This window comes from Tursiops truncatus, chromosome 11 (genome assembly GCF_011762595.2).
Source record: "Tursiops truncatus isolate mTurTru1 chromosome 11, mTurTru1.mat.Y, whole genome shotgun sequence".
NCBI lineage: Eukaryota > Metazoa > Chordata > Mammalia > Artiodactyla > Delphinidae > Tursiops > Tursiops truncatus.
Window position 1 is genome coordinate 101,482,933 of NC_047044.1, and position 215,502 is coordinate 101,698,434.

Genomic DNA, 215,502 nt, shown 5'->3' on the forward strand with positions numbered 1-215,502 from the left:
CTCGTGCCCAACCCACCAGGGCAGCTTACTTTAGCATCGAGGCTTTCAAACGTCTTTAATCTCAACTCACAGTAAAGAGTGTATTTCACGTGGGGAGGCCAGCAACACACGTGAGACGGAAATAAAAGTTTTATAAAATAACACGTTTTTTTTAGGCCGCGCTGCACAGCTTGTGGGATCTTAGTTCCCCGACCAGGGATCAAACCCGTGCCCCCTGCAGTGGAAGCGCGGAGTCTTAACCACTGGACCGCCAGGGAAGTCCCTAAAATGACACTCTTACTAGAGCACGCACTTCGATATTTTCTATTCTATTTTATCTCATTTTCTAAAAAAATGCTGGTTGACAACCCAAACAAGCCAGGTGGAGACTGAGTCCAGGTATGGACTCAGGAAGAGTGGACACCGTCATGCTTTGAGAGTCACAGAGCACTATCTACAACCCGGCCCCGAACTCGTGGCAAACATCCCTGGCAGCAAATGCAAAAACAATATATGTTGTGTACAACCGTTTCTGTTTTCTTATAAGAGAAAATATCTGCTCACTTTCAGAGATAAATTGTACCTGAGATTTGACTCAGTGCCCTGGGGGGAAGGATAATGGGGACCAAGTGGAGATTGAGTCCACGTATAGACTTCAAGGTTTGCAAATGGATGACCCATGAGCTGTATTGGATTTGCAAAAGTTTTTTGTTGTTGTTAGCACAGTATTTTATTTTATTTGTATTTTTTTGCGGTACGCGGGCCTCTCACTGTTGTGGCATCTCCCGTTGCGGAGCACAGGCTCCGGACGCGCAGGCTCAGCGGCCATGGCTCACGGGCCCAGCCGTTCTGCGGCATGTGGGATCTTCCCGGACCGGGGCACAAACTCGTGTCCCCTGCACAGGCAGGCGGACTCTCAACCACTGTACCACCAGGGAAGCCCTAGCACAGTATTTTAAAAAATATAATTTCCTTTTGTAAAAAAAAAAATGCTGGTTGAGACCCACTAAGCAGCTCTCACGACCAGCTACTGAGCCATGAATCGTGGTTTGACGTGTGCGCCTCTACCTCTGATAGCCAAACGGACCCTCCTGAGTTATCTGCCTGTAAACTTGTAAACGGTCTCTAACTCCTGGAACCTCAGAGATACGGACCCTGCCCTCGGAAAGCTGACTATGATGGAGACAAGCAACGTAAGCAGTAGGAGTGTGGCATCTCTTGTCTAACAGCAAGAGTTTTCGCGAAGGAGAGGGCGTGAGCTCTGCGGCAGAGGGAGGCCTCTCGGGTGAGCCCGAGTGGTGAGGAAGAGTTCGGTTGAACAAGGTGATGGGGAGCTTTTGGGGCCACAGCGTGGTCTGTGGTGCACATGAAGTCCCGAGATACGGCAGAAGCTTGCGGGGAGCCTGTTTTGAAGGGTCTGTGCCACATGGCGCTTAGGCTTGCCTCCTGGGGGTGGGCAGTCGTGCCAGATTCTAAGCAAGGGGTGATGGTGCCAGATTTGCATTTATGAATGAATGCAAATATGCGAGGAAAAAGGGACAGACGCTGCTGTTAAGCAAAACCACATCTATGGGTGAACAAACCGGCATCAGAAACCTCAGAGCTTCCTTGGGAAAGGAGGCAGCCTGTGGGACGCCACAGGGGTCGCCGAGGATGGGATGATAGGGAAACGGACGGATCAGTTCCCTTATTGCTCACCCAGCGCCCACTGTGTGTTCCAGGCCCCGAAAGCAGACGGGGGGGTGGGGTTTGCAGACTCATGGGCTGCGGAGTGGCGAAGACTCAGGCATCTACGCCAGCAGGGCAGAGCAGGTGGAGAAGAATCTGAACTGTTTTTTTAAATTTAATTTATTTTTGTCTGCGCTGGGTCTTCATTGTTGCACGCGGGCTTTCTCTAGTTGCCGCGAGCGGGTGCTACTCTTTGTTGTGGTGCGTGGGCTTCTCACTGCAGTGGCTTCTCTTTTTGTGGAGCACGGGCTCTAGGCACGCGGGTTTCAGTAGTTGTGGCACGTGGGCTCAGTAGTTGTGGCTCGCAGGCTCTAGAGCGCAGGCTCAGTAGTTGTGGCGCACGGGCTTAGTTGCTCTGTGGCATGTGGGGTCATCCCGGACCAGGGCTCGAACCCGTGTCTCCTGCACTGGCAGGCGGATTCTTAACCACTGCGCCACCAGGGAAGCCCTGAACTTGGTTTGGAGTAACACGGGGAGCTGGGCAGGCAAAAGAGAGAAAATCTTCATATTAAACATACAGTCACACATCCTCTGGGACCAAAGCTCTGGAACAAATTCATGCTTGTCAGAGGGGCTAGTTGTGGACTCGGGACTGGCCTCATGGTGTGGTCCCAGGTGTGGCCTTTCCAGCGAGCAGTGACCTGGGCTCCTGGCCTCGCGAAGCCCAGGGTCCCAGGAATCGAGGAGTAGCGCCTGGTTGCGCCCACTGCTCACCTTCACATCGTGAACTCCAAGAGAGGTCAGAACGCCCGCTCCAGGGGTGGGAGGCCAAGCCCGTCCCTGGAAGGAGGGCGGGGAGCCATGTCTTGCAGGACCGCGAGGCCCAGCTCTCGCTCCCGTTTGCCGTTCCCCCACCCCAGTAGCACCCCGCACACTGTACTGCAGCCCGTATTTACTCTGCGGATAATGGTGTGTCTCCCTTACCGTCCCTGGAAGGAGGGCGGGAGCCACGTCCTGCAGGACCGCGAGGCCCAGCTCTCGCTCCCGTTTGCCGTTCCCCCACCCCAGTAGCACCCCGCGCACTGCACTGCGCCCCGTATTTACTCTGCGGATAATGGTGTGTCTCCCTTACCAGACGATGAGCTTCCTCGGTGTAGGAACAGCCTTCATCCGCTCCAGGGCCTGAGCCTGCCATCGTCAAGATGAGAAAGGAATGAACGGCTCACCCTGGTTGCAGACCCACCGCCACTTCCTGGGCTAGGGCCACACCCGCCTAGCGGTTGCCCACCTCCAGCCTGGCCTCCGCAGGGACTGACCTTCCCATCACACTACTCCTGGCCCTCGGGACGCTCACTGTGTTCTGGGAGTGACTTCCAAACTCTTTAGCATAACAGGTCCACGTGACCTGCCAGCTTAGCTCCCACACACACCCCCACCGCCCCCCGACGGTTCCCAGGTGAGTCCTTGGGTCCAGCTGTCTCCTGTGGCCTTGCTGGCCCCCCGTCCCCTGCCCACTGTGCTCTGCGCCCGCCCATCACCGCGTTGTCCCTCCGTGTCGGTGTCACAGCTGCCATTGGTTCAGCCTGCAGCCCACGAGGGCCGGACGCAGGCCCGTCTCTGCACCATGATGCCCTCCGAGCCCCGCCCTGGGCCCAGTCAGTCTCCTGAGGGCGGGGTAAATATAGGGTCTGGAAGAGGCAGGAGGAAGGAGCAGCGGCCAGCAGAAGGGATGGGGTAAATGCGAGAATAAAGAGAAGTAAAAGGATTCTTTTGTTGTTGTTCTTGTTGTTTGTTTTTTGGTTTTTCTTGGACTGTGCTGCGCGGCCTGTGGGATCTTAGTTCCCCTGACCGGCAATTGAACCCGTGCCCTTGGAAGTGAAAGCACGGAGTCCTAACCTCTGGACCGCCAGGGAATTCCCTTTATTTTCTTTTTTTAAAGGGTCTAATGTAGAGCCCAGGAGTGAACAGCACAGGACACAGATGAGGGGTCGTAGATCTGGGGGACCAGCCTACGGGCTTTGTTCAGACACATTACACCCCTGGTCCCTGTGACGCATTTGAGTGGAAACGACTAACAGGAAGTTGGAAATCAGTCAGGAGGTGCAGCTGGACAGGCTCATGAGGGGGGTGGCCGGGCAGACTTGAGGGAGATGGGCCGGGGTCCCAGGGCCAAGGCAAGGGCACTGGGTTTGGGGCAGGAGGTCCGGGTGTATTGATGGGAAGGCCGAGGGCAGAGAAGGAACCTCAGGGACAGGAGGGGGAGTCCAGCGAGGCCCCGGGGTGGGGGGCAAGGTCAGCTGCGGAGGAGCAGGGACAGCCTCCTTCCTCCGGGCGAGTGGACGCAGACACAGGCGTCACAGAAGCCCGGGAGGACGCCTCACGCATGACACCCTCTCTTCTCCATAACTTGGAAGATTGTCTGGGGGCCCAGCTCTGGCCCTGCCAGTGACCGGCCTCCCTGTCTTAGCTGCTTGTGGAACCAATGTCCCAGGCCTCAGAATGCTTGGAAAACACCCCGTCTGTACCCCCGATAACCTAGCAACCTCATTACGGAGACTCTTTGTTCCCATAAAAACTCATCTTTGCCACAGAGCACACGTTCCTGCCAAGCTGTTCAAACCTCGAAGGGACTGCCTGTTGGGGCAGAGCGAGTCCAGGGGACAATAAGAAAGGGCCGTGGTGAGCCAGGCCCGCGGTTTACACACGCCGGCCTTGGGATCCAGAGGACGAGGTCCCAACCCTGGGCCTGGGATAGAACTGCACGACCAGAAGACAAGGGCAGACCCTCTGGAGCACTTCTTCTCTCTCCGGTGGAGAGCTCCATGGGCAGCCCCAGCTCTGCTTCGGGTGAGTGCCGTCATCTGTGTATTGGCATCGAGCACCTGCCCTGTGTAAGGCACTGGCGAGGGCTCAGGAGCGTGTGGAAAGGAATGAAACACCCGCCTTGGACGTGAGGGTGCAGCGCTGGTCAGCAGAACAGGGCTGTGAGCTGCACGTGCAATCTAGAACTTTCCAGTAGCCACGTTACACAAAGAATCAGGGGACTTCCTTGGCGGTCCAGCAGTTAAGACTCTGTGCGTTCCCTGCAGTGGGCGCAGTTCCATCCCTAGCAGGAGAACTAAGATCCCACATGCCGCGTGGTGCAGGGCCCCCAAATAAATTAATTAATAAGCCAAAAAAATAGAATCCGGCGAAATTAATTTGAATGTTTTCTTAAACTCAATATATCCAAACGTTATTGTTTCAACATGTTGTAAATATTTTAAACTTATCACTAGACGTCTTCTGCTCTCCTTTTTTCATAGTAAGCCCTCCAATCCCGTGTATTCTGCACACACAGCGCGTCTCAATTCCCACCAACCAGGCTGCAGGTGGCCCCTGGCTGCTCTTGGGCAGCCCCGTCTCAGTATTAAGGTGAAGGTGAAAAGGGGCTCCGGGTCCCCCGCCCATGCGCCCCTTGGTGCGTGTCGGCGGCTGGGTGATGTGGGCATGGGGTCCCTTCTGAGCTGCCCCTCCCCCCGCACCGTCACCCCATCCCTGCCGCAGAGCCAAGCCTCGTCCCCAGGGGACAGGAGCAAAGCTGGTTACTGTCCTTGCTCTCGGGACGCTGGGAGTGAGCGCGTGGAGAGGCCGCGTGTCCAGGCCCTGGACGCTGAGTTCCTGACGACTTGGACTGGGAGATTGTTTCCAGACTTCCTCTGGCCTCACCAGTGGCCACCCCCAGCCTCACTTCCAGGGGACATCTGGGCTTTTCCTTTATCTGACCAGCAACCTCCCTTTGGGGGAACTGCCCTACCCTACTAGCCCCGTTTCATCGAATTTAGGTGGGGCGTCAATCTCAGGGCTCCGCACCCCGCCACGCGGGCATTTGACCCCCCAAGCCCATCGGTAGCTCCCTCCTCGAATGTAAACACTGAGCAGAAACCGGGGGGCTCGAGGCAAGCTGGAACCAGCGCCCGAGAGCCACCTAAGTGCCGAGACTCCTTTCAAAGAGGGTGGCTTGATCCTTCCTTTGGTTCTGTGAGCCGTCCTCCAACACCCCTCCCTAGTCCCTTCCTTCCCCGCCTCCAGTTAGTAAGAATCCACTGCTGTTACTTATAAACAAAGCACTGGATGCAAAACTTTAACCTCAGCTTTGCAAAAAGGGAAAAAGTAAAGACTCAGACTATATATAGATATATATACACACATATACATATACATTTGACTTCTGTCATATGTGTGCATACACGCATATGTATGTATAATTTCCCTTTTTAAACTATGCTGCTATAGGCTTTTTAAGGTTAGCACTAGGTTTGTTTGGTTTTCTTTTTTGAAACAAGGATCGTTGGGAGTTTCCTGTGCTTCAGCACACTCCAAAGTCGGTTCGTGCCCCAGTGATCAAACCACCTGCCCCCTCTGGGCTTAGCGGCCGAGTGGCCAGTGGGGTCTGGAATCAAATGGCCTGTGGGGTCTCAGCCCCCGTGGAGAGGCCGCTTCCCACAGCAACCTGCTGTTGGTGTCAGCTCGCTCCTGCATGTTGAGGGACTGAATTTTTTTTTAATTAATTAATTTTATTTTTGGCTGCGTTGGGTCTTTGTTGCTGCGCGCGGGCTTTCTCTAGTGGCAGCGAGCAGGGGCTACTCTTTGTTGCGGTGCACGGGCTTCTCATTGCGGTGGCTTCTCTTGTTGCAGAGCACGGGCTCTAGGCACGCGGGCTTCAGTAGTTGTGGCACGCAGGCTCAGTAGTTGTGGCACACGGGCTTAGCTGCTCTGGGGCATGTGGGATCTTCCGGGACCAGGGTTGAACCCGTGTCCCCTGCATTGGCAGGTGGATTCTTAACTACTGCACCACGAGGGAAGTCCTGAGGGACTCAATTTTTAATATTTTATTCCCCCACAAAACCAGCAAAAACAAATGGCTGATGAGGTGAATAACATTCTCTTAGGATAAAGACACCACACACGAGTATTCTCGGGGCTTCAAAACGCTGTGTGACATGATCACTGGGCAATCATGGATTTGTTTTGCTTCGGCGCATTTCCTTAGGGGAGAAAAGGTAAATACTCCCTTTATATTTAATTGAGAATATGAAGGATTATACAAATTAACATTCATTCAACACCCTCCCCAAATATACATAAGATGCTTGGACAGAGCAGGGGGAAGTTGGGGAATATGACACCAGTACTCAGATGCTGCTTGTTACTCTACAGAAAAGCTGGTCTCGATATTTTGGTCAATAACAGAAAAACAACCACAGAACAGAGAGACTGTGGCTCTTCTGAAATGTGGGAATACGCGCCATTGCAGCTGCTGCCCGTCGGGGAGACGCAGTAACTTCCACACAGAAAACGGGAAGGTCAGAGTTCATCCACAGGAAGATCCTCTGCATCCTAAAGCTTGATGGCAAATGGGGAGTTAGAAGGCCTGATTTTGGGAGTTCCTGGCCATCAAGTGGGTAAGATGCAGCGCTCCCAGTGCAGGGGGCCCAGGTTTGATCCCTGGTGGGGGAACTAGATCCCACATGCCGCAACTAAGACCCGGCGCGGCCAAAATAAATAAATAAATATTAAAAAAAAAAAAAGAAGGCGGCCTGATTTTTTTTTACAGTTCGTGTGCTGCCGCTCACCAGCTGTGTGACCTTGGTGATGGGGCTGAACCAGAACACGGAAGCAAAGCGTGGGCTGGGGCAGGGATCCTGCTGCAGCGAAAGCAGATGCGAATGTGGGCCGGGGTCTGATTGGCTGCCGGCGCGTCCTGGCTCCGGGTCCCAGTGCCTCTCACCTTCCTGGGACTGTGTGTTCACTGCCAGGCGGTCAGGCAAATCTCCCAACACCGCTGGGATTATTAAACAGAGGCAACGTAATGAAGGCACCTCACATGGTGCACGGGCTTAAGTAATGCTATTTCCTTTTCCTTTTTATTTTTTTGGTTAGAACTTGAAGCGCACATATTTAACTTTACCCAGCCTGATTTAAAAGTATAAAAAATGTATAAAAGACAAGTGAAAGCGGAATACAAGGATGGGGAGAGGTGGGGTTATAACTCACACCTCCTCCAGGAAGGGAGTCATTGTCAGCGCGTCCAGCGGAGCCCAGGTGATGGGTGACCACGCACACACGTGGTTAAACGGAAGAGACGTTTTGTCGCAAAAAGACAGCATGGCTGCTGCAATTAAGGGGCATTTCGGATGATGGACCATGGCGGGAGCTCCCGAAAGCTGGGGGCCTGTACGAGCCATGCATTTCGCAGCTTCACCTCAAACACATTTTTTAAGCTGTTTTTTGTTTTTTTGGTTTTGGCTGCACCGTGTGGCTTGCGGGAGCTTAGTTTCCCGACAAGGGATGGAACTCATGCCCCCGGCAGTGGAAGCGCAGAGTCCCAACCACTGGACAGCCAGGGAAGTCCCACCGCAAACACATGTGGCGTGGAGAATTCTGTAGCTTTTCTACAGTAGAATGGGGACAGCAAGAAATAGAAAAATAACTGGTGGAGGCAGAAAACACATAAACAAATATGTCTGCGATTAATACCAATACTGAGAAGCAGCCAGACCCGCGGGGCGTGGTTGGCACAAAACAGCAGAGAAGGGGCAGTGGCTCATAAGGGCCAGAAACCTAGCCTGGTCGGCTCTGGTTCAGGGTGGAGAAGGTGGCTTGTTGTGTTATTTGACTTTGTATTATTTTCTTCTTTTTTTAGGTATTTTATTTATTTATGTATTTATTTATTTGGTTGCACCGGGTCTTAGTTGCGGCAGGTGGGCTCCTTAGTTGTGGCGTGTGAACTCTTAGTTGTGGCATGCATGTGGGATCTAGTTCCCTGACCAGGGATTGAACCCGGGCCCCCTGCATTGGGAGTGCAGAGTCTTAACCACTGTGCCACCAGGGAAGTCCCTGTATTTTTTTCTATTTGGCTTAATTTCCCCCCAAAGTGGATATGGTCAATTTCATAGTGGTAACAAACCCTCTGTTGACTTTCTCAAATTGTGACTCAAATGAGCTACTGGAATAGCTGAGGGGACTCAAAGTTCCATACGGGACTGTGAGTGTCACAGGAGGGGGAACAGCCAGGGGTGCGGCCACGACCTGTGCCCAGAGCGAGCGGCCCGTGAACGGCCCCATGGAACAGTACCCGGTGCCTCCCTGTTTAGGGCTCTACTTCTCACACCAGGGCTTAACCAGGGAGCAAAGGAGAAAAAAAAATGGGAGCAGAAACGGAGAAGAGATTTCACTGCCTCACGACTATAATAGCTAAGAGCCTAAGAAGATCCCCGCCCGGCATCTGTGGCCTGAGCAACTCTAGCCCACGCCCCGCTCCACCCCAACCCCCAGGCAGCCTCTTCCCAGGAGGACCCTCTCGGTGCCTTCGGTGTGGTCAGTGTGGGTGGTTGTTTGTCAACGCTAAGGAGAACTCTGGGCGGGAGGGGCGGGTAGCTCTTAGACTCCTGGGAGTTCAGTAGTGAGTGGCCTCTGGGGAGACACTGTCTCTGCCCCCTGGGATTGTTAAAAGCCTGGAAATGTTGGAATAAGCATCTTCATAATAGGGATGAATTTTCTGCAGTTCTGTCTGAAGATTACAGGGCCAGTGGTAGGGACTGAATTGTCCAAAATTCACATGTTGAAGCCCCACAATGTGACTGTACTTGGAGATGGGGCCTTTAGGGAGGTAATTATGGTTAAATGCGGTCATAAGAGTGGGGCTCTGACCCAGTAGGACTGGTGTCCTTACAAGGAGAGGAAGAGACACCAGGAGTGTATGCAAAGAGGGAGGCCAGGTGAGGACACAGTGAGAAGGTGGCCGTCTGCAAGCCAGGACGAGAGGCCTCACCAGAAACTGACCCTGCTGGACCTTGATCTGGGGCTACCTGTCTCCAGAATGGTGAGAGGGCCCCCCATCCACAGTGCTCTGCTCTGCAGCCCGAGTGGACTCATACAGATGGTCAAAGACCACTTGGGGGATCCCCGTCCATCCACGAAGGAGCAGGAAAGAGGGAGGTGCTCGATTCACGCTGAGATTTGTGGGAAACGTTATTTTCGTATGAAAACACACAGATATATTCTGGGACACGGATGGCCTTATAAGCAAAGGCACTGCCCGTAGCAGCAGTGGGCTGGCTCTGGGGTTCAGTCTGTCCATTCAGGGAGGCAGACATCCCAGGACCGGAAGCTGGACGCACGAGGGGCCAAAGCGGTGCTTGCGAGTCCCCTGGGGATTAGCAGTAGCTGGAACCACTGCTGCCTGAGGGTTAGAAGGACGCAGGGCCACGCGACATCACCACTCCTGAAGTGCTAGTGTCTGGGGGGATGCCGGGCCGTGGGGGGAGCCTTGTCCAGCTGGAGGTGGGCTCAGGCGGGAGGCGCAGCCTCTGCAGGACACACAGCCTTTGTAGGAGAAGCAGCTCTGGCCTGTTCCTGCCTCCCGTCGGCCTGGGAGACGCAGTCCCGCCCACGAAGGGCAGAGAAGGGGGCTCACCTGAGCGCAGCTGCAGGGGTCCTATGGGCACAATCTAAGGCACGCTGGTTGATGGACTCCCCTGCATTTTCCTAGCTCTGAAGCCCGTGGGAAGGGGGGCCATGTCCTCAGCCGCCTTCTCTCCGACATCGAGGAGCCTCTCTAGAAGCTGGGTGTGTGTCTGATGTCCTGGCCCACCCGTGGCCCCCTGGTGGCTTCTCTGGCCGCGGCTAGTCCCAGCTCCCGTGAGTCAGAGCGGCACGGGGGACACTCTGTGACCTGGGACTGGCCCTGACAGTCGACTGTCTATCACCCTGCATCACAGGGCGCTCAGGGAGCGGTTGCTGACTCTGAACTCGCGGGGCTTCCCCAGCTCTGGCCCTGGGATTCTGTCCGAATCCTAAGTATTCTTTGAGGCTGTGCCTCTCCCAGGGCCGAGTGGGAGCCTTTCTTCCTCGCATGTTGCTTTCCTCTCTGCCCGCGCTTACTCTCTCCTCTTTCTATTGGAAGGAGCTGCTGACGAGGCCGGCCCTGTAACTGGGGCCACGGAGGTTACCATCTATGTTGCCACTGCCGCGTCCGAGCAATGCTTTGCACTGGTACCTAACCATCATCCTTGAAATAAAACGACTTTAAGGGACTGGGTCTGTGATGGTCTGAAAGCGTGTGTCCCTCCAAATTTCACATGCTGAATCCTAACCACCAGTGTGAAGGGAGAGCCTTGGAGAGGCGATGGGGACACAGGGGTGATGAGGTCACACGCGCATGAGTGCCCTTATGAAGAGGCCCAGAGAGCTCTCCCTCCTTCCCGCCAGCGAGGACGCCACGGGAGGAAGGGGGTCTCAGAACCACGAAGGGACCCTCACCAGACTCAGAATCTGTGGCACCCGCACCTTGGCCATCCAGCGCCCAGACTGTGAGAGACAGGCTTTGCCGTCGATGAGCCATCCAGTCTATGGTGTTTTTGTCAAAGCAGCCCAAACGGACTAAGACGGGGTCCCTTCCCCAAACTTAGAGCCGCCAGAGTGTAAAATGTACTGTTCTGGGCTCGCGGCTGCAGGCCCACCATAACCAGTTCTCTCACCTCTCCCTGCTTCCACTCCAGCAAATTCAAACCCGCCCACCTGCCGGGCAGAGGAAATCCCACTGTATTCCGGCTCTGGAAAAGAAGACTCCTGGGCCTTAGGGGCCGAGGGTCAGGAAAGGAAGGTCCAGTCTGCTGAAGAGCTCAGGCCATCGCAGCCAGAAGACAGAGGAATTTAGCCCCTGGGACTCACCTGTGATGGGGCACCTGGCATCCTTTTGCCCCCTGCTGGGCGGTCGTCAGCGGTCACTTCACCCCCATTTTCCTGTTTCTGTAAAACGAAGGGACTGAACTAGATGCCTTTGAAATCCGTTTCAGATCTAAAAATCTTCTGATTGTATAATTAATCAAGTCCCCCAGCTTTACTGGGGGACGGGAGGTATAACTGAAGTATAATTGACAAACTGGTATGTTCTAAAGGGGAACGCCGCCATGATTGATGCCCCTGTGGGATCCACCCACTGCCTCACCGTTTCCTGTGTGTGTGGATGCCCCAGGTCGACTCTTGGCAAAGTTCAAGTGTACAATGCATGTTCTTAACCAGAGTCACCATGCTGCGTGTGATGTCCTCAAGTGAAACTCTTTCTAAGTTCACTTAAGCCAGCTTAATAACAGTTCTTATTAAATTGTTTTCAGGTTTATCAAGTTCAGTTCACAGGAAAGCTCTTGGTAGGACAGCAGCACATCTCGGTCCCACGGAGGCCTCGTCAACGCCCGACCCGCAGCCCGGCTTTGGAGGTCACGGCTCACCTGTTCTCCCCAAACCACCTTGCAGGTGCCATGTGCCACCTGCAGAGAACAGAAACGGAAGGAGAATTGGGGGAGGGGAGGCTTCTCTTTACTCTGATCTAAGTTTCCTGCCCACACCCCCCCTACCTGTCAGGCTGATCTCTTGCCTGTTCCTAGCATTTGATCTCCTCTTTGGAACCAAGTTAATTGCTTTTTTTTTTGCTTGTTCAGGTAACAGTCTGGTATCATCTTCAAAGGCCAAATGTCTGGAAGAGAAACAGAATGACACCTCATAATTTACTGGCCTCTGCCTCTGATTAATAATTTTGGACACTTTAACCTATGCGGCCTGTTCTTAGGAAGCTCAAAGTTTTAACTGGAAAAGACAGAGGGATTTGTGTATTAAGAAGGGGTTAGGAGTCCCTCAATTTTCTCTGTGAACATGCTTGTGTGTAAGGAAAGGAAAAATAAATAAAAGGGCAGAGAAGTATCTGACCAAGTGGGTATTTTGTTTGTATTTTAAGATTTTTTTAAAAAATTTATTTATTTATTATTTATTTTTGGCTGTGTTGGGTCTTCATTGCTGCACGCGGGCTTTCTCTAGTTGCGGCGAGCGGGGGCTACTCTTCATTGCAGTGCGTGGGCTCCTCATTGCAGTGGCTTCTCTTGTTGCTGAGCACAGGCTCTAGGCGCGAGGGCTTCAGTAGTTGTGGCACACGGGCTCAGTATTTGTGGCTCACGGGCTCTAGAGCGCAGGCTCAGTAGTTGTGGCGCACGGGCTTAGTTGCTCCGCAGCACGTGGGATCTTCCCGGACCAGGGCTCGAACCTGCGTCCCCTGCATTGGCAGATGGACTCTTAACCACTGCGCCACCAGGGAAGTCCAGCTGTTTTATTTTTAATCAAAGGCAATTCCTGGGTGACAGGCCCACTGCCCCCTTTAAGAGTTCCCTTAAACAGCAAAGGAAGCGCCACACTCACCCAGCACAAGGGAGCAGGTTTGAGGTAAATTGTCTCTTTTCATTGGGCTGGAAAATATATCAGAACACCTAGCTGGGAGTAACGTGGTTGCTTTTCTGGGGCTGTCTGTGGTGCTCCAGAAGCCGGCTCTGGGGATGATTTCGGTAGCCAGTGACGCCTCAGAGAAGTCAGGCGCCCTCCTGTTTGCTGGTGAATCAATCCGCCCTGGGGATGATTTCAGGAGCCGGTGAAGCCTCAGAGAAGTCAGGCGCCCTCCTGCTTGCTGGTGAATCAACCCGCCCTGGTTCCCCGAGGGTGTTTTCCTGGCTTCTCTCCTGTACCATCAGCCCAAACTGTGCGACCTCAGCTACCTGCTTACAAGTAGGGGTGCGCTGTTACCAGTTACCAAGGAGATGCACAGCAGAGGCTGCGGGCATGCCAGGCCTGCAGTTCCTTCCAATCTGGCCTCACCTGCCCACACCCGAGTCCCCGCACAGTCACCTGCTAGCCCCTGGGCCCCAAACCTGCGTGCTGCTCTCTCCTCTTCCCACAGCTCTGCGTGTGCACGATTCCACCTACATTTCTGGAGCAGCTGTCCTCGGCGAGGAACTGTGATACGGGAGGTCATGAAGCTGGACAGAATATATAGTTTTGTCTTTCTAAGGGAAAAAAATATATCAAAGACGTGGCACTTGAGCTGGGATTGGAAGGAGGGTGGGATTTTTCTAGGGCGAGGTGGGCAAGGTATTGACAGATTGCAGTGGGTCAGTTTGGTTGGGTTCATTTTTAGTTGAGTTTTTCAAGATCCCTCCCCAGCAAGTGCCCCTCACAGAAGGAAGGGCTGTGATGGCCACGTGTGTGCGATGGACCCTGTCCTCCCTGGACCCTCCGCACAAGCGGCTGGCCAGCTTCCTCACTTGTGAATCTGAAGTCAGGGTTCGCAGGTGCTGGTGAGTTTCTTCCTCTAGACAAGAGGGTGTGTGTGTGTGTGTGTGTGTGTGTGTGTGTGGCTTGGGCTGCAGGGGGCCAGCACCTCCCTGGTCCAGGCCCCAATCCCTTGAGCAGCTGGACCAGATGTTACACCTGTGGGTTTTATAACATTTCTTCAAATCCTGATAATAAGCTTTCTCTTTTTTTGCTTGCTTGTGTCTTTCAGTTACTTAGCATCAAAAGCGTTTAAATAAGACACAGCGGCCGAAACACTGGAATTGATCAAAAGAGGCGGGGTCTGAGATGTTCTCCTTTGCCTGGAGTTCAAGGTGGGAAGTGCTTGGCCACCAGGCTGGAAGGGCAGGTTGTTGGAGACACATCGTGGAGACCCCGACTGCCACATACAGAAGTCAGGGTCACGTTGCTTAAGGAGTAAAGAGAACGACTGATGTTTCAAGCAAAAGAGCAATTCACTTTCAGAGGCGGCTTCAGAAAGCTGGGCCTGGATGGAGGCAGAACATGTACTTGAAACCCCACTGGTAAAGGACAATATCTTCCGGTTACATTTCTAGACCTTGGGAAAATCACCTAAACTTTAAACTTGGTTTCTGCATTTCTAAAATGAGAATATTAATGCTTAGCTCATAAGATCTGGGGGGAAATCATATGTAATAATGATAATAAATTGTCAAATACTAAGCACTCAAATGGTATTTTTTTTCATATATATAAATTTATTTATTTATTTATTTATTTATGGCTGCGTTGGGTCTTCGTTGCTGCGTGTGGGCTTTCTCTAGTTGCGGTGAGCGGGGGCTACTCTTTGTAGCGGTGCACGGGCTTCTCATTGCGGTGGCTTCTCTTGTTGCAGAGCATGGGCTCTAGGCACATGGGCTTCAGTAGTTGTGGCACATGGGCTCAGTAGTTGTGGCTTCTGGGCTGTAGAGCGCAGGCTCAGTAGTTGTGGGGAGAGGGCTTAGTTGCTCCGTGGCATGTGGGATCTTAGTTCCCTGATCAGGGCTCAAACCCATGTCCCCTGCATTGGCAGGCAGATTCTTAACCACTGTGCCACCAGGGAAGCCCTCAAATGCTGTTTTTTTTTAAATATTTATTTTATTTATTTGGTTACACCGGGTCTTGGTTGTGGCAGGCATGCTCCTTAGTTGCGGCAGGCGGTCTCCTTAGTGGCAGCTCGCCAGCTCCTTAGTTGTGGCATGGGAACTCTTAGTTGCAGCATGCATGTGGGATCTAGTTCCCTGACCAGGCATCGAACCTGGGCCCCCTGCATTGGGAGCACAGAGTCTTAACCACTGCACTACCAGGGAAGTTCCTCAAACGGTGTTATTTTTATCTTTCTCGTCTCTAAATTCCCGTGACACTTATTACCAATACCGTATGCATTTATTTATTTTTATTTTGGCCACACGGCTTGTGGAATCTCAGTTCCCTGACCAGGGATGGAACCTGGGCCACAACAGTTAAAGTGCTGAGTCCTAACCACTAGGCCACCAGGGAACTCCCTAGCCTTACTGATTTTTAAATCATTTGGGGATACTGACTTTGTATCACAATCAGATGAAAAGCCCCCAGGCAGTGAGGACACCTTAACTGGTTTTTGTGTCTCTCGTCCTTCCTGCCGAGTGTCCGGCCGCCGCCGCTTGAAGAGCCGTGTTCTCTGATCGGCTGGCTGCTGGCTGCAGCGGGACCCTCTGCACTGGCACTTAGAGGCTGATAAACATTTCCACATGTTGACTCTTCGTGAGCTGATGGTCTGGGTTTGGGGCTGAGCAGGAAAATGACCACATCACTGAAGCCACTTCCCAAATTACGGGATTTAATGAGCCAAGGAAATTAAATTATCCTCTAAAGTGTACTTTCTGGTTTAGATTATGACCGGGTGGCGGCCACCAAGCCTTGCGGAAAATTACACACAGAACTGGGCTCAAAACACTATGATTTTACTCTTTCATTCACGTTTATGAAGAATCTACTATGGGAACAGTATTGAACCGAGCGAGTCTGATGCCCAGTCACACACGGCATAGGGTCCCTGCCCACAAAATCTGTGATCTGTCAGGAGGACCGAGCCATGGAAATGGACAATTACAACACGAAGCACTATGTGATAAGCAGAGTTAAAATGGTAGAAAGGCTAAAAGGGCCTGTGAGGACCAAGAAGCCTGGAAGGGTCTCTTGGAGTAGGCGTCACGCACACTGGGCTTTGGAGGGTGAGTAGGATTTAGGATTTCAGTAGCTGAGGCTGGTGAAGAGCCATCTGAGCTGAGTGATGTGAGGAGGACACAGAGCTTGAAGAGCTTGAAGAGCTTGAAGGGGGCAGAGGAATCGGGGAGAAAGGGGTCTCACTGGGAGCTGGGGGCCGGAAAGCCTCACGTGCGGATTTGGAGTTTAGTAGATTGGACGAGAGGAGACCCCAAAGGCTGCTGAGCAGAGATTATTGTACAATTTATGGTTAATTGGCAGTGAGACGCGGGTGGGAGGAAGTGGGGTGACTGGCTTCATCCAGGGGTGTGGTGAGAGCTCTGAGTCAGGGTCACTGGGGCCGGAAGCGTGCACACAAGCAATGGACTCACCAGCTACTTGGATATCAAAGTCCGGGGAGACATCAAAGTCTTTGAGAGATGAGCTGAGATCCAGGAGCGTTGATGTTGCTGCTGCCAGGACCACTGAGTCAGGGTCTGGGGCGCTGGGACCTTGGCTGGAGCTCGGAGGAAAAGCAGGACCAGCGCAGAGCCCCCTGCCAATGCTGGATGGAGCTCGGAAGGATCACGTGATAAAGAAAGAACACACACACACACACACACACACACACACACACACACACACACACACAGAGAAAAGAAGGTCAGTGGGCAAAGTTGAGTCATCTTCAGGGAACCGGAAAAGGAGCCAGAGAAGGAGATGGAGAATCCAAAGATGAAACGACCACAACTAAGGTCGATTCAGTGCTTGTTACTTTCCAAGCACTAGTCTGAGTGTCTCTCAAGTATTAATTCATTTAATTCCCACAATGACCCAGAGGGAAGCACCACTTGGAAACGCTGTGGGTCAGAGACCTGGAGGAGCTTGCAGAGCCCCCAGCAAGGCCCAGAGCCAAGACCGCATCCTGGGCCCCCAGCTGTTCTGCCTCGAAAGCAGGGGTACAGGCCGGGGTCACCGACATGGAGGATGAAGGCGTCTCAGGGTGGGGTGGTCACAGTGCTGAGCTGATGACAGGCCCAGAGGATGAGAATTGTTACCGTGCAGGGATGCTCGGGAGTGAGCTCTAAACCACTCTGTACAGAGTGGAGAGACAACAAGGTCCTGCTGTAGAGCACAGGGAACCACATCCAATATCCTGGGATAAACCACCATGGAAGAGAATATAAAAGAATGTGTGTAACTGAATCACTTTGCTGTACAGCAGAAATTAACACAACCTTGTAAATCAACTCTGCTTCAATAAAATAAATTTTAAAAAGATAAAATAGAGGCTCTGATTTCAGCGTCATATGTGTATAGGCACACACTCTCACCGCCTGTAACAACACCTGTCTGTACCAGCACACCCTCCGCTACACCTGCCCAGCTCTCCAACGAGTCTGACGAAGCATGACAAGAAGGCTTGCGCTCCTGTGACTGTTCTGGAAACAAGGCGGCTAATGCACCATCACCAGCCTTCTCTGGCATCATTGTAGAGCCATCAGCCATTTAACCTTCCATTCAGGTGCCTGGAGGGGAACGCCCTCCCAACCCTGACTGTCTGCGGACGGAGCCTTTAACGGAAGGTCCAGGTAAGGAATGAAGGCTTCAGCTCGCCGCTTTAGCTGAGGCCAGAAAGGAGGGAAAAGGGTATCATAATCAAAGGGATTTAAACAGGGTATAGGGTCTTCCCTGGTGGTCCAGTGGTAAAGAGTCCGCCTTCCAATGCAGGGGACGCGGGTTCGATCCCTGCTCGGGAAACTAAGATCACATGCTGTGGGGCAACTAAGCCCAAGCACCACAACTAATGAGATTGCGTGCCTCAACTAGAGAGAAAAAACCTGCATGCCACAACTAGAGAGAAGCCCGCACACTGCAATGAAGAACCCGTGCAACGAAATATCCCGCATGCCGCAACTAAGACCCAAAGCAGCCAAAAAAAAAAGAAAAGAAATAAAAATTTTAAAAAGAGAAAATAAACAGGGTGTAAGTAGCACGGAGGGTGCTATCACCCAGCTACTAGGATGCAGAACACGATCCTACGAGGACTCGTGAGGACGGTTGAGTCTTTAGATAAATTTATATTCGGCCTCTGGCTTGGGTTTTTTGGGGTTTCTTTTTGCGGTACGCGGGCCTCTCACTGTTGTGGCCTCTCTCGTTGCGGAGCACAGGCTTCGGACGCGCAGGCTCAGCGGCCATGGCTCACGGGCCCAGCCACTCTGCGGCATGTGGGATCTTCCTGGACCGGGGCACGAACCCGTGTTCCCCGCATCAGCGGGCGGACGCTCAACCACTGCGCCACCAGGGAAGCCCTGGCTTGAGTTTTTGATTCTACTTGATGATCTTTTGCGCAGAATTTAGGTCTGCCTCCCGTTTGTGGGCCGTTAGCTTCTTAGGGATTATTTCTGACCAAGTGAGGAACACAAGAGACCTCGGATCCGCTGTCTTTAGGACGACTCTCCAGCCATCCCCACCCCAAACTCATGTGTAGGATCCCTGATTCTTCTCGACTTTATTTGGCCCTGTGTACTGTCTACACTGCCTTTGTAACATGGAATGCTCAGCCCCTCCTTTCTTAACGCATTTATTTATTTGTTCAACAGGTAATTATTGACAGTCTGCTATGGGGCAGGTACTGTTCTAGTTGGAGAAGATGAATGATGATCAAATGAACATGTAATCTGTGAGCTGCCGATGAGAGACACGAGGGAAAATCGGCAAGTGTGAGGGACTGGAGAGGGAAGAGGTGGTGGTGCTATTTCAGAAAGGGGCTCAGATAACCAGTAAGGACCTGCTGTAGAGCACAGGGAGCTCTACTCAGTACGCTGTAAAGACCTCTATGGGGAAAGAGGCTAAGAAAGAGTGGACCTATGTATACATATAACTGATTCACTTTGCTGCACAGCAAAAACTAACCCAAGATTGTAAATCAATTATACTCTGATAAAAATTTTTTTAAAAAAAGAGAAAGGGGCTCAGAGAGCGAGGTGACGAAGGCTGAAGCAAAGTGAGAGGCCCAGACAGGACGCGCTCTGGTTAGGTTGTAAACAGCTCGGAACCGGGGGCCGCGCCCTGTTCATCTAACGCCTCTCAGAGCATTGACTTCTGTGTCGGGTACCAAGTAGCCTCTCGGTGAACACCGGGGCAGTGCCTTTGAAGCTACGATTGGGGGAAAAATACTACTGACCGTTACACTGGACTAGAGAAAACATTTGTTGCACAGAACCTTTCTTTAGAGGATACTTTATTAAAACTAGAAATGCCCAGTATTTTTAAATGGGACATGAATGGGCGTGGATTTGAAAAAGGTTTTACTGTATTTTAATATAGAACTCTTCTTTGCAGCAATAACTATAATAAAATTTTATTAAATTAACCAATTATTAGTTATAATGGTACCCATTTTATTACACGTAAATTCCATTATAATTTTCTTCCTTATAAAAATAATTATTTCAAGTAGGCAATACATTTATAAGATTTAAAAATCGGAAAGCACAAGTAGGAATGCAGTGAAAAATCTTCCTCCACCTTTTGCCCTCACTCCGCCCAGACCCACCTCATCCTCCCCCCACACGCACGCACGCACACGCACGCACGCAGCCACGCACACATATGCATACACACGCACGCACACCCATGCACACACCCACGCATGCAACCCACACCCACGCACGCGCACGCACACACCCATGCAACCCGCACATACGCACTCACGCACGTCCACACACACATATGCGTACACACCCACACGCGCGCACACACGCACATGCGCACGCACACACGCACGCACCCATGCACTCACACACATGCACGCGCACACACACACATAGGTACTATCACCAGCACCTGTGTCTCCTACCAGAGCTCCTTTATCCATATACGATTAAGTACAAACAGTCCACTCTGCATTCTGCTGTTTAAAATTTCTTAAGTGTCTTGGAGGTCTTTCCACATCAGTACATGGAGGGTTTCTCATCCTGGTTACAGCTGCCTTGCATTCATTCCACAGCATGAAGGGCCATGACTTATTTAATGTGTCCCACAGATGGGCAAGGAAACGTCCTGTCTTCTGTTATTAAAACAAAGCTTCAATAAATAACCTGGAACGTTGATCATTTTACATGTGTACAAGTATAGCTGTAGAAGAAATTCCTACAGAAAAATGACTGGGTCAGAGGGTGTATTAATTGTAATTTGTATAGATAGTGCTGAGTTGTCTTCCCCAGAGGTTGTACCATTTGACTGTCATGCTGGCAAATCAAAGAGAACGTTGGTTCCTTTTTTCTTTCATTCATTGCGTGTTTATTGAACATCTACTGCCTCTTAGGCACCAGGGGAAGCTCTAGGGATGAACATCAAATAAGACATGCTTTCTGCCCCAAAGGAGCTGGCCATCGGGGGCAGTGGTTCTCAACTGGGGCAATTTCACTTCGTTGTTCTGAAGACACAGTGAAGAAGTACCTTGTCTGGATGGATGCTCCCAGGTGCTGTGGACACTTGTGTTCCTGGAGCCCGGAGGAAGGGGGTGGAGGCTGGAGCTGGCTTCCACAGCTGGTCAAGGAGGGAGGATGGGCGAGAGGAAGGGGACAGGGAGGGCCGGGGCACAGGTGGGGGGCGTGAACTATGTGAAGCCCAGTATGAAGTTGGGTGGTTGTGAATGGCTAGACATGAAGCTGTGTGGACGAGGCCCATGGAGTGAGGCCAGAGGAAGAGCCGTGGACGTGATCCCAGGGGCCTCGGTTACTTAGTGAAGGAAGTGACCTGTAAGCACAGTGGGCAGGGGAGAGAGGGTCGTGGGTTGCATTTTAGAAGCTCACACTGGCTGCAAGACGGAGGGCAGGTTGACGGGCCATTGTGGTCCTCCAGATGGGAAGTGACAAGAGCCACCACCGAGTGGGGGGAAGAAGGGGTTCAGGAGACACAAAAGACGGTGGAGTCAGAAGGACAGTGAGCTGGGAAGACGACTGGTAGGATGCTTCCTAGGTTTCTGGTTGTAAGCAACAGAGACATCATTCTGCAAAGCAGAAAAGGAGGAGAGCAGGTCTGGGGTGAAGAGAGAGTCAAGGAGTCACAGAGCCCAGGGCTGGAATTCCCTCTCCAGAGGCGCCAGCACTGGTAGCATGAGATCATCCAGGGCGAGCGTAGGCTGATAAGTGGGTGGAGAAGGGGCTCTTCCAGGAAACCGCAGGACGAGCCAAATGCTCACCTCCCAGGAATTGCTCCTGCTTCTTCTGGCTGTGGGGACACGGCTGCCTCTTTTCCTTCCATGCAAGAGTCCCATTTTCGATGACTCTCTAAAAGGCTGTGCAAACCCAGCTTGTTATTAACGCTGTCATGTTCATTACCCCAGTTGCTCACCTGGCACCTGAAAGCTTTCTGCAACATACCCTCTGCCACCCCCAACCCTCAGGGCACACGACCTTAAAAACTGAGCTGCCTTAAAAACTCAGCTCAGCGATCCTTGGTTTCCCGCCTGCTTCCCAAGGAACCCTGTGCAAGTACCCACTGTGGAACTCACATCCCTCCCTGTAAGTTGTCTGTTGTCTGCTTCCCCAGTGACGCTGCAAGCTCCTTAGGGCAGGAATCATGGTTTATTGTCTTAGACTCTCCCTCAGCACGTAGGCCTTTGAACAATGGCTGTTGAAGGAGTGGGTGTGGCTCAGTCCTGAGAGGTGTGTTGACAGGGCTGCTGTGTGCCCCAGGGCAGTCCTGGTTTACACCTGTGGTCCTGGCATCCTTGTGAATAATGACCCCTTTCAATCTCCACAGTGCCCTATTTGGAAGATAAAGTATACGGTTACCCTATTTACAGGACACCTCATTGTCATGGCTGGTCCTAAGGCAGGTGTCTCTGTCTACAAGACATTCCTACCAGAGAAACCTGCAGGGCTTGGTAGTAGTTCTGGTCAAATAATGGGGCCCACTCTTCTGAAATTATGAGACAGAAAGAAGACCCCAGAGTTATGCAGAGAGAGGGAATTCAGGCAGATCCTCACATCAATAAAACTTCTCTCAAAACTAGCAGGCTATAGAATCAACAGAGAAATGATGATCACAGAGAGAGTGCAGCACGCAGCACCAGGAACCACAGGGCCTTACAGACACAAGGGGCCTCACAAACCCGGGAGGTCCAGTAATTCACTGTGGAGATGAGGAAACGGAGGCCCAGAGACATTATGCTGAATTGACCACTTACACAATTAGCGTGCAAAAAGTTGGGCCTAGACGTAGGGATAATCAAATAGATCAGTGAAAGAAAACAGAAAAATCAAACATAGAGGCACCCTTTTCAACAAAGGTGCCAAAGCAAACCAACTGGGAAAGTAAAGTGTTTTCAATAAATGTGCTGGAACATTTAGATATCCAAGTGAGAAAAATAAACCTTGACCCCAACCTCACACCATTCACAAAGACTAAATGTAAAACACTGTAAAGTTTTCAGAAAAAAACCAAAGGGGAATATCTTTGTGACTTGGGGATAGATAAGTATTTCTTAGAGAGGTTACAGAAAACTATAGCCATAAAATTGACAAATTAGATTTCCTCAAAATTAAAACCTTCTACTCATCAAAAGATAGTGCTAAGAAAAGAATAAGCAAGCCACAGGCTGAGAAAATATCTGCAAATACGTGGGTAATAGATGGCTGTTAGTCACAGAGGGGAAAATAGTAACTTTGCGCTGGAGAAATCGGGCAGATTCTATCTTACCTAAATGAGCAAAGTTAACATCATCAGTAATGAGACAACCAACGCCACTCACTCACCTCCTGGTGGGAGGCCGTGGCAGGCAGTGCGAGGCGCCCACAAGATAACGTAACCTCAATCTGGTCGTGAGGAAACATCAAACTCAAAAAGAGGGAAATTCCATAAAATATCTGTCTCATACTCTTCAAAACTTTCACAGTTATATAAGATGAATACTGAGAAACTGTTCCAGATTACAGGAGACTATGTGACCCTAGAGAGAATCCTGGATCAAATAAAGGATTGTAATGGGATGATTGATGAAATTTGAATGAGGTCAAAGTTTAGATAATAGTATTATACCATTAATTCCTAAATTTGATAATAATACCGTTGGTATATAACAGAATGTACTTTTTCATTTTATTTATTTATTTAAAAAATTTTATTTATTTATTTATTTTCAGCTGCGATGTGTCTTCGTTGCTGCGCACGGGCTTTCTCTAGTTGTGGCGAGAGGGGTTACTCTTCGTTGCAGTGCTCTGGCTTCTCATTGCAGTGGCTTCTCTTGTTGCAGAGCACAGGTTCTAGGCACATGAGCTTCAGTAGTTGTGGCTCGCGGGCTCGGTAGCTGTGGCTCACGGGCTCTAGAGCACAGGCTCAGTAGTTGTGGCACACAGGCTTAGTTGCTCCGCAGCATGTGGGATCTTCCTGGACCAGGGCTCGAACCCGTGTCCCCTGCATTGGCAGGCAGATTCTAAACCACTGCACCACCAGACTGCACCACCAGGGAAGTCCCAGAATGTACTTTTTTTAAAAGCAAATATACACTGAAGAATTTTTATTTTTTTAATATTTATTTATTTATTTATTTTGGCTGCACCGGGTCTTAGTTGTGGCACGTGGGATCTTCACTGTAGCATGTTTAGTTGCGGCATACGTGTGAGATCTAGTTCCCCCACCACGGATTGAACCCGGGCCCCCTGAATTGGGAGCAAAAAGTCTTACCCACTGGACCACCAGAGAAGTCCCTACGATGAAAAATTCAAAGGTTAAAAAGACATCATGCCTGCAATTTACTCACAAACATATGAGAAAAAAAACATATCTGTCCATCTGTTTATACATGAATATGCACATATATGTATGTGTATGTAGAGAGAATAACTGATAAAGCAAGTAGGGTAAACTTGGAACATGTGGGGACAACAGGTGAAGGGTATACAGGAATCCTTAGCGCCAGTTTTGCAATATTTTGGAAGTCTGAAATTATTTCAAAATAAGATGTTTAAAAATATAATAAAGATATGTATATATTTTTACATTATATATATGACAAAGGATTTGTATCCAGGACATCTTTAAAATACCTGTAACTCGGGCTTCCCAGGTGGCGCAGTGGTTGAGAGTCCGCCTGCTGATGCAGGGGACACGGGTTCGTGCCCCAGTCCGGGAAGATCCCACATGCCGTGAAGCGGCTAGGCCCGTGACTCATGGCTGCTGAGCCTGCACGTCCGGAGCCTGTGCTCTGCAATGGGAGAGGCCACAACAGTGAAAGGACCGCGTACTGAAAAGAAAAAAAAAAAAAAAGCCTATAACTCAATAAAAAACAAAAAACCCAATTAAAAACTGGACAAAATATTTGAAGGGACAATTCACAGAGAAAGATATATAAAAGACGCAGGAAAACATGCTTGAAATCATTCGTCATTAGAGAAACGCAAATTAAAACCACAGTGCAATACCACTGTATGCCCATCAAATTAGAAAGACTGACAACAGTAAATATTGGCAAGGACACAGGAGCAACTTGAACTTTCAAACGCTGTTAGTGGGAATGTTACATGGTGCAATTACATGGGGAAAATTTGTAATGGTTTCTTTTAAAACTAAACAAACACCTCTCCTGTAATCCCAACAGAAATGAACGCACGCGTCCCCAAAGACTTGTGCCACGAGGTCCACAGCAGCTTTCTTAACGATGACCCCAGACTGGGGACCGCCTGAGTCTCCATAAGCAGGAGAATGGGCATACACATTGTAGGGTATTCAAACAGTGGGGTTCTAGTCAGTAAGAAAAAAGAAAAAAGAGGTAGCAACATAGATGAGTCTCAAAAACACTTGCTGAATGAAAGAAGCCTTCCACCAAAAAGTACGTACAGTCCGATTCCATTTAGATAAGGTACTAGAACGGATGAAACATCCATGGTGAAAAAATCACACTAGCAGTTACTTCCGGGAGAGTGGGCATTCAGATCGACTGCAGTGGGTAGGAGGGAGCTTTGCGAGATGAAGGTAGCAGTTGCTTCCGGGAGAGTGGGCGTTCAGATCGACTGCAGTGGGTAGGAGGGTACTTTGTGGGATGAAGGTTGCATCCAGTGTCTTGACAGAAGGTTGGGTTACAGAGGCGTAAGCCTTTGTCAAAGCTCACTGGATAGAGCACGGTACGTAAATGTGTTTATTTCATTTACACCGTACGTAAATGTTACCTAAATAAAAGGAACCATAAACGACTACTGAACTCTAGTTATCATTATGCATGTCCAAGTGTTCAGAGGCGAGATGCACCGATGTCTGAAGTGTATCAGAAAATAAGATCATGTGCTATAGGTCTAGATGGCTGGCTGGATGGGTAGATAAGTGATAAAGCAAACAGAACAAAATATTAATTGTAGAGTAATATACAGGCGGCAGGTATATACATGTTCACTGTACGATTCGTTCGACTTTTCTATGTGTTTGAAATTTTTCATAATAAAATACTGGGGGAACATTGGGCCAACATTCCTGGCGTCTGAGTTGCCGTTTGTTGTTCTTTCCCCAAACCACCCTTCGTTCTAGCCACCTCCTCGCTGGGCTTTCAGAGTCTGGTCATCAGACAGTGGCGATCCATTTTGAAAGGGCAGGCCAGACAAACAGTAACACATGGAGACATGATGAGATATGTCAGGAAACGCCTCCACAGAGCCTAGGACATTAGTAAGCAAGCAGCTCAGATGGGAGAAACAGTCGCCCAACTTAAGTCCCTGTAAGCAGGGAACACAGAGAGGCAGAGCACACCGCCTCTCGGGAGCCGGCGGTGCAGCCCTCAGGCGTCAGCTGACCTGTAACCTCACAGCCTGTGAAAGGCCTGGGTTCACTGGGCTGCACGTCTGTCTGACTCTGCCATGCCTGGGCCTCAAGTCTATTTCCTCAATGGTCTCAGCAACTTGGTCCTTGAGTCAGACTCACCTCACCAACAAGAAAGGTGCAAGAACACACCTGCTTCACCTGCACAGGAGAGAGACTTCGGCAATTCCACAGCTGAGCAACCTCGGGGATCGTGGCTAAGGGGACACACATGCAGCAGCTGTGCGGTGAGCGGGTGGCAGGTGGAGGGAGTCGTCCACGCAATTTCGGCGTCGGCCAGGGTCTGTACAGGAGCAGTGGGGGCAGCAGGGGCACAGAGCGGGGAGGATGGGCTGCACACGGTCCCTGGTATGGATGCGGGCTGAACCCCAGACCCAATGGGTAGCCAGTCTTGACTGGTTCCTGGCCTCAGAGTGACGGTCAGGCTTCCCTAGCCCCACTCACACACCTGGATGGTACCTACTGACAGCGTCAACTTTGAGTATTAAGGATATACAGACACAGCCAGGTGATGTGCAGGGACATCTAATACACGTGCAACCCTTAATTCACCCTTACAAATTCAAATTTATAAAACACTTAAGTTTGGGGTGATTTTTAAAACGTTTTACTCTAAAAATAATACATGCTTATATTAAAAAATTAGAAAAGTAGAATACTGAAAAAAAGAGAGAGCTATTTTTTTTAATTATTTGAGTTTACAAATAATATTTCCATAGTGTAAAAGTCACGTATGCTGACTGTGAATAATTTGGAAAGTAGAAAAGTGTAAAGGAAGAAAGTTTTAAGTGATTATCCTCATCCAAGCAGTAATTGCAGCATTTCTTTGCATTTTAAGCATCTGTTTTTCTCTCAAATGTTTAAAACACGACTGACTCTCATACAACTCTTTCAGGAACAAGTCTGTCATAGCGCTCCTTCAGACGCAGGGAATAAATGAAATCAATTACTGACTAAAGTGTATTTAAAGGACCAGTGTTGTTAGTTCTACTTCCCAAGTTCTACCTCGTTAATCAAATAGGCGAGTGACGCTGGACTCGGCCTCACTGCCCTGCACTAGGGACTGGACCCACCGAGGCAGCCACGGGGGCCTCCATCCCCCCTCTGCAGAGGCCGCACCTCATGCATCACGGAGCGTCCAGTCCCCGTCCGGAGGGTGACCCTCTCTCAGCTGGTGCCCCCGCGGGGCTGAGCCAGTGGTGCTGAGTCTGGTTGCCAGGGAGGGCCTGGCCTCCCTGTTATCTGTCATTTCCCTCTGGCCCAAGTGTGGAAAAATACCGACTCCTCTTCCTTTCCCTCCTGACACAGTTGGGGACTAGTGGGAATTTGCCAAAGGAACTTTCCTAAAAATTAAGGGAAGCCAACAGGAAAATAAACAAGGGAAACTCAGACATAAGGGCTCAACAGACAGCGCTGGGCTCAGGCTGACAATGGCTAACTCACTCACAAGCCATTTCCTGTTTGGTAAGGGCCCCTGGGGTCCTGCCTTCACACCTTGCGGCCTGAGCCCTTACAGAGGGGAGGGCCACCTGGGTGAGGCCTGATCTCCTGGGTGATTCTAAGAAAACCCAGACCCGCCAGAAGGGCTGAGGGCTCCTCCCCCCTTCACCTCCTGCGGCACCTAGGATAACTCACTAGACTCATCTCTGGAGATCCCGCCGTGCTCGCAGAGGATCTTCACAGTTCGTTTGAATTTCCTATCTGTCTTCTCCTGACCTTCCAGGCTGTTGGAGGCCAGCACCCATATCTGAGACACACAGCTCCTAGCACGTAGTAGGTGCTTTTATGTCTTTCGAGGAGAATTAGATTGAGTTGAACCGAGCTGGACCGCATTGTTCCTGGTCTGTCAGTCCCAGCCATGTACTCACTGAAAGACATCTTCAAATTCTTCACAGTAACTTCAGTTCTGTTCTAACTCTTAAATCTTACCGTGGTGGTTCCCTGGGGACCAGAGGCTGGGTTTCAGGCTGTGCTTCTGAGTCCCACGGGAACAGAAAATCCGTTGAACTGAAACTCTATCCTTCCCTTTTGGCTCTGGCTCCAGTAAGAGGTAAAGGGTGAGGTGGGAGGGAACAGGGGCGCCTCCTGCAAACCGTGAGCAAAGGGGGGCTGCCTATCTCCCTGTGCTGTCGACCCAGCATCAGGGCTGCTCAGCCCGAACGTGAGCTGGCCCGTCAGGGGAGGGTCATCCTCGGTGACAGCCGAGCCTCGTGCTGACAGCGAGGTCCCACCTTCCTTTCCTCCCAAATCATGCCTGCCCCAGTTTCACGTTGCCTCTCTGGCAGTTTCTGGCATCTTCCACCTTTATTTTATGTAACAGGTGGTGCGGGGGGAGCCTCACCTCACTGCCTTTCGAGCATAAGGGACATGAGGCAGGCCCAGCTTTGCATGACACGAGTGTTACCCTTGGGTTGTAAGCACTGGGCGTGTGTGTGTGTGTGTGTCTATATTAGAAATCTACTGGTGTGGAGCGATCTGTTCTTTCTTTCAATTAATTAATTTATTTATTTTGGGCCGGGTTGGGTCTTCGTTGCTGTGTGCAGGCTTTCTCTAGTTGTGGTGAGCAGGGGCTACTCTTCGTTGCAGTATGCAGGCTTCTCATTGCGGTGGCTTCCCTTGTTGCGGAGCATAAGCTCTAAAACACAGGCTTCAGTAGTTGTGGCGCACGGGCCCAGCCGCTCTGCGGCATGTGGGATCTTCCCAGACCGGGTCACGATCCCGCATCCCCTGCATCGGCAGGCGGACTCTCAACCACTGCGCCACCAGGGAAGCCCCATAACATGGTTTTTGACAGGAGTACAGGTGTTAGTTGAAGAGTGAATACATGTTGATTGATAACTATAAGAAATCAACAAAATATCTCCCTTGTGTGCTGTAATAGTTTAAGACTTTTTGTTTTAGGTAGTTTATTTGGAATAAAACACATTTCTTCCTTTTATCTCTATCTGCGAGCCACCCAGATCCCCTTCCTGAAGGAAACAATGTTTGGAATGTCATTTTAATACAATCTGGTTTTATATATACATAAAACCAGTATTCATATTCCTCCTGATCTTTAAATTTGGACACCACTGATTTAATATACTTTTAATTTTTCAGGAGACAGGAGGAAAACGTATGAGTTTCTTGATTAAAGAAAGATAAAACTTGGGGAACTTCCCTGGTGGCCCAGCAGTTAAGACTCCACACTCCCAACGCAGGGGGCCCAGGTTCGATCCCTGGTCAGGGAACTAGATCCTGCATGCATGCTGCAACTAAGAGCTCGTATGCCACAACTAAAGATCCCGTGTGCTGCAACTAAGACCCAGCATAGCTAAATAAATAAATAAATATTTTTTAAAAAAAGAACTTCAAAGCACACTAAACATTCTTACTAAAAAAGAAAAATCGAGTTTAGGCTGTTCTCAGTGAAAGCCCTCAGGAGTGTGGTGTGTAGGAGGGCCAGGACTGCCCTGGCCCTAATCTCCCCAGGCTGCTGGGCGGCCCAGCCTCTCCGAGAGGCGTTGGAGCCTATCAGAGCTGGTTTATTCACTCTCTCTGGTCTAAAACCTAAATGGTGTCTTTGACTCACCCTTTCCTGCAGACTGGAGAGCCCAGCCGGCGTCCTAATTCTATCTTTGAATCTTCCCTTTGACAGTGGCTCTGCCTTCCCACTACTGCAAAGTTCATCTTGGACCCTATCACCTCCGTCCTGCCTTTTGCAAGTATCCTAAAATAGCCTCACCGACTGCAGTGCTTCTCTCCTAAGTCCTTCCTGGCCCGAGGCCGCCTCCCCTGCTGCTTCCTTCTGCCACAGGGAGCCTGGTCCATCCTCCTCCCAAGCACGCTGCCAACCTGCCCGGCCTGTCCGGGTGTTTATCTGCAGTGCCTTGCTTCCTTCTCTCTGGCTATCCTGATCTCACCCATGGTTCAAGTTCAGCTAGGATTTCACCTTCACCCTGAGCTTTCCTCAACAGTCCTAAGCTACAAGCACTGTTGCCTTCCACGTATCCATGGCACTGAGACACAGAGTCAAAGAGCTGAAAGGAGCCTTAGCCATCAAAGAAATCAAAGCATTAATTCCACCAAATGAAGAGACAGATTCAGCCAGATAATGGCAGGACCCACCCAAGGTTACACAGCTCGAAAGTGGTAGAGCAGGAAGAACCAAGACCCCAGCTCTTAGTCTGGGGCCATTTCTCTCCCGCTTTCTACTTTAAGAGGAACTTGCTGGTATTATTCACATGTGTTTCATGGAACAAAGTTGCATCTCCCTATGAAGGTTGAAACTTTTTTTTAACAGCAGTCTCCTGCTTCTTTTATATATACATATATATATGTGTATATACACATATATATGTATATATACACACATATATATGTATCTATACACATATATATGTATCTATACACATATATATGTGTATAGATACATATATATGTGTGTATATATACATATATATATATATATTGGCCACACCACGTGGCACGTGGGATCTTAGTTCCCCAACCAGGGATGGGACACTTGCCCCCTGCAGTGGAAGCGTGGAGTCTTAACCCCTGGACCGCCAGTGAGGTCTGGTTGAATGTCTCTCAAGATTAGAAGCCATGCCTTTTACTTCTTTGGTATTCTCACAGCAAATAACAACACTCAACAAAAATTTTTTGTTGTATTAAACAAAACAAACTGAAAGGCTTTTGGCAACTCCACGGTGCCCTGCACGCAATGAGCGTGTAACATGCTTCAGAAACACTAGCTGGTGGGTTAGCTGAGCAAAAGGCAGACATGCGTGCAGGCACCCCTTTGTTCATGCGGCAGCAGGCTCCATCAGAGCACCAGAGGGCCGCGGATTGCGACAGTGCTTCGGGGCAGTGAATACGCACACCTAACGGGGGTGTCCACAGCAGGGCGAGGATCGATCGGGAGGAAGCACAAAGACGTCGGCTGTAAGACGGGTCTTGAAGGAGGAGCACAGGTTCACAGAGTGTAGATGCAGAAGAGGATTCCAGGACACGCAGCGGCAGGCGGGTGTCAGGGCTGTGTTGTTGAAGCAGGTGAGAGTCTAGACAGGTAGGTTGGCATCCACTTATAGAGAACCTTGTGAGCAGCGCTTAAGAATTTGGACTTTATCCTGCAGGCAGTGGGGAGGCAGGAAACGTCCTGAAGCAGGGAAATGACAGGACCAGATCCTCGGAAACCCAGTGGGAGGGTGGCCTGGCAGGAAGGGCCCGGAGGCAAGGAAAGCCATAGGGGTGCGATTCCAGGTGGAGGAGAGGTGAGGAGAGGGACAGGATCAGATCCTGCCTTGAAGACATGAGAGGGATGAACTCAGAAACACGGGGGTGGGGGCGGGGGGGGGGCAGGGCGAGGCCAGCACGGCAGAGCCGGGAGGAGGAACACAGGAGGATGCAAACCAAGTTCAAGGTCGGGGAAGAGCAACCAGGGAGGTGACCGCTGGGCCTCTGCTCTCAGCAGTAGCTGAGGGGTTGGCCGATGGAGAGAGGGAGGGCCAGCCTGGGTCCAGACTGGGGTCTGGGGTGAGTGTGGGCAGGTAGCACAGCCACGTGAGGGGTAGGAAAGGACCCTAACCAGGGTCTCAGGAGAGGATTCTAAGCAGATGAGGCTGAAGAATCGTAATTGTCCTGGGGGAGCCAATTAGCACATTTAACATGATTTTTTCTCTAGCAGCAATGAGACAGCAATCTCATCAGCCTCTTCCTCTGGGTCCTAGTTTAAAACGCTTTTCTGCAACTTCCTCAGTGTCTGCACGATACACGTGGCAGCTTTGTCCGCCGGCAGCAGAGGCCTGTGTAGTGCGGGCTGAGAGGGTCATCTTCCAGTAGGTAAATGGAGAATTGGGTGATCAGCTTCCAAAAATCGATTCCAGAGAAATCGTTAGAGGATTTGGCCTCACAGTTTCTGTAAAAGTTTGGACATTTTGGTGTCCATTAGCTCAACGTAACCAGCGGTGTGATGAGCTGCCCAGAAGCCGCAGCTGTCCTGCTCGTCACAATATAAACGTGCTTATCAGATCCAGGGACGCGGCACCACCGTTCTGCGCATTGGTGAGGCCACTTCTGTTTCTACGTGTTTTTTGTGTACAATCCCAAGAAGAACCTCGGCAGAGAGCTTCAACACGACTCTAAGAAGACTTACGTCGGTGTCCCGTGAGCAAGGAGGAAGGGAAGGACCACTGCTGCATCCTGAACCCTCCCTTCCGCGCGTGCGCACCCCGCCCAGGGAGCCATCCCAAAGTCTCAAGCCAATGGCGACACAAGAGCGCTCTGCCTGCCCGGGGACCCCTGAACGCCCACCGGGCCTCGAGGTCACCATGTGGACGCAGTCCGTGTCAAGTTTCCTTCGAAAGTGACCGTCCTCACTGGAGGCCGTCCTGTCGGCTCGGACACCTGTCTCCGAGCACACAGGTGCTAGCCCCGCGGTGCTGCCCGCTGCCCGCTCCACACCCTGCACTGCACCTGGCTGGATGCCTGGACTTGGTCTTGGTGACGTCAGGCTGGGTGCTCCGTCTGCTTCCTCAAAACCACCTCCACACGTCTGCCGGTTTTCTAAAATCAGTTTATGTCATGCTCTCGCTCAAAAGCTCTCCGTGGCTTCTCCAGATGCTTTAGCACAAAGCCTCCCCGGTGCCCGGGCTCCGGGCGGCCTCCAGCCTCCAGCCTCCTTCTCCCACAGCCCGGGCGCCGCTCCAGCCTCCTCCCGCCTTTCAGGCTCCAAGAGCACCTCCTCGTCGGGAGAGACCTCGCTGGGTCCACTCCAGTTTGGACATTCTTTGTCTGGGCTCCACACCACGTCGCACCAGCACTGAAAAACCGAGCCCCTCAACATGTCTGTTTGCCTTCTCTCTACACTGTCATCGCCAAGGTGCTCAGACCCTGGTTCATGGAACTTTGTAACTGTGAATCTAGAGCCCAGGGCTGTGCCGGGAGCAAAAAAGGCCTTCAGGACTCTGCTTCTGTCTGGTTTGGTTCAGCTCCCACACCGGGCAGCGCTCTAGATGCTGGGACTACGAAATGAAGATCTACGTCTGGGTCCTGCTCTAAATAAACGAATGAACAGGGACTTCCCTGGCGGTCCCGTGGTTAGGACTCCACGCTTTCACTTCCAGGGGCCGGGTTTAATCTGTGGTCGGGGAACTGAGGCCCCGCAAGCTGCTTGGTGCGGCCAAAAAATAAAATAAAATAAATAAAAATAAATACAATAAATACGTGAATAAATACTGGCTAAATGAACTGGGCGTATTTACTCGGAGAAAAGAGAACTCAGCATGGCGATGACTAGAATCTTCAGGGGACCGTCAGACAGAAGAGAAAGTGATACATTTTTATCTTGCTCTTAAATTAAGAATCGTTGAGAGACAGTCACGGAGACATAGATAGCACTTCTTTGAATAATTTCTTTTTTTCTTTTTTTCCAGAACTTTTTAAGTCCTGGAACTTTTTTTTTTTTTAATTTTATTTAAGTTTGGCTGTGTTGGGTCTTCATTGTTTCGCGTGGGCTTTCTCTAGTTGCGGCGAGCGGGGGCTACTCTTTGTTGCGGTGCGCGGGCTTCTCATTGTGGTGGCTTCTCTTGTTGCGGAGCACGGGCTCTGGGCATGCGGGCTTCAGTAGTTGTGGTGTGTGGGGTCAGTAGTCGTGGCTCGCGGGCTCTAGAGTGCAGGCTCAGTTAGTTGTGGCATACAGGCTTAGTTGCTCCGCGGCATGTGGGATCTTCCTAGACCAGGGCTCGAACCCGTGTCCCCTGCATTAGCAGGCAGGTTCTTAACCACTGAGCCACCAGGGAAGTCCCTGAATAACTTCAATCAATAAAACCTGGAGCAGTCTGGCGGACGATGTAGTGACACCCCATCCTGTAAACGGAGAGTGACCAGGGAAGGCGTGGCACTCCTCGGGGAGGGAGGGGGACCCAGAGGCCTTTGGGGCGTCTCTGGACCACGAGTCCAGGATGCATTTCTCACTCTCGTTCCTTTCACGCCCCATCTTGCTGACCTCTTTGGTACAGCGACGGTCATTGTCTCACTAACGCCTTGACTGTGATGATTTAACGACACTGTTCTCCCTCCACGTTATTTTCTGTCACAACATGTCCCAGCATCTAGAGCGCGGCCCGGTGTGGGAGCTGAACCAAACCAAACAGAAGCAGAGTCCTGTGCTGAAGACTTTTTCTGCTCCGGGCACAGCCCTGGGCTCTAGATTCACAGTTACAAAGTTCCATGACCCAGGGTCTGAGCACCTTGGCGATGACAGTGTAGAGAGGAAGGCAAACAGCCCCAGCTCGTCCGCCTCTGCTCCCTCGGCCCCTCACCAACAGTCCAGGTGGAGCCCTCGTTCCGGGCGGTGGCGCAGTGGGGCCTGAAAGAGCCGCGGGAGGGTCCATACCCCGCTTGTGTCGGCAACACGGCCAGCAGGTGGGAACCATCCTTCCATCTCAAACAGAATCACGGGGATCGAGAGCTGCCGAGGACGTGTCCCTTGGTGTCATTCACACGGTTCCCACGGGAAGCAGCCAGAGCAGCTGCCACTCAAAGTGACTGCAACCTGCAGGCTGAGGCCCACCTGTGCCGACGCCCCAGACGGCAGGTGCACAAGGTTCCTTCCTACCTGTTCGAACAGAAGAGCTTGTGCACATGAAGAAAGAACGGGAGTCGTGCAGATACCGAGACTAAGCCGTCACCGTTCCACACGAGAGGGCAGGACACACCTGTCACCTGCCCAGCCACCGGCCTCCAGTCCTAACCGAGTAACAGCAGTGTTTCTCATTTGTGTCCAATTCTTTCGCTCCCCCTGACCGTTGCCCACCATTCCCCATCCCACCAGCGTCCCCCAGTAGCCTCAGATGGTCTGTCGCCCCCATTCTAGCCTCAGTCAGAAGTGCCAATGAGAAATGCAGCACTGTGCCCCGTGTGACGGGGTCTGGGGTGCAGACAGACACTCGTGGCTCTGCAAAGGGATTGCTGATGTCGATTTGATTTTCACAGTTGACCACCCAGCCTTTAGCTAGAAAGCCTGGTTGGAATTTGGGTTTCCGATGCGCGTGTTGCATGGACCCAGAAGGGTTAGAGATGCCTTCCGAGTTCCTAACCTCAGCTGTAACAACTGTGCCAGGAGACCTGTCTTTCCTGTGTTAACTGGGAAGCTTGCTAACTCCTGCTGTTTGCTAGCAGGGATGTGCCTTTAGATTAGAATGTTTCTTGAGGCCGTCGTATTGGCTAGTGTTTTGGCGGCACAGGATAGAAATAAAGCCAGTTTCTGCACGGTCTATGTTTTACCAGGTATGTCTCGTTCTTGGCGTGACTAAACCGAGCAGTGCAATCACCTCCGAATCTACACCATATAGTGGTTATGACAGGGCCTCTCCCCCTGGAGTTCCCATTCCCTTCAGACCTTTAGCCAAACAAAGGCAACAACGTCACAAGCTCTGCTTCCTAGTGAGGCAGGTGACTGGGGAGGCTTGTGAATTTAAAAAGTGATGAAACCATAAACATAATAGATTGGAAGCTCTAGGCAGTTCTAGCTTCTCAACTCTTACAACCATGCTTAGAACATAGTAGCTGCTCAATAAACATTTCATTGGCTGAGGGCCTGGAGCAGTCAGATTAGAAAACCATGCTAATCTCACAGTTTTATTCAAGAAAAGTAGAAATTTGGTTTTCTTTTCTTTTTTTTTTTTTTTGGTACAAGATTGAGGTTAGCTTAAAAAAGTAATAATCTGACCTTGTAATAAAATGAACAGCGTTTATTGTAACTGTTGAAGGTTACTCTAGACTATATACATGTTTACTCTTTATTCCTAAAAAATAAAGATAATTAGCAAGGGAAGCTAATTTCCATATTCTTCTTTTAAAAATACACCCAGGGACTTCCTTGGTTGCGCAGTGGTTGGGAGTCCGCCTGCCAATGCAGGGGACATGGGTTCAATCCTTGGTCTGGGAAGATCCTACATGCCACAAAGCAACTAAGCCCGTGTGCCACAACTACTGAAGTCCACGCACCTAGAGCCCGTGCTCCGCAACAAGAGAAGCCACCACAACGAGAAGCCCGCGCACCGCAATGAAGAGTGGCCTGCACTAGCCGCAACTAGAGAGAGCCTGCGCGCAGCAGGAAAGACCCAATGCAGTCAAAAAAAACACAACCACTCAGATCAAGAAATCCAGTAAAATCAATAGCTAGTGGGAAGCAGCTGCATAGCACAGGGAGATCAGCTCAATGCTTTGTGACCACCTAGAGGGGTGGGATAGGGAGGGTAGTGGGGAGGGAGACGCGAGAGGGAAGAGATATGGGGATATATGTATATGTATAGCTGATTCACTTTGTTATAAAGCAGAAACTAACACACCATTGTAAAGCAATTATACTCCAATAAAGATGTTAAAAAAAATAAAAATAAAAATAAAGCTTAAAAAAAGAAATCCAGGGCTTCCCTAGTGGCACAGTGGTTAAGAATCCGCCTGCCAGTGCAGGGAACACGGGTTCGAGCCCTAGTCCGGGAAGATTCCACATGCCGTGGAGCAACTAAGCCCGTGCACCACAACTACTGAGCCTGCGTTCTAGAGCCCGCATGCCACAACTACTGAAGCCCACGCGCCTAGAGCCTGTACTCTGCAATGAGAAGCCGCAATGAGAAGCCCACACGCTGCAACGAAGAGTAGCCCCAGCTCGCTGCAACTAGAGAAAGCCTGCGCACAGCAACAAAGACCCAGTGCAGCCAAAAATAAATAAATAAATAAATAAAATTTAAAAAAAAAAAAAAAGAAAGAAATCCAGAGCACACCAGTAAATGGTTTTTACGGTCACGGCAACTAAGACACTCTTCACCCTTTCACTTTGCATCTTGTTATTGAAGGTGATGATGGGTACTCAAAATACGCTGTATAAATTAAATGAATGGGTGGGTGGGATGAATTGGGAGATTGGGGTCGACATATATACACTACTGATACTATGTATAAAATAGATAACTAATGAGAACCTACTGTATGGCTCAGGGAACTCTACTCAATGCTCTGTGGTGACCTAAATGGGAAGGAAATCCAAAAAAGAAGGGATATATATATATACGTATAGCTGATTCACCTTGCTGTACAGTAGAAACTAACACAACATTGTAAAGCAACTATACTCCAATAAAAATTAATAAAAATAAATAATTAGGGACTTCCCTGGTGGCACTATGGTTAAGACTCCACGCTCCCAATGTAGGGGGCCCAGGTTCGATCCCTGGTCAGGGAACTAGATCCCACATGCATGCCACAACTAAGAGTTCGCATGCCACAACTAAGGAGCCCACGTGCTACACTAAGGAGCCCACGTTCTGCAACTAAGGAGTCAGTGAGCCTCAACTAAGGAGTCCGCCGGCAGCAACTAAGACCCGGCGCCACCAAATAAATAAAGGAATGGGCTCCTGCATACCCTGTTAGAGGGAGATTTCACTGCTATTATAGGACACCCCTCAGCCTGTTCAATTTTCTGTGCCCAACTTTGCAGCCTGAAGGGATATTCAACAATCAAACCAATGAAGCACTAAGTAGATGCCTGGTGCCCAATGAGAGACCAGGGGAAGACAGAGCTCCCCACGTTCAAGAAGATGATATTTGTTCTAATGTAATACACATATATCAGATATCTGTCTATCTATCTACCTATCTATCTTACAGTCTTCCCCACCTCCATCTCAAACATGTGGGCACAAAATATAAATCAACAGAGAAAGTAACTCACTTGGAACTTGTCCAGATAAATCGGAAAGTTCATGTTTTTAAGGAAGTGCATCACTTTTGGGTTGAACAGGTTTAAAAATAATGAAATGAGAGCTTCCCTGGTGGTGCAGTGGTTAAGAATCCGCCTGCCAATGCAGGGGACACGGGTTCGAGCCCTGGTCCAGAAAGATCCCACATGCCGCAGAGCAACTAAGCCCGTGAGCCACAACTACTGAGCCCACGTGCCGCAACTCTGAAGCCTGTGCACCTAGAGCCTGTGCTCCACAACGAGAGAAGCCACCGCAATGAGAAGCCCGCGTACCACAACGAAGAGTAGCCCCCGCTTTCCACAGCTAGAGAAAGCCCGCACACAGCAACAAAGACCCAACACAACCAAAAATAAATAAATAAATTTATTTTTTTAAGAAAAGAAAGAAATAGATTTAAGCTGTGAATGAAGACAGCCAGCTGTGTTTCTCACCACTTCAAGATACACCTTCCTCATGCAGCTCCCCAAATGCTCCAGCTCACGCTAAATACATTCCACTCTGAACTCCTCTCCAAAAGGAGCAGATGAACTGAATGACTTCTTAGACCCCTTTATAGCTTTCATATTATACAGCGCACTTAGGTGCCATACCACACAGATAATCTTATCAATTGCATTAGAAACTCCTTGAGGCCAGAGACTGAGTTTTCTACCTAAACACATGTTTCTGTGTCAAATGGATCAAATTGGAGGGACAACACCGGGGCCGGCTAAGGAGTTTGAGGCCAGATGTACACAACCCTGGGCACTTTGTCAACCAAAATAATGTGACCTTTAAACTGAGTAGGGAAGGTTTGAGGCCAAAGGAATGACACAAGGAGCTAAAATAATTAAAAAGGAAATTTAAAGAAATTAAGGATTGTAGTCCCTTTGAAAAGAGATTAAGGGCAGAACTCATTAAGATTCACCAGCTTCTGAATGGCTGGGAGAATTGAGATGCTACAAAGCTATTTGACCTGGTGTCAAGAACAAGGGGAGATGCCACAATAAGATAGGCCAGAGATGGACACGCCAGGAATTCGGAAAGGAATTTCAGAGCAGAACAGCATAAACACGGACTGAGCAGCCCGGAGGCAACAAGATTCTTAGACACTGTTCCTAGAAGACAGCTGAAGAAGAGTTTCAATGGGCAGTAAAGTCGGGCGAGGTTCTGAGTCCTAAATCAAAGACGGGCCCACGGTAGAAAGGACTTCCCCCACCCCCTTTCAGTCTCCCCTGTTGAGAACCAGGTTAGCTAACATTTGCAACAATCTCCTTAACGGCTGCATGTGGTGTTAGAATGGCGTTCGCTAAGATGCAGCCCGAGCAGACAGAAGCCATCCTCTCGAGATGGCAGCCTCTCTTCTCCTCAGGGCTGGGCTGCACGGAGCCTCCAGCCTGGCGCTGCGGTTTCCTGGAGGTAACAGATTACCAGCCTTAAGGTCAAAAATAAAGAGAGTGGCTCACGCGGCCCTGGTCTCAGGCAGCCCAGCAGCTGCCGTGCAGGCACCGCAGTCCCGGGAACGGGGCCCACGCTAAGGAGCTTGGGGAAAGGTGTGCGCAGGTAAAGAGGGGACCCACATTGCTTTGAGCATGGTTTCCACTTCAGTCTGGCTTTTAGGAAGGGAAATTAACTGGAGGAGCCTCTGGAAGTGGAGGGACATTTACACAGAGGACAGCATGGTCAGCCAAAGAATTTCTGACCCATTCTCTATGCGCTGTGAATCCCTGTAGAGATTTTTTTTTTTATTTAAACTTTTTTTTTTAAATTACACTCTCTGCCATGTCCTCTCCCAGTCAACTCTCTCCTCTGTTGCCTCTGTCACCTTCTTCCCCATCCAGTGGCCAGCCCCTCCTTTTGAGTCCTCACTTCTGAAACTTGCTTGCAGAATATTCAAAAGTGACAAGCTTCCCCGGGAAGGTGTAGGGAACACAATGTGGGAACCACAGGCTCCAGGGCAGCTGGGAAGGAGAGTCGGGGCAGAAGCTGGACGGCTGCTGGTAGACGAAGGAGACCTAAGATAAGCACCAGTGGCAGGGAAAGTGACATTTTATCTAATCTCTTTGTAACTCACCTTTTGTTCACTCACTGCCGAGCTGCCCTCTATACCAGGGCAGCGTTGCTGGCCTTCAGCTGAAAATGATGAACATTTACCTGTGTGATTTCATTTGTACAGTACTTAGCTTGGTGTCGTGTGAAATGAACTTGATATTATGATAGTTGCCAGAAACCAAAAGCCTAACACAATGAAAGGGAAAAATCAGGACTGGGGAAAACAATCTCAAAAACTTGTATAGAAATCACTAGAAAGCAGAGCAATGAAGTGGAAATAGAAAGTCAAGTTTATATGAAACGCTTGAAAGTAATCAGAAAATTAGGTGGTTAACTAGATAACACAGTAATAGCAACCATGCTGACACTTTAAAAATTATAATCTTAATAAACTCCTACCCCTAACATCAAAAAAAAAATTATAATCTTCCACTACCGACCTTCTTTATGGTTAACAACATATGTTATAAATAAGCTACAAGGATATATTGTACAGCAGAGGGAATATAGCCAATACTTTATAATAACTATAAATGGAGTATAACCGTTAAAAATTGTGAACCAGGGGACTTCTCTGGTGGTCCAGTGGGTGAGACTCCTTGCTCCCAATGCAGGGGGCCTGGGTTCGATCCCTGGTTGGGGAACTAGATCCCTCATGCCGCAACTAAGACCCAGTGTGGCCAAATAAATATACAAATAATAAATAAATATTAAAAAAGATTACACATTACAATTATTAAAAAAATTGTGAACCATTATGTTGTACACCTGTGACTTATATAAAATTGTACATCAACTATATCTCAATTTAAAAAATTCTACATCGTAAAAAAATATGTTCAGAGAGTAACTAGTGTTTCCTGTGAACATATTAGTAACACACACATGTTTATTTCACAAACACTTATTTACGACCAATTATTTGTAGCCTGCTCTAAGGAGGACAGTCCATGGGCTGTTCCCTAGGGAAGAGCTGGGATTTTTTTTTTTGGTGAAATCAAGCATACATGAAAGACGTAGATTGGGAAATGCTGCCGTAGGCCAGAGTGTTCAGGGAGACCTGCCTGGAGGTGCAGGCAGAGGGAGGGTGTGGACCCGCCGAGGCCGGTGATCCAGAGGTTCAGAGTGGTCAGGGTGAGCCCTGGGCACGTGGGTAACCGCAGACCTGTCCGCCCAACACAGCATCCACAAGCCACAAGTGCCCGATGCAGCACCGAGAGACGGCTGGTCCTAACTGAGACGCGCATTTAAATGTAAAATACACACCAGATTCCAAAAAATCTGGTATGAAGAAAAACGCATGTAGAGTAGCTCACTGATTTTTTTTTTTTGCGGTACGCGGGCCTCTCACTGTTGTGGTCTCTCCCGTTGCGGAGCACAGGCTCCAGACGCGCAGGCTCAGTGGGCATGGCTCACGGGCCCAGCCGCTCCGCGGCACGTGGGATCTTCCCGGACACGAACCCGTGTCCCCTGCATCGGCAGGCGGACTCTCAACCACTGCGCCACCAGGGAAGCCCATCACTGATATATTTTTTAAAAGATTTATTTATTTATTTGGCTGCGCTGGGTCTTAGTTGTGGCATGTGGGATCTAGTTCTCTGACCAGGGATTGAACCCAGGCCCCCTGCACTGGGAGTGTGGAGCCAGGGAAGCTCCATTGGGTGGTCCATTGGGACTACCAGGGAAGTCGCAATTTTTCCTTCACTCTTTTTTGTTTTTTTTAAATCTTTTGGCCATGCTGAGAGACATGCGGGGATCTTACCTCACCAACCAGGGATCGAACCTGCACCCGCTGCATTGGCAGGGCAGAGTCTTAACCACTGGACCACCAGGGAAGTCCCTCTCATGGATATTTTTAATACTGATAATACGTGTTGAAATTATAATATTGTGGGTATGCTGGGTTTAAGAAAACATTAAATTTACCTTCTCGGAACTGGCGTACAGTTCTAAGAAGACAAATCCAGCTATGCTGGCGAGACAGAGGAGGTTGGGGAGAAACCAGAGGAAAGAGAACCATTAGGAGGCTTCTCAAATAGGGAGATGAAAGGACCCCGGTTGGGGTGGAGACTGGGGGTGTCAAAAAGAAGTGGGGGGACTTCCCTGGTGGTCCAGCGGTTAAGGTTCCGCTCTCCCAACGTAGAGGGCCCGGCGTTTGATCCCTGGGCAAGGAACTAGATTCCACATGACACAACTAAGACCCCACGCACCCAAATAAATAAAGGGTGTGTGACTTGAGGAGAAAAATTCGGAGCTAGTTTTCCTCCTTCCTTTTAACATGTTGAGTTTAAGGTGATGGGAAACATCCAGTTGGCATAGGGGGAAATGACCCTGGAGCTCAGGAGAAAAGCTAAGCTGAGGATGGATTCTTCGTCTGCACTTGGTTGAATCCGCGAACGCGGAAGCACGGATACGGGGCTGACCCCACTACATCATTTTATAAAAGGGACTTTGGTGACTTTTGTTATCCGAGGGGGTCTTGAAGTCAATCCCCTGACAATACGACTGCATGGAGAAAGGCATGACCTTTGAGACTGCCTGAGTGAGGTCCAGGAGGGAGAAAGCTGAAAGGCAGAGGAAGGAATGAAGGAAGGTAAGCAAGTCGACACCAGGCATTTAAAGGAGTTCTGAATTTCTTATGGTTTTATGTCATCATTAGATAATCAAATTCATCATTTAATTGCTGTGTATTAGGGAGGATTCCACTCGTGCACCCCAAGTCTAATCTGGTGGAGAAGACACCCCCAGCTGCAGTAAAAGATTTGAGTGGTACTTCAATTAAGAACAGAAAGATGACCCAAGGAGGTGGCTGATAAGTGAATCATACAAACTGTAGTTTCTTGAGTCAGAGTACCTGGAGAGATACCCCCAAGCTAGGGTGTTTCAGGGAAGCCATACGAAGGAGGTGAGTTTTGAGTGGGTCATGATGGGAGGTGTTGAGTTGTCTTTGCAGGCAATTGAAAGGGCGGGATCAAAAGGGAGGAGGAGGAAGATCCCGGCAGGCGAGTGAACCAGTTTGGCAGGAGGGAAGGAGTCACTGGTTGGATGAGGTGGGGGTGGGGATCGCAGGTGAGGCTGGGGAGGCAGGTGGGAGCCCAATTGTGGCTTTAGTGAGACTTGAATGGACTTTCACGCTCAAGGGAGGGTCATAGAGTTTTGAGCAGGTGAGTGACACGATTGAATTTAAATTTTAGAACGTTAATCTGGCTCTACTTTAAAGGTGAAAGCTATAGGGCTCAGGGACCATTAGTTCAGCCCCTCCTCGCAGGTGAAATACAAACGTGAGAGATTAAGCTTTTTCTAAGAGACAGCCAACTAATATAACTCAGTTTCCACAATTTCTAAAATGTTAACATTAGCCTGACTTACAGCCCTCTGTGGGAATAGGTACACTATGGAAGGCAGCTCTCTACTGAGACGGGAGGCTGTGTGTGAGGGTGTGCTAAGACTTTGTGAGGTGCCTGGACTTCAGGTGTGCAGACAACTAAAGTGAGAGAATAATGGTTCTGTGTCACTCCAGCTCCAGCTGGGTTCCTGGGCTGAAACGAGGAGCACCCACGTCAGCGTGGTCAGGCAAAGGGGTAGGAAGGGCAACTTGAGTAGGAGAGAGAAGCAGCGTAATCCACCTGGATGAACAGTTAGATTTGAATTCTAGTCCTGGTTAGCGGGGCTTATGGAAGAAACCACTTTTGTCACACCCCTTCCAAGGTTCAAATAATTGTTTTTAGCTGATCTTACAGAATTTGTATTTCCCAAACAAATGGTGTTAGAAAACGGTCGTTAGTTTCCTAGACCATCCTCCAGGAACCTATAAAAATCCCATAATAGCTGAAATTACTGCATATTTTGCAAAGAGAAACACAAATATTTTTTGTCACATTAATTAAAAAGCAAAACAAGTTAGCCAGACTAAGTATTGTGTGTGTTTTTAATGGGAAACATTTAATTGGAAGATGATATGGAATTGAAGGTGGCGGGGAATCTGGAAGAGAATTTCTTTTGGCACTTCCAAGGTCATCTGAGATTCTTCCAATGTCATCTGAGATCAACAGCGCTGGCTCACAAACAGAAAAGAGGCGAGAGAGAGAGAAAGGGAAAGAAAGAATGAGCTGCGTGTGTCTTCTGGGAACAGGATAGGATACAACTGGTGTTTGGAGGGTGAGGAGTGGGCGGGGCTGGAAAAGGCGTGGGAGGAAGCCCTCGGAGTCCGCGGGAGAAGGGAGGAGACCGGTGTCTGGGGAGGCACAGGGTTAGGGATCCATGTCCCAGGAGGTTAGGCGGAAGCCGCGCGGGGGAAAGGTGGGGCAAACGTTCAAGGGTTCAGGGTATCGGTTCCAACAGAGCAGGAGGGAGGGGTGGGTGCAAACGCGAGGCTCTAGCTGGAGCCCCAGCGCGGGGAACCCCTAGGAGACACAGAAGACCTCTGGGCTGGAGGGCCAGGACCGGCTCTGGCCCGGTGAGAGCACAGTGGACCAGAGCTAGAGAAGGAGAGAAAGAAAGAGGCCCATGTGGACGCCGAGGCGACCCTCAGATGAAGAAGGCAGCCTGGGGGCGAGGGTGCTGAGGAGGGGGCCTCGGCCACCACCAGGGCTCCCCCCCGGCTCCAGGAGAGTCTGGCTGGATTCCAGGACGGGGCCGTGGTGTGGGGAGAGTAACCCAGTCTTGTCACCTTTCTGCTTCCTGCTATGTGGCGGCCTAGGCGCTGCGACTACCAGGCTGGCGGCCGGACCACGGAGAGGCAGGGAAGGAGGACAAGGATGAAGGGCAGAGGGAGGAGCCGGAAGGAGATCCGGGAAAAGGGGGGGAAGCAGAGGCAGGAGGTAATGGATTAGAAACAAACGTGAAGGGAAGCAGGAAGCTTACACAAAAGAGAGGGAAAGGTGTGCAAGTCAGGCTGACCCGTGGGGAAATGAAGACGTACAGGGGAAGAAAGTCCCGAAAACGTCTAATTCAAGGGTGTCACCCTTCCCACACCTCAGCTGTCAACAGGGCATCTGCGGAGGAGCCGCGCGTTCAACACACAAAAATGCAGCCCCTGCTTCTGGGGGCGTTTAGATATGGGCTCATTTTGGTCAAAGATTAAAACACACGGTAGAATCTGAGGGTGAATTTTAAACCAGCCAATAGTTCCAGGTAATAGAAGAGCAGAACTGCGTAAGCTTGGAGCAGGGGGCGGGGGGGGAGGCGGAGTGAGCCAGTGTTGGATGAAGTATTTTCTTTCATGAAAGATACAGTTAAATACACATTTGAAGTTTTTTTTTTTTTTAGTGCCGCCTTATAAAAACAGGTTACCAAAATGACGGGAATAAAGTGAGGGAGAGAATTATCCGGAGGCGCACTCCACAACGCCCCAGTTGAGCGCGGCCACCGGGCGAGTTCCGCGGCCGAAGGTCCCCGCGCGGATCCCCGAGCGGCCGAGCCGGGGCCGGGACTGGAGAGCGGGCGCCCGGTGCCCCCCGGGCCGGCAGGACGCGCCCGCAGCGCCCCGCGCGCCCCCGGGCGTCGCACGTGCGCCTTCAGGCGCAGTCTCAGCCGGCCGGGCGGGGGCGGGGGCCAGGCGGCCCGTGGGCTCTGCCCGCGTGCGGGGTCCGCCCCCCTCGCCCTCCCCCCTTCCCCTTTTGCCCTTCCCTCTCAACCGCAGCCCCAGCCCCACGTGCGCGCAGCCCCACGAGGCGCCTCTAGCCAGCCCGCCTCAGAGGGGCGCGACCCCCAGCCACGTGGGGGCGGGGCCCGGCGGGGGCGGGGGGCGGTGCTCGCCCGCGGCCCCTCCTCCCGGCCCTCGGGCGCCCCTCCCCCGCCCGTGCGCGGCCCGCGGGCGGCGGGCGGGGGCGGGGGCGGGGTTGTTGTTGTGCCGAAGCCCCGCCCCCGCCCGCCCCCGGCCCATCTGTTCCCCGCGGGCCGCGGCGACATTGTGCGGGCTGGGCGGCCGGGCCGCGGCGCGATGGGCCCGGGGCAGCCGCCTCGGTAGCTCGGCCGGAGCGGCGCCGGGAGCTGGCGGGCGGCGGGCGCGGAGGCGGCGGCGCTGCCGGAGATGCGCCCCGAGGAGGGCGGCGCGGCCGGGCTGGGCGAGCTGCGCTCGTGGTGGGAAGTGCCGGCCATCGCGCACTTCTGCTCGCTCTTCCGCACGGCGTTCAGCCTGCCGGACTTCGAGATTGAGGTGCGCGGGCCGGGGTCGGGGGTCGGAACCCGGGTGGGGTTCTGGGGGGCGGGGGCGCGCGGGGACCTCTGAGGGGCTGAGTCTGAGGGGCTGAGTGGGGGTCTGCGGGCGGGGAGCGCCCCAGGGCGGCCCGGGTGGGCGGGGGTCGGGGTCCGGGCTGAGGGGACCGGGCGGCGGGGAAAGTTGGGCCGTTACTCCCGGCGGCGTCCCTGCGAGCGCAGCGCGGGGCCGGGCGGCCGGGGGAGCGGACGGCGGGCTTTGTGGGGCCGGGCAGCGGGCGGGCGCCCCTGGCCGGCGCCCCGACCCCTCCCCCGGCCGCCTGGGGTCGAGCGCGCGCGGCCGGCCGGTGCCGCGGCCCCGGACAAAGGTGCGGCACCGGCGCGGCCGGGCGGGCGAGCGGGGCCGTGGGTCCGCCGCCCGAGGGAGGCGCGCCCGGCGGCGGAGGGTGCGCGCGGGCGGGCGGCAACAATGCGGCGGCCTCCGGGTGCGGGGGGCTCGGCGCCGCACGCCGTTTTCAAAGTTGGGACGTGACTCGGACGAGCACGGCTTTTTCTAAAAACGTGAGCGGGACGATGGCTCCCGCCGCCTGAGGAGGAGAAACGACAGATTAGGGAATGCCGAGCGTCAGGACTTGTGCCCCAACCGTCCCGAGGACCCCGTGTTTCCTTTTAGTTGGTGAAAATCCTCAGCACTTTAATTCTGCTGCTCAAAATGGTGGCTGCGGTGGGAGGTGTTGTGGTGACAATGCCGTGGTGGTGCCGCTAAACTTGCCCCTGCCCCATTTTCTCCCTGAAACGTAATAGGACTGAGGTGCTGCTGAATTACGGGTTTAGAGTTTAAGAACCCCGTCTAAAAATACTGTGGAAAAATTTCATCTTGCAAAAATCCATGTATTCCGATTTTACTGACGGAAAAATAGAAGAAAGTAATCTTGCCCGAAGTTGTTACAGAAGTCGAGTAATCTATAAATAACGTTTTATGTTCTAAGTAATGAACCTGTGGTTTCTAAGTATTAGCAGCTTGAATTCCTAAAGGCAATGTAACCTGATCTGAGAGGTCCAATCTGTGTGTATAACAGAAATGAAAAATCGTTGTTACAGGTGAATAATCAGGGCCACTTGAGATGAGTGTTTTCTCTTCGGAGCCCAGTATTTCTTGGAAGTGACACTTTTTTGGTGGTGGTTGTAGTTAAAATGTGTGCTATTTGAAGTATATAAGACACGATTGAATATTTGGAATCCAACGTGTACGTATTTTGGTAATTATCCGTATCTGTTTATAATTTGGAGATGTTGTTCCCTAGATGGATACCTAAGGATAGTGACTTTTACCTCTGCAGTTCTTGTTGTGATCCTTTTCACATGTGTTTTGATGAATGCAAAGTTTAATAACTTAAAGTTTTCAGTAATTGTCAGAAATTAAAAATTTTAAAGTAATTTTTAGGCTTCTAGCAAATTTGACTCCGTGAGCGCAGAATTCACTGAGAACATGGTCAATTTTGATTCTCTAAGTATAATTAAATAAGTAAATTATTTTTATTTTGCTTAAGTGATTTTTTTTTAATCTAATAGTTTATTGTTCTGAAAGTTTGACAAACAATCCCTTGGTTAGAGTTTATGATGCACTGGAAGAGCCTTCTTAAAAACAAACAAACAAGAAACAATACTACTGCTCAGTTGGACAGCTGCAAGGGCCCTATAAAATCTTAATTTACTGCAACTTTAAAAGATAGAAATGATGAATAATACCAAGTGGTAGAAGTTGGGTATCAGCTTTTTTAGGAAACCAGTTTTCAGCTGTGGGAAAGAACTAATTTTACCCTTGACCACCAAGCTAAACCCATGGATTTATAGAAAATTTAGGAAGCAGAATCTTCAAGGACTTGGCTTCTATTTATCTAAAGCAAGGCAATCTCTTAGATAGCTGAAGGTCTGGGAGCATTCATGCTGCAATTCTGCAAGAGGTCAAGACCTCCCACTTAGAGAACTGATCCCCAAAGCATGGATATTTTTATTTTTGCATGTAAGAAAACCTTTTTACTCTGTTAATTAGCCTTGAATGTACAGGATTTCTTTAGATGTCAATATATCAGATTCTTGTTTTTTGGGATATGTTTAGGGACTTGTATGTTGCTGCCCCCCAAGTATGGGTCCTGTAATCATCAGACCAAAAATCTGCGAATGTGTAGATATGCTTTAAGTTAAAAATTTCTGATTTTAAAAACAATGCATAATCATTATATAAGACTTGAAAATCATTATATAAAATATAGGTAAGAGACTTAAATCACCCATAATCCCACCACTCAGAGATAAAAGCTATTAACTGTTAACATTGTATCCCACCACTCAGGGATAAAAGCTGTTAGCTGTTAACATATTTAGAAATTCCCAAACATGCTCACACGTGTTTTTGTGCCCTGGATTAAGTGGTGGTTTAATTTTTCAGATGAGGAGATTGAGGTGTAGCTGGACAACAGTAGATTAATGATACTGAATTCGGTAGTTGGTGTTATGAAATATCTATAACTAGCTGCTTAACTGGATGGATTACCAAAGAAGCTCATGGCACACCTTCTTTGCCTCAGAAAATTATCAAATTCAGAGCCACTTCATTTATATCAAGTGTTCTGAAATTGTTTAACATTCTAGTGGGTTAGGCTGGTTATGTTTTGTCCTGATTCGAGAGTAAAGAATGGTGAATTGATCTCCCGAAAGATTTAGTACTGGGACTTCCCTGGTGGTGTAGTGGTTAAGAATCCGCCTGCCAGTGTAGGGGACACAGGTTCGAGCCCTGGGCTGGGAAGATCCCACATGCTGCGGAGTAACTAAGCCAGGACGCCACCACTGCTGAGCCTGCGCTCTAGAGCCCATAAGCCACAACTACTGAGCCCGCGTGCTGCAGCTACTGAAGCCCACATGCCTAGAGCCCGTGCTCCACAACTAGAGAAGCCACTGCAATGAGAAGCCTGCACACTGCAACAAAGAGTAGCCCCTGTTCACCACAACTAGAGAAAGCCCGCGTGCAGCAATGAAGACCCAACACAGCCAAAAATAAATAAATAAGTAAATTTATTAGGGGAAAAAAAAAGATTTAGTACTAATTTTTTTCCCGCCAGCCAAGTGATCTTTACAGTGGTAGCTTGTCTTACTTAACCAGAGTAAGGTAAGGGACGATAGACCATCTTCAGTAATCTGGTCTGGAGTTAATCATGGTGGGTGTAGGGTGGGTTGCAGGGGGGAATCCCATCATAAACATTTTGGGCATATTTTCTCTAGAGAAGAAACCAACCATGGGGCTTCCAGGTGGTTCTTTGAAAATGGTCATGTAGAATTACCTGGTTCATATAGTAGCGGCAAGATGAAAATAATGTGATGGTCCTGTCTACTTTTTTTCTTGAGCTTCCTGCTTTGAGTACAGAATCCTTTGCCTTCCTGGTTGTGGTTGTATGTGGGTTAAGACCCTCACCTCATCAGCATGATGATCTGGGGGCAGTGTCTTTAATTCGGGTTCCTGTTGGTGTTTCCTTGGATCCAGCCTCTTGAATCAAGAGCTCTAGGCATGAATTATTAAACATGAAAATAAGTGATAGAACTTGCTGAGGGTAACTTATTAGTACATCAGGCCTATCAGTGGTCTCTGAGCCTGGGGCCCAAGGATGGGTTATAGGAGACTTTGTGTTGGTGTACGTATGTGTACTTTGTCACTTCCATCAAATTTTGAAAGAGATTCCAACCATAGGAAGGTGAAAAGGCCTTAAACTAGATGAAAGATTTAAGTTGGCCTTGAGTAGGGGAACCAGAAGGCTAGTTTCACAACACAAGATGCCCTGGACCAGGAGTTAGGAAACTTGAATTCTTATTACTAGCTTTGCCCCTAACTATGTCTGTGACCTTTGGCAGGTCAAACAGCCTAATGAAAAAGGACACTTGTATAGTACTTTGTACATTTTCCAAATGTTATTTTATTCATAGCCATCCTTAACCATCACTGGGAGGTAGGAATTATCTTAATTTTGCAGATGAGGAAATTGGAAGGTTAGAGAGGCTAAGTTTCTTGCACAGACTCTCACCTGGATCTCAGGTTCTTTGATACCAAATTCTTTGCTACTGCTGCTACATCGCACTGCTTCTACTTTAATTTTCACCATCTATAAAATGAAGGGCTAGACATAGAAGTAATGGCCAAGATTCCACAGTGCAAATGTACAGTTCTTTGGTTCGTAATAACGTGGGGTACAGAAGATCCTTTTTAAAACTTCTGCTGGGACTTCCCTGCTGGCGCAGTGGTTAAGAATCCGCCTGCCAGTGCAGGGGATGCAGGTTCGAGCCCTGGTCCGGGAAGATCCCACATGCTGCGGAGCAACAAAGCCCGTGTGTCACAGCTACTGAGCCTGTGCTCTAGAGCCCCCAAGCCACAACTACTGAAGCCTGTGTGCCTAGAGCCCGTGCTCTGCAACAAGATAAGCCACCACAATGAGAAGCCCGCACACCGCAATGAAGAGTAGCCCCAGCTCTCTGCAACTAGAGAAAGCCCACGCACAGCAAGGAAGACCCAACGCAGCCAAAAGTAAATAAATAAATAAAATAATTAAAAGAAAAACAAAAACTTCTGCTGAATACAGAGGGACAAGTTCATGATTTCATTTGTTTCTTTCAGCAAATAATTACTGAGCATCCATTATGTGCTAGATGCAGTTTATTAGGTGCTGGAGGTACAGATGTGAACATAACAAAAAAATACCTGCCTTCTTTAGTGGAAGGAGACAGATAATAATAAACTAATTGGCATAGAGAGAGCCAAGTTGAGGGGGTAGGTTGTTGGAATTTAAAATAGGGTGATAAGGTGTGGGTGGCCTCATTGAGAAGATGGCATTTGAGCAGGACTGAAGGAAATAGGGGATTTAAGATTATTTAAAAACTAGTAGTTTGTGGGACTTCCCTGGCGGTCCAGTGGTTAAGACTCTGCGCTTCCACTGCAGGGGGTGCAGGTTCGATCCCTGGTCAGGGAACTAAGATCCTGCATGCCGCGCGGCGCTGCCAAAAAAAGAAAAATTAGTAGTTTGTCAGAGTAACGTATTGAATGGAAAATACCAGATGATAAATGTCTTCTAAGACTCAGGGTGTGCTCCTTCTCTGAGGAGGGAAGGCCAAGAACAGGATGGGAGCAGATCTTGAAACCCTAAAAAGGGGACTGCTCCGTCAGAGTGTCATTCAACCCAAAGTGAACACTGGCTCCTTTTCTGCTTAGACCAGTGTCTTGAAGAGGAAGTCCTCTTCTTCTTCACTTGGCTGCATGTGAAGCTTCAAAGCTTCAAACTGGGAGCTTCTCCAGTTGTAGAAAGGGTAATAACCTCTCATCTCAGAAGGACAGCCCATGTTAGCACCTGGCTTGCTCTACCACAGAAGTTCAGTTTGGTCTTGCTTAATTTTCTGGAACACAGAGGGGAAGCCTAAAATACGACCTGGCAGCATGGCAGCATTTGGTACCACCGCCTATCTGCCCTTCGATCAGGAGAAGCTGAGTGCTGGATTCTTGTGGTGTGTTGGGCTGGCGGTAAGCATGAGGGGCTCTGGCAGAGTGCTGGGAAACCCGCCAGTGTGCAGGGCGGGTCAGGTGAAAAGTGGGTGTGGACAGAGCCCCGGGGACAGAGGGCACAGCTTCTGACTAGATGGGCTTAGATCTAGTTGATGGGATTGAAAATACTTTCAAAAGGGATCAAGCAGAGAGAGCCAAAAACCTGGACTGTGGGCCCACCTCTGTCATTAACTGGAGCTGTGATCTTAGGCAGATCACTTGGTTTCAGATGCCCCAATCTATAAAAAGGCAATTGTGGACTAGGTGATTCCTGGGTTTTTCCTCTGTCAGCGTGCTACGATTCCCTTCGGATGTTTCTCAGCATGCAGGGCACAGGTATCTGATCCAGAAAGTCACCGACCTCCCTGGTTAGGACCAAAGTTATGAGCTGTGTTGGGGTCCGTGTCTTACAAATTAATTTTGTACCAAACTAAAGCTGCAAATCCATACTTGATGTGTTTGTGGATTGTATGAATTTGTTTTTCTGTGGAGATCTTGTCTGCATATACATTACTTTGAGGGTAGCTTAATTGATGTTTTCACTGTCTTCGAGGTCCTCAAACTAAGATTTTGTATTTTGAGATTATGAGGAACTCATAAAGGAGGATGAAGGTCTTGAATTCTGTTCTTTTCAGTTCGCTTCTGTTTGTTCACTTAAATTGAACAGCATTCACACTTATAACTCTGAGTGGAGACCGGTTGAAGGTTCTGACCTGGGGCTTGCCTCTCATTTGACGGTGAAACTTTGCAGGTATCTGTTCTCTGCTTCCCTGTATTTTCCTGTTTCATTGGACTCTTTCTTGGATCCTTTCATCACGTCTTCTCTACAGGAGCCTCTAACAAATACTAGTTTATACCGGAAAACTTGGGAAGGTTTTTTACCGTAGTTCTTAGATCGAGACAGGAGTAGTTGGATGGTGGTACCAAGCTCAGGATTCTCCCAACCTCGCGCTGTGACATTCGGGGCCGGGACTACAGCCGCGTGAGTGGCGGGGCCGCGTGCACCCAAAGACGTGGTGCCTCCCAGAGTCCGCCCTCCGCGGTCACACGAAGAACCCCGGGCCCTGAGGCGGGCGGGGGCCCCTCCCTACAGGGAGTCCCCGTCCTGGGTGCGAACCTGTGATGTTTTTACGTGTAGGGTTGAAGGGAGTTAGCTGTGCTTGGTGTGCCGTCATCAGCAACTGCACGTCAGAAATCTGGGAAACAGATGCTTTGTTAATTCTTTTCTTGGAGTCGTTTAGGGGAAGAGGATTGGTTGGGGGGGGGGGGTGTTGCGGAGAGGGCGCTGAGACTCCTGAGGGACGAAGCGGGGACCTCCCTCGGGCCTCCCAGGACCGGAGACGGCAGCGGGAGGGGGGCTAGCGTGCGTGCGTGTGCGCGCCCGCCTGCCGGGATGCAGCCCCTCAGGCTGTAAGAGGTGTGTAACTGTTCCGCCGGGCGCTCGCCTTCCCGTGGGGTCTCCGCTCATGCGGCACCGCGCGCGCGTCGTGGGTGCATACGCGGCTTCGTTTTGGTCGGGAGCGAAGGTTGCGTGGTGGCGGCCCGAGCCGTGTGCAGGACACGCTGCGGGCTCGCGGGCGCCCAGGAGTCCCGGCGGCCGGCGGTGTGGGGTCTGGCCCCTACGCCACCTTGCCCGGCAGTGACTCCGTGACGCAGGTTATCCACACTCCCGTGGGAAACGGGGTGCGGCTTATGTAGAAATGTACGGAAAGTTTCGTGTCCTGATCTCGCGTGGACTGGAAGATGGGCATTTGGCTGGTCCAGGCACATGGTCGTGTTCTGGTACGTCTCACACTGTCATGGTCACTTCAGGTTTGGCCCCCGGCCGAGCCGCTACGGCTTTCCGCGGGTGGCTTGGCTGCATGAGTGTGGCCCCTGGACTGAACGTGTGAATGGTGTCACGACAAACTGTGCCTCCTTCTTTGCCCCCCATGACCCCCCAAGTTAAGTGAAAACAGAGGCAGTGATGGAGCCACGGTTACTCTAAACTCTTCATGTTTTTAATGTTGAACCTTCAAATCAACTCCCGTTAATAATTGCCGAGAACGGAGTAAGTTCTTACAGCTGAGAGTGGTGTGATTGGTCAGCTGGAGTGGAGAGTGTTTTCTCCAGGCCAGTTGCTTTTCATGAACACCCCTCCCTGAGTCGTCATTGTTTCAGCAGCAGTGCACTGAGGACGGTGATTTGCTTGACAGAAAATGTGTTAAATTAGCAGACCTACTTCTTTAGCAGATCTTTTCTCACCCCCATTCCCATTGTGTTTCTTCTGTTTCGCTGAAGGTTGTGTTTGCAGTCTTTTAGGTGTGGGAGACAATTTTTATAATCGGTGTCCTGGAGTTCTTTGCTTAGGGGACACTGTTATATAGGGGGAAGGTGACTTAGAGAAATTTCACTTGTGCCATAATTAAGGGATTTAATTTTTTTCACTCTTAGGCTGGTATGATTTGGGTTAGTATCCCACATGTTGTTAGAACGTTCCCCTCCCGGTCCCCAACATCCGGTAAGGGAGGCTGGATGCCTGCTTTAACAACATAATGGAAAACGTGTCTCTCAGAAACAATGTTGAGGATGCCTGTGTCCTTATACCACTAGAGTTTCATCACTTTTGGTGATGGAGCCCTCTTCATTATCTATAACTCTACTTGGATTTCTGTACTATGCAAGCCTTCAAAGTGATAGTGGAATTACAAACAAAAGGGGAATCTAAAATCCCAGTCTCCCTTCTGTCTGTTATTGTCATCTTTATTAACATTAACGGCCCCAGAATAATTGCAGAGGTATGGGACCAGGTGGCTCTTCTGCTGCCCTGGGGAATTAGAGTATGTTGTGAGGGAGGAAAGGGTGAATGGCTGGGTGGCAGCGATGGCTGCAGGAGCTCAGAGGCCACAGGGCTCATGAATGACGTGCTTCTTGTGGAAGGCAGGGCTGGGAGTGGGGGGGTCACAGTGAGTAAGCGCATTGCAATCAGAGTTCTCTCATTTGGAGGGCTAGTGAAAAATGAGGTTGACAGACAGGAGGTGGGACGCTGCAGCAAGCCTGGAATGCCAGGCCCACTCGTGTTAATCTTTTTTTTTTTTTTTTTTCAGTATGCGGGCCTCTCACTGTTGTGGCCTCTCCTGTTGCGGAGCACAGGCTCCGGACGCGCAGGCTCAGCGGCCATGGCTCACGGGCCCAGCCGCTCCGCGGCATGTGGGATCTTCCCGGACCGGGGCAGGAACCCGTGTCCCCTGCGTCGGCAGGCGGACTCTCAACCACTGCGCCACCAGGGAAGCCCCCGTGTTAATCTTTTTTATTCAGGCAGTGAAGTTTTGGGCAAGAATGACAACAAAGTTTTAGACTAAGAATGTCCTGGGTACTAAATGTTTTAGATTAAGTCTGGTATTGGTAACTGGGCTTAACTCTAGGAGTGGAGTGGTTGTGAAATGCTGCAGGTAGCGGTAACAGGAAAGGACCTTCGTCACTGGCTTTGAATAGTGCGACTAGGTGACTGACAGTGTTGGGTGCATAGAGAGGGTGGTATCTGTTAAGGATGTTTTTGGCTGCAAGTGATGGAATGCTGTACTCACAGTGACTTAAAAAACTCTGTGGACTGTCCTATAACACGTGGTCTGGAGGATCCTGGCAGGTGTGCTGCTCAGTGACAGTGTCCTTAAGCGCTCAGGCAGTGGTCTGCGAGTGGTTACAGGATGGTTTGCATAGCTCCAAGGTCTGCATTGCTGAGTGATGCAGGGAAGTACAGGAAAATTACAATTGAAAATCAATTGTATGTTGAGTTGGTGATTTGAAGAGGCTGGAGATGACTTCAGAGAAGGCTGTTGGGAAAAGGAAGAGGGAAAGGCTAAAACTACATTGTCCTGGAATGAGAGACGAAAAGAGCTCTCTAGGAGGCTTAAGAGAATGGTGGAAAAGAATGAACTTTTTAAAAATATTTATTTTATTTTATTTATTTTGGCTGCATTGGGTCTTCGTTGCCGCACGCGGGCTTTTCTCTGGTTGCGGTGAGCTGGGGCTACTCATCGTTGTGGTGTGCAGGCTTCTCATTGCGGTGGCTTCTGTTGTTGCGGAGCATGGGCTCTAGGCGCGCGGGCTTCAGTAGTTGTGGCACACGGGCTCAGTAGTTGTAGCTCATGGGCTCAAGAGTGCAGGCTCAGTAGTTGTGCCACACGAGCTTAGTTGGTCCGCGGCATGTGTGATCTTCCTAGACCAGGACTTGAACCCGTGTCTCCTGCATTGGCAGGCGGATTCTTAACCACTGAGCCACCAGGGAAGCCCAAGAATGAACTTTTTAGAAAAACTTTTTCACGAGTAATATGTAATATTATAAAAAGAAACCCCAGTTCCTCCTAGGTTAATGTTTTAGTGCTGTACTGAAGAGGTCAATTGTAGGACAGCCTATCCCCTGCTTTTTTTTTTTTTTTTTTAAGACAATCTCAAACGTTCATTGCCTTCATAACAAAACAAAATATGAAGCTCAGAACTGGATCACTTGGCCCTTTCTCTTCTCATCTCCTCCCAGCTCAAAATGCTTGCATCTCTTAATAGCCAGCATTCTCTTAGATCTGCAGTTCGGCTCAACACATCCAAGCCTCAGCACAATCTTCTTTGTAGTTTTAGCCTTTTTCCGGAAAATCGGCTTAGTCTGCCCACCATAGCCACTCTGCTTCCTGTCATAACGCCGCTTTCCCTGGGCATACAGAGAATCCTTGCCCTCTTGTACTGTGTCACTTTGTGGGGTTGGTGCTTGCCACACTTCTTACAGAAAGTCCGGGGGGTTTTAGGAACGTTCACCATGTTTGCGAGAGTGCTATCGGCACAGAAAGCCTATCCCCTGCTTTTTAAAGAAGAGTCAGCTTGTTTCCAAATTCTCCTCCCTGTCTTATACTAGCAGTCCTCTTCACTCTTCTATCCCCTTCTGATTGTTGGGAGTGGGGTGGTAGTGACCCCACCTAGGATTGCCAGTTGCTCCTTGTTTTAGCTTCCTATATAGGAAAATGAAACTGAAAATCTGGGCCCAGAAATGTACCCCTTTTGTCATTAGAATTTTAGATTTACTTTTGCTTACCTATTGATTGTTTGGAATTCTTCAGTTTGTAGTTCTTCTCTGTTAAGTATTTAATGATTTGTATGACTACTACTTAATGGGACTCATTCTTCCATAATGGGAGTTTATGTACAAATAAGATAGTTAGGTATCAATGTGGTGCTTCATTCTAACCACAGTTCCCCACACCTGGGGAAGTGACAGCTCAACAGAAAGGAGTAGTTCTTCTGTTTATTTGTTTGTCTTATCTGCCACCTAGCTCTACAAAAATTTTTGGAGGTTATCTGGCTGCTCCACCTGCCCTTTGCCCCTTTTCCCTCCTCCTGGCTGAAGTAAGTCTATATCCTGGCTGGTAATCTGACACATCTTGCAAGAAAAGATGAACTGGATCAATCAAATTCCCATTCTTGGGATTGTAACCTAGGAAATACGAGGGTTATCAAGTTAGTGTGGAAAAGCAGTTAAAAGGTCACAGTGAGGGCTTCCCTGGTGGCGCAGTGGTTGAGAGTCCGCCTGCCGATGCAGGGGACACGGGTTCGTGCCCCGGTCTGGGAAGATCCCACATGCCGCGGAGCGGCTGGGCCCATAAGCCATGGCCGCTGAGTCTGCGCATCCGGAGCCTGTGCTCCGCAACGGGAGAGGCCACAACAGTGAGAGGCCTGCGTACCGAAAAAAAAAAAAAAAAAAAACCAAATTCTTGCATGTGAAGGAGCAGAAACTGGAGAGAGACCCAGCATTAGGGGAATTAATAGGAAGGCTCCAGCCCCAACACATTGGTGTCCATCCTGCAGGAACCCCCAAGCATCTGAGGGACTCTGTACTCCTTGCCCCCTCCCTTTTCTCCATGCGTGTGTATTAAATATTTTATAAACGTAGGCTCATACTTTTACTTAGACTTCTGAATCCTGTTTTATTCAGTTAACAATATTACATGACACAGGATGCCCTTTCATAGCATACGTTATGACTTTAATAGCTGTGGAGCGTTCATGCTCTGATTTATTTAACCAATCCTCAGTGGAGCATTGAGGTTATTTTTAGTTGTTTACTATCATAACAGCCATGAACAGAAAGATTGTTTTCTTCCCAAGATAGAATTAGTGTTTTTGTTCATTAGACTTCTCTTATTACCCTCTATATTTGAAGTCTTAAGTTTTGAATTTTCTTCATAGTCAGTTTTTATCTTGCATTTCATGACAAAAGCTAACGTGAATTTGGTGCCCACTGTGGGCACTCCAGGCACTGCTTGGTGTTTCTCATGCATCCACCTATCCTTTTTTAAAATTGAGATACAATTGACATACAACATTAGTTTCAGGTGAACAGTATGATGATTCCATATTTGCATATGTTAAGAACTGATCACCACAGCAAGTCTAGTTAACATCCCACACTGCACATAGCTACAAATTTCTTTTCTTGTGATGAGAACTTTTTAAGATCTACTCTCAGCAACTTTTGCTTGTACAGTACAGTGTTGTTAACCGTGGTCACCATGCTGTACATTACATCCCCACGACTTACTTATTTTATAGATGGAGGTTTGTGCCTGTTTACCCCCTTTACCCATTACACCCACCCCTGCTTCTGGGAACCACCGGTCTGTTCCCTGACAGTAAGTTGCAGACATGATACCCCTTACTCCTAAACACTTCTGTGTTTTTATGCCTTAAAAATACAGACATTTTCTTACATAACCATAGTATAATTATCAAAATCAGGGAATTAATACTGAATAAAATTTCTAGATAATAGTATATCATATTGTCAGCTGACCCCAAAATATTAATGTATAATTTATATGTTTTTATGATTTTAAATACAGTGTTATGTTAGAAGTTATCTTGCTGGCTAGGGTTTTCAGTCTAGGATCATGTGTTGCATTTAACTATCGGGTCTCTTTCGGCTCCATTAGCCTAGAGTGGTTTTTCAGTTTTTGTCTTTCATAACCTTGACCTTTTGGAATTGAGACAGTCCCTCAATTTGTGTTTGTTGTATGCACTCTCATGATGAGATTCAGGTTCTGTGTTTTGGCAGGTGTACTAAAGAAGTGGTGTGTCCTTAGGGCATCATATCAGGAGTCACGTGATGTCACTTGGTCCCATGGTGATGGTTATTATTAACTTTCATTGCTTGGTTTGAGGTGGTGTCTGCCAGCTCTCTCCTCTGTGAAGTTACTGGTTTTCTCTTATAATTAGTACATAGCTGGTGGGGAGAGGCTATGTAAACATCCTGTTTCTCATCAAAATTTCACCCATTTTAATCCTTGCATGCTTCTTTGCCTGAGTCAATCAGTACATCATAGTTGCCAAATAGTTATTTTCAAATTACATCATTCTTTTTACATTTATAAGTTGGCATTCATAGTTTTCATTCACAGATTTTAAGTGTTTGATTCAAAACTGTTTCTGGTGTCTGATAAGAGTATAATTTTATACATTTTTTTCTTGGAAATTTCATCTAAATGAATAAGCATTTGATATAGTAATTTTCACAAAGTGAAATAATTTTTTAAAGCTTCAGATCTTATTTTTTCTTTATACTTTGAGAAGTTTCAAACATACAGTGAAGTTTGAAGACAAATAGAGGTGAGCCCTGCATACCTTTACTTTAGATTCACCGGTTGGTAACATTTTACCACATTAGCTTTATGTTTTCTTTTCTTTTAAATTTTGATTTATTTACTTATTTTTAATTAATTAATTTATTTTTGGCTGTGTTGGGGCTTCGTTGCTGCGCGCGGGCTTTCTCTAGTTGTGGCGAGCTGGGGCTACTCTTCGTTGCGGTGCGTGGGCTGCTCATTGCGGTGGCTTCTCTTGTTGCAGAGCACGGGCTCTAGGTGCGCGGGCTTCAGTAGTTGTGGCCCACGGGCTCTAGAGCGCAGGCTCAATAGTTGTGGCGCACGGGCTTAGTTGCTCCACAGCACGTGGGATCTTCCCGGACCAGGGCTCGAACCCGTGTCCCCTGCATTGGCAGGTGGACTCTCAACCACTGCACCACCAGGGAAGTCCCTTTTTTGTTGAACCATTAGACAGTAAGTTGGCAATGTGATGTTACTTCCCTCCCCCCCCAAAATACTTTGCCATGTGCTTCATAAAAATAGGGACACTCTCCCACATGACCACATCAGCATGTTCACATTTAAGAAAATTAACAATAATTTTGTAATAACATCCATATCCAGACATCCTCACTTGTCCCCACAGTGACTTTTAGAGATGTTGTCCCTCACCTCTATCCCGGATCACGCATTTGTTTGGTTGTTAGGGGGTTGTTTTTTTTTTTTTAATTTTTCATTCATTCATTTTTGACTGCATTGGGTCTTGGTTGCTGCGCGCGGGCTTCCTCTAGTTGGGGTGAGCGGGGACTACTCTTGGTTGCAGTGCACGGGCTTCTTATTACAGTGGCTTCTCTTGTTGCCGAGCACGGGCTCTAGGCGCGTGGGCTTCAGTAGTTGTGGCACGCAGCCTCAGTAGTTGTGGCTCGCGGGCTCTAGAGTGCAGGCTCAGTAGTTGGGGCACACAGGCTTAGTCGCTCCGTGGCATGTGGGATCTTCCCGGACCAGGGTTTGAACCCGTGTCCCCTGCATTGGCAGGCGGATTCTTAACCACTGCACAACCAGGGAAGTCCCAGGTGGATAGTTTTTAAGCAGGTTGAAGCCAACCCATTTATCTTAGTAATAAGGAAAAATTGGTAAAATGATTTAAATTTCAAGCTGCAAGTATATTAGGTGAAATAATAAGGAAAAGAGAGAGTTCATTGGAATAATACTGGCTCCAGTCCAGGCTGTGCTTAAGGTGTGGGCAAGCTGCCTCTCTGAGCCTCAGCTTCTTCGTTGGCAAGTTACTGGCTTATTCCATAGGGTTATGCTGAGATTCAAATGAGCTGAGGCATAGGAGGGCCTGGCACACACAGATTTCTACACCTGGTAACTATTATCATTAAGTTTTTTTTCTCCTTTTAGTTTTTTTTTTTTGCGAGACGTGGGATCTTCTACCAGGGCTCAACCTGTGCCGCCTGCAGTGGAAACGTCGAGTCTTAACCACTGGACCACTAGGAAGTTCTCATTTTGGATTTTGAATTATGATAATGTTTTAACAGAATCATTTGGAAGAAAGGAATTAAATAATAAAGATATGTTAGTGAGATTGCTCATTTACTTATTTTGAAGTCAAAAGGCAATAAAATTGTAAAAAGAAAATCAGTCACATGCTTACGTGGATTAAAGTGATTGCTGAGTACAGGTTTTTAATAGCTTTATAGAGACATAATTCATATTCCCTACAATTCACCCACTTACAGAGTATAATTTTGGTTTTAGTGTATTCATAGATGGGTACAGCCATCACCACAGTCAATTTTAGAACATTTTCAGTACCTCAGAACGAACCCATACCCTTTGCTGTTACCACCTCTATTTCCCATCTCCCTCCCCAGCCACGAGCAACCACTAATCTGCTTTCTGTTTCTATAGATACCCTCTTCTGAGTTTTCATAATGAATGGGATCATACAGTATAGGGTCTTCTGTGACTGGCTTTTTTCACTCAGCATCATTTTTTCAAGGCTCATCCATGTAGTAGATGAGTGCTTCATTCCTTTTCATGGCTGAATGATAACATCCCATTGCATGGATATGTGGTGCTGTATTTACCTGTTGATGCATATTTAGGTTGTTTCCACCTTTGGCTTTATGAACAGTGCTGCTGTGAACTTGGTGTACTTTTTTGTGTGTAGACACGTTTTCAGTTCTCTTGGGTATATACCCAGGAGTGGAGTTGCTGGGTCATATGGTAACTGTGTTTAATCATTTGAGAAACTGCCTGTTTACCAAAGAGGCTGTACCATTTTCTGTTTCTACCGGCAGTATATGAGGGTTCCAGTTTCTCCACATTCTTGTTATCTGACTCCTTGAGTCTAGCCATCTGGTTAGTGTGAAGTAGTATCTCGATGTGGTCTTGATGTGCATTTCCCTGATGACTAATGGTGTTGAGAGTCTTTTCATTTGCTTATTGGCCATTTATGTATCTTTCTTGGAGAAATATGTATTCAGATTCTTTGCCCATCTTAAAATTGGGCTGTCTGCTTATTGTGGAGTTACCAGAGTTCTTTATATATCCTAGACATAAGTCCCTTATCAGATATATGATCTGCAAATATTTTCTCCCATTCTGTGGGTCGTCTTTACTTTCTTAATGGTGTCCTTTGAAGAACAAAGTTTTTTTTTTTTCCCCCAAAATTTTTTCAATTTTTCTTTTTGGCCTCGCCACGTGGCTTGCAGGATCTTGGTTCCCCAACCAGGGGTTGAACCCAGGCCCCGGCAGTGAAAGCGCCGGTCCTAACCACTGGGCTGCCAGGGAATTCCCTGAAGAACAAAAACTTGAAATTGATCTATTTTTTCTTTTGTGGCTCATGCTTTTGGTGTCATATCTAAGAATCCTTTGCTAAATCCAAGGTCATGAAGATTATACCCCATGTTTTCTTCTGAGAGTTTTATAACATGTAGCATAGTTTTATAGTATTTTGGTCTTTGATCCACTTTGCATTAATTTTTACTTATGACGTGAGGTAAGGGTTCAACTTCATTCTTTCTCAGGTGGCTGTCCAGCTGCCCCAGCACCATTTGTTGAAAAGACTGTTCTTTCCCCATCAAAGTGTCTTGGCACCCTTGTCAAACATCAGTTGACCATGGATATATATATAGGTTTATTTCTAGACCCTGAATTGTTTCACTGATCTATACATCTGTCCTTGTGCGAGTACTAACACTGTCTTGATTAATGATGGTTTGTAGTGAGTGTTGAAATTCAGGAGTGTGGGTCCTCTGTTCTTTTTCAGGATTGTTTTGGCTACACCAGGTCCCTTTAGAATCGGCTTGTCAGTTTCTGCGAGGATAGCCGCTGGGATTTTGATAAGGATTTGGTTGAATCTGTTGATCAGTGTAGGGGGTATTGCCATTTTAACAATAAGTCTTCTAATCCATGAACATGGGGTGTTTTCCCATTTTTAATTTCTTTGAACAATGTTTTACAATTTTCTGAGTGTAAGTTTTTGTGCTTTTGTTAAATATATTCTGAAATATTTTCTTTTTGATGGTATTTGTGAGTGGAATTGTTTTCATTTTCAGATTGTTCATTAACATTGTGTTTTTAAATCAATTTTATTAATTCTAATTTAAATACAGTAAAGTTGCACCTTTTTAAAATGTGTAGTTTGAGTTTTGACCAACGCATGCACCCTTGTAACAACCACTACTCCAATCAAGATATAGAACATTTTGCGGGGGGAGGTGCTTCCCTGGTGGCGCAGTGGTTAAGAATCCTCCTGCCAATGCAGGGGACACAGGTTCGAGCCCTGGTCCGGGAAGATCCCACATGCCGCGGAGCAACTAAGCCTGTACGTCACAACTACTGAGCCTGCGCTCTAGAGCCCTCGAGCCACAACTACTGAAGCCTGCGCACCTAGAGCCTGTGCTCTGTAGCAAGAGAAGTCAACACAATGAGAAGCCCGTACACCGCAACAAAGAGTAGCTCCAGCTCGCAGCAACTAGAGAAAGCCTGCGCGCAGCAACGAAGACCCAATGCAGCCAAAAATAAATAAATCTATTAAAAAAAAAAAAAAAAAACCACAAACATTTTGGGGGAATTCCCTGGTGGTCCAGTGGTTAGGACTCTGTGCTTTCACTGCCGAGGGCGTGCGTTCAGGTTCCATCCCTGGTCAGGGAATAAGATCCCGCAAGCTGTGTAGCACGGCCAAAAATAAATTAAAAAAAAAAAAAAAGGCACGGAACATTTGTGTCCCCGCCAAATTTTCTTTGTGTCCTGTGGCAGTTGACTCCCACTTTGGTCTCAGTCACTGGTCTGCTTTCTGTGACTGTAGATTAGTTGGCCATTTCTAGAATTTCACATAAATAATCTTACAGTCTGTGTTCCTTTGTATCTGGCGTCTTTCAGTCAGCATGATTTTAAGATGCATCCATATAGTTGTGTGTCTCAGTGGTTAATCTTTTCACTGCTAAATAGTATTCCATAGTATGGCTGTACTGCAGCTTATCCAATTTCCTGTTGTTCTCCTGTTGATGGACATTTGGGTTGTTTCCAGGTTTGACAACTGAATATAAGTGCTGAGTGTATTCACATAGACATACATCACAGGTGTTTGTGTGGTTATTTGTTCTCAGTTCTCTTGAGTAAACACGTAGCTGTGAATTGCTGGGTTGTATGTAAGTGTATATTTAACTTTATAAGAACCTGCCAAATTGTTTTCCAAACAAATTTCCTTTTAAATTATTTTAATTGATGTATAATTTATATATATGAACACCCTCATGTTTGGTGTACATTTCTGTGGCTTTTTACAGTTGTATAACCACTACCCCAATCAAGGTATAGAACAGCTTCATCCCGCAAGAAATTTTCCTTATGCCACTTGGTAATTGACCATTTCCTCTAGGAAATGCAGTCATTTACGCTGTCGTATAAGTGGAATCGTACAGTATGTAGCCCTTTGAGTTTGGTGTCTTTTACTTGGCAGAGTGTATTTGAGGCTAGTCCCTGTTGTGGCATGTGTCAGCGCTTCGTTCCTTTTATTGCCAAATAATCCAGTGTTGGAGCAAACTAGTTTGTTTATCCATTCACCAGTAGAAGAACGTTGGAGCTGTTTCTAGTTCAGGTGATCACACATAAAGTTGCCTAAGCATTCACACACAGCTGTTAGCCTGAATACCTAGGAGGAGGATTGTTGAGTCCTGGTAAATATGTGGTTCACTTTGGAGAACAGTCTGGCAGTTTCTGGTGTTTCCCCCAGCAGTGTGTGAGCCTCTCAGTTCCTCTGCATCCAGTGTTTGTTACTGTCAGTGTTGTTCTGAAAGCTGTTCTAATAGGTGTGTACTGCTATCTCATTGTGTTTTGAATTTACATTGATCTCATGACTAATTGTACTGAGAGTTTTTCCATGTGCTTATTTGCCATCCCTAATACTTCGGAGAAGTATCTTTTAAAATCTGTTGCCCATTTGAAAACTTGGGTTGTTTTCTTAATATTGAGTTTTGAGAGTTCTTCATTTATTTGCAATAGAAGTTCTTTGTAAGATACACACTGGGAAAATATTTTCTCCTATTCTAGGGCTTGTCTTTTTTAACAGTGTGTCTCGCTCTCTCTTTTTTTTTTTGACCGCACCTTGTGGCTTGCGGGATCTCAGTTCTCTGACCAGGGATTAAACGTGGGCCACAGCTGTGAAGGCCCGGAATCCTAACCACTAGGCCACCAGGGAATCCCCCAAAAGTGTCTCTTGAATGGCAGAACATTTTAAATTTGAGAAATCCAAATTTATCCAGTTTTTCTTTTTTGGATCATGCTTTTGGCATCATATTTAAGAAATCATAGCCTAACCTAAGATCACCAAGAATTTCTTCTGTGTTTTCTTCTAGAGGTTTTATAGTTGCTTTTTACATGTTTTGTTGATAGTGTATGAGAAGTATTTTTATTGCTCTTCATTTAATTTCTAAGAAGTAAGTGGTATTTCTCTATTTGCATGGAACTGTTTTGTCTGGGACAGTCTAGAGGACTAATCCTTAGAAGTAAAAGTTCTGATTTCTTTTTCCAGCTTAATTCTGGAGCATAGAGAATCATTCTGTGTTGGAAAAGACAAATCTTCCTTCTAGGTTGTTGAAAGGGGATTTTCCTCAAAAGTTGGCTGCAGTGGTGCTGCAGAAGCATTGGCATCGTGCGTGTTAGCTTTCCTCTGAAGGAAGGAATTTGATGATGAAAATAAAGAGTAGATTATTGAAATAGTTGGTACAAGATAATTTACAAAGCAGAAACAATCAGTTTGCTTATTTTACAGTCGCTTCCTCCAGTCCTTAATGATTAATGGGATAAAAAGTTGTGAATGCGCACTCATATGCAGATTAGTACAAGTAAAACTGGAGAAATTGGAAAAAGATCAGTGGATGGTATTGAAATCACTACCATACCCTGGTGGTAATGCTATAGTTGTGGAGAATGTTAGCGCTGGAGGAAAGTGAGCAAAGTGCACAAGTTTCTCTGTATTATTTCTTAGAACTGCAAATGAATCTGTGATTATGAAAATGTCAGTTAAGAAAGTAAGACTGGGTTCAAGACCTCAGAGCCAGAAGGTAATTTGGTGGTCGTCCCTCAAGTGAGTGATGCACACCCGAAAATGTGGACTAAGTAGCTCGCCCAAGGTTACTTGGCTAGTTAATGGCAGCATTGAGTGAGATGACTAGTTCTTCTGACTGACTGTCCACGTGAGCAGTTAATACAGAACCAGGACATGAAAGAGAAGCAGGAACTAGAAGCAGAGGTCTTGCAGCCTCGGAGAGTTTATGGTTTGGAGCCTGTACTTCATTGTGTGGCTGTGGTGTTTTTTTGTTTGTTTGTTTTTTTAATATCATTTATTTGGCTGTGTTGGGTCTTCATTGTGGCGTGCAGGATCTAGTTCCCTGACCAGGGATCGAACCCAGGCCCCCTGCATTGGGAGCAGGGAGTCTTAGCCACTGGACCACCAGGGAAGTCCCTAGCTGTGGTGTTTTCAGTGTATAGATTAAACACTTCATCTGAAGCTTAGATTAGAATGTTCTTGAATTACATCAAAAAGTCTGTTCAGTGCAGAAGAGGAATCAGTAAGTCCATTATTTTGATGTTGTGTAGACAAATCACTTGATTATGTGAATTTATTTTTTAATTTAGTTTTTATTTTGAAAGATTTCAGACCTACAGAAAATTTGAAAGAATGGTACAATTAACACCCAGTGTTCATTTAGATTCAACAGTTATCATTTTCCACATTTGTTTCTCTTTTCTCTTTCCCTCTCTCTCTCTCTGTATGTGTGTGTATACACACTATATATAAACACAAATATTCACTTTTTTGTCATGCATACATCATGATCTTTCACTCTTAAATACTTCAGCATACATTGCCTAAGAATAGTATAAAAATAAGAATGTTCTCCTGTACAACCACAATACTATTAATACTTCTAAGGAAAATTAAAAACTGTTTCATGATATTACTTAATAATATTTCATAACATTATCTAATCTAATATTCAGACCCTCACCCTGCCCCCATCACAAAAATATCCTTCATCGTTGGTTTGGTTTTGGTTAAGGTTTCATGCTTTGCACCTGGATATGATTTAATTCCTTTTCATCTAGAGTAGTCCCTTGACTTTTTGCTTTTCGTACCCATTGAAGAGTCTCGGTCAGTTGTCTTATAGAATATTCCGTGTTTTAGATTTTTCTGTTAACTCAAGATTAGATTCAAGGTAAACATTTTCGTTAAGGTTTCACATCAGAAGCTGCATAGTTCCACGTTGTTTACTGTTAGTGATACTTATTTTGATCACTTGGGTAAGGAAATTTATCTTTTTGATTGAGAAGAAGAGAAACCTACTAACATCACTCAATCAAGTTACCCTTGAGAGGATAGCTCTGTACACTGACAGGTACCAGAAAGTGAGGCAAAAGATGTAGTCACTGCCCACAAAATTGAAGAGCTAGTTGGAGGTATTATAGAGATAGATGTTCAAACAGACTGTTGTAGTACAATAAGATGTTTGTTAAAATGGAAGTGTGCACAATACAGCAGAAGCTAGTAGCTTTAAAAAAAAAAAAAAAAAGCTAATAGTTGAGCCTGTCGAGGGGAATTGGGAAGGTTTCACAGCTTCCCCAGAGCCTGGAAGGCTGGCTGCAGAGTCAGCAGGTGGGTAGGTATAGAGAGAGGGTCATTTGGCAGGGGTGACAGCCTGTGTGGAAGCACGGAAGAGAGACAGTGTGCCAGAGAGGGGAGGGAATATGGGTATTGTAGGACCATCTTTGCACGGTGGATGGGGGTGCAGGAGGTGAGGCTTAGGTTAGTGCTGAGGCGATGGTTAGATAGGAAGATTATTTGGTTTTATCCTGAAGGTTGGGGTTTTCAAACTTTTAAAGCTGTGAATCACTTTGTTAAAAGGAAATCTTATGCAGGAACTCAATATATAAAACAGATAAAAATGGAGCACTGTTTGAAAATTGCCGTAGGTGATGAACTATTATAGTTTGAGCAGGGGAGAATGATGTGATCTAGTGTTTAGAGCAGGTCTGGCATATAATCTGTGTGCAGTAAATATTTGTTGATTGAATGGAGAGTAAAAAGTTGTTCTCAATATAGAATGAGCAGATTGGAACCAGAAAGACACATTACCAGGCTGTGGCAGTGGCCTAGGTGAGAGCTGACGGGACCTGAACTCTAGATCGAGTGAGGCTGCGTATGAGGGTTGGAGACGGTTGGATAGTGGCTGAATATCTAGCACAGCGGTCCCAGTCCCACCCACGGTGCCACGTCATCCCCAGGGAGTGTTCCGGGAATATGTGGAGGCATTTTTGGTCCCAGAGATCTGAAGGCAGTACTGGTGTTTCGTGGATAGGGGCGGCGTCCTAGATGTCATACAGGGCTCAGGACATCCCCACAATGAGGACTTAACCCCCAGGTTAAGAGCGTTCACGTAGGTGAAGAAAAAAATTGGAATCTAAATCCAAACTTCCGTTTTATATGTAAACACAAGATAATTTTTTCAGTGTTTTAACATGTATCAAAAGTTTTAGGAATGCGACCGTTCTTTTTTTTTTAAGTATTTATTTATTTTGGCTGCACTGGATCTTCGTTGCGGCATATGGACTCTTAGCTGTGGCATGCAGGATCTAGTTCCCTGACCAGGGATGAACCCGGGCCCCCTGCATTGGGAGTGCAGTCTTACCCACTGGACCACCAGGGAAGTCCCGGAATGCGACTCTCCTGAACCAAGAGAAGCTTATAGTGTTTTGTTTGGAACATTGCTGAGAGTTTTTCACCATTTCGGGACATCCTATATCATATCTTACTCATCATCGGTCATAGTTGAATTGCTTACACTACAGCTGTATGTCGGTCTGTGTTCTTACCTTTGGGTTCTGTTTTAACAATTGACTGACTGTTGTGTCTTGTAGTGAGTCCATGCTTAAGCATTTACATTCTGAAATGTATTTTATGACATATTTCATTTTGTGTCTCCTCTTGATTACAGTTGAGGTAATATATCAATTATGTTATATATGACCAGTGATGAGTAAGATATGATATAGGATGTTCTGAAATGGTGAAAAACTCTCAGCAATGTTCCAAACAGAACAGTATAACCTTCTCTTGGTTCAGAACAGTCACATTCCTAAAAATGATGGATGTAGGAAGGCTTTATTATCTATGAATTTTACATCAGGATAATGTGGGGCATGTCAGAACTGTGCTATGAGGAGGGGAGTGCAGGGTCTGACAGGGGAAGAATCTCTTGTCTTCTATGAGTTCTAGAATTCTGGTTTGGGGACTGCCTGCATGTCGTTACTCATTGAGACGAGGATTGGGTCTGGGGTGAAGGTAGTAAGTGTGGGGCACGCTGAGGTTGGGCTTACATGCAACCTTAAAGTAGAGATGTGTGGTAGAAATTGTAAATGGGGATTTGGAGATCAGGAGGAAAATAACAGTTGATGTTTATGGAGAGTGAGGTGGTTAAGAAACAGGTTGTGGAACCAGCCTGGGTTTGTTTCCTGTTGCCCTGCTCCGTACCTGTGTGACATTGTACATTGACATGGACTGCTCTCACACCCGGTTTTTTCATCTTTAAAAATGGGAATAATAGTGCCTACTCATTGAATTCATGTGGGAATTAAGTGCCTTAAAACAAGTCAAATACCTGAATAGTGCCAACTTAAAAAGTTGTACTCAGATTAGCTATTATTATTCACCAAAAATTCAGTAAGTGCCAAGAATTACAAATTAATATATGAATTATATCATCTGGTCCTTACAAAACAATATTTTTATGAGAAGACTGAGGCTTAGGGAGATTTACTGTAGATTTGGGAGTCCTAAATTGTACAGTAAGTAATAAGCCTAAATTGGATAGGATCGAATCAAATGCTGTGAGGTCTTTCTCTTCCATCTGTGATGCTCAGACTGGCAGCATCAGCATTGCTCGGAAGCTTGTTAGACTTGCAGAATCTGAGGCCTCACCCTCTGTTTACTGTGTCAGACTCTGAATTTAGATAAAGCTGCCAGGTGGTTCCTGTGCCCCTTAAAGCATGAGAAGCTTTGGGCTCAGAGATGTGAGCTGGTCTAACTCAGCAGGGGTAGAAAACGAGGAAGCCTTGTTAGGTGGTATAGTAGAAGGCTCAGGCGGTGGACCACCAGGTTGGGCCCTGTCCCTCGCTCCAAGTTTTAGCTTTGGGACCTTGGCAGGTCTCTTTCATTCTCTGGACCTCAGTTTTTTCATCTTTAGGTGAGGCAAGTTGTCTTTCAGCTCTAACATTTTATGGTTCTGTGTTCCGGGCCTTCTACTTCTGCAGAAGGCTTAGGACTTGGATGGTGCGAGAGGTAAGTGGTGATCTGGGTAGGAGGGTCAGCAGAAGTACACTGAGGAATGAGTATAACATGGATGGAAACGGTGGATTTTACTAAAGTAAATATATTTTAGTATAATTTCATCCTTTCTGAATTTTGTCCAGAAATCTTCAGATTCAAGAGATACGTTCTTGAAGCATGTCTTGAAATTTAATGCTGGCATGCTGATGCTCATGTGATAATTACTTTTTCGTTATTCGGCTTATTGTAATTCTCAAGTTAACATTGTATTTGGATATATTTTATATTAAGTTCTAAAACAGTATTATTTTTTTTAAAAAAATCTATAAGTCAGATTTGGGCTCCACATTTGTCTGAGCTTCCTCATTTTCCTTTAAACTTCCTGAGGGCACTGACAGTGTCTACTACTTCTTCGTACCTACAGGGATGATGTCTAGAATAAGCACATTTTAGTGTGCTTAGGTATTAGATGACATTTTATTTATTTCTAAATGTAGGCGAGCAACTTTTTTTTTTAAATCTTATTTACTTTTGGCTGAGTTGGGTCTTCCTTGCTGTGTGCAGACTTTCTCTAGTTGCGTTGAGCGGGGGCTACTCTTTGTTGTGGAGCACGGGCTCTAGGCATGTGGGCTTCGGTAGTTGCAGCACCTGGGCTCAGTAGTTGCAGCACGCGGGCCCTAGAGCGTGCGGGCTTCAGTAGTTGCGGAGTGTGGGCTCAGTAGTTGCGGTCTGCAGGCTCTAGAGCGCAGGCTCAGTAGTTGTGGCACACGGGCTTAGCTGCTCTGCGGCACGTGGGGTGTTCCCGGACCAGGGCTTGAACCTGTGTCCCCTGCATTGGCAGGTGGATTCTTCACCACTGTGCCACCAGGGAAGTGCCAGATGATCTTTTATTTGTGTTTGATTTACACATTTTTCCTGAAAATATATTAACTTCTTTGAAGTTTAAAAATCTAGATCTTTTCCCCTTGAATGTAGTTGCAGTGTAATCTTTAGGATTACCCTCAATTTTTATGCCAAACTCAGGTTGAGTGACTGAGGAAAAGAGATTTGTATTATAAAAAGCAGAGGAAGGTATGTGGGAAGTGGAGAGCTCAGTGACAGGCAGCCACAGAGATGTGCTGGAGTAGGTGGAAGCGGGTGTTCTCTGTGGATGGTGAGGTGGAAAGTAACTGAATGGTGCTGAATGAGGTTAAGGTAGCCAGAGACCACCACCTCCCAACGCTTCTTCTTTCCCATCCCCTAGGAGGCCCTTTGGAATGTCCTACTTCTTGCAGGTCACTTCATTTTGAAATCCTTGTTTTAAAGAGGGGCTGCATTCTGACTCCTGTGCTGGCTGCCATCTGCTTTTCTCCCAGGTTTAGGAGTGTAAGGCGAGCCAGCAAGCCGGGGAAGGCTAGAGACAGGGGAGAGGTTGTTCTGAAGGGGGATGGAGGTTGGTTGTTCTCTAAGTAGCTGGCTGCATATCTGGGTAATTGTAATCTCATCTGTCTTTGTAGAGGTGGTTGGCAGGACCCCAGGAGAGCCTTGTCCTTGCAGGACAGACTTATAGAACAAGCGTGGCTATGATTCAGAACCCTCCTCTCCTCCAAAGAAAAAATATTCTGGGGGAAGGGAAGGGGTAGATGGCGGAAATTGGCAGCTGAAGAGGTTTTGATGGTGGATTAGTCTGTTTCTCCATAGCACTGCTTGTTATTGGAAGACCAGAAGAATATTTTATCGATTTAATTAAGTTTGAAAAACAGCTCTTTTGATGTATAATTGGCACACGATAAACTGCGTATGTGTAGAGCTTGATGAGTTTGCATGTATGCGTACACTTGTATGTCATCACCAGGTGTCCATGGCCCTCAGGAGTTTCCTGTGCCCCTTTGTGTGATCCTTACCTCCTCCTCTCCCTCCCCACCCTCCTTTCCCAGGTAGCACCAGATCTGCTTTCTGTCACCTCATTAGTTTGCATTTTCCCAGAATTTGGTAGAAATGCCATCACACAGTATGTACTCTTTGGGAGAGGGGGCGATGTGCTTAGTCAACTCAGCATAATTAGCTTGAGATTCATCCACGTTGTGGCATATGAAGTAGTTCATGTCCTTTTATTGCCGAATACTTTCCCCCTTTATGGGTTTACTGTGATTTGTTTATCCACTTCACCTGTTAACGAACATTTGCGTACCATTCCTTAGACATAAATTTTCATTTCTTTTGGGTGAATACCTAGAAGTAGAATGGCTGGATAACATGGTGGGTGAACACTTAACTGAAAAAATTTATTAATTTATTTTTAAAGAATTTATTTATTTTACTTTTGGCTGCGTTGGATCTTTGTTGCTGCATGCGGGCTTTCTAGTTGCGGTGAGCAGGGTCTACTCTTCGTTGCGGTGCACGGGCTTCTCATTGTGGTGGCTTCTCTTATTGCGGAGCATGGGCTCTAGGCATGCGGGCTTAGTTCCAAGGCATGTGGGATCTTCCCGCACCAGGGATCGAACCTGTACCCACTGCACCACTCGGGAAGTCCCTAGAATAATTTTAGATTTACACAAAAGTTATTGTGACAGTACAGAGAGTTCATGTGTATCAGGGTCAGCAAACTTTTCCTGTAAAGGGCCAGATAGTAAATATTTTAGGCTTTGTGGACAGGTGGTCTTTCTTGGAACTGCTCAGTTCTGCCAGTGTAAGGCAGAAGTGGCCATAGATGGATTATGAGTAAATGAATGGGTGTGGTTGTGTTCTAATGAAACCTTTTTCTGGGGGGCGTACCATGCAGCTTGCGGGATCTTAGGTCTACCACCAGGGATTGGACCAGTGGCAGTGAAAGCGCTGAGTCCTAACCACTGGACCACCAGGGAACTCCCCCAGTAAAACTTTATAAAAGCAGATGGCAGGTTGGATTTGGCCCGCGGGCATTAGTTTGCCGACTCCTGCCGAATACCCTTTACCCAGCTTTCCTAATATTTAATCTTACACAACCATGGTACACTTGTCAAAACTAAGATACTAACTTTGATACAGTACTGCTAACTAAACTCGGACGTTATTCGGATTCTGCAGTTTCCCCCGTGTGTCTTTGTTTCAGGTTTCAATCCTGCATGCCGCATTACACTTAGTTATCCTGTCTCCTCAGTCTGTTACTGTCAGCTGGAGACTCTGGATACTCATCTTATTCTGTGAGTTTTGTTGCTCAAATTGTTCTAGCTTTGGCCTTCGGGAGTTCTTTCACGTTAGCCTGTGTCTTTTAGATATGTCCTCATTTTTTTCTGGTTTGCATACTTTAATTTTTGTCTGCACGGCATGCGGGATCTTAGTTCCCTGACCAGGAATTGAACCTGAGCTCCCTGCAGTGGAAGCGCCGAGTCTTAACCACTGGACCACCAGGGAAGTCCCTTGAATACTTTCTGACCGAATAGTATTCCATTGCATGGATGTACTCCTCCTTTTTGTTGATTCTTTCATGAGATGGTAGACATTTGGATTGTTTCCACTGTTTGGCTGGTACGAATAATAGCTTTGTGTATTTGCTCATGGGTGTTTGTGTGGACATGTATTTTCTTTTCTTTTGGGTGGATATCCAGGAGTGGGATTGGAGTTGTGTTTAACTTTTTAATAAACTGCCAAATTTACTTACCAAAGTGGCTGCACCAGTTCCAGTTTCTCCCATCATTGTTAGTATTCATTATTGTTTGTACATTATGACATTCTAGTGGGTGTGGAGTGGTACCTCTTTGGTTTTGATTTGTACCTCCCTAATGCTAATGATGATCAGTACCTTTTCATGTGTTTATTAGTGATTCACATATCTTTGATGAAATTTCCATTAGGATCTTTAGCTCATTTTAAAAATTAGTTTGTTAAGTGTATGTATTCTGGATACAAGTCCTTTATCAGAAAACATTATATTACATATATTTTCTCTCAGTCTGTGGGTTGTCTTTTCTGAAGTTTAGAATTTTGATGAATTCTGATTTATCAATTTATTCTTTTGTGGTTGTGCTTTTATCATCACATCTAAGACATTTTTTCCTTGCCCAGGGTCACAAAGGTTTTCTCTTATGTTTTCTTTTTTTTTGACCGTACGGCGTTCGGAACCTCCCTGACCAGGGAGTGAACCCACACCCCCTGCAGCGGAAGCATGGAATCTTAACCACTGGACCACCAGGGAAGCCTCTCTTACGATTTCTTTAAGAAGTTTTATTGTTTTAGATTTTATATTTAGGCCTATGATCCATTTTGAATTGGTTTTTGCGTATGGTGTGAGGCATTAATCAAATTTGTTGTTGTTTTGTTTTGAGTATGTTATAGCACCATTTATTGAAAAGGCTGTCCTTTATTCACTGAATTGCCTTTGTTCTTCTGTCAAGAATCAGTTGCCTGTATACGTGTGGGCTCACTTCTGGACTGTTTATTCTATTTCATTATTGAATTTGTTTTTAGGCTGTTACCACACTATCTTGATTGCTGTAGTTTTGTAATAAGTCTTAAAATTAAATAATGTTAGTAATGTTCACTCTTTTGTTCATTTTTTGTTGTTTTGGCTATTTTATGTCCTTTGCATTTCCATATGAATTAAAACATTTTTTCATTTATTTATTTATTTGTCTGTGTCGTGTCTTTTGTTGTGGCACTCGGGCTTCTCTCTAGTTGTGGCTCTCAGGCTCCAGAGCGCGTGGGCTCAGTAGCTGCGGTGCGTGGGCTTAGTTGTCTCGTGGCATGTGGGATCAACCAGGGATCAAACCCGCGTTCTCTGTATTGGAAGGTGGATTCTTAACCACTGGACCACCAGGGAAGTCCCTCCATATAAATTTTAGAATCACTGAGATTTTGATTGGGATTGTGTTGACTATATAGATCATTTTGTGGAAAATTCACCTTTTAATAGTATTTAGTATTCTCTCTCTGTTCAGATTTTCCTTAGTTTCTCAGAGGAAAATTTTATATTTTTCAGTTGAGGTCCTACCTTTTGTTAGATTTCTCCTGAAGCATTTTATACCTTTTTTATCCTGTTGTACATTTTAAAAAATTCCAGTTGTTCTTTGCTAGTTTACAGAAATGCCCTTGAGTTTTTTATATTGAGCTTATATCTAATTGTCCTAAACTCACTTCTTTTAGCATTTTTTTTGTAGGTTCCATTGGATTTTCAACATAGATGATAATGTTATCAGCAAATAAGACAGTTTTGCTTCTTTCCCATCTGGGTACCTCTTACATTTCTTGCGATATTGCTCTGTCTAGAACTTCCCATAAAACATCAGGTAGAAGCAGCCAGAGCAGACATCCTTGTCTTGTTCTTCATCTGAGGGAAAGCATTCAGACTTCCACCCTTTTCCTTTTGATTTCTTCCTAAACCTATGGGTTATTTAGAAGTATGTTAATTTAGTTTCAGATACTTGGGAATTTTTCAGAGAGCTTTCTATTATTGATTTTTTTAAAACATCTTTATTGGAGTATAATTGCTTTACAACATTGGTTAGTTCCTGCTGTATAACAAAGTGAATCAGCTATATGCATGCATATATTCCCATATCCCCTCCCTCTTGCGTCTCCCTCCCACCCTCCCTATCCCACCCCTCTAGGTGGTCACAAAGCACCTAGCTGATCTCCCTGTGCTGTGCAGCTGCTTCCCACTAGCTGTTTTACATTTGGTAGTGCATATATGTCAGTGCCACTCTCTCACTTTGTCCCAGCTTACCCTTCCCCTTCCCTGTGTCCTCAAGTCCATTCTCTACATCTGCGTCTTTATTCCTGTCCTGCCCCTAGGTTCATGAGAACCATTTTTTTTTTTTTTTTAGATTCCGTATATTTGTGTTAGCATATGGTATTTGTTTTTCTCTTTGTGACTTACTTCACTCTGTATGACAGACTCTAGGTCCATCCACCTCATTACAAATAACTCAGTTTCGTTTCTTTTTATGGCTGAGTAATATTCCATTGTATATATGTGCCACATCTTCTTTATCCATTCATCTGTCGATGGACACTTAGGTTGCTTCCATGTCCTGGCTATTGTAAATAGTGCTGCAGTGAACATTGTGGTACATGACTCTTTTTGAGTTGCAGTTTTTTCCATGTGTGTGCCCAGTAGTAGGATTGCTGGGTCATATGATAGTTCTGTTTTTAGTTTTTTAAAGAACCTCCATACTCTTCTCCCTAGTGGCTTTATCAATTTACATTCCCACCAACAGTGCAAGAGGGTTCCCTTTTCTCCACACCCTCTCCAGCATTTATTGTTTGTAGATTTTTTTTTTTTTTTTTTTTTGCGGCACGCGGGCCTCTCACTGTTGCGGAGCACAGGCTCAGCGGCCATGGCTCACGGGCCCAGCCGCTCCGTGGCATGTGGGATCCTCCCGGACCGGGGCACGAACCCGTGTTCCCTGCATCGGCAGGCGGACTCTCAACCACTGCGCCACCAGTGAAGCCCTGTTTGTAGATTTTTTGGTGATGGCCATTCTGACTGGTGTGAGGTGATACCTCATTGTCGTTTTGATTTGCATTTCTTGAATGATCAGTGATGTTGAGCATCCTTTTATGTGTTTGTTGGCAATCTGTATATCTTTGGAGAAATGTCTCTTTAGGTCTTCTGCCCATTTTTGGATTGGATTGTTTGGTTTTTTGATATCGAGCTGCATGAGCTGCTTGTATATTTTGGAGATTAATTTTTGTTGCTTCGTTTGCAAATATTTTCTCCTATTCAGAGGGTTGTCTTTTCATCTTGCTTATGCTGTGCAAAAGCTTTCACGTTTCATTAGGTCCCATTTGTTTATTTTTGTTTTTATTTCCATTTCTCTAGGAGGTGGGTCAAAAAGGATCTTGCTCTGATTTATGTCAGAGTGTTCTGCCTATGTTTTCCTCTAAGAGTTTTATAGTGTCTGGCCTTATATTTAGGTCTTTAATCCATTTTGAGTTTATTTTTGTGTATGGTGTTAGGAAGTGTTCTAATTTCATTCTTTTACATGTAGCTGTCCAGTTTTCCCAGCACCACTTACTGAAGAGGCTGTCTTTTCTCCATTGTATACTCTTGCCTCCTTTATCAAAGATAAGGTGACCATATGTGGGTGGGTTTATCTCTGGGCTTTCTGTCCTTTTCCATTGATCTGTATTTCTGTTTTTGTGCCAGTACCATACTGTCTTGATTACTGTAGCTTTGTACTATACTCTGAAGTCCAGGAGCCTGATTCCTCCAGCTCTGTTTTTCTTTCTCAAGATTGCTTTGGCTATTCAGGGTCTTTTGTGTTTCCATACAAATTGTGTAATTTTTTGTTCTCATTCTGTGAAAAATGCCATTGGTAGTTTGCTACGGATTGCATTGAATATGTAGACTGCTTTATGTAGTATAGTCATTTTCATAATGTTGATTCTTCCAATCCATGGACATGGTATATCTCTCCATCTGTTTGTATCATCTTTAATTTCTTTCATCAGTGTCTTATAGTTTTCTGCATACAGGTCTTTTGGATCCTTAGGTAGGTTTATTCCTAGGTATTTTATTCTTTTTGTTCCAGTGGTAAGTGGGAGTGTTTCCTTAATTTCTCTTTCAGATTTTTCATCATTAGTGTATAGGAATGCAAGAGATTTCTGTGCATTATTTTTGTGTCCTGCTACTGTACCAGATTTGTTGATTAGCTCTAGTAGTTTTCTGCTAGCATCTTTAGGTTTCTCTGTGTATAGTATCATGTCATCTGTAAACAGTGTCAGTTTTACTTCTTCTTTTCTGATTTGGATTCCTGTTATTTTCTTCTCTGATTGCTGTGGCTAAAACTTCCAAATCTGTTATTGATTTTTTAACTTAATTCCATTTTGGTCAGACGAGTTACTTTATATGACTTGCATCCTTTAAAATTTATTGAGACTTGTTTTGTGGCCCAGAATGTGGTCTCTCTTGCCAACTATTCCGTGTGTACTTGAAAAGAATACATAGTCTGTTATTGTTGTCTGGAGTGTTCTATGAATGTCAGTTCAGGAATTTTGTATCTTTTAACACAAAAAGGGTGAAATAAGAAATGGATTCATTTCTCTTTCCCCAGATTCATAGTGAGAATCCTTGGAAATCCTGCCGTCTCTTTCTACTAACTGAGGAGCAGTCTCCTGATTGGAATGACAGCTCTGAACTGGAGGACATTATTTCATCAGTGCACTAAGCAGCCACAGAGATTACCTGATTGGCTACTGAATAATTAAATGAAATTGCTTGTAATTCTTTGAGCATACACAGAACTAATTAAATTAACCCTTTATTGCCCAGTATGCCTGGGGTATTCTTTAATGAATATAGAAGAGCCTAAAATCCTTGAAAACTCTGGGGTAAAGATGTTTCAGTCAATTTCAAGAGAAGACCTTAGTTTTTAGTTGTTTTTTTTTTTTTTTTTTTTTAATGGTACGCGGGCCTCTCACTGTTGTGGCCTCTCCCGTTGCGGAGCAGAGGCTCCGGACGCGTAGGCTCAGCGGCCATGGCTCACAGGCCCAGCCGCTCCGCGGCATGTGGGATCTTCCCGGACCGGGGCATGAACCCGTGTCCCCCGCATCGGCAGGCGGACTCGCAACCACTGCGCCACTAGGGAAGCCCGAGAAGACCATATTAAATAAAAATAAAGATAAAACAAAAAGTAATACAGATTCAGAAACTAGTCCTCTGACAACTTGAATATTCCTTTATTTGACAACTTGAATATTCCTTTATTAACTGATTTTTGGAGTCTTAATGGAAAAGCTTCTATACCAGCATTTCTTTTACATAGCCAGTTTTATTCTTCGAGGAGATTTCACTGTAGAAGCATTTCCTTGGTTATTTCATCATATCCTTGCATCAGCCTGTGAGACACAGAGTCAGGTTAGTGAAAGAGAAGGCTGCACTGGATTATAAATCATGGGGGGTGAACAAAATATGGACTAGAATCTCAGAATTGGAAGAGTTCTTGGATAAGGTGATGTACGTTCGGTGGTTGAGGACATTAAGATGCAGAAAAGTCAGTGGTTGTCTAATAGCCATTCTCAACAGGGGGTGATGTGCCCCTCTGAGGCCTTTGGTAGTGTCTTGAGACATTTTTGCTTGCCACAAGTTGGGACATGGGGGCTACTAGTATCCAGTGGGTAGAAGCCAGTAAAATTGCCAAGTATCCTACAATCCCCAGAACAGAACAGTCCTCTGGCTCAAAATGTCATACTGCTGAGCTTACGAAAGGTCTGCATTCAGTTGATCTTGAGTTTTGATTAGAACCTGGATCTCGAAAACTGCTTCCAGTGACTTACATAGACTCATCATTAGCTGCTATTATGTTTCATTCTTTTCAACTTCATTTCTAAAAATCGAGGTAAAATTCACATTAACACGAAGTTAACCATTAGCCATTTTAAAGTGTACAATTCAGTGACATTTAGTAAATTCAGTATGTTGTGCAGCTGCCACCTCTGTGTAGTTCCAGGACATTTCCATCACCCCAGGAGGAGACCCCACACCCTTTAGAGGACACTCCATCCCCTGCCCCAACTCTGGCAACCACTAGTCGTCTTCTGTCTCTGTAGATTTTATTTTATTTTTTTAAATTTAATTTTTACGTCTCTGTGGATTCTAAATTCTCTTTATGTGGTGCTTTGGAAAGAACACTGGACAAGAAGTCAGAGTGGACGTGACATCTGGGGTCCCCATTCTTTTCTTACTGTCAGTGATGGAGGCAAAGCGTTCACCCGACCTAAGCCCCTGTTTCCCCTTTATTTATGTTACTTCCGGCCCAGTACCCAGAATATTTTTCTGCGTTACACGAGATCTTTAAAATCTGAAATTCTAGCCCACAATCTTTTTGCTCAGAATTTTTGTTGGATGTCTGTAACAATTTAAATTCTACACTGATTTCTTTCTTACCCAGGATGCTTCTGAGCCACCTTCCCAGGTGCTGAACTAAATATCCTTGCATTGATGCGCTCAGAATTAGAGACTGAAGTGTTTAGGGAAGTAAATTCATCCCATTACTAAACGTAAATGGATTTGGGGTCACCTAATTTAGCACCTAACTTGTATTGCTTTGTAACTGAAAAAAAAGCGACAAACCCAAACAAAGTATATTCCTATATTCTCATTCCTGCTTAAAACCCTCCAATGGCTACTTCTTGCATTTAGAATAATTTCTGAATTCCTTACCATTGTATAGGAGGGTCCCCACAGTCTTTCTGCTCTCACGGCCTGGCCTGTGCCATCCTCTCCCTAGCTCTTGTTGTGGCCACAGAGCCTTTTTTTCTCATAAAGGCTCCCAGCTCCTTAAGGCCTCTGCACAGCTGTTGCCTCTATCTAGAAGGCATAGGGGAACATGCCTTGTACTGGTTTTCAAATCTCAGCTCAAATGTCATCTTGGTGAAACTTTGCTGATTATTCTGTTTATCTATGGCTTGTTTTAAAAATTTAAAGTATTGTAGAGGGAATAATACAATGAATTCCTATTACGTGTACCGTTGCTCATGGTCACCCAGTTTAAAGTAGCCCTGCCTCTCTTCCTGTCAGTCTCTGTCATGCTACTATTTTCAGTTTTCTTTTTCTGCAGTTACCTTTTCTGTTTACTCCCCAGAAGTTTCTTTGAGCAGGCATCTTCGTCTATCCTGTTGACTCTCGAGCCCCTAGTGCCTGGAACATGTCCTTGTGTCTGTGTACATAGTAGGTGCTCAGTAAATATTTATTGAATGAATGAATGAAATGAAATAAACTTCTGCACATCAGGGACTGTGTTTAATGCATATTTGTCTCCTTTTTAAAAAAATTTTATTTATTTATTTATTTTTGGCTGTGTTGGGTCTTCGTTTCTGCGCGTGAGCTTTCTCTAGTTGCAGCGAGCGAGGGCCACTCTTCATCGCGGTGCGTGGGCCTCTCACTGTCGTGGCCTCTTGTTGTGGAGCACAAGCTCCAGACGCGCAGGCTCAGTAGTTGTGGCTCACGGGCCTAGTTGCTCCGTGGCATGTGGGATCTTCCTAGACCAGGGCTCGAACCCGTATCCCCTGCATTGGCAGGCAGATTCTCAACCACTGCGCCACCAGGGAAGCCCCCATATTTGTCTTCTTAACTGTGCCTGATATAGAGCTGCTGCACACGCAGTCACCACTCTAGTAACCCTCTTGCAGGATTTCTTTAATGGAAAGAAGGAGAGTATACTTTGCTTCCATTTGCTTTCAGATCACTCTGCTTGTATAATAAGATTGAAGATTTTTTCCTCTTGCCAGATTCACTTGGTTTTTAATCTGAGTTGTTGTCTGCTCATAGGTAATTTGTAACACATTCTAGAAGCCCACATTTATCTTGCCTTTTCCTGATTGGTTGTTTCTAGAACTGTGGAAGGTAAGATCATCAAGATTTAACTCCCAGTTTTACAGATGAGGACTTTGCCCAGAGTCATATGGTAAGGTAGTGGGTTCCTTTGTGATTGGAAACGAGACCCAAGGCTAGCAGTTAACAATACTGAATAATTTTCTCATTGTTTCGTATTTATGAGTTCTGTTTTATTAGTTGGACTCTTAATTTCCTTGTAGTCAGGGGCCCTGTATTGTACTCTGAGTACCTTCCATAGCTTTAATTAATTTATTTTTATTGGAGTGTATTTGCTTTACAACGTTGTGTTAGTTTCTGCTGTACAACAAAGTGAATCAGCTATATGCATACATATATCCCCTCCCTCTTGAGCCTCACGACCCCCTACCCACCCCACCCAACATAGCTTTTAACACCAAGCACAGAGTTCTGTTTTTGGACTAGGAGAATAATGTAAGGGCATTGCTTTATTTGAGAATTAATTTAATTTAGTATTACATTTCTCCCTGCCTTATGGGAAGAGACACCAGAGGGCACATCTTGCTTACTTGTGCAATGGGTACGTAGAAGAATTGGGAATGGGGCAGATGAGACCGGGAGGGTTAACAGAAGGCTGCAGATGGAGGCTTCGCTGTTGGCGTGAGTCCATCGCTTCCTGCTTCCAGTCCAGTGTGAAAGACCATCTGGGCCTCCCCTGAGTATGAGAATGTGATGTAATGGACGTGGGATGTAAAAGCTGGGTTTTGCTGAAAGTAATTGTTAGGTTAGGTAGATTTGGAAATGTTCAATACAGAGACGGAATACATAAAACTGAAGACTTGGACTAGGTAGTTCCTAATCTATGACATCTCTTTCCACTTATCTAGTAAAATCCAGAACATTGGTTACCTTGGTTCCAATTTTAATTTTTTATCAAAAGAAAACTTAAGTAAATGTCAAAATTAACAGTACCTTTTCTCACAAAGTTGATTGTAAAAACTTTAGAAGATTGAGATAGGCAAAAAAAAGAAAATAAAATGATTATTTATAATTAGTTATTTTGAGCCTATGTAGGTCTATTTATATACATGCAGACATATACTTTAAAAATTTTTTTAAATAAATTTTATTTATTTATTTATGGCTGCGTTGGGTCTTCATTGCTGTGCGCAGGCTTTCTCTAGTTGTGGCGAGTGGAGGCTACTCTTCGTTGCGGTACACGGGCTTCTCATTGCGGTGGCTTCTCTTGTTGCTGAGCACAGGCTCTAGGCGCGTGGGCTTCAGTAGTTGTGGTGCATGGGCTTCAGTAGTTGTGGTGCATGGGCTCAGTAGTCGTGGCTCACGGTCCTAGAACGCAGGCTCAGTCACTGTGGCGCACGAAGTCCCCCCCAACCCCTGACACCACCACATATTTTTAAAGTATATGTCTGGGACTTCCCTGGTGGCGCAGTGGTTAAGAATCTGCCTGCCAGTGCAGGGGTCACAGGTTCAATCCCTGGTCTGGGAGGATCTCACATGCCACGGAGCAACAAAGCCCCGTGCGCCACAACGACTGAACCTGCACTCTAGAGCCCACGCGCCACAACTACTGAGGCCCATGTGCCTAGAGCTCGTGCTCTGCAACAAGAGAAGCCACCGCAATGAGAAGCCCGTGCACCACAACGAAGAGTAGCCCCCGCTCGCCGCAACCAGAGAAAGCCTGCGCGTAGCAACAGAGACCCAATGCAGCCAAAAGTAAATAACTAAGAAATAAACTTACTTAAAAATTCAAAGTAAAAAAATAAAATATGCGGTGTCATTATAAGATTATATGATATAGTTTTATTTCTTTTTAAAAGTAATATATAATGAACATTTTCCATGTTAATATGCAGATCTGTACTGTTGTTACAATCAGACGTGACTATGCTATCATTTATTTACTCACTTCCTCTGTTGTTGGACATCTGGGTTTTCCCCAATCTTACATACACTGACAGTGCTAAGATGGCATCTTTGTATATGTGCGTACATGACTCTTTCCTTAGGATAGTGGAATTTCTCTACTCATGGTTATGTACTGATTTTTTTTTAAGTGATGTTTTTGATTGTCATGGCCGATATTCTAGAAGCTTGCCTCATTTCTCCTGCATGTTGAATGAGTGATGTTCCATAGCTGTGGCTGCAGTTTTGGTGTTCTTATTTATTATAAATAGAAACGATTGGGGAAGGTAATTTCTGTGTATTCAGTCTGGTTCCCCAAAGTAAGGCGGTAGGAATTGTCACCATTGAGTCTTAATGGTGCGACCAAAGCCAGTTAATAAAGTCATGCTGTTATTTTCTTAGAGCTACACTTCATTTTCTGTTTCTGGCTTTTCTTTGCATTTTAATTCCCTGTCCTGCCCCTGTACCCTGCAGCTACTTCTGTGTGTGCCTAAAGCAGGCCTGGGTTTTGGCTTAGCTCCCATTCTTAGGGCTGAAGAAGCCTTTGGCTCCCAGTCCGAAATTGTGTATCACTTGCTAATTTTCACATTGGGGGAGGGATATGAGGACTGTTTCAAATCCCTGCTGTCTTCAGCAGAGGTAACTGATGGAAGATGCTGCCGTGGGGTCAGCTAAAAGTTGGAGAACCTTTTTTTCCAGAGGCTCTGCTGAAGGCAAATGAGGACTTCTGAGGTTTGGAAGATTGCGTCTGGAAGTCCCTCTGTATCCCTCAAAGCTCTTTGAAGTAATTGGAGAAGCTTACAAGTGACTTAAGTCTCCATTAGTGGGGTATTGTGTCTCTGTGGGCATGGGTGGGGCCGGAGCCATCCAGAGCCGCCTCCTTTCTCGTGGTCTGTTTGTGCATCTGCACTCTGTCCCTCGAGGGGGGTGTTCTCTTTTGGCTGATAGGCTGCAGTCAGACTTTTGATTGCCCGTTGCCACAGTTTCCTTTGGGAAACGCCCGACACCCCACTGTAAAGCTGCTCCGAGGTGGCGAGGGTCTGACCTTGCGTGGGGTGCACAGACCTTCCGTTGACCTTGTTGGGGGCACCTTCTGCAGAGCCTGTAGGTAGCTGTGAGGCTAGTTTTAGATGAGGGGGATCTGTGATGATTGTGGACCCTTGTATAAAGGGGTCAGAATCAGAAAATTATTCTTGTGGGGAGAACAATGAAAGGAAACTTATAGTTCTGACCTTGGAAGCTGGAGTGTGGAGAAGCACAGGAATGAGTTGTGTACCTGCAGGGTCTGACTTCTTCCTTTGCAAGGTTTCTCTTTTCCAGGCACTTACCCTTCAAGACCTAGAGTCACACTTGGAGGCCATAGTATCTGTTTGTGCTTAGACTTTGCTTTTAACTGTTTGTAAGCGGATCCTTAATGCAACTGGTCTGTCTTGGTGGTGGTTGCCCCATGTGGTCACACTCATTAGTCCGACCGTGGTTGGGCTCGCTCCTCCCCCAGCACTGTCCGGATCTGCGTGTCTGAGCAGCAGGAAAGTGGAATGGTTGGTCTCAGAGGACCGTCTCTGTTGCAGGACCTTAGGTCCGGTTTTCCATTTGGCCTTTTGCACCTGCCCTCCTCTCCAGATGTTCTGTAAGCTAGATGTGCCGTTTTCATTGATTGATTGATGGATTGCTGGGTCTTCGTTTCTGTGCGAGGGCTTTCTCCAGTTGCGGCGAATGGGGGCCACTCTTCATCGCGGTGCGCTGGCCTCTCACTGTTGCGGCCTCTCCCGTTGCGGAGTGCAGGCTCAGTAGTTGTGGCTCAAGGGCTTAGTTGCTCCACGGCATGTGGGATCTTCCCAGATCACGGCTCGAACCCATGTCCCCTGCATTGGCAGGCAGATTCTTAACCACTTTGCCACCAGGGAAGCCCTAGATGTGCAGTTTAAAACTAGCCCAAGTTTCATATGCATTTGGAGGACGGAGTCTAACATCACTCTAGGTCTCTAGAAGACAGAGGTTCTCATGATGACCAAGTTTTGAATTGTATTGCAAGTACTTTGTTGTTGATTATGAATTACCTTAGTTGGCAAAGGATACACGTAAATGATTAATTTGAGCAGATGTAATCTTTTCTCTCACCCTCTAGGATGGGGGAAAACTTGTTGGGGTGAGGAGTTGAGTGAATCACAGCTAGTAGGGGCCGGAGTCTGTCCATCATTCACCTTAGCCCTTCTTGGTGATCTTTCCTGTTGGAAGCATGCTTACGTGTTTAAGGAGTCTGTTTGTAACCAGTGATTAGTTCCGGAAGTGTGGTTTTAAAAGTGAGAGTTGCCTACACACGATGTTAAAATACTTTTTATTAAATTGTCTCTTATTAAGATGGTGGAAAAGTGTAAGCTGGTGACTCAGTTCACTTAGAAGCCCTTTGTATTGGTACCTTTCAGGCCTAGCAGTGGGCACCTAAGTGTTTGAATAAATGAATCAGTAGATGAGATGATTTTCTTCTTGCTATTGAACTGTACCTGTTGACAGGCACTTGGCTTTTAGTCCAAGTCACTGACTTCAGTATCACTTTTCTTGCCTTCTTAGAAGGTTCAGCATTCTTCCCTGCTTTTTTGGTCCAGTGTTTTCATTCATTATGCTGCTGCTTATTAGGTGAACTGATTTCCTGCTATAGATTTCAAATAAAGAATTTTATAACTAATAGAGTAATTCAGATGTAAATTGGGACATGACTGGCACTTTGGGCATAATTCATTGGAGCACAGGCAGTATGACATGGCCCATAGTTGCCTTCATATTTTATATTGTTCCTCTAGAGAGATACCCATAGATGGACAATGTTTTCTGGGTGATTCCAGATTAGTACTTTACAGTGTCCAATTCCACTAAATCCTAGGTTCTCCAGTTATTTCATGGTGTTGTAAAACTCAAGGCACTCAAGATAAAATTTTAATTCACCTATAGAAATAATTCCCTATAAAAGGTACAAAACTAAGGTACTGTACAGTGTCTGAAATCACCCCTTTTGCTATAAACTAGAGAGAAGGGAAAGTGAAATGTTTGTACATTATAATAGAAGAGAAAGGTCATCTCATCTTCTCACATGTGCTAGTGTACAGTAGCATTACCTTTTAGTACCATGTGTGAGCTCTCTGGGGCTGCAGTTGAAAGGAGATAATTTAGTGTCCAAATACATCTGAACTCTTGGAAACAATGTGACCTATAATGTAATACATCAAAGTACAGTAAAAATCTGAAAATTCAGCATGTATTCCAGAAAATCCTGATGGTATAGCATCTGTGTCCTAACCACTAGGTGTACAAAGAGATTTTTATTGTAATATGTTTTGTTGTGGATAGGTAGAGTGTATTTATTAGAACTGTTTGGCTTGCTAGTGATATTAACAAATTGTGATACATCCTAGGTGAATGGGAGAGTATATTTTACCATTCTTGATATAGTTGCCATTTTATGTAATGCAGTTTGGAAGTCAAATGCTATATTCAGTTGTGATTATCTCAAAGTCTTTTGACTTTTTTTTTTTTTGCGGTACGCGGGCCTCTCACTGTTGTGGCCTCTCCCGTTGTGGAGCACAGGCTCCGGATGCGTAGCCTCAGCAGCCATGGCTCACGGGCCCAGCTACTCCGCGGCACGTGGGATCCTCCTGGACCGGGGCATGAACCCGTGTCCCCTGCATCGGCAGGCAGACTCTCAACCACTGCGCCACCAGAGAAGCCCTCTTTTGACTTTTTATTTCATATATAATTTATGATGGCCTCAAGCCAGAAGCAGATGTGTAGTGATAGTGGGGTGGGGTAACCTTAGTGATATACCACCAGAAAACAGCACTAATAAAGTGAATAAGGTAAAAACAGAAATGTGACCATTCAGGATTTCAATATAGGTTATCTACATCGACTGGTATAAATTTTTTTTATTTAAATTTTTTATTGAAGTATAGTTGATTTACAGTGTTGTGTTTCTCCTGTACAGTAGAGTGATTCAGTTATACATATGTATACATTCCTTTTTAAATATTCTTTTCCATTGTGATTTATCATAGGATATTTAATATAGTTCTCTGTGCTATACATAGGACCTTGTTGTGTATGGTATTAATTTTTATACATAAGGGTAATGTTTATTTACTTTAAATAGGAAAAGAAACTTGCACTTTATTCTGATTTGTTAGATTGTTCTCCCTTCAGGGTCCACAGCCCTTTAATATGTAGCACAGCTTCTACACTAATCCACTCAACAAATCCTCTTTTACAGGCCATTTCTTCAGTACTGAAGAATTCTATTTATATTTATGGGTATTTCTTAATGTAAGATTATTTAATCAACTATGTTTTCAATAAAATTGTACCTGCATATGTTGTATTATAGTTCATTTAAGTTACCATACCTTCTACCATTGAAATGTCCACCACACAGAGCAGAAGACGAGAAGGTGTCGACTAGCCTCCCGCAGTCAGAAAATCTGAGTCCAGGCCACCGTGGATTAGCAGTTATTCTGCCTTTTGCTTTTGGCTTGCCTTATTGGTGGAGAGGAAAGACGCCTGGTAGCACATCTTCCTGAGATGATGGTTGTGTTTACAAGTGAGTCAGAATTTGGAGTCAGAATGTGGACTTTACCAATATCATTTTATCTGTATACTGCAAATAATTTGAAGCTTTTAATCTATCCATCAATCATCCATCCATCCATCCATCCATCCATCCATCCATCTATCTGTAGCATCCAACTGAGCACACTTTCTTCTTCCATTTAAATTTCATTCACTGGAGATTTGAGGCCTCATCACTGCTTCCTGAGGCCCAGTATACTGATGATTTCTGGGAAGAAACTTTTTAGGATTCTTTTTAATATTTCCAAGTCTTTCGCATTCTGCGTTGGGGAGGTTGAGATGGTGAAATTATGAAGCCAGCAGTTAGTGCTGAGGGAGTCGAGTGCCCTGTTTGCTGAAATACCTTTGAACTCGGTCCCCTTAATGGTGATGAATTTCATGTGAAATGTTTGGACTTAGGCAAGTAAGGTATGTGTAGAGTCCAAAGTAAGTTAGAGACACAAAGAAAGGAGTAGTGATTTTTATCTTTATTAAAGTGCTTCAAAATGATTACTAATACTGAATTTAGAATTCCTTAATTTTGTGAGGAAGGTGGAATATATACCCTTTTAATTGTTTTATTTTTCTAGAACTTTATTGTTCCTTACTGATTTTTGTGTTGGTTTCCTTGGCTGTCAAATACTGATCAGTTCCTTCCCCTCATTAATGCTCTGAATGGTAGAGTGGGTGAGGCAAAAGAGGATGTTAGTTAAGGGCTTGGGCTCTAAACTGCCTGGATTCAGATCTCAGACATGCTGTGAATGGACCTAGTTACTTTTCCAGTTTGGACCATTAGATTGTTGCAGTGCTCTTTGCCTTTTTTTAAAAAAGTAATAAAGTACCAATGGATATCAAATGTGCACATTTATGATTATTTCCATATGATAAATTCCTGAGAGGGCTAGTCTTTTTTGAAGTCTCTCCATATAATGTCACATTGAAGTATTCCGATGTGTTCTTTCACAACAGAGGAACTTCTTTTAAGAATTTAAAATTGCTTCATCACACAGCTAGCAGTTTGGTGAGTGTTTTGCCCATGCTGATTCTTGAGGAAGAGACTTAATTTCTTTTTTTAAATTAATTAATTTATTTATTGATGGCTTGCTGGCTGTGTTGGGTCTTAGTTGTTGCGCGCAGGCTTTCTCTAGTTGCGGTGAGTGAAGGCTACTCTTCGTTGGGGTGCGTGGGCTTCTCATCGCGGTGGCTTCTCTTGTTGCGGAGCATGGGCTCTAGGTGTGTGAGCTTCAGTAGTTGTGGCACGTGGGTTCAGTAGTTGTGACACACAGGCTCAGTAGTTGTGACACAGGGGCTTAGTTGCTCCGTGGCATGTGGGATCTTCCCGGCCCAGGGCTCGAACCCGTGTCCCTTGCATTGGCAGGCGGATTCTTAACCGCTGCGCCACCAGGGTAGCCCTGAGACTTAATTTCTGATGGACTTTCTTACATGAATTCAACAAGTTTCTGTTGTGTGAAGTTTAGTAGAGGGTAAATTTAAATATTGGCCAGCAGCAGCCTTTGGCTACCATTATGTTTTCTTTGAGGGTCACCTCTTGGTAATTCAGTTTCACTTTATAAAATGGGAAATTTTCTGTACTGTGCTTGCTTCTTCGAGAAGCAATAATTACTTTGAGTTCTAGGGAAGGAAAATTTTTTATAGCAGCTTAATAAGTTGTAGTTAGTGAAAGTATCATTGATGAATTCGCTGGTCAAATTTTGTAAAAAGTGAGGAAAAAAGTGTTAAGATGTAGCGAAGTGTTTTGCTACAATCTGTGCTTAGGGTGAAAGGTAAAATTGTGGCTTCCTGGAATTTCCTTGGAAGCAGAGCTTCTGGGTAGCCAAGATTACTATATATTGCAGAGTTTACCACTATTTACGAATTTATGGCCTAAATTTATTTGAGAAGAAATCTAGATAGAATGTATTCAACTTCCCAATCTTTAAAAAAAATTCATCAACTTTATTTTTAAGTGTACAGTTGAGTTTCAGCAACTATATACACCCGTGTAACCACCACCCCAAACAAAATACCGATGATTTCATTCCCCTAAAAGTTCCTCATCCCCCTTCAAGTGATGTCTCCCCGCCAGAAACACGCGCGCACCCGGTCCCATGCAGTCGCTGGGGTGAGCTCTATCACTAGAGATGAGATTTGCCTGTCTTGGAAAGTAAACAGAATCATGTGTATTCCTTCATATCCTCCCCAGCCTAATACAGTGTATGGGACATACTTTTATCTGGTCCCAGTAACTGTGCATCCTTACACCTGCTCTGCACTGCAGCACGGTGATTAATTTCATCTCTCCTGAGCGGTGTATGCCTCTGCCCTAACTTTAGTAGTTCCACACTTAGGTTTGGGGGTGGGGCTCTTGTACTAGCTTTTTAAAGGAACTAGCTTTTTAAAGGATTGTTTCTAGCTCTTCACTTCATGTCAGACCACTAGCTACTGGGCCACGGTTACATTTTTTGCCGTTTTATCTGCACTGTATTTTTCATAGGTCAGGCCTGTTAAACGGGTCAGACTTCCCAGTAGGGTGCTGTATGATAAATGCACATGATCTGTGTTAACATTTGTTTAGCAAAATGGTGAACGTGAACATGGATTTCTGAAGACGGATTCTGCTGGTGTGGTCCTACCTTTCTGCACCCTGTCCATGACCCTCTCCCCATGGGTCCTTTGGCCATCATTCCATCTGTCACTCTTCTTTTGCCCCGAGTTCTCCAAGAGGTTCTGTGAGCCCATCTATCCTGCATCAGTTCATTACGCTCAGTTATTTCTAACCCTCTCCCCTCCCGGCCCCCAGCACACACCCAGTGCTCCTGTCTCTCAGGCTGTGATTGATTTCCTTTCCTCTCCTGCCAGCTCCCTCTCTAGGCTGGGCCGCCCAGCAGATTTTAATGCTGGGGAAATAGGAGTTACGCCTTAAGCTCCAGTTGCGCTGTGTGCAGCGAGGAGGACGAGAGCAAGCTTTATTGTCCCTGTGGGTTGTGGCTGCAGCGTCTCTGCTGGTTTTTAAAAGACGACCCTGAAGACAATTACTCTGCCTCTGTAAGTCATAATAGTTACAGACGATCACTGCCACCGTTTATATTTATTATTTAGCAGAATTATGGTAACATGCATCATTAAATGTATGCCAGATTAACGGTTAGTTTGTTCAGCCAACACAGTAACTTCTGTGAATGCTGTTTCCTAGTTTGTTACTTAGAGAACCCTGGTGAACATGACAGTATTGGTGATCTTTGAATATTGATCATAACCCTCATCACTTATATACGTTTTACTGGCTTTCTGAAGGTTGTTATCTGTTTTTGCTGAAGCTGGGGTAAAAGAAACAGAAATGTGAGTGACTGTTTAACGTGTCAATTATACATATACATACATACATATATATATATATATATAAAATTTTTCCTATTCTTTCCCATTATGGATTATTACAGGACATTGAATATGGTTCCCTGTGCTCTACAGTAAGACCTTGTTGTTTATCCATTCTTTGTATAATAGTTTGTATCTGCTCATCCCAGACTCCTAATCCATCCCTCCTCCACCCCTCCCCTCCCACTTGGCAACCACAAGTCTGTTCTCTACGTCTGTGAGTCTGTTTCTGTTTCATAGATAAGTTCATTTGTGCCATATTTTAGATTCCACATATAAGTGATATCATATGGTATTTGTCTTTCTCCTTCTGACTTCTTCACTTAGTATGATAATCTCTAGGTCCATCCATGTTGCTGCAAATAATGCCAGGCTCTTAATACACTTTATTTCATAGAGCTCTTACAGCTACTCTGATGTAGGGAGCACTGTGCTTCTTTCATGGATCAGTAAACAGAAGCTTTGACTACTGAGTTGAACTGTTGTCTTCTGGTCTTGAGGATATTTGGTTTTGGCTATTTCATATGAAGACAGTGATACCCACCTTGTAGGGTTGTTGGAAGGATTGCACTTAGTATATATGTTAAGCATCAAGCACAGTGCCTGACCGTGCGATTATTATACAGACATGTTTCCTGTTCTCAGTGAATTAATGGTCTAGAGCATCTTCCAAAACCTCCTAGCCTTTGCTCGAATTTGTTCATTTCTAAGGTAGTCCATTCCATCTTGAGCCACAGCATGAAGTGATTCGTATATAGATTCTGAATAACTACCATCAGTCCTTTGCTTTTGTACACTACTGTTCAACCTGACTTCAGTGAATTAAAATATGAGCGCTAAAAACATACTTCCATTTTGAATGGTATCATTGGAGCATTACTTTAAAATGAAGAGCAACCACAACCACAACCACAACCAAAAAACCCAGACTACACTTCCTGGTATTTTTTCAAAGACTTTTTTTCTTTCCAGTAACAGTTCATTGAGATACTCACAAACCACACAGTTCACCCATTTAAAGTATGCCATTCAACGGTTTTAGTATGTCCACAGAGCTGTGCGACCATTACCACAATCAATTTTAGAACATTTTTCATCACCCCTAAAAGAAATTTCAAACTTCTTGGCAGTTACCCTCTACTCCTGTCTCCCACCCCATCATCTGGACACTTCTGATCTATTTTCTGTCTCTGGATTTGCCAGTTCTGGACATTTCTGATAAATGGAATAATGCAAAATATGGCCTCTTGTGACTGGCTTCTTTTACTTACAGTGTTTTTAAGGTTCATCCACTTTGTACAGGTATTAGTACTTCATCCCTTTATTGCTAAGGAGTGTTCTGTTTTATGGATACACCACATTTTGTTCATTCATCAGTTGATGGACATTTGAGTTGTTTTCACTTTGGGCTGTTATGAATAATGCTGCTATGAACATTCATAATATAAGTTTTTGTGTGGATGTAGGTGTTCATTTCTCTTGAAGAACTACCAGACTTTTCCAAAATGGCTGCACCATTTTACATTCCCACCAGCAGTGTATGAGGGTTCCATTCTCTCCATACCCTCACCAGCGCTTGCTTTTATCTGTCTTTTTGATTATAGCTTCCATAGACTTTTTACATATCGGCTTGGGTGACCGTGAGATGCTTTAGCGCGGTCTGTAAATGTGGTGCATTCTGCATGGCGTTTTCCCTGGTATTTCTGTGCTACTCTGACTTTGGGGTGGAAAGCGTAATATATCATTGGAAAACTGCAGGGTTAATTTTTTTTTTTTTAATAAATTTATTTATTTGTTTTTTATTTTTGGCTGCGTTGGGTCTTCGTTGCTGTGCGCGGGCTTTCTCTAGCTGTGGCGAGCGGGGGCTACTCTTGGTTGCCGTGCTCAGGCTTCTCATTGCAGTGGCTTCTCTTGTTGCGGAGCACAGGTTCTAGGCGTGCAGGCTTCAGTAGTTGTGGCTCGTGGGCTCTAGAGCACAGGCTCAATAGTTGTGGTGCACGGGTTTAGTTGCTCCACGGCATGTGGGATCTTCCTGAGCCAGGGCTTGAACTAGTGTCCCCTGCATTGGCAGGTGGATTCTTAACCACTGTGCCACCAGGGAAGTCCCTGAAAGGTTAATTCTTTGAACTGATAGAGTGTTATCGCTGGTTAAAGTCAATACATATGTGAAGGCCTAGTATTGCTATTGCTAAAGTCTTTAGAAATACTTTTATGTGTTTGTTTCAATAACAGTTGATGGATTTTATAGGAATGCTGTTAGTATAATGCCCAGGGTTTGGGGAAAGTTGATGTGGAGAACTGATGAAGGTATTTAAAACTTAGTAACACATATCAACACAAATCATGTCTTGATTTGGTCAGAGAAGTTAAAATTAAGTGTTAAGCATTAGACTGACATTCTCCCCATCATTTCATCGTTGTTGTTAACATTCACACACTGTTGAGTGCATTCTAAAGGAGGTGATGTTTTCCCAAAGGGGGTGAAAATTGGTTCTCTTCCGTGTGGGGCGACCTGAAGAGCAGAGAGACTAGCATCATCCGGGCCTGGTGTTAACCCTGGACTGGGTGGGCCGTGTCCGCGTGCAGGCTGGTGCGCTCACTGAGGTTGCAGCTACGGGGAGCAGGGCCCTCCAGCGTAACCCACCGAAGTGGTTACGTTCTCATGGTTGTCCTGGCCCCTTAGACTATGCAGTGTCCCTAACCGTGACTTAGTATATCAGATGTTCTGAAATACATGGTAATAAATTCGATTTGGGGCCATCAAATATGAATTATCAGTAATCCCCTAAGGAGGCTGGGCGTTAGCAAAGAGAAATCCCCTATTTTCACTTTCTTGGAGTACAGTTTGCTGTTACTTTTAATTATGCTTAATTACAGTCAAAGCTGAATTAGATAAACTTTAGATAAAGTTTATATTCAGTAACAATATGCAGAATTTCACATTGCCTGTTTCTAGTTCATCACAGCATATTGGAGCGACTTGAAAAGACTCGAGTCAATTAAGAATTCTTTACTTGCTGCCTGTTTGTTCCTACCTTTGAGTTGTATTTTAGTCAACTTGCTTGATGGTCTTTCATCAGATGCTTAGGCTATGTCCCTTTTGAATAATTAATGTCCCTTTTGAATTAGTTAATTACTCTTTGGGTAGCTGATTTTGAAAAACCTATATTTGTTCCACTCCTAATTCCGACAGCTCTTTTCTCAGATGGAGATCCCTTGTGTGCCTGCTTCTCAGTGTTGACTGAGTTTTCCCCACACAGGGCAGTCCTGTGGGACCGACACCAGTCTTCGGGTAGGAGGAGATTGTGTAAATGGTCGTGCCACACTCTAGAGGAGGGGAAGGAGGAGGATTTTAGTGTTGGACCCCAGATGTGAGCTCCTCCTGGTTTTGTTTTAGGGTAATTAATGTTTCCTTGGATTGAGCTGTGCTTTGGACTCTGTGTTCTGGTTTTCCATTCAGATCGGCAGCCCTTAGGCACGGGCTGGGTGGGGGTGGAGTCTGTATTTCAGGTCGTCCCCAAATGAATGAAGTAACCTGAGAGCAGTGCTGTTTTTAAGCTTGGCCTTGAGGCTGGAAAATGGGCCACGAAGATGAAAACTTTGCCCCTTGAGCGGTCTCTTGCTGTACTCCGAGGACTTCATTTCCTGGCCATCCCAGACTGCTTCGGGTTCTCTGGTGTGATAAGGTGGTCTTGCTTCTCTCTGCCACTCTGCCTCTCTTCCGGCTCCCCTTCCCCCTTCCCCCCTTGGCCTTCTAAATGAGGTACGTCCCCCTCTGCTCCCAGACGTCTCCATCTCCCGGTCCCCTGACAGAGCCATCATTTATCAAGTTGTTTCACGCGTTGTCGGGAGGGGGGCCCTGGGGACTCGAGTTTGTTTCGTCCCTTTGTTGGAGCTCCACAGGATCGGCCAGCTTAGTCTCCAGCCAACTGCTGAGCGTTGCTGGCCTCCAGGAGCAAATGTTAAAGGGGCCGCCTTTCATCTGTGTGCTGCTGCTTCAACCTTTTATTTTAAATTCCAGCTTCTTGGAACTGTAATCACCCTGTACACACACACATACATTTTCTGGATACATATGTCATCATGAGAGGTTTCTTTCATTATGTTCTTTCCCCCCGCCCCAGTCACTGAGAACCTGGAAATAGATTTTTCTTCTTTCTCTTTGTTATTTCTTGTCCATTTTCTGTTCTTCCTTCTTTTACGATTGCACCTTTTTCTGAGTGGTATGTCATTATGGATAGATTTAGTAAGGGAGTTCCTGCTTTTACCAGATACAGTGTTTTTAGATATGTCTTAAGTATTCCAGGTGTCCTTTTCCCTGCTGTCACACTGTTCATTATCAGCTTTTTATCTAGATAGTATAAGGATGAAAAAGATTTTAAAGTTTGTCAAACTTTAAAGTACAAGGAGAGTGGTATTGCGTGTTACTAAGGGTTTTGCATGTTTTCCAGAGTGTCTAAAGAAGTAGAAGGAAAACTGTGCTTAGCCTCAGGGATGTAGTGTGCATGTTAGCCTGTCTTCATTGACCATGACACTGAAAGATAGATGTTGTTTGCTGTAGTTTCATAGTTTAAAAGGACAGTCTTAATTTTGTGGGGTAAGGGAAATGAGACTGTAATGTTACGAGGGTTATGGGAATTTTTTTCTCTGATCCTGGAACATTTCCCCCCCAATATTTTACTAAGAAAACTTTCACACGAACACAAAGGTTGAAAGGATTGTACATTATATTTGGGGCTTAAAAACAGTTTTTTGTTTGTTTGTTTTACCGAGTTGAACGAAACACATAGTAGTCTCACAAGGCATTGTAAAGTTATGCTTGGAAACAAGATAACGTGGGAAAAAAAGTACCCCAGGTGACACGTGTCACATAGGGTTTGAATTCTGATGTGAGCCTGCTGTCTTGCGTTTATTGTAGGCAAGCCGAGCCCAGAGCCTAAAGCTGCATGTGTTGCTGATCATCAAGTTTAGTGGGGAAAGTGTTCCCCCTTCTCAGCAGGTCCTTTAGGTTGAAAATGCTTAGACATCTTGATCACACTTGTTAACTGAAAAATAATTTATAAGCAGTAGATTGTCTTGAGTGCTTGAGTTGGTGCCTGTATATAAAGAGTCTCTAAAACAATTCATTGATTTTTAACATCAAAGTGACCCCCAAATGTTCTCCTATGTGGGATGTCCTTACTGTTGGGCTACTTTTCAGCTATAAAACTGTAGTGGGTTGGTTCTCATTGATTTTCATGGTAAAACTTCATAAAATCATGCATTGCTACTAAAAAGGATCTTTCTTTTATAACAGTCCTATTCAAATATCACTAATACTTGGCTACATTTCTAATTAAGAATGTGAGAGCAAGGGGACCTTGCATTAATTCTGAAAGTTTGATATGTACTGTTTGCCAGATACTGTTTTACACAGTATGTTTATGTGAATAAAACAAATAAAAACTCTCTTGGAGCTTAAATTCTGGAGGCGGACAGGGAAGGAGACGTACCAGGCACCCCATTTTCTTGACATTCCACAGCAAGCATTGGTGACGTTTTTTCTGTAAAGGTCCAGACACTGTCTGTTGCAATTACGTGACCTAGCTATGTAATATTTGGGTGAGGCTGTGTTTGAATAAAACTTTATTTATAGTAACAAGTGGCAGACCATAGTTTGCTGACCCCTGTTCTAAGGTGTAAAACACAAACATTAGACCATAAAAGTTAAAAAAAAATGTATAACAAAAGATACCGTTAAGTCAATGGACAAACAGAAATTTAAAAGTAAAATATTGGCAAAAGAGTTGACAAAAGAGTCAATATCCCATTGGAACAATGTGCAAAGAATAAGAAGAAGTAAGTCACAGAATAACAGATTTAAATGGCCAACAAATATCTGAAAAGATGTCCTTCTGACTGGCAGAAATTAGAAGGTCAGCAATATCTGTTATTGGAAGAGAAAAGCGTACTCTTAAATATTGCTGTTGGAAAATGGGATTCTGCCTTTTTGAGAAATAATCTGACATCTTACTAAAATTAAAACCACACACACACTCACTCACTCACTCACTCTTTGTCCCAGAGATGTTACTCCTTGGATTTGGGGGTTGGGGAAGTAGTGATAATTCATTGTGGTTTTATTTATTTTTATTTTTTTCCAATTTTTAAAATTGTGGTAAAACACACATAACATAAAAATGTACCATCCTAACCATTTTTAAAGTGTACAGCTCATTGGTATTAAATACATTCATAACGTGCAACCGTCACCACCATCCATCTCTAGAACTCTTTTCATCTTATAGAGTTGAAACTCTATACCTGCTAAACAGTAAGTCCCCATTCCCCCTCCCCAGGCCCCTGGCAACCACCATTCTACTTTCTGTCTCTCTGATTTTTACTGCTCTAAGTACCTCTCACATAAGTGGAATCCTTTTGTGACTGGCTTATTTCACTGAGCATAATGTCCTCAAGGTTCATCCATGTTGTAGACTGTGTCATAATTTCCTCCTCCTTTAAGGCTGAATAATATTCCACTGTATGTATAGACCACTTTTTTTTTTTTTTTTTGCCTATGCTTTACGGCATGTAGGATCTTAGTTCCCCCACCAGGGGTGGAACCCGTGCCCTCTGCAGTGGAAGCGCAGAGTCTTAACCGCTGGAACGCCAGGGAAGTCCCTAAACCACATTTTTTTTTTTTTGGTGGAGGTACTGCGTTGGGTCTTTGTTGCTGCACACGGGCTTTCTCTAGTTGTGATGAGCGGGGGCTACTCTTTGTTGTGGTGCGCGGGCTTCTCATCGTGGTGGCGTCTGTTGTTGCGGAACACGGGCTCTAGGTGCGTGGGCTTCAGTAGTTGTGGCACACGGGCTCAGTAGTTGTGGCGTGTGGACTTAGTTGCTTCGCGTCATGTGGGATTTTCCTGGACCAGGGCTCGAACCCATGTCCCCTGCATTGGCAGGCGGATTCTTAACCAGTGTGCCACCAGCGGAGTCCCCACATTTTTTATATTGGTCCATTCATCAATGGAGATGTGACTTGCTTCCACGTTTTGGCTATTGTGAACAAGACTGTTGTTAATGGGTGTTCAAATATCTCTTTGAGACCATGCTTTCAATCCTTTGGGGTATAGACCCAGATGTGGAAGTGCTGAATCGTATGGTAATTCTGTTTTTAATTTTTTGAGGACCCACCACACTGTTTTCTATGGTGGCCATTCCATTTTATATTCTCATTAGTAGTGTACGAAGGGTTCCAATTTCTCTACATCCTTGCCAACACTTACTTTCTTTTTTTTTCTTCCAGTAGTAGCCATCCTAATGGATGTGAGGTGATACCCCATTGTAGTTTTGATTTGCACTTCCCTGATTAGTGTCATGTGCTTATTGGCCATATGTGTATCTTCTTTGGAGAATTGTCTGTTCAAGTTCTTTGCCCATCTTTTAGTTGTTGGTTTTTAGTTGTTGAGTTTTAGGAATTCTCCATATAGTCTAGATATTAATCCTTTAGCAGATATATGATTTACAAATATTTTCTCCCGTTTTATGAGTTGCATTTTTACTCTGTTGATATCTTTTGATGTGCAAAATTTTCAAGAAGTCTTTCTTTTGCTGCCTGTGATATCCAAGAAATCACTGTCAAATCCAGTGTCATGAAGATTTTGCTCTATGCTCTCTTCCAAGAGTTTTATAGATTTAGGTCTTACATTTAGGTTTTTGATCTCTTTTGAGTTAATTTTTGTATATGGTGTTAGGTGAAGGTCTAACTTCATTTTTTTTCAACGTGGATATCCAGTTTTCCCACCACCAGTTGTTGAAAAAAGACTGTCCTTTCCCCATTGAATGGCCTTGGCATCCTTGTCAGAGATCATTTGACCGTATATGCAAACATTTTTTTCTGGGCTCTCTATTCCGTTGGCCTATATGTCTTTCTTTTTGCCAGTACCACACTGTTTTGATTACTGTAGCTGTGTAGTAAGTTTTGTAATGTGGAAGCCTGGGTCCTCCAGTTTTGTTCCTCTTCATGATTGTTTTGGCTGTGGCCCCTTGAGAGTCCGTATGAATTTTATGATGGAGTTTTCTATTTCTACAAAAGACGTCTTTGGGGTTTTGATAGGGATTACATGGAATCTATGGTAGTATTGACATCTTAACAATATTGTCTTAATTAGTGAACATGGGATGTGTTTCCATTTATTTATGTCGTCTTTAATTTCTTTCACAATGTCTTACAGTTTCTATTGTACACATCTCTCACCTTGGTTAACTCTTAAGTATTTTACTTTTTGATGCTCATGTAAATGGAATTATTTTTGTAATTAAAAAATTTATTCACGTATATAGAAATGCAGCTAAGTTTTGTGTGTTTGTATCATGTTACTTCTCTGAATTCACTTGTTCTAACCGTTTTTTTTTTTGTTTTTTTGTTTTTTTTGCGGTACACGGGCCTCTCACTGTTGTGGCCTCACCCGTTGCGGAGCACAGGCTCCGGATGCGCAGGCTCAGCGGCCATGGCTCACGGGCCCAGCCGCTCCGCAGCATGTGGGATCTTCCTGGACCGGGGCACGAACCCGCGTCCCCTGCATCGGCAGGCGGACTCCCAGCCACTGCGCCACCAGGGAAGCCCTAACCGTTTTTTAATGTTATCTTTAGAGTTTTCTACATATGAGATCATATCTGTAAACAGATAATTTTGCTGCTTTCCAATTTGGATGCTGTTTGTTTCTTTTTCTTGTCTAATTGCTCTAGTTAGAATGTCCAGAATGTGTTAAATAGAAATGGTTAAAGTGGGCATCCTTGCCTTGTTCCTGATCTTAGAGCAAACGCTTTCAGTCTTTTAGCACTGCTGGGATTTTAGCCCGTAATGGAAAACAACTGCAAGGCCATATGAACAAGAAAGTTCATTGTGACATGGTTCTAAGCAGCAAAAAATGGAAAACAAAATGAAAGTCCATCAGTAGTAGAGTGGATGAATACAATATATTACCTTATATCATGAAATACTAGGTAGACTTTAAAAGAATGAATTGGAGCTATACCCTTGGACTTGGAGGGATTTGTACAAGATAATGAGAAAAGCAGTGTGCAGAGAAGTATGGGTAATAATAATCAATTAAGAAAAAGCCAACACTCATATGTTTTTGTGTATATCTGCATTCATATTTGCATGAATCATGTATATGATTTTATGTGCATTGAGAGAAACAAGGAAGGATATATATTTAATTGTGAACATGAAATGTTACTGTTGTAGAGGATAAAGAAGGGAGGAAAAAAGATTGCATTTATGAAACACCCAGAATGAATAGTATGATTGCTTTTTGAATTTACATAAACTGTGTTTGTATATATATATGTGTGTGTACATATAATCATTTACAACGTTTCTTAAAAAGGAAAAACAAACACCATCATTCCTGCTTTGAAACTCTAGTGATTTGTCAAAGGGCTTCCTAGCACCTGAACTTGATGTCCTCAGATACGCTTGCCTTTATGTACATCTCTGATTACTTGTCCTATTTGTCCTGTTGACTGAGAAATTGAACTCTCTTTTTCTCCCCATTTTTATGACACAAAACTTCAAGGAAAAGACTGAAGATGCCTCAGAGAAATAAAGACTCTCTAGGTCACACATCTAGTAACTGATGGAACCGACCTTTGAGTTGAATCCAGGTCCATCCTGTGTTTCCCACTGTTCACCACTCCATCTGCTTGTTGACTCCTCAGGCCTCTGTTGATTATTGATGTGGTACCTGATCCACTACAGAATGTGGCCTTCCTTGGGGACAGATGGAAGGGAATGGTACATAGCAAAGAGTTGTAAGGAAAAATTTTTATTGCAGTTGTTCCTCAAAAGATTTATTAGGAATGAATCTCTCCCACCCCCTCATCCCCCCCACCGCCCCTGCCAAGTCTGGGACTGAGAAGCCAAGACTGGCTATAGCTTCTATTATTCCTTAAACCTTAATTCCCAGGGCTAGATTTAGCCAGGTACATTTTTATGCACTTCTAGCTAGTCTTCCTTGGCCCCTGTCTGCTGTGTTTGCATCTTGGATAAGCTGTGGAAAAACAGAGGTGCTCAACATTGCGTGTGTACAGTCATCGGAGGCTCAGCCTGAGTTGTCTGGCACATTTATTTAGTAAACTAATGTCCAAGAAGTTAGTGCCGTGTATCTCTGGATGATTATGTTTCTAATTCTGTAGTTATTCAGAGGATTGTCAGGTCTAATAACACAGGGAGATGGTGTGTGTTGAGGCAGCAGTACCGGCTGTTGTTGGGGTCTGGGGTGCTGTTGGATGAGTTAGACCTTCCTTGCTGGCAGAAGAACCCGGAACATGGTGGAAGGCAGGGGCGTGCTTAGATGATCATCTTATTACATGAGACACCTAGTTTTATTCTAGTTTATGAAATGACTTTTGTGCTGCAGTATGGGTTTTTTTTTGTTTGTTTTCTGTGGTACGCGGGCCTCTCACTGTTGTGGCCTCTCCCGCTGCGGAGCACAGGCTCCGGACGCGCAGGCTCAGCGGCCATGGCTCACGGGCCCAGCCACTGCGCGGCATGTGGGATCCTCCCGGACCGGGGCACGAACCTGCGTCCCCTGCATCGGCAGGCGGACTCTCAACCACTGCGCCACCAAGGAAGCCCTGTAGTATGTTTTTTTAAAACCAGTTACCCTTATTCATATAGAATAATGCATCATTTAAAAAAGAATTGCCTGGGGTGCTTCACCAAGGGTTTAATAGTTTCCGTGTGTCTTACTCCATGACACCCCACCCCCAGCCCTCTTTTGGAAAGAGTGTATGTTGTTCTTTTTGAGGAACTTGCCAGAGGATGACTTAGATAGATAGCTCAGTCCTGGACCTGTGAATGGATTAGTCTTAACAAATATTTGTTTCTAAGTTGAAGTTTATATGGAAACAAGATTAGAATAGAGGGTAAATGTTTGGTTAAAGAGCTTTATGAAAGAAACTTTACAGAGGTGTGCTTGACATATTATGTATAACTCATCTTAAGGTAAGAATTTTATGGAATATATTCAAGTATAAAATAAAAGTTCTAAAAGGAGATCACACCCGGCCATCTGTTGTGACCAAGCATGTTAGTTTGTCTCTCAAAAGGAAAAGAGAAATTTAGGTCTAAACCTGTTGATTTGAAGAAGGGGCATGGCAGGCATATTGACGTTAATTTGAGTGAACACCTACATAGAATCAAACTGTTCTGTCTTTAGAATTATACAGATTAGGGAACCTAATTGAATCCAGAAGAAGATATAAGGCGAGAAGGGCAAGAAGAAGAGAACTCCAAAATAGAACACATTATACTTGGAGAAGAGTTCTGTGTAAGAGTTCAGCGTTTGGTCCCCCTCTGACACTCCTTACTTTGATGTTCCTGTGAACAACGATGAGGAGAGTTTGTTAAAGAGCAGATCCCTGGGCCCCGCCTGAGATACTCTGATCCAGTAGGAGCCCAGTCAATTTGCATTTTTTAATTTTGTTCTGTTTTTTTGGCAGTATGCGGACCTCTTACTGTTGTGGCCTCTCCCGTTGCGGAGCACAGGCTCCAGACACGCAGGCTCATCGGCCGTGGCTCACGGGCCCAGCCGCTCCGCGGCATGTGGGATCTTCCCGGACCGGGGCACGAACCCGTGTCCCCTGCATCGGCAGGTGGACTCTCAACCACTGCGCCACCAGGGAAGCCCAATTTGCATTTTTAATTACTGCCCATGTGAGATGGTGCAGGTCCGTAGACCTTACGTGGAGATATATTTCTCTAAGACATTGCTTAAATTAACGTCTTTATGTTTTCTTAAGAACAGTCTAAAAAGAGTGATGAGTTTGATGATGGGGTCTCAGACTGTAACCCAGAGAGGCAAAAGTGACTTGACAAAGTCATAGAACTTGTTAATCACTGCAGTGCTGGTGCTAAAACCCAACTTTCTTTCTTTTTATTTCTTTTTTAAAATAACTTATTTGTTTATTTATTTTTGGCTGCATTGGGTCTTCGTTGCTGTGCACGGGCTTCCTCTAGCTGCGGCGAGCGGGCACTACTCCTCGTTGCAGTGCTTGGGCTTATCATTGTGGTGGCCTGTCTTGTTGCAGAGCACGGGCTCTAGGCGCACAGACTCAGTAGTTGTGGCTCATGGGCTCTACAGCGCAGGCTCAGTAGTTGTGGCGCATGGACTTAGTTGCTCCACGGCATGTAGGATCTTCCCGGACCAGGGATCAAACACGTGTCCCCTGCATTGGCAGGCGGATTCTTAACCACTGTGCCACCAGCAAAGTCCTTTTTTTTCTTTTAAAAAACTTGGCGGGATAACCCTTTTCTCACTTTAAAGAACCTTTTTTTCCATTCTTTAATTGGTCTTAATTTAATTGTTGTCCAGTCTTGCTTAGTGGTACATATTCCTTTGTCTGCATCTCTCAGCTTCTCTTCTTGAGCTTGTTTTCTTAAACCAAATCTCTTACTCAAGCATTCTACAGATCCTTATGTTTGCAATACATAAGAACAACAAAGCGGGTAGAAAGTTGTATGGTTAAGTTAGACTGGCATGATTTTAGGTTAGTTTTACATGTTTAATTTTGCCACTTGGTAGTATTCCACGGGGTGATTTCCCTATTAAAATTCTGCTTCGCTGTAACTTGTTAGTAATTGTAATCGTATTTGAAATGGTTTTATTATCTTTGAAATTAATCTTGGAAGATTTAGAAAGGAAGAAAAGGCAGAGTCCCTTTAAGCAAGAATTCTATACAGACTCCCTGAGAGCCCAGGTGGATGGTGGAGAGGCCCCAGCAGGGAGGAAGAAGGTCATGTTCAATCCCAGGTGTTAACTCATTTCTAATTTTGACTCAGAAGAAGAGAAAAACTGTCATAGGGAAGAGACTCTTCAGCAGCTCCATTTCTCTGCTAAACAGGGTAAAGTCTCAGAAGGGAGCCGTGAAGGCCTGCTGGCAGCAGAGCCTCCCTGGCAGTTCTGTGCCCCTCTGTTCTTCTTAGAGACTCTGTCGGCTCCCCTCTCCTCCTAGTCTCCTTTCTGGTTTCGCCTGCGTCCTGCCAACCCTGGAGGCATTGGGGTGTGTAACCCTTGAGCAGCAGGCCCTGCCTGGGCCGACAGGCTGAATTCAGGAGCTCAGGTATGAAAGTTGATAGAGGCACAACGACTCAGGCTAGGAAAACATTTTGAAATGTGGGGCAAAGGATAACAAAAATGCTGCAGCCATACCTTAAAGAAGTAGAATGCACTGACTACAAGCAAGTTGTTTAGATAGTTCATCTGCTTTTCCTTAGATCTCCTCAGAGGTTGGTTAAACCCTCTAGGATTCAGGGTGCTCTCCTAGGTACTTGCACATGTAAGTACACATACCCACACTTTGCGGGGACTCATACAGGACCCATGGGGCACCCCATGGATCCGAGGTCTCTCTTTTCTCGTCTCTCTCTCCTCCAGGCCCTGGCGGTGGTCTCTTTTCACAGTCTGCTTCCATAGCTGCTTGCAGACAGTGAAGTTGTCGCTGGCTGATACAGGTAGTATCCTCAGCTGGCATCTTAAGTGCCAGGTGATACATGAATAAGCAACTCTTTCGGGCTGTCAGGCTGGTGAGAAGCTCAAAATAGCTCTGAACTACCACTCTCACTATCATAAGGTTTCCCATAGCAGAAGTTATATAAAATGAGAAATAGTAAAAGTGTCCTCTAAACCCTGCCTAGAACTGAAAGAGTTTAACCAAAAAGAGATGTTTTCCTTTTACATAAAATCAAAGGGTTGGTAAAAACTTCCAGTAAGAGAGCACTTGAATTTATTGTATTAATTATCTCAGATAGAAGCAGTACTTTCCTAGGAAGATGATGCAGACAGTACCAGTAGCTCCTTAAAAAGAATATTCAACAAAAAACCGCCAAGCATTCTTACTTAAGATGAAAAAGAATGTATCGTGATTTCTTGTTGAAAAAGTGATTTGATCTTTAATTTCTCGAATAGGTTAAATTTTATTTTTCTCTTCCTAGTTTAATGTTCTTAAATGCTTTTGAATTCTCCATATCAACAATTTGGATTTGCACAGGGAACTGTAATCAATATCCTGTGATTAAAGCATAAAGCAAAGAATATTAAAAAACGAATGTATATATGTATAACTGAATCACTTTGCTGTACAGCAGAAATTAACTCAACATTGTAAATCAACTATGCTTCAATTAAAAAAAACTTGGGTCTGTTAGACTATTTGTATACCTAGTAGTAAGTTATGTCTTAAATGTCATATATAAAAATTTTACATTAGTGCCAGAGTCATAGTAGACACATTTCAATGTTTAGTAACTATATATTATGTGGCTAGTGGCTGCTGTATTGGGCAGTGCAACTAGAGAACAGGAACAGATCCATCATCAGAGAAAGCTCTGTCTGAATACTTTGAGAACTTTCTGGGTAACTTTAAATTTTTAGTGTTTTAATTTTAGGGAATGAATTTATACTATCCTTATTTTCCCCAGGGAAAATACAAATATACATTCAAAGACTAAGAGATGAGTAGGCTGTGCAAAATATCTGTATTTTGATTAAAACTTGGTTTTCACATCAAATCAGCCATAATGATTTATGCATTTGCCTTATGTAATCAGGTCAAAAGACAAGAAAGTGAGATATGTAGTGTATTTCTGCGATTCTAAAAAGCGTGTTAGAATGACTACTGTTGGCAAATACAGTAACTCTCCCCTCTCCCCAGTGTGGGGGAACACGTTCCAAGACCCCCAGTGGATGCCTGAAATTGTAGGTAGTCCCGAACCCTACACACACACACACACACACACACACACACACACACACTTTTTCCTAGACATACATACCTGTGATAAAGTTTTTTATTTTATATTGGGGTATAGTTGATTAACAATGTCATGTTAGTTTCAGGTGTACAGCAGAGTGATTCAGTTATACCTATACATGTATCCGTTCTTTTTCAAATTCTTTTCCCATTTAGGTTATTACAGAGTATAGAGCAGAGTTCCCTGTGCTGTGCAGTAGGTCCTTGTTGGTTATCTGTTTTAAGTATTGCAGTGTGTACATGTCAATCCCAATCTATCCATCCCCCCATCCTTCATCCCTGGTAACTGTAAGTTCATTCCCTCTGTAAGTCTGTTTCTGTTTCGTAAATAAGATCGTTTGTATCATTTGATAAAATTTAATTTAAGCACAATAAGAGATTAACAACAACATTAATAGAACAGTTATAACAATATACTGTAATAAAAGTTATGTGACTGAGTCTCTCTCCCTCAGAATGTCTTATTGTACAACTTCAGTGCCTTTTCCATCGTAACTGCGCAGTTATCGTTCACTGTGGCTGTAACTTGCAGTTTGAGGCACGACAGCAAACTCAGCATGAATTTCCTTTTCCTTCATCCCAGTTTCACTGATAGAAGATTTCTTCTTACTGTACATCTTTGCAACCTTGGCATACGATTGTTTTTCTTTCCTTAGTGAGAACTTTCACCTTTTCAATTAAAAGAAGCACTTTATGGCTTCGCTTTAGCAAATCCAAATTGCTGGCATCACTCCCTTTGCACTTTGAGGACAGTATTAAGTGAAATAAAGGTTGCCTGAACACAAGCATTGTGATAACCACAGTCCATCTGATACGTGAGGCTACTGAGTGACTAATGGGCAGGGATATACTGGACAAAGGGATGATTCACATCCTGATCGGGACAGAGCGGGGCAGAGTGAGATTTCATCATGCTACTCAGAATGGTGCACAGTTTAAAACTTAAGAATTACTTATTTCTGGAATTTTCCATTTAATATTTTCAGATGTTAATTGACCGCAGGTCAGTAAAACCGTGGAAAATGGAACTGCAGTTAAGGGGAGACTGCTGTAATTAAACTTCTACGTGTGCTAGTATGAAAAATCAAGTTAGATTATTTATATAGCAAGTCAGTGTAATGTCCAGCTTTGTCCCTTTACAATTCTTACATTGTTAAGTTAGAGTTTTGTAAGTGTAGTAACGTAATTTCCTGTGTGTGATGCATTGAAGGAAGTAGTATAAGGGAAGGTAACTTGGTTGTTATACGATAGATAGTTGGTTCCTCCCTTTACTAGATGTGTGACCTTTGGTTTTTCCCTGATGAATCTCCATTTTTGCATCTGTAACACATGGTTAATTAGATTACTACCTACCTCATAGTATTGCTGAGGATTAAATGAAATAGAGTATATAAAGCTCTAAAACACTGCCTTGTACACAGGTTTTTGCTAAGAGACAGCTCACATTGTTAACAGTGTGTGTGTTTATACTTTGGGGACTAAATAGGTCTACTCTGATTCTCTGCCCCATCCACTGCTGTCTTCCTTTCTCCTGCATGAGTCAGCTGTCCTTTCTAGGGCTGTTGACCCCTAATGCTCAATCAGTTGCTGTTCATTTTGAACTCTAGCACTTTCCTTCCTTCTGTCCTGGCTTCCCAGATGCCCCTCTCCTAACAGCACTCTCAGTCCTCAGTTTCAGGTTCCTCTTCTTTCACCTACCATTTAAATGTTAGCATTCTCTTTTCTGCCCAGAGTGGTAAAATCTGTAAGTAGTAGCAAAAGACCATGGCCTGAATACTGTATAAACTCTGTCTCCTGGGCCCTGTGCTCCTTAAAGATGCCCTCACCTGTTTGTTCCTCAGGCATGGCAGACTGAACATGTTTAACAGTGAACCCATTTTCCCTAACCGCTAACCTACTGTTCCACCTGTCTCCTCTGTTTGGTAACTGGCACCACCATCTCTAGTTAAGAAAGAATTTTCGTAGTTTTCCCTAGTTCTCCCATTTGTCATAGTTGCATACATTTAACTAGTGATCAGTTCTTCTTAACATTTTTTCATCTGTTCCTTGTTCAGTACTTAAGCGTCTCTTGCCTGGACAATTACAGTGGTCTGATAAGTACCCTGCCTGCAGTGGCTATTACCCCAATCTAGACCCACACTGCTGTCAGTGGTACCACATTTCAGTTACTTACATACATAGCTGCATTCCAATAGACAACGTTCTTTGAAAACAAGGATCGTGTCTCAGCCAACACTGCATCTTAAACATCAAACAAGGTAAATGAACATGAATAAACTGATGGTACCCTCACATGCCTGGACTTGTGTGAGAAACATCATTCTGCATTTAAGGAATAAGACCAGTAGGAAACAGGATTCTTTGAACTCGCGCTCTTAGTGGTCTGAATTTCCTATTGTTGTTTTCTTACATCAGTTTGAGTAGTCTTAAGGTTTTTTTGGCATTAAAAAAATTTTTTTTATTTATTTATTTTTGGATGTGTTGGGTCTTCGTTTCTGTGCGAGGGCTTTTTCTAGTTGCGGCGAGCGGGAGCCACTCTTCATCGCGGTGCGCGGGCTCTCACTGTCGCGGCCTCTCTTGTTGCGGAGCACAGGCTCCAGACGCGCGGGCTCAGTAGTTGTGGCTCACGGGCCTAGTTGCTCTGGGCATGTGGGATCTTCCCAGACCAGGGCTCGAACCCGTGTCCCCTGCATTGGCAGGCAGATTCTCAACCACTGCGCCACCAGGGAAGCCCAGTCTTAAGTTTTAAATGTATATGCAAGTAATTTAGATTCTTTGTAGGAAAAGAATGGTGTAAATTTTTTATTTAAAAATCAATTTTATAGTGAGGTGGATGGACCTAGAGTCTGTCATACGGAGTGAAGTAAGTCAGAAAGAGAAAAACAAATACTGTGTACTAATACATATATATGGAATCTTAAAAAAAAAAAGTTCTGAAGAACCTAGGGGTAGGACAGTAATAAAGATGCAGACGTAGAGAATGGACTTGAATATATGGGGAGGGGGAAGGGTAAGCTGGGACGAAGTGAGAGAATGGCATATACACTACCAAATGTAAAATAAATAGCTAGTGGGAAGCAGCCACATAGCACTGGGAGATCAGCTCGGTGCTTTGTGACCACCTAGAGGGGTGGGATAGGGAGGGTGGGAGGGGGACTCAAGAGGGAGGAGATATGGGGATATATGTTTACGTATAGCTGATTCACTTTGTTATAAAGCAGAAACTAATACACCATTCGTAAAGCAATTATATTCCAATAAAGATGTTAAAAAAAAAGAATGAAACTATCCAACTTAATTCTAGTAATCTAGTTAATACATAGGAGATTGAGTTTTTCCTACGTTGTATTAATGGTTTTTGTAAAACTCAGCCACGTAAAATGCAGAATTGCTTCAAAATTACAGGCTACATGCCTAATTGAATCAACAGAAAATAAATATCAATAAAAGACAAACTCTTGGAAACAATTTAAAAAATCAGTCATTTTATTTTATTCAACAATACTGAAAGTCCTAGCCAGAGCACTTAGACAAGAAAGAGAAATAAAGGCATCCAAATTGGAAAAGAAGTAAAATTGTCTCTATATGCAGATGACATGATATTATATATACAAAACCCTAAAGACTCCACCAAAAAACTGTTGGAGAACTAATGAACAAATTCAGTAAAGTTCCAGGATACAAAATCAGTATACAAAAATCAGTTGTATTTTGGGCTTCCCTGGTGGCACAGAGGTTAAGAATCCGCCTACCAACGCAGGGGACTCAGGTGTGAGCCCTGGTCTGGGAAGATCCCACATGCTGCAGAGCACCTAAGCCCGTGCACCACAACTGCTGAGCCTGTTCACCACAGCTACTGAAGCCTGCACACCTAGAGCCTGTGCTCTGCAACAAGAGAAGACACTGCAGTGAGAAGCTTGTGCGCCACAACGAAGAGTAGCCCCCACTTGCCACAATGAGAGAAAGCCTGCACACAGCAATGGAGACCCAACACAGCCAAAAATAAAATAAATAAACTAAATAAATTTTTTAAAAATCTAAAAAAAAAATCAGTTGTATTTCTACACACTGACAACAAACTGATTAGAAAGAAAAAGTTAAGAAAACAGTTTCATTTACAGTAGCATCAAAAAGAATACAGTACTTAGCCATAGATTTAACCAAGGAGGTGAAAGATCTGTGCACTGAAAACTATAAGACATTGTTGAAAGAAATTGAAGAAACAAATAAAAGATACTCTGTGCTCATGAATTGAAGAATAAATATTGGTAAAATGTTCATACTATCAAAAGTACTAAGTAGGTTCAATGCAATCCCTATCAGAATTCCAATGGTATTTTTCACAGAGATAGAATAAACAATTCTAAAACTTTTATGGAACCACAAAAGATCTATGAAAGATTGCCAAAGCAGTCTTGTGAAAGAAGAAGAAAGCTGGAGGCGTCACACTTCCTGATTTCAAACTATCTTACAAAGCTGCAGGAATTAAAATAGTATGGTATTGACATAAAAACAGACACCTAGAACAGTGGAACAGAATAGAAAGCCTAGAAATAAACCCACACATATATGCTCACTTAATTTATGATAAAGGAGCCAAGAATATACAATGGTAAAAGAACAGTCTCTTCAGTAAATGGTGTTGGCGTACCAGTACAGCCACATACAAAAGAATGAAACTGGACCACTATCTTACACCATACACAAAAACCAAGTTAAAATAGATTAAAGACTTGACTATAGACTGTAAAACTCCTAGAAGGGAACAAGGAATATGTTTCTTGAAACTGTAAAACTCCTAGAAGAAAACAAGGGGGTGTGCTTCTTGACATCAGTCTTGCAAATGCTCTTTTGGACTTGACACCAAGAGCAGAGGCAACAAAAGCAAAAATAAACAAGTGGGACTACATCAAACTAAAAATCCTCTGCTCAGCAAAGGAAACCCATCAACAAAATGAAAAGGCAACCTATGGAATGTGAGAAAATATTTGCACACCACATATCCAATATGGGGTTGATAACCAAAATACATAAGGAACTTGTATAACTCAATAGCAAAACCCCAAACAACCCAATTAAGAAATGGGCAAAGGATCTGAATAAATAGTATTCCAAAGACATACAAATGACCATTTTCGTGGTACATGAAGGTACTCAACATCACTAATCATCAGGGAAATGCAAATCAAAATCACAATTAGGTGTCATCTCACACCTGTCAGAATGGCTGTTAACCAAAAAGACAAATGATAAGTGTTGGTGAGGATGTGGAGAAGTGCACTGTTGTGCACTTGTTGGTGGGAATATAAACTGATACAGACACTATGGAAAAGAGTTTGGAGTTTCCTCAAGAAATTAAACGTAGAACTCTACCATATGATCCAGAGGAAACGAAATCATTATCTTGAAGAGACATTCGTCCTCCTATGTTTATTGCAGCATTATTCATAATAGCTAAGGTATGGAAACAACCTAAGTGTCAGTCGTTGGATGAATGGATCAAGAAGATGTGGTCCGTATATACACTCAGTTGAATATTATTCAGCCTTTAAAAAGAAGGAAGTCTTGCCGTTTGCAGCAACATGGATGAACACAGAGGGCATTATGCTGAGTGAAATAAGCCAGACACAGAAGGACAAATGTTGTATGATCTCACTTATATATGATATCTTAAAAAAATAATAATGATAAAGTAGAACTCCTAGAAACTGAGAGTGGAAAAGTGGTTGCTGAAGGTAGGGGAAATGGGGAGAGGTTGGTAAACGGTTTAAACTTTCAATTGTAAGATGAGTAAGATCTGGGGATGGTGACTATAGTTGATGTCACTGTATTGTATAATTGAGATTTTCTAGAGAGTAGAACTTAAATGTTCTCCCCCCATAAGAGGGTACGTAAATATGTGGCGTGACAGGTGTGTTAATGAGTCACTGGCAGGAATTCTTTCACAATGTCTGTGTATCTAATGATCACATTGCATACTTTAAATATCTTACATTTTTGGTCAGTTATACCTCTAAAGCTGAAAATATTAGTTTTTAATGGAAAAAAGTGATACATTAGCTTAATTTCTTAACATTGAAACAGTACAGGACTTCCCTGGTGGCACAGTGGTTAAGAATCCGCCTGCCAATGCAGGAGACACAGGTTCAAGCCCGGGTCCGGGAAGATCCCACATGCCACGGAGCAGCTAAGCCCGTGCGCCACAACTACTGAACCCATGCTCTAGAGCCTGCGAGCAACGATGCTGAATCCCGTGCGCCTGCAGCCCGTGCTCCACAACAAGAGAAGCCACGGCAACGAGAAGCCCGCGCACTGCAATGAAGTGTAGCCCCCGGTCGCCGCAACCAGAGAAAGCCCATGCTCAGCAACAAAGACCCAACACAGCCGAAAATAAATAAATAAAGAAATTAAAAAAAAAAAAAGAAACAGTACAAAAGCCTGTGCAATGAAAGGATCTCCTCATTAGCTTCTGGTCATATGTATCTTTCCAAAAACACTTTGTGCATATCTAACTATCCCCTGTGTGTATACATTTCCCTCTCCCTAGTGAGTTACTGCGTTAGTTTGATTTCCCCAACCTCTAATTGAATTTTATCCACTATGAAAAAGGTCATTTTTTACTGAAGTTTTGCCTACACCCAAATCCTCAGAGTCGTCTTAGTCTCCTGCTTCTCCTTTGCCCTCCACACTTTCTACCTACCAGCAGTTCTGTTGGTTCGACTCTGGGCATGGATCTCGAAACTCTCCCCTTCTGTTCGTCCCTTGTCCTGCTACTGCTCTAGTCCAACCACCATCATCTCACGTCTGGAGTTCCTTTCTAACCCATCTCTAATCCACATACCACCAGCAGCTAGAGTAATAAACACATTGAGACCCTGTCATTTTCCCGCTTAAGAGCTTCCTGTTCATTGTCAAAGAAGATAGATTCTTCTTGTCTCAGTTTACAAGGCACAAAGGCACGCTTCATCCCGCAGTGCACTTCAGGTGCTGCTTCACTCCTGCCTTGCAGAAGCCCCTGCAGCTCCTCAGGGCTTTTCAGCTGTGGTTTTATTTGCCTGGAAACCTCTAGCTTGTGCCTTCTGTATGGCTGGCTGTTTCACACCCAGCCAGATTTTGGTTTGAGGGCACGAGCACCAGGGCTCTGAGGCCGAGTGTAGCCTTGGCGTGTAGGGGACTAGTGTGAGCCCAGCGGGTGGGGGGAGTCACGGGGGAAGAGTAGGAGGGAGGCCTGAGACTGGGACGGCAGGGCATCTAGGCCTTCTAAGCCACGACCTGAGTTTGAATTTTATTGATTGTGATGGCAGTCTTGGCATAAGGGGTCTTTTTTAAAGATCTCAGGCGTAAGAGCGAGAGGGGAAAGAAAACTGGGTGGTGAGGGTAGGTAGCAAGAATTGGTTAGGTGTTAATGGTAGACATGACAGGTTTCGTGATTGGTTTGGATGTGGGGTGTGAGAGAGAGGGGTTGAGGGTGAGACTAAAGATTTTGTCCTGAGCATCTGAAGGAATGGAGGTAAAGTAACCTTTACTGAGGTGGGGAGGGCTTGGGGAGGAACACTTGTGGGATGGGTGTTGTCTGTATTCAGGTTTTGGAAATGCTAAGTTTGAGATGTTTATTATACATCGGTTACTGTATAGGAAGTTGAAGAAAGAGTGTGGAGTTCTAGGCTGGAAAGATAATTCTAGGAGCCTTCAGAGTATAGGGACTTCTTAAAGCCACGAGAAAGGATGAGAGATCACTTGGGGTTGAGGTTGGGGAGGAGTGAGATAGAAGAAAAGAGATGACTCATCATGTCTTGTAAATGTTTTAAAAACTTAAAATTGTGATTATCTGTGTTCCCCACTAGCAGTAAGGGTTATGAAAGCAGAGAAGTCTTTCCATACATCATGTCAATTCCCCGTTTATGAAATAGAGTAGACACACAGATGTCTGTTGACTGAATAAATGTAGAAATCTTCTTGCCTCCACCTCCATACGATGCTACTGGTTCATATCTAGGTCTTTCCATGCCAGTTATAAAAACATGTGTGAGCATACTCACAGAAGTGGTGTGCATTTGAAAATTTAATAAATTTTACCAACTTACCTTTAAAAGAGTTTGTACCATTTATGAGACTGTTTGTTCCGTAAAATTTGGCCAGTGCTATCTTTCCAGCATTGTCATTTAGAGTAGTTTATTATTGTGTGCAAAATGGATGCATCAACCCTACATTCTCCTTTCTGTGTAAAGGATATGGAGCTGACTGACATAAGAATGATAGTTGGATTTTAGAGGCATTTTCTTGATATGAATCTAAATTTCGATAACATTTTTGGTCTTTGATGAAATTTTCTGCACCTCAGAATTGTACAAGCTGAGCTCCTCCTCCAAGAGTCCTACCCGGAGTTCTCTAACTCAGGCTAATTCCGGTCTGGTGTTTGTGCCGGACGTCAACCCGTTAGGTTGCCTCAGGAGGGCTCTTCCTTTTTCTTTCACCTTATTTGTCAAATGGGTCAGCTGAGATAATGGATGGAGAGAGTGCAGCGCGGTGCCCGCCACGTAGCGGGAGCTTCGTGTGAGTTAGCTAATGCTGCCGTCAGTTGTGAAACACTATACTTTCCTTTTAATATTTTGCACCAATATGTGAAGGGCTTCGTGTTTGTTTGTTTATTTATTTGTCTGCATCGGGTCTTAGTTGTGGCACACAGGATCTTCGTTGCAGCATGCGGGATCTTTTGTTGTGGTGTGCGGTGAAGTGCTTCTTAATTGAAAAAATAGAAAGTTTTATACTTAAATTTATACTGTAAGGAAAGGTCAGCTTTTGTTCTATCTTCTTACTGCTAGGTAAGTAAGAATTTCAGCAATATTCATAGTTTCTTTTTAGTTTGAGGAATAAGAATGCTGACCCATCTGGTCAACAAGCAATCCTGTGTAGTTTTTTTTAGTTATTTGCTGGGAGGAGGCTACCTCTATCAATTACTGGGAGAGGACTGTCGAAACTGTCAATTATAAGTGACATTTAAAAATCACCCCCTCCCCCCAGTCTTTTTTTTTTTTTTTTTTTTTTTAAAGAAAGCCATCTGAATAGAGCGAAGCTGTTATTTGACCAGGGAGATAGAAATTTGGATGTTGTTGCTGGATTTCAGAGACAAGCTTAGTATTAGTGGCCGTCAGTAACTGCAACTTAGAAGAGTATGAAATAGCCAGCCTCCCAGATGTCTCAGTGGTCCTTGTCCCCTCCCACTCCGAGTCAGGCTGACCCACGTGGCCTGTGGAACCCAGCGGGAGGGATGGTGTGTGCCTTCTGAGGCTGGGACAGAACAGCCTCAGCCTTGGTCTCTTGGGACGCGTGTCACGCAGTGCAAGGACGCTCCGGCAGCCCTGTAGAGACCCCTGTAGGAGGGACCGACTGGCTGACACCAGCATCTGTGTGCTCACTGTGTACATGACCCCCTGTCCTTAGATGATGGAACCCCTAGCCAGCATCTGGTGACAGCTCACGAAAGCCCCGAGGCCGGACAGCTCCCAAGTTCCTGATTCAGAGTCGTGAGAGAAAACACGTTTGTTGTTATTTTAAGCCACTAAGTTTTCTGGTGATGTGGTTTGAGTAGCAAGATGACTGGACCAGAATGATTTGTGATAAGCCGCTTAGCGACATGTCCGTACTGCAGGCCAGGGCTTAGCGTGTGGGGTGTCATGACGAACAGTTGAACTGAGAAATTGATCCCGCAGCTGAGCAGGGAAAGACAGGTCTGTTAGTTCCTGAGAAGGCTGTACAAGTTTGTGTTAGTATCTTCTAAGTGCGACGCAGTGAGAAAAAGCCTAGACCTGTCGTTTACCAACAGCTGCAAACCCTGCATGACTTTAACGTGAAGCCCAGCACTCTGAGCATCGCCAGCTTTTACTCCCGGCGCCTGAGCTCCGGCAGCCTTCCTTCCCCGGATGTGCACACACGAATTCCTCAGCTTTCTCGGTCCCTACATGCACATCTTCCTGACCCACTTTCATTTTCATGGTCGGTCATAGTTCCTCTCTTGCATAAGACTGATGTGTAACAGCGTGCAACGGGTGTGAACTTTGCGTCTTAAAGCCGCACGTGCTCCTTACCTCAATTCCCCTGGGCAGGAGCTGCGCACCGCTGAGCCACGGCTAGGCCTGGTGGGGACTGCGGTGGCCTCGGAAGGCTCAACTCCAGAAGTGGGGGGATCTGCTGCCACGATCGCCTGCCGTGTGGATGGGAAGCCACCCCTCAATTCTTTGCCACGGGAGCCCTCCACGCGGCCGCTTGCTTCCTCCAAGACATCTTGGGATGCACCGGCACTGAGCATCACCTTGGCGTCATCCCGTGACCCTTGCTGTCTTGTGGGGTCAGAAGCAAGCCACAGATGCTCGCCTTGGAGGAGGGGAGATGGCATGGGGCTGAAGGATGAGGAGGCAGGGGTTCTCTGGGAGGAATGCCAGGGCTGGCCACCACCACTGCTGCCCTTCCTCTGACACCTCCAGCCAGTCCTGGTTAAATCCAGCTCTTCCTTCTCTTACCTGCAGGGCCTGCACAGAACCGGATGCGACGGCAGATACACAGTGGCGCTGCCTCTTGGTTGCAGCTCTTCAAATTCTTAAACTTCTTCATGACTGACACCATTGTGCACCCTGCACCCTTTTTGTTTTTGTTTTGTTTTTTTGTTTTTGCGGTACGCGGGCCTCTCACCGCTGTGGCCTCTCCCGCTGCGGAGCACAGCCTCCGGACGCGCAGGCCCAGTGGCCATGGCTCCCGGGCCCAGCCGCTCTGCGGCATGCGGGATCCTCCCGGACCGGGGCACGAACCCGTGTCCCCCGCATCGGCAGGCGGACTCCCAACCACTGCGCCAGCAGGGAAGCCCCCTCCCCCCGTTCTGAAAGTTCAGTGCGGGAGACCTGGCTTTTCATATGGGTTTTCCAAACATGCAGCTTTAGGCACCTCCTCGGCAAGGAACGTCCCAGCCTCTCAGCTCCTTGAGCAGAGCCCGTGCCTTCCCAAGGTGTCTGTACAAAGGGCCACTAAGTGTGTGCCCTGCAGGTGTTTCTCAGGCACAAGTAGCCTAAACAAACGGGAGACAAATTTCCCCCAAACAAAAAAGCCTCCACCACTAGGACCCCTTTATGGCCTCCATGTAGCACAGGCGCATTGAAGGCCTGTGGTCTGAGTGCCCTTGCCGGCTGTTCCTTAGCGGTGCCTCCCGGGGGCTGCGGCCCCACCCCGCCTCTGCTGAGCTCTGTTCAGTCCAGACCTCTCTGCACTGAAGAGTGATCCTCCCTGAGCCACAGATGATGCCCTCACAGCACAGTTTTTTATTGGACTCATTTATTCTTTTTATTTATTTATATTTATAAATATTTATTGTTTTATTCTTTTATGCATTTTTATGCTTTTATAATCCAATAGTTTATTTTGTTACTCAAGTTGTTCCAGCTTTGGCCATTGGGAACTGTATCATTTGGCTATGGGGTGGCTTTTTAAAAAAATTTATTTATTTTTGGCTGTGTTGGGTCTTCGTTGCTGTACATGGACTTTCTCTAGTTGCAGTGAGCGGGGCTACTCTTGGTTGCAGTGTGCGGGCTTCTCATTGCGGTGGCTTCTCTTGTTGCGGAGCACAGGCTCTAGGTGCGTGGGCTTCAGTAGTTGTGGCTTGCTGGCTCTAGAGCACGGGCTCAGTAGTTGTGGCACACGGGCTTAGTTACTCTGCGGCATGTGGGATCTTCCCGGACCAGGGCTTGAACCCATGTCCCCTGCATTGGCAGGTGGGTTCTTAACCACTGCGCCACCAGGGAAGCCCTATGGGGTGGCTTTGTTTTGTTTTGTTTTTGAGTGCTTCCTTACTTTCAGACACTAAAAGGTCCTCCATTTACTACATTTCCAGCCCCTATCCTAGAATCTGCCATTTCTCCAAGGAGCTCAGGTTTCTTTTATTGGAGAACGGTATTGAAAACTGAGATTTGGGTGCTAGGTGTGCACTTTGCTCTTGGGTTATTTTTGCTTCTGGGCTCTCTCAGCTGATAGTGCAAGGAGACGTATGTGTGTGTACTAAGGTGTATAAATATTTGTGTATTAACTGTCGCTATGTAAGGCTAATCATGAGTTCATACTGAGGTCTCCCAGGCCACTTGCTTCGTGGCCCGTCCTCGCTTCTCTGTGAGCTCCCCGTGCAGCTGCAGCAGAGAGAGAAGCCGGCTCCCACATCTGCCATCCACCAGGTGACTGTCCAGTTCCAGTGCCGGGTCCAGCAGTGTCAGGCTTGTTATGACACATATCCCCATGGGAAACAGCTTTACCAACTAGAGTACAGTGCTTCTGGACAGTGCTTCTTGTAATCTCGCTGATTCTACTCATTTCCAAAGTTACTTAGGTCAGCACTTGTTTACTACAGGGACTGACCCTCTTCCTCCAGCCAAGAAGGCGATATGGTGTCCTCGGTATCCCATCACGTATGACATCTGTCTGTTTACACTTGTAACTTGGAGTCTCATTTTGGACCTTGAGAGGGGTCCTGATTTAGGGGCTCAGTTTTCTTGCCCCTCTCATTGAAGTGTGAAGCTTGCAGTTGACATGTCTGGAGAGAGACAGTCTTGGATGTGACAGAGTGTCTCTGTCTCTGTCATTTGTCGGCTGCTCTGAGGGTCTCAGTCTGTGTCCTGATAGTTGAGCTATATCCTGTATTTCATATCACATGTTTCTTTTTGGAGGAGAAAATTCTCTCACGTTTGCACCAAATACTGTCTTTTCCTGCCTAGGACATCACCCCTCTGGGTCTCTTCCGGTGTTAGCAGCCTTCCATCTCCACTCAAACCAGCAGGCAGTGGTTGACAGGTTTGGTTTCATTTTCCTTGGCCCTTTGTGGTGTCCTGGAGAGCTGTTTGGGGAAAGCTGCCCTCCTTCTGGTTGTGGGTGCTCCCCTCATTCCCAACATCAAGGAAACACGGTCTTCCCGCTGGCATGTAACTGAGCTGCCATGCTGGTGGCCCTTGGTATTTGTCAGCAGAAGCAGAAGTTTGCGTTTATGCAGAAGTCTTAGTTATTAATCCTACAGGAGGAACGTGTCTCTCCTCCTCCGGTGGTTCAGGGTTTATTCTTTTCCTTCAGTGCAACTAGTTTTGTTGGACAATTTACTGACATGAGTTATTGACTCCCACCAATGTCAGTAAGTTGTCCAGCAAAACAGGTATTTCCTTGATCCTCTTTTAAATAGTCAGTTGAGATGTTACTTTTCAAGCCCCTTTTCCTTTTCAAGCATTCATAGTTGATGGCGCCACAGGCAGAAAAAGAAACACAGCACAGCCCCTGTTGTCCACCCCCTCCACACTTGCACTGTGGGCTTAGGGCTCTCGTGACTGTCATCGTCCAGGTGAAAGCAATTAGCAGAAGTCCTTGGGGCTGAGCTCGAAGGCCACCTTTGAGCACCACAGGAAATCCACCTTCCCCCTGAGGCCTTGGGCCCCTGCGATGGGATGGGTGGGCGTGAAGGCGGGACCTGTATTCTAACAGAAGAAACAAACAGGAGTAAAGATTGGGAAATACCTGTTATTTTTGAAAAATACAGCTGGTTGGTTCTCCACAAGATGTCTCTTTAATGGAGAGAATATTGAAAGGGTTATTTGAGGTCTTTGAATGGCATACTCAGGGGTTGGAGCGTGTCTCGGTTTGGTGAGTTGCGGGAGTTTTGGGAGGCTTCTGAACAAGCAATGTGACAATAATTGAGTTTGAGCACCTCTCACAGGGCAGGGGAGGAGATGGTCTGTGTTGGAAGTGGGAGATGGGCTCGGAAGTGCGGGGAGAAGTGCCGCAGCCGTGGGGGCTGGGAGGCTGACCCCAGAAGGGCTCCTGTACAGCCTGTGAGCTTAATTTAACCTCAGACCAACCCCTGTGCCTGCTGTATTAGTGAATCCTTCCAGATTAAATTTTTGGAGAGAAAAGTTTTCACAGATGAAGGTAATTGTTAAGTGACTTCAGACCAAACTGCCGAGTGGTCATAAAATGTTTCAGATGCTTTATGTTCATAATATGCTGTTCAGTATTCATATTTTAAATTATTATCCCTTATAATAGCTAGAATTTAGGGCTTACTGTGTGTGATACAGTCTTACTGTGTTAAGTTTAAGATCTTGGCTTATGGATGCTGGCTAACTTTCAAAAAACATTTACTAAATACTCACTGGGCATTTCAGGGAAACAGCCACAAGCAAAACCCAGGAAGCTTCTCAAGGGATTTGCGTAATAGTGGAAGAAAGAAAATAAACAAACATATAATAAATAGGTGATCAGTTAATTAGAAAAATAAAGTACAGTAGGTGGATTGGGGAATGATGGGGAAGCCATGCAGATGCAGGAAGGGGGCCCCTGGCAGGAGCGCTGCGGGTCCCCGAGAAGAGGGCAGGAGGCTGGTTGTTGTGGGCTGGGGTCAGAGGGCTGAGTGTCAACGGGACTTGAGCCCGTTGATGTGCACGGACAGGGGTCCAGTTGGGAGGGCCTGAGGAAGTCGATGCTGAGACAGTGGACGGAGGAGAAGGCATTGAGGACACAGGGTGGTTTCTGAATCCACTTGGAAGGGAGAGTCAGCAGGGCAGGTTGCTGGGTTAGTTATGAAATGAGCGAAGGGTCAAGGGTGACTGAAAGGCTTTCTGCTGGAGCAGTGGAACAAAGCTGCCATTTGGAGACGGGCGGCCAAAGGGGAAGCAGGTCCGAGGCCGAGGGACCCGGAGTTCAGGCTCCTTGTGCTGGGTTTGCTCTGTCTCCTGGGATTCTGAGGAAAGGAACAGAGTGGGTGTGGCCTGCAGAGGACAGGGGTGGGGGGGGAGGGGGAGGGGAAGCTGGCAGAGATGAGAAGGGAAGGGAAGGCCTGGAGGAGGAAGGGTGTCTGGGTGGAGGAAAGAATGGACTAATTTACATGCTCTTTTCAGCCCAGGCCTTAGATGTGACTTGGATGCAGTAGACTGGTCAGAATGAGAGTGCATTTGCATCACTGATGTTGGCCGGATTGTTTTTAACTACCCCTGAGGTTCAGTCACTTCAGTGCAGTTTCACTGTACATGAGCTACTGATTCATTTCAGTTCGAGGCAGGTAATTAATCTTTTTTTTTTTTAGTATTGTTTTTTGTTCGTTTGTTTTTTTTTATACTGCAGATTCTTATTAGTCATCAATTTTATACACATCAGTGTATACATGTCAATCCCAATGGCCCAATTCAGCACACCACCATCCCCACCCTACCGCGGTTTTCCCCCCTTGGTGTCCGTTCGTTTCTTCTCTACATCTGTATCTCAACTTCTGCCCTGCAAACTGGTTCATCTGTACCATTTTTCTAGGTTCCACATACATGCATATATTAATATACGATATTTGTTTTTCTGACCTCACTCTGTATGACAGTCTCTGGATCCATCCACGTCTCAGCAAATGACTCAATTCCGTTCCTTTTTATGGCTGAGTAATATTCCATTGTATATATGTACCACATCTTCTTTATCCATTCGTCTGTCGATGGGCATTTAGGTTGCTTCCATGACCTGGCTATTGTAAATAGTGCTGCAATGAACATTGGGGTGCATGTGTCTTTTTGAATTATGGTTTTCTCTGGGTAAATGTGGATCATATGGTAATTTTTATTTTTTTAAGGAACCTCCATACTGTTCTCCATAGTGGCTGTATCAATTTACATTCCCACCAACAGTGCAAGAGGGTTCCCTTTTCTCCACACCCTCTGCAGCATTTGTTGTCTGTAGATTTTCTGATGATGCCCATTCTAACTGGTGTGAGGTGATACCTCATTGTAGTTTTGATTTGCATTTCTCTAATAATTAGTGATGTTGAGCAGCTTTTCATGTGCTCCTTGGCCATCTCTATGTCTTCTTTGGAGAAATGTCTATTTAGGTCTTCTGCCCATTTTTGCATTGGGTTGTTTGTTTCTTTAATATTGAGTTTCATGAGCTGTTTATATATTTTGGAGATAAGTCCTTTGTCCGTTGATTCGTTTGCAAATATTTTCTCCCATTCTGAGGGTTGTCTTTTCATCTTGTTTGTAGTTTCCTTTGCTGTGCAAAAGCTTTGAAGTTTCATTAGGTCCCATTTGTTTATTTTTATTTTTATTTCCATTACTGTAGGAGGTGGATCAAAAAAGATCTTGCTATGATTTATGTCAAAGAGTGTTCTTCCTATGTTTCCCTCTAAGAGTTTTATAGTGTCCGGTCTTACATTTAGGTCTCGAATCCATTTTGAGCTTATTTTTGTGTATGGTGTTAGGGAGTGTTCCAATTTCATTCTTTTACATGTAGCTGTCCAGTGTTCCCAGCACCACTTACTGAAGAGCCTGTCTTTTCTCCATTGTACATATTTGCCTCCTTTGTCATAGATTAGTTGACCATGGGTGTGTGGGTTTATCTCTGGGCTTTCTATCCTGTTCCATGGATCTGTGTTTCTGTTTTTGTGCCAGTACCATATTGTCTTGATTACTGTAGCTTTGTAGTATAGTCTGAAGTCAAGGAGTCTCATTCCTCCAGCTCCGTTTTTTTCCCTCAAGACTGCTTTAGCTATTCAGGGTCTTTTGTGTCTCCATACAAATTTTAAGATGATTTGTTTTAGTTCCGTAAAAAATGCCATTGGTAGTTTGATAGGGATTGCATTGAATCTGTAGATTGCTTTGGGTAGGATAGTCATTTTCACAATATTGATTCTTCCAATCCAAGAACATGCTATATCTCTCCATCTGTTGGTATCATCTTTAATTTCTTTCATCAGTGTCTTATAGTTTTCTGCACACAGGTCTTTTGTCTCCCTAGGTAGGTTTATTCCTAGATATTTTATTCTTTTTGTTGCAGTGGTAAATGGGAGTGTTTCCATCATTTTTGTTTCAGATTTTTCATCATTAGTGTATAGGAATGCAAGAGATTTCTGTGCATTAATTTTGTATCCTGCAACTTTACCAAATTCATTGATTAGCTCTAGTAGTTTTCTGGTGACATCTTTAGGATTCTCTATGTATAGTATCATGTCATATGCAAACAGTGACAGTTTTACTACTTCTTTTCCAATTGGTATTCCTTTTATGTCATTTTCTTCTCTGATTGCCATGGCTAGGACTTCCAAATCTGTGTTGAATAATAGTGGTGAGAGTGGACATCCGTGTCTCGTTCCTGATCTTAGAGGAAGTGCTTTCAGTTTTTCACCATTGAGAATGATGTTTGCTGTGGGTTTGTCATATATGGCCTTTATTATGTTGAGGTAGGTTCCCTCTATGCCCATTTTCTGGAGAGTTTTTATCATAAATGGGTGTTGAATTTTGTCAAAAGATTTTTCTGCATCTGTTGAGATGATCATATGGTTTTTATTCTTCAATTTGTTAATATGGTGTATCACATTGATTGATTTGCGTATATTGAAGAATCCTTGCATCCCTGGGGTCAATCCCACTTGACTGTGGTGTATCATCCTTTTAATGTGTTGTTGGATTCTGTTTGCTAGTATTTTGTTGAGGATTTTTGCATCTATATTCATCAGTGATATTAGTCTGTAATTTTCTTTTTTTGTAGTATGTTTGTCTGGTTTTGGTATCAGGGTGATGGTGGCCTCAAAGAATGAGTTTGGGAGTGTTCCTTCCTCTGCAATTTTTTGGAAGAGTTTGAGAAGGATGGGTGTTAGCTGTTCTCTAAATGTTTGACAGAATTCACCTGTGAAGCCATCTGGTCCTGGACTTGTTTGTTGATGAGTTTCTTGATGAGTCTGGCTAATGGTTTATCAATTTTGTTTATCTTCTCAAAGAACCAGCTTTTAGTTTTATTGATCTTTGCTATTGTTTTCTTTGTTTCTATTTCATTTATTTCTCCTCTGAACTTTATGATTTCTTTCCTTCTGCTAAGTTTGGGTTTTGTTTGTTCTTCTTTCTCTAGTTCCTTTAGGTGTAAGGTTAGATTGTTTACTTGAGATTTTTCTTGTTTCTTGAGGTAGGCTTGTATAGCTATAAAGTTCCCTCTTAGAACTGCTTTTGCTGCATCCCATAGGTTTTGGATCGTTGTGTTTTCATTGTCATTTGTCTCTAGGTATTTTTTGATTTCCTCTTTGATTTCTTCGGATATCTCTTGGTTATTTAGTAACGTTTAGCCTCCATGTGTTTGTGTTTTTTACGTTTTTTTCCCTGTAATTAATTTCTGATCTGATAGCGTTGTGGTCAGAAAAGATGCTTGATATGATTTCAATTTTCTTAAATTTGCTGGGGCTTGATTTGTGACCCAAGACGTGATCTATCCTGGAGAATGTGCTGTGCGCACCTGAGAAAAAAGTGTAATCTGCTGTTTTTGGATGAAATGTCTTATAAATATCAATTAAATGTATCTGGTCTATTGTGTCTTTTAAAGCTTGTGTTTCCTTATTTATTTTCATTTTGGATGATCTGTCCATTGGTGTAAGTGAGTTGTTAAAGTCCCCCACTATTATTGTGTTACTGTCGATTTCCTCTTTTATAGCTGTTAGCAGTTGCCTTATGTATTGAGGTGCTCCTATGTTGGGTGCATATATATTTATAACTGTTATATCTTCTGCATGGATTGATCCCTTGATCATTATATAGTGTCCTTCCTTGTCTCTTGTAACATTCTTTATTTTAAAGTCTATTTTATCTGTTATGAGTATAGCTACTCTAGCTTTCTTTTGATTTCCATTTGCATGGAATATCTTTTTCCATCCTCTCACTTTCAGTCTGTATGTGTCCCTAGGTCTGAAGTGGGTCTCTTGTAGACAGCATATATATGGGTCTTGTTTTTGTATCCATTCAGCAAGCCTGTGTCTTTTGTTTGCAGCATTTAATCCATTCACGTTTAAGGTAATTATTGATATGTGTTTCTATGACCGTTTTCTTAATTGTTTTGGGTTTGCTTTTGTAGGTCCTTTTCTTCTCTTGTGTTTCCCACTTAGAGAAATTCCTTTAGCATTTGTTGTAGAGCTGGTTTGGTGGTGCTGAATTCTCTTAGCTTTTGCTTGTCTGTAAACCTTTTGATTTCTCCATCGAATCTGAATGAGATCCTCGCTGGGTAGAGTAATCTTGGTTGTAGGTTCTTCCCTTTCATCACTTTAAGTATATCATGCCACTCCCTTCTGGCTTGTAGAGTTTCTGCTGAGAAATCGGCTGTTAACCTTATGGCAGTTCCCTTGTATGTTATTTGTCGTTTTTCCCTTGCTGCTTTCAATAATTTTTCTTTGTCTTTAATTTTTGCCAATTTGATTACTGTGTGTCTCGGCATGTTTCTCCTTGGGTTTATCCTGTATGGGACTCGCTGCACTTCCTGGACTTGGGTGGCTATTTCCTTTCCCATGTTAGGGAAGTTTTTGACTATAATCTCTTCAAATATTTTCTCCGGTCCTTTCTCTCTCTCTTCTCCTTCTGGGACCTCTATAATGCGAATGTTGTCGCGTTTAATGTTGTCCCAGAGGTCTCTTAGGCTGTCTTCATTTCTTTTCATTCTTTTTTCTTTAGTCTGCACTGCAGCAGTGAATTCCACCATTCTGTCTTCCAGGTCACTTATCCGTTCTTCTGCCTCAGTTATTCTGCTATTGATTCCTTCTAGTGTAGTTTTCATTTCAGTTATTGTATTGTTCATCTCTGTTTGTTTGTTCTTTAATTCTTCCAGGTCTTTGTTAAACAGTTCTTGCATCTTCTCAATCTTTGCCTCCATTCTTTTTCCTAGGTCCTGGATCATCTTTACTATCATTATTCTGAATTCTTTTTCTGGAATGTTGCCTATCTCCACTTCATTTAGTTGTTTTTGTGGGGTTTTCTCTCGTTCCTTCATCTGGTACATAGCCCCTCTGCCTTTCATTTTGTCTGTCTTTCTGTGAATGTGGTTTTTGTTCCACAGGCTGCAGGATTGTAGTTCTTCTTGCTTCTGCTGTCTGCCCTCTGGTGGATGAGGCTGTCTAAGAGGCTTGATGGGAGGGACTGGTGGTGGGTAGAGCTGACTGTTGCTCTGGTGGGCAGAGCTCAGTAAAACTCTAATCCGCTTGTCTGCTGATGGGTGGGACTGGGTTCCCTCCCTGTTGGTTGTTTTGCCTGAGGCAACCCAACACTGGAGCCTACCCGGGCTCTTTGGTGGGGCTAATGACAGACTCTCGGAGGGCTCACGCCAAGGATTACTTCCCAGAACTTCTGCTGCCAGCGTCCGTGTCCTCGAGGTGAGACACAGCCCCCATCCCCCGCCTCTGCAGGAAACCCTCCAACACTAGCAGGTAGGTCTATTTCAGTCTCCCCTAGGGTCACTGCTCCTTCCCCTGGGTCCCGATGCGCACACTACTTTGTGTGTGCGCTCCAAGAAGTGGAGTCTCTGTTTCCCCCAGTCCTGTTGAAGTCCTGCAATCAATTCCCGCTATGCTTCAAAGTCTGATTCTCTAGGACTTCCTCCTCCCGTTGCCGGACCCCCAGGTTGGGAAGCCTGAAGTGGGGCTCAGAACCTTCACTGCAGTGGGTGGACTTCTGTGGCATGTGTTCTCCGGTCTGTGAGTCACCCACCCAGCAGTTATGGGATTTGATTTTACTGTGATTGCGCCCCTCCTACCGTCTCATTGTGGCTTCTCCTTTGTCTTTGGATGTGGGGTATCTTTTTTGGTGAGTTCCAGTGTCTTCCTGTTGATGATTGTCCAGCAGCTAGTTGTGATTCTGGTGCTCTCACAAGAGGGAGTGCGATCACGTCCTTCTGCTCTGCCATCTTGGTTCCTGCTCTATCGGTAATTAATCTTAAGGACACCAAGGGGCCAAAACCAGGCTTAAGGACAGCTGATGAAATTTCTTGACTAGTAAGGGAGTTTTAAAGGTGTCCACATCCTTTATTTTTACTCCCGATTGGTACACTGTGGGAGAAGCGACCTGGCCGGCAGATCTGCTCTGTGTTCCTGAAGAGGAGAGCCTGCTCTGGGTGCCTCTTCACCACAGCCCCATGTCAGTTAATTTTGTCAGCTGTCACCGTTTGTCTAATGCTCATTACGCTTTTGAGGAATAAAAGTCTCATTGGATGTATGAAGCAGTGCTCTCCAACATTTGTTTGTTTTCTATTGTGTTTGGTGTCCTGGCCTGCCCTGGTGCTCCCAGGCACTTGCACACACAGGTCACCAGAGAGCAGCAGTAATCGCCAAGCATATGGGTTAGTGTGCCTTGGTTTTGTCCTTTTCATGCCCGTAGTCTTCTTTTTTACCTTGCATACCTGTATTACTTCTCCATCCTCCAAGTTGTTTGCATTAAAATCTTTAATCAAACCCAAAGTCTCCTACCTAATTCTTTTTTAAAAATAAATAAATAAATAAATTTATTTATTTTTGGCTGTGTTGGGTCTTCGTTGCTATGCGTGGGCTTTTCAGTAGTCGCGGCAAGTGGGGACTACTCTTCGTTGCAGTGCGCGGGCTTCTCACTGTGGTGGCTTCTCTTGTTATGGAGCATAGGCTCTAGGCCTGCGGGCTTCAGTACTTATAGCTCGGGGGCTCTAGTTGTGGTGCACGGGCTTAGTTGCACCATGGCATGTGGAATCTCCCTGGATCAGGGCTCAAACCCGTGTCCCCTGCATTGGCGGGTGGATTCTTAACCACTGCACCATCAGGGAAGTCCTAATTTTTTTTCTTGTTAAAACCTTTTAACTCCTTCCTGCTGTGAAGTTTACATTTCCTACTACAGACATTGGTAAAACTTGACTGGAAAATATTGGCTTATTTGTTTTACTAATCACTTCGATCAAAAAAAGTCCAGTTTTTATATGGAGGCTGAGGGGACACGGGAGGAAAGACAAAGGAGAGACCTGGAGACAAAAAAGCTGCATCTCGAGTGAGGCCCAGTGAACCTGATGATGTTTGTTAGTAACTGGCTGTGGTGGGATGGAAGTAGGGTGGGGGGTGGGCAGTGATTCTGATCTGTTTGAAAGCTGAATAAGGGATGTGTGAAATCAGTTAGGCTACGTTTTAGAAAAAATGAGGTCATTGTCCGGTATTATTCTCCATACCTTTTCCCGTTTCCAAACAACCTTTTTTTTTTTTAATTGTAGCTGTGACTTTTTTTTTTAATTTTTAAAAATTTAATTTTGGCTGCATTGGGTCTTTGTTGCTGCGCGCGGGCTTTCTCTAGTTGCAGAGGGCAGGGGCTACTGTTCGTTGTGGTGCGCGGGCTTCTCATTGAGGTGGCTTCTCTTGTTGCGGAGCGTGGGCTCTAGGCACACAGGCTTCAGTTAGTTGAAGCATGCAGACTCAGTGGTTGTGGCTCACGGGCCCTAGAGTGCACGGGCTGCAGTAGTTGCGGTGCGTGGGCTCAGTAGTTGTGGCGCATGGGCTTAGCTGTTCTGCGGCATCTGGGAACTTCCTGGACCAGGGCTCGAATCCATGTCCCCTGTATTGGCAGGTGAATTCTTAACCACTGCACCACCAGGCAAGTCCCTCTCCTTTCCAAACTTTAATGGTCTCTTCCTTTTTGGTAAAGTGGAAAGAGTGGGAGTTATGAATTCTGACTCAGTTCCTTTTATAGTGGTATTAACATGAAAACTTCCCACACATGCTTAAATTTAGGCGATACCCCATCTTCCCAATGAGATGATTCAATAAAACTTTAGGACTGTTGATTTATCATAGTGTATTTAAACTTTAATAATAGAGATGAAATAGTCAAATTTCTGTTCGGAGATTTGACTTTGGGGATTTTACATAAACATTTGAATTTTAAGTTTAGAAGTAATTGCTTTTTCTCCCCATCCTTATTTCCAGAAATAATTTCTTCATCATCACTAGAACCACTTTTGGAGATCTCAAGAACAGCTTTCTAGAATACTTCAACCTCACTTATATCTTTTTGAATCTGCTTTTAATGCTGATTTCTGAAAAATTTGTCCCAAGTCCCTATTCACTCAATAGTAAGATAGTTTGGTTTTTAGTTGCTCTGTGGGTATATAGTCATGGTCATTAGAACGTAAGCACTTTGTATGTTTCTATTTAAGGTGACTTTCAACACTTGTAATTGTTATCACACCTGCGGAACCATTATGGAATCGTTGTCGAGGTTTTTTTTTTTTTTTGCCTCCTTGTAAAATGATTCAGTCAGTGGCCTTTGGAGGCATCCAGAACTGGCATTGACTGAGGTTGTCTCAAGCTATTGTCTCTTCCTTAATTTCTTACCCCAAAATAAAACAGTTGAGTGAGTGTCCTGTAATAGAAGAAACTTGGTCAGTATTGACGTTCTGTATAACTCTGTTGTGAGAGAATTTTGCTGAGGAGTCTGCCTCAGCCCAACAGGAGTGGTACCTGCTTGCTGCACAGCTTCTCAGGTGTTCCTTTCCTAGAGGTCCTGCTGGGACTGTATGTAGCTGGCTTTGTTGTGAGGCCTTTCAGGTGATCGATTTGGTGCTCAGCTCTGTGGATTCAGAACCGTAACAATGTCAGTGGGCCCAGGGTCTCGCGATGGTGTTTTGTTTATTTATTTAAATTTATTTTTAATTGAAGTATAGTTGAACTACAGTGTTGTGTTAATTACTGCTGTACAGCAAAGTGACTCACTTATATGTATATATACACATTCTTTTCCATATTCTTTTCCATTATGGTTTATCATAGTATATTGAATTTAGTTCCCTGTGCTATACAGTAGGACCTTGTTCGTTGATTTAAAATTGGATTGGTACCTGCCATTCAACACACACCACCTTCCTAACGCCCAGGCCCACGTACTGGTCAGGGAGCTGAGAATCAGAAGAGGGGGTGATTTCTCCCCAGCCTGATGAAAGGTCCTGCCCCACCAGGGTTGGGGCTGGGTCAACACAGCCCAGTTCTTTACCTGGGGACATCTTTAGATAGCATGCAGATTGGTTAGAACATTCTTTATCTTTTCCCAGTGAGAATTCAGAACTATTTTGTCAGTTATAACGACATCCAGATTTCCTCGTTGTTCGATGGCAGGCATTTCTGCAAACCTTCAGTCACACATTCATCCTTTAGCCTGGTTGCTCCCAGGGGTTCCTGTCTTTGGTTTTCTCTCTGCTCTTTCCAGCCCTTCCTCTGCGGAGGCCCGAGGGCTTTCGGCACAGGTGCTCGTGAGGTGCTCATTCTTAGTCACTGCTGTCTGTAGCCGCAGCTGGGAATGGGGACTACTGCTCGTTTTGCCTGCCCCTCCCAGATGTGAGGCTGCCGGAGGGGGCGTCTCCAGACCTGTTGGCACACTCAGCACTAGACAGAGAGCCTGGTGTGGAGCATGTCTTCAGATGCAGGGACACCGTTCACTTGTGGACACCCCACACACACACACACACTGTCACGTGACCACGGAGGGGTGAGCTGATTGGACCGGTCAGGAGGGCCCCACACACCCAAGTCATGCCTGCAGTTTTCTGTGCTGCTCTCAGGAGACCAGGCTGTGGTCACATACCAACAACCAGCATGTTTCCCAGTTTAAACTTTGTCGTCTCTGTCCCTCCCACCTGGCCTCCTTTCAGCTTTTTTGTTTATCACTTAGCGATCCCATAATCTTTTGTTGGGGGACGGGAGACGCAGGATTAAAACTTGTTACCTAAAATTTCCTGTCCTTTGCCCTCTACCTACAGTTAGTTGCAAATCTCATTGACTCTGCTCCTGAAATGCTCCCGTTTCACCCCATCCTTTCCATTTCACTGACGTCCTCCTGGTTTTGGCCCCTTGGCGTCTTCCCTGGGCTGGGCTTGGGACCTTCTCACCCTGGGTCTCTCTTACCTTGTGTCCTGCAAACCGCGCCCAAATTAACCCTCCAGCCTTGACTGTTGCTTCTCTACGCACATTTCACTGGCTCCACATAAAATAATTTCCAGCCAGTCCAGTGGTGAGCAGGGAGTAGGGTTGCTTAACCTCAGGGGTCTAGAGCTCTACCGTCTGAAGTAGCTTTGGCATAACTTGTCTGATGAAGTCTCCTGTTTCAGTTAAAAAAATCTTTCGAAACAAGCAACAACGATGAAAACAAAACAATCAGAGTAAACCCGGCTTTCTAGGAAGCTGTGCCACGTCCATGTGCCGTGGGGCCCGAGGGGCACAGTCTCTGCGATGACGTCCATACGCCGACCTGGGTCTGAGGCTTGTAGGGGCCGCAGGGCCCTGCTCATCCAGCACCAGCTTTGTGGACGTGTTGCGAAGCTTCCATCTCTTCAGTGCTCAGGAATTATTTGTGTATCGTGGGGGCTTTCTTGTGGGAGAAGATCCATGAAAGTTCTGAGCCTTTTTAAAAATTTCTGGAGCCAGTTTTGGTAATGTATACCTTTTTAGAAAATCAATTTCTTGTAGGTTTACACATTTATTGCTTTGATTAGTATTTTGCAGTAATCTAATATTCTAGGGTAGCAGTCCTATCTGAGGGGAGCTATGTGGTTTCCTTTCTGTTGTTCCCCAGCATCACAGCCAGTGACAGCCATGTTGTGGGCTGCCGAGAGGAAGGTGTGTCTGCAGCGAAGCCGCGGTGCAGAGCTGCCGGCCACGGGGAGGACGTTGGGGTAGCACTTCGGGGATCCTCAGCGGTAACCCGCTTGGGCTGATGTATACCGCACGGTTTGAATTGGCCCGGGCAGCCTTTGGGATTAAATTAATTTATATCACGTTAGAAAGCATCAGCGGCCAGAGCCAGGGAGGCCTTCTGGAGGCTGAGCCCGCTCCCCAGGTGGTCTCATGGAGAGCAGCTGGGATGGTCCTCGGAGGGCCTGCTGTGCATCTCCTTTGTGTGAGTGCAGTTCTGGGGCCCACGCAGAAGCCCCCGCCTTTGACTGTGACCCCTACTGCCTTGCAGTTGGTTCCTGTGCAGGTGAGAAAGATTCGTAACCTTCTGAAATCAAATACAGCACATATGGCTGTTTTCCTTAGCCCTTTTTCCCTCCTTAGGTACACTCAGCAGGATCTTTGTGCCCGGAGGGTGCAGCTCTGTGATCTTCATCCTTCCTTGGAAGTTGAAGGAAAGAAAGTTGTTCTCTCTTTACCACCTTCTTTCGCAAAAGATTAAAGAAGACTTGTACGGCGCTCAGGAGCAGATCAAACAGTAGAAAGTCCCTGCAGTGACATTTGAGAACAGGTGCTAAGTGGTGGCCGTGCGTCGAAGGAGTTAGTTGTGTTCCCTGTGCTGCACTTGGCTGTCTCTTCTGGACATTCTCCCTGTTTGTGGCGAAGAGTTTCCACGACATAGGCTAAGGGCCCCCTTTCCCTCCCTGGCTCACCCTGGGGTTCTTTTCCCAGCAGCCACCGCTGGGTCCCGAGGGCAGGGCCGTGTGCCGGTGCTGAACAGGCCCGTCCCTAATGAGCTGTGCCGCCAGCTGCACAGAGGGCGAGCCCTGTTCTCCCTCCGGCCCCTCTGAAGAGCGGGAGCCCAGGAGCCCTTCTCGTGTCCCTTCTCGGCTGATTTGCTGATCACCACCACCCCCCGCCCCCGCCCCAGAGCATCTTGGCAAAGTTCAGATTTCTGTCCTCACAGCTCAGTGCCCACAGTGAAAAGGAAATACAAAAGGGGAGGAGGAAAGTGGGGGTGGGGCGCTTGAAGGGTGTTTATTTCTCGTTGCCTTAGCCTAAGCCTCAGGCTCCCGGCTGAAGGCGTATGTGGTAAGGCTTTGAATAACTGGATCTGGAGATGGTTTTATTGGCTCATGCACACAGGCCATGTATTAAGAGTTTGAATTTCTGTTGTTCAGAAACCTGAATTTTGAAAAGACCGCTTTCTATCTCTTCAGTCTGCTTTTTTCTACACACCACCACTTAAGGAAGATGAGATAATTGCTGTGCTCACATGCTATAGAGCATTTGCTGTGTGCCAGGCTGGTCTGGCTTTTATAAGCATTGCCTCATTTAAATCATCACAACCCCTGCACAGGGGAACTTTTAATGTGATAAAGTTTTTTCTTCCTATAATAAATTGTGGTAAAAGACACAAAATTTAGCATCGTTTTAAGTGCACAATTCAGGAGTGTTAAGTATATTCACATTGTTCTGAATCAGCTCCAAAACGTTTTCACCTTGCAAATCTGAAACTCTATCCATTGAAGTGAAAACATTTTAACCGATAAGCCGGCACTTTTTTTTGTTCAGCGGGATTGAAATTGCTCTCCTGTTTCTCCTCTGCTGTCTCTCTGTAACATTAGGCCGAGGGCCGTGAGTGCCGAGGCTGCGCCCGGTGCCCTGGTCACCATGTGGCAGCTGCAGGGGAGGACAGCGGGCTGTCCAGAGGCAGTGCCTTCTTCCTCGGACTGCCCACCACTTGTGTGGGTCAAGCCCTGCCGAGCTAGAGGGAAAAGTGCACCTCACAAGTTACCAGGGGCCTGCATCTATTTTGGTTTGTTTTCTAGGTAGCTTCTGATTTATGAAGCATAATATCATAGAAATACATATGAAAAGCAATTGTATATTTTGTGAGTTACTGTTTGTGAGTCACCGTATCCCATGGGTGAAATGGGAGGCAGGGGGTGGGATTGCATTCATGATATCAGAGCCCTTCTCAGTACTCATTTGAGAGACATTTCAAGCCTGTCCAGTTGCCCTTGGAAGAGCTGATTCAGCATCCCCGATGCACAGCCTCGTATGTAACCGCCTTCCCAGTGGCTACCTAGATTATGGTTGTGCCAGAAAGGCAAGCCCAGGTTCACTGGGGATAGGTTTTCACCAGTGCCATTTAGACTCTCTGCCAGAGTTGGACAGAACAGATCATTTAATAATTTTTTCAAATGTAGATAGGGGTGTTAGTCTTCACTTTCTGCTGATAATGTTAAGAAAACAATGGTTGGGGACTTCCCTGGTGGCGCAGTGGAAGGGACTCTGCACGCCCAATGCAGGGGGCCTCAGTTCGATCCCTGGTTAGGGAACTAGATCCCACATGCATGCCGCAATTAAGACCCGGCACAACCAAATAAACAAATAAATATTAAAAAAGAAAACAGTGGTTGAATCACCAATGAAGCCTGGGTTCTGAGGCCAGCAGAAAGTACAGTGCAACAGTTTTTTCTTTCCTTTTTTAAACCTCAGATTCACAGGTTGTATTTCATAATTCTTGGTTCATGACACATTCCCATCATTGGTTTGTGGATGTTTTCCTTCCGGTTCTAGTGTCAGTAATTCTGGCTAATCTATTGAACGAGGTGGCCTGGGACTTTGTGCTTCAAGGGTCCAGCCTCTTCTCTTACTGCGGTTTCCTTTGGGGTCTTGCCCAGTGTGACTGGGCTTCGGTAGGAGCCTGAATCTTCCCTTGCTCTGTCCCTCCTGTGCTCCTGTTGGGCTCTGGATGTGCGTGTCTCCCCTCCTGCTGTCTGCCTCGTTCAGCTAAGTCCCTCAGAGTCTCCTCTGGGCTGTTGCTCCAGCCGCAGTGGCCTCATCTCCACCCTCTGCCGCAGCAGCCGGGCGGGTCCCACCCTCTCCACGGCAGGCCGGGCCCACCTGCCCCGTGTGCCGCCCCACCCCGGGTGTTGGGCCCCTGGAGCAGTGCCCGTCCCTCCCACAGCACCGGTTCTATGCCCAGCGGTGCTGTGTCCCGTCTACTCCCCCCGCTGACTCCAGCTCCCCAGGGCTCGGGAAGTGCTGGGTGCCCCGGAAATGTTTGTTGAATAAATGAATTCTGACCAAATATAGTTCAAATCCTTGTTATGTTTGGTCGGTAGAATGTGGAAGAGAGCTCTGCCCAAAGGAATTAGTAAGCTAATAGAAGAATAAGAGCCATTGTAATAGACATGCTCATCGTTACCAAATTTGTATGTAGGGCAGGCACAAGGTTTTCACGCTGGGCCTTGTCTTTGAATTCTGAGTTTCGCTCACCTGGGCTTTCAAGACGTCTATGCCCTTTCCTTCTCGGGGTAGTTTGTATTTTGTTTGCTTCTATCAGTTGGTGTGTTTAGCAGTTTTTTGTCATGTGAAGTTTTCGGAGTGCGTGTTTACAAACTTAGAAACTTTTAAACATAGAATAATAAACGGAACAATTAAAATAGCTTTAAAAAGACCGTTGCCATTTTTACAGCAGAAGTGGATCCCCACCTCCTGTGTACACTGCCCGGTACTGGGTGTGGGCAGAACAGACGCTGCGTATTTGGCACACCTCATGCTTTCCAAACCACTCATAAGACCCTCGCAGTTTTGGTTATGAGCCGACCACACCACAAGCGTAGTGGACCCTTGGGAAATGACTTGCATGGTGGGTGGACGGCATCCTGGTGGACCAGACGTGGGCCCTCTCTGCATCCCGGGAGCTGGTGATTGGGGCATGTTCCATCATCTCAGGAAACACTGGTTCACTGTGGGAACTTGAGAAGGGAATAGAATCTCCCAAAATTCCACGCTGTCACCTTTTGTCCCTGTAGCTCTTCAACGAACCTTTGTTCAGGGTATGTGCAAAGTCAAGCTAAATCTTTGGCATCTCTGCCTAAACCCCAAGGACAGCACGTGCACCTCCCCTGGGATTAGCCCCTTAGCACGGCATCACCTCACTTCCCTTCAGGTGATGTCAGCTCGGCCTTGGCGCTGGCAGCCCCTCCCCGGGCCTGTGGGGACCACAGATTGCTCACTTCCTAGTGCCACTTCTCAAGGTAGCGTGGCTCTGGAAAGCTGTTGCGGTTGGCTTGCCTGCTGAAACTCTTCAGTAAATGAATACTTTCTGAGTAATTACGTATTGGCTCCTTTACACTCTTGCAAAGTAATAGAAAGCAAAACAGTATATTAATATAAGTTAAGCTCTTTTATGACTGTGCTGCATTGACTTGTAAAAAGAGGTGTCTGTGTGTGCAGGTGAAAGGAATGGAGCTTGGTAAGGAGCAGTGGGGGAGTAAACTCTTGGAAAACCAAAAAGGAGGGCAGTTGGCCCGTGACGGTGACGGCAGTGGTGGTGTGGTGGCGACCTGGAAGGGATGAGCTGCTGGCTGTTAGGAAATCTGCATCCGTGTCTGAGCTCTCAATCCCTCTCCCTTCTCCTCCTCAGGAGTTAGAAGCAGCTCTTCACAGAGATGACGTGGAGTTTATCAGTGACCTGATCGCCTGCCTACTTCAGGGCTGCTATCAGCGAAGGGATATCACGTGAGTAACCCCAATCTTACCGTTTCTGGCGGAGGGAAGGAATTAACCAGTCCTAGTGATGTTTCGTGTCTCCTGGAATAAACCAGAGCAGATCACCGGCCAAGACGTAACAGCATTTACACACGGTTCCCAGGTCCCGTGTTTGGCTCCTTCTGCAGCTGAGTTTTCATTTTATTGTAATTCTTGACTTTATTTCACTCTCAGAAATCTATATCCCTTACTGTTGGGTCCACCAGCTACCATATTCAAGTGTGGAATGTGTTCTCTCAATGTAGGGCTTTCTTTCTGATCTTTGTTTTCAGTATTGGTAAAATGATGCCTAACAAATTAAAACTAGATTTTTACCGTATTTCTGCCCCTGGGGTATGTATCTTCTGTCATGTGAACAGTGGCATCATTTCTCTTTTTTTAAAGACACATTTATTCAGTGTCATGATCAGACTATTACATTTAGCAGTCAACAGCATGGGTGCAAAAAAAAAAAAAACCTACATTAAAACCCTTTGCTGGAATGCTTTACACTTTCTACAGAACAGAAACTAAAATAACCTGTTATACAATTAGTCACAAATAACAGTCCTCGAGTTTTTTTGCCCATACACATGAGTATTGTCTAAAACATGTCTTCTTTGTAGCAGCTAGGCCCTGCCACCACTGTGCTTGGCTGAGTTCACAGATCTGTTGTAACCTGTAGCTTCCCTGTCACTTCTCTGGCTCTCCTCTCCTGCTAAGCTTTGTTTCCTGGCAGTAATCAAAACCTTCTGCCACTGCCACAGCTACTGCTGCTGCTGGAACCACCACAGCCACCTTGGTTTCGGGGTTTGGCAGACTATTGACCTCCACCACCCTAGGGGCCAGAACTTCTGCCTCCAAAGTTTCCTCCTTTCATGGGTCCAAAATTTGAAGATTGATTATTGTAACTGCCGAAATCATTGAAGCTTCCACCACCTCCAGAATTGCTTCCATCATTACCAAACCCATTATAGCCATCCCCACTGCCACCATATCCACTGCCACCATATCCCCCGCCACCGCAGCTGCCACCAAAGCCACCTCGACCACTGAAGTCTCCTCCACGACCAAAATTGTCATTCCCACCAAAACCCCCCTCCACGACCACCACCAAAGTTTCCAGAACCACTTCGGCCTCTTTGGCTGGATGAGGCACTAGCCATCTCTTGCTCAGATAGGGCTTTCCTTACTTCACAGTTGTGGCCATTCACAGTGTGGTATTTCTGAATGACAGTCTTGTCTACAGAGTCATGGTCATCAAAGGTTACGAAAGCAAAGCCTCACTTCTTGCCACTGCCTTGATCAGTCATGATTTTAATCACTTCAGTTTTCCCATACTGTTCAAAATAATCTCTTAGATGATGTTCTTCAGTGTCTTCTTTAATGCCACCAACAAAAATCTTTTTCACACTTAAGTGGGCACCAGGTCTTTGAGAATCTTCTCTTGAGACGGCCCTCTTGGGTTCCACAACTCTCCCATCCACCTCGTGTGGCCTTGCTTTCATGGCCGCACCCACATCCTCCACAGTGGCGTGTGTGACAACCCTGAAGCCTCTGGAGTGCCTGGTGCTTGGATCTCTCGTCGCCACACAGTCTGTGCGCACTCCCCGCCGCTCAGGATGCCTCCTCAGGCTCGCGTCGCTTGTTTCAAGGCTCAAACCTCCGACGAAGAGCTTCTGCAGCTGTGCAGCTCTTTGGGAGACCCTGACTTAGACGTGACGGCAGTGCGGGGCGGGGAGACGTCAACGATGCTTACTCGGCTGCGTCCACGGGCAGAAAGGAGTAATCTACCGAACGTATCTCTAGCATCATTTCTAGCGTGGAGCTTCTGGGCCCCCGCACGCCATAGCTGCCAAGTACACAGCTGTCTGGTGCATTGAGATGTGTAGACATTTGGAGCAAGATTTCATCTCTGTCAGCAAATAAAGGGTCTTCCCGATAAGGCCTCATCCCTTGTTTTGATAGAGTTGATAGACGTTCTCTTGCTACTACGTTTCCACACAGTTGGACTGTGAGGCCAGCTCCCGGGAAGCTGAGACAGGACGGGGCTCCCCGTGCAGGCAGGAGGCTGGGGTGCCACGGTTTAAAAAAAAGACGGTGTCTGAAATATTTCTCTGCTAGTAGATCCACTCCTGGACGCTTGTCAGGGCTGGGGGTAGACGTGTGGTAACAAGGTGAATGAGGGGTTGACGAGCTGCTCCTGCATTGAGCGCGGAGCTTGGCGTTCGCGCGTGCGCGCGCACGCGTGTGTGTGTGTGAGCGATCATCCCTCTTCCTTTCTGTGTGTGTACTTCTGCCTGTTTCATGCTGTAGTCGTCGTCTCCTGCATTCTCCACGAGTGTACTGACTGTCCCCAGGGCGTCTAGGCTGTTGTGCTAAACAGAGAGTAGAAAGAAATCTGCCATCTTACCACTTAAACACCATGACAAGGGGTTTAGTATGTTTTCTCCCATTTTCTTTTTGAGATGTAACTTGGGAGTCTGTGTGGTTTTTAAGCAGTTGTAGTCATACTCTGTATATAATTTCACTTTTTCATATCTTCCATTTTTTTCCTCACAATGATAATTTTTCTTATAACCACTTTTTTCTTTAAATGGGATTGTCAAATACTCCGATTTAATAGATGGACGTTTGTGCCCAGCTTTTAACTGTTATAAACATGTTATATTACATAGCCTTGGACATAAAAGTTTGCACACCTTAGTGAATCATACTCTTAAATTTCTGCAAGTATAGTCACTCCGTAAAAAGAAATGCCCACTTAAGATTCAAAAAATAAATTTCCAGGCCGCTCACCCCAGGGGTTGCTCCATTTCACCCATGACCATCAGTGTCCGAGGGGGTCTGTTTGCCTCACCTCGCTCTGGCCAGGGTGCTGGAGGGCAGATGCCCTCGGGACCCTCGGTCCTGGGCCCCACTGCAGAGTGTGTGCAGTTGCCATGGCAAGCGCTGTGACATCCACAGAGCACGTGGCCTGTGTGAGAAGGGGCCGTGGACCGAGCTGTCATGGGGTGCTTCCTGAGCCAGTGCCCTTATATTACAGAGCCCATTAAGAGGGTGAGTGGAGGAAGGACGGACCCCCCCCCCCCGAAATTGCAGGTAGGAAGGTGGGTGTCCGGGGTTCGACACCCTGGAGCAGAGGCTAGGGGTTGCAGAGCAGAAGGTCCCATGTGTTTCAGAGATGTGATTCATTTGAGCTGCAAAGTCCAAAGTCTTATTAGCCCCTGAGTGTTAAATTTTGGTTCGTCGCCAGCATCTGAAATGCGACTTCATGTTGAAACCCAGTTTGTAGCTTTTAGAAAGCATCTAAGACACTGATCAGCTGGAGGGAAAACAGGGCCCCAGCCTGCCTGGTGGCTCTCGACACAGAGGCTGGTTGTCACACTGCATCTGTGGGGCTTGCTTGGCCCACCTGCTCGCCTTCTTTCCCTGCTGTCTCCGACAAGCACAGCCATTCGAGGAATCCTGTGGCCACAGCACAACAGGAGTAGGAGCCTAGTAGGCCTTGTAGGCTGAGCAGCGAGTTCGGGGGTGTGATCCTGAGGGCAGGGAGGGCGGGGGACCAGGAAGGGGCGAGTGAGTAGATCAGGCCTGAGGGCAGAGGCGAGCCCATCATGAAGGCCTGTTAGGGGGTGAACGTGATGACCTGGAGTCTCCTGCCTGACAGGCTGTCTCTCCAGCCTTACTGCGCACATTCGTGGTGTGTGGACTTGAATTTCCTGTTACATACTTAGGCCGTGTCTTCCATGGGTGTGTTGGTTGATGATCAAGCACAAGAAACGCCCATTTAAAATTTGCGGGGCAGGTGTCGCACGCCTGCCTTCTGTGTGATGGTGGGGATGGGGGCCAGGCTGCGGTTGAAGGTCTGAATAGCTAGAGTTGGCTCATACCATCTATGGAGTAGAGCTTCCCTTCCCTGTTGGCATGTGGTGTCTATTTGACATTTCACCAGGTTTTTGACACGTGAGAATCCACTCGGCTCTTCCTGGCTGTACCTGCCAGTCTCTTTTGGCTCTGATACCATTGTTCTTAACTAATCCTGCTTGTTAGTTCTTCCAGAAAGTGATACAATCTTGTCATATTCCATAAGGAATCTCCTTATTTTGATTAAAGTCCTTAGGTTGTGGGACTCCCCTGGTGGCACAGTGGTTAAGAATCTGCTTGCCGGGCTTCCCTGGTGGCAGTGTCCGCCTGCTGATGCAAGGGACACGGGTTCGTGCCCCGGTCCGGGAAGATCCCACATGCTGCGGAGCAACTAAGCCCTTGCACCACAACTACTGAAGCCCACAGGCCTAGAGCCCGTGCTCCACAAGAGAAGCCTCTGCGATGAGAAGCCCGCGCACTGCAACGAAGACCCAACAAAGCCAAAAATAAATAAATAAATATATTTAAAAAAAAAAAAGTCCTGATGTTGCTCAGTAAAAAGTTGTAGCTTTGTTCATGTAGGTCAGATCCGTTCCTGGGTTACTGTAACTTGTGTTGCTGCTAAGAGTTGAGTGATACTCACACACTGTACAAGTACTTCCAAGTGTAGAATGTGATATATTCCTAACATATTCTTGTGTTTGTATCTTGAATCTGCCCAGTTTATTGACCTTGATTTTTTAAAGTTGATTCTCTTGTTGTTCTAGGTTATCATCCCCCTTCCTTTTCGTGTTTGTGCTTCTGCCTGTTTCATGCTGTATTCGTCATCTACTGCTATGTAACAAATTACCCTAAAACTTAGCAGCTTTAAACATCAGCTTCCGTGGGTCAGGAATCTGATGTCCCGGCCATGCTTCTGGGACCGTGGCCACCGCAGGCCCGCCCTCGGGAGGGCCTATGTTTGTTTCCTGTGGCTGCTTAGCGCAGTTCACAGGCCGAAGAGCTGAAACTGCATTTGGTATCGGTCGGTTTTGTGGGTCTGCACGTGGCTTGTCAGGGGCCCCGCTCGGCGTGTCTGGAGGCCTAGCTGGGGAGGGACACAGGGTCCTTCAGGCTGCTGGCAGAGTCTCCCTGGCAGCTGTAGGACCCAGGTCTTTGTTTCCATGCGGCCCTCTTGGCCCCGCTGTGTCTCCTCTCTTGACCTGGCGTGCTCGCGGGAGTACCCTCGCCTGCCCAGTTTTGTGACCAGAAGCGAGCCCCAGATGGGCTGTGCCCCACTTGGGAGAGCCCAGCACATGCTGTGAACCCCAGGGGGCCTGTTGCACATGCTTTTGCTTGTTAATAGTGACTGTCTTCTCCAGAGGAAAACTGCATATTGGTGGGGAGGCTTATGCTGCATCTAATCACGTGTACTTAGTTATTAACAACGTATCATAAGTTCTCTTTTTTCCTAGGCTTTTGGACAAGAACCAGTTGATTTTTGGATAGTCACATGTGGTCCTATATAAATGAATTGTCAACAAGAGGTTTTGATTTTCCCTTTTGTTTCAGTAAATGGCTATAACTAACTTGTTCCTAGTTTAATTTTCTCCCATATTTACCATTAGCCTCCACTATAAATGTACTTACATTGATAATATCTCCCATAGAAAAACAATTAGTTTGAAGATAACGGGTGTTCTACAGGATATTCTTAGCTTAGGCGCAGGCTTCTCCCATCACTCATCTACTTTCACTTTGGCACATTTCATTTCCTCAGTCTTCTTGTGAGGCTATGAAGAAGAGGTAGAGGGAGATCCCCTCAAAGGCTAACCGGGTCCTGTTTTACAGGGAAGGAAACATCCAGAGACTTAGGTAGCTGGTTAGAAGATGAATAATCCCTACAGAGAATTGAGAGATCAGGAGCCCAGATCTTCATCCCTCATAGAATCTGCAGTTTGAGTCTCTAACTCTGACTCTTTGTTTTCTGTCGTCTTTACATAAAATTAATGATTTTAGCAGTATAAAAAAATAAATTCTGGGCTTCCCTGGTGGTGCAGTGGTTAAGAATCCGCCTGCCAATGCAGGGGACACAGGTTCAATCCCTGGTCGGGCAAGATCCCCCATGCCGTGGAGCACCTAAGCCCGCGTGCCACAATTATTGAGTCTGTGCTCTAGAGCCCGCAAACCACAACTACTGAGCCCATGTGCCACAACTACTGAAGCCCACGTGCCTAGAGCCCGTGCTCCGCAACAAGAGAAGCCACCGCAATGAGGAGTCCGCGCACCGCAACAAAGAGTAGCCCCCGCTCGCTGCAACTAGAGAAAGCCCGCACGAAGCGACGAAGACCCGATGCGACCAAAAATTAAAAAAAAAATTAAAAAAAAAAGTTTTAAAGCATCGCCTAAAGTAGTATAGAGCAGAAACCCAACGCGTTCTTAAGATGGGGTGCCAGGTGGGCTGTTCTGGACAGTTTGCTTTTTCACACGTGTGTAGCTAGAGGTGCAAATAGCATTTAATATTTCAGAATGTGTCTGTCTCATCAAGCTGTGCTGGCTCGTCAGACACCCGCAGACAACCGTGTCACCCTGTCTTCTATGTCTTCCCCCAGCCCTTCTGCTTCTGGGTACGGTGCAGAGCTGCCCGCCCTCCCCAGTGCTGATGGCAGGCCTCTTAACACTAGTTTCTTCCTTATGACACACTGTGTCAGTTACTCCTAAATGATTTCTTTTGAAACGAGAGGTTAATTTATTTTAAAAAAACAAAAAAATGACCCTAGTTAAATAAATGTCATAAAATTTCAGATGCTGTTGTAACCGGGAGGAGAGAAGAGTTTTTTCCCCTTCCTTTTACAGGCAGCTGCTTCTGTGACTTTTTTGCTTTTGAAGGAAACTGTGAGTCTCAGATGGACAGAAGCAGAATTAGTGGGGGGCCCGTCAACCCCCTTTGGTGGGGGTATCCTGGTGCCCTCCGAGCTCGTCCCCCTTTCCTGGGGACAGCGGGTGGCAGTGTTGGTCCTGCTGTTCTGTGCTGGGCCAGGGAGGCAAGTGATGGTTCCACCCTTTTTCATATCATACCTGTGAGGTGTCAGAGCATTGCTGAAAACATAATCTGTAAATTGTGTTAAAAACAGCTAAGTATACATGAAATAAAAAAACTTCTGAATGGGCAAGTAAGTTTGGGGTCTGATTGATCCAAGTTGAACTAATTGGTCTGAAGTGAGGCTCAGGCTTCAGCCCTTTAAAAACTTGTTTTTGTCGATATATTATAATACACACAGAAAAGGGCATATTGCTTAATCATACAGCTCAGTGAATTTGTACAAACTGAATACACCTACGCAGTGATCACTCAGACAAGAAAACATCACAGTGAATTTTACTTTTCATTGAAAGGAATTGCCTAAAGTGATTGCTATTCTGTCCCTCCAGTGGTATCCACGTACATTTAGAGTGAATTTGTGCTCGGTATTCTCTGAAGTTTTATTTTCATCCCACCCTAAAGAAAGAGGATTTTGGACAGATGAATGCTTGCCTTTCTTGGTTCTAAGGCTTACCTGTTATGTGGAGCTAAGAAAGTTCCTTAATCTCTTTGTGCGTTACTCGCCTCATCTGTAAAATGGGAATGATAACCATACCTATTACTAAATTTATTGTGAAATTAAATGAGTTCACTCATGACAGCCTTAGAACAGTCTTGAGCTTTTAGTAAATACCAGAAACATCTACGTGTGTGGAGTAGGAAGTGGATATTGACCCAGGCTACTGCCAATGTCTTAAATGTTGCGGTTTGCACGTCTCAGAACTGGGGTTAGCAGACTTCTGCAAAGGGCCAGAGAATAACCATTTTAGGCTTTGTGTGGGTGACATGGTCTAAACTACTCCCCTCTGCCATCCCAGTGCAAAAGTGGCCAGAGCAGTGCTTCGTGACTGATTGTGGCTGTGTTTTATTAGATTTTCATAATCTGGAATTTGAATTTTATATCATTTTCCTTTGTCATAAAATAGTATTCTTTTGATTTCTTTTTTCTTCCAACCGTTAAAAAAGAATGATTTTCACATTCTTAGCTTACAGGCTAAAGATAGACATTCAGGCCAGCTTTGGCCCATGAGCCATAGTTTGCCCCTGTTTTTAGAAAATTAAATAGGTTCCTATTTCTAATTACACAAACTCGGTCACCATGCTGCTCAAGATAATACATTTCCATCTCCTCAGAAAGTGCCCTTTGCACTAAATCTAACCTCCCCACACCCCCAAAACCCCACTGCATCCCACGCAGTGACCTGATTTTTATTGATGCAGATTGTTTTGCCTTATTCTAGAATTTCGTGTGTGTGTGGCTGGGATCATGCAGTGTGGGTTCTGCGTGTCCAGCTTCTTTGAGGAAGCACAGGGTCTGTGTGATACTGACACTGCTATTTGTATCAGTTCTTCGTTCCTTTTAGGGGAGGGGGTCTGCATTGGATTCCAGTGCAAAAATATATGACAGTTTTTTTGTCTGCTAGTTGGTAGACTTGTATGTTGCCTCCAGTTTGGGGCTGTTGAGAATAGAGCAGCTGTAAACACTTGCACGGATGTTTTCGTGGATGTCTTTTCGTTTCTCTCAGGAATCGCTGGGTCGTGCGTGAGAGCACGATTGACATTGACTTGTTTTCTAAGCAGCGGTGACCTTTATTCTCCTACCGGCAACACATGAACAGTCCAGTTGCTCCATATCTTTCCCGACATCTGTTAATTTTAATTTTACCCAGTTTTTCATTTTACTGATTCTGTTGTGTGTGATGTGGTAACTCATTGTGGGTTTAATGTGCATTTCCCTGATGACTAGATATATAATGGGCTGTGACTATTTTCTTCTGATGTGTAGCTTGCCTTTCCATTTGTTTGACACTGTATTTTAAAGAATAGCAAATTTTAATTTTGTTGAAGTCTAATCTATCAGTTTTTTCTAGTATGTTTTTTCCTAAGAAATCGGGACATACCTTAATGTCAAGATATTTTTTTGAGGTTTTCTCTTAGTTTTAGAGCTTTAGCGCTTTTTGCAGTTGGCATTATGATGCATTTTGAGTTAGTATTCGTGTATGGTATGAAGTAGAAGGTCAATCAGTGTCCATTTTTCCTTACGAATTTCATCTATGTTCAGTCTGTTTCTGGACTCTGCCTTATTCCATTGATCTATATGTCTTATATTTATACAAGTACCAGATTGTCTTGAAATTGGTGAGTTTTCTACCTTTTTATATTTTAGTTTTGCTTTTTTTGACTATTCTGGGTTCTTTGCATACAAATTTAAAAATCAGCTTGTCAACTCCCCCACCCCCCAAAAAAGGCCTGCCACAGAAAATGGACATTTTGAGCAATGTTGAGTTTCCCAGTCCTTGACCATGATATGTATCTCTCCACTTGTTTATCTTCCTTTATTTGAATTTTTTTTTTTTTTTTTTATTTATTGATTTGGGTGCACTGGGTCTTAGTTGCGGCGTGTGGGATCTAGTTCCCTGACCAGGGATTGAACCCTGGCCCCTGCATTGGGAGTGTGGAGTCTTAACCACTGGACCACCAGGGAAGTCCCTGTTTATTTTCTTTAATTTCAGGAATATTGTATAGTTTCATTGTAAAGATACCGTACACCTTTCCATTTGTGCCTAAGTATTTTATATTTTCCAGCTATTTGTTGCCATTATATGTAAAATACAATTGAGGTTTTTATATTGACCGTGTTACTATAGTCTTCCTGATTTCACTTCTTAGTTTATTGGTCTTGTTGCTGACAGGAGTTTCTGTAGTCTGTTTCCGTTCCAGCCTCTATCCCGGCTCTCTGTCCCAAGAGCTTCCTTCTCTTGTCTTATTACTGTGCCAGCCACAACTCCTGTGTTGTTCTGATCTTGGGGGAAAGTGTTCAGCCTTTCACCCTCAAGTGTGATGAAGTGCTGTCCCTTTTGTCTGTTGCTGAATTCAGTTTGCTGCTGTTTTGTTGAGGATTTCTCCATGTATGTTTATGAAGAATATTGGTCTGTAATTTTATTTTCTTATGAATCTTTGTCAGGTTTTGGCACAAGGGTTGAGAAGTGTTCTCTTCTCTCGTTTCTGAAAGAGTTTGTGTAATTTCTTTTCTTTTTTAAAAAAATTTATTTATTTTATTTATATTTATTTTTGGCTGCGTTGGGTCTTCGTTGCTGTGTGTGGGCTTTCTCTAGTTGCGGCGAGCGGGGGCTGCTCTTCGTTGCAGTACGCAGTCTTCTTGTTGCTGTGGCTTCTCTTGTTGCGGAGCATGGGCTCTAGGTGCGCGGGCTTCAGTAGTTGTGGTGCATGGGCTCAGTAGTTGTGGCTCACGGGCTCTAGAGCACAGGCTCAGTCGTTGTGGCGCACGGGCTTAAGTTGCTCTGCGGCATGTGGGATCTTCCCTGACCAGGGATTGAACCCGTTTCCCCTGCATTGGCTGGTGGGTTCTTAACTACTGCACCACCAGGGAAGTCCGAGTTTGTGTAACTTCTTTCAAACAGTTCACCACTGAAAGCCTTTGGGTTTGTAGTTTTCTTTGTGTGCAAGTTTTTGATTGAGTATTATTGATTTGATTTCTTTAATTAAGGCTATTTGAGTGTTTTGTTTCTTTTTAAAAAATTTTTATTGAAGTATAGTGTTGTGTTAATTTCTGCTGTATAGCAAAGTGATTCAGTTTTACATATATACATTCTTTTTCATATTCCTTTCCATGACAGTTTATCACAGGATATAGAATATAGTTCCCTGTGCTATACAGTAAGACCTTGTTGTTTATCCATTCTAAATGTAATAGTTTCCATCTATCAACCCCAAATTCCCAGTCCATCCCTCTCCCCCTGCCCATAGCAACCAGTAGTCCGACCTCTATATCTGTGATTCTGTTTCTGCTTTGTAAATAGGTTCATTTGTGTCATATTTTAGATTCCACATATAAGTGATATCATACGGTATTTGTCTCTCTTTCTGACTTTGCTTGATATGATAATCTCTTGGTCCATCCATGTTGCTGCAGATGGCATTATTTCACCCTCTTTTTATGGTTGAGTAATATTCCATTGTATATATGTACCATGTCTTTTTTATCCATTCATTCATCTTTCAATGGGTGAAGGTTGCTTCTATGTCTTGGCTGTTGTCAATAGTGCTGCTATAAACATAGGGGTGCATTTATTTTTTCAAATTACAGTTTTGTCTGGATATATACCCAGGAGTGGGATTGCTGGATCATATGGTAGCTGTTTTTAGTTTTTTGAGGAACCTCCAAAGTGTTCTCCATAGTGGCTGCACCAATTTACATTCCCACCAACAGTGTAGGAGGGTTCCCTTTTCTCCTGAGTGTTCTATTTCTTAAGTCAATTTTGGTAAGTAATTTAGGCATTTTTCAAGAAGTTTGTTTATTTTATTTAAGATTTTACATTTATTTCCATAGTACTATTCATAATATTCTCTTACTATCTGTAGGATCTACAGTGGTTTCTCCACTTTCATTCCTGATGTTGGAATTTGTTCTCTCTCCCTCTATTCTTTCTACAGGTTTATCAACTTTTCAAATGCTTACTAAGGAACCAGCTTTTTTTTTTTTTTTTTTTTTTTTTTTTTGGAGTATGCGGGCCTCTCGCTGCTGTGGCCTCTCGCGTCGCGGAGCACAGGCTCCGGACGCACAGGCCCAGTGGCCATGGCTCACGGGCCCAGCCGCTCCGCGGCATGTGGGATCCTCCTGGACTGGGGCACGAACCCGCGTCCCCTGCATCAGCAGGCGGACTCTCAACCACTGCGCCACCAGGGAAGCCCAAGGAACCAGCTTTTAACTTTACCTACTGTTTGCCTGGTTTCTTTAAAAAAATTTTTTTCTGTTTTTGATTTATTATTTTCTTCTATTTCCCTTGGCTTTAGCACACTCTTCTTTTTCTTTCTTCTCAAGTTATAATACTTGTTGTGAGCCTTTTTTCTTTTCAGCACAGGCATTTTAAAGCTGTAAATTTCCTTCTAGGCAGCGCTCGGCTGGGCTGCTCAGCCCACTTACATTTAGTGCAGTTACTGGTATGGTTGGTCCCCACTGTTCTGGGGGTTTTTAAGTGTCCAATTCATTGGTGTTTAGTATATTCACAAGGTTGTGTAGTCATCACCAGTGTTGAATTCCAGAACATTTTATCACCCCCAAAGACCCCTCACACCCATCAGCTGTCACTCCTTGCTTCCTCCAGTCACCAGTCCCACTAACTAATGTGCTTCCTGTCTGTTTTTACTATTCTAGGTACCTCTTATAGGTGGAATGCATACATATAGGTATCCAGCTACTTTCACTTCGCATGTTTTCAGAATTCATCCGTGTTGTAGCGTGAATCACATACTCATTCATTTTATGGCCCCCAAATACTCCGTTGTATAGATACATGTTTTATTTATCTGTTAGTTCATGGACGTTGGTGCTGTTTCAGCTTTTTGGCTGTTACGAATTATGCTGCTGTGTATGAACATTTGTCTACTCGTTTTTGTTTGGAGGTATGTTTTCATTTCTCTTGGGTATATACCTAAGAGTGGAATGGTTGGGTCATATGGTAATTCTGTGTTTAAGTTTTGAGCAGCTTGCCAAACTTTTGCAAAGTTGCTGCACCATTTTACATTCCAACTAGCAGTATATGATGGTTCCCACTCTACGTCCTTGTTAACAAGTGGTCAGCACTTGTTCTTATCTGTCTTTATAATTTTAGCCATCCTGGTGGGTGTGACCTGGTACCCTATTGGGGTTTGATTTGCATTTCCCAAATGACGAATGAGCATCTTTTCATGTGTTTCCTTCTTTTTTTCTCTCTTTGTCCTTCAGTGCTTTCTTTTGGGTTATTTAAAGATTAATACATGTTGATTTCCAGGTGACTTTTTTTTAAAAATAAATTTATTTATTTTTGGCTGTGTTGGGTCTTCATTGCTGCACGCAGGCTTTCTCTAGTTGCGGCGAGCAGGCTTCTCATTGCAGTGGCTTCTCTTGTTGCGGAGCACAGGCTCTAGGCATGTGGGCTTCAGTAGTTGCAGCACGTGGGCTCAGCAGTTGTGGCATGCAGGCCCTAGAGCATGCAGGCTCAGTAGTTGTGGTACACGGGCTTAGTTGCTCTGCGGCATGTGGGATCTTCTTCCCGGACTAGGGATTGAACCCCTGTCCCCTGAATTGGCAGGCAGATTCTTAACCACAGTGCCACCAGGGAAATCCCCCAGATGACTTTTAATACTTTTCTTTGTTACTTAACATAAACATTCATATACACAAATAAAATCTATATTATATACGTATTTCCCAGTTAAAAAGATATGTTTTGTATCTTAATCATATTTTCCTTTAATTTGAAATTGTCATGATTTTTTACTTATCCTGGCTCTCACATTGATTTCAGGATATATTTCAGGATATGGCAGGCAGTATATAGTCCTATAGAAGAGACATTATTTTAGTTGTTTTGGGCTGAATCTTTTTATGATCTTTAAGAATAAGCACTTCATCACATTTTCTTATGGAGCTTTTTATTTGTTGCTTCACTTGGAACCAAAATCTTTCTCTCAATCCAGTATTTGTGTGTTTATGTGTGTTTTTTTTTTTTTTTTTTAAAGCTTTTTGCCCGCACTGTGCGGCATGCAGGATCTTAGTGCCCCGACCAGGGATTGAACCCTCCCCCACTGCACTGGAAGTGCGGAGTCTTAACCACTGGACCTCCAGGGAAGTCCCCCAGTACTTGTGTTAAACGTGGCCTAACTGTGAACATGGGTGTTTCATTAGCTGCACCAGTAGCCATAGCAAACGGGAAGATAAAATTTTTCCATTTAGTCTCCACATGGCACCCGTGGTGCCAGGTCTTCCTTGCTCCCTGTGTGTGGGCTGCACATACACTTTCACGTCTCAGAACTGACACAGAGCCTGCCTTCTCCCTTGTGATCTTCTCAGGCAGCTTGTTTCCTCCGTGGTGCAGGGTCCTGCCAGCTCTGCTCGGGCCGCGCTGTCCCTGGGAATGTGGGTCTCACAGTGCAAGCCTGTTCTGTCTGAAGGAAAATAAGCAGTTCTCTGCTGGGGTCCTAAGAGATGCTCACTCTGCGACTGTGGAAAGATAGTTCTGTCTTTTTTTCTCTCTCTTGTGCAAACTATTTTAAGAAATAAAGGGATAATTAGCATTTGGAACTTTTCTCAGACAAGGAGCTCTGACCTGGTTGTGCTCAGAACCTCCAGTTGGTTCCATCTTTTTGTTCCTACATCCTGTTGAAAGGATTAGTGACAACTCAGGAAGAAGTGCCCTGAGCTGAGCTGAGAGATTTACAACGTAGGATCAGTTTGTAGCAGCTGTTGCCACGCACTCTTCCTCTGAGCAGCACACAGGATCACGGCGCTCATTTTTCTGAGGGCGGGAGTGCATGGTCTTACCAGATTCTGAAAGAGTTTTGTGTCCTAGAGAAGATGAAGAACCGCGAAGTACAAAGTATTAACCCTACTTGTTGGCTTACTGAGCCTTTTCGTTTCAAATACCCTTGACCACGCTGCCTTCAAAAAATTTTTCCCTCGAATATCTGACCCTTAAAAGAAAGATACAGATTTTTATGAGGCTTATCTGTATACAAGGCAAAGGAGTGATCTTGAATTGTAAGTCCGTTAGTATCTCTTGGTAAGGTGGTATGGAGATGACTTAAGAAACTTTTAGCAGAAGTGATGTAATTGGAACTGAGTAGGTTAATAGGGCTGTTGGAAAGGAATCTCAGACATGTAGCTATTGGGACTCGGAGGGGCTTTCAGGCAGATCGTGGCTGTCTGTGCTTCCTCGCCTCCTGCCGCGTCCTCGCGGAATGATCTCATGTCATGATCTCATGTCATGGAGTCCACGTTTCATTTTACTGCAGGAAGAACACACCTTGTTGTTTAGGGTACTTGGTGTGCAGTAGAAATCCTAGAAAGCATGTGGCAGATAAAGGGGTTTATTACCAAAGGCAGGTTGTCTTCTTCACATTCTGTGAAACGAAAAAGCACCCCGTTTTATGTTCATATTCTCCTTTGCCACACGACCTGCTTTTCACCGCCAGCTAGAGCTGCTCTTTGTCGGCTCCTCCACCTGAAGGGGTAGCACCGGCTTTGCGGGCGGAGGCCAGGCTGGTCCCAAGGCTCCCGCAGGTGCCTGCAGGCAGGGCTCAGGTCATGGTGCTGAGAGCCCTGTGTTTCCAGGTGTAATGCTGCATTTTGATAAGGTAACCACATTCACAGTGTCCACATTTGAGGTCTCAACAGGAAGGAAATAAAGTTTCTTCTCTCTTTGAAAAAGCAAAATGTTTAATTTCTTATTTGCCTAAGGCCCTTTGTTTTTTCTCTATGAGTATTTCTTCTGACTTTTTCTGCAAATATAACTACATAGATTATCAGTTAACATGATACATGCCTCTTGTAAAGATCATATTGACACATAATTCCTTTAGAGCTCTTTGTTTAGTGAGAAAAATTTTTTTTTTTTTCTGCTGTACGCGGGCCTCTCACCGCTGTGTCCTCTCCCGCTGCGGAGCACAGGCTCCGGACGCGCAGGCTCAGCGGCCGTGGCTCACTGGCCCAGCCACTCTGCGGCATGTGGGATCTTCCCAGACCGGGGCACGAACCCGTGTCGCCTGCATCGGCAGGCGAACTCTCAACCACTGCGCCACCAGGGAAGCCTGAGAAAAATATTTTTAAATCAAGCATTAGGTGAAATTATATCCAGATTCTTTAATAGTTGAGATATGAAATAACTAACAATTAAAATTTTAATTGTTAAATTTAACTAACAATCAAAAATTTAAGTTGTCTTAAATGTTTTCTATAGAAAAAACCCTCAAATTTAGTGTTTCGTAACACACCCACGAGTTTACGTGTAACAGCACATGAAAGTATAGTTACACGTTGGAGTAGCCTCTTTTAAAATTAATTAATTAATTAATTAATCTATCTGGCCACGCAGCGCGGCTTGTGGGGATTGATCCTGGGCCCTTGGCAGTGAAAGCATGGAGTCCTAACCACTGGACTGCCAGGGAATTCCCTGGAGTAGCCTCCTGTGTTCTGGAGAAGGTTTTTTCAAACCTTTGCATCTTAACCTGAACTATAAATGGATTAGGCCAGGCAGACATTGCCATTCTTTGCTGTTTGCCATCTAGGTTGTGGACCTAATCTTTTTTAAAAATTAATTAATTTATTTTTGGCTGCGTTGGGTCTTTGTTGCTGTGCACAGGCTTTCTCTAGTTGTGGCGAGCAGGGTCTACTCTTTGTTGCGGTGCGCGGGCTTCTCACTGTGGTGGCTTCTCTTGTTGCGAAGCATGGGCTCTAGGCGTGCAGGCTTCACTAGTTGTGGCTCACGGGCTCTAGAGCACAGGCTCAGTAGTTGTGGTGCACAGGCTTGGTTGCTCTGCGGCATGCGGGATCTTCCGGGACCAGGGCTCAAACCCGTGGCCCCTGTATTGGCAGGCGATTTCTTAGCCACTGTGCCACCAGGGAAGGTCCCGCAACCTTCTTAAATATTGATGATCTTTGGGACTTGACGGTGTCAGGTCCCAGGAGATGGTGTAATAACATAGTGCTTCCTCAAGGGATCCCTGGGCCCTTCCTGGCACTTTCCACTCCTGCTGCTGTTGAAGATTTGTCAGCTGTCCAGCCACCCACCACCTCCAGCACCGCCTCCCCACCCCCCCCGCCCCGCCCTCTACACCACCCTCTCTATGTGGTACTCATGTGTCTTTGTGTCTGGGGCCGCCTGGTTAGGCCTCAGACCTTCCACAGCTACCTGGAGGACATCATCAGCTACCGCTGGGAGCTGGAAGAAGGGAAGCCTAACCCCCTGAGGGAAGCCAGCTTCCAGGACCTGCCCCTTCGCACCCGTGTGGAAATCCTCCACCGCCTCTGTGACTACCGGCTGGACGCAGACGATGTCTTCGATCTCCTCAAGGTGCGTAGCTGACAGGCACCCTGTCCCTGGAGCAGAACTTAGAGCAGCCAGCGTTGGGATGCTGTGCTGGTCTTGGGAATCTTGTGGATGCAGCTGTTACCACTGTTGCCAGGAGGATCCAAGCCACACGCTCAGATGACTGCATGTTATTTTATTTTGGTTTAACTTCTACTTTGGTTTGTTCTTCGTTCTGTTTACCGAGTTCCCGCTGACATGGGAACAATCGTAGGTTCCTGTTTGCTCTGTCATCAGTCAGAATTGCAGTTACATTAGTCACTGAGTTTTATTTCCTGAGATCTGAAATTTGACTTAGAATAATTGAAATATTTATGAAACCTCCCAAGGACTTTAACCCATCCTCACCGCACACCGTGTGCACATTGTAGATGTGTGCTGGGCGGGGCTGTGGACGCCTCCCCCCTCCCTCTTATCCTGTCTCAGAGGGAGGGCACGGGCGGTCTTCTGCTTTGCCCTCACTGGGAGGTCGGTCAGAAACAATGAACTGCGTCGACGGTGCTCGTGGGCTCAGGTGGGCACCATGGTGAAAACCGCAGTGCAGCCCAGCACAGTCTTCGCTGAGGTCTCGGCCTCCACCCCCCGAGGGTTGGCAGCGCAGGTCAGGCTGGGGGAGTGGGGAGCCCCGGGCCGGACTGGCCGGCGGCGACAGAGCGTCGTGGGGGACGAGGCTGCCACAGCAGCAGACTCTCCTGTTGGAATTGTCTTTCCTCTTGTTGGTACACACAGAATACACGTCTAAACCAAGTATGTCACATGTTCACCAAAATCCCTTCAGGTTGCTCTTTTTCTGGTGAGGTGGGGCAATGGTGGCAGTGGGATTCGTGTGAAGTACTTCCGTATCCTGCTCTTAAGGCAGGCACCTTCTCCCCGTCCCGTGTGTCGGGTACCCTGACTGAGAATTACCTAAGATGCTTGAGCATTTTAATATGAGGGATATGTGAGGATAAATTCAGAATCCTTCTTTCAGTTGTCTCTTTAGTTTTGTTCGTTGTGAGCCCAAACCTCTTTCCTTGTCCTGCCCAGGGCCTGGATGCAGACAGTCTCCGTGTGGAACCGCTGGGTGAGGACAACTCCGGGGCCCTCTACTGGTATTTCTATGGGACGCGAATGTACAAGGAGGACCCAGTGCAAGGAAAATCCAACGGAGAGCTCTCTCTGAGCAGGTACCTTCCTAAAGGTCAGGGCTGCCATAGCCACTGTTAGAAGAGCACCGTTAAAATCAAATACATTGGAATTCCGCAGCACAAGTTATTTTTTCTCATGAAGGAATTAGCTGTAGCAGCATGTCTACAAAGAGATGGCAAAGAGTTATTTCACACAAAAGTGAAAAGGAATTAATCTCTAGCCCAGCTCTCAGCGGCCCCACCCCAGAGGCCGTTCTGCCCGCCAGGTTCTCAGCAGCACAAGTGCTCCCTGGGGCCTTTCCCTCCAGCAGAGTGGGTTCTGGAGAATCCCTTCTCCTACTAGAGCTGATGTCCTCAGTGAGGAAGAGGGCTTGTCTCCAGCATCCCAGAGCGATGCTGCATCTTCCCCAGACGTCCCGGTTGCTGGGCCCTTTGCTGTTAGCGAAGCCTGAGGCCTCACTCAGATGTTCATGTGGGAGATGTTGTTTTCCTTGGTTCCACGTTTTAACAATGGAAAACGGGAGGTCACCCTGCTCTTTCCCTGTAACTGCTGCCTTTGTTGCTTTTTATAACCTCGTGGCCAGAAAAGCTAACCACTAGCTTAAAGCCAGTTTTTTGTTTTGTTTTGTTTTTTGTTTTGTTTTGCGGTACGCGGGCCTCTCAGTGTTGTGGCCTCTCCTGTTGCGGAGCACAGGCTCTGGACGCGCAGGCTCAGCGGCCATGGCTCACGGGCCCAGCCGCTCCGCGGCACGTGGGATCTTCCCGGACCGGGGCACGAACCCATGTCCCCTGCATCGGCAGGCGGACTCTCAACCACTGCGCCACCAGGGAAGCCCCATAATCACTAGCTTATAAATCATGTGTAACGCATCAGTCCTATGACAGAACATTTCTATTTAATGTACTATTTCTTAGGGAAACTGAAGGACAAAAAAATGTCTCAAGTGTTCCTGGGAAAACAGGGAAAAGAAGAGGAAGACCCCCAAAACGGAAAAAACTGCAGGAGGAAACTCTAGTGAGGTGAGTAAATCTTGTTAGTCTGTGTAGGTCCCTAATGCGAACCCTTACGCTGGAGGGACTCGCCTCCATCCTGCTTTCTGTGCCTCGGGGGGGACATGGGCCCTGCGTCACAGTCCTCAGGGGCCTCCTGCCTGGCCCCTCGCTTTCAGTGGACAGTGGGGACTCTGACAGTGAACGTGACAGTGGACGGCACCGAGAACTGAGCCCGCCTGCAGGAAGTGCCCTGAAAATCCCATCCCTACACCACACGTTTCTTCACAGGAGTGTGGAGAGAGTTAATACTGTGTATGAGTTTAGGAGTTAATTCTTTCTTGGTAAGGAGATTTTAGTAGTAAACATGCTTTGTTCTATGTAGAATACAATTTCTTACAATAAAGAAAAGGTAAGACTTTAAACATTTTTATAGTGTTTATTTTATATTTAATTTTAGCAAAGAAAAAGATTCTCTTACGATTGGGAAATTGTATTATTACTATTTTTTTGGCCGCACTGCGCGGCATGTGGGATCTTTGTTCCCCAGCCAGGGATCGAACTCGCATCCCGTGCAGTGGAAGTGTGGAGTCTTAACCAGTGGGCCACCAGGGCAGTCCCAGGAAATTTTATTTTAATATATCATTGCCTTTTAGGAATTCCCACAATGTGAATCTCAATATAAGAGTTTTCAGAATCTGACCTGTTCTGTGTAGAAATACTTTTTCCTTTTACTGGAGGATCAGATCTGTCATTATTCACTTATGGAAGTTAGGTCATAGTCTTAAAAATTCTAATAACACAGGAGAAGCTGCTGCTTCCTTCGGTGTTTTAGAACTACTTAAGTAACCTAAATGCCTGAAGTGAACCAGATTTCACTGTGCTGCTTATTAACTACTAAGAAATATTTTTAGGAATCAGATTATGAATAAATCAATCAGAATTTGATTTTTTTGCTACAACAGTCAGTGTTACACTTTCCAGAAATTTTGACTACAGATTGCAGCTTTCCTCCCACCAGTATTTGTGAGAAATGTTCTTATAATCATGTTTTATACACAAGACGTCTGTTTCTGGATTTTGTTAGCGATCTACACCTCGTGATACATTCAGAAATCTGTTCTGTACTCTCTCAGTTTCCCTGTGAGTCCCAACAATTAAAGTGCCTTAGTGGTGGGGCCGTAGTCACTTTAAGAAGCATGTGTGTGCTTATGCTGCCCTCTGCTGGTGGTTCTATTCTTTAGACTCCTGTATCCAATACAGTATTTACATATTTTTAAATTAAATAAAATTTTGTGAAATCTAAAAAGTGAAACTAGTGGATATAATAAAACAGAAACAGACTCATAGAAACAGAACAAACTAGTGGTGACCAGCGGGGAGAGGGATGGGGGAGGGGCAAGATGGGGATTAAGAGGTACAAACTACTAGGTAAAATAAATAAACTATAGGGATATACTCTACAACACAGGGAATACAGCCAATATTTTATAATAACTATAAATGGAGTATAACCTTTAAAAATTGTGAATCATTGTGTTGTACATCTAAAACTATACCTCCGTTTTTTAAAGAATGATGAAAAACAAATGTAGACAATAAGATGTGTAGAAGGGGGAAAAAAGTAAAGAGAAAGGGCAGCCCCTAAAACAAATTATTTTTTAAAAATAATAAATAAAATTTAAAGTTTGGTTCCTCAGTCACACCTGACACACTTCAGCTGAGCCAGGCACTCGTGGCCCGTGGCTGCCTCGTTGGACAGCGACAGTACAGGACGTTTTCCTTCTCCCGGGAGGCTGTTCGGGGCAGTGCTGGGTTAGGTGGTTGAAAAGAGACCAGAAAATCCAGAGAATGTCGTCCATGATTCAGGGAGACTTAACACTGTCGGGCTGATGAGCACATTTGTATTTTATAATTTAATTCCAGCATCCCTGTGAGGTGGGCATTATTAATAGCCCCATTTTACAGGGAAGTTCAGTGACTTTTCTGAGGTCACAGGGTGGGTGGTGGCAAGCCTTGAATAGAGGTGGCCCGGCCTCAGAACCTGTGTTCTTCACCCCAGCCTGCTGTGAGGGCCAATTCAGTATGCCTCGCCTGCAGTGCCACCCTCAGTGCAGTCTGGGAGGAAGCCCTTTTCTTGGCATTTACCTGTGGACACTGAACTTCTCCTTTCCTGTGTCCCCGTGTATCTGTCCTTCCTCTCTGTGCCAACACACACTCTTGGTAGTAAGTCATGGGTCTACCTTACAGGGGAGCACAACAATTTTGGACATGTCTTTGTTTTTTTTTTTTTCTTGTTTTCCTGCGGTACGCGGGCCTCTCACTGTCGTGGCCTGTCCCGTTGCAGAGCACAGGCTCTGGACACGGAGGCTCAGCGGCCATGGCTCACGGGCCCAGCCGCTCCGCGGCATGTGGGATCTTCCCGGACCGGGGCACGAACCCGTGTCCCCTGTATCGGCAGGCGGACTCTCAACCAACTGCGCCACCAGCGAAGCCCCATGTCTTTGTTTTAATTGGTGCCTCTTTTTCCTGTGTTTCAGTGAAAAGCAGGAAGAAAACTCCTTAGCATCTGAGCTGCAGACAAGAAATGGTAATGGCTTTTGTCGGGGTCAGAAGGGATTGCATGAACATGATTGACTTGTGTCCTTTTCCAGAGTCTAGTGCAGAGCGTTACGACTATTACAGTAGCCTCTGACTAGCCTCCTCACCCTTCACACATCGTCTCCCTGTGCCCATCTCTCCCCCTGATGGATAGCTTGAGAGCAGGACCAGGTCTTTTCACTTGGGCCCCCTTACCCAGGCCCAGCAGAATAGACACCCAACGTTGGAGTGAATGAGCAGCTTCTCTGAGAGCTTTCTTTTAATGTATTAGATTGGCCAAAAAGTTTGTTCGGTTAGTGAATACGTTCAATAAAGTTCTTGGTGAAAATGAAAAATGTGTCTTATTTTTACTTAAAACTGAACGAACTTATTGGCCAACCCAGTCAAATGCTTTACTACATAAGGAAGTGTACTGGGTTCCTACCTAGACTTCGGTTCTGGAATCCAAATTGTATAAATTTGGGGAGAAATAGCAATTTAGTGTATCTCAGTGCAACAAGCGAGACTGCAAAAGCTCAATCGAAACCATTTTGTAGAAAAGTAAATACATTAAAGCATTTCTAGTATATTAGAATCTATCATGAAGGTTACAATAGTTACATTTGTATTGCCTTTACGTGTTCTTATCTCTTAGTTGTAAACAGTGATAGTAACAGGAAAATCGGAAGTACACAGCATCAACCTTAAAAGGTAATGGGCCCCCCATTTTTCTGATTACCTGGCTTTGATCGTAACCCAGGGTCCAACTGAAACTGAAGATAGAAAGAAACAGGTCTCATGGGATCTGTTTACTGAGCCACCCCTTTCTCTTCTAGGGTCCCAGGGGCCAGGCCAAGGCTCCTGGTGGCTCCTGTGCCAGACAGAAGACGAGTGGAGACAGGTCACCGAGAGTTTCCGGGAGAGGACCTCCCTGCGAGAGCGGCAGCTCTACAAGCTCCTCAGCGAGGACTTCCTGCCCGAGATCTGCAGCATGATTGCCCAGAAGGTGTGCAGACAGGGTCCCTGTCCTCCGTGTGTGGCGTCAAGCTGCTCTGGTAGAGGGTTCCTTCATTAGAGGTTTGAGCACCCTCCACTCCACGCTCTCCTGCAGCTGGTCCAGCCTTCATCTTTCTTCATCTGGGACATTAAAATGGGACCTCGTGCCCCCACTCTCCTTCACTATGGGCCATGTGATTTAATCCTCATGCCTCTACCCCGTCCTCACCGCTCTTCACCCTTGGGAGCCAGCTCTCCTCCTCCCCAGCATCCCCTGGGAACCACCCCCTGAGCCCCAGGTGTGTCTCTGCAGAGCACCCTGTGTGTACCTCTCCCTGTACATAGACTGCTGCCTTTTTTTTTTCTTTCCTTTTTAAAAAAGATCATCTTCTGGTCTGTTTTCTTCTAACAGCAGGCTCTAAAGGTGCTTTTCTTTGTGGCTCTAGTGCTGGCTGCCCCCTCTGACTGCAGGGCACCGAACCCTGGCTTCGTCCTGCACCCCGCCTGCCCCCGCCTGTTCCAAGGCTCTCAGAAGCCCCACTTGAGGGCCTTGTGTCTGTGAGCTCTCCCCTGCCTCTCCCAAGCGAGGGTGTACCCCCCCCCGGTGTGCTTCCCGGCTTCATTTCATTGGGAGTTGTCTAAGCAACTCTGGATCAGGAGCCATGTCTTCCCCATCATTGTAACCCCACAGGTGACCTCCTGGAACACCCGTTCTGTGGTGGATGCCTGGCAACCACCCAGTTTCCATAAATCTGATGCTTCTGATTCTTAATACTTTTTAATAGAAGACAGAAAAATGTGAGCACTGCCCCTGACATTTGAGGAGAAAGTGTTTTTAAACTCTTACTGCAGCACCCCCCGGGGGGGGGGGTCACGTGACAGATACATTACTTGATTTGTCGTGACTCCAGTGATATTTGTAACCATTGAGCAGGTTGGTGGTTTGGGGTGAACTGTAGAAAGTCACGGAATTGCATTTTCATGGGTGAGCATCTCCCCATCGACGTCCTTAATCCCGTTGACTATAATTACACTTGGATCTTGTCCTCCACAGTGCACTGTGACCATTTTTCCAGGACTTGAAATACGTAATCTAGTTTTCTTAAAGTAGCTATTAAATAGAGCTGGTTTTATAACTTTACGTAACCTTGTATATGACTTTATTGATATGATTAATGACAGCACCTTAAATCATCTGTAAGGCATTTACCTAATCTGCTTAAACTTTCTTTTATAATTCTGTCTTTTTAACTGCAATATTCAACCTCAGACTTTTGAATGGTGTAACTAAGGGAAAAAACTTTTACAGGCATAAAATGGATGGTTTTGATACAGAAAATTTCAGGAGTTGATTCTTTGCAAGAGAATAAAAAATTAAAATAAGGTAAACCTTAAATACAAATTTCAAGAACCATGAAATTAGAAGCTGAAAAAAGAAATAATAGATTTGATATTTTGAAAGCTATACAGTGCTGTAAATTTGCAAGCCTTAGTGAAATGGGGTGTTGATCCCCCCCAAAAAAACCCAGAATCTAAATTATGCAGCCAGAAACCTTAGCAGACCAGTAATTAGGGAAGAAGAGTTTTCACAAAAGCATCCCATCAAAAGCTCCAGAATCATTTAGATTTATTCACAGGTAAAATTTTCTAAACCTTTACGAAAAGATAATTTCCGAACAGTTCAAAAATAAAGAAAGAAGTGGCTTGGTTACTGTGTCCATTGAGATATAGTTATCTTAGTGCCCCATTCCTGATGAATTTAAATACGCTCTTCATTCAGTAATATAAATGTCAAGCCTTTAAAGGTGCACTAACAAGTAAAGACCTCATCAAAAGAATAATAACTCATAACCCATCGGGGTTGAGTGGCATGTGTGCTACGGGAATACTGTCTTGGAAGTCTTGTGTGTGTGACGTAAGAAAAGAGTAAGAGGCAGAATTTTAGAGCGTTTCGTCTGGGGGAATAGAATTGCGCTTAACGAAGTCTGTTGCTTAGCGACCACAGCAGTGCTGGCTCCCGACGTCCTGCGTGGGCATCACCTGGACCGCGCGCTAGACGCCGGATCCCGCCCTGCTCTCGTCCCAGCCTGGCAGGATGGCTGGAGGTAGTTCTGTTGCTCTGTGATTCATTCCTGTGCCTGCTAAAGGTTAACAGTTACTGGCCGCCGCCGCAAAACAGGTGCTGCTGTGAATCTGACTGTGCCTGTGCAGAATTGATGAGAGAGAAGAAGGTACAAAGCTGTGAGGACGTGTATCTCTTCACATGTCGAGTAAGGATGCCAGACCTCTCTGTTTCTTGAAGGAAAGTTTAGATGTCAGTCGTCACCAAGATAAATTGAGGTTTGTTGTCGCCTTAGCCAAGTCCCAGCGTAACAGAGCTCTCCTCGAGAATACCCGGTGAACGTAGATATTGCGGGTGGGGGCAGTGGGGTGACCCATTTTAGCACTGCCTTGTCCTGGCACAGAGGCCAGACATCAGAAGCACCCTCGGGGGGGTCTTCATTCGAGAGGCCACCCACGGGAAATGACAACCTGCGAGCTGGGCATCCTGCTGATGTTTTCACAGACTTGTGTGTGTCCGTTGTTCTCGTTACTGAATTTACACAATTAAATATTATGAAACAAAATAAGGGCATAAAATTTTCTATAAAAAGTTTTTATTAAACAAAAACATGAAAGGTGAGTTGCTTCTGAAAGGTTGACTGTCAAATTAGGATAAAATAGTAAAAAATGAAAGGAAAAAAATTCATTACAATCTTATGGTTTCGGTATTTGGATTGCAAGTATCATTAACATCTCACTTGCGATTATAAAAACAAAACTGGAAGGGCAGATAAAGGTATAAGAGGGTGATTATTGGGAGGGAATCTCCGGGAACCCCCTCAGTGGGCCTGCATCATATGACTAGTGAATGGCAGTACATTTTCATACATTAAGTTAAAACACACACACTGTGTAGATTCTTCCTTTGACAGTGACTGTGTGTACCTACCAGTACCCATCCAAGTTATACTGGCCAAAAGGGGTCTGTTCTAGTAATAAACACACCTATGATTTGAATGTGAAATGGAAATCACATGCCAGTAAAACAGAATAGACACCGTTACAGGTTACAGTGCAGCATGACAAGCGCAGAGCCGCAGGGTCTGGGGGGCTGCGCGTCGTGAGCTTTCCTCTAGGAACCCCCGTAGGTGTGGCGCCGCCCTCTTCCAGCTGCCCGTTTGGATGAGCTTCCTGATAGCTCTGAATTTCGGTTTTCTTATTAGTAAAATATGAAGTGCTGTAACTTCCCAGTTTCTGTGGGAAGGACCATTGTCCAGTACCTGGCCTAGTACTTAGCGATGGATTGACACTTGGTCCCTCCATTGTTTCCGGCGGCTTGTAACTGGCGAGGAATTTTGATAGAAAACTAAATCCACGTTTCTTACCAAAATAATTGCAAGTCTGCAGAGAGGCAAAGCTGATGGGATAACTCATGGAGGTATGATAGTCCTGTAAACTTTGAAATAATGAAAGAACCAGAAGGCCGCTTTGACCACATGAAAGTTAAACTTCTATGGCGAGATTAAAGTCAAGGGTGTGTAGACTAGTGAAAGCATTTTAGCTAAGGTTACAGACAGTGATAGTCAGGTGTGTTATACATATCAGGTCTTTAACAGGTAAGTTGATAAGTCACATAGAAGGTGGTTGTGAGGACAGCGAAACCGCCGCGCTGTCTGGCACCAGCACCTGCCTCACTCGGCAGAGGTGGAGGTAGCCCCCTGGCCCCTTTGCTGTTGGTCCCCTGAGAGAGCTCGTGGCCCGAGGGCTCCTCCCCTGGGCCTGAACTTCCGAAGGAGTCGCTCATAGGCACATTTGAGGAGCTGCTGCAGTAGCTTTTGGGGTAAAGGGGGTCATGCCCCCCTTTGACGGTTGGGGTTTTATCTCTACTGAAGCTGGTCATTCTCATAATGGGAAAGCTTTCTAGATCCCCCATCTCAGCAGATCTCCTGCCGTTCTGTGGTTCGTTTGGGTTGCATAAACCACCACTTAGTGGCATTAGCGCCACTGAGCTTTTTCCATCCTTTGTGGCTTTAGCTCGTTGATGCCACAGGTCTCAAGTTTTTCAGTTAAGTGGTACCAGACCACACGCACATGGTGCTGATGTGACGCCGCAGAGCGCGCTCACCTCACCTGCACAGCCCTTGCTTACCATTTCCTAATACGAGGTTATGATGGCGAGGCTTTGGGGCTCAGTCCACAGAAATTCCAAAACTGACGTTGGCCTTTGAAGTTCCGTGTAACGGCCGCTGCCAAGCCTCTGACATCATCTGGGGGTCTAACACCCCCAGGAAGCTCTGCGATCCCTCCTGGCTGAGCCTGTCGTCTCTCGTCCTCCTACCTGTTCCAGCCTCACCGGCCACAGAACCGCCTCTAGAGGAGAGCTGCCCTCCTGCTGCTCGGAATCCGCCTTGAGAGCCACTCCCAGCAGCTGGAGGTGATGAAACTGGCTTTTCCTTGGTAATATGAGACAAAACTTGTTAAAAGTGTTAACACCATTCAGGGAGTTTGACACATGGTATCTCTGAGCTTTTTTGAACGTTTTTAAGTGAATAAGCTGCGTGGGGCCTTGCAGAGCTGAGTTGTCATTTTTGCTGACTGGCCTGGGGTGCCACGGGCCCTTGTTTAGGTAGAGCCTCACCTGGCCCTTCCAGGCCTCTCTCGACTGGTGGCAGTGGCAGCAACAGCAGCAGCTGAGGATACCCTCACCCATCTTGTCCTCGCTCTTCCTCACTTGTAACTGTAGGGAAAGCGTCCACAGAGGACACGGACAGGATTGCAGCCTGGGCGGAGGTCTGACCACCTGTCCGTCAAGTCCACTGAGCAATAGGTGAGTGTGTGAGAGGGAGCAGAGAGAAGGGTTTACATGTTCAGAAAAGATTGTCCCGTTTTATTTCGTGTACTCCTTCTATCCCAAGTTCTTTATTTACCTTGATTTCATTTTTAAAACCTCAAGCCTTTATGGAGTATTCTTTTACATAAGATGCATTTCTAGAAAGAGAAGGAGTTGTAAAAATAAGACGTAAGTTGACTGTTGGGCTCTCCTAATCTCCGGGGATGATACTCACATCGTTATTTACTGTAATACCGAGGAGATTGATGCGTTCCGTAACAGACACACATGTAATAGGAACGCAAGAGGCAAAGATGGAAGGAACTGGGGCTGCGAGTTGGAGCAGCAGAACTGTGTCGTCTGAGCCCTGCAGGGTGGCTGAGGTTTTGACGGTGGCAGTGCGGGCGGAGGGTCAAGGCAAGCAGAAGTACAGAGGCAGGGTTGTGTGCAGTGCAGTCGGAGAGCGTGTGTGCTGGGTCGTGGCTGGCGTGTAAGATATGTTGTGACTCAGAGTGGCGGTTGGGCTGGAACAGTCAGACTTTGGAGTCCCCTGGCCGTCCCCTGCTTGTTTGTCCATGGGAGGCAGTGGTCGGAGGCTGTGTCGTTCGGTCTTTGTTTCAGGAAGACACATCTGGGGTCAGACCCCATCAGGAACAACTGCAAGGTGAGCAAGTAGCTGTAGGGTCCCTGCTCTGGGAGCGTGGGCCTAGAGGGGAGGATGGCCTTTGGGGGGAGGACTTCACTAGAGGGATGATAGGAATGAAGGTCGGGTTGCAAGTGAGTAAAAGAGGAGTTACTGGTCAGAGTGGTGTTTGACCTCTTGAGAGGTCTGGCCATGAAGGAAAACAAAGGAATAGTGACAAAGTGCAGAGGAAGCAGCAGGGAGGAGAGCTCTCGGCATTTCAGGCCCCGTTTCCTTAGTTGGAGCAGGACGTCCATGGGCTTCCGGTGCTCCCTGTGCAGTAGGGGCGCTCGCATGTCCTGGAGGGAGACACGAACTGGGAGGGGCAGGGTAAGAGTTGAGACAGTGTTTGGTGAAGAGATGCTTCGGGGGGAGCAGTCCCCGGGAGCCACCTCTCTTTGGGAACTTCTGTGACATTGTTCAGCATTACAGTTGTAGGAAGGGACGAAACTGCTGTTTGTATTTACTGAAATGTAAAAGTGGGCAGATGGGGGCGGAATGAGGCCCGAGGGACCTGGACTGCAGGGGAGGGGGGATGTTTGATGACAGTGGTTGGATGGGGGAGGGGGGCGCGGGCAGGACTGAGGGGGCACCCCCCACTTCCCCTGCTGCCCAGTTCCCAGACTCGCTCCACTTTTTAATGCCTTGTCTCCTTTTAGCATCCATCCCATTGGCTGTTCAAGCAGTTAGTGGTCAGAGCACGTTTCCCCTGGAGGCCGTGTCTGGCTGGCTTGTGACAGTGTGGACCCTCTGCGGCCTCGCGGTCGTTGATGTGACCGCAAGATTGTGTGTTCAGGGACTTGGCCATTAACCGAGTACATCCTACCTTGATCCCCGAAAGGGGAGAAGCTCATTTATAAATCTCTGTATTTCCAGTATATTTGGACTTATCCTCTGGGTCTTTTTTCTTCAGCTCATAAGTATGTCTGTACCAGGAGGTAAACTGAGGCAGTCCTGTTCTGCCTGATTTGCAGGTCTCCCCAGTCCCTTCTTCCCTCGAGGCCCTGGTTGGAGGTGGCCTCAGTCAGGCTGTCCAGCTGTAGTTCTCAACTGGTTTTCTGCCTCATTCCCCTTGACGGGCTCTCGCTGCCTTTGTATCTGGACAGTTAACCACCTCCTTGAAAGTCTTCCCATTTTCTGCTCACTGCCCTGGGCTGAGTCCTAAATGCCATAGTTTACATCTGGTTGCAGAGTAATCTGAATACAGATAGGCAGGTTCTTCACTGCTGCCAGCAAAAGCCTGGCTTCAGACACTAAAGTTTTAGGTTATTTGCAGCATTGTTTGTTTGTTTATTCTGCTCTTTGGTCTTAGATACAAGTAACCGTGGTATTGAAGAGATTCGTGCTGTCAGTTACAGTGCTGAACATCCTGGAGAAAGCCTTCAGTGTGGCATGAGTTTTGTGCTTTTGTTTAAACAGCAGAAAATCTTCAGGTCTTTAATGGCTTATAGGCAGGGTTTCTGGTCACCCAGGAGTCCGATCTTAGTGCCTCAGAAAGTCTGTTAATTATGACTCCTGGGGAAATACCAGTGAAGGGACACTGTCTCCCTGACCTCCTGGACTGTTTTTGTCAGGAGACTCTGGACATGTCATTGCCAGGGAGCTCGGGTCCCATGTGTGCTGGGGATGGGTGGGGGGCATGGACGGGGAGTCCTGGGCTCAGCTTCAGCCAGATTCTATTTGTAATTGTTGAGAGGATTTCAAAGTGCTGTTTCTAATTAGCTTCTCATTGAAACCCTGTCCCGGTCCCACAGGCCTCTTCTCTGCACAGCATTAAACACAGCCCTGCCCCGTCTGCAGCTGACCCCTTCTAAAGAAAAAAAGTTGCAATGCAAAACAGTGTAAGATTTTTTTTTTTAACTGCTAGTTTTTTGTTTGGTTTTTGTTGACTCGACTCTATGTACTTGTTCTTTAAACTACTGGAGTTTAAACTATTGAACTGCCACAGGTGTCTTCAGGTCATAAGTCCCATCCACTGCTGAAAAGTAGCACGGAAATTTAAAACAGACTCTTGGTGCACCACGTACATATTTTTTCCCAAATGTGTGTGATGCAATTTATATAAAATGATAATTGTTCAGAATTCACATCAGATGGGAACTGCTGGAATTATAACACGTTATGATGCAGGAGAAAGGGGCATGAGAAATTGTGAGGCAAAGAGGTATCTCACTAAGCAGAGGTGTTTTTATGCCAGCAGGCACCCCAGGGTGGGGGCAGTCTGGAGAACGCATTTGGAGACCAGGCAGGGATTGAAACCCCGGAGAAGGGCCACTGCAGGCGGGGGCGGTCAGGACGTTGCAGCACGGATTCTGGACCTTCCTTCTTGCTCCTAGGCGCTCCGCGGGCTTTGAGTTTTGTTGTTGTCGAGTTCTCCAAATCACAGACTTTTTTTTTTTTTTTTAAACATGTAATTGACTTATAACATTAGTTTTAGGTGTACAACATAATGATCTGATATTTGTACACACTGCAAAATGATCACCAATAGGTCTAGTTAGCATGTATCACCTCACACAGTTACAGATTTGTTCTTATGATGAGAACCTTTAAAATCTACTGTCTTACTAGCTTTTGCATACACAGTACAGTATTATTAACTACGGTCACCTGTTTATAACTGGAAGTTTGTACCTTTTGACCACCTTCGTTTTTTTAAATAGATCTTTATTGGAGTATAATTGCTTCACAATACTGTGCTAGTTTCTGTTGTACACCAAAGTGAATCAGCCATATGCATACACGTGTCCCCATATCCCCTCCCTCTTGAGCCTCCCTCCCACCCTCCTTAACGCACCTCTCTAGGTCATTGCAAAGCACTGAGCTGATCTCCCTGTGCTGTGCTGCTGCTTCCTACTAGCTAACTGTTTTACATTTGGTAGTGCATATATGTCGATGCTACTCTTACTTTGCCCCAGCTTCCCCCTCCCACCCCATGTCCTCACGTCCATTCTCTATGTCTACCTCTTTATTCCTGCCCTGCAACTAGGTTCATCAGTACCTTTTTTTTTTTTTTAGATTCCATATATGTATGTTAGCATACAGTATTTGTTTTTTTTTTTCTGACTTACTTCACTCTGTATGACAGACTCTAGGTCCATTCACCTCACTACAAATAACTTGATTTTGTTTCTTTTTATGGCTGAGTAATATTCCATTGTATATATGTGCCCCATCTTCTTTATCCATTCATCTGTCGATGGACATTTAGGTTGCTTCCATGTCCTGGCTGTTGTAAATAGAGCTGCAATGAACACTGTGGTACATGACTGTTTTTGTTTGTTTTTGTTTTGTGGTACGCGGGCCTCTCACTGCTGTGGCCTCTCCCGTTGTGGAGCACAGGCTCCGGATGCACAGGCTCAGCAGCCATGGCTCACGGGCCCAGCCGCTCCGTGGCATGTGGGATCCTCCCGGACCGGGGCACGAACCCGTGTCCCCTGCATCGGCAGGCGGACTCTCAACCACTGCGCCACCAGGGAAGCCCTATGACTGTTTTTGAATTATGGTTTTCTCAGGGTATATGTCCAGTAGTGGGATTGCTGGGTTATATGGTAGTTCTATTTTTAGTTTTTTAAGGAACCTCCATACTGTTTTCCATAGTGGTTGTTATCAACTTACATTCCCACCAACAGTGCAGGAGGGTTCCCTTTTCACCACACCCTTTCCAGCATTTACTGTTTCTAGATATTTTGATAATGGCAATTCTGACCCAGAGTGAGGAGATACCTCATTGTAGTTTGGATTTGCATTTCTCTAATAATTAGTGATGTTGAGCAGCTTTTCATGTGCCTTTTGGCCATCTGTCGTCCTTGGAGAAATGTCTATTTAGATCTTCCGCCCATTTTTTAATTGGGTTGTTTGTTTTTTTGATATTGAGCTCCATGAGCTGTTTGTATATTTTGGAGATTAATCCTTTGTCCGTTGTTTCATTTGCAAATATTTTCTCCCATTCTGAGGGTTGTCTTTTTGTCTTGTTTGTGGTTTACTTTGCTGTGCAAAAGCTTTTAAGTTTAAGTCCCATTTGTTTATTTTTGTTTTTATTTCCGTTACTCTAGGAGGTGGGTCAAAAAAGATCTTGCTGTGGTTTATGTCAAAGAGTGTTTTTCCTATGTTTTCCTCTAAGAGTTTTATAGTGTCTGGTCTTACATCTGGGTCTTTAATCCTTTTGGTGTGAGTTCAGTTTTTTTAGATTCCACATACAGGTGAGGTCATACAGTATTTGTCTGTCTCTGACTTATTTCACTTAACAGAATGCCCTCAAGTCATCCATGTTGTCACAAATGGCAGCATTTCCTTCTTTTTGTGACTGAGTAATATTCCACTGTATATACACCACCTCTTCTTCAGCCATGGACACTTAGGTTGTGTCCCTGTCTTGGCTGTTGTGAATAATGCTGCAATGAACAAAGAAGTCCATATACATTTTCAACTTAGTGCTTTTACTTTCTTTGGAAAGATACGCAGGAGTGGAATTACTGGGTCATATGATAATTCTGTTTTTTATTTCTTGAGGAACCTCCATACTCTTTTCCATAGTGGCCGCACCAATTTACATTCCCACCAACTGTGCACAAGTGTTCCCTTTTCTCCACACCCTCACCAACGCTTACCATCTCCTGTCATTTTGATGATGGCCATCATGGCCATTCTACCAGGTGTGAGGTTTTAATTTGCATTTCTCTGATGATTAATGATGTTGAGCATCTTTTCATGTGTCTGTTGGCCATCTGTATGTCCTCCTTGGAAAAGTGTTCAGATCCTCTGCCCATTTTTTCACAGGATTGTTAGCTGTTGTTATAACAGTTTGCTTTTTTAAGATGCTGTAAATTCAAGTTATTCAATTGTTACATCTTATGTGCTTAGTATAAATATTAATGTATTTAAAAAAGAACTAACTAGACAACAAATTGTATGATCCCATTTATGTGAAATGTCCAAAATAAGTAAATCCATAGAAAGAATAGCTTGGTGGCCTCCAGGGCCTGGGGAGTGGGGGATGCAGAGTGACTGCGTATTGGGTGCGGAGCTTTCTTTCAGGTGGTGAAATGTTCTGTGACTTAACACAGATGGTGGTCGCACACGTTGTGAATATACTGAATGCCCCTTTAAGGTTATGCACCTTAAAGTTGTTCATTTCCTGTGAATTTCACTGCAGTATCTTTACATGTATTTCTGAATGATGCAGAATCTCTGATTTAGCAGCAGTCCTTGGCATTTATAATTTTCTAAGTTTTAAAATTCCTGCTTCAATATATAAAAGATAACTAATAAGAACCTACTGTATAGCACAGGGAACTCTATTTGGTGCTCTGTAATGATCTATATGGGAATGGAGTCTAGAAGAGAGTGGACATGTGTATGGCTGATTCACTTTGCTGTACGGTTGAAACTAATACAGCATTGTAAACCAGCTATACTCCAATGAAAAAGTTAATTAAAAAAATTCCTGCTGCATTGTTACCGAAATATTTTAAGCTATTTAAAATCAATTTTAATACCTCACCATAAAATCTGTACGTGATAGTAACCTTTTGGTACTTTAACCTTTGAATGTTAGACTTTTAATAGGGATCACATGGTAGTGGGGGTAAGAAGTTAATAAAAATTCGGTCGTTTTAGAGCAGGTAATACTAGGTGATTTCCCCAGCTTATTTGGGAAGGGGCTGTTCTGTGTCCGAAAGAATTTACACGCTCTTACAGAAAACTCTCGTAAAAAGTGCAGGAGACGTGGTAACAGTTTCCCTACTTACAGTTTCATGTGTTTGCTTCAGGCCCTTTCTCTATGCATTTATTACAAACCTGGGGTCACACTGACTGTTGTCTTGTGACATGTGTTTTTCATTTAACATCAAGGTGCCTTTTCATATTTCATTAAATAGTCCTCAGAAAAAACAATTTTTAATGATTGCATCGTGATTATGTAATTTTACCTATTTGTAAACATTTAGGATATTTACAGTTTTTCACTGTTTTAAATAATGTTGACTTTAACGTACTTAGAAATATTTTGCCTCGCTGTCTCACTTTTAAGATAAAGTCACAGCAGTGAAATTACTCTGTTCAGGGTTCCTGATACGTGTGTCCATCTTGTCCTCCAGAAGATCTGTGTCCCCAGCTCACTGAGGGAGTCCCTGTTACCATGTCTTAGCAGACGTGTTACGTGTTTCATCTTGTACAGTTTTGTAAGTGAAAAGGCTGTTTTGCGTTTCCTTATGATCATGGATGTGTTTTACCTACTTCTGTGAATTTTGTATTCATGTTTCATTTTCTTGGTGGGGGCTACTGTTAACTGCTTTGTAAGACATCTTCCCATATTAAGAATAGTACGTCGTTGTATTTGTTGAAAAAATTGTGTAGATATTCTTAGGATGTGCGTAATTACCTATTTTTCCCTTTTCCCCTCCTTCCATTGTCTTCACGCGTGAGTGCCTCTCTTGTGTGTTGACCAGGTGACTCTGGTGAGCAGCCCTGGGGCTGCGTGTCCTCAGTCCTCACTAAGGTGCAGATCCTCTCTGGTATGTCTCTGTTCTGGCTGAAGGGAGAGCATTCCTCATGTTGTCCTTTGTTAGGCAGGGGCAGGACACACACATTGCTGTCATCATTGTATGCAGTAAATAACTAGTGGTTATTATATGTGCTTGTTTTTTTCTGCTTTTTCATTGGGTCTGATGCGTAGAAAGCAGTGCCCTTTTCTTTGAATGAAATAATGCGTTTGGCGAGGCTTGTGTGCCTCTCTGCCCTGCCTTTCTGCCACCCTATCAGTTGACATCTTAGGGGCATCTGCTTGGAGTCACTATACAGCTGAAAAGAGTAAAGGCATGTTCTTCTGGTTTGCTTTGCTTTGTAAACAGTAGCTCCACTGTAACTTCTCAACTAGGTAAAGATGTTGCCCCAAAGTTGGAAGAATTAGGGACCTGTGGAGCTGGGGGCAGAGCGCCGGAAGGTGCTTCCCCAGCCTTAGGAGGCTTGTCTGTGTGCAACGCCAGCGACAGCCCAGTGTCACGAAGGACATGTAGCTCGTGTACCCTGCCCACTCTGGTTGTAGGAGAAAGATTTTAGGGAACTTCGTTTAATTCTATTTGGGTGGCTGAGTACAGTGTCATGTGTGCAGTAATAATGGTTAACATTGTTTTCATTTTCATCTCTCTTCTCTTAGTTCATATTTTTACCTTGTCAAGTAGCCACCGTTAAATTTTAAAGTCAGGCTCAGAATTTGAACAGTAAAACCTTTGACTTTCAAAAGGTCTACTATCTAGGGAAGACTGCTTTCCTAATTATGAGTCAAATGACAATCGAAACAAGTTTTAAGGACCATAAAAAAATAGTAGAAAATTTCAACGAGATGGTTTCAGTGTTTAGTTATGACTTTGTATAGATGGCAGTCGGCTGTCATTTTTTTTCCCCCAACGTTAAGACCACTTGTGTAATTTCCACAGAATACAGATATCTAGCATAGAAGATTCTTATTAGGTCTTCTTCCTACTGAAAACATCTGTTAAGAAAAAGTCATATTCCTGATTTAGTTTTGCCTAACGTGGGATAATCAGCATTATCTTTTCTGTAAGGGGAACTGGCATTTTCCCTTCGTAGACACCTGATTCATTTTTCTGTGTCTGTGCAACTTACAGGTGTTCTCTGTTGCAGGCAACAATTATTACCTCTTCAATAACAATTTTAAAAAAGAAAAAGTTCTACCTTACACATCAGCACAGAAGTCAAGGGAAGAAATTGAAAATAACGATTTCAGTCCTCGTTTGCATGTTCTGGGCTACAGAATGGCTCAGAACTAGCTGTGTTGGAAATACCCAGAGTAAAACTTTCAGAAATTATGATGGTAATGGTCCTGTTTTCCTCTTCTTTCCTTAAATTTCTTAGGCAATCGCATTCGCACTAACCACCTGAAATCATTATGTATTAATGCTGTTTGGGTTGAAAAACGAGGGGAAAGCTCTCCAGTCTGAGGGAAGCAGTGCATTTCTGTGCCGTCACCTTCATCTCTTTTCTGTATCTTAAGGCAAAACGGTGGCCCTTCCCACCGAACCCTCCATTTTATTTACTGTTTGATTAGTAAAGAAAAGTGCAGAAGTTGGGAGTTTCGAAGGCGTGCACATTATTGAAATCGTGCTAGCTCACCCTTCTCTTAGTTATTTAGATGAAGGTGCTCCCCCCCACCCCCGCCCCGGTAAGCGGGCCTCTCACTGTGGTGGCCTCTCTCGTTGCGGAGCACAGGCTCCGGATGCGCAGGCTCAGTGGCCACGGCTCACGGGCCCAGCCGTGCCCAGCCGCTCCGCCGCATGTGGGATCCTCCCGGACTGGGACACGAACCCGTGTCCCCTGCATCGGCAGGCGGACTCTAAACCACTGCGCCACCAGGGAAGCCCAAAGGTGCTTTTTAAGGTACCACTTTTATCAAAGATTAAATCTAAGAGTGATGTTGCCTCTCTGCTCCGGTCTGCTCTCCAGATTATCTCCCAAAGACTACAAATTAGATCCGTCATCGGGGCCAAGCCTTTACCTGTTCTGATCCCCACTGTGTGTCTTAATGTGAGTGTGTGTCTGCATCCGTTCATTGATTGTACAGATGAGAAGATGAACTTGTAGCTGGGGTGTAACTCACCCAGCTGTCTGGCACTATGTGCTGAATAGAGAACGTGGAATCTTTACTCAGAGGCGTGGTCTTGCTTTACTGTGTGTTGACTGAACTTCTTGGCCCCTCGCAGGAGACCCCTGTGCTCGGCAGGATAGAGAAACAGAAGCGCAGGGCGGAGGAGGAGGAGCGCCAGATCCTCCTGGCGGTGCAGAAGAAGGAGCAGGAGCAGCTGCTGAAGGAGGAGAGGAAACGGGAGCTGGAGGAAAGGGTCAAGGCCGTGGAAGGTAGGAGGGCTCTGCCCAGGGCTCTGGCAGCAGGGCTGTCTGGGGCGGGGGGGGGGGGGGGGGGGGGGGGGACCCTGGAGCCCTGCCGTCTGGCTGGCTCGGGGCCAGCCTGGCAGTGCCCTCGCCCTTGCCATCCTGGGGTCCTTCCGTCCCCGCCTTCACTCTCGGCTCCGCTGCATCCCCGTGTGCAATTGAAAAAAGGTGACTCTCGCAGAAGTAAACTTACACACAGAGGAGATGTACTTAAGAAAAGCCTCGCTCTGCCCCGGTGTGCGCGGGCATGCGGGGTTTCTAACCTTTGTACTTAAAGCACACATGTTAGATGCAGTGGTGTTTATAAGCTGAACTTGATAAATCACTGGATAGCAGAGCATTTTGGCTTTGTTAAATACAGACCAGTATTTTAAGTAAATGTATTGAACTTTTTATTTTTTATTTATTTTTAAAATTTATTTATTTATATATGTTTGGCTACATTGGGTCTTCGTTGCTGCGCGCGGGCTTTCTCTAGTTGTGGCGAGCGGGGGCTACTCTTCGTTGCGGTGCACGGGCTTCTCATTGCGGTGGCTTCTCTTGTTGTGGAGCACAGTCTCTGTGTGCGTGGGCTTCAGTAGTTGAGGCATGTGGGCTCAGAAGTTGTGGCACACGGGCTTAGTTGCTCCAAGGCATGTGGGATCTTCCTGGTCCAGGGCTTGCACCCGTGTCCCCTGCATTGGCAGGCGGGTTCTTAACCACTGCGCCACCAGGGAAGTCCTATTGAACTTTTTTAAAGTTTAAATAAAATAGCATAACACGGATTTGGCTTTTTTTGTTTTTCTTTCCCCCAGCCACACTGCATGGCTTGTAGGATCTTAGTTCGCTGACCTGGGATAAAACCTGGGCCCTGGCAGTGGAAGCGCCAAGTCCTAACCACTGGACCACTGGGAAAGTCCCAGATTTGGCTTTTTAATGCAGTGTTAACATGCAAACTTTAAACACATTTTGGCTGTAAAATTTAAAGGATTCTGGCCTTATGTGATTTCCCCTCTCATTCCTAGGGTATTGCCTTCTGATTTTTTCTTTTTTTTTAAATTAATTAATTAATTTATTTTTGGCTATGTTGCGTCTTCGTTGCTGTGCGCGGGCTTTCTCTAGTTGAGGTGAACAGGGGCTACTCTTCGTTGCGATGCCTGGGCTTCTCATTTTGGTGGCTTCTCTTGTTGAGGAACATGGGGTCTAGGTGCGTGGGCTTCAGTAGTTGTGGCACGTGGGCTCAGTAGTTGTGGCTCGTGGGCTCTAGAGCGCAGGCTCAGTAGTTGTGGTGCATGGGCTTAGTTGCTCTGCGGCATGTGGGATCTTCCTGGACCAGGGCTCGAACCCGTGTCCCCTGCATTAGCAGGTGGATTCTTAACCACTGCGCCACCAGGGAAGCCCTGCCTTCTGATTCTTAATAGGCTAACCCTATTCTGACCTTGATCATTTCTTCATTCTAGAATGCTTAGTGCATTTAATCTACTAATGTAGCCTGTGCCACATTTGGTGGTATATCATACGTTGAGATTTTGCGTAATTTATTTCCAGTGCTAGATTTAAATTCCTCAAAATAGTAACTATGCTTTTATTTCTTTATATTTTTCAGTAGAGTTCTGTAATTTTCAATGGAGTTCTTATTAGGTACCATTGTCATTTGACTTTTTTCTAAGTTGAAGTATGATTGGCATACACCATTCCCTTATTTTCAGGAGTAAACACAATTCGACATTTATGTACATTGCAAAATGGTCACCACAGTAAGTTAAGAATTTGATTTCTTGTAATGAGAGTAGCTTTCACATACACAGTACAGTGTTATGGACTGTGGTCGCCACAGTGTACATCACATCCCCGGGACTGACTTGTTTTGTCACTGGTAGTTTGCACCTCTTGACACCGTCACCCATTTCGCCCACCCCGGCCCCCCTTCTTTGTGTTCTCTTCATCTGCGAGTTTGGTGCCGTTTTGTTTTGTGTTGGAGGTAGATAACGGTGATGGGTGTACAACACTGTCAATGTTCCTAATGCTACTGAATCATACACGTAAGGTGGTTATAAAGGTACGTGTTTATATTTCTCACTAAAATGTTTAAAAAGCAAAAAGAAAAGGAAAAGTCCAAATAAATATACTGCTATTTATTAGGATTGTCTTTGTATAAAAAGGATGTTACAAGACTGGAGTCTGACAGATACTCATGCTAAGTGAAATGAGCCCATATGGAAGGGGACATTGAGACTTCCTTGTTCTCAGTGTGGTTGATGCGAAACCTAAAAATTCTTCTTGCCTCAATTATGTGGAGATTCTATTGGTTATTCAGTATAATACTGTGTCTGATATTGTGTAAATACCCTTTTTAAGAACATTTTTGAAATCTTAACCAAGTAAGGAAAATTATCAGAAGCTGCTTTTAGGGGGATTAAAAACAGCAGTAAGTGAAACAGACTGTCAGATCGAATTGTGGGTGTGGAGTGGTCCGTCTAGGGAATCTCTGCCCCGGGAAGGATGACCATGGATAAACCCGTGCTGAAGAGGAATAGACATGAGGAGGCACCACTGTGAGCAGCGGTTAGTAGGTGGCAGCAGACAAAATAGAAAAATATTTAGCATTATCAGGTATAAAAAAGAAGAAATTGGAAACATCAGGAAGAAATAACCTTGAGGAAAGTACAGGCAGATTCAAAGGAAACAAATACTGAAGGAACTTCTAGAAATGTAAATATGGTAATTGGAATAATAACTTGATAACTGGGCTCTAAAGCTTAGTTAGACCTGAGGAGAGAACCACACTGGAAGAGCTGCGTGGGGCTTGTGCAGAATGCATCACGGAGATAAAGGGGATGACGTGGCGGGAGAAGTCGCCTCTGGTCCATCGTTCAGTGTGCGGTCACAGAGATGCTTCAGTGGAGAACTTCACGTGGGTCTTTGTTTTAATGCAAGTTAGAGAAATACAAAAGCTGAAAGGGTGTGAGGCAGGGGGAATAAAGAGAAGGGTTGGGGTCATCAGACCCGCAGGTGAGGAGGGGCTCGCAAGCTGGATGTTAGTCTCAGGGCAGGCGCCAGCCCGGTTCTGGAACTGCCAGCTGTGCCTTCCCAGTGATGGACGTCTTCCTAAGGAGGGACAAGCTGGTGGGCTGTTTAAGAGCACCCGGGGGGGAGAGATCCATCCCCCCCCCACCCCCTGCCGTCTCCTGTCCCCTCTAGTGCTCCCTGTGGCGGAATATAAAGCCGGCAGAGAGTGGGGAAACTGCTTGATAATTGACTCACGGGTCACAGACCAGAGCTGCAGGGTGTGTCTGTCCACTGTTGTAAAATGGAAGGATCAAGTGATGGGGCAGAGGAAATATTAGATATGAATGGTTGAGAGATGAGATACAAACTGGATAGAATACAGACCCAAGGGACCGAATCATGGAACACATGGCCCATTTCCAGTCGGGAAAAGAGAATGTTCTGTAACAGAGACAGCAGACTTCTCAGGAGCAGCAGTAGGGTTCAGGAGGAAATGGGATTGGATTTTGTGTTAGTTTCCTAGGGCTTCCATAACAAATTACCACAACTAGGTGGTTTAAAACAGCAGAAAGTAAGTGTCTCACAGCTCTAGCGGCTGGAAGTCTGAAATCTGGGTGTTGGTGAGGCTCTGGGGTTATACTCTCCTGTGCTGCTTCTAGCTTCTGGTGGTTCCTGTGTTCCTTCTTTTCTCGTTTCCTCTGGGAACTTCCTTAAACCAATATTTATTTTCTTAAATGTAAGCAAACATTCTACTTAATATGGAAACATCAGAAGGGTTCCCTTTTTGTTTTTTGTTTTTTTAAATTTTATTTATTTTATACAGCAGATTCTTCACCCCCAGGGCACAGCAAAAGACTATAGACCAGGAGCTCGGTCTTTCTGGTGGAGACTTATTAGCTGATCACCATGGCTGCGGCCTGAGGGGTAGGTTTGTAATTAAGCCTGCATCTAGGGGCCCCCGAATCCTTTCCAGAGATGTCAGAGGGCAGGCCCTCCAGAGCCCAAATTTCTTGGAGGGAGGATTTACATGCATCTGACACCCATGGTTCACACCTTGAACACCTGGCTCTGGTGGCCAGAGGGGCTTGTATTCCTGGGTCCCACAGGACTGTGGTGAGCGGAGGGCCAGTTTGGGACAGGCTGGCACACTCCATGCTGTCACGTGATGGAGGCCACCCTGCTTGTCCTGGAGCGTCAGCCTGAGGGACAGGCTTAGGTTGGGTGCTCTCATAGGTTGGAGGCTGTGAGTGCCTGCTGTCTCCCACTTTCCCTGAGGTGGGCCCCCGGAAGAGAGTTTATACACTTGTCTGTGACTGCCACTCAGGGGTCACTGCAGGTCCCTGACTGGTGGCCAGTGGGACTCAGGCTTGCAGTTGCTCACATCCCTGTATGTTTGTGAACTTTAGAGGAAAGTGTCCAGTCAGTCTGAATCTGGGTTCTGAGACCCTCCCCTTTGGGACACTGACAGGTCTTGGCACACCCTCAACTGCTGGGAGCCACTGAAATACATCAGGCTGCCTGGACAAGCACAGCGATTTGAGAGACGACCAAGAGCTGGGAAGAGCTAAACAAAAAGGCTCATCTCCCACATGAGGCCCCGCCTTCAAGACTGGGAGAGGCGGTTGTTTCCTTTTCTGCACAGACGTCAACAGAGTCCAGCAAAATGAAGAAACAGAGGGGGCTTCCCTGGTGGCACAGTGGTTGAGAGTCCGCCTGCCAATGCAGGGGACGCGGGTTCGTGCCCCGGTCCGGGAAGATCCCACATGCCGCGAAGCAGCTGGGCCCGTGAGCCACGGCCACTGGGCCTGCGCATCCGGAGCCTGTGCTCCGCAACGGGAGAGGCCACAGCAGTGAGAGGCCCGCGTACCGCAAAAAGAAACAGAGGAATATGTTCCAAATGAAAGAACAGATTACAACCTCAGAAAAAAGCCTTAATGAGACAGAACTAATTTACTTGATAAAGAGCTAAAGTAATGGTTATAAAGATGCTCACCAAACTGGGGAAAAGAATGCATGAACACGTGAGAACTTCAACAGAGAAGGAAAATATTTGAAAGTGCCAAAGAGAAGTCTCAGCTGAAGAATACAATAACCAAAATGACTGAGATACAATAACCAAAATGGCGGAGACTCGATGGTTGAAAACTTCCTGACCTTTGGGAAGGAAACAGACATCCAAGAACTCAAAGAGACCCACACCAAGGCACATTATAGCTCAGTTGTCCAAAGTTAAGGACAAGGAGAGAAAAACAACTTGTCATATACAAAGGAAACCCCACCCTCTCCCCGTAAGAACGTGAGCAGATTTTTCAGCAAAACTTTGCAGGCATGATATAGTCAAAGTTCTGAAGGAAAAACTTATAATCAAGAATTCTCTCCCTGGTAAAGACATCGTTCAGATTAGAGACATTAAGAGCTTTGCATTTAAGCAAAAGTGTAGGAGTTCATCACCACTTGTAAGAAATGTTGAAGGAACTTTGTTAAATTAAAAAGAAAGGGCACTTATTAGTAACAGGGACACATGAAAGGATAAATCTCACTGGAAAAGTAAATACATAATAAAGGTGGTGGATTAATTGCCTATAAAGCTAGTATGAAGGTTAAAAGACAAAAGTAGTAACAATAACTATGATTATAACAATTAAAGGATAAACAAGATAAAAAGATGTGAAACATGACATCAAAAGTATAAAACATGGGAGTGGAGAGTAAAAATGATGAGCTTAGAATGGGGTTGAATTTAAGTTGTTACAACTTAAAATAGACTGTTGTAGATGTAAGTTATTATATGTAAGCCTCATGGTAACCACAACGCAAAAACCTACAGTAAATACACGATAAAGAGAAATGGATTATAAGCATATCACTAAAAATAGTTATCAAACCACAAAGGAAGGGAGCAAGAGAAGAAAGAAACAAACTACAAAAGCAGCCACAAAGCAGTTAGCAGAATGGTGATAAGTACATACCTACTGATAGTTACTTTAAATGTAAATGGGCTGAATTCTCCTGTCAAAAGACACAGAGTGGCTGAATGGATAAAGAAAAAACAAGATCCATCTATATTCTGCCTACAAGAAACTCACTTTAGATGTAAGGACACACACAGACTAAAGTGAAGGGATGGAAAAAGATACCCATGCAGATGGAAACCACAAGAAAATCTGGAGTAGCTGTCCATATATAAGACAGAATAAACTTCAAAATGAAGACTGTAGTAAGAGATAGAGAGGAGCTATCTATATTGAAAAAGGGGTCAGTCTTCAAGAAGATATAACATTTGCCAGTATTTATACACCCAGCAGAAGAGTATGTAAATATATAAAGCAAATATTAACAGACTTGTAGGGAGAGATAGACAGCAAAACAATAATAGTGGGGGACTTTAATACCCCACTGACATCAATGGACAGATTATCTAGACAGAAAATCAATAAGGAAACACAAACCTTAAATTATATGTTAGACCAGATAGACATGGACTTAACAGATATTTGCAGAACATTCCATCTCGAAGCAACAGAATCCACATTCTTTTCAAGTGCACATGGAACGTTTCCAAGATAGAGGAAACGTTAGGCCACCAAAAAATCTTAATAAATTTAATAGGATGGAAATATTTTCCATTCACACTGGTATGAAACTAGAAATTAATAACACGAAGAAAACTGGAAAATTCACAAACATGGGGAGATTAAACAATGTGCTCCTGAACAACCAATGGGTAAAAGAATATCCAAAAGAGAATCAAAATACCTTAAGACAAAAATGAAAATGTAAGATACCAAAAATTATGGGATGCGGCAAAAGCAGTTCTAAGAAGAAAGTTTTGATAAATGCCTACCTCAAGAAAAAAGTAAAGTCTCAAATACACAAACCAACTTTACACCTCAAGGAACCAGCTAAAGAAGAACATAAAAATCCCACAGTTAGAAGGAAGGAAATAAAGATCGTAGCAAAAATAAATGAAACGGAAACTAAAAAGAATAGAAAAGATCAATGAAACCAAGAGGTGATTCTTTGAAAAGATGAACAAAACTGACAGACCTTTAGCTAGACTCACAAGAAAAAAGAGGACTCCAATAAATAAAATCAGAAGTGAACACTAGATATTACAGCTGGTGCCAGAGAGATACAAAGGATCGTAAGAGACTACTGAGAACAGTTAACATTGCCAACAAACTGGACAACCTAGAAGAAATGGATAAATTTCTAGAAACATACAACTTACCAAGACTGAATCATGATGAAATAGAAAACCATAACAGATTAATTACTAGTAAGGAGATTGAATTGGTCATCAAGAAAACCTTCCTACAAACAAAAGTCTAGGACCAGTCCAGGAATATACAATGCAGAAATGACAGTCTCTTCAATAAATGGTTTTGGAAAAACTGGACCACCGGGGCTTCCCTGGTGGTGCAGTGGTTAAGAATCTGCCTTCCAACACAGTGAACACAGGATCGATCCCTCCCTGGTCAGGGAACTCTAGATCCCACATGCATGCTGCAACTAAGAGTTCACGTGCCACAACTAAGGAGCCCACTGGCTTCAACTAAGACCTGGTACAGCCAAAAAAAAACAAACAAACAAAACTGGACCACTGCTTCACCCCATACACAAAAATTAACTCAAAATGACATACAGACTTGAATGTAACACCTGAAACCATAAAACTCCTGGAAGAAAACATAGGCAGTAAGCTTCTTGACATCTGTCTTGGCGATGGTTTTTTGGATCTTACTACAAAGGCAAAAGCCACAAAAGCAGAAATAAACAAGTGGGCCTACAGCAAACGAAATAGCTTCTGCACAGCAAAGGAAACCATACACAAAATGAAAAGACAACCTACTGATTGGGGGAAGATGTTTGCAAATCATATACCTAATAAAGTCTTAATACCCCAAGCAGGTAAAGAACTTATACAAGTCAATAGCAAAAATCCCCCCAAAAAACAAAACCACCAAGCCCAAACAATCCAATTAAAAAATGGAGGACCTTGGGACTTCCCTTGTGGCGTAGCGGTTACGAATCCACCTGCCAACGCAGGGGACATGAGTTTGATCCCTGGTCCAGGAAGATCCCACGTGCTGCGGAGCAAGTAAGCCCGTGCACCACAACTATTGAGCCTGTGTTCTAGAGCCCATGAGCCACAACTACTGAGCCCACGTGCCACGACTACTGAAGCCCATGTGCCTAGAGCCCGTGCTCTGCAGCAAGAGAAACCACGGCAATGAGAAGCCTGCGCACTGCAACGAAGAGTAGCCCCTGCTCACCACAACTAGAGAAAGCCCGTGTGCAGCAACGAAGACCCAACGCAACCAATAAATAAACAAATTTATTTTAAAAAAAAAAGGAGGGCCCGAATAGGCATTTTCCCCAAGAAGACATAGAAAAGATGCTCAATGTCAAGTCAAAACCACAATGAGATACCACCTCATACCTGTCAGAATGGCTAGTATCAAAAAGACAAGCGATAACCAGTGTTGGCGAGGATGTGGATTAGAGCAAAACCTCGTGCACTGTTGGTGGGAATGTAAGCTGGTGCAGCCACTATGGAGATTTCTCAAAAAACGAAAAACAGAACTACCATATGATCCAGGAATTCCATTTCTGGGTATTTATCTGAAGAAAACAAAACTAATTATAATAAAAGATACGTGTACACCCATGTTCATAGCAAGATGTATAATAGTCAAGATACGGAAGCCACGTAAGTGCGCATCACTAGATGGATAAAGAAGAGTTGGTGCACACACAGTGGAGTAATGTTTAGCCATTAAAAAAAAGCGTGAAATCCTGCCATCTGCCACAACATGAGTGGGCCTAGAGGGCATTATGCTAAGTGAAATAAGTCAGAGAAAGACAAGCACAGGATGAGCCGCTTTATATGTGGAATCTCTAAAGAAAAAAGCTCATTAGAGAGAACAGATCGTTGGTCACAGGAGGCAGAGTGTTGGTGGGGAAGTGAGAGAACTGGGTTATGTTGGTCTGTCTGTTTAGTTTAAATGAATGGAATAAAAGTTTTAAACAGTAACTGGTAAAAATCGAAGGATGAAGCATTTTGTTTCCTCTTTATGTTTTATTTTGAATATGAAAATAATTGATGAGAAAAGAAGAATTCGGTCAATAAATTTAGCAGAAATACTAGAATTAGAGTAACAAGTAACGAAACGGTGGATCTAGACAAAGCTTTCCTCAACCAAGCTTCCAGGAGACTGCTGAGTCCGAATGCCCTGCAGTAGGGGTCAGCTAACTTTCTGTGAAGGGCCCTGGCGGCCATGCAGGGCTGTGTTTCTATAAAACTCTGTGTGTGTGTGTGTGTGTGTGTTTCACAAAAGTAGTTTGCTCCCTGCCCTGCGTGCTAGAGTTTTTGCTCGGCCCTAAAGCATCCAGTTACATGTGTTGAGTTAACTTCTGTCCCACATATATTTACACGTAGTACTAGGTATATACCTTGGAATTATTGAGAAAACAATCACACAAATAATTTTCTCTACAGTTTACTTCTATCTTGGAACTGTGTTTGATCTTTAAGTATAGGAACTTTATAATGGAAGGATCAGGTAAACACTAATGGAATTTAACACCACAGAAGAAAAGGTAACCATATATTGTGTCTGCTGAGGTGATGAAAAAGGAAGTACAGGCATCACCTATGGAATAACATTGCCAAGAAACACACCGTTTGTCTGGTCAAAGGCCCTCAATAGAACTACCACAGGGCACATTAACACTGTGATGAGAATGCCACTTGCTAAATCCGGAACGTGGGAAATTCTACCAAGACAAAATGACCCAGTTTCTCCACCAGATGAATTGGAAGAGGACATTGTTACACATTCCACTAAATTTAAGAGACATACCAACCAAATGCACTGTCTGGACCTTTTTGGATTTGATTTGAACAAACCAACTTAAAATTATTGAACAAGTGGGTAGGTTTGACCTTGACTCAGTATTTGATGTTAAATATTAAATAAATCATTTTATGTTCCTGAAATTCATACAGAAGAGCAGAGGGCCAAGTATAGCCAAGATAATTTTAAAAATCGATATGTTCAGGACACTCATTCTACCAGATAGCAGAATAAAAGCTGCCGTGAATGTGGGAGAGTGTTACTGGCTTGGAGATGGGTAGTGAGACCTGGCAGTGAACAGCCAGAAACAGACCTGGTTCCTCACCAGGCGCTGCCAGCACCATTGCCGCCTGATGGGCCAAAGGCCAAAAGCTTTTTGAAGAAAACATAGGTGAGGGTCTTTAAGATGCTGGGACAGAAAGAATTTAAGTAACAAAAGCATAAACTACGGGGGAAGGAGATTGATATACTCGATGACATTAATTGTTTAAAATTTACAAATGACTAAAACACCTTAAACAAAGTGAAAAGACAAATCAGGTATGGAAGAAGATAGTTTTAATAAAGACTTCTTATCCACGTTATTTAAAAGCACTTCTCCAAATCATTTAGGACTCCAACAACCCACAGGGAAAAAAGGCAAAGTATATAAGCAGGGTATTCACAGAAGAGGATAATAAACATGAAAATACGTTGTGTCATTCCAATCAGGAAAAGGCAAACAGAAACATCAGAATTCCACGTCATATGTATCAGGATAGAAAAAATGCTAAAAATGTCCCCTTCGATGTGAGAGTGAGGTAGCTCGCTTGCGTCACTTGTGAAGGAGTAGCTGTGAGCCTGTAAAGGCTCCGCAGTGCACCTGGCAGGTCCCTGCTGCCGTGGACCCTGGGGGGCTCACCCGTGCTCGGGAAGGCGCCTCTCTCGAAAGGGTGGTTCTCACGATGCAAAGAATCAGAGTCCTAATGTTAAAGTTTGACAGCTTGGTATGCGGATATTCGTTAATTTGGTTATACTTTTCTTTAAGCTTGAAATCATTCTCTTTGTTAAAAAACAGTTTTGAACGTCGTTCATAGCAAAGTGCCTCTGATTAATTAAAGCAGATACAGATTCTCTTACACTTAAAAGTTTATTTATAAATGAGCATGAAGTAGGAGCAGAGGGAGCTTGGGGAGAGCACGCTGTCTGCACGTTTAGGGCTGTGTCGTGCTCCCACCGGGCACCTTCCCGGGCCTCTCTCTCCATCGTTGGGTCTTGCCTTCTGATGGTGTTCTGCATTCCTTGCCTCTCTTCCGCCCTGCTGGCACGAGGGCCAGGCAAGCCAGCAGTGCAGTGTCAAGTATGTTTCTTGTGGCCACAGCTGGGAGCCAGAAAACGCCCTCCCTCTTCCAGCTCCTGGCCCATCCAGCTGGCTTCTTCCCTCGCTCGCAGGAGCCCTCCTCCTGCACTGGCAAGGGTGCACCAGCTGCCGTGGGTGGGGTGGCCGCCGAGCAAGGATAGCTGGTGTGAGAGCTGCGATGGGCTTGTACCGTCCTGGGTGTGTTTGGATTGAGGTCTGGTCCTAAAAAGGGGATGTTGTCTTCTTGCTGGAAAGTTAGGAAGGCCTTGGGGTTGTCAGAGAGGGTGACCCTCAGTCAGTGCTCTGCTTTTCCCTGTCCCTGTAATTCTGCTTTCCTTCTCTCTTGGTCTTCCCCGTCCCCGTCCGGGGCCGCCTTCCTCCCTCACCCCCCGACCTGAACTTGGTAGGACTAGGAGGAAGTGGGTCCACAAAGCATTGCATCTCTAGCACCATCCGAATTAGCAAAGAGAGGACTCAAAGGGAGCAGAAGTCAGCGTTTGGTGATCTGTTTCCTCCTCTCAGAACAGACGTCTGCCCCTCTGGAGCCCGACGCACCTGTGCTTTGTGTTCACGCAGATCGCGCCAAGAGAAGGAAGCTCAGGGAAGAGAGGGCCTGGCTGCTGGCTCAGGGCAAGGCGCTCCCCCCCGAGTTGTCCCACTTGGACCCTCCCTCCCCTCCGCGGGAAGAGAAGAGGACGAGAGACCCGTGAGTGTTGAGTGGCCCCAAGCCTGCCTCGTCGTGTCCTTAGAACAGCCCTCTGTGGGGGTCGTGGCCAGTGCTCGTGAGCTCCTTCCGCTGCTGTCTGACTTGCTGGGTTATTATTCTTTAGATCACAGAAGTACTTCCTAGAGTAGAGTAAAACCTGGCGAAGAGTGTGCTGTTAAATCACGAACGTTACAGAATCATAAATGAGTTTCACGCAACCATCATTTTGTAGATGGAAAAGGTGGTGGTCCTGTTCGGCTGACGTATGCTGGCCCTCATCCTCGTCGCATTGTCAGGAGCGTTCTCAGTGTTACAGACTTTCCTTAACAAAGGTGTACTGGGACTGTTCCAAACCTGGGCGCAAGTGAGCTGCGTGTGAGGTTGGAGCAAGAGCTCCGAGGAGAGAAGGTGGTCTCAGCTACCGCTAATCTCTTCTTTTCTGATTTACAGCTTTGAGCTGGACGACGATTTCACTGCCATGTACAAAGGTCAGTTCCCACACTCAGCTCCCGTGTTCTGCCTAAGTGTGTTCCCACGTCGGTGTGTTAACCCAGCTCTCCTCTTTGGCCCTCAGTTCTGGACGTGGTGAAGGCTCACAAGGATTCCTGGCCCTTTTTGGAACCAGTGGATGAATCGTATGCCCCTAACTATTACCAGATTATCAAGGTAGAGGTGGCCTTGTCAGCTGTGCGCGACTGTGGTGTGGGCATCTTTAGTGGTCTGTGTTGCTGTGTGTACGTTCACCTGCTGCCCCTCAAGGGTCAGGGCTGCTGGGTGCACCCCAGGCTTCTGAGCAGCTCCTAATGCTGTGATCGCTCCGCCTCGCAGGACCTGCAGGATGCTGTGTTCTCCAGCCTGTGATAATTAACGTGTCCTGTTGTAGGTCCCCATGGATATTTCAAGCATGGAGAAGAAACTGAATGGAGGTTTATACTGTTCCAAGGAGGAGTTTGTGAATGACATGAAGACTATGTTCAGGAACTGTCGAAAATATAACGGGGAAAGTAGCGGTAAGTACAAGAGGGGTGGCTGTGGACGCACACTGGCACACCAGTAGGACCAAGAGCAACGCGCCCCCTCGTTTAGAAACACACCTTCCAGAGATTCAGACCTTCCTTGGGGACCATCAGGAGAATGTGTGTTAACGCTGTGGGATGGGCGTGCCGGGCCCTGTCCCGCCCCACCTGGCCAGAGGGGCAGCGGTGGCTGGCGGCCCGGGTCCTCGTCTTCCCCCAGGCCCGCCCGCCTGGGTCTATTTGTCCTCGGCCCCCACCGTCAGCCACCTTTGCATCACACAGCAGACCTCTGATGACACAGCCCGTGTCGCGCCAGGTGCTGAAACTGGAGCTCACGATGCCTTCTTTTTTTTACTAGACGGATTCAGTGATTGTACTTAATGTTTCTGCGGTTTGGCATTAAAGAATTCAATTTTTACCGGTTTGGGGTACTGGGCTCACTGTCCCAGCCACACAGGCTGGAGGCCAGAAAACCGTGTACTGGTTTCTTGTTCTGGTCTCGTGTCCGTAGCCCTACAACATAGGAAGCGCTGCAGCCCAGGCAGCCGCGCAGTCGAGCCCGGGGCTGCCCCGTTGCATGTTTGTGGGCGGAGGTCTGGGGGCCTGCCCAGCGGGGCTCAGGCCTCGGTCCCCCGCAGAGTACACCAAGATGTCGGACAACCTGGAGAGGTGCTTCCACCGCGCAATGCTGAAGCATTTTCCTGGTGAGGATGGGGACACGGACGAAGAATTCTGGGTCAGAGAGGAGGAGAAGCGGGAGAAGAGGCGTGGTCGGGCTGCACGCAGCCACGTGTGCACCCGCTCCCGGGACTCGGAGGCGCCTGGCCGGAAGCAGCAGCCTGCGGAGAACGGGGGGAAGTCGCTGCCCCCTGGGCGCCGCGCTGCATCCTCTGCGGCCGGTGAGAGCCGCGGCTCTGCGCAGCCCCCTGGCGAGGTGGGCATCCCGAGCAGCCACAGCCTCCCTGGACCCCTGCATTACGGTGGACCCAGCCAGGCGCCCCTCGCAAGCCAGCTGGTGAGGAGCAGCTTTGTCCCATCGTGGGTTCCCCAGGTTGAGGGCTGGGGCAGGGCGTGAAGCCTTCTCAGTAGATCCTCTCCCAACATGGTGTCCTGCTTATGGGTGGTCTCTTCTCCCTGTCTGCCCTTCCTCTATCCTTCCTTTATTTTAAATCCTTCTTTTTCGAAATCATTTGAACCACACATTCTCAGCACGGGCATTATTAACCCCTTTTAAGTTCAAGGCACAGAGGTACATACAGTATGTAAGTGAACCCTTCACGAGGGGAGCAGTTGGGGAGAACACTGGCGGAGGCGGCTCTGGGGAGAGACAAGGACGGGAAGCCCCTGCTCTGGGCCCTCCTGTGGTGAGTGTGCGCACAGAGCAGGTGGCGGCCTTGTCCTCCAGCAGGACATTCGTCTTCCGGATGCGAAGGGTGTGCCTCTTCTCTTCTTCTTCTTGCCTTTGCTCCGTGCCCTCCAGAGGCCAGCAGGACAGGGAACGTTTTGTCCTCTCCGAGGGTCGGATCCTGCCACCATCCGTGTCTCCTCTGGAGCCCCAGAGCCGCACCCCGGCGGGCCTGGACAGCATCCCCAGCCTTTAGCAGTGCAGGTAAGCAAACGGCTCAGCATGCACAGGTACAAAGGTGCGTTTCAGAAATACAGTCTCTCCCCAGGTTAAATTGGACTTGTAATTTCCCATTACCTTGTGGTAAGCACATCTCTTTTCTTGTTGCCAGCCTCCAGCTGGAATTAACCATCACCGAGGCCCCCCCGACGAGAAGCCGGTGTGCGGGGGCCTAGCGCCCCTTGCTGACATGGGATCGCGTCCTGGACCCTCGCTGCTCGGGCAGATGAGCAGCCCCAGCCAGGAGGGGACTATGTATCCTCCAGCTCATTTCCAGCCAGGCTTTATCCCTCCCAGGCACGGTGGGGCTCCGGCCCGACCCCCAGCCTTTCCTGAGAGTTCAGAAATCCCTCCCAGCCACATGTACCGATCCTACAAGTACCTGAGTCGAGTACACTCTGCAGTCTGGAATGGGAATCACGGTGCTACAAATCCAGGACCCTTGGGGCCAGATGAGAAGCCCCCCATGGTGCCAGGACCCTCTCACCAGCCTCGCACTCTGGGTCACATGATAGATTCCCGAGTGATGAGAGCACCCCTCCCCCCAAACCAGTGGCCAGAACAATCAGGCTTCCTACCTCACGGAGTTCCTTCTTCGGGGTACATGAGACCACCCTGTAAACCTGGTGGACATCGGTTCCAGCCCCCTCCAGCACCAACGCAAGGTTCTCTCTTTGGAGCACCGGCCCAGGCCCTGCGGGGAATGCAGGGCGGGGACTCCATGCTGGACAGCCCAGAGATGCTCGCCATGCAGCAGCTCTCCTCGCGGGGGTGCCCGGCAGGCATGCCTTACCGCCCCCGCCAACCCGTGCCGCCCCCTGCGCCTGGCCCTTTCCCCCCAGTGGGCGTGGCGGCCCCCAAGCCTGCCTCGGGGGACCCTGGGCGGACACAGGACAGCAGGGAAACACTGGAGCCTGAGAACGGCCGAGGTAATTCTCAGGCTCACCTTCATCTGCCCTTTGGCTCTCTAAGCTGTCAATTAAGCACTCACCTTTTTTTTTTTTTAACATCTTTATTGGAGTATAATTGCTTTACAATGGTGTGTTAGTTTCTGCTGTATAACAAAGTGAACCAGCTATACATATACATATGTCCCCATATCCCCTCCCTCTTGCATCTCCCTCCCACCCTCCCTATCCCACCCCTTTAGGGGGTCACAAAGCACCGAGCTGATCTCCCTGTGCTATGCGGCTGCTTCCGGCTGCTTCCCACTAGCTAGCTGTTTTACATTTGGTAGTGTGTATATGTCCATGCCACTCTCTCACTTCGTCCCAGCTTCCCCATCCCCCTCCCCGTGTCCTCAAGTCCATTCTCTACGTCTGCGTCTTTGTTCCTGTCCTGCCCCTACGTTCTTCAGAACCTTTTTTTTTTTTTTAAGATTCTATATATATGTGTTAGCACACAGTATTTGTTTTCCTCTTTCTGACTTACTTCACTCTGTAGGACAGACTCTAGGTCCATCCACTTTACTACAAATAACTCAATTTCGTTTCTTTTTTTGACTGAGTAACATTCCACTGTATATATGTGCCACATCTTCTTTACCCATTCATCTGTCGATGGACGCCTAGGTTGCTTCCATGTCCTGGCTATTGTAAACAGTGCTGCAGTGAACATTATGGTACATGACTCTTTTTGAATTATGGTTTTCTCAGGGTATATGCCCGGTAGTGGGATTGCTGGGTCGTATGGTAGTTCTGTTTTTAGTTTTTTAAGAAACCTCCCTACTCTTCTCCCTAGTGGCTGTATCAGTTTACATTCCCACCAACAGTGCAGGAGGGTTCCCTTTTCATCACAACCTCTCCAGCATTTATTGTTTGTAGATTTTTTTTTTTTTTTGCGGTACGTGGGCCTCTCACTGTTGTGGCCTCTCCCGTTGCGGAGCACAGGCTCCGGACGTGCAGGCTCAGCGGCCATGGCTCACGGGCCCAGCCGCTCCGCGGCATGTAGGATCTTCCCACACCGGGGCACGAACCCGTGTCCCCTGCATCGGCAGGCGGACTCTCATCCACTGCGCCACCAGGGAAGCCCTGTTTGTAGATTTTTTTGATGATGGTCATTCTGACCGGTGTGAGGTGATACCTCATTGTAGTTTTGATGTGTATTTCTCAAGTGATTAGCGATGTTGAGCACCTTTCATGTGTTTGTTGACCATCTGTATATCTTCTTTGGAGAAATGTCTGTTTAGGTCTTCTGCCCATTTTGGGGCTGGGTTGTTTGTTTTTTTTGATATTGAGCTGCATGAGCTGCTTGTACATTTTGGAGATTAATCCTTTGTCCGTTGCTTCATTTGTAAATAGTTTCTCCTATTCTGAGGGTTGTCTTTTCGTCTTGTTTATGGTTTCCTTTGCTGTGCAAAAGCTTTTAAGTTTTATTAGGTCCCATTTGTATATTTTTGTTTTTATTTCCGTTTCTCTAGGAGGTGGGTCAAAAAGGATCTTGCTCTGATTTATGTCAGAGTGTTCTGCCTGTGTTTTCCTCTAAGAGTTTTATAGTGTTTGGCCTTACATTTAAGTCTTTAATCTATTTTGAGTTTATTTTTGTGTACCGTGTTAGGGAGTGTTCTAATTTCATTCTTTCACATGTAGCTGTCCAGTTTTCCCAGCACCACTTATTGAAGATGCTGTCTTTTAAGCATTGTATATTCTTGCCTCCTTTATCAAAGATAAGGTGACCAAATGTGCGTGGGTTTATCTCTGGGCTTTCTGTCCTTTTCCATTGACCTATATTTCTGTTTTTGTGCCAGTACCATACTGTCTTGATTACTGTAGCTATGTAGTATAGTCTGAAGTCCAGGAGCCTGATTCCTCCAGCTCCGTTTTTCTTTCACAAGATTGCTTTTGCTGTTCGGGCTCTTTTGTGCTTCCATACAAATTGTGCAATTTTTTGTTCTAGTTCTGTGAATAATGCCATTGGTAGTTTGCTAGGGATTGCATTGAATCTGTAGATTGCTTTGGGTAGTATAGTCATTTTCACAATATTGATTCTTGCAATCCAAGAACATGGTATATCTCTCCGTCTGTTTGTGTCATCCGTAATTTTTGTCATAAGGTCTTTTGTCTCCTTATGTAGGTTCATTCCTAGGTATTTTATTCTTTTTTGTTGCAGTAACAAATGAAAGTGTTTCCTTAATTTCTCTGTCAGATATTTCATCATTAGTGTACAGGAGTGCAAGAGATTTCTGTGCATTAATTTTGTATCCTGCTGCTTTACCAAATTCATTGATTAGCTCTAGTAGTCTTCTGGTAGCATCTGTAGGATCTCTATCTGTAGTATCATGTCATCTGCAGACAGTGACAGTTTTACTTCTTTTCCGATTTGGGTTCCATTTATTTCTTTTTCTTCTCTGATTGTTGTGGCTAAAACTTCCAAAACTATGTTCAGTAATGGTGAGAGTGGACAACCTTGTCTTGTTCCTGATCTTAGAGGAAATGGTTTCAGTTTTTCACCATTGAGAACGATGTTGGCTGTGAGTGTGTCATATATGGCCTTTATTATGTTGAGGTAGGTTCCCTCTATGCCTACTTTCTGGAGAGCTTTTATCGTAAATGGGTGTTGAATTTTGTCAAAAGCTTTTACTGCATCTTTTTCTGATCATACGGTTTTTATCCTTCAATTTGTTAATATGGTGTATCCCACTGATTGATTTGCATATATTGAAAAATCCTTGCATTCCTGGGATAAACCCCACTTGATCATGGTGTATGATCCTTTTAATGTGCTGTTGGATTCTGTTTGCTGGTATTTTGTTGAGGACTTTTGCATCTATGTTCATCAGAGATTCTGGCCTGTAGTTTTCTTTTTTTGTGACGTGTGTCTGGTTTTGGTATCAGGGTGATGGTGGCCTCGTAGAATGAGTTTGGGAGTGTTCCTCCATCTGCTATATTTAGGAAGAGTTTGATAAGGATAGGTGTTAGCTCTTCTCTGAATGTTTGATAGAATTCACCTGTGAAGCCATCTGGTTCTGGGCTTTTCTTTGATGGAAGATTTTTAATCACAGTTTCAATTTCAGTGCTTGTGATTGGTCTGTTTATATTTTCTGTTTCTTCCTGGTTCAGTCTCGGAAGGTTGTGCTTTTCTAAGAATTTGTCCATTCTTCCAGGTTGTCCAGTTTATTGGCATATAGTTACTTGCAGTAATCTCTCATGATCCTTTGTATTTCTGCAGTGACAGTTGTTATTTCTCCTTTTTCATTTCTAATTCTACTGATTTGAGTCTTCTCCCTTTTTTTCTTGATGACTCTGGCTAATGGTTTATCAATTTTGTTTATCTTCTCAAAAAATGAGCTTTTAGTTGTATTTATCTTTGCTATTGTTTCCTTCATTTCTTTTTTATTTATTTCTGATCTGATTTTTATGATTTCTTTCCTTCTGCTAACTTTGGGGATTTTTTTTGTTCTTTTTTCTCTAATTGCTTTAGGTGTAAGGTTAGGTTGTTTATTTGAGATTTTTCTTGTTTCTTGAGGTAGGATTGTATTGCTGTAAACTTCCCTCTTAGAACTGCTTTTGCTGCATCCCATAGGTTTTGGGTCATCGTGTTTTCATTGTCATTTGTTTGTGTTTTTTTTTTTTCTCTTTTCTTTTTGCGGTACGCGGGCCTCTCACTGTTGTGGCCTCTCCCGTCGCGGAGCACAGGCTCCGGACGCGCAGGCTCAGCGGCCATGGCTCCCGGGCCCAGCCGCTCCGCTGCATGCGGGATCCTCCCGGACCGGGGCACAAACCCGCGTCCCCTGCATCGGCAGGCGGACTCTCGCCCACTGCGCCCCCAGGGCAGCCCTGTTCCTGGGTGTCCTTTGATTTTCTCTTGATTTCGTCATTGATCTCTTGGTTATCTAGTAGCGTATCGTTTAGCCTCCGTGTGTTTGTGTTTGTATATTTTACAGATCTTTTCCTGTAATTGATACCTAGTGTCATAGCGTTGTGGTCGGAAAAGATGCTTGATACGATTTCAGTTTTCTTAAACTTACTGAGGCTTGATTTGTGTCCGAAGATATGATCTATCCTGGAGAATGTTCCATGAGCACTTGAGAAGAAAGTGTATTCTGTTGTTTTTGGATGGAGTGTCCTATAAATAGCAATTAAGTCCATCCTGTTTAATGTGTCATTTAAAGCTTGTGTTTCCTTATTTATTTTCATTTTGGATGATCTGTCCATTGGTGAAAGTGGGGTGTTAAAGTCCCCTACTATGATTGTGTTACTGTCAGTTTCCCCTTTTATGGCTGTTAGCATTTGCCTTATGTAATGAGGTGCTCTGTGTTGGGTGCATAAAATTTACAATTGTTATATCTTCTTGGATCGATCCCTTGATCATTATGTAGTGTCCTTCTTTGTCTCTTCTAATAGTCTTTATTTTAAAGTCTCTTGTGTGTGATATGAGAATTGCTACTCCAGCTTTCTTTTGATTTCCGTCTGCATGGAATATCTTTTTCCATCCTGTGTTCTGGTGGTTGAGGGTGGATCTTGTTTTCTGGTGGGCAGGACTGCATCCGGTGGTGTGTTTTGGGGTGTCTGTGACCTTATTATGATTTTAGGCAACCTCTCTGCTAATGGGTGGGGTTGTGTTCCTGTCTTGCTAGTTGTTTGGCATAGTGTGTCCAGCACTGGAGCTATCTGGTCGTTGAGTGGAGCTGGGTCTTAGTGTTGACATGGAGATCTCTGGGAGAGAGATCTCATTAGGTCCCACTTGTTTATTTTTGTGTGTGGTGTGAGGTGTTGCCGTGTTTTATGTTGACTGAATGTTGAAAAGTGCACATTTTCATTATCATTGTATAGCTTGTACCTTTGATCTTTAAAGCCAGCATTAGTTTATCAGGAGCCTGTGATCCTAGTTGATCTTAAAAGTCATGAATTCTTGATCTTGTCCTTAAGCTCTCACCAGAATCCTATTGTGACCACCTCTGGGCAACAACTCTGCCCTACCTCAGAGATCATAATAATAAGACGTGTTTATGGCTAAACACAATAGCAAGGAAAAGAATTCTGAGTTTGTAATTAAGCAATTGAGTCTAGTAATTTAGTTTGATTGTTTATTAAATTTCTGTAATATGCTGAAGGTGCCTTTTGAGTGTTAACACTGTCGGCATCCTGTTTTCAAGATGTCCAGACAAGACGTGTATTTTCATCCATTCAGCAAATACTGATCGAGCCCCGTTTTGTGTGAATGACTGAGTGTGTGGTGGGGAACAGAACCTAGTCCCTACTCCCTTGGGGCGGGTGTCCTGACGGCAGAGGTCGGGTTCCGGCATTCCTGGTGTCCTCATGCCGGGTCCCTCTTTCTCACTGTCAGGCCACAGCCTCCCAACCAGGCCTGCAGTTCCAGCGCCAGCGCGCCCTCCGTCCATGTTTCACATGTCCTTGGAGTTGGGCACACGGATTGCACACCCTTGCTAGTGCGGAAGGGATCGCGAGTTCTCTGGCAGATCTTGCAGGAGCTGCAGAGCCTTAGCCCTGGTCTGGGTTGGGGGAATCAGGGTGTCGCCACCGGGGCCCCACGTCCACATTGTCTGACTGCCCATCATATGCTGAGGTTTCAGCTCCCGAGGCGCAACTTTGTCTCCGTTTTTCTTGCAGCAGATCCCTTGCCTGGGCTCGAGGAGAAACCAGCCAGTGTTGGTGCTTTGGAGGGGGCGTTCCTCAAGCAGCTACCTCACCCCGCGCCCCCACTGCAGGCCGACTGTGCCAGGCGGAGCTCGCCCCAGGGAAGGGATTCGGATGGCCCAGAGCTCAGGCGCGAGTCCTCGGAGCCTGGAGACAGCTGCCCAGTGAGCGCGGGCAGGGGCGCCTGGCTCTCGGGGAGCGGCTTCGCAGGCGCAGCCGCCCAGGGGTGTGCCCTAGCTGACCCGGGGGCACTGCCTGAAAACGGACTGAGGGTGGAAGCCTCCCCGTGTGGGTCCGAGGGCAAGGGCAGAGCGCCACCAGAGGCCATGCTACCCGCCGAGCCCACGTGCGCCCCCCTGTATGCGCCTGGCCTGGAGTACCCCAGCTCCACTGCACGGTACCACGTCGGCCCAGGCCTGCAGGCTGTGGGCCCTGTGATGGGGGGCAAGCCCTCAGCCCCGCACCCTCAGCCTTTTCCCCCTCGGGCGTTTCCGTCCCACGACCCTCATTCTGGAGTCTTCCCCCGGTACCGCCCCCACCAGGGAATGAGGTACCCCTACCAGCCGCCACCTCAGCCTTCCTACCATCACTACCCGCGGACTCCTTATTACTCGTGTCCACAGGGCTTTTCAGACTGGCAGAGACACCTCCCTGCCCCGGGAAGCCCGAGCGGGCCCCCGCCGGCTCAGCCTGCCCCTGCCAGGCCCCTCTTCCTCGATAAGAGCGTTGGGGCTGGGCTGCAGGGCTGCGAGGCACTGAGCGCTGCCTTAACTTCCCCCACGCGGGTGGACACCGTGGTCGCCAAGACAGCTGATGGGCAGAATCCCGGCCCAGAGGAGAAGCAGGATGAGTCTATGGAGAGGCCAGAGAGTCCCAAAGAATTTTTAGATCTGGACAACCACAATGCAGCTACCAAGCGGCAGAGTTCGCTGTCAGCCAGCGAGTATCTCTACGGAACGCCCCCTGCACCGCTGAGCTCGGGGGTGGGCTTCGGTTCGTCTGCTTGCCCTCCGCACGGGGTGATGCTGCACGCGGGGCCTCCTTACCCGCCGCAGCGGCCGGCCGGGCATTTCCAGCCCAGGGCTTACTCCTCCCCCACGGCTGCTCACCCACCTCACCGCCCAGTGGTGGCCCAGCCCAATGGCCTGTCCCCTGAGTGCCCCCTCTACCGCTATCCAGAAGAGGGCCTGGGCCACTTCCAGGCTGTGATGATGGAACAGATGGGCCCTGGAAGTGGGGTGAGGGTGCCTTTCCAGGAGATGTACAGACCGTCCGGGTAAGGCTGCACAGAGTGCTGTTTTCTAGGGGAAAAAAGAGTAGATGGTAGTTTTAACAAAGAAAAACGGCCTTGGTAATGAAGGTGGTGTGCGTGGTGTGGGCGCGGGAAGAGCATGTGGGTTGTGGGTGCTGGGGACTTACTGGGAAGGTGCTAGCTTTGGAGTCCAGTTTTGTCTGTGGTGTTTTTTTCCCTCGTGAAAGTGAATTGGCATTTAAGTGACCGTTCAGTTAGATTTTGGACACCTGATGGCCAGCGTTTGGGAGCTGTAGGCAGAGGCTGTCACCTGGGTGAAGGGGTCTCAGACCTGGGGTGGGCGGTCACAGGTGGTGTCCCAGGCTTACTCCTTGCCTCTCATTTCTTCCTGTAACACTGAATGAAAAAACTAGGTTTATCCAGAGCTAGGGCAAGTTACATTACTGTCCCCATGAGAATTCTGATAGACCCACCCGGGTAATCTGTCATCCAGGAAGTTTTCAAGTCAAAAGTCTTGAAAAAGCCTCACCATAAAACCAGCACCGTCCACCTTAAGAACCCGAGTGTCCCTCCCAGGGCCAGCCTCAGAAGACCTTTCCGCATTTGCTTTAGGCCTCTCTGAATACCTGTTATGTTTCTTGTCTTATCTTTGTCTCTGTCCTCCTGGAGCGCAGCCCCAGGCCATTACCCCAGCAAAGGAAGTAGCGTCAGCTGGTCTGATGGAGGCCTTATTGGATTTCTTCAGTTGTCCGCAGAGTGTCCTTGTAGCTCTGCTGCTTTTTGATTTTTTCCCCCATTCAGGATCCATTCGAGGTTCATGGATCTAGCTCGGTTGCTGTGCCTGTGTAGTCTCTTAATTTACAACGTTGGCTTTGCTTCCTTTGTTTTTCAAAGTCCGGAGGCCACGTCTGCTGTCAGAGTGCCCCAGGCCCTGGGTTCTTCTCGTTGTTTTCTCATGTTCCGAGTCACATTGCACACCTTTGTCAGGAGTCCTGCACAGGTGGTGTCAGGCATCTCTCGCCCGCCACACTTGGAAGCACCTGTGTCAGTGTGCAGTGTTGATCTCCTGGGTAGTCAAGGCAGGGTCTGTGTGAGACTTTTCACAATTAAAGGTTTTTTCCTTTGCACTGAGTCTGTCTTCGCTCATTCTTAACCGTTCCTTACTTACGTCTCTAGACTGCAGATGCACCCGGCCCAGTCCCGGCCCTCGTTCCCAAAGACGCCGGCACCAGCAGCGCCACAGGAGGGGCTGCCACCACATAAGCCCCCAACACTTCCTCTCGATCAGGTCAGAATGATGAAATATCAGAGGTCTTCTCATTCTTCCAGGTGGCAGGAAGTAAGGACTTGAGTTTGTTGCTGTCGATGCAGAGACTGTCCCCAGAAAGGGCTTTGTGTCCTGTGGGCAGCCGGGGAGGACCCGGCCCAAGCACTCCAGCTGACGGGGCCTCGGAAGCAGCTTCCCTCCCGTACTGGCGAGTCCCTTATTCCTGTTCTTACGGCACCAGCTGTTTGGGGATTATTTAAACTCCCTTTTCCCAGACTGGCTGCCAGCATTTCTTGGATACCATCCCTTGTCTGTTTTACCCTCCCCACCTACTTCATCTGGGAGAGGCTGGTGCACGGTGCTGGGCGCCGTGCCTTGAGCTGCCCGTGCCTGCTCTCTCTCCCCTGCCCCGACCCGGCCTCCCTGGAGGCAGGAGTCCTCGGCCTACAGGGCTGAGCTGTGAGTCGGGCGGTCCAGGATTCAGAGCCCGCACTCCACTCCAGCAGAACTGGCTGACGAAGCCAGATCAGGCTGTTTCCCCAGACGGAGAGGAGTGCTTGAGCTTAATTGTTCTCAACAGTTAACACATGTTAATTTTGTTTAAATTGTCTTTATTTTGCTTCCCTCAGAGCTAGTCCAAGGAGGAAACAAGCCCCAGGGAAACAGAAAGCTGCACATGACGAGGGTGGAGAATGGGGAGGAGGGGGGCGCAGCCCCACCCACCTCTCCCGTCATTGGCATCACTTTGTGCGTCCCAGAGCCTGGACGCCCCTCCTCACCGACGCACCTGCTCGCGAGGTCCTGGGCGAGAGTAGAGACCAGATGGGCTGGACTCTGGTGGCTTTTCCAGACCCTGAGACTCTTGTTCAGGGAAGATCATCCTGACCTGGGGGGGCGGTGCTGGTGGGCTGTCATGGCAGCTGCACTCAGGTATACGTTTGGGGAAGGGACTGCTCGTGTTGGATGTGTTTGGAGCTGGGTCCAGTTTACAGAGTTTTCATGTTGCCTTGAAGATGATTTCTGTCGGTGGTGGTGAATGTACTGTACACAAAGCCTGCAGGGCGGGGGGTGGGGTGGGGTCTGGCTGGGGGGCCTGCAGCCCTGCTGACCCTCCTCTGTTTACAGCCCTGACCCACTCACATTCGGGAGCTGGGGGAGAGGGCGGGCAAGGCCGCCGTGTTTCCTCTAACGGGCTCTTCCTGTCAGCATGAGGGGCAGCCCCCTGGCTTGGCGCCCAGGTCCTGATCCAACACAGCGGCGCCCCTCCTGGTTGGCCAGCTGCCCCGCCAGGTAGTTGTGAACCAGTATCAGGCATTTGCTCGTTAGAAGGTGAGGTGACCTGTCCCCATCACAGGCCTGCCGGGACTGTGGTCTAGAAGACGCCACAAGCTTCCTGGCACGAATCCCAGTTTGTGGCAGTGACTACTCAGGTTTGTATATGTTTAGTATCAATAAAGAAGCTGCACAGTTTTTAATAGGAAAATGTATTCCATAGATTTACAGCTTGAATTTAGGAATATTTCAGTATATATAGTTTTTATTCATTTTATGTGAATCATAGTAAAATAAGTCATGGTGATTTAAAATAGCTATCAAGAGCAAGTTCTTGAAATCACTTGTTTGTCTGTGATAGGAAACAGTTTTACAGTATTAAGTTACTTTATTACAGTTTTAGAAGCCAACGACACTGGATTCTCCCTGTTTAGCATTCTTTGATTTTAGCTGAGATGCCACCAAAGTTAGGACTCATACGTTTTAAACTTTCGAATATCCCACAAAGGAAAAAAGAAAAAAAAAAACAGCTAAGGAAGATGCCCTCAAGTTAACAGGTTTCTGTAAAGAATAGTGTATTTTTCAAGCATGCCTTTGGGTTAGTAGAAAAGCTTCCATAAAACATTGATTGGTTGATTTGCACTTGTTTCTTATAAATTCAGCTGTGTGAGAGGCCGGGAAAACCTTGCCTCCAGTCCTAGCGTCCTTGATGAAGCTGGAATAAACCTGCGCTTTCAGTAGGAAAAGAAACAAGTTGGAAACATCCCTGTTGTCCACGTGGAACCCAGGCACCAGCTCCAAACACGTGGATGCTGACCTGCGGGGCGCACGAGGCTTGGGCAGGTTGAGCCCTGGGAACGCGGACGCCTCCCAGACACGCTGCACAGAAACACGAATTTTTCCTTACCAGACTAAAATTTGGCGTGCTTTTAGATGGAGTGAGTTTGGGGGCTGTGTTCTCATTAGATCCTGGTTCTTGTTAGAACCCTGTCACGGGCGTGATGTGGTTCAGGGTGGGGAGGTCAGCGTCGCCCCTTGGGAAGGATGGGGTAGGGTTGCGGGCAGGTCCAGGTTGGCCCCCGAGCTGTGAAGGACCGTGCCCAGGACACTGTGCTTCCCCGCGTGTCTGTGCGCCAGCTGGGAGGGGAGACCGCAGCTTTGTGTAGCTGGTCTGGGCCCAGAGCCTTCTCCCCGCCGGCCTTGAAGCTGCTTTGGGTGCGAGGCTGTGGGCACCCCTGCCTTGAGCCGAACCAGCCCGGGGCAGGGCCAGGAGGGACCACAGCGATTCCGCCCTCTCCTTCCGCCTGGGGGCCTCGCAGCCTCGGGTCGCTCTGCTCCCCCCCCCGCCGCAGCCCCTCCCCCATCACCCGCTGCCCCAGGAGCTGTGGACAGGACAGGAGCCTCCCTTCTGGGTGAGTGGACACTGAGGGGGTGTGGAGGGAGTGGAGCCCCACGTGGATACTGTGGTGAGCTGGCTGTGTCCCTTGGCCGGTAGGGCCGTCCCCGGCCGGGCCCCTGCGCTCCTCCCAGCTGGAACGTGGCTTGGGAGGAGGTCCCAGAGGGACCTTCCCCTGGGGCTACTGCCGCCTGTCAGGGGCCAGGAGGACTTCACGTCCACCGCTGACCTTGGTTAGAAACTATCTCCCCAGGACCCAGGGAAATAAAAGATCCAGAGAGAAAAGTAGAGCCTTTGGGGAGGTGTCTGGCCTGGGGTTTTCCCCTCAGAGTCTGTCCATTTAAAATTAGCTCTTGGCTAAAATTCATTACAGTAAAAACATAAGACTAAGTAAGGACAGACACACAGGATCCTGTTGGTAACACTTTTCTCATCCCACCTTTTAAAAGTGGAACTAAAGCTGCTGCACCGTCTCCCTTGCAGGGGGTGGGGGTGGGGACACACTGGCCTGTTGTCAGCAGGACGCCCTACCTGGGGCCCCGGGGGCCTCTGAACAGGAAAACTTACATGTTGCTTGAAAGCCTTCGGCCCTCAGCCAGCCTGGCCCACAGAGCCTGGCAGCGTTCTCGTGACTGGGCTGAGACTGACTGGGCGTGAGAGGTCTGGGCTGAGACGAGACTGGGCGTCCAGGTCTCTGTCGCGCGGGTTATCTGCTGGGTCATCACTTGTCTTAGTTCCTGCCGGTCCGGGAGTGGGCTGCGTGCTGTCCGGGACAGCCAGCGTCACCTGGGCTGAGCTTTTTTCTCACTTTTTAAAGGAAGTTCCTATCTACAGCTACACACTGCTCTCAAGTCCTGGTTTGAAATTTCCCGTGAAACCCTAACCCAATCGCCCCGAGGCAGGGACCGTCACAGAACAGCGGCATCCAGGGCGTTCAGAGTCCAGCGGAAGGACTGGGATGCCCACCTCAGAAATCGGGTCGTGTGGGAGTTGGGGCGTCGGGCCGCGGCTGCTGGGGTGCGGGGTCCCCAGCCAGGGGCTGAGCCCGTGACTGGACTCTGCTGGGACACGGGCCTTCCGTGCCCTGCGTCCTCTCGCGTGAGGCTGGCCGCTCTTCATCCCCACTGCTTTGTAGGCCCTTGCCGAGCAGTGCGTCCGCGGGCTGCCTGCACACTGGTCTCTCCCTCGTTCTGCCCTGGGGGCTGATGTAGAAACGCCTCAACCCAGCTAGCTGACCTGTGGTTTTGAAAAGGGTAGGTGGGTTCGGGAGTGAGTTACTGAACGCTGCCCTCCCAGCTGGGGCTCGTGCCCGGCTCCCCTGCTGCAGAAGCCCGTGGGCTTTCCTGGCCAGTACTGGAAAGGGGAATGCTATTTATTTTTATATTGTGTATATTTTGTCTGGTCTGCTGATTCCCTGTTTCACTGAGAGCCACACTTACCTCAATAGTTAGTTCTATGCTGTGTGTTGGATAATTTTTTAAAAGAACTTTTTCAAAAGCTTTTTGATCCTTGGAGGTCTGTAGATTTATTTCCATATGAACTGGTTATTTTGTATAAAGTACATTCTTAAAATAGCAAGGTGATACGTGTGAGTTGTGTGTGTCCTGTGTCACTTTCATCATGGGGCAAACTCCCATCAGGACAGAGGTTTGAATTAGGCCCCAGGGCCGTCACCTAAAAAGGCAGCCCCATCTCAGCCCACATGGTCCCCGCGGGCCACGCACTGGGCGGGGACGGGGTGGGGACGGGGTGGGCCCCGCACCGGTGGCGGGGACTCTGCAGAGAAGCTGAGCAGTAACAAGCTGGCTGGTGGGTCCAGGCGGCGTGTGGGGATCACACACTCTTCCCCACCAGGCCTGTGGGCCCCACCTTCTGCGCCCAGCCCAGGGCCATCCTCACCAGCCCAGGCGCTTGCACAAACAGCGCTTCACCCAAACCCAGACCACCGTCCCGTAAGTGAAGTGTGCGCCTGCGCCTGGGCTGGAGGCTTGGAGACTAGGCGGTGCTCTCCCCCCTCCCAATTTAGTTTTCCTTCCCAGTTCCTGGGAGGGTGTTTGTTGTTGGGGGAGGGGGTGGAGAGATGAAGAGGAGCCGCCTGTTATCAGTTAGCTGGAGTCTTAGGTCACAAACATTCCTGGCCTGTTTTATCCTTGTAAGTAATACCTTTCCGTAGAAATGCTACCACAGATAGTCCCAGTTTCCAGATCTGTTCCCCCTCAGGTTTATCACTTTCTGGGCTGTGACCTTCATGACCTTCAGTTGTTTGTTGTAACATTATCCCCATTGATATATTGGTATATATTTTTGAGACTTCAGCCCTTGTCCTTTTTAAGAACTGTGTTCACAGTGCAGTCAGTCTCCCATACAAAACACTTATCCTATAAAACACTATGTCAATCACATTTTCTAGTTGAGTAGTTGCATTTCCATGTGTTTTTTTGAAACCCCCCAAAAATGAACTTTAAAATGGAAGTTGTTAGTAAACCCCGAATTTGATGTGATGCCAGTCGGAGTGTTTGTCTTGCTTGACTCTCAGTCCCCTCAGCCTGGGCGGGGCCGGGGGCAGGTGGCCAGGACCCTGGCCTGGCCCCCTTTGCATCCTGATGTGTGGACCTGTGTGTGCTCGTATGAATACGTGCGTGTAAAGTTTGATTTCTAACTTTTGGATTCCCAACTGGAACCCCTCCTACTATGACATGAATTCCTCACCAAATGAAGGCCAGAATGTTCTGACAGTTTTAGCCAGAGATTGACTTTTTAGTAGGAACTTAGCTCTTAGCTGAATGCCTTTAGGGTGTTTCCCAGATTTATCTCCTTGGGACCAAAGCAAAGTGTCTTCCACTGGTCAACTCTGTTTCAAAACCTGGTCCATCAGATGGTGTTAATCTATCCCTGTTTACAGAATCATTGTTTGACATTTACACTTGTTAAGCCCCATGGGTACCATACCCGTGCTTACTTTAGATAGATGGGAGCGTGAAAAGAAAGCTGGTGGGGAAGATTTAGGGAAAAGGAAGGAAGCCAGCCATGAGTGATCAATGCGGGTTAGTCTCAAAATACTGACAGAACTTTCCATTTTGTTTTGTTTTTTGTTTTTTTGCGGTACACGGGCCTCTCACCGCTGCGGCCTCTCCCGCTGCGCAGCACAGGCTCCGGACGCGCAGGCTCAGCGGCCACGGCTCACGGGCGCAGCCACTCCGCGGCATGTGGGGATCCTCCCGGACCGGGGCACGAACCCACGTCCCCTGCATTGGCAGGCGGACTCTCAACCACTGTGCCACCAGGGAAGCCCGGAACTTTCCATTTTGACATTTGGAAACATCCAGAGGTCTTGTTAGACAGTAATGGCTTTTGTCTCTAAACCTATTCCTGTCATTGGGAGGGAAGATGTCTTAATTTTATAAACAAGTGGCACCTCCAGGGTGAGATTAATCCAGGGTCGGGCCCTTGGAGGCGACCTTCACCCTGAAACTTTGTGGAGAGGACTTTGGGAGAAATGCCTCTGGGCCGAGTGTCCGGACTCAGTGTCCAGGCTGCCGCAGCCCACTCTGTCCCCTCCCCCAACTGCATCCTGGAGATCTGTCTCCTGGCCTTATGGTTTTCCTTTGGGTTTTTAAAAGGGGAACATATGTGCTCCTGTTTTTGTTCCCTTTCTGCTACCAGGGTTCACTCCTTTAGTTTGCTTAGGCAATTCTAGCAAAAATCTCGAGTGAAAGTGGACGGTGATATACTAGCCAAGGAGGCAGCTGGAAAGTCTCCCGGTTTGGCTGTTGTGTTCTGAAGCCCCACCCCCTCTGCATCCCTGATGTGGGTACCAATTCAGGTGCCTTTGAGATGTCTTCCGACTTGGAAAAGCACTGCCCGCTCCTAGCTGCTTGGGTCTGAACCTCATTCCAGACAGCAAGTGGCAGGATGGCGGAGCTGTTCTGGCCAATTAAGGCTGGCTGTTATTTTTTAGAGCCTTGCAGTTGGTTCCTTGGAGCGTGTCCACAGCTTTTGCTTTGGGGAGGAATTGAGTCGGCAGGAGGAAGGCAAGGACGTGGCCCAGCCCCAGGAACTAAGATGAAAACAGACTAACTCGCAGTCACCTTCTCAGTAAGTATTAAATCCCTTCTGTGTGCCTGGCGCTCGCGTACTTACTAACAGGACAGAAGGAAAAATACGACTTTGTCTGCAGACTTCACAGTAAAGGGAGAAAAACAGGGCAAAAACGCTGCACGAGAGCAACATATGAGCAGAACGCAGTGCTGAGCTGCCATGGCGGGTCAGGAGAGACGCCGGCGCAGGGCCAGACCCTGAGGGGCAGGGTCTCAGGCCCTCTCAGGCCTGTTCCGTTCTGTCTCCTCTGAGCCCTGTTCTGGCTTGAGTCCCTCTCTCCCCTTTCACCCCGGCTCTGCTCCCGGCCAGGCTGAACTGCAGTGAAGGTGACACAGTGCAGAAAACAGCCTCTGGAAGTGATCCCCAAGGCGCAGGGGTGGAGCTGGCCTTGGGAGGAGTCCTGTGTGTCCCTTGGCCCAGGGAGGGGGCTCCAGTGTGGCTCTGGGCTGCAGCACTGCCCGGGGCTTCGTTAGAAGTGCGGATTCCGGCTTCCTGTCCCAGACCTGAGAAATCACAGCGAGCTGGGCCTCAGCCAGCACCTGTGGGCCTGAGGCAGGGTGCCGAGTGCGCGTGGCTTCAGGGCTGATGAGCCCTTCGCCGCCCCTGCATCCCCGGCCCTGCCCTCCTGACACCTGCCCCCGTTTGCCTGTCTCTGCTTCGAGTCCCACCCTTGGACTGGTGGGTGCTTTGGGGTCTAAACCCAGCAGACCTGCTGTCCGGTCCTTTCTGCCGTCCATCCGTTTACTCCCCGTGGCGTCTCCCGCCGCTGCTGTTGTGATTGATCCAACAAATTTTAGTGACCTTATGTTCGGCCTTGCAATGCCCTAGACCAGTGGTTGCCAATCTAGGCCACCCATTAGGGGTTTAAAAACCTGGACTTAAAAAAACCAGATGCCTGGGCCCTCCCCACAGTTTTTCCCTGGTCTGGGGCGCAGCCTTGGCACCGGGGTTTTTCAGAGCTCTCCTGGTGACCTTTGTGCCGTCAGCATTGCAAACCACTCCCCACAACTTGCAGCTTCGGTGTGCACAGGAATCCTGTGAGGGCTCATTAAGATCAGACCCTGGACCCTGGGTTGGAACGTCCCGAGGTCCATGGGGCCGGACTGTCCTCGCTCCACCCCCCCACCCCCCGCAAGTCCTCTGACCACACCCATCTCCTCCCCTGGGTCCCCTCCCCATAAACGTTGCCCCAGTCTCCTCTCTTTACTTCATCCCAACTCATCCCAGCTCTTCACCTGGCATTTTTCTCCTGGCATCTGGCTCCTCCTTCCCTTCCTGGAGGTGGGGACTGAGCTGCTGCCTTGGCCACACCTACTTCACAGCCCTCTGCTCCTTCGTGGCCCCTGGCAGTGCATCAGCCCCTCCCGGAAGGGCCCAGGCCTGTCCCACTGCCGCATCTCACCCCACTCCCACCCCTTCTCCTCTGGACGCCTCCTCCAGACGACCAGACTTTTTTACCTGTAACCTCAGTTGTCACTGCAGCCGACTGGCGCTTCCATCAATTCTGAGACGCTGATCCCCTTTCCAAATTCCTGTTGGACTTTGACACCCATGTGTCCTGCTGCTGTTTGGTAATTTTTCGTTTGCCAGTGTTTTAAATTCCTCAATTAGTAAACAATCGGCAATTTTATTTCCAGACTTTATTTCCTACACCTTGTATATTGTTTATAAAACCCTTTCTTAACCATTTTACTGTAATTCACATTAATGTGGACACCTTCCTCCGCTCCCCAGTGCCCCCCATTCATGTTTAAATGTAATTTAAGACCTTCGTTACTCACCTCTTGTTTTGCTTCTTATTGTAAAATACACATAAATCTGCCATTTTCACCATTGGTAAGTGTGTGCTGCAGTTGCATTGGGCATACTCACATCATCATGCAACCACTACACCAGCCAGCCCCAGAAGTTTTTTATCCCAAACTGAAACTCTGTCCCCATTAAACACTAACCCCCCCACCCTTGGTAACCACTTTTACTACTCTGTGTCTGTGATTTTGACTGATCCGGTTTCCTCGGATAAGTGGGATCATGCAGTATCTGTCCTTCTGTGTCTGGCTTATTTCACTGAGCGCAGTGCCCTCCCAGTGCATCCGTGTCATAGCAGGTGTTAGAAGCTCTGTCCTTTTCAGTCCGAGTGACACTCCACTGTGTGGATGGACGACATCGTGTTTATGCACCACCCGTCGATGGGTGTTTGGGTTGTTCGCCTTTCTGGCTACTGTGAATAATGCTGCAGTGAACAAGGTGCACAGTTAATGTCCGAGGCTCTGCTTTCAAATCTGGGTGCACACCCAGGGGTGAAAGTGCTGGGTCATAAGGTAACGCAGGTTTTAACTTCGTGTGGGGCTGCCATCCTGTTTCCCACGGATGCGGTACCACTTCACGTTCCCACCCACAGGGCGCCAGGCCCAGCCAGTAGCTCCAGCTCTGTCTGTAGCACCCTAGCTGGTGTGCGATGGTGTCTCTTCTGTGGCGATGCTTTAAGTTCATGCCAACAGCCAGGCTTTTCTCTCTGCCCCCGTGTCCTCACCGCCGCAGCCCTCCTGATGCCCCTCCTGCTGGTTGGGGGTTCACACATGGCATCTGGCCATGCTGCTGCTTCACAGAAAGCATTCGCATCCCTTCCCTCCCACTGCAGGTTTTCCTGCCTTTTCCTGGATTATCGTAATGTCCTTGGCCTGTGCCCTCTGGACCCAGCTTCACACCCTGTGTCAGCATCCACTGCCACCAGGAAGGGGAGGGACAGTACCATTAAGTGGACGCCTCGTATGTGCCAGGTGCTGTGCCAGGTTCTCTACGTCGGAGTATGTCTCATAGTTGAGGAAACAGGCACAGAGAAGTTAAGTAACTTGCTTAAGGTCACACAGCTAGTGAGTGGTAAATGAGATCATGCAGCTCGTAAGCAGCCTGACTGCAAAGCCTACTCTGCCCCGCTGCCCTGCGTGGTCCTCAGCAAGGCTGTGACGTGGAGACGAGACGCACTGAGTGAGATCACTTGGCTAAAGCGGGGGGTGCTGACTTGAGCAACAAGTCCCCTGCGTCCGGAGCCGCAGCCTGACCGCTCGGGAAGCTGGTCTTTAAGACCATCACATTCCTCTCTAAAGCTTTCCAGCCCCTGAGTTGGAAGAATCCTTAGGGCAGCACTGAGTTCCCAGCTCAGCTGTGATGTTCTTCAAAGTGCAGGGACCTTGCAAACCAGCCTGCAGCGCCCTCTCCCTCTAAACGGACAGAAGGTATCCGTGCGGAGAGAGCACCGGAACAGGCCTGCAGGCCGGTGCTGTTCGTCCTCCTCCCTGAACTCCAGGCCTCTGGGGAGGTGGGGCTGCCCCCCCCCCGCCCGCCCCCTGCCCCCGAGTAATAGCCTCTGGGGCTTCGTTCAAGCCCGCCTGTTGGAGAAACAGGAGAGGAGATGGCTCGGGGTGAAGGGGCTGCTGTAGGCAAGTGGGGGTCTCGCAAAGCAGTCGTCCCACAGCGGGCGGGGATCTGGCCTCTATTGAGGGAGTAGAGAGGCAGAAGCTTTGGCTGAAGGTGGGTGACTGTCCATGTCGAGCTTAGAGTGAGGAGGAGAGGAGCTGCTTCTGCCAGACAGGAGGCTGTGGCACGGCCTCGTCTCCTTTGCTGCACGGGCACCGTACGCACGTGGAAGTGCAGTGCCCTGGGGGCTGCAGCGCCAGAGCTCCAATCCTGGAGGCCTCCAGTAGGTGGTCAGGGCCTCGCATGCTTGGGGAGCCGAGGGCCGTGGGAGGGGGCACAGGATGGGGCTCGGGGCACTCCCCCAGGCCAAGCATCTGGATGGGATGCCAGCCGCGGACTGTGGCTGGAGCCCTGGGCTGGGCCTGTACCTGGGTGTCAGGTGGGCCCGCAGAGGCCAAGGTGGGAGCGGCTGAAAGGGCCGATGCGGGGAGCAGAGGTCCAAAGGACCTCCGTCCCATCAGGGGGACAGTGAGTGGGGGGCTCAAGGGTGGCACGGTGCGGGGGTGCCATAAGGTGGACCCCAGGCAGGGTCAGGGTCCTGGGAGCAGCAGGTTGGGTGCCGGGCAGAGGCCGGGAGCTGGCCTCTGGGCAGCATTTCTACCCATGAAGAGGGGCTTGTTTCCCCCCAGCCTACTGTGGACCAGTAATTTTGTGAGATACAGCAAAAATGGATTACTAGAAAAATAGAATTAAAAAAACAAAAGCGCACATCTTTGTTAGATTCTAAAACATGAAATTACTCAAGGTGCCATAATGGTTTCTCAGCACTGACCCAGTTTCTGTTTGAGTCCCCGCCCAGCATGTGCGGGGCCCTGTTTTTCGGAGGAAGTGTGAAGGCATAGACTGCTTGGCTTTGGGGACGGGAGGGAGAGGCCACCAGGGGCTGGGGGGTTGGGTGTTGAGTGGCAGGGAATGACCAGAAGGCGGGGAGGATGCTGACGGGGGAGCCGGGCAGCTCACACAGGCGGTGTGCGGAGGGAGGGGTGTTCTAGGGCACTGGGATCCAGCGACACAGGTCCCAGGAGGGTGGGGGGCCTTGCAAGTCAAAGGGGTGAAAGGTTCTCGTGAGGGAGGCGCCTGCACCCGGGCGGCCTTGTCCCTGCAGTGCACACTGAGCCCCTGGGTGCCTCAGGCCTGCTTTCTGGAAGAATTGCCCTTGCCTGGGGCCGGGGTGGGGGGGGGCTGCTTTTGTTCTCAGCTGAGTTCCCCCTGCACACGGCAGGCACCCAACAAGCTCTGGCAGAGCGGCAGGCACCCAACAAGCTCTGGCAGAGCGGCAGGCACTCGGGCCTCGGTCGCCCTGGGCTGAGCATCTGTGCGATGTGACTCCAGGGCAGCCTGGCTGCCGGTTTTCTTTCTGCTGACTGTTGAGAATCCACTCACCACCCACAAACCTTGCCTTCACGGCTCGAGGGCGATGCCAGGCCATAGCACCTGGCATGTGGCTGGGGACATGGGCCCGTCGTCTGGTGGAGGGGCACCTGCAGCTCCACTGGCCCTGGGATCCGGGTGCCCTTGGTTTTTCTGGCTTCTTCTAGGTACCTCTGTTCCAGTGGGCAGTGAACCACAATTTATAAACGAGTAATTTAGTTCCACAAAGAGCAGGGGATACGGCTGCAAGATTCTCAGTTATTTGAATGTCTGGATTCCGACAGGAAGGGTTTTCCGTGCGGCCCGTCGTTTCCTGCAGCTGGAATTCAACACGTCCTCTCCACAGCTTAGCAAGCGTCTGGAAGGACAGCCAGGACACGAATCTCCTGGCCTTAGGGCTCCTAAGGCTGCAGTCTGGCGCCGGCCCCCTCCTCTCCCCAACTCCAGGCCCGGGTCTGCGGTTGGCAGATGCTCAGTCCCTTTGCTGATGTCGGGGATGATGAAGGCTCTGGGGCCGGAGCACTGCAAACCAGTGCTAATGACCTCGTTTGCTGAGGGATCCTGAGGGCAGGGATCGAGCATCCCCCCCACCAGTCTCCTCCAGCCCTGTTCCTCCCACAGACCCAGTTTCCCATGTTGCCAGCGCTCAGACCCGGTGCCTGCAGCCTCCCTGTCCCAGCTCCGACCCACGCACCCCGCCCACCTTCCCGTGCAGCCTGGATCCTCTCTGTCCGCCCTCACCTCTGACCTTCGCCATCTGCTCTCCACGCAGCGGCCGGTCGTCCCGTCACCTTGAGACTCAGCACTCTTCAGTGGACTCTTTCAGAAGAAAAGCCAAAGGCAAGAGGCCTCAGGAGGTCAGGCCTCGGCCCCGCCACCTCCGTGACTCGGTGTCCCTGCTCGCAGGGACGGCGCCTGCCCCACTGGATGCTCTTCCCGGACGCCCGCAGCCCTCGCCCTCATGCCCTCTGGGGCCTCAGGTCGCCTTTTCCCCGTCCCGGAGTCTCCGCCTTCCCCGCTGCGTCTTTCTGGGCAGAGGCAGGTCACTGGCTGTCCCCCAGGACTTGCTTTGGCTACCGCCTGTCTCCTCCTTCACGTGCGGCTCCTGATAACCAGCGTTCTCGCCCGGACCTGGGGCACCCAGCGCCTAGCACTCAGTCCATTTTTCCCGAAAGGGACAATACACACCAAGAGAGATGCTGATCTCTTCTTCCCCAAAACAAAATCGCTGGAGACGCTTGAGCCGTGTCGGCTGCCCGGGAACGAGGACGGGCCTTCCAGATGCTGGGACTCCCAGCGCCAGCATCCTCACCCGCTTTCTTCTGACCTTTTGATCCCAAGGCCCAAGAGGTCCAGGAAGAGAGCGGACTGAGCACGTGGGCAGCTGGCACGGGTTCCCAGGCGACTGACCTCCCCCTGCTCTGGAGCCGCGGCCCTGGGAGCTTCCCGACGATCTCCGACCAGGATTTGAGGTGAACGGCTTCCCTTCCCGGTCCCAAGGAGAGCATCTGTCCCCCGGTGCCCTGGACGCCATGGAACTGGTAATTGTTGGCCGTGCATCTTCTCAGGCTGCAAAACTTAAGTCACAGTCTGTTTGTTGCCTCAGTTTCTGGCTTGTTTATCAAGGTCCACTCCTGAGAAAAACGTCCTGTTATCCTCTCTCAGGTAATCTACCTGCAAGGATCTGCCTCTGCCTGAGACAGAGGGACTCTGTGCTAGGTTCCGAGGAGCCTTGTTTTCCATTTTCAGTCTCCCAAACTCAAGGACGAGGGACCTCACGATGTATATAGTGTGACTTTCTTTCCTTTTGGCCACAATCAGATCATCTCAAGCTCTAACCCTGGTTCTCTTCCTTTATCAGAAGCGTGTGTTCTTATTGTTGATTGTGGCTCTCATTTACCAAACACATAACCTCTTTATCCTCACAAACCCTGGAGTGAGGCCAGCCTCACCTGGGGGACTGGGGGTGAGAGATCAGAGGCAGGTGACTGCTTGAAGCAAACAGCACGGCCAGGATTCACACTCAGTCCTGACCTTAAGCTGGAAATAAAACTGCTTGAAAAATCATTTGAAACTTTTACACGTGGTTCCAGGGTGGGGACCGGCCAGAGAGCCCGGAGGCAGCCCTGAAGGAGCTGAACCCCCTGGGTGCGGAGCTGGCCTCCCTCCCAGAAGCCCCCGCCCGGCCTCCTGGCTCCCCGTGGGGCTGGGGGCGGTGCTTTCGCCCTGCAGGGTTGGTCGGGCCGAGGAGAGGGGCCTCTGAACTCCTGTGGGGCAGGGGCCGAGGAGCCTCTCGTGCCCGTTCCCCGCTCCGTCCTGCGCTCCGTCCCCTGGTCCCATCCTGGCTGTGCGGCCAGCCTCCCCCACTGTGCCCACCCCCGACCCCGGGCCTAGTGTCACAGCAACGCTCATCAACGGAGGCGTGCCAGGGCTCCTGGGGGTGACCCATCCCCCAGGTGACCCACCTTCCCATCGACTTGGCCGAGGCTCGGCTACAGAACCAGCGTGGACAGGAAATCTACAAAGGAATGGATGTTGGGGGCCAGGGGTGCGTCGGGGTGCGGGGCCCCGCAGGCCTGGGCAGGGCGAGGCGGCTGCCTGCTCACCCTGACCTTGCTGGCCTCCGCCTCCATGGCAGTGGGCTGCCGGGGAAGACAGCTCGGGGGGAGGGCTTCCTGGGCACGAACCAAAGCGGGCTCCTCAGGACCCGGGTTGGCACAAACTTGGGGGGCTTGACCTTGCTTCTGCGAGGGGAGCGGGAACACGTTTGCATGTGGTGAGGCGCGGGGGCCCCGTCCTGGTACCACTGTGTGTGGCGGTGGAGGCCAGTGAGCCTCACCTTCTCTGCTCCCCCCGCCCCAGAGCCGGGACAGCTGCAGAGGGAGGGGCTCCTCCCCGGGACCAGCCCCTGCTGGTCCCGCCCCCGCAGTGTCCCCAGCCAGGGCCGCACACCGTGGCTGTCGAGCCTTGCAAGATGGACACGAGGCTGGATTGAGAGGGGCTGATGCGCCAGTGGCCCTGAGCGTAAAGGCAAAGCCCTGGGACCCACACGGCTGCCAGCCCTGCCCCGCAGGACCTCGCGATCAGGCTGAATTTGGGGAACTGGTCACTTGTCGGGGGGTGGGTGGCACGAACAAGACGCAGGTGACTTGTGGGAAGTGCACGAAGGAGCCGTTGGGCACACGCAGTCCTAGCGGGGCAGCAGAAAAGAAAGGGCGTTTCTGTGAAATAGGCAGAGGAGCCCCCCGACTCCCAGGGGCCTCACTCATCCCGGAAGCTCACTGGCTGGGGGAGGGGTCCCTATGGCTGCAGACGCCCCACCCTCGCGGTTTCCTTCCAGGAGCTGCGGTGAACCTGACCGTGGTCACCCCAGAGAAGGCCATCAAGCTGGCAGCCAGTGACTTCCGGCAGCAGCTCCTGGAGGACGGGTGCATCGCGCTCTTTTCTGGAAGGTGGCGGGAGGGGGTGGCAACCACGCGTTGGCTCACCTGTCAGCAAGTGTGTAAACGTGCATGGGTGGCTGAGCGCTGGTGTGGTTTGGCAGATGGAAGGTGATTTCTAACCTGGAAAGACGGGCCGTATAGGATCTATATGCTCCGTCATCAACCAGCAGACGATTTTTTTTTTTAAATAAATAATTTATTTTTGGCTGCGTTGGGTCTTCGTTGTTGCACATGGGCTTTCTCTGGTTGCGGTGAGCAGGGGCTGCTCTTCGTCGCGGTGCGTGGGCTTCTCATCGCGGTGGCTTTGCAGACGAATTCCTTTTTCAGTTTTATTGAGGGCAACTGATGTTCAGCGCTGGGTACCTTTAAGGTGTTCAGCCTGCCGACCTGACATCCATATACTGCAAAATGATGTTAGTTAACACCCATCCGCTCACAGAGTTAACAAAAATGTTTTTTTTAAGAGTTCTTTTATTTTCTAAAATATTTATTTGCGCTGGGTCTTAGTTGTGGCACGCCGGCTCCTTAGTTGTAGCTTGCATGTGGGCTCTAGTTCCCTGAGCAGGGATCAAACCTGGGCCCCCAGCATTGGCAGCACAGAGTCTTAACCATTGGACCACCAGGGAAGTACCCTTTTGTTTTTTACAAAGATGTGTTTCTTGTGATGAGAACTCCTGGGATCTGCTCTCTTAGCAAAACCCTCACATACACAGCGGTGTCGTTAACTCCAGTCACCATACTGTGCATCATGTCCCCAGGACGCACTGACCTTGTAACTGCAGCTCTGCACCGTTTCACCCAGTTCACTCAGTCCCCATCTTCTGCCTCTGGGAACCGCAAATCCAAACTCTTCTTCTATGAGTTTGCATTTTTATAGATTCCACGCGTGAGTGAGATCATACAGTATTTGTCTCTTTCTGTGTGATTTATCTCACTTAGTGTAATGCCCTCAGGGTCCATCCAAGTTGTTGCACATGACAAGAATTCCTTCTTTTTTTTAAATGGCTGAGTAGTATTCCATTGTAATAAATAAATAGATATACACCTCGTCGTCTTTATTCATTCGTCCATCCATGGACACTTTGGTTGTTGCCACGTCTTGGCTACTGTAAATAATGCTGCTATGAACGCAGGGGTGCATAAGTCTTTTTGAATTACTGTTTTTGTTTTCTTTGGGAAAATACCCAACTTAAACTCCCACCAGCAGTGCATGAGGGCTCCCTCTTCTCCATGTCCTCACCAACTTTTGGTATTTGTTGTCTTTGGTGATGGCCAGTCTAATTGGTGTGAGGCGATAGCTGAGAGGTTTTGATTTGCATTTCCCTGATGATTAATTACACTGAGCATTTTTTCACGTATCTGTTGGCCATTTGAATATCTTCTTCAGAAAATGTCCATTCAGGTCCTTTGCCCGTTTTTAAATTGGATTATTTGGGATTGTTTTTGCTATTGAGTTGTATGAGTTCTCTGTGTGTTTTGGATATTAGCCCCTTATCAGGTATATTTTTGCAATTATTTTCCCCCATTCAGTAGGCTGCCTTTTCATTTTGTTGATGGTTTCCTTTGCTGTGAAGAAGCTTTTTAGTTTATTTTTGCTTTTCTTGCTTGTGCTTTAGGCGACCGATGTCAAGGAACTTCTCCCGCTGTTGGGAGTTTAATGATCTCAGGTCTCACATGTAAGTCCTTAATCCACTTTGATAGTTTCGTGAGTGGTATAAGATAGAGGTCTAGTTCCGTTCTTTTCCATGTGAATATCCAGTTTTCCCAGCACCGTTCCTTGAAGAGGCTGTCACTTCTCCATCGAGTATCCCTGGCTTCCCTGGCGAACATTAGGTGACCGTCTATGCAGGAGTTTATTTTCCCAGCACCGTTCCTTGAAGAGGCTGTCACTTCTCCATCGAGTATCCCTGGCTTCCCTGGCGAACATTAGGTGACTGTCTATGCAGTTGTTCATTTCTGGGCTCTGGATTCTGGTCCATCTTTCTGTGTCTGTTTTTATGCTGATGAATTGAAACAGATCAACTGCAGACACTTTGTAGTTCTCTCTGTGCTTCCCGTTGCCCCAGTGACAGTTGTTGGGGGATCAGGAAGGAAGCAGTCCTGCAATGGGTTGTTTCATGGTCCTGGTCTCAGCCTCCCTGGCAGCCTGTTTTAAATTTAGTCTCTTGTCATTAAGGAGACTGAGCTTGACTACTTACCCAGTGGGGTGAGTGGCAGCCAGCCCAGGGGGACTAAATACCTAGGGGAGGGTAGACGGGCCAGGGTGGGGCAGCAGGGCTGCCTGTGGCCGAGGGAGCCTGACTCCGGCCCACAGGGCACAGCGGAATCTGAAGCTGGTGATGCTCGCCGGGTGTGGAGCTGGGCTGTGCCAGGCGGTGGTCACCTGTCCCCTGGAAATGCTCAAAGTTCAGCTGCAGCGTGCTGGGCGCCTGGGTGAGGCCTCTCCCACCTTCACGCAGGATCGATAAGGGGCTGTCAGAACAGATTTCCCCACGTTCTCACTCATCCGCCAGACTGTGACCCAGTCAGCGCTCCAGGTCAGTAGAAGTCTTTATTTTGTGGATTTCAACACCTCCAGCTGTAGGACAAACAGCAGGGATGAGACTCGGTTCTGGAGGGGGAGAGAATGTTTCCCTGTTACCTCTGTCCTGCTGCCTTAACATGTAGGCCCGATTTCCTAAAGATTTTAAGCAACGTCAGTGGCCTGCTCATGCACACTTCAGTGTTGCTATGGAAGCTGGCCTTCCGTGGGACGGCAGTGAAAGGGAGAAGAGGGCCATTCCTATTCTTTTGCTTTTCTCTGGAAAAGGAGTTTGGCCCTTTCCTAAATCTGGGTCCTCTCAAAGACACACTGGTCGGGTATCAAAGCATCTATCGAGGACAGGGGTGTGTCCCATGAAAGGAGGCCAGCGGGGGGCACAGAGGGTGTCTCCCCAGGGCGAGGCGTGTCAGCCACGGGACTGACACAGCACCTGTGAGGCCTTGGGTGTGCGTCTCCCCTCCAACCAGCTGGCCACACATGCTGAGCTGGAATTTAGCCAGGTTTCCAGGCTGGATCAGACCAGCCTGAAGCAAACAACTGCGGAGAGAGTGAAGTCCAGACACTGGAAGCCCCTGCTGTGTTTTGATCTGCAAAGGGTAAGGTTCTGTCACGTCTCGTTTTTCAACCTGGACGAGAAGTCTTAGTTCTCCTCCAACACTCAAAAAGAAGTAAAACTCAGGATATGGATGGATGGGTGAATTATGTACACCTAAGGCAGACCATGCGGAAAATAATGTTCACTGATTGACCACCTTCTTAAAGCTACTCGTTTGAGACCTGTGCCTAGATTTCTACCCTATGAAATATGGTAAAAGGGGCAGCAAGTACCTTCTTAGTATGCATTGTTTCTCTGCTGGATACCAGTCAAAACTGAGGCAAGAAGTAGCTTCCTTTTAGGGCTTAAAATCTAGGCCAAGTGTCTCAAACACTGAGAATTTAAAAAATTAATATTCACACAACTTCAGTGCATCGAATGCTGTGGTCATTAATGAGACTCACCCACATTCAACACGCTTGCATCAATAACCAATTTTCAGGGGAAAAACTCGGTTCTGTTTATTAGATGCTTAACTCATCAGATCATGTGCTCTGAATTACTCCACTAAAAAGGGTTGACATCTGAAGAACCTAATTCCATAAAATGGGACATGTTCCCCTAGTCTTGGAATTCTAGAGAAAGGAGGCGCCCCTTAAGTAAGTCTGAAGGGCAGTTTTTGAACAAAGATAATTTGCTGGTCTACAAATTACGCAGAAGATATACGGGGATTCCTGTGTCCCAAAGTACGAGTCCCGTGAAACTCTGCAGGTAAGTTGAGAGACGGTTGAGGAATGGAAGGAGGATCAAAAGCACAGTTTTAACAGGAGGATAAAGAAGTGGCGGAGGAGGGGGTCCTACCACAGTTTCCTATAAAGAAAGCCGGGCAGGCAGTGGCCGTGCCCTTGGGAAGCAGCCTAAGCAGCAGGGACATCCTATTAATTAGATAATATAGACCCGAGAGAGAGCTCCCTGGAGCCAAGAACTGATGTCCTCACCTTAGGACAACCCTCAGCTCTAGGAAGGGCGGGGCCCGAGGGGCTGCCTTCCCTCCCCGCAGCCCGCGGCCA

General features: G+C 46.7%; 1 protein-coding gene and 1 pseudogene across 6 annotated transcripts; one reads left to right on the top strand and one right to left on the bottom strand.

Moving 5' to 3' along the window:
• The first annotated feature begins 45,452 nt into the window (after positions 1-45,452).
• On the top strand, positions 45,453-198,212 carry CECR2 (CECR2 histone acetyl-lysine reader). 6 transcript variants are annotated; one of them, XM_033867274.2, is made up of 18 exons: positions 45,453-45,732; positions 135,598-135,692; positions 152,297-152,480; positions 153,522-153,661; positions 154,538-154,642; positions 157,153-157,202; positions 158,029-158,198; positions 172,464-172,617; positions 184,360-184,543; positions 184,994-185,031; positions 185,118-185,209; positions 185,427-185,553; positions 186,198-186,574; positions 186,965-187,168; positions 187,296-188,112; positions 193,753-195,055; positions 196,208-196,319; positions 196,928-198,212. In XM_033867274.2, the coding sequence occupies exons 1-18, from the start codon at positions 45,607-45,609 to the stop codon at positions 196,931-196,933; spliced, it is 4,284 nt and encodes a 1,427-aa protein (XP_033723165.1). In that variant the 5' UTR covers positions 45,453-45,606; the 3' UTR covers positions 196,934-198,212. The 6 variants fall into 6 exon arrangements, with proteins under 6 accessions (XP_033723165.1, XP_033723166.1, XP_033723168.1 ...); XM_033867275.2 differs by having other exon boundaries at positions 193,756-195,055; XM_033867277.2 differs by having other exon boundaries at positions 45,454-45,732; positions 187,040-187,168.
• LOC109548472 (large ribosomal subunit protein eL42-like) lies at positions 55,766-56,115 on the bottom strand (annotated as a pseudogene).
• Positions 198,213-215,502: the final 17,290 nt, after the last annotated feature.

Bases quoted from the DNA above. Each gene is read 5' to 3' on its own strand.
- CECR2 (XM_033867274.2), top strand. From the start codon at position 45,607: ATGCGCCCCGAGGAGGGCGGCGCGGCCGGGCTGGGCGAGCTGCGCTCG. The intron at 135,693-152,296 runs GTGAGTAACCCC...CCGCCTGGTTAG, and splicing joins TATCAGCGAAGGGATATCAC to GCCTCAGACCTTCCACAGCT. The intron at 153,662-154,537 runs GTACCTTCCTAA...ACTATTTCTTAG, and splicing joins GGAGAGCTCTCTCTGAGCAG to GGAAACTGAAGGACAAAAAA.